This window comes from Ixodes scapularis, unplaced genomic scaffold (genome assembly GCF_016920785.2).
Source record: "Ixodes scapularis isolate PalLabHiFi unplaced genomic scaffold, ASM1692078v2 PGA_scaffold0__279_contigs__length_252992795, whole genome shotgun sequence".
Classification (NCBI taxonomy): domain Eukaryota; kingdom Metazoa; phylum Arthropoda; class Arachnida; order Ixodida; family Ixodidae; genus Ixodes; species Ixodes scapularis.
Genome location: NW_024609835.1, coordinates 144247513 through 144535870, shown reverse-complemented (window position 1 = coordinate 144535870; position 288358 = coordinate 144247513). Strand labels below are relative to the sequence as shown.

Genomic DNA, 288358 nt, shown 5'->3' with positions numbered 1-288358 from the left:
CTTTCTTTGGAACGCGCACGGCTGCGCCAGTTCTCGTGCAAGGGGGCCGGTTGCCACGCTCCGAGCTCACGTCTCCAGCAAATGTAGGCAGAACAAAACGCGAAAATCGCCCTGAGCCAAATGCGAGACACATGCACAACAAAACTACCGACGCGTTGAAAAATATAAAGTAGCCTGTGCGCCGTTATCGGAGATTTCAGAGGCCAATGACACATATTACAATGTGATCAGATTTATACTGATACGAATGAAGGTGACGAGAGGACGAACAGTGAACTGAAAAATAAAGGTTTAATCGGCGACTTGTTCTACACAAAAAAAAAACTAAACAAAGAGCGTCGAGGCAGCAGAAAAGCAGGCGGCGATTCGGCAGCGTAACAAAGAGCGAGAGCGAGACTGACTCGACGAGGTCGCTGGCAGCTGCTTATCTAGAGTGCGTCACGTCACCACCTCTAAAGTTCGGCGAAGAAGGTTCGAGCGTCGCGCGTTCGGGGCAAGGATGAACTGGCACTTTCGAGGACAAGAAAACAGGGCGAAAGTTCCGCCTGGTGCAAGAATGAACGCGAATCTTCCAGAAGTCCGTGACCGAGCATTGCTTTCTCGGCTCTGCGGGCGGCAATATGACGGGCCGGCCCTTTTATCTTGCATGTGTTTTGATCTTTGTGGATTTCCAGCAAAACGTGATGACGTCATAGTTTGGTTTCCGAAATTCTAGGTTGAGGAATTAACTACCTAAAAGAAAAGACTACTTTTTGGGCGGTCAGGTGTCTCATTTAGGTAGCTGGGTGTTTACTTTGACCTGGAAAACACAAAAAATGACACTCAGGTTTAGATGTTGAGTTTGGTAAACCCAAAGTAGGACTGGTGCGATGGTCATAATAAAAAATGCCGAGGTTAAAAATAAACTCACAGCAATAAAGAATAATTATTAATTTTAATACGAATTTGGTGATAAATGCAACGGCTGACCATGCAAAGATTATGGGTCTGTTGATAGCTTTTGCACATAGTCTAAGCAGCTTGCAGGGTGTCACAAAAGAAAAAAAATAAAGGTTTCTTTTAACCGCTAGTATAAACTAGGCATCGCTGAATGCTCATTCTCCGCCTATAGGTAGCGCTAGAGGTACAACCAGATGTCAAAGTTTCAGCCCAATACGATACCTTCTTCAAAAATTATAAGTGATTTTTTTAAAAGTCCAATGGAAAAGTAGCGGCCGACGGAGTTTTCGAATGCATATGGGACTTTATGGCACCAGAAACAAAAAAACAGGCAAAAGTGGGCTCCATTTTTCCGATTGGAATTTTCAGAAAATCACTTATAACTTTTGAATAAGGTGTCCGTTCTGGATGAAACTTTGGCATCTGGTTGTGACCTAGCGCTACCTTTGGGCGGAGAATGAGCGTTAGGCAATGCGTAGTTTATTTTTGCGGTAAAAAAGCAACCCTGTAAATTGTTTTTGTGACATCCTGTGCCAGTCTTAATTTGGTGATTCATGCGCGCAAGTAGTGGTGTGCAAAAATGAAAACAATGCAACCGGGTAGGCTTTGACGTTGTATAAAATATAGTGTAAGCACGGACATGGTACGATGATTAAGAATGAAAGAGCCCTACGTTTTACACTAGCGTTGAGCGTGTCAAAAGTTAAGGGTGCATCAAAAGCTAAAGCTTGTACACGTATACTGCTCAGGCCATTGTGTTTGAATGCTCATAGTAATTTATTACCCTCAGATTTGGTGTAAGTTGTCTCCTGATTGCTTACAACAGAAAGAAAAAAAAACATTCTAACTCTGGATTGGTAAAAAAACTTCACCTGCTGACGGCCACCAATCATCTCGGCGCCGATTATGAGTATTCACTGCATGCCAACGGTCGCGTGCTTAATACGAGTTTTTTCCCACGTAATTTTATACGATCGCAATTTTTCTTGACAAACAACAGTGTTTAGTCAGGCAAGCGGTCATATGTGAAGCTTAGAATATTTTCTACTGGTTGTGGCACACGTGGCAAGTTGCATAGGTTTTTTTTTTTTTTTTAGAATTCGCGAAAAAGAATGCTTTTGGGTTAGCTTGGTCTCTAATAATTTATGTAGCACACAAAAGAGCACGAACTGAATCGCTGTAGGAAACGAAAACAGTAATGATAAACAAGCGTGTAATCACGCGAAAACTGAGGGCATTATACATAATGGGGAAAACAGCTCAGAAAACACGGACTACGAAGAGGAACAGACACGGCAGGACAATGCTGACGGCATTGCACATATACAGAACGTAAGCTTTGTCTCACTAAATACAGTACCAATAAAGTATTTTGTTTTATCCTGCGAGCGAAGCGGAACATACAAGTGCGAGCATACTGTCCTGAACTACACTTCCAGTGAACAAGCGCACCATCCAAAGCACCGAGCTCGTTTTTATAGCGTTTGGTGCGCTCAACGATCCCCCACTGGAACAAGCGCACCGTCCAAAGCACCGAACTCGGTTTCATAGCGTTTGGGGCGCTCAAACCTTTGGAAACACAATTATAATCAATTCTATTATTTCAATTGTTTTTAATAAATGCGCCTATGCATTTTTCTTTTTTTTTTTTTTAGTTTTACGTTCACGTGCTATTTTCTCAGTTATATAATATTTTTTTTTCAGAAGTCTGACAACTATAGTTTGTTTCATTATAAGTAAGAGCCACATAATCAAAGATATAGACAAAAACATTAAAATGAAAAAGAACGCGAACACACATTAAAAATGCGATGTAACGGCGCATTCAAAATTAGTCGTTAGTTTTTTAGAGAGCAGCAATTTCGTACGACGATATTGTTACCCGATGAAGGTTATAAAAAGTGCAGTGCAACTGTTAGCTCGGGGTCTTTAACGTGCATTACGCAGTATATGTGGTACACGATCGCACGACGGTAGGATGCGGATGGGCGACTGAACCCAGAATCCCTGATAAAGCCCCTTGATAAAGGCGTTTTTTACAAGTACCGCCAACCATTATTGTGAAAACGCGCAAGACACGTGCCACGAGCGGGCGCTCCGCCGTCTTTCGCTTTCAAGGGCCAGTCATTATATACCCGTGCCCACGGTGCCCGTGTCACACGGGCAACTCGCCACACGGGCCATTTACAGCGAATGGCATTTGAAGGATCGGATGATCAGCGCGCGACACTCCGAGCGTGTTGCGTTCCACGCGCGACAAATCGCGAGCCGATTCGTTGATCACATGACTGTCATTCGTTGTAAATGGCATTCGAGTTGCCCGTGTGACACGCGTGGCACCCGGGCAACTCGAATGTATTAGTGCTGCGTCGCCATTTGTGCCCAAGGGCCGATCGAGACACGGGGCTCGTGCACTGGCACCTTTGAGGTTATTTGAAAGACCAACGCAAATACATCGAGGGGGTTTAGTTCCTGCACGCTGTGCAGCGGGAGCTCTGTGTTTTGAACGGAGCTCCCACTCGAGCATTTCTCCACGTGCTCTGATCTGCGGTGCCACAACACACTCGCCCAACGATCCCCCACCGCACTTGATTTATCCTGTGTGCTAGACCAAATGAGCTACACTTAGAGTATCGGCAATTTTTTCCCCGATATTGTTTTGGGCGCCGCCATGTTGGTGGTTATTAACAAATCAAATGCAGCTGCCGGTCGTCATGATTCAAAAGTGCGACTTCCTCAGCAATAGTTTCGGTGTCAGGAAGCTCACGTAATATTGCTTCGCTTTGTCGCCATCTGCTTAAACATTTGTGCAGGACGGAAAAGCGTTTCCTGTGATTTCAGATAAAACTTCAGATAACTGACAATTATCATTTTAAGCATCCATCTGTATAAAGCGTAGCTTATTTAGTGGGCCTACAGTTTAGCCCGACCGCATAGGCACAGAAAGAAAACGAACAGCTTAACTTCGCGCTCTTGGCGCTGCTTCAGTGGCTTCATCAGCCCGTAGCGTTGGTTGCGCTTCGAACTAACGTAAATCAAAGAAAATATTCAGATCTTAAAGTTTTACAAGCCAAACCAACAAAGAGCACTTAACACGCCCAAATAAAAAAAAATTATTGCTGGTTTATTTTGACTAACCGTAGATCTTTTGACGTACAACCGAAATCTCCGATTGGCCTCCGTCGGATTGCGGGCACCTCGGCCGATATTTAAACCCGACAAATATAGATTCATTGGCCAGCGCGTTGGCTCAGAGGAACTGAGACGTTTTAACCACTTAAGAGCCACCGAGGTGCTTTTTGAAACAAAATATAGTCGAACCATTCCTACAAGCATAGTTTGATATCGTAAATGATTTATGCAAGTGAGAAAAACATTAAAATGTTTTCGTATGCGTGGCGGAATCTGAAATGGCAGAATGCATTTCATGGCGCCCATTTCATTTGGATCGCGTCGGGCATGTGTACCGACACACAGTAGAACGCGCGCAAAAGTAGCTGTGGTGCACCCGCAGCCTCGCGCTTGTTGTTCTGACATCTCTGGGTCGCTCACTGCGGGCGTCCAGGCATCTGACACCCTGACATCTGGCGCTTTTTCTGTCTTTCACGTGGCGTTCCAAGCGGCACACGACGGAAAATGCACATCAAGCTGTTCTTGAACACGTGTTGCCATCTGTACTTTATATTAAGAAACTACAATTCGCCGTAACTGAATGGGAAAAGTTTGAGGTCTTATACAATTCTTAACGTGTAATATATCGACATGGAAGTTCCGGAAAATGTAATATCGAAGGATGCTTCATAATTTAATGTCTCGTTATTTTGATTAGTTGACGTGATTCCGTTTGTATAGCACCATAAAATATCACAATTTTAAACTTTTTTTGTAATTTTAAAATATACATTATGTGTATAATTTGTTGCTTACTTTTTTATTTTATCACATCTAACCGAACGCTCACGTAAAATATCGTGGACGATGGGACGTTATAACTCGAGAAATATTTTTTTCAATATTAGAAACTGTGGTCTATTGAAAGCCAAATAATTAACTAACCACTAAAGATAATTGTGCTATCAAGACATTAAAGCATTGTTGAGAAACTGCTCTTTAATTTCACACTAACTTTATCATTGTAAGATACATAGAAAGAAAGTTATAAGCCGTCGGAAAAGCACCAAAACGTCATGCACGGTGGGGTTGCACCTTAACCCAGGAGAAGAAGTGCACAGACGCGCTGAGAGCGAATCACGTGCCACGTTCACAGAGGCTCAAGCGGTCTCCTCGAACATTTCACAGGAAAGCAGAGTGCCAACAAGGCATGTAGTTGGGCTAGTTGGTGGTACATACTGTTTGGTGGGAACAGCGCGAAAAAGACGGAGGACGAGGTCGAAGAAACACACAGACAGGGCGCTGACTTACAACTGAAAGTTTATTGTTCTGCAAAAAGAGAAATAAACACAGAAAGGAGGAAGGGCAGAGAACAAAAAAATCAAACTAATAACCGGCATCACCCACGCCCCACGCACCGTCACATAAACCTGCCACACTTTCTTACAAAATCTACTTCGTCATTTGCAAGGGCAATTAACAGAAGGAGCGCTCACACACGTGTCAGCTCCGATAGACGCACTAAACTACGCTTCGTCGATCTCCCTCGCAGTCTTGTTTTTGTGACGAGACAAAATCTTTATATCATGAAATGACGGCGTGCAGCCACACCTATCACAATGGACCGCTAGGTTTCCTGAGGGCGAGGAACGCAAAGAAGGCGAAAAATTGGGTTGTGGGGATATTTATACAGCGTGTAGTTGGTCAGCCATTTAAAGTTGCGACGAGTCATACGCTGTAGATGAACAATTTAGCCAGTGCAGTGCAACCGCTAGCCTGGGGTCTTTAACGTGCACCACGCAGTAGTGATACACGACAGCACGCCGGTACGATGCTCATCCAGATCGAAACGGGCAGGGGTGGGGCTCGAACCCAGGATCCCTGGATTCTGCAGCGCGAGTTTTCGCTCCACGCGCGCCGAGCTGGGTGTGCGCTGTAGCCCACTCGGCCACCGATTCCCCCAAAGAAGGCGAATGTTCCCTTGCCCTTACGTTTACACAACGCCCAGTCTGCACGGCGCTGGATGCTTTGCTCCTCACATGTTCGATCTCGGCGAATAGCGGCGTGGCGGCGCGGGGAAAACAGATGTGGAACTCTGCTCCCCCCTCGGGGGAGCATATCGAGGAACTCTAGGAAGGCAGCAGGGAAGGGCGTGCGCCAGCCAATCACGAGTCCCGGCAGACTGATTTTGAAATGCGCGCGTAATCGGCGGACTAATTTTGAAATGTGCGCGTACGGCGGACTGATTTTTTTTTAATGTGTGCGTATTCCGCGGACTCATATGAAAACGTTCATCGAATGTGGTGTCGCCGTATGCAAATTCTTCGGCGGACGGCAGATATCAGGTTCATCCCGTACGACGCCGCCTCTCCGCGCGACGCCGACGCCTCGAACGCGCCGCAAGCGTAGACGACAGCATTCCACGGCGCTGCGAAGCCAGCGAAGCGTCTTTGGCATCGACACCGAACTCCGGATACAAAAAAGAAGAACGCACTCGGCGACGGAACCCAGCGGCACCAGCGGCTCCGCAGCACAGACTGATAGGTGATAAGCTCTTTATTGTAAAACTCACATGTGTATTTGATGCCGGTTTTCTCTTTTAGGGTGCCAATGCGGTTGCTGCATGCCGATGGAGATCGTCGTCCGGTTGTCTGCCACCGGGAGTACCCTGCCGCCGTACGGAAGCAGCAGGGCCGGCGCTCTGCGTGACGAGCCACTTGGATTTCGACTCCCTGTGCCTCAGCCCGGGTGTGCTACGACTCGCTTTACACAATAGACACCACTATGGGCAGAAGAAAATGCGGGGCGACAAGGAACAAGTGATTACGACTTACCGATCGTGAAACTTGCGATCGGCGTCGACACCGTTCCAATCATCGGCGCCCGTTTTTCTTGCCGCACGTCCGCACGGGATACCTTTCAATAGAAAACACTTAGCGATCAATTGCTTTTTTTAAAGTTCGCTTCACAAGCCTGTCTTTTTTTTTTTTTTTTTTTTTTTTTTTTCATGCCTTTTAAGCTGCGAGCCGAGGATGAGGACTCCTTCAGCGACACGGAGTCGGAGTTGAGCTCCGGTCCGTCGTCGGTTGAGATCCTGGCCCTCAATGACCGTATGTCTAGCGCCCTCGAGTTGGTGACGGAGCATTTAGCAGCCGTCACGGGTGGGACCGGCAGCCCGCGGCAGCGCGAGCCGGAGGGGCTCGACGACTGCAAGTCCGTCGCCGACTTCGTGGCGGTGCTGGGCGTCTACGCAAGAGCGTCCAGCGCCTCGGACGCGTAGCGCCTCGGATGCCTGCGTGCTGAAGCGGACCTTCCCCCTTGCCTTACCGGCAGTGCGAGACGATGGTGGGTGTTGCAGATTCTAATTGACTGCACCTCGACCGGAAAGAGCTATACGCACGACGCGAAACGTCTTGGTACTCTTATAAAGCAAACTGTCAAAACGAGATTTCCGAAGCTGCAAAGTAGCATAGTGGTAACGCGTCTGCCTCGTACGGAGCAGACCAGGCTTCGACCCCCTTTGTGGGTTTACCTTTTTTTTTTTCTCAAACATTTTATTTTGTTGAGGCATTTGGCAATATTTACATTTCTTTTCTAAGGTGAACAGTGAAACGAATAAATGTTTTCGACGAAACTTCGCTCAACTAAATGGTATGGTCCTCCCTTCTCGGAGGTATATGGGGGACAGCAGAGCTTTGATTGCCGGCTGGACACCGCAAAGGGGGGGAGGGGGAGGGGTTGGGCCAAATGGTTAATACTGTATTTACTTGAGTAATAGCCGCACTATTTATGAAAAGGGCCCTTCCTTCTTCTTTCCCACAGAACACATATTCAGCCCATCATTGCGTTGCGCATAAATAACATAGCGAATAACCAGATCAAGAACACGATTCTCCATACAAATGCAATCTTCACAGATGGTATCTTCGCACGAAAACATTATCTCTGTCTTGAAAACAGCTGGAATCATGCTGTCGATCGCGGTGATTGGCAATCTGCTTGCTCCGCGGAAAAGCGAACCCTCAGGTTTTCTTCATAAACAGTGCGGCTATTACTTGAGTAAATACGGTAGTTTTGTAATTAACAGCCGCATACTGTTGCAGCGAAGCGACTTGAACGCAGGCCGGGGGGGGGGGGGGGGGGGGGGGGGGGGGGGGGGTTAACGAGTTCCCAGTGATATACGCTCTGTCCAACGTGAGCTCTTCGCGTCGTGCGTATAGTCACTTCCGGTCAAGGTGCACGATGTCGTGCGTATAGCCTTAGTCATTCTATTTCCATCTCTTGAGGCGTTCCGCCGCAGCTTCCGAGAGGAGTTCCTGGCACCGGGGTACAAGTCCCGAGTTCAGCGGGAAATCGAGTGTCGCACACAGAACCCAGAAGGCCTTGTGGAGTATATTTGGGTCATGCAGGAACTGCTCAATTGAGCAGTGCAAGGTGCTCTCGAGTCGGAGAGGGTTACTCGCATTGTTCGTCAGTTGCCCCTGTTACAACATGTATCTTCATGGGCCCTACTACGACACCATTGAAGACCTCGTGTAGGAAACCACCCCGGCTTGCGTGGACTACAGGCCTCCCGCCCCCAGCTGCAGAAGCCTCCGAGCCGTCCTCTGCGTGGGTACCCTCCCATGCGTCAACCAGAACGAGCAACTCCGACTCGACACCTTCCTGAAAGGGATATTAACCGAAATTTGGATTTTAAAAAAATGCTGCAGATGTAGGCGGGACGCTACAATCCCTAGAACACTACTAGTATAGCGATATCTCAAATGGACGGCCGTATTTCGGGAAAAAGAGGTCGTGATTGAACCAGGCCGACGAGGCGCGTGACCGTCAAGATACCTAGTTTCCTCCTTTCTTCGTTTCGCTCCCTCAAGGCGGCGAGGCGGAGAAGACGCGAGGCCATTCCCTCTCCTTCTCGGATAAACATGACGTCAACATTCCTGCCAAGTGCGCCTCTTTTTTTTTTTTTTAAATACGGTCATCCGTTCGAGATATCGCTGTATGAGTGGTGTTTTGGTTTCGTAGCATCCCGTTGCACGCTTTTGTCGCGTGTTTTGGGGAATCCAGATTTCGGTCCAGCATCCCTTGAAAGGGTCTGTGAGAACCTCGCCTACTTGCCCCTCGCCCTGAACCCCCTTGACTGCCGTCGGGAGGTCCAATGTTTTTACAACAAGCTGGGTCGTCGAGAGTCTAAATTCCTAATCCAGGGAATCCCCAGGCAGCTGGGATTGCCTTCCCCCTCCCCCCCCCCCCCCCCCCCCCCTTTCCGGGTGGGCCCGCACCAGAGCGAAATTTTGCCGCAGGTGCTGCAGACCTTCTCAAGCGGCCGGCTGCAGTCCCCCACAGCAAAGGCCGGCTGCCTAACCGTCTTCGAGATCATTGAACGGCCAACAAATGCCCCAGCTTGTGCCGAGAGGTGGCTGGCAATGTGGGAATGAACGAGTGGAGTTGAGAGGCAGCGGCCATTGTTGGAGAGATTGGGGTAACATGGCAGATAGAGCGGCAGAAGACCGTTGGCAGCCGAGTTCCTGCTACAACTACGGACAGCGTGACCATTCTCGCAGCCAATGCCTGCATGGTGGTGCCGGGGCCAGAGGAACCAGGGAAACCAACAGGGCCCACGACGCTGAACTTGGAGATCTCGCTGCCGCCGGCCCAAGCTGGCGGCAGCGAGTTCCAGCGGTATGAGCGAGTCGCCAGCACTTCTCTCGTCTGTGTCGCATACGACCTACAGATCAATGCATCGAGCCTCACATGACACTTTGTCTACTTGCTGTTCCCCTGTTCCCCTTGCCGCCCTTCTTGATAGCGGAGCAGAAAGTTTGCTTATTGGAGACTTTCTTGAGCTGTGCAAAACAAAAAAAGAACCGCTTTGTTCCTAAAATAAACTTCTGCTGTACGCTGCAAGGCTCGGCATTCTATTCGACGAAGAGGCACGCTAGCATATTCTTTATCTACCAGGATTGAACGGGCCAATTACCTTTTGGTAGAGATTTTATTGCAGGCAAACAATTTTTGATCGACTTTGATGTTGGCGGCTATTGGCTGGATGCACATTCAGCTTGATGTGACCCCCTTCACCAGGCAAGAGGATTGCATTACCGGCGCAACCCTCCCGGCTCTCTGTACAACAAGGCCCAGAGCTGGCAGTAATGCAATTACTGTAATGAAATTACAGTAATTTAATTACTTGTTCCAGTAATTAGTAATGTAATTCATTACTTTTTGTAGCAGGTAATTTAGTAATGTAATGAATTACTCCAGCGACGGTAATTGTAATTAAATTACCTAATTACTTTTTCGCACCAGGCATATTTTTTGTGTTCACAATACACAAGAGCGCTTTCCTTTTTATTTTACTTTTTCTTTTTCCTCTACACCTTTCCAAAAAAACGCTCTTTGGCCGCCGCTATGTTGCTGATGCTGGGGGATCGGTGGCCGAGTGGGCTAAAGCGCACACCCAGCTCGACGCACGTGGAGCGAGAGCTCGCGCTGCAGAACCCAGGAATCCTGGGTTCGAGCCCCACCCCTGCCCGTTTCGATCTGGATGAGCATTGTACCAAGATCGTACCGGCGTGCGGTCGTGTGTCACTACTGCGTGATGCACGTTAAAGACCCCAGGCTAGCGGTTGTACCGCACTGGCTAAATTGCTCATCTACAGAGGGTAATAATGTCGCCATGTTCTGGCAGACTAAACTCCTGCTGTATAAACAACTAACGACTAATTTGTTTTTTGCTGATGCTAATGCGGCTGGTGCGACTCTTGCGCCCGCTATCAGCTAGACATTTTCTGCCACTCTCTTGAACTGTGAAAACCCGCTCAGCGCGATTCTCCATGTTTTGCGGTTTGGCATTCGACGTTTTCTGGCCCCTCTTGAAAGTTTCCGCTTACTTTTTCTGATGCATACTGCGTACCCTCTCTTGTGTTATCTTCCACTGTGAGAAATAGGGCTGGTAAGTGCCTTCCATTCGAGCTTTTTTGCTCGACATTCTCGGGAAACGAAGGAGGGGAGGTAGGTCGAACTAAGGCCCCTGGTGGAACGGCCCTCGACGCGATTTTGCGAACAATGACGATTGTTCTCCCCTCTCCCAGAGATAACCCGCGTAGGGTCCTCAGTCATCTCCAAAAATAGTTGTCCGGGTTGGGGTGGGAAACGGATCAGTCGCGTGCGTTCCTCTGTCCATCGAAAAACATGCAACAGAGAGTTCTAGCTGTGTGCCATGAACTGTGTAAATAATGTAAATAAAGTTATCTGTAAAAAAAGTTATCAATAGCTCCTTTATATTTAAAAGTATACAAAAGTAATGCGAAAGTAATGTCATTACTTTTAAAAGTAATTTGTAATGGTAATTAATTACTTTCTGACTGTGGTAATTTGTAATGTAATTTAATTACATTTCAGCAATTTTCAGCAAAGTAATTAGTAATGTAATTTAATTACAAAATATGAGTAATTTGGCCAGCTCTGACAAGGCCTGCTGCAGCCTTTCCTGCCGGTGTCTGAGATGCCCTGCAGGTGCGTCCAGCGTCCAGGAAACAAAAGCAACAGCTAGAGAGCATCTTGCAGCCGTTTCCACCAATGTGCTACACGGAAGTTCCGGGAAAGACTGACGCGCTGCTGCATCGAATCGAGGCTGGCGACGCTTGACCAACCCAAAGCCCCTCATCGTCCATGTATGTACAACCTCTCCTGAATGCAGCACTACAGGGGTGGATCGACACCGGGGCTGTTTGCAACTCCCAGAGTCGTTGGGCTTCTCCCGTCGCAGCCTCAATGCTGTAACGGTGAGAGGTTCATACCAGTTTCCCTTGATCGACTCGATCATATACGCAATCGACAACACAAAAGTGTTCACAACGCTTGACTGCAGTCTAGGATAATCGAGATAGACCCGGAGGAGGTTTCGACAATCGCTTTCACCTATCACAAGGGAGTGTTGAAGTCTTTCGAATTTGTCCGATACCTTTCAACATTGAATGGACATTGGTGTTGATAATACAAAGAGCAAGACCAATGAATGGCGTCATTTTCCCCAATCTTTCAGGAAATAACTCGAGCATCTTAGGATTGTCCTCGAGCAAATGCAATCTGCCAACTTGACAGTTCAGCCTGAGTAGAAAATGAACCTTCTTGGCTTTGCTGTTTTAACCCGAGTTTTTCACCCCAATCGGGACAAGATGTGCGCGATAACCGATCGCCGGCAGTCGCAGGACTTCAAGAGCTTGCAATGCTTTCTAGGATCGATTGGATGTTATTGCCAACTCGTCCCACACTGTGCCAAGATAGCTAACTCTTTGCATTTGCTTCTGTGTAAAGGAGAACATTGGTATTGGAGACGAAAGCAACAAGTCGCTTTCCCTCAGCTCTCGAACGCGATCACCGACTTCGCTTCGTTAGTTTCCGGGTCTCTTTAAACTGTTTGTTGTTCAGACTGATGCCAGCGACTCTGGCCTTGGTGCAGTCCTGCTTCAGGACCACAACGGTGTTCTTCGACCAGTTGCCTTCACCAGCCGCATGCCAACAGCGGCCAAACAGTATTACGCAATGGATAAGGACTGTATCGCCATTATTTTTGTCCTAAAAAAATTTAACATGTATTTCAATGGCGCATACTTTCAGATCCAGACCATTCAAGTGTTTTCCTGGCCGAATAAATTGCGGAATCCAGTCGCACGTCTCGCACAATGAGCTCCGGCATTACAGGCACACCACTAAGCCACTACATACAAGAAGGGAGTTTTGTTGCGGTCGATGTGCTCTTGTGTGCTCCTTTGCAGGTCCTTCCCACTCAGGACGAACATGCATTGGTGGGAATAACTGGCATTGTGGCCGACACATCAGTCAGAATGGGGGACGTTGGTGATCAGAGAACTTCGCAAGGCACAGTAAGAGGTGGTGGTGGTGAATGCGTTTATTTAAAGGAAAAAAAATATCTCCGGAGACTCGAAGTTTTCATGACGCGGTGGCCTTAAGGCTTGGCATCGTCTCCTAGGCTAAAGGTGTTAGAAAGAGTTTCCCAGGTCTCCTTCAGAAATATGCTCTAAGAGAGATCTGAGGATCCTGGTCTTGCGTGAGTTGTCGCCCACTGGGTGCGTCCAGTCCTGCAGTTTTGAAGGTCTTTCATCATTCGCCACCTTACTGAAGATGAGTGTTCTGAGGGTGGACAGGGCCTCACGTTCCCAGAGTAAGTGTTTAAGTCTGGGAATGGATTCCTCGGCTTGACATCGCTGGCATCTGGGGTCGGGAGGGACAGCGTAGGGTTGTTGTTTCTTAAGTCTTGCCAGGTCCATTTGGTACCTGAACTTGGGTGTGACTGCTCCTCCTGTGCGTATGCGGCGGAGCATCACTGATTCTTTTCTCTTGAATTCTTCCCTAGGAAGAGGATATTGTTCTCGGGTCCATGATCTTGCCAGAAGATGTTTTCGTGTCTTCTGGGCTAACCTGAGTTCCTCCCTTGGATCGTATGGGGAAGCTCAGTCTCTTGTTGCTGTGGCGTTGAGCCTGCCGTAGAGGACTGAGACAACAGGGACGGTTGCGTGAGATTCCTCATCACCTGCTGTGCAGCCTCATGTGCTAGCTCGTTGCCCGAAATGCCTTCGTGCCCGGGAGTCCACCTGACATTAATTTGAATTCTCTTGGATCTGTATAGCGAGATCGCGAAGGCGAAGATAGCGTCAATGGTGGGGCTAGAAAAGCACCTGTATTTCTTGAGTTCTCTTATGGTGTCTTGCGAGTCGGTATAGACGATTAGCTGTTGTTCGTCTGAAAGTGGAAACTCCGTCTACGGGTTTGCGAGAAGCTTGCAGAACAAAGGGTAGGCCGCACCGAGAGCAACGCTAGGTACGACTCATACTTGCTGAGAGAGAATGGACTTCTTCTCAGCTACATTTTTCAAGCAGACGATGCCGCCCATGGCTCGCCTTTCAGGATTGTGAAACTTCGAACGCCGTTCATCAGTCACTTTCATGATTCAGCCTCATCAGGTCACAGCAGCAGCAGTATGACTTGCAATAAGTTACTTCATGTCGAGACTTGATCAGGAATCAGGCAGGATATACTGAAGTATGCCAACACTTGTCCAGGATGACAGAAGTCAAAGCCACGCGAAGGTCCCCTACCGGGATTTATGCAACCAATCGTAAGCCTCCTTGGCAGATTGTTGCCTGCGACCCGTAATGGGATCGTTTCCTCATAATCTGTACAGTAATCAGTATCTTCCTGTCATGACTGATCACTTCACGAAATTGGTTGAATTGTTCCCTTTACAGAAGCTTCTTTCGCAAAAAATCTGAAATTGCCTTCTCGCGGTCCTTACCAGATTCGGCTTTCTTACAGAGCTCATGGTGGATCATACTTCCGGAGCAAGGTTGTCTCGACATCTGTGCTGTGCTTGGCATACAGTACAAGCTCACTTCTCCGCAGTGTTTATAGTCTGTTGTGCTGACTAGCTGTTCATTGGCAGATGCCTCACATGCACAGCGAAGGGGAACATAAAAGTAGCATAATATATTATTGGTTTCCCAGGGAAACGAACACAAGACGCGTACACTTGAGAGTATAGAGTATTGCTTCTTACATCTGATCAGTGTGGTCATTGCTTCAGTTACTGTGGTTAATTGAAGTGGTGTTTTTTTCTTACATTCAATCAATGGATATTGTTTCAGGTGCTTCTGGTACGCTGCCTTTAGGCAGTGGATGCTGTGGTTCTGACTGCGACTGGGGCAGAGCAACAGGCGACCACTGCCCTCCTGCATGGTGAAAACAATTAGGGACCGATCGCCAGCGACACATTTTCCAGGTTCCTGTGCCCTGATTGCTGCAACTGAATAAAAGTGTTTTTGTTGTACTGAGTATAGAACCATGTTTTTCTCATCAAAAAAGTAAACAATGCATCGTCCAATGGTCGGTCTTCACACAAATGTATTGTTAGCCGTTAGAGCCAAGTGACAACTTACTAGTGCCCAATTCAAAGTTGTAATCGATTTGCATAACTCTTCACCAAGAACACTCGGGGTTTTGTTGGCTGCCTGTGCCATCTTCGCGGCGCTTCTATGCGAATATTTCCATACTCCGTTTCACCTTACAACAGACTGCAGCGGACGCTACGACCTATTGGAGCCAATGGGCAATAAGTAAAATAGCAGCGCCCCTAGCGGTTCAGGTGCACTCTGGGAGCAAAAGACTGTCAATAAGTAGTTTCGGTTTCGCCGGGTGGTGAATCTGTCGTCTGCTATCGCCTCCACATTGCCATTGCTCACGTCGTCGTGGATTGCTCCACACTTGTGAACGATCCACTAAGTGCCCTTTTCTTCTCGCCGCTACGAATCTGACACAGCGAATAATGAAACAATTTTGCAGGCACGGGTTTTGAGCGAGAACGTTCCAACGGCGAACTGAAGTGAACGTAGAGCGACGTACGCCGAATGCCGTGCCAGCTCGCTGCGTGCATTTGTTTGCCTCCTCGAAAACATCCACTGAGACTAGCACTCATTTTATAACACCCTTGCTTTGCCAATCGCTATTTGCAATTGGGCTAACACAATACATGACGAAGCTCGCGCTGTACGATAACGCTCAAGCGCAAACTTGCGCCCTTTGCTACGTTGCTGTGTAAAAATTGGCCGCGGAAACAAGGGTGTTATAGAAACAGAGTACTAGTTTCAGTGGCTGTTCTCAAGGTTGCAAACAAATGCACGCGGTGAGCTGGCACAGCGTTCGGCATTCGTCAATCTGCATTCATTTGACTTCACCGTTATGGCGTTTTTGCGCGTCCCCCGTGTCAGAAAAAAATCCTAAAGCGCGAGGCACATGGACGGCAGAATCGTCCGATCCGACGTCCGATCCGACAGTCCGAACGCCGCTCCGAATCGCCGCACGCGGCAGTTTGAGACACACGCTTCCGACCTTGCATGCGACACGACGATCCGCTCGGCTCCGCCCAGGAGATCCAAGCACTTCAGCGGAGGTCCGCGTTCATAGATCTCTGGTCCCAGATTGACGGTTTAGCTCGCACGAGCGAAGTTAGGAGCTTGTTCTCGCTAGCGCGTGCATTCTTTGCTGGGGCCATCTTTCTCGAATGAGTCAGCGGTATTCACGCGTCCGGCTTCCCCTCGCCCGTCCCGTTATCGCGTTCGTGTCGTCCCGCCAGACCCAGTACGTCATCATGACGTTCGCGCTAGCTGTGCTGTCATTGGCTGGACGCATCCGACAATCGGTTCGCCGTGCGAAACAATCTGGCGCGTTGGACGCACGTCGGATCGCCGATCCGGCGTCTGAAGCGACCAAATTTTTCGGATCAGGCAGTCGTATTGCCGGATCGGACGTCGGATCGGATGGATTTTTCGCGCATGTGTCTCGCGCTTAATTGTTTCATTATTCGCAGCAACCGATAGGTAGCAACGAGAAGAAAACGGTACTTACTGCATCGTGCGGAAGTGTGGAGCATTCGCAACAACATGAGCAATGGTGGTGCGGAGACAATAGCAAAACAGATGCACAACCCACTGAAGGCGAAATTACCCGTTGACAGTCTCCTGCTCCCAGAGTGCACCTGAACCATTAGGGACACTGCTATTTTGCATATTGCCCATTCATAGCTGTTCGAGTTTCCCATGACCTCCAAGAGGAAGCACATTTTTTTTAAGATGGTTTGTTTTGGGTGACTCGATGAATTTTGTGAATTGCAGATTATCTTGAAACAGCGAGGCTAGATACTAGTGAGGGGCCAAACTTTTGCCGAATCAAAAATTCGGTGTCGAATCTTAGGATTTAACAAAGCCGAATTTTCGCCGATCTTTTTTAAACATTCGGTAACAATATTTTTTTGCCAAACCTAAAAGTTTATATTTTGTATTTCAGGCAAAAAAATGTTTATGTTACTTTTTTTTTTTAAATGCATATTGACACAGTTACTACTAAATAAGGTAATATTCTGCAAGATAATTTTATAGGTGTCCTTTTTGCAAGTTGTGGGAGCCGAGGGTGAAAGACGAGGCAGAGAGCACGTGACAGGCGGCCGGCGGAGAAGACACGAGCTGGCGCGAGACATTGCGAGCTGAGCGAGGCTGGAAGCTGGACAAAGAACGACGGAGCCGGGGCTGCCTAGCCTGGCCCATAACGAACCCCGGAGCGGTCCACCAGCGAGGTCTGGAGCAAGACCGGTGGAAACGGCGAACCCGGGCCATATGACCTGGGCTATGACGATCCCGGGGTGGTTCCGCAGCGAGACTCGGGCATTGATAGCCCGGGACAGACAGCCTACGCAGCGCTGGCGTGGGAAAGGCGATCCGCAGGCCTGGACACGGACCCCGACTGTGAGCTCTGATCGACGGGCGACAACAAGGGTCGGCGGGCCTGGACTACCGGCTCTCGACGACGGGCAACCGAGAGGTACAGTAAACCCATTCGCTGTCTTCTCGTTGCAGTGTGCCACTCCCTGGGTGACGGGCGGTACGCATACCGATCGGGCGACGATTATTAGGATAGAGGGAGCTCCGTAAAGAACCCCACATTAAAATGGCGCATCCAACGTGGGGCCCGTTCGGTATGCCTCTGCTTCTAGTCGTCCCCAGAGAGTCCCATGGATTCGTTGAGCGGGTTGTTCACTAACGCTAACGATGCCCGTTGAGACAAAGTATGTTGGAATTATGGTGACTTGTCTCAAAGCAGAGCTCAGCAGGTGTCTCTTCGAATCGAGTACTTAAAGGTCTCGAAGGACGAGGTTGCGGACGCGCGTTCTCGGGTACCCCAGTATAGTGGTTGGCAGAAGGTGACCCAACCGGGGGGAACACGAGGAGCGCGGTTAAGATGTAAGAAAGTCGTCTTCGGAGGCAGAGGAGAGCCACGGCATGTTCGCTGGAAGGCAGGATAGCGACTGGCAGGAGGGAACACAGCCAGGACTTATTCCATATTTAGGATTTAGGCTTGGAGTGATGCGGTAGGCAAGCAAGCGCTTGTCGAGGCCCGGGGTGCAGATGAGGTTTTGTCAGTGGGTGTCGGAAAGATTGCGGGAATTGCAGTCGACACCGGGAACACTGGCGGTCGAGATTGTCAGCGGGTGTTGGGTAAACTGGCGTAAATTGCAGTTGACACCGGGAACGCTGGCAGGCGAGTTAAGGAGCAGTATGATTCGTAACCGCTGGGCCAAGACGGCTAGTTGCTTCGCGTCACTCCAACAACCGACGAAGGGCAGAGGGACGACTCTCCCTTGAGGGGGGTCGTTCCGAGAAAGCTGCGAAATGTTTTATAGGATACTTTTTCGGCTTCACTCTGGCCGGTCGTGGCAGTGAAAGCAAGACTTTTAATAAGTTATGTCGCGTCACGACCTGGCCGGGGATGAGGCAGTAGACATTCGAGTGGCTTGTAGCTGTCTAGCTTGCCTTAAGTCATGAACGGTTAAAGCGGGCTCGCTCGCTAAGCTGCCGCCCCCTCCGAGGACCGAGGAGTCCCTAGAGCTCGTATACACGTGGATGGAATGGGACGCTGACGCTTACATCGAGTAGCACATGGTATATGTAGCCGTTGCGGAATTGCGGGTATGGTATTTGGTCATCCTGCCACAGGCTTTGGATCCCTTTGCGCAAAAGATGGACTAGGTTTACGCCATCGTTACCTGTTCTGAAGGAAACTCACGCTTTGAGCAACGCAGCTAGTGGTTTTGCCGCATCGCTTGCTTCGAGGTGAGAAGGGCACCCGTGGTATAAAGATGCGAGCGTCGTGTCTTACTTCTAGGCTTACTCGGCGAGATACAAACGAGGAGGCTTGCCCGGTTCACATCGCTGACTTGAAAGGATACTACCGTCGTCGCGATGGGGAAGACGTATAGCATGAGGTTGCGGTAGGACACAAGAAATCCCCTGTTCTTGGCGACCCACGAGCGAGCTCTGGAATGCAGACTTGCTGAGTTGGCCGCATGGTACACGAACCCGTCGGCAAGCTATGTGGCGGTAGAGGCAATGGCCCCTGCCACATTCTGCGGCAGAGTATTTGTTCGCTGTGTGTTGTTTTTACAGTTTGTTCTGCGCAGAATAGCTTCTTGGAAAGACGGCCGTATACAGACGGCGAAACCCAGGAAGCCCACCGGGAGGGAAGACGGGACCATTCGTTTTCCCAAGTGCTCAGGGTGGCTGACAGTTGTTCGGCCTGACGAACGGTTCAGGCGGGCAGTTCTAAGCCCGCTGTGACCTCTAAGCGGAACGGGGCAAGTCCGTCTGCGTCGGCCGGACCAGCTTAGAGCAAGCCCCCTGCTGCATCGCGGTGAGTGGGACAGCGAGCGACAGACAGGTCGGCATTGTCTGCCGGCTTCGCTAGCCACCACCAACTACGCCGCTTTCGTACGCTGCAACGTGGACACTCCGGCAACAGCAACAGCGGCCGCCCATGAAGCCCAGCGGTTCCCTGAGGCCCATGAAGTCCCCCGAAGTCCGGGCCTTGAGGGGGGGAGAGTGTGGGAGCCGAGGGTGAAAGACGAGGCAGAGAGCACGTGACAGGCGGCCGGCGGAGAAGACACGAGCTGGCGCGAGACATTGCGAGCTGAGCGAGGCTGGAAGCTGGACAAAGAACGACGGAGCCGGGGCTGCCTAGCCTGGCCCATAACGAACCCCGGAGCGGTCCACCAGCGAGGTCTGGAGCAAGACCGGTGGAAACGGCGAACCCGGACCATATGACCTGGGCTATGACGATCCCGGGGTGGTTCCGCAGCGAGACTCGGGCATTGATAGCCCGGGACAGACAGCCTACGCAGCGCTGGCGTGGGAAAGGCGATCCGCAGGCCTGGACACGGACCCCGACTGTGAGCTCCGATCGACGGGCGACAACAAGGGTCGGCGGGCCTGGACTACCGGCTCTCGACGACGGGCAACCGAGAGGTACAGTAAACCCATTCGCTGTCTTCTCGTTGCAGTGTGCCACTCCCTGGGTGACGGGCGGAACGCATACCGATCGGGCGACGATTATTAGGATAGAGGGAGCTCCGTAAAGAACCCCACAAAGTTTACTGGCAATTTTACAGTGACTTTTTGCAGAAGTGGTGTGTCACCGAGGTTGGGTAGCAGCGATCACAGCACTATATTGCTCCTAAGAGCAGAGCAACGCATTCTTTCGAATCCGCGTGTTTTATCGACAACATGGCCGACAGAGCAGCTCGGCGCGAGTCACGTGGTACTCGCGTTTCCAGGAGGCGCCCGGTTTATGGGAGAACACAAGAAGACCGACGCAGCACAGTTGATTAAAAAATAAACACCGAGTTCACACTTTTCTAAACTAGTCTGTCGTGAGGTTCGTAAAGCACTAAACACTTTATCAAAGTTTTCATAATTATGAATGCGTGTAAAAATTTTGAGAAGGCAATTTCCAAAGCAATGGCATTTGAAGCAGACAATTTTTTTACACAGCAGAAATAAACTTTTTGGGTTGTCCGGAGCGGGTCACGTAAACGGTGCAAGAATTTTAGTGCGCGTTTTCTGAACAGCGCGAGAGACCGTCAATGCATGTAAATGCGTCTGAACGGTCGTCCTCCACTGCACAACGTTGTCTGCTGCATGTTGCTGCTCTGGCAATTTTTTTTTTAACTACGCTCTTATGTGGCTTGCAGCTTATCGCAAATTATTGTTGTTATTCTTGAGGCATAAAAAAAATATTGAAGAGAACCACACTCACAAAGGCTGACAAGCAGAGTTACCATGTCGTATACTCCACACCTTGCTGTAACCGCTGGTAGTACTACACTGCCCGATGGTAACCGCACGACGTTCATTTGCAATCCATATGGATTGCAAATGCGCACGCGTGAGATGCGAAGGAGCCATATGGCTCCTTCGCATCTCACGCGTGCGCAGACATTTGCCAAATTTTTAATGAATTTTCGCTAAACTTTTTTTAACAGTTTGGCATATCTGAATCTGAAGTTCGGCAGATTCGGTTTATCACTACTAGATACAGACAGAGAGAAAGACTGACCAAAACACGAGTGCCGACAGATTATGTTGCATGTAAATCCTAGTCAAGGGCTTTGTTCGCAGAGCCAGATTGGCTGGGAAGGCTCGTACACTACGCTGTTTAGGAACAAGGCTTGCTCTTGCTCCTTCAATGCACATACGAGTTACCCAGTAAATGAATAACTGACATCCCTTTCAGTGGTTAAAATCAATCCTTTTTGCCAAGGTACAAAGGAGAATGGTGGGGACATAGGTAATTGCTGAGTGTGCATGTCTTGGTATCTGAAACAGTTACTCTTGCAGATGCCGTGTATAAATGCACTTCCAGCATGCTCCTTGGTGCTTGGCAAAAGTTCTACTGTCCGAACAAACCTGTGCATGATCATTCGGCTTCGGCCAAACTATTTTCGTTTGCTTCCTCAAAGGTTAGCAAGGCATAATAGATATGTTATTATAATAGGTTGTATTTTTGTGAACCAGTGAATAATCGAGAAGATACGATGTTGCAGATGGGAGGCGAAACCGTAGTGTAGACTGGAAAATATGTTTAGCTTTGTAAGTCTGAATGGTATTGAACTTGTGCTAAATGTGTGTGCTGTCATACACAGTTGCCCAGGTTTGGTTTACACAGTTCCAGTCTACCTCCTCAATGAAAGCCCCATTTATTAAAGACCAACAGGAGAGCTGCTTTGCCAAGGTGTAGCCTCTTCAGGATGCCTGTAGCAGCACATGAAAAGAAAATTCAATGCAGTATAATGTGTGAGGGGCATTAAAAAAAATATGCGGAGAGCATGTATCTCAATACTGGTCTGTGGCGCATCGGAACACAAGGAGAGGCACACAAGCAATGGATAGCATAAAAAGCACGAGGAACGGACGATGACGAAGCAAGCAAGCACTGTCACTGAGCAAACTTGAAGGGGGCACAAGCATGTGGAGGCATGCGGAAGGAGGGTAAACAAATGCACAAGGCGTGCAAATATCAGACAAACTTGTAAGTTTTAGGCGCACATACGCATAGCTTACCTCTCGAAACCTTTGGCAGAGTGGAATGGAGAGTATATCGCATTAGAGTCTGGCATGCTACTGGGAGCAGGAACTATGCCGTTGTATGGCACCTCGCTGCTGCAGTAGGGGACCTGTCAGAGTCGAAAATATCCAACGGTACTGGCTCCTCCACGACCAGGGAGATTCATTTCGACAGTGCAGTACCTCAGGATTCTTTCTGCCTCGCAGGATGCAACAGTCCAGCTGCTGAGACTAGGGCCTGCAAAGAGCACTTTTATACTATAATGTTTTTCACAATGCCTGAATGATGCAATTTGGGCGACCGATAGTTTCTAACACTTAGAAGAATGGAGAGCTGAGCGAGTTGGTGGGAATTCATCGTAGGAAACAGCAAAAAATTACACCATCTTCCCGAGGGGAACCATGGCGTGATGCGGAGCATCGCGGATCGTTATTAACGGTGTTAGTAACGTTGTTGAACTTCACGGTCCCGAACCTCAGGCTCTGCTGCTCGACGTTCACGAACCAACGCGGCTTCCCGTTCTCGAAGGTCGGGTTCCGCCGCTCGCTTCGTACGTTTACGTTGAACTTCACGGTCCCGAACCTCAGGTTCTGCTGCTCGACGTTCTCGAACCGCCGCTGCTTCACGTTGTCGTAGTTCAGCATCCGCCGCTCGACGTTGACGAATGGACGCCGCTTCTCGTTGCCGTAGTTCAGGGTCTGCCGCTCGCTTCAAGCGTTTGCGCTCAGCGTCGCGTGCCCTTCGCTGCGCAACTTTGTCTTCAGTGGACGTAGCGTTGCTGTTAGTTTGTGGGGTGGTGCTGACGCTTGCTTGCGCCAACCCACTAACTGACAGGACTGTTGCTTCCATCACACTTCATCGGAAAAATGTAGTGAAGTGGAGTCAACAGCGGTGAACTTAACGCGCGCAGCGCGCTACCGCTGCTTATATTCACACTTGAAGGAGAGGAGACTAGAGGAGGAGAGTTGCGCATGCGCGCACGGTGTGAGTAGAAGCGAACGCACGCGAAGTGCACGCAGCTGGTAGACACAGAGATCGGAGAGAGTAACGCGCAGCTGTTAGAGAGAGGGAAGGAGGATAGTTGCGCATGCGTAGTGTGAGTGCGGACTACGACGCCGCGGGACATAGACCCGAGCAAGAGATGCTCCACATCTAAAACAGACGAGGACGTAGAAGAATCACACGGGACGAGCGCTACGCTCGTCCCGTGTGGCTCGCGCACTGGCCGTTCAGTGCGCGAGCCACTCGTAGGAACCGGCACGACAAGCACAGGCACATCACTGGGCGTCCACATTCGCTCGTTTCCCCGTACGTCGCTTGTGCAAGCGGGTCGTGTACCAGATCCCACTGTCCTGCGGCAGGGTGTATATTGGTCAGACTGGGCGTTGTGTAAACCTAAGGGCAAGGGAGCATTCGCTTTCTTTGCGTTCCTCGCCCTCAGGCAACGTTACTAAAAGTCTAAAACACTGAGTTGGGAAACTGCCATAGAGACTTATCTGAAAAAGTGGCCCTGATCTGTCCTCGAGAACCGAGCTAATGACGAACACAACGCCGCCATTTCTCCCGCAGCGGCCACTCGAGGAACTGTACGTTACTCCTATTTTTGCCGAAACAGATACAGCGGAAGAAGTTACAGGGGTGCCACCCCCGTCTCCCCAGCGGTCTCGCCGCAACTTACTACCAAAGTTAAAATGCACCTAGGTCCGGACGCGCTACCTGAAAGCACCGCTGAGGCATGGCTGTATAAAAACAATATCAATTGTGCCGCAAAACCCTGCAAACTAAAGATTTTAAAAACATCACGCGCCCATTATTTTCTACTAAACTCTAATAAATTTCATACAAAAAGAGTATTTTCTCTTTGTCATTACATTTGTTTTACATAGCACGCAAAAACGTGCTATGTAAAAGCTCAACGTGACCACAGTACAGACAAATGACAAAGAGTGGCGCTGTTGTCGTATTTAGCTCGGTGTCGGTAGACGCCAGCGGCCCATGTTTCGACGGCGAGTTTCCCAAGTGAGTGTTCTATACTTCGTTTCAGCTTCCGTCCGAGCGCAGCCGAGGCTACGTGTGGCCGGAGCCAATCACACGCCGGCAATAGGTCACGGGCAGACTTGTACGTAATCCGTTACAAGTAACGAAATTACTTGTAATCCCTTACATTTATCGGTAATTTAGTAACGGAATAATTACATCTTTTCTAGAGTAATTTTAAAGTAATTCCCTTACATTTTTTACGTAACGGATTCCTTGTAATCCGTTACTTTGTTTTCAGGGCCAGCCCCCCCCCCCCCCCCCCTCCCTTTTAAAGAAAAGGTCGTTTTTATTTTGGTAAAGTTGAGCGTAGTGACACTGTCACGCGCATTGACCAGCGCAAAGGGAGGCTTGGCACTCTTCAGTTCTGCAAAGCCTTTTTTTGCAACACCAAGCCCCTGAACCTACTTTCTTTTTATACCCTAACTACAATGTCATAAAATCCCAATAAGCATTTCTACAAAAAGAAAAAAAAGAACCCCCCCCTTTTTTTTGTATAAATGTTTATATCCGCTTTTTTTAGTGTCTGCTTTTTTTTTTTTTTTTTTGCAGTCGAAGGCGAGGAGAGGTAAACATTAAGTGATTGTATGCCTCTTCGAGAAACTCTAGGCGTTAGGTGCACAGACAGGAATTAACAATGCCCTTCTCGGTTATAGTAACTAAGACCATTTTCATAATGTCACAACACGAGACAACGCTCCGTCTGCCCTAAAATCCACCAAAAGGGATGTGATAATATGTGAAGGTGTTATTGCCACAAGCATCCTCGTTCGTTGCTCCACACTTATCATCTTCTCTTAGAAAACAGGATGCATTTCTTTTCTGCTTCTTTCACATTATTTGAACCTGTTTTAAAAGCTACTTACTTTTTTTGTGGTCCAATTTCTAGGGTTGGCCCATTTTATTTGTAAATTTAAGCCAGGTTATCTGCATCTCAGCCACCCTTTTTGTGAGTCAGCTTTTTGCGATCACTCCAAAAATAACAATTGTCTTCCTTTTTTTTCGCTGTTTTTATTCCAGCACGACGGATCTTTAGTCTTTACAAATAAATGATAAGAGGTCTTTACAAATAAAACATAATGGTGGCTGACGTAGACTTGAGACTCTGGGCTTGAGGAGAGAGTGAAACTCATGAGTGGGGAGCCATAGTGTGGCTCAGTTCTCTGCCCTTCGCTCCCCGTGGCATCAGCGGAAGTCTATCTGGAGAAAGCCGGAGTAAACTGCAATCGGTCCGTGCTCCGTGCGTTTTTGAACGGCATCAAGCAAGGTACACACGGCCATACACGGCAAACGTGCATTTGCATTTCCCTATTTTAACCGACGTTCTGATTTTTTTTCTATTACTTATATTTATATGTTAAAAACGTTTTCTTATTCACCAACGCGCCTCAACCGAGGCTCGACCTATTCATAATCAAAGGAAGAAGAATGTCGAGCTAAACCTTAAACATTATTTTATTATCACCTTACTGTTACCAACTCTACTAAAACTCTCGAATATCAGGCAGCGGCTGCAACGATGAAGCTTTGCCCTATCTTTGAGCTAAATAGTTTCCATTGCTTCCCTGAAAAAGCTCAATGAAGAGAATTAAATAATCGTGAGGCATAATACGGCACTCCCATCCAGTGACTCAGCTCAAATGGGGCTCAGCGTGGCAGTCGACATCTTCAGCAAGAAATGACGCAAAATGTCTGACGAGACTTTCGAGAGCCAGCTGTTGTTCAAATTACTCAAGGTCAATAAGTGGAACAGGTGGCCGCAATAAGAACTTAAATAACCCTCTTCCCTTTGTTTCTTACTTGAGGAAATAATGCTAAAAGTAACGCCACGAAAGTAACGGATTACTTTTGGGGGTAACGGTCAGTTACTTTCATGGGAGGGTAATTGTAATTGTAAAAAATTACAATTTGGCCTTGAGTAATTGTAACTGTAATTCCTTACTATTTTTGAGTAACGTGTACAAGTCTGGTCACGGGATCTCGCCTGCACTTTTGTATCACTCCGCTGCGCCGCTGGTCGTCCGTGCCGCCCGCGCTCGCCGAGTATTTCGTCTGCTACGGATGTATCAACTGTATCGTCTACAACGGTTTAAAAAGTGTCCTTTCACGTTCTGAAATTTAGTAACAGGGGATGTCAATACGTGGGCTGGCCGTTGGCGTCTGTGTCCGAGTTTTGCACCTTTTTGGCATTTCGGCATAGTTTCGAGACGTAAGTACACATTGCAAGGAGCCCGATGACCCGGCCATATGTTTCCTTGTATTGCCTGGATATACCAAGGCTCGAGGTGCAGTACTCTCCCCAGCTTCTCGGCGTTCAATGTGATAGGCAGGTAAAGGGTGCCCTCATTTCGCCGCGTATCAATCAATTGTAGTGACCCGGACGCTTTTCTTGTTTACAACGCATTCGCGGTACAACGCGACCGGAGTCTCCTGCCGAATTTGAAAGTAGACATTCTTCACGACCTCTAGCGCCTGACGCGCAAGAGTGCTTTAGCGAAAAGACGTTTTGAAGCGACTCGGTGAGGAAAGCAACCAAGCACATGATTTGGCCATTACGGGAACGAATTCACACAAAAAAACCGAGCGCTGCAGCCGTGTTGCCAGCGGATGTACGTGTTTTCATCAAAACACGTGCATTTACATATATTAATAAAAACCTACACTTCAGATATCTAATTCCTTTAGTTGCAAATCATTCTCAGCAGTACACATCTGGGATATTGTGCAATGTTTAAGCACAAAACAGTTACTTAAAAAAAAAATTACTTTTGCGGACTACTTTGTTGCTCTTCTCGAAGATGCGAACCGTCCCTCAGCTTTTGGCTCCGCTCGGACGGAAACTGAAACGAAGTATAGTATATAACGTTGCCCTCAGGGAACCTAGCGGTCTATTGTGATAGGTGTGGCTGCACGCCGTCATTTCATGATATAAAGATTTTGTCTCGTCACAAAAACAAGACTGCGAGGGAGATAGACGAAGCGTATTTTATGGCGTCTATCGGAGCTGACACGTGTGTGAGCGCTCCTTCTGTTGCCCTTGCAAAGGACGAGGTAGATTTTGTAAGAAAGTGTAGCAGGTTCGTGTGACGGCGCGTGGGCATGGGTGATGCTGTATGTTACTGGTTTGATTTGTTTGTTCTCTCCCCTTCCTCCTTTCTGTTTTTATTTCTCTTTTTGCAGAGCAATAAACTTTCAGTTGTAAGTCAGCGCCCTGTCTGTGTGTTTCTTCGACCTTGTCCTACGTCGTTTTTGCGCTGTTCCCGCCAAACAGAGTGCCAACCTGTGACGGCATAAGTCATCTCATCTTGCTGTTGCACCACTGGTAGGGGAAACACATGAACATCGGCGACGATTCCCCCTTCGTTAACAACGCACAACGCTGCCATGGCAATGTTGCTGACACGCGGACACACGAAACCACGGCAGGGTTGGTAGCAATAACATTGCTGTAATGAAATGACAGTATTTGAATTACCTTTTGTGGCAATGGGTAATATAATTAATAACTTTCTATAGGCTGTTAGTTTAGTAATGTAACACATTACTTTGGGGCCGTAATTAAAAAAATAACTCATTACTTTTCTAAATTACTTTTGTCACAAATCAAAAGTTCGTTTGCAAACTTTTTTTTTTTGCATGGTGAAATGTTGTGAGATGTTAGAGCAGATCAACGACGACCATCTGAACGTAAAGCTTCGTACGAAGAATTTGACAGAAACAAAGGCGAAGGAAAAAGGCTTACGTGTAAAGAGATCGCTGGAAGGCCACGGCTCACAAACTCCAGGCAAGACAGAGTCCCGGCGTTACGTCATCACGAAGATATTATACTTTGATCATCCCTAAGTTGACAGTGCGGTGGCAGCTACGAGCCCACCAGAACCAATGAAGCACCTTCCTTTGATCACCTCACCCGTACCTTTCTCTGGGCGTGGGTATGAACGAGAGCGTGGTTACGTGGCGATAGTTAGATGTGCGACTGTTCCAACGAGCACGTAGCTTCCACCGCACTGTCAGCTTAGGGATGAACGGCTTATGGGCTACAAGGCGAAGTTCACATCGCCAGTGAGATCAAAATATTTTAATACCTGAGAGGATAGTACCAACGGATCATCAGCCTTCTTGGTCTTTCGTCAAGCAAGGTGAAAACGTAAGCTTCGAGCATCGGGAAGAAGAAACGACCGGAATATATAGTCCATTCCAAATGCCTTGTCAAGGCCTGATAAGGTTTCGTGCGTATCCTTGGCCATGTTAAATAAAGTTGGTTGTTGTAGTTGGAAAAGACGGCACTCGAGAAAACTAATGTCACTCGCGGTATGCCTCGCAGCTTTCCCTTGTGAAGTTTACTCGGGATTAAGCCTATGAGCAAAACTTGCCCCCCATTTGTTGGAAAAGTAGACATATTAGGAAGCTCGCGCCATCCCTTTCCTCAACTGGCGGCGCTTCTGCCAAACAAATACCAAGCACCTTTTGTGACAGCGCGCAAACTCTTGGGCTCTTGGAGTGTTTAAAAACAATACTCCTTGAGAGGAATTACCGGCAAATAGTGGTCCAAAACTATCGATAGTACTATCGAGGCTATCGAGCCTTGACAAGGCATTTGGGATTAACTATATGATCCGGTCGTTTCTTGTTCCCAATGCTCGAAGCTTACGTTTTTACCTTGCTTGACGAAAGACCAAGAAGGCTGATGATCCGTTGGTCCTGGATGAAAAACAATTTTCCTTTTTGTTTATCTTTTATTTTGATCCAGTTAACGTTATGTTTCCAAACTTATTGTATCTAAATATTAAAAAATTAAAAGCATCAATAACTACGTTGGCTTGGTATAAGCTCTTTCTTCTATGTGCAAATGTTTACTTTGAGGTTTCCACGCAAAGTCTGTTACATTTATCAGTTCAAAAATATTGATTTATAGATTACGTGATGGCTTTTGTATATCGAAGCTGTGTTCTCTACCAACACAAAAATCCTTCCCCAACAACCGTTTTTTTTTTTTTTTTTTTTTTTTTTTTTTAAGTTTGCCAAATTATAGAGTCGAACAAAAAGTGGCAACTGCTTTTGTCAATAGCTAATCCTCGATTTTCGGGAATTCGCGACGATTGGTCATCAACAGAAAAGCAAAAATTATGATCCCCAAAAGAGTGCTTCATTTCGCCTTTCAGTGGTCAAAGCTATGAAAAGTATTATGTGACAAATGAATAATAAAAAAAAAAACAAGCTTGAAGCTAACTTGTGAAAACTCTCATGCTAAATGTCTGCAAAGAATATTTTCCCCGGGTCAAAGAAAACAAATACTGAATGTTTTATAGTTTTACAAATTCGGGCATACTAAAGTGTGAGACCTGATATCTAACCCCATGAATATAGACTGTTTTCGCTTACTCTCGTACCCAGCCGCGAAGTAGGCATATCTGGTATAAGCGGCGAAAAAAATAATAAAAAAATTCAACCTGCAAACAGTAAAAAATAGAGGCGAGCCAAAACGAAAATGGGCTACGGTTACGCTTATTTCCTAAATGCATTCTATTGGCGTGACGACGGCAAAGCGATGTTTTCGCCCATACTGGAAGTGACGATAATTCAAGATGGCGGCGCCCTGGTGAAAAAGGTCTATACAAAATTTGTATTCAGGACAACTAGCAAAACGCCGTTTCCGTTTTACCTCTATATTTAAAACGTAGGGAAACGAAATTCCTGCACTCATTTTCTAGCTTGAATGTGTTGCATGTTGCACCCTAATCTCAAAAATACCAGTCTTCCGTTGAAAGGCACAAGAAAACTAATTTTAAAGCTAAATAAACGATCTTTCAGTGTGCACCTAGTGGATGCATGCGGAGCCTATTTGGGAGGTACTTTAGCAGCGTTGGGGAACTTGCTACGTAGCCGTGACGTAGCAGATTCCTTCGGAGCAGCGCCGCCCCTTGGAATTTCAACATTTTCCTTCTTAGCTTTCCCCTTAGCTCAACTCACAAATCACGCATTGTACCAAACGGTCCAAGAGGACGGAAAGGAAGGACTCCCCTCTTTCTCGGACCCTCGTTCGTGCAACCGGAAACAGCCATTCTCCCCCTACAAGATTAGCCCGTCGCTCAAAACTCCAACAAAAGTTGCTTTCCCCACCCCGTTCAGCCCTAAGCTGAGAGCGTGTGGCTGGCCCAACGTGCTCCTTGGGCCAGCCACACGCTCGTCACCCCACGGGTACTTCGAACGGCTCGGTTGTAACGCGTGCCCCGGCCGCGTATAAGCCACGACCAAGCAAACCATATCCCGTACAGTGCCTGGCCACGCCCCCTTCGGCGCGACGCGAAAGCGGCCATTTCATTGGTTTTGAAAATGTCACGTGACATGACGTCACTTCCGCGCCGTTTGAACGCATTGAGCGCGTTTTCGTCTTGTCAAGATGGCGTCCGCCGCTGCGCTGGTGGGTGAGACGCGCGTTACGCTGCGCCGCTGTAAACACTTCGTTTCACGCGCGTGCCTAGATGACTCGAATGCTTTCAACTTAGCGATGTGAACTCGTTTTTCGGTAAGATGAACGCCCAGGACTGCACGCCGAGATAATGCCACCGCATACGCGCCGCTGCCGAAGTCGCCCCTACGAGTACGACCACTACGGTCGTCGAAGTTCGCCGCTGCACCGATGACTCGAATGCTTTCAACTGAGCGATGTGAACTCGTTTTTCGGTAAGATGAACGCCCAGGACTGCACGCCGAGAAAATGCTACCGCATACGCGCCGCTGCCGAAGTCGCCCCTACGAGTACGACCACTACGATCGTCGAAGTTCGCCGCTGCACCGATGACTCGAATGCTTTCAACTGAGCGATGTGAACTCGTTTTTCGGTAAGATGAACGCCCAGGACTGCACGCCGAGAAAATGCTACCGCATACGCGCCGCTGCCGAAGTCGCCCCTACGAGTACGACCACTACGATCGTCGAAGTTCGCCGCTGCACCGATGACTCGAATGCTTTCAACTGAGCGATGTGAACTCGTTTTTCGGTAAGATGAACGCCCAGGACTGCACGCCGAGAAAATGCTACCGCATACGCGCCGCTGCCGAAGTCGCCCCTACGAGTACGACCACTACGATCGTCGAAGTTCGCCGCTGCACCGATGACTCGAATGCTTTCAACTGAGCGATGTGAACTCGTTTTTCGGTAAGATGAACGCCCAGGACTGCACGCCGAGATAATGCCACCGCATACGCGCCGCTGCCGAAGTCGCCCCTACGAGTACGACCACTACGGTCGTCGAAGTTCGCCGCTGCACCGATGACTCGAATGCTTTCAACTGAGCGATGTGAACTCGTTTTTCGGTAAGATGAACGCCCAGGACTGCACGCCGAGAAAATGCTACCGCATACGCGCCGCTGCCGAAGTCGCCCCTACGAGTACGACCACTACGATCGTCGAAGTTCGCCGCTGCACCGATGACTCGAATGCTTTCAACTGAGCGATGTGAACTCGTTTTTCGGTAAGATGAACGCCCAGGACTGCACGCCGAGATAATGCCACCGCATACGCGCCGCTGCCGAAGTCGCCCCTACGAGTACGACCACTACGGTCGTCGAAGTTCGCCGCTGCACCGATGACTCGAATGCTTTCAACTGAGCGATGTGAACTCGTTTTTCGGTAAGATGAACGCCCAGGACTGCACGCCGAGAAAATGCTACCGCATACGCGCCGCTGCCGAAGTCGCCCCTACGAGTACGACCACTACGATCGTCGAAGTTCGCCGCTGCACCGATGACTCGAATGCTTTCAACTGAGCGATGTGAACTCGTTTTTCGGTAAGATGAACGCCCAGGACTGCACGCCGAGAAAATGCTACCGCATACGCGCCGCTGCCGAAGTCGCCCCTACGAGTACGACCACTACGGTCGTCGAAGTTCGCCGCTGCACCGATGACTCGAATGCTTTCAACTGAGCGATGTGAACTCGTTTTTCGGTAAGATGAACGCCCAGGACTGCACGCCGAGATAATGCCACCGCATACGCGCCGCTGCCGAAGTCGCCCCTACGAGTACGACCACTACGGTCGTCGAAGTTCGCCGCTGCACCGATGACTCGAATGCTTTCAACTGAGCGATGTGAACTCGTTTTTCGGTAAGATGAACGCCCAGGACTGCACGCCGAGATAATGCCACCGCATACGCGCCACTGCCGAAGTCGCCCCTACGAGTACGACCACTACGATCGTCGAAGTTCGCCGCTGCACCGATGACTCGAATGCTTTCAACTGAGCGATGTGAACTCATTTTTCGGTAAGATGAACGCCCAGGACTGCACGCCGAGAAAATGCTACCGCATACGCGCCGCTGCCGAAGTCGCCCCCTACGAGTACGACCACTACGATCGTCGAAGTTCGCCGCTGCACCGTAGCACCAAACGCTAGCAACTAATGCTTTCACCTCGGCGATGTGAACTCGTTTTTTGGTAAGATGAACGCCCAAGACTGCATGCCGACATAATGCTACAGCATACGCGCCGCTGTCGAAATCGCCCCTACGAGTACGACCCATAACGATCCTTGGAGTTCGCCGCTGCACCGTAGCACCAAATGCTAGCAACTCTTGCGGAGGACGGCTCGCGGACGCAGTGCTTCTTGTACGTGGGCATGTTCTCGTTCCGCAAACGCGCCTAATCGTGACACGGGCGCGCTGTGCGCCTGATGTCTACGCGCGTTCCAGTGCGAATTCGGAAAGCGATGGAGGTGTCGTTCTATCACCATCAAAGTACTCGGGCCCCTCAGAATGACTGACACCTTCAGTAAATGTACCACAGTAGGTTGTAGTTGCGCATCTCCCTTTACTGCTTTCCATGTTCCTCATGAGAGTAGGCACACATAACATTGCTCTGATCACTCTTCCTACCCGTGAGGTTGAAGTTACTGTGGAGGAAAATGTCAGTTGTCCAGCACCACGAAGACTTCTACGGCGAGGGGGAACAAGCCATGAAGAGGGAATAAGAGCACATACCTCACACACAAGTGAAGCTTTTATTTCAAAACAGGAAACGCTTTCAAGATTAAATGTAGAACAGTACAGTATATAGTAGTGGTTTGAAGGTCCCCATGCTCCAGGCACGTTTTCACATATCAAACACTTTTCAAACTACAGGGTGCAATCGAGAAAAGTAAACCCTTACTTTTGGCCTGCATAGACAAACTATGTATCGCCGAATGCCGAAACTCCACGCGAATGTAACCTTGGCGATCTCAGCAAGATGCCAAAGCTTCAGAAAGTAGCGTCATCGAATTGAATATTTATGCATGATTACCGGAAATTTTCAATGTGAGAATGGAGGCTCGCAGAGCTCGCGATTACATGGAGATGAATGGGAGACGCTACTGGGACGCGACCCCATTTTCCTATTGAGATTTTCAGAAAATTCCTAGTAACTTTCAAATTCAATGACGTCACATTCTGAAACTTTGGCATCTTGCTCAGACTGCTAGGGTTACATTCTGGCGGAGTTTGAGCGTTCTGCTATGCATAGTCTTTTTATGCGGGCCGAAAAGGGGGGTTTACTTTTCTCGATCGGACCCTGTAGCGCAGCAGCATAATATTCTGCGCCTTACTAAGTGCGTCGAAGGGTAACCTCCTCAACTGGCCCATTATGGGGTCAGAGTATGTCCTCAGACATCTACGGGTTTTCAATGATTATGGAAGTAATCAAGTGGAAACTGCACTGCTTCAAATGTGAGCATAGCCCAGTCACGTCGGTCTTGTTCATTACACGGTCCAGCTCATCCCCACGGCATTGATTAATCTCTAGGTATGTCGGATTGTGTTCCTTCATGACGTCCAGCCACCGCAAGTGGGGCTCTTGTGCCTGCATAAAAGACATTGAAACCACCAAGTTACGTCTAGCCTGATTTGGACCTACGAGAAGTCCACGGCTGTAAGGCCATGCAGCAGCCACTGAGGACTCTCCTCTACATTTTTTTTCTTCATGGTTGCACTTCGCAGTATTCATGCATGGCTTCTCAAGATTACTGTTAAGTAGCACGACTGATTCCAGCCACTTAGAGCTGTTATTCTGCTAAGGCCACAGGCAAAATTAGTCCTGCCAATCGTAGACTGTGAGCAACAGGTGAGGTGAGCAATACCCATATGCTTCACATTAAAATTGGGCTTGTCTCGGCACATTTGGCCATGTTGAAACTGTCATGCCGTAGCCCTGAGCGTCACATGTGTGCCAAGTCATTGAATAAACAGTTTTATTTCTCTACTATGCTAAGTTAAATTCAAAGGACCTCGGCTATTATCCCAGTTAACACTGCGCAAACTTTGTAGGAACAAACGGTCCTGCAGTCGTCCATTTCTGCTTCGGGTAAACAGTTCGCTGTTTACCTTTCAGGTAAACAGCGAACTAAAAAAATTAATGTGCAATTCGCATCAGATAGAAATATGCACGGCTTTAAATGGCTTGGCTGCACTTTTGCCAAATAAAAGTGCACGCTTCGCAGCCCAGAACATTGCATAAGTGCCTCTGTCACAGGTGGCAACTGCATTTTGAGAAACTTGGCTTCCTTAAATGCCAACATCAAGTGACCCTCTGGCCCTTCTCGATATGGTTGTGGGCAGCTGTCAGCCAGCTCCACTCTGCCCGTGATAGTGGCCTGGGAGGCACCTTGTTGCGGGCCATGACTCCTGCAGCACTGCCCTCTCCACAATAGGGTTGTTGATCGTGAAGACCTGTAGTGCCTGGCAAAAAATAATATGCTGCCCACCATTGGAGCAACGAAGAACTGAACTACCATACCGAGTGTACCGAAACATGTCTTCCACACATAGAAATGTTATCAGGAGGCACAAAGACGAGGCAGAAAATTGTGCGCAGTCATTGGTCGAAACAGTGAATAAAGGCATGTCATCGTGTCTCGGTGGTAAACAAAAGCCTGAGGTGCGTGAAGAGCTGACTGACTTGCTGCATATTCCTTCTCTATACACAGAGATATTATCCTTACATTTGCTCGAGACAACAGGCTGCCGACATCCATTTATGTACAAGATACCAACCTACAGGAATTGATATCTTGCATTTTTGTACCACAAACATGTTTCTGCCTGGAACATTTCACTTTTATTATCTCGGCTGCTCACACTGCTGGCAAGTGCGCCTTCACTGAGTGCATACAACAAAGCCTTGTGTTTTTTTGTGTGTTTTTTTGTTTTTTTTTTGAAGCAGCATTGAAATTATAGTCATAGTCTTCATTGGCTTAGGAAAGCCGTGGCACCATGGAAAGGCAACAGCCCGTACCATGAAGGCCCGCGGTGCCGCGTCTAATGAAAATGATTATGTGATGAGTATGTACAAGATCCGAGATAACTCTTATATGCTTCTCACATGACAACTTTATCAGCAGTGCGTCTTGGACAATGGCCTCCAAGGTTTGCAAGTTTGTAGCGTAGAGGGGCATCCATGTCAATGGATGCCCATCTACACAAACAGAAAGCTGCAAAATTTGTCCTTTAAAGGCCGATGCTCAACCTTGACGTTCTGCAGGGGCTATAATCCTCTTAGAGTCCTCCTCTCTTAAACTGCGAGGGGGAGCTGCATTGTGTGAAGGTCGAAGGTGGAGAGGATATAGGAAAGGAGGGGGTCCGAAAAAGTGCAAGCTGTACGTCGGCCTGCTGACGTACAGCTTGCACTTTCCACTTTTCCGAACGAGCTTTAGCTCGTTCGTTTTTGCCGCAAGAAAAAAAAAAAAGTCCTAGTACTGTAAGTTCATGATGAGATCATGATACATTGAAATACAAAACAACAAAACAATGGAGCGCGTAGCTTTCGGCACATGCTGCGCCAACTGGAGGTCGCCTAGGAACTCACACAAATGCTCAGTTGCAGTGAGGGCGCGTGTCCTGCTCCAATATGTTCGACCCTCGCTCGGCACATGCTAAAGTTTCGGTGCTAAGCCGGCGTTGCGCAGCTGGAAGCCCTCGCTTAGCTCGTACCAATTAAGATTAAGGACCAAAGCGACACAGGGCAGTCGTGCCTCGGCTTGATTCTGGAGAATGAGCGGCGAGCTTTCCACTTTCAAGTCGATTCAAAACAAGCAGAAGAGAGCATAGGAATGAGGGTGCTGGGACAGAGGTGCGAAAAGGAAATGGGAGAGAACGTGAGGAACTGTTTGTTAGATGACGCCGCCCGCCCGAGGGTATCTGAGACGACTGTCAAGGGCCTCCACAGTCGTCCCAGCCACGCCTTGAAAGCCTATTTCTTGCATACCGTGAGTCCCGACGGGGAAGAAGAGCGATGCACAGGAGGAAGACGACGAAAAGAATAGAAAAAGAGAAAACACTAAAAGAGGACATGCATCGAGGAAGGTGAAGCTGCCTGCGTTTTGTACAGAATGCAGGCAGAAAGGGCACCCTGGCAAGCCTATCTTCAGAACAATTTGGTTCAGGCCACATGCGTTGTTGTCTCTCCACCTGTCTCGGTGGCTTCTTTTTACCAAGTGTTTGGCACCCACTTTCGCGACTTTTCGGGGTTGGGGGTTGTGGAGGCGCCGCTTAGAAAACAGTGAATTTTACCAACCTACGAAATCAGGACATTTGACGCTTTTCTCAATCTCTTGCAGGACGCGGGACAACGACTTCTAATGCGGGACGGGCGGTCACCCTAAGTAGCTGGAAGCGTAAACGAGAAACATTAGTTTATTTCTGCATCCAAAGCCCCCATGCAAAATAAAGTTCAAATAATGTAGTTGACCCAACTCAGTTGCTTCAACCTTGTAAGGAGTGGCACGCTAGCTTTATTCGTACAGAAGCGAAGAATGGTTTTGGCTAACTCGCCGTTTCTTGGCTAATGATGCTGAGTGTATCATTTCTGAGGCAAACTAACACCTTCACCATGACCGAATAGGGCATATTGCTATGAAATATAGCTAAAGTGGCCGTCATTTATCTGCAGTAAACAAGCCAAGAGAAATAAACACTGTGGGAGTGCTTCAACGCCCCGCGCCCAAGCAGCGTGCTGCTGCTGTGGATACCGGCTAGCTTGCTCACGCCGCACTAGCCAAGGACCGACAATAATGTCAACAGGGCCTCCGCTTCAAGTGCAATGCTGGCGCAGCGCCGAACCTTTGGATGTGCAAGCGAGAGTTGAGCACATTAGTGCATGAAGCGTCGCATCCACTGCGCATTTTTGTGATTTCGCCGGCAAACGCCTAGTGACACAGCATGTACTGAAAGCCACGCGCTCCGTTGTTCGTATTTCAATGTATCAGGATAGCACAAACTACTAGTTAGAACAAGACTTGGTTGTCAGAGATGGAACGGCATTGCGCACAGGTATGGTCATCTATCACATGAATCGAGAAATTAGTTGCGCTCTGCGGGGGCCAAACATTTTACTACTGTCGTTGAGGTTAGAGTGTAGTGTCTGGCAAGTAGAGAGAAGGGGACAAGTGGGTATGGCTCTCGCATTCTGTGCCACTTACGAATTGACTCCCCAAACAAGAGCAGATGGGTTTCGCTGAGAAGTTTGAAAGCTACCGAGTACCCCTCGACGCTCTGTTCACTGTCCATGAGGACAGCGCCAGCCATCATTGCTACTGTGGCGGTGCGCTCAGTTCTGTCGCAAGAGGATGTCCAGGGCCTGCCACATGATAGGGGTCACCACCACAACTGCCGAGCCGGTTTCCCAGCAGCTCACCGTGATGCCGGTCCCTGAAAATCATTGTGTAAAATGAGGCGAGGCTCGATCTAATCACTTTTTTCAAGCAACTGTAACATTAGAATTCGCCAATAATTTGTCCGTTACGACTGTACTATAGCTATTTGCAAGCTAGAAAAAAAGGTGGCGGCTTCCCGCAAGGGGTGTGATGTGCATAAATCTAAAATGGAAATCTTAGCTGGGGTCCTCTATAATGACACATTTTTAGTAGAAACTGCTAAAGACTGCACAGGAACAGCCCCTCTATTTCATGAGGCAACGCGGTAAAATGCGGTGACCAGCCATGTGACACTAGAAATGGATCGTGGCACTGTAGCAACTTCTAGTACACTTGGAGCCACTGTACTAAGAGTCGACGGAACTGCTAAATTGCGCCGTCCCGAGGACAGATGGTTTTAAGGCCTCAACGTCGTGACGGATTTTTGCTGGGCGTCTATGGGCCCACACACTTTTTTGGACATAATTAGAGTTTAAAAAAAAAAAAAAAAAAAACTTGAAGGTGCCTGAGTGTTTTACAGAATTAATGAAATAGCATCTCTCATGGCCCATCATTTTTGTTTTGATATGTGAAGTATTTTTTTACTGCAAAAATAACCTAATTTCGCCATTTTGACTTGTCTGGTAACAATGACTGTGGTCATCCGTCCCGTTTGCCCCTGCATAAACTTCTCGGCTACGAAGCAGCGACGCGATGACAGTAGTGGACATTCGTCTGTGCACTTTGCTTATGTATTCCTTTAGGCAGTGTCCCCATGGGTGATTCTTTGTGGCAGTTACGATGTTCCGCTCGAAATGTCTGTGGCAATAAAAGGGTGTGAATGCAATAGCAGCTTCATACTTTCGTGGTGCTACACTCTCTCAAGTTGAACATTGTGTACTTTCGTTAATGTTCTCCCTTGAGAGGACATCCCACCACACTCATTCCAACATATGCCTGAGCTTATAATAAATGTGCCTGGAGATTTTTAGCTGGATGTCAGGTGACTAACAACTCAAGTTCATGATCGAGCACGTATGCAGGCAGGCATAAGAGCAGAAGAACGTTTAGCATAGCTAAAAGATGAGGTTTCAGACGGTTACTATATCGCTATCAAGAAAAAAGCATCCCGCGCACTAAAAGGCATTTTTCACTCGTACAGGAATAAGACTAGTAATCGAAGTTTCCAGCTACTTTGTTTTTTAAGTATTGTTGCAATCGAAGTTCGTACCAAGAATCGCTAATTTTTGTACCTGGCTGCTAGTCCTTGAATTCGCCGCTTTTATTTTTTTTTTCACGGTCTCCACTAGTTTTACTGGTTCTCTTGAACTATCGTAGCATGCGGCTGCCGCCAGTAAAACCGAACAGCGCCGTTCCTGTTTTCCTCACTCGCATCACACGACTTCGACGTACGCTTCGACAACATCCATGTTTGTTTACTTTTCGCGAAAAAGGCAGCCCACCAAATGCTGGCAACATTGCCATTGCACATGCGGAAGAACGAGCGATTCGGTTGTTTTACAGCGATACCTGTTATGGGCTCTTCCCCCCCTTTGGAATGATGGCGTAGGGTGTAGGGCGTAGGGCATTCGGTATCCGTCGTCGATATTGAGGATTGCTCCAAAACATTTTGTTACATTTCGCCGCTGTCAGGAATCGACCCTGGGTCTGCTGCGTGTGAGGCAAGCGCTTTGCCCCTGCACTACTGGCTCCATGGCACACTGCATCAGTAAAGTGTGTGTGGTGAGCACACATGTGCATATGAGTCTCGTGCACCGCCCGGCTACCTCCGTTTTCCAGGGAACGCAGCGGAATACAATCGTCCATGCACGCGAGATGCGTTAAATGGAAAGCAGGTCATGCCTATCATCGACAGTACACGCTCATGACGAAAATACAAAGAAGTAGCTTGAAACAAAACAGCGCCGTAGCACAGACAAAGCTATGAGCTCAAGCCCCAAGCAAACAATAAAAAGAGAAGACCAAAATGGCTAGATGTCAAAACCCTAAGCAAAGTGCACATAAAGGCGCCCTAGTGAGGTGCTAGTGCAGCTGGTATTGGGTGTTTTCATTGGCATAATTTAGTCCACCATTTTATTGTTATTAGCTGTCTGGCGCGTGCCAAATAGAAGCATTTCGATGATGCCTAAGACTATCAAATCCGTAAAGCACAGAAACTTATACCTGCCATTGTGTTACCATTGAACAACGAAATGGCCGATTGACATCACGTGAAAACAACCAACGCCTATTTGGTGCGTTAACCTGCTTAGCCCGGTGGAAACTGTCCTACCCAAATGAGCCACGCCGCGATTCGCAAAAGCGTCAGAAATGATTAACGAGAAAAGAGTCAAAGTACAGGCTAGCTGGTGGAAGTCAACCATCTCGTCGTTTACCCTGAGACTGGGGGGTTTTTTTGAAGAGCAGAAGAAATAGAAAAAAGAAATAGAAAAAAGAGACCTGTCTGTTTTTTCTATTTCTTCTGCTCTTCAAAAAAAAACCCCAGTCTCAGGGTAAACGACGAGATGGTTGTCAGAAATGAGTTGGAAAAATTTGCGAACTTGGAGTTGCTTGTGAAATAGCCACAGACGTGTACTTATGCAACGCACATTTGATAAATCTGTGTTCCGTCGAAGGCTTCACTACTCGTGGATCTAGATGAGCAAACGGCGCAAAGCATTCTGAATGCGAACCTGATCATTGAGGGTCTTGTGCTAGCTTGCACTAGCTCGCACTTCAGCATCAAAATCTTTAGTCGCGTGGCGGACAACGCATAAAGCCGAAGGTTGGGGGCCTAAATCCGGACTTCGTATTTCTAAACAGGTTAGTGCCCATGGTGCCACACAGTGGACCACCCCTCGCAACTCACTTTACATATCACAAAGTGTACTGAGTGTTCCCAAAAAGGGTACGTGCAAATGTAGTCATGCCACAGGGTTCACACAGATTATTCACTTAATCGGTCAACACAGGCGTATTACAGGTGTTGACGCGGATGCGCCAACAAATAACGACGAGAAACAGTCGACGGAATAGCGCGGCGTCATTAACGTTATGCACATAGGGTAACGTTAATTCTTCACAGGAACTGCACCACACCAGAGATCGATTCATCGTAGCTGCGGGAGGGGAAAGAGCCTGATTGCGCTACAAGTGTCTATAGGGTGTTTTCATAAGACTTAAGTCTGTCATTTTGTTAATAGAAGTCGGCGTAATGAGATCTGGAAGCTTCTGCGCACTACGCATCTGAGGGCATGAAATGAATTCTTAGAATGATCGCCTTCGGCACAAGCCATAGAACTCATCACAACAAAATGGCGAACAAAAACACGTAGGTGAATACACCTCATACTCCGAAGATGTATTCAAACCGAAACTACGTCTTTGCCATTTGCTTGTGACTGTGAGAGTGCAGCGAGGGCGCGGCCGTGAGCAACAAGCTCGGACGTTTACAAAATATAGCGTCTACCTGTTAGTCAGGGAAGCATGTCGTTTTTGGCACGACACACGGCATCTCACACTGTTACGATGCAAAAAAAGTTCTATCGAACCGAACAAGAGGTGTTCTCTTGTTCGGTTCGATTCAGACGCAGACGACGTTGCGAGCAGACGACGTTGCAAAGGAGCAGACGACGCTCAGATAGGGGGGCGCGATCAGCCAATCAGGGCTCGACGTTCTGACGTCACCGCTACCCCCTGCGCAAGGAGCAGACGAACTTGCCCTCCGCATAAGCAGCCCCGCGGACTCCGAGCTAAATCCTGGTTTTTGTTGTTGTGAATTATCGGCTTTTTAAGCAATTCCTGTTCAAACAACAATCACGAGAGTGATAATATTGTAAAAGATTTCTGCAGCTCAGGCCAGGTTGAAAAGTGTACCGCATGTGCAGTATCAAAGATGCTGACATTGACGAGCAAATTTAAAAGTAATATGACAGGTCCCTGGGGTATATCAGGTGCTTGTTCAGGGTGACCTCGAATTACGCTAAAAAAACTGTGTAACCATGGAGTTGTTCGAAAATTGGCGATCACTATGGAGCTGAAGGAACACCGTTCCCATGATTCCTTGAGTGCGGGCCGGGGCGCTTGGGAATACTGCAAATGGCCCATTGACACCACCACAACGCCCCAAGGGCGGCAAAGCTCATAACCACGCCAGCCTTGCTACGTCACGAATGCGGGGAATCTTTTTTTTCTGTTTTTGTTTGCGCCGGATATCCCATAACGCATCGCGCTCTCCGTCCGCTTTTCTTCGATCGCTTTCTCGAGTGCACCGTTTGGAACGAAAAATATAGCCAGTCGTTCAAACTACAAGCGTGCGATTATCACTTACGGTTATTATCCGTCATGCTTGACTCATTTCCGAACTAAATTTGAATATTTCAATTTTTGTTTCCGTACCCCTTTAATGTATGAGAATGGAATGAAAACTTTCAATTTCATGTTTTCCCCAGAACCGCGCGTTGTCTGCCCGTACATATGCGTCGTCATTCTCTTTTTGGGTCGTCTTTCCATTTTCGCAATACTCGGTAGCTTTCTGAAAGCTGACCTTCGATAGAATCGATAGTCGACCAAAAGCCAACTATAGAAAGTAAATCATGTTATACAACACCTGAGACTGTGGTGAAAGAAATTGGAAACTTTTTAGTAGAAGGAACAGACACATTAGCTGTCACCAGCTCCCCTGCGCACTCACTGTCTTTTCACTTATAGAAGTACTATCGATAGAACTATCAACTGCACTATCGATATTACTATCGATGGTATAGTATGGATAGTACTTCTATAGTCCACCATCGATAGTTTTGGAAGAGCTATCGATGGGGGGGGGGGGGGGGGGGGGGTATCGATAGTCAATTTTTCGATAGTTTTGCATCACTGCCAAGATTACGTCAGCTGGTGCCCTTGGGAGAATAGGATTAGATTGCGTCGGAGGCGAAACGTTTCACGTGACGACTCCTTGTAAGAACGAGTTCCCATGACCCGACTTAACATACTGACACGAACTGAAATTTATTCTAAATTAAAATTTATTCTAAATTAAATTGGCAGACGCTAATAAGCTTCTGCCAGTTTTGTTTATATTAACTCAAAGAAATCAAGAATGTTTATTGAGCTTTTATTATGTGAACTAAGCTCTAAATAATAGGTTTAAGTAATTAGAAGTGGAAGCCATATGTCAACTAAGCTCTAAATTAAGTCTGCTGTGTCAATAGTAGTGCAAAGTAGAAAGAGTAATCGCAAATCGCAATTGTACTGACTATATCATCCAAATTGTATCAATAATAAGTCAAAGTAATAAGAAAAAGAGTAAACAAAAATTCAATTCAGCTAAAATCAAGTGTACTGCACCGCTAATAGCTCGAGGCTACCAAAAGTGTAAGTCTAATTGTATAAACAATTCCTCTAACCTATCAAAAGTGTAGCACGACGACTGAAGACAGATAAATGCATATATCAGGGTGTCTAGCATATTATTTTTTTGAAATTCCCTGATTTTTCCAGGTTTTCTCCGACAATTTCGGGTGAAATTCCCTGATCACTGTAGAGGCGGTTATATATATAAGACCACTACAACACAAGGCATTGAGCATTGTGAGGATCATTTTGCACGGGCTTAATCCAACTTGCATATTCCGAAATATTCGGGTAAACGAGCACTTTCTTGCCACCGACATCGCCACTGAAGAGGCTACTTCCGGAAACACAATGAAAAGACGACGCAGAGAGAGAGAAGGTGTTTGGAAAGGAAGAGATAGTCCCGTAGGCTCATTCTAGATGGGAGCCTCAACCACACACGTTCATAACCGAATGGCAGCATGGCCGCCAGGTGTGGCGGAGAAAAGCTCACCGGAGAAAAGCTCACCGGAGATAAGCTCATCGGAGAAAAGCTCACCGCAAAACCGGCAGATACGGAGAAAAGCTCACCGGCCTTTAAGCGGATGCGAAGAAAAGCTCACGGATTTTTTTTTTTTTTTTAACTTAGCGGCTTTTGCGTTAAACGTGGCAATTTAGCACAATTCACATTCGTCACTTCATTAAAAATATGTCTTCTTTTTTGCATTATCTTGAAGTTCATTGTGCATATTTACTAATTCCTCTGAAATTAGTAATCAACCATTTTGTATATTAATGAAGCCGCAAGTATAAAATCAGAACATCCTACACCGGTAAAAAAAGACAACAATTTATCTACAGCTGACAGTGCGCAGTTGGTAGCTCTGTCAGATAAAGAGGTCTTTTCTTTGCGAGCTAATATGAATAGCGGTGTGGCGAACCGTTTCAGCTCCAAATATTGTGTAATGACTAATAGATAAGTAGGTGTTTGTTGATGTAATCAGTGTCGGCTACACTGTTTTATTTCTGTTAATTTGACTAACAAACCTTTAGTTGCGAGAACAGCTTCGTCCTGTCGCGTTTGTTGTTTTCACTCCGTCGTCGTCGTTGGGGCGGTTTTCATCATGTATAACGTTTACCAACTCGCCCGACTCACTACCTTACAGAAGACTTCTTATATAGGTCACGAGTAACACTGTGCCAGTGTGCAGCTCTGGAGGTCATGAGTGGCTCACCGCAGAAGGACACTATCACACAAAGGCAACGTGTGGAACACCAGTGGGAACGGCTAGAAAACGTGCATGTCCATGGAAGAAAGAAACTCCGATATCCTACTGACCGTCCTATCCTGTTTGCAAACGTTAAGAAAAGCTTCAAAGAGAATTTCAGGCACCGCGTTGTTGCGCGTGCACTTTCGGATTTTTGGCATCTACAGTTTTCATTTTTAGGTTTTAGGCAGATATTATTACGTGTTCGAACATTTTCCTGTTCTTCAAGTTCATTAAGTTTTCAGTTAGGCCGTTAGGCTTTCGTTGCCTAGAGAGTAAGCCACAAAAAACACTCGCCCGCAATTATTAATTTAGGACAAATATACCCAATAAGCTTAACAAATATTACGAAAAGGGATATTTTCTTTTCTACAAAGCTGACAAATTTTAATGATAATAAATTGATATATGTTAGAAAAAACTCGGTGAGCTTTGCTCCGCATGCGCTCAATGGCCGGTGAGCTTTTCTCCGCATCAGTCGGTTTTGCGGTGAGCTTTTCTCCGGTGAGCTTTTCTCCGGTGAGCTTTTCTCCGGGATTCGGCCGCCAGATCAAACTTTAATATACTTTCGGCTTGGATTGAATTCGGGTCTCCGACTTTCCTATTTGTTACTACATCTAGTTAGGGGTGTCGCAAACTTTTGTCGAACCCGATTTTTAGGTCAAACTTTCAGGGTTCAACTGGGTCGAACCGGTTCAACGAACCTTCGAACTTTTCACCAGATTCGACCGGTTCAACTTTGTGGAGAGTGTGGCCAGACCTTGATACAAGCATGTCTAGGTTAGGAGAATTTTCTTCATGCAAAGGGTTATTTTAATTTTGTGGACAGCTGCAATTAAAAAAAACTGATTCTAATAACTGAAGAAGTTAATAACTTAATTTTTTGTACTGTATTAACTGAAATAACCAATCAGCGCTGCCCTTAATTTATCAATTTATCCCATAGCCAACGCCATCCAATCCGAAGCCAACTGGCCAGCCTGTCGCGCATGCGCACACGAGTCGAACCTCAATACAAGGTCGTCGAATTTTCCACTAAAAGTTCGAAAAAGTCGAACCTGGTCGAACTCGAACCTCGGCCGGTTCCCGACACCCCTTCTACCCTCCTTGCCGACACCCCTACATTTAGTACCTCCACCAGGATCTAGCCTAGTGTCGCGCCTTCAATCCAATCCAATCCAAGGCTTGGACTGGATTTGTCGGCAGTGTTGTCACTCCTACTGATTTATCACTAGATCTACTGATTTTTTTCAGAATTCTGCTGATTCAGTGATAATACCACATAATCTACTGATTTTTCTCCTTTTGCCTACACGTGGTTCAAAACTACTAATATTTGCTCTAAGGGGCGCTGTTGTTGTTTCTGGGTTTTATGGCGCAAGAGCTCCGAACTAAGGCGCCCCCTCGAGTAATTTCGGCGCACTTCGGCAGTCATTTCACGTGCGCGCGCGCGCGCGTGTGTGTGTAGGCGTTGTAAAAGGAAATGAGGGGGAAAGTGAGAACCAATAGGGTGTACGCGCACAGGTGACAACTACTACTTAGCGTTGTGAAAGTAGATGGGGGGGGGGGGGGGGGGGGACACACAACGCAGGGGATAGTTGAACCAAACGCGGGTGGATTGGTGTACAAAATAGGAGAGGGGAAGGAGGCTTGTCAAAGCTAGAGTCACTACAGAGCGACGGCACGGTCGGCCATCTGAGAGGGCGCACCTCGGTTTCCCTCAGTTCATGCCGTGCCGTATGCATCTCAGTTTGAGCGATATTAATTTGCTTATAACTTCCGAAATAACGCGAAGTTTGCCACCACGATTTTTTCTCCGTGTTACTACGTTGCCTGCGGTATCTCAGCGCAAGCTTTCGACCGGTTGAAAAACCATTGGAGGGCCCAAATTCCGGCAACTAATTCTACACTCAAAGAACAAAAAGTGTGAAACTACTTGATTCGGCAGACCACTAAGCGATAAAGACTACGCGATTTCTGGTAATGCTGTAGTTGTCGCGCGGCAGCTGACTTCCGGATGTTGCAGGAAGAGGTTCCCGTACGAAAATGTCAGATCGGAGTGGTTCCAGTTCGGGTCCGCAGAATTCTACACTTCTGGACAGTTCCGATCAGCGCGATTCTGGGTGTAACCAGTCGGATCTAGTGAGACGCAACGCACTGGAATCGCACGGTGATCGGTGAATCCGATCCGCTCCCCTTGTTCCAGTAGGGTACTCCCAGCCGGCGGGCGCGCATATGCGTGACTGGAGGAGGGGAGGGAGGGGGGGGATGGCGGAGAACTTCCGCGGTCTCTCGCATGTCACGTGTTAAGCGCGAAACACATGTACGACGAAACCGTCCGATCCGACGTCCGACCGCGCAATACGACGGTCGGAGGCGAGGGTTTTCGCAGCATCGGAGAGCGTTGAAAACCCTCGCCTCCGACCGTCGTATTGCGCGGTCGGACGTCGGATCGGACGGTTTCGTCGTACATGTGTTTCGCGCTTTAGGGACAGGCGCATCTGCTACGCGGGCGCTGCGAGCGGGCGTTCTCCGCGCGCGCGCCTGGCCAGTGGCTTTGTCTCCGAGTCAGTTTAGTTTTGTTAACCATGTTGAATATACCTGAGACTGGGGTAGAAAAGAACATAAAAGTCGAAAAAACAGAACAGGACAGGACGACGTCTCAAACTCAGCTACCAGGTTTATTTAGTCCAGACCATTCCATTTAGCGCTCTCTGGGCGGCACCATTTTGTTCGACCGCAGAGCCATCTCCACACATCCGGGAAGTTCAGAGGGTTCGGCGTGGTAAAACGAGAGAGAGGGCACGCGCCCGACTCCGCTAGCAGACGACAAGCCGGGAGGTTGCCGTTCTCCATCTTTGGGCTGTATCGGCGGGCTCTACCGAACATCGAACTCTCGCTCGTGGCTGCCGTTGTGAAGTGGTTCGCGTTCTTAGAACAGTTGTGGCTACTCCAAAATCAGCCTATAGCTCTCTGCTGTTCTATTTTGCTAAATGATCAACTAGCATATCTTTTTTCCGTTACTTAAATAGCAGTTGAGTCAGCCGGCAGTACTACCCTGAACTACTGCTTGTATTGCGGCAGGAGAGCACGTTTTATTTATTATTTCAGACTTCCACTCATGGTACCTAAAGGCTTACACCAGTACGACAGCAACCGGATTTTCTTTTCGCCAAAGAGACCGGCCAATCTGACACAGTTTTCCCTATTTTTGTTTTTTATTTACACGCAGGTAACAGCGCAATTGGACCCTGTGAGTCTTTTTATCTAGCATAGTATTACACGATAACTGGCATACCAAAATCTGCGCATCTGCGTTTGAAAGTTCCGAGTGAGTGAAAAACATTTATTTGACAGAGTCAAATCAGCATCCCATGTCCAGGACGCCGCTTTTGCGGGCTGTGAGTACAGCCCTGTTGATGAGGCGGACCTGATCGGAGTGCAGAGAGCTGGATAGAGCCCTCAGCCAACCCTCATATGTGTTATTCTCAATGGGGAGTATTTCAGCATTCTCAGTAGAATCTAAAATAGGTAGCTCAGGGCACGTCCAGGTGACGTGTGCGAGTTTAGCCGGTAGTTGTTTGCACCAGGGGCAGAGGTGGGAGGGGTATTTTTGTGGATAGAATTTATGAAGCCGAGCTATGTGGGGAAATGTATCTGTCTGGAGTTGTCTCCAGATGACACCCTGCTTTCGCGTGAGCCCATTCGGGCTGGGAAAACTCTGTCTAGCCTGCCTATAGTAGGCGAGGAGTTCGCTATAGCGTCTCTCTACTGGTTCTTGCTCATTTTCCTCCCTTGGGCGCTCACCCGCTCGGAAATGCAGACCTCGAGCCACCTCGTGCGCGCGTTCATTTCCTAATAATCCCGCGTGCCCCGGGGCCCAGATGAGCGTCACCTTTGGAAGGTTGGTTCCTTTCCTGAGTACTGCTGCTGCCGCTTTGTAGATTTGCCCTTTTGCGTAATTCCGGCAGGCTTGCTGGGAATCAGTGATTATAGTGACACTGTCCCGTCCGCGGCTTGCCGAGGCTGCAAGTGCTATAGCCGTTTCCTCCGCGGCGTCGACGGTGGATGTTTTTATTGATGCCGTGCAGCGGGTTAAGAGATGTTGGTCGATTACACTCAAGGAGTAAATATTTGTGCTCGAGCGTCGAGAGGCATCCGTGTAGAGAGTATTGTCCCAGCTTTGTATTTGTTGCTCTAAGAATCGAATTCTGGCCTGTCTTCTGCCGTCATGTCTCCCCGGTTGCATGTGTCTGGGGATTGGACGAACTGTAATTTTACTTCTGATTTGATCATTTAGAATCTCGATGTCTTCGCTGCCACGGAGGAAACAGTCATATCCTAGTTTTGCGAGGAGATTTCTGCCGGTCGGGCTCTTTGTGAGTCGTTCTAGCTGGTTGAGCAGCTGGGCCTCTGCAAGCTCGGCGTACGTGTTGTGTAGGCCTAGGCTTGCGAGTTTCGCATTTGACGTGCTTACTGGCAGGCCGAGGACGTGTTTAAATGCTTTCCTAATTGCAGTGTCAATCTTCTTTGTTTGCTCCTGGTTGAGTTTATGGTACGGTAAGGCATAAACTATGCGGCTAATGACGAGCGCATTCACAAGTCGCACCCCGTCGATCTCTTTAAGGCCTCTTCGCTTGTTAATTATGCGGGTGGCCATCCTTTCCACCTGCGCGAGGGAGCGAAGCACTTTTGAGACGTTGTCTCCTGCTCCCCCTCCCTCCTGCAGGTGCATTCCTAGGATCCGTAGCGACTTGACCTGTGGAATCGTTTGGCCTCGCAGGTGTAGGTATAGGGGGGGATCAGGTCTCTTTTGGCCTCTGCGTTCTTTGATGAGGATGAGCTCAGATTTTTCGGCAGAGCATTGCAGGCCTCTAGGCTGTACATAGTTTTGTACCGTGTCTATAGCGCTCTGCAGTGCATTTTCTTGTTCGCCCAGGCTGCCTGCCGGAGTCCATATGGTAATGTCATCCGCATACAGCGCGTAGCGTATGCCTGCTATTTGAGAGAGAGCTTCTGGAAGCTTTCTCATCGCTATATTAAACAGGGTAGGTGAGAGCACTGACCCCTGAGGTGTGCCTCTGTTGGGCATACGGAACTCCGGAGTGCGAAGGGTGCCTACACCTATTGTGGCGGTACGATCCCTGAGGAAATCCTTGACATAGTTATATATTCGGGCTCCGCAATTCGTGTGTGAGAGGTTCTCCAGTATAGCCTCATGTCGCACATTATCAAATGCGCCGGCTAGATCTAGCGCTAGAATTGCTTTCGCCTGGCTGGATTTGCGGTCTAAAATTTCCTCCTTGATCTGCAGGAGCACGTCCTGTGTAGAGAGATGTCTGCGGAAGCCAAACATGGTGTCCGCTAAGGCATTGACGCTTTCCAGGTGGGGCTGCAGCCGATTGAGGATAATATGCTCGAGGAGCTTACCCATACAAGATGTCAACGAGATAGGTCGCATGTTTTCAATGCCCGGTGGTTTTCCCGGCTTTGGGATAAGTATGATTTCGGCGTGCTTCCATTCAGGGGGGAGCGAGCTACTTTCCCATATGCTATTGTAGATCTTGGTCAAGCGTTCGTAGTCTTCATTATTCAGATTTTTGAGAATTTTGAAGTCAATCTTATCTCTTCCAGGAGTTGTATTGCGGCGAATAGCTTGGGCTGCGAATTGCACTTCTGCCAACGTGATTTCCCGATCGAGGTGTTCATTCGCTTCTCCTCCGTATTCCGCGTAGATGGCCGCAGGGCATTGCCCAATGTACTTATCCTTGATGCTGTCTAAGATTTGGTCGTCCGTCCTGCTGTCGAGGTGGAGGATCTTCTGTACGACCTGCGAAACCTGATGTTTACTTTTGGTAGGATCGATTAGATGCCGAATTAGGCGCCAAGTCTCCTTAGTTCCTAGACCTCCTTGCATGCGGTCGCATATATCGTCCCAATTACGGGCGCAGAGCTCCTTAGCGTATTGTTCCGCTTCAGCTGTGAGGCGGTCAATGCGTCTTTTAAGCCTTAGGTTTGTTTTCTTTCGGGACCAACGGCGTATGAGCATTCTACGTCTATTCCATAAATGGAGTAGGTGGTTGTCGACCTCCGGAAACTCTTCGCTGCCGTAGACCGTTGTTGTGCACGCCTCTCGGCGCTCTATGATACCTCGGCTCCACTCTTCTACCCCGACGGTACCCGCATCATCGCAATACTGTCTAAAAAGGTCCCAGTCGATGTTACGGTTGGGGCGGCCACGTTTTTTTTCATACTCCTTTCCATAAATCTCGGTTGACAGAATGTAATGATCGCTTCCTAATTCAACCCCCGTGTTTTCCCATACAGCATTGGCAACATTCTTGGTTAGGGTGAGGTCCGGGCAAGTGTCTCGGCACGCTCTATTACCAATACGGGTGGGGAAGTCTGGATCGGTAAGAAGGACGAGCGATAGATTTTCTATGGCTTTTGCGACATCCGTTCCCCGTGGGGTGTCATTATTGTATCCCCACATACTGTGTGGGGCATTAAAATCGCCTGCTATAAGCAGTGGATGGTTGTTGGCTTTGTTTGCTGCTAGATGGAGGAGTCGACTAAGGGGAGGATTGCGCACCGAAGGCGAGCAGTAGACATTAAGTATGAAGAGACTGTGCCGGCCCCTTTTCCTGGGTACGATTTCCACTAGGCAATGCTGAATCTGATCCTGAGGAAGGCCCACTTCATGCTCTATAGCCGTGTGTCTTTTACCGACTAGGGTTGCCACCTGCGTTTGACCTTCGGGCTTGAAAGTGACATATCGGGGGACTCGCGGTGTTTTGCCGGTCTCTTGCACGGCAATTATGTCTGGCTGCGACGTGGATCCTAATATGTGTTGCGTCAATGATCCCTCCTTCGGCTGGTAACTGCGGCAGTTCCATTGCCAGATTATAATATGCGGTTCGCTCACTGGGCTAGGGGCCATGCTGTGCTACCCATGATATCTGTCGAGCTGGGTTTAGGATGGCCGTCGGCATGCTTTATTCTTTTGCAGTCGTTTATATCTCTCCCTATTTGCCCGTTTTGGGTCTCTTCTAACGCTCGAAAAAGTCTTCGGACATCCCGTTTGAGCTGTCTATTTTTCCGGCGGAGGCTCTCTTCTGTTTCCTCGCCGTCTGCTTCCGAGGCTTCTGTCTCTGTTTGTTCCGCTGGCTGCTGACGCGGGAGGGTGGACATGGCCTCTATCTTCTTGTTGCCTAAGGCATCTATTTTACGCATGAGTAGACCTATACAGTTTTCGAGGGAGGCGAGTCTATCTTTAATTTCTCGTATTTCTGCTTTGATCGGCTCTATCCCTGTTTGCGCTATTTGTAGTATTTCCTTACTCTCGTTCGGTTTTGAGGGTTGAGAGTTGGCTAAGGGCTTATTCCAGCTCACCTTTTGCGTGGCCGCGGGTTGTTCCCTTGCCGGGCTTTCGGGTCTGGGGTCGCGTGCCTGGGGCTGCGGCCCTCGGAGGTCTCTTGATCGGCTGCGACTCTCTTCCCGACTGGTGCTCCTTCCTCTGCTGCGGGATCGGCGCCTCCTGCTAAGTGAGCGGGGTTGATGTGTCCCTGGCAGAGATGGAAAGTCCTTGCCAGAGAGTGGCGGGGTTTTTTTGCTTTGCCTTGCTTGCCACGCTCGTCGTGGTGGGGTGGCCGGGGGCTGCCTGCGACGGGCCGGGCAAAATTTAGCCGTCGCGACGTGTGCGCCCCCACAGTTGCGACACGACACGGTGCATTGATGCTTCTCGCTGTTACTTTGTCCGCACACCTTGCACAGGTTCACGTCCGGTCTCGGGCAGATGTCTGCCCTATGTCCCAGTTCGTGGCACTTGCTGCAGATCTGTCGGAGTGGGGTGTATTTTCGACATTCGTAGATGCCGTGCTGGTAGATAACTTGACGAGGTGCTCGTTGGCCCTGGAAGGTGAGCAGCGCTGTCTCCGAGCTTCCAAGCATCCTCCCATATACGAGCTCGAAGTCCGGCCCTACCCTCGTGTTGGCAAAGAGCTCCTCTGGTGATGTGTTTTTCTTTATGCCATGGATAACGACCTTGACGGTATTCTCCGGTGAGGCGATGTATGCCTTGAGTGGGTAGGTCTTGCCGTCTACCGTGAGCGTAGTGGCCGAGCTTGCTTCCGTAGCCACCGCCAGGCTAGGTGTGCTCAGCGTGACGAGGTTCTGCGCCGGTTGAAGGAGGATCTTCGGTGCCTTGTCTGGCTCGTTTCGACTTGCCGGACCCGCTGCCGCAGTTCTCACTGCGTCGTATACCATCCATCTTGGTAGTTTCGCAAGGTCAATGCCGCCCTGCACCCGATAGACAATTCGAAATTCGTTTTTTGTGTTCCTGAGGAAGCGCGGCGTTCCTTTCGGACGTGGTGGGTATTTTTCATGCACCGGCTTCGGTGCGGTTTCTTTTTTCTTCTCTGCTTGTTTCCTTCTTCTTGAGATAAATTGCGTCCAGCCGACGCGATCTTCGTTTTCGTCCTCGTCACTGGAATCCGGCGCGCTGACGTGTTTTTCTTCTGCTGCCGATAAGCCCTGCGTGCCCGGCTGCTCGCCGAGGCGTCGGGCCGTACCGTCGCCACGGTTGTTCGCCGGATTCATTTGGCGAGTTTCGTCGTTGTCGGTGGTTAATTCCATCTCGGAATCGGTTTTCTCGAGGTCCAAAGCGTCAAGGCTTCGTAGTTGTGCCTCCCGTCGCTGTTCTGTAGTCCTTGCTTTTTGCGCCGCTTCCATGTCTAGGCCTAACGCCGCGGGCGGCTCCGGCGGCGTGGCGAATACTAAATTTGCCAAAAATTTATCAGAAATAGGCCCACCTCCGTGATTTTGGTGTCTTCCGATACCGGATGATGTTCCGCATCCGTTGGTGTTGTTGAATTTCCGTTGGCTTGCCGTTTAGTGGGCCAAAAAGTTCTTCTCGACGGAGCGCCGATAAAACACGTCCGCACGGTTCAGAATCGCAACGTCACTCCTGAAAGTTCCGAAATGACGCGATTTTAAACAGAGTTTGCACGCCAGCCGGACGCTAGCTACAGCCCACTCGGCGGAGCGGATGAGATGCGAGGTGAGAGGGGAGTGCATTTTTTTCTCGTTTACCCCCACTGCTATGACCCTAATGGAACGGTCTATGGTCCACAAACAGCCGACCACCGACCACAAAGGGGCAACTCTAACCAGTTCAACCGCCAAACCCTCCAGACAGTCACTACCAACACAAAGGGACAACCTCTAAACAGTCCATACGCCAAACCCGGTAATTCCAAAGTAGCGCTATGGACGGCCTTCATGCCGATTCACAAAGATAACTCATGATGAAAATAATCCCTGGAGAAGGGGAACAAGAGGGACAAAGGACAAACACAAATCTCCAAACACAGCTAAGTGACTGGTGAGCCCCTTTGCATTCAATTGCATTATAATTATAAGATAACTCAGCAATCTCCCCCAAAATATAACAAAAGGACCATTACCTATTCCAAAGTAACAAAAATTCACGCACACATATACAGAAAAAAAAATTTTTTTTTTTCCACTTAAAATGTTTTTCTTTCCTCCTCGACGAAAGGATGACACGCACTTAACCTAAAACGGTGCAAAGATGAACAGTACAGCATTCCCCTCTATTCCCCGAAAAAGAAAATAAAAAAAAATAATTATAATTATATTTTTAAAAAACTTTTGGAATTTTTACCGAACTGTAGCGACGCCTGGCTTATGCAATTACCAAAAGACTTTATTCGCACCGTCTCCCTTACTAGCCTTTTTGTATCATTCCTCTCCTTGTGAATGATTTCTGACTCCGACCAAATAGCAGTGCAGTTGTTACATTCATTGACATGTTTTGCGATTTCTGAGTTCGGTGCATTGTTCTTCACGTTTCTTTTGTGTTCACTTAATCTGTCGTTGATGCATCGTGATGTTTGCCCTACATACTTAAACCCGCATTCCAGCGGTATCTCATACACCACACCATTCTCACAATCTACCGATTTTTCTCGATGGTTCTTTTTGCAATTGTTCGCACCTGTCTGGAATGGCGTCAATCTACTGAGTTTAAAATCTGAGCTGAAGACCGTGTCTACTCCGAACTTTTTCGCACATGCCTTCAAGTTGTGCGAAATTTCATGAAAATAGGGGATCACGGCAAATCCAGTCTTTTTACCCTGCTCCTTTTCTCTCCTTCCTTTGATAGCTATTTCTAACTGCCGTTTGATTAAACTGTCTTTATACCCTACACTGATCAACCTTTTGCATTGTCTTTTAACCGAATCCGTGATGAAATGAACACACGATCTGTGTAGCGCGTTTCTGACCAACGACTTTACAACCCCAGCTTTTACGGTCTTGGAATGACAACTAATCCTCGGCAACACCGGTTTAGAATTTTCTTTTCCGTATTCCCAACATACTCCTTCATTTACATGTATACGTAAGTCTAGGAACTCTAGGACCCCTCTTTCTGGTTTTCCCGTGGTAAACTTCAATTCCGGAGCCGCTGACCTTATCTCACGTTCCAGACTGCCCGTTAGATCATTTGTTACCGTGCAAATTATGATGTCGTCCACATATCTTCTTACTAACGCCATACCCGAGGACTTCTCCTGTAGTCTGTTATGCACTACTCGATTAAAGGACACTTCCGCCAAAATTGGTGCGACCGACGAACCTATACAAACACCGTCTTTCTGAACATACTTCCTTCCTTCGTATTCGATTACCGTCGACTTCAGATAAACCTCAAGGATCGTTAGGAAACTCTCTACCGATATGCCTGAACCTGCTTGGAACTTTACGAGATTCAACTCCAATGCCTCTTTCACTCACTGTATCAACCGAGTCTTTTCTAGCGAGTAATAAAGGCCCTTAATATCCATAGACAAAACAGAACATTGCTGTCCATGAAATTTTTCCAATATGTTAATCAGTTCATTTGAATTTTTTAGAGACAATGAATTATCTAGGCATGCATACATCAACCCTCGCTGGAGAAACTTTGAAACTACTTTCTGCCAAGTTCCGTTCTCGTTGATGACCGCACGAAGAGGCATTTCAGGTTTATGGTCCTTGAGAAAGAACTTGATACTAAATGTCGATTTTGTAGCACTCGTGATACTTTTTGCTACATTCTTAAAGTCGCGTTCAATCAGGATTGCACAAATGTTCCCTCTCAACTTTCCTACAAGGAAAGTTGAGAGCTGTCATTAGCTGTCATTCCAAGACCGTAAAAGCTGGGGTTGTAAAGTCGTTGGTCAGAAACGCGATAGACAGATCGTGTGTTCGTTTCATCACGGATTCGGTTAAAAGACAATGCAAAAGGTTGATCAGTGTAGGGTATAAAGACAGTTTTATCAAACGGCAGTTAGAAATAGTTATCAAAGGAAGGAGAGAAAAGGAACAGGGTAAAAAGACTGGATTTGCCGTGATCCCCTATTTTCATGAAATTTTGAACAACTTGAAGGCATGTGCGAAAAAGTTCGGAGTAGACACGGTCTTCAGCTCAGATTTTAAACTCAGTAGATTGACGCCATTCAAGACATGTGCGAACGATTGCAAAAAGAACCATCGAGAAAAATCGGTAGATTGTGAGAATGGTGTGGTGTATGAGATACCACTGGAATGCGGGTTTAAGTATGTAGGACAAACATCACGATGCATCAACGACAGATTAAGTGAACACAAAAGAAACATGAAGAACAATGCACCGAACTCAGAAATCGCAAAACATGTCAACGAATGTAACAACTGCACTGCTATTTGGTCGGAGACAGAAATCATTCACAAGGAGAGGAATGATACAAAAAGGCTAGTAAGGGAGACGGTGTGAATAAAGTCTTTAGGTAATTGCATAAGCCAGGCGTCGCTACAGTTCGGTAAAAATTCCAAAAGTTTTTTTAAAAATATAATTATAATTATTTTTTTTTTCTTTTCTTTTTCGGGGAATAGAGGGGAAATGCTGTTCATCTTTGCACCGTTTTAGGTTAAGTGCGTGTCATCCTTTCGTCGAGGAGGAAAGAGAAACATTTTAAGTGGAAAAAAAAACTTTTTTTCTGTATATGTGTGCGTGAATTTTTGTTACTTTGGAATAGGTAATAGTCCTTTTATTATATTTTGGGGGAGATTGCTGAGTTATCTTTGTGAATCGGCATGAAGGCCGTCCATAGCGCTACTATTGAATTACCGGGTTTGGCGTATGGACTGTTTAGAGGTTATCCCTTTGTGTTGGTAGTGACTGTCTGGAGGGTTTGGCGGTTGAACTGGTTAGAGTTGCCCCTTTGTGGTTGGTGGTGGGCTGTTTGTGGACTATATTCGCGACTCCAGCGACCTATAGGGGGCGCCACCACCAAACGAACATGGCGGCTGAGTCCAGGTCGCGTCGGCTCGGCCGGGCCGCCTGAACAGGTGGCGGACTCAATTTAACAGATTTTCTTTTGTTTAATACCCAATTTTATAGGTATTTCAACTCAGACGGTTAAGTGTAGCCGGTGCACATAAACTTGCAAAGCATAGCTTTGTTTTCCCAGTGTTTTTCTTATTTTCATGTCAAACTTTCGTTTCGGAGATTTCGTTTAAAACCGAAACTATGGGCTCCGGAGAGACGTTAATAGGCTCTAATCAGTTGTGATCATCTAAGGAAAGCGGCGATGACTACAGAATTGTTGCACCGAGAGTAATTTTCAGCTCCCGCATACTTCGACAATGCGACTTACCTGTCCGCGAAATCGAGCTTGTGTGCGTATCCGCGTTTAAGAAACAGCTCCAGTCGTCTGCTCGGTCTGCAGGAACTTTACGAAAATTAAGCAAGCGCTTCTTGAGCCAAGGACCACGTTAATCCGCCGGCGTCCCACTAAGCAGCTGATACTCGTATTTCGTTCAGGTTTTAGTAGCAATCGAGAAGTCATTTTGACGGGCGGGTTATGTATTATATTACGTACTATGGGGGGGGGTCCCACTAAAGCGATATTAGTATATTCTTCGGGTTGAAATATGAGCTTAGTTGACTAGCTATTAGTTGAACTGCTGAATAAAAGCATATTTGACAGACAGAGATACTACTTATACTTAGCCAAATGGTTCTATAGCCGGCAGCACGGAGACAAACTGAAGAAAGTCTTCATCGGAGGTTCACGCGGAACCTCTCTGCATTGAACTCTGCTTCGACTCCTGAACGGAGAAAACGAGAATTTTTTTGTGGCCGATCAACCTGACCAATCTAAACGTATATTGCTGCTGGCTTCGACGGGGGTATAATATAAATATTGGAGGCGCGATAGATCAAAAAATGCCGCGACGGCTTCTAACGTTGCGAGACTCGTCCCCCACCTTTTGAAAACAGATAATTTCCCTCATTCATTATTTGCAGCAAGCAGGTTTTCCTGAATCAAGTAATCAGCCCAACTCCTTCAGTGCGGTCCAGAGGCTTTTTCGGCGAAAAGCAGCCAAGATGAATAGCCAACGCACCGAACGGCGTGGGTGGCTCAAACTTGAAGCTAACCGAACACAACCAAACCCAAGAAAAGCAGCTATCGAACCTTCCCATTCACTTGACTGCAACACTGATGTTCCCTCCAGTGAAATGCCTCGTCTGTCGTCCTCAGTCCACTGTTCTACATGCTTACAAGGAAATCACTTAACAGTTACAAAGTATTTGTCACTTTGAATGGGATTCGAGACACACAAGAAATCAAAACGTTTTTCCGTGATTCCTCCTCATTCAAGAAATCGAAAGCACGCGACCGTGTGCTGTGGAGTAAACGGGCTTTCAAACACCTGATAGAAGACAATCTACTGAGGCTTCACCGCACTAATGATCGCTCGGGCAAACTTAAGAAATATTCGGACCTTCATCAAATTACATTGTTCGCCACCGCGCCGACAACACGTCTCCGCGAAAGCCACCAGAGACGCGGAGGGGCGAGGAGCGACCTGGTCCGTCTGGTTCCCGGTTTTCCCGCTTGGTGGCGTCCGTTTTGCTGGAGTCGCGAATACACGAACTCATCTCTGTTACGTCACGGCGCGGTGGTGGCGCGTCGGACGCACTTCCGGTCCGGAGCTGTGGGCGGAAGTGCCCATCTGAGACGTGTATTCCTGCGCTGTTTTGAACGGAACCAGACAAAAACTTGCCTTATTGTCGAAATGCTGCGGCTGGCGCTGTACCAAAGGGCCGAGAAAGGTTTGAAGGTCAGTTTTCATGCGCTCGGTTTGTCCGAGAACGTGGATATGTGCCGTGAAAAGGGAAAACCAGACGCCGTCAGACCACGATTGCTTGGGCGGGAAGCATTTTCGGTTGAATTCACGGATACTTCTGGCCATCAGATTTATTTGTTTTGTTCCAAAATGAACGCCGGAAAACCGTCAAGTTGTACATACCACCTGCGGTCTACGTTCAGTCCGTCTTCAAGTTCAAACGGTCGCCCGATCGTTCGAACTGTCGTCTGCTCTTTCAAACGTTTCTGCTTGTCGTCTGCTCTTTTAGAGGACACCGGCCCGTAGACCAAACGTGGGCCCGATACTTGCGATAAGAAGTAAGTGCAGGCCTCAAAAACTTAAGTTTGAAGGTTGGTAAGCAGGCTCGACGTAAACAGTAGATACAAGGAGATGTTGATCATTGTTACCAGTGGCCATCACCGACTTGTTATGCCTGATTCACTTGGTTAGATTCTGTTTGCGATTTTTAGTATCGACGTCGACCATCTCAGCTACGGTTCACGCTTTTGCAGTCCAAGCGACGTCGCTACTGAAAATTGCGAGCGAAATCTCATCATGTGAATCAGGCTTTAGCGTACATTCTGCGGCGTCCACGCGGAATGAATCGCCACATGTCAGATTATTCACGCGAAGTTTTGCGGTGTAACGAGCCTCGTTAATTTCGCTGACGCCGCTCAAGTAGTCAGACATCGTTAAGAGGACGTAGAATCAACAATTCCAACGCGAAAAAGAGCGCGGGGACTCACACCGAGGCCGACAACATCGCATTTCAATGGTTTGTTTATGGGCGACGGCGAGCTTCTTGCCCACACCCCCATCGCGCATGCGCGGCGCCGGTGGCGTCCACTAGGGGCGCTCCGGGCGCTCCGGTTTGTTTGTAAACATGAGTTGGTGTATAAGGAGGAGGACTAAACAAACCTGGTAGCTGAGTTTGAGACGTCGTCCTGTCCCGTTCTGTTTCTTCGACTTTTAGATGCGGAGCATCTCTTGCTCGGGTCTATGTCCCGCGGCGTCGTAGTCCGCAGCCGCACTCACACTACGCATCCGCAACTCTCCTCCTTCCCTCTCTCCAACAGCTGCGCGTTACTCTCTCCGCTCTCTCTCTCTACCAGCTGCGTGCACTTCGCGTGCGTTCGCTTCTACTCACACCGCGCGCGCATGCGCAACTCTCCTCCTCTAGTCTCCTGTGAATATAAGCAGCGGTAGCGCGCTGCGCGCGTTCAAGGGGAGGAAGTGGCAGAGTGGGATAACGCGTCTCAGCTCTTAGCTTGGAGCGAAAGCTTGCGCTGGGAACCTCCTGGGTTCGAGTCCCCGCCGCCCCCGCCCGTTTCGATCTGGATGAGTTTCGTACCGGCACGCGTTCGTGTGATCACTACTGCGTGATGCACGTTAGAAAATTACACCATCTTCCCGAGGGGAAGCATGGGGTGATGCGGAGCATCGCGGAGTTTCCAACAACGTTCACGCGATGTGTGGTAACCAACGCAAGTTAACAACGTAATAACACGCAAGTTAACACCGTTAATAACGATCCGCGATGCTCCGCATCACCCCATAGTTCCCCTCGGGAAGACGGTGTAATTTTTTATGTTCTTTTCTACCCCAGTCTCAGGTATATTCAACATGGTTAACATCCAACAGCTTGCCTGCACCCTTACTATTGTATCTTTAGTTCTGTTCTTCGCGCTCGTCGCACGGTCGGTCGGCGCTCGACCGGCTGCGACGTTCGCGCTGCGGGCGCACGGATACTAGGGGATTGTAGTAGACCGCTTTCCTCCTCCGCTACGGTATCCCTTAAGAAAACTCCGCAGCTGCGCATGCGCGCCGCCAGCCTTCTCTGCATAGCTCAAGGTCTTGTGGCGGATTACGGATCGCTATCCGGGTGCTTAGCGGGCTGCGGAAACGGTCTACTATAATTCCCCACTGACGCGCCCATCGTTGCCCTGGATGGATACCCACTGACCTCGGCTTTGAATCTTTATTTAATGTGAAGCTGCCGACCCATTGCACTTTGGCTCGGCATCTGGATGCGCTTGGCGCTGGTGTGCTTGGTGACAATACTTGGACAACTCGGATACCGCTTGCCCGCCGGAACTTCCCGATGCACTCCAACACTAGATACTGTGCTGGTGCGTGCTGTGTGTGTGTTCCGTGCACCGTGTTTGGTGACGACCAGGGTTCCCAGGTGTTTGAACTCCAAACCGCCAAACGTCTACGAGATATAGCCCAAAAATAGCCAAATGTTGATCCAGAAAAATAGTCCAAAAAAAACTTATCATTTGAAACGTTTATTTTGAGCAGAAAAGACACATAATACATTTTTATCCATCAAATGCCCAAGAAATAGCGTCCCTTGCACGTTCGGCGAACTTCCTGAAGCGCTCGCAAGCGTATGAGATCATACCTTCCAGATTCCAGTGTATTGGGACGCTTACTATCGGGGCATGGTGACCAGGGTGACGTTACGGGAGAACTATGCAGAATTGAGCTCAAAGTATAAGAGGTATTCACTGGGTGCCATATTTGTGGGTGCTGTATAGAGCGCATGCTCAGAACGAGCCATAGAGATCATACATATGAACGAGCCCACAATAATAGGGTGCTAAGACCGGCAACCTTGATGGTGCGGAATGCACGTTACAAAAGAACTGTGGAAGCTCGCCATCATCACGCGCTCAGCAGTCGAGCACACAGCTATGGCCACCAGTGAATACTTCCTATAGGAGGTATTCACTGGACGCCATATTTGAGTGCGATGTTTAGAGCGCATGCCCAGAACGAGCTCAGATTAATAGCCTGCTAAGACCGGCAACCTTGATGGTGCTAAATGCACGCTCCAAAAGGACTGCGGAAGCTCGCCGTCAGCACGCGCTCAGCAGCCACGCACACAGATATGGCCGCCAGTGAATGCTCCCTATAGACGCTTTACACACGCGCCAAATTACAGCCGCCATTGCTGACCTTCTCTTGTCTTACCGAGATGCCTAGCAACTGAAACGGTAGTTGACAATCCTCTACAAAGGCCGGTGCTTTAGAAAAGGACACAGTTGAATCTAATATGGCAATAACGTGGCCTGCTATGGTAATGATGAAGTGAAATAAACGGAGTAAGAGGAAACAAAAACTGGAGGTCACCTATGGCGGCGTCCATGCACAGCTGCTGCAAAGCGTTTATAGGTGCACGCCAATCGACAGACAACCTAAAGAATGCGCAGAACAGGTGCTGTTAAGGCAGCAAGGAATCGCGCCGTCACTTGTTGAGATGGAGGAATAACAGCACATGCTTGCATTCGGACAAAATTCGGAGGTAAACAATTGCACCCAAGGCGCGCAAAAAGAAGACGAATTTGTTTGCTGTCGCAAACTTATCAGGGTTAAGGGACTGAAGCGCCAAATGTTCACGTAACTTACTCTAAAAAATACATTCGAACCTATAGACCCAAGTGCTTTCAGGCATTTTGGTTCCAGCACAGGTCAGAAATTGCCCAATGCACAGGTCAGAAATAGCCCAATACTAGCCAAATAGCCAACTACCATTTTTTCCCGCCAACTGCAAATAAAACTAGCCCAATTTGGCTATCTATAGTCTAACCTGGCAACCCTGGTGACGACGCGCGCCCTTCCTTCATTGTCTCTTGCAGTCGGCGGTTCTTCTCCGCTCCCGTCGGACTGCCGGCCGGCGGCGACGTTCGCGCTGCGGGCGCACGGATACTGACGCGCCCATCGTTCGTTGCCCTCATGGAGAATAGAAGGGTAGGAGAGGGCATGACGTCGGCCGCGTAGCCTCCACAAGCCATGCTCCCTTGACGCCTCGCCTCTTTCTCATTTTCCTCCTTACTCTCCTCACTTACCATGCCAACGTGACCACATCACGTGACCGAAGCTAGCCTTCGTCTTGCTATCGGCTACTAGAATACACCACAGTCTAGCCTTCGATATGATAAAACCTACCGGACGGAGCGCGCGCAAGCCTGCAAGGAGTCCTTCTACAATCAACCATCCATCTAACACGTGACATGTCACGCGCACCAATCGCCAGAGAGATCTGCGGTCACGCTGGGCACAAAATCGTTTAAACTTTTTATGACTAGGCTTCACCAATATTGCAACGTGCCCCCTCCTAGTACTTCTAACCTCCTTGGTTGCCCTGGATGGATGGGCCGAACTTTTGCCGAATCGAAAGTTCGGTGCCGAATCTTTGGATTCGGCAAAGCCGAACTTTTGCCGAACTTTTCTGAAGATTCGGCAAATATACATTGTTACCAGACTCGTCGATATTTCGTTTCTTTCTGGCAAATAAAAGGTTTTATATTTCTTTTTTTCTTAACTTAAATGCAACATGTTTACTAAATAAGGTGATATTCTGCAAGATAATTGTGTCGGTGTCGTTTTTGTGTGTTTATTGGCAATTTTAGTGACTCCTTACAGAAGTGGCATGACAACGAGGGTGGGTAGACGCGAGCGTGGCGGAGTCACGGATCACGCTACGAGAGTTTCGGTTTTGAGGCATCATCAGCGCAAGCCTGCATACCTGCATGTGTGTCTACATTGCTAAAATGAAGGCAATAAACGCTGCGTTCTTGCTTTCTCTGGGAGTCGACGTTCTGTACGCGAAAACAAATGCAACGGTTGCTGAGCCTTCACCAGATGAGAGAATAATAATATTGTAAATATGGATGTTTTCCGATTTGAGTCACTTGACGTCAGCTTTGCATGAAAGTGTGCGTCAAGTATTCGCAACGTCTCGTTTTTAACCTTTAAAATGGCTGTTTCTGGTGTTAGGACACACACGAACGTTTCGGAAGATATGGAGAGTGAATGTCGGATGTGCAATGTCGAGCATTATAGTTCTGTGTTTAGTTTTATGCAGATCCATGAAAATCGCGAAATAACAGTAACTGAAGAAGCCATATTATTTTGTTTTCGCACAAACGACACTTCTGAGCCGAAAAAAGAATTCAATGTCTCAATGTTTCAGAATGCGCCGCACCATTTGTCACTTGCGCACTGGACTGCGTAAATTACTGGTCGATCTTCTATTCTTGAGGCAGGAAATATTGAAGAGAACCACACTCGCTCACAAACTCACAGCTACCGTGTTCCCTACCCAACACCGCGCCGTAACCGCTGGTTGTACTACACTGCACGATGGTAACCGCACGACTGCACGGCGTCCATTTGCAATCCAAGGCTCTGTTGGCTCCGTCGCGTTCTCGCACGTGCGCAGACATTTGCCGAATTTTCGCCGAATCTTTGCCGATTCGGCAAAGTTCGGCATTTGCCGAACTTTGCCGAATCTGAAGTTCGGCAGATTCGGTCCATCACTAATGGATACCCACATAACCTCGGCTTTAGCTGCCGACCCATTGCACTTTGGCTCGGCATCTGGATGCGCTGGTGTGCTTGGTGACAATACTTGGACAACTCGGATACCGCTTGCCCGCCGGAACTTCCCGACACACTTAACACTAAATACTGTGCTTGTGCGTGCTGTGTGTGTGTTCCGTGCACTGTTTAATGGCGACGTGACGTCGCCTGGACGGCCGTGTGCGCCGCCATAATTACCGCTGCGCTCACCACTGGACTGTACAGAAGTCTTTTGTGCGATGCCCTTAGCCGTTACAAGCGAGAGATCGTCGCGATTTCAGACCCAGTCCGCCTGGGTCTGAAATCGCGACGATCTCTCGGTTGTAGCGGCTAAGGGCATAACACGAAATTCTTTTGTAGAGTCCAGTGGTCCTGGGTTTAAAATTAGGGCTGGAAATGCGCGGTTCCAGGCTGGATACAAACTGGTGTCCCAGTTTTGGGTCTAGGCGGAACCGGCATTTTTCATTCCGGCCTGAATCTGACATTTTCGTACGGGTCGCTTTTCACTGCTCCCTTCTGTTTTTTGTGGCACTTTTCACATGTGCTGTGCCAATAATTGATGCAATGACCGTAGAACACAAACAAGCTCATAGAAAAAACAGACTACCGAAATTTAGAAATTACTGATTTTTCAAGCTGAAATCTACTACTATTTTTTGGGGGGGAGCTGTGGCAACACTCTTTGTCGGCTGTTCTCTTCGCTGCGGGTAGCACACTCTACATCGGCCGCCTCCCGCCTCCCGCCTCCCCCCCCCCCCCCCCCCCCCCCCCAAAAAAAAAAAAAAAACCTTTCAAGTGCAACTTTTTGGTTTTAAGAAATGCAACATGCACCTGTTTTTGTTTTGAATGAAACGTTTTGTATTCGGCAGAATGACAATTATCAGGTCAGCAAAAGAGATCTGGGCAATGCTTCACCCATTCATCCGTCTGCAGAAACCCCTCCCCCCACACACACACACCCGGTCAGACCCATAAATCCACTCCTGGACTTGCGTTCAACGAGTGTGAACACTTGTTCCAGCTTTCGTGTTGCCCACGTCTACAGTCCGCAGCAATACGAGTTGACATGTCAGGCACCTGCAGAGAGGGGAAAGTGCTGTGTGGGCTGCCTCCGGCGTGATAAGCCACACAACATGCTGCTGCTACGCAACAAGAGGGACGGGGGTAGTGCTATCCATTGAGCAGATTAATGTGCACCCTCCCATCATGGCATGTCCGTGCTCCGGCCTGAATGCCTGAATGCCAGCTCGTATTGCTGCCCCCTGCATGACCGTTATGCCACTGCACTTACTGGTGAAACAAATCTCAAAAAGCGTGGGAGCAAGTCTGTACACCCAGTTTATTTGCCTTGTCAACTACTTGCAATCTGAAAAAAAAAAAAAAAAAAAATACTTGACAGTACAAACATCGGCTTAGGTCATCATTTTTTTTTTTACAAATATTGTACAAATGCTACACACTGCATCACCTAAGCACACACACTTTCCTGGAGATTAATCTTTGCAGCATGCTGCTTTTTATTTTCTTTGCTCTTGGGGGACATCACATTCAGGGTTGTGTGCTATCAGATACTGGATGCATGAAAGGCAAAATGTTGCTAGGCCTTGTTTGGGTCGATTGGAAAATGTTGCAACAACAACGTACAACCGAAGTTATTGCTGCTCTGAAACTGAGGTGAAGATTTTAATAAGCAGACTAGCTAGTGCCCCGCCTCTTGCATTGAAGCAGTGCTTGACAGAATCGTTTCCACAAAACATCCCGCCAAAAAAAAAAAAAAAAAAACAGTTCACAGTTGGAAAATAGTCAGGAGTCTTCCTCAACTGACCAAGAGGGGTCCTGGGCTCGCGAGCACGACACCACAGCCAATTATTGTTCCAAAACGCCGCGTAAATTATACTCTCTAGTGTAACCATGTCCAATGCTTGGAAAAAGTTGCTTCGAGAGACGTTGAGGTTAAAGCTGCTGCTTAAGCTAACGACACAGCCAAAAGAATAACACTTAAATTACTATATGGCTTCATTAGTTATAGCATGCAAACTGTGTTCTTCCCAAATGATATGCCATCATAATAATCCGACCAGCCAAAGCATGTTTTGGAACCAATCATGGTATTACAAACCCCCAGTACATCCAGATCAACTCAAGCGCTGGAAAACCTCGCCCAAAAAAATTAAATTAATCGGCTGAAAGTATTGGTAGCCCATCGTCTCCTCTGAACACACATTGACTTTACGTCACGCGACAATGCTCTGTCACTTTAATTAACTTATTCCCATATGTACATATCAACAGCCCATCGGAAAGCAAAAAGTAAGGAAATGAAAACACTAAACCTTACAAGATAGGCATGAAATTCCGACCAAGTTGACTGCACGTAGACGAATTAGCTTTGAAACTTAAATTAAAATATGTACACCGAAGAACATCTTGAAATGTCTCGAGACATCCCCCCAGAACGATGCAAATATTAACATGATGAGAACAAACAAAACGCTGCAGCACTATAAACAAAGCTAAAAGAAAATAGGAATTAATAAACATAACGAAGGACAACACATTCCAGAACACAAGAAATGCTGTGGCCAGTGCAGTAGTGCTTCGAGTTCTCGTTGTTACCATTCTTCAAATTTAAAGAGTAATGCGCCAATTCAGCTCGATGGAAACACTGCTTTAACTGCAAAAAAAAGTGAAGTTTGTAGCTAAGGTAGCCATGGGCTAAAATTGAACTCCAATACAGGAATCTGAAAAGGAGCATTTCAGAAGCTTGACCAAAATAATGCTCCCAACAGTATGCCATTACATCAGCGGTACGCAACATCAAACACGATTGAAGTATGCATGTATCTTAAAATTCTCATGAATTACCTTTAAAATAATTTCAGACACTTTCAAAATTATTTTGAAAGCAGCTGTCACTCTGCCAAATGTGCCCCGTTTTCGGTGCTTATTCAATCAAATGCTCAAAACTTGTTTTTTTTTTTTTTTTTCAGCGATACCAAAGAAATAAAAATAACCTCTCAGCTCGTTAGTCTAGGTTTATCACCAAAGTGTAAAAATAACCAGAATTGTGCAGCAGCATTACCGCAGGTGTCCGCAAAGAAATGCCACAGACGAGGTTTAAAGATGACATACACAATAGAACACATCCTTCCGAGTCTTCTCCAGTCACAAAATTTCCAAAATTCCTTATGCTTGTTTAGCTGGATGTAACCATCACAAAATACGAACAGACTGTGGAGGTTCTTGGCAAACCAGCATCGCTGCAGTCGTAAACAAAACAATTTGAAAACGTACCATTAATATAATGCCCCGAAAATAGCAGCATTCCCGTGTGCACAGGTGCCCAGTTACAACCGTCATTATGCACAAACTCGATGAGGCAACGATGAAAACATGCAATTTCACTTCAGATCAGCCTTCAAAAACACCAGTCTTGTGCATTTCTGGCACACAAATTCCAAAATCGGAAAACTTGGACGGGACAATTCACACAAAAAAACAGCTTACCATCAAGTCAACTTGAAACTTTGTATCAAATATGATCTCGCATGCCTACATTCGGATCCAAGTCTTTGTTATTCTTACACAAGCTCTTGCATGGTGCAACTCAAAGGGCTGCCCAGAAATGTGATGCCATAAATATAATCGAAAACTAAATATGAAAAAAAAAAGACCCCTTTTAGAACGTATTTCAGAAAGCATCAACCATACGTTGCACGTTGTTGAGTGGACAAGAAAAGGATTGTAAAAGATCTCATCTGGAGAAAAAGCTGACCAGAACAGATTGAATGTCAGGCATCTTTCCAGATACCTCAATGAGATAATACCACCAACGTCCTTATCATAAAATAGTAAACAATCCTGCAAAGATTATGATGTGGATGCATTAAAATTTGCTTGAGCCTTGCACCTTCCATTGAGTTCGGAAGTTTACAAAACACAGAGGGCGGGCACGCCAGTATTTTTTGAGAAGCGTTAGAGAAATTAATCAATGCATGTAAGTAGGCTGTGCTGTTTTATGAAACTTGGCAAGAAAAAAAAAGTGCCACAAAAGCTACTACGTCGGACATTCTTCGTCGAAATCAGTGGAAACAGTCACTGGAAATCCAACTGACTGTTTTATAGTTTGCCATTTCATTCCTGGCACTCACATACAAACACCAGTCAAGGCAAGGCTAAGTGCGCAATAGGTCCAGGCAACAAAACAAAAATTAACATGTGCTCTGCATTCAATGCCCTGGTCCTGTTGTAGTTTTTTCTTACCACTGCTATATTTTCGTTGACATTAACTTAGAGCAATATTTAAGAAATCAATATTCACAGTGGTAGCCTCGCTTGGTGGCATATCATACCGAACTAATCTTTTCAACCTGCTCCGATTAGCTGCTTTCCAGTAGTATAGGCAGCAATTCAATCCATCTCAAACGTTGTATACAGAAAATATCAATGCCCTCCTCAAAGATGAGACACGCCATTAGGAAGTACAAAATTCAAAACCAGACAACCAACCAAAACAAAAAGAGATAACAAAAAGGGCAACTTCCATTTTACGGTATGTTAATAAACTGTCAGCCATGACACAAAAAAAATAAACAGACCCGGTCAGACGAGACAAATGTACTACGGTGTTTGGCGCTATATGGCGATGCTAAGGCGTCGCGAGTTGGCTTTGTTACGTCCGTGAGCGGATGTGACAGGGCAAGGCTGGGCCCACAGTGCCCTAGGCCTAAAACAATAAAAAGTATTATGCGAGGCAGTGCTTAAAAGAAAAATAAGCGTGATGGGATAAAGCCATCTACTAAGATGAGTGCACCACATCCGAACTAACGCACTTCTGGGCAGCTCTTCAAACGCACCCAACAGAACCCGTACCAGACAAAAACCATCAGCACGGCAGACTGACATGAATGCCGGCGCCGAGGCACCGGCACCACCACGCTAAAGAAAACCAGACAACACAGCAGAGAAACGGCAGACGATGAGGGACGATGGTGCACACTAGGGGAGGGGGGGGGGGGGAGTCACGCGATGGGAGAGGAACATTCGAGACCATTCAAACAAAAGTCTTTGGCCAGGGCCCAGACCGAGACCCTAGTGGACTAAACCCGGGGCTTGGATTCTAGTCTTTCGCCTCGCGACGCCACCCCGCTAGATGATGCTGGCCGGAAGTTTGTCGAAGACGTCCGACCGCTTGGACAGGCTTCCCCGGCGCCGGGAGAGCGTCGAGAGCTGGTTCGCGTCAGGGCCGCCGCTGTGCAGAAGCAACTCGTGGACCTCAGGGCTGCTGGCGCCCTTGGCGTACGCCAGCGGGGTTCGGCCATCCGAGTCCACTGCCTTGGCATTGGCGTTGTTCTGCGAGGTCGGCAAAAGGGGGGAGGGGAGTAAGGTTAGCGGTGGTGTGGCACAATCAAATAGTTACAATGAGAATACATTCTACCTCCACTCATCTGCATTAGCAATGATGGAAGCGGCACTCGACCTTTTGTAGCAGGTTCTGTAGCAGACAAAACACTGGTTAGAAGCAGCCACTGATGATTGATTAAATGATTGAGGATTCCCCCTTGATACTGAAGAAAATTACTTATTAGCTTTTGTAATAAGAACAGATAGGGCTACAACAGAGCAGAGACCTTCTTTTTAGAAATAATGCCCCGTTCAGAGTAGGATTCATTTTCAATGGCTACTAAAATGGCTGAAAAATTAATCAGAGCAACACTTCAGTTAGGATAAAGCCTTTCTCCCCTCCCACTTTTACACCTGGTAGTTTATTAAGCCTGTAAATAGCATTTCCTTAACCCTTTAAGTGCCTTAAATGAGCTGGGCTCGTCGGCCGCTTTTTGGCTAAAAATGTCATGGACGAGCCAGCTCGTCCAGTGGTTTTTCCGGTAGCCCTCAATTCCACAGACGAGCTAGGCTCGTCTGAGTAGTTTGCGGCGCTGATCATAGATGGCAGCACTCGTTTTAGTTGGCATGTTTTTTTTTTTTTTGAAAATGCAATGCACGGGCCGACGCCGAAATCTGGACGAGACAGATATCGGCACAAAGCGCCGCGCCTGACACGAGGTGACGCGGACGCAGACGAAGAGTGTGAAAAACGTTCCACATGGTTGGGCCTTTAGAAAGCAGAATGCCGGCGTTCGCATTTGAATGCGTTCAACGAGGGCAGTGGACACAAAGGCAGCTAGCTTTAGGTCTTCCCACTTATCATTCCAACCAGAGCTGGGCGTTCCGACGTCCCCAAGCACTCTCGTCTCCTCCTCTCCCTCAGTTTCTCGGCACATCACATACTTCGTTTGACCATAAAGGGATACTACAACGAAATTTCGGCCCTCATTTCTTGGTCTATATGTGTTCAAAGGAGCAGTATCACATCAAACACACCAATATCTTGTTAGAAAAAGTCACGAAAAGGAATTTCAAAACCAATTAAATGATTAGCAAAGAGCACCTGGTGGATGTCGCTAACGCCTCGTTTGTAATACCCGTCTAGGAACCTTGAGAGGTAGTGACGGTAACTGTCTCGCCTCCGGCCACGACGAGAAAAGAGGGGCAGGAGGAACTCCCCTCTTCCCGAGAATCCCTTTTGTGTGATCCGGAGGTCGCTATTGTCTCTCTACAAGATTATAGAAGATTAACCCGTCACTCAAAATTCATAAAAAAGCAGCCGCTTCGGTGGCTGGAACGACTAGGCCATCCTCTTGACGTCAGCCTTGCCGCAGCTTTGCTCGTCCCAAGACGAACTACGTCACCATTGCGTTGCATGTCACGTGGTCTCCGCTGGCGCTTGCCAGAGTGGACCGTTTATAACGACAAATACAGCCACCAGGCTCGAAATAAAAACGTGTGATTGTCATTTACAGATATTGTGGATCATATTCAACCTATTTTTGAACACGACGAGTATATATTAAATTTTGTTGAAGTATCCCTTTATTACAAAGAGCAACTGATGCTACGAGCCAATGAGACCAATTAAACAGCGTCAAACTGCGATATTATAGCATTCGTCCAATTTCCTGTAAGTGTTCCTTCATCGGCTCAACAAGTAAAATGCAGCGAATGTTCAGTGACTTGCGCTTTTAGTGTGTGCATTCAAGGTTCTATGTGTTCGAGCCCTTGATTGTGCTCTGACCTAAGGTGAGAAAAACTTTGCATGCGTAGAGACGCTGTGAAATACATAATGTACCATTTTCCTTGCCTCTTCTTTGTATATTAAAGGGGCCCTGCAAAGACGTTTTGACTGGTTTTTAATTTGCACCAAACCTGAGTGCACTGAACGTAGTAACTTAATGAAACCTTTCTTTTCTAAAATTTCGCTTTAAGTTATAGGCAAATTAAAATGACAAAAACAAGCAAAAAATAACCTCCATCATGACGTCCTTGGTCGCTTGAGTGGCCGAGAACTAGAGGAGGGGTATTGAGCTCAGTGAGCGCTCATGGCTACCAAACTCCATGACGACAGCTCGAGAGGGCACAACTAATGCATGCGCTGGATAGACTGTATGAAGCAGGCGGCCAGGGCGGCTCGCATTGCATTTGCTGAGAGATTAAACACTAATTCGGCATGGCACTTCATTGGCCACAAACGACAGCAAACACGCGGTAAAGATCAGTTCAGAACGGCAGCCACTTCACGCTGCCATGCCGCCAAACGGCCAAACCGGAAGCCAAACTCGCTCGCCAAAGGCCTTCGAAACGCTCGGAACCGGTCGGATCCTCGAGCCCGTATACGAACGCAGTGCCGCCGTGTACATCCAGGACCTTTCTACACTCGCTGCTCGTTGGTGCCTGATCCCACTACTCCTTTCTAGTATGCACCCCCTTTTCCACCGCTTGGTGGCGGGTATGTCGACGGGTCAGTTCTTGTTTCCGTACTTTATAAACTGCATTTGTTTCTTTTCTGATCTAAAATATTGAACAAAAACTACTCTCATAAATAATTCAAACAGATCGCGCCACTTATATTTTGTCTTTTGACTAAAAAGAAGCTTTTCGCGGCTCTGACCAGTTGTAAGGCCAGGACCAAAGACTTCACATATTGCGCGCTTTTGACACCGCTGGTCGCCCCTGTTGGTGGAGGAAGTTTCCGCGTTGTCCGGTTCAATTACGACGCACTGATATTTAGTTACCCTCTCCGTGCCCGCTGGCTTGCCCGAACCCCAAGAGACGTGGAAACCGCAAAAAAGTTAGACGCTTAAATATGATTGCAGGGCCCCTTCAAAATCGACCAATAATAAAAAAATTTTAAAAATTCTTATTTCGGCGCAGGTGTGGCGCATTTTTTAGCGAAAATGGTAATTGGTGCAAGCTGTAGCAGACTTTCGTTCATGGCACAATTCAGCACGAATGGCGCACCACTTCTATCACTGCATAGACAGTGCACCTACAGCACCAAATCTTCCCTCAGCGGTGTGGCACTCCATATGTGCACGTCGCGCTGTCCACATTGTTGCGATTTCGTGCCGTGCCGAGGGGAAAGGGGTTTTGCTTCAAACCGAGATTCTAGAGTAGTTGAGACGGAGATGGCTATCTTGACGGGTTTTCACAATGAAAGATGGCGGCAGTCACCCCTCCCGATTCGAAGAGGAAAACCGCTAGGCTGCATGAGTCCAGCCATTCCAACTACGCAAAACCTGTCAGTGTCAGGGCCACTGGATTTTCGCGGAACAAAATGTATTCTTTAGTAAAGTATTCAGTAGAACCTTTTGAATGTTATGTGCCAATACAACGGAGATGCGGATAGTACAGTGCGAGCAATGTTGAGGAGCACCAGTAATACTGGTGCGGGCATTGAAGCTGCTGACACGACGAGGATGCCGATGTAGAGAATGATTTTCCCCGAAAAACTAGCTCTTTTACGGCATTAGGGCATTTTGACTGTTGAAGGAGAGAACTGCTCTTAGAAATCTTTCAACAGGATACAGTAAAACCTCATTTATTTGACCCACATTTACCTGGTAATTCAAAAAGCCAACATGTTCCCAGTAAAAGTGTGTATCAGCCTATGATCCCAAATACTCATTAGTCGAGAAGGATATGAATGCACACTGGCTAATTCGTATATGTTCCACGAGGAGAGCAGAGGAGTGGTCTCTCATTTTGGTCCTCCAAGGATTGCAGAAAGTGACCGCCGCTTTCGTAGGAGACACAACGGGTGCAAAGACGGGCAGCGGCAGTGCGGCACCGCAAGCGCTACTTTGGCCTGACCGATTAGTTACACTAATTTTTACTCAGGATGTCTACATCAAGTAGCCTCTAGTCTACAAAAGCAGAGTAGTAGCCCATTCCTTGCTGGCTACGGTTCAATTTGAATGTACAGAGCCGCCATTTAGAAGCAGCCGATCGTGACGCAACACCATTCCCGATATGTACTGCTGGTCAGCAACGAGGAAGAAAACGGCTGCAAAGCGAGCACCAAGCAGAAAAGTGCATGCTGTGCGACAAACTCGTTCTACTGACGCCATGATAGGTGGCAGGCTTCTTTCGTTCCCGTAAATAAATGCGGGTCTTTAATGGAAGGAACCTATTCCAAAACGAAGCGCAAGAGTTGCGACAATCCGGGAACATTCGGCGGCTTCAGGCTCCATTTCAACGCAACCTGCGACGCTCCAAGCAAGGAAAGCAGCCCCGAAACACAGTTTGCGTTAAAATAGGGCCGCACAGAACACATTTCCGACCGGTGCGTCTGGCGTCCCGTTGCGCCCACACGTCAAAAGTAATCTCGAAGCGACGACGAATGACGCCGCGGGAGCCGGCATGCCACGTCATCGGACATTGCGATCCCGGCAGTCGGTCATAGAAGTTCTAGTGGGAAATACAAGCAAATGCGAACGTCGTCCAATGTCATCGCTGCGTTTTTGCTCATCACCACCGAAGTTTCCGCAAACCGTCACGACGAGAGCGAGCCCCAACGAACGGGCGTCCGCTGCATCCGTCTCTGCCGCTGTGCCACCGCCAAGATCGCGCCACCTCCACGACACCGTTGGCCGGAAATCGAAAAACCACCTTTGAGGATGCGGTAAACGCAACAGTCGGAGACTCGCCCCGGGTACCGCGCCGGTCCGTCGGCCAAACGTTGCCGTCATAGACGACGTAGTTACCCCCGGCATGAGCCGGATGAAACGAGGTCGAACGATTGCGGCACCGTCGAAATTTGGGTGCATTGGTTACGGATCAAAGGGTCATTCCGGCCGTTTTCTGAGCTACCCAAAACAAATTAATTGCCTTTTCTGAATACCCGGACTTTAGACTTCGCGGTACAACATTTAATATCTCGAAATTCGAGACAGCTGTTGAGAAAACCGTAAATGGAAATGATGCCGAAACCAACGTTCAAATTTCCGCGCGCTCTCCGGTGGTGCCACGTCCCAAATGGTACAGACTTTCGGGTCGCGCGGGTGGTCTTAAACGGAGTATATCGGGTGTTTTTTCGTGCTTCTCGGTGATGGAGCTTCCGAGCGTTCTGTTCTCACTGCAAACGTCTTGTGATCAGTTGGGAATGTGGTTTACTGCCCACAACGTACCATTTCTGTCGTCACACTTCAATGTTGCCAGTAGGGGATCTCGCTCTTAAGAAACACTAGGCATGGGCGAATAGAGGATTTCGGGTCCGAATTGAATTCGAAGCGAATAGTGATTTTGGCCGAATAATTTCAAATCGAATAGTTTGAACAGTACAAGCAAGAAATACCACAAGATATGTTTAAACTATAGTTTTATATTTGCACTTATTTGGTATTAGAAGTACTGCAATTGTTAATTTCAAGTGTATTGAGTTCGGGAGCAGGAAATGGTCGGAAGCTTGCACCACCTGGCCGGAAATCAAAGCCAGAGTAAGTCAAACCCGTTTATATCGAACTCGCAAAAAAAGTCTACTAGTTCGATATAGCGATATAAAAGTTTTAATGAATTCGACTCTCAAAAATACACTTTCTGCTGAAATATTACACAATGAAGTAGTCTTGCACCTTCTGCTGCTTTTTCTTCACTGCATCCGCAAAAACGATATTTTTCTACGCTATCGACGGACTCCAAAATGCTGAGGCCGCTGCATTCTATATCCGCGCATTAGCGCCGAACTATGCTGAGAGCATGGAGCACGTCCAAGCAGGATCACCTTCTCCTACGGAGCGCCGTTTTGCTCTGCAAGTTGGCTTTCCCCTACGGCAGGTGGCTGTTTAGGGGAAGCCAGCTAGCATAGCAAGCTGGCTTTTTTTTTCTTTGTTTTTCCCGGCTGCCGCATCAACCGCTTAAAAGGAAAAATATAATATTCTCTTTTGCGGACGGAGCAGCAAGAGGGAGCACGGAGCACCTTCTCTCCGCTCCCCCCGCAAAAGATATTTTTTCCTTTTCTTCCAGGCGGTCGACGCGACCGCCCGGAAAAAAAAGAGAAAAGCCAGCGTGCTCTGCAAGCTGGCTTTCCCCCAATGCGGCCGCGTGCGTTTGGGAAAGCCAGCTTGCAAAGCAAAACGGCGCTCTTGGCAGTTATCGGTAGCGGCTGCAATTTTGGTTCGATGTAACCATAGTTTTTGCTATATATTATCACTGTAACATTGCTGTGTACAAAAACTGTTCGATATAAGAAATCATTCGATGTAAACGGCTTTGATATAGTTGGGTTTGACTGTATTTAGAAAGGTTGAATAATTCTATAATGTCGAATAATTCGACTTTGTCGAATACTTAGATTCGATTCGAAGCGAATGCCGAATAGAACAGAATTCGATTGGCTATTCGTAATAACCGAATATTCGCCCATCCCTAAACACCATGAAAACGAAAATAAAATATTTATTAACTTTGCGAAAAAAGCTTTTCAAGCAATACTTGGGGGTTTGGTACAGCAGTGTCTATTGGCGTATCGAGCGAATTTTGAGACAAATCAACGACCATAAAACGATCGCTGGAGTACCCCTTTAATTAAGAAACCAAGAATGGCACGAACAAAGAAGAAAGGGAAGCAGCACTCCATTTGCCTATTTCTCCCCCTTCATCCATCTCCGCGCGGTTTTTAGCTCCTTCAGAAATTAAACGAAACTTTTTCGCGCCGTCTCTTCCCTCTCTGGAGTTCGACGGTCCTCACCCAGAGCAGCAGCTGAACCAGGGCCAGGTGCCCCAGGGTGGCAGCCAGGTGCAGGGGCGTCCTCGAGTCCCTGGGGCCCCCCGGAGCGTTCACCAGCTCCGTCTGCCGGGGAGCCGCGTGGGCCAGCAACGCCGCCGCCTGCCGGACGTCCCCCCGGCACACGGCCTCCCGCAGCTGCCCCGCCGTGGGAGGGTTGGCCAGGGGCGTCAGGAACTCCCGCTGCTCATACTTGGCCCGGATCCAGCGCTCCTTCTCGTCCCGGCCGGACGTGGGACAGGGCTTGGTACAGCCCCGGGTACTTCCTTCCCAGAGGGCGTTCGCGGCGGCATTTCCCAGGGCCATCATCACCGCCACGTTGCCGGGCCTGGGGGGCAGACGGGCAAGAGTCACCGGGGCTGCTCGTTCACATGTTCTGCATTTTCCGGCGTATAAGCGGCGTCCTTTTCCCTAATTTTTGTCGGTGTGTCGACGGTCCTACTGACACACATTTTTTAAATAATTGTGGAACTGTGCAAGGCGCAAGCTGCATCGACATTCATGCATTTATGACAAAGGAGGAACGGCGGAGCACCCGCCGACGGCCCACTCTTACGACGTTCCAGAGCATTGTGGCATAGTCGTTGGCTGCAGCAACTCGGCGCGACATCCTTCGCAGCACTCCATTAACTCTGTCATTTATGTCTACCAACCTTTTCATGAAAACTGCTCTTTACAGAGGGGTGCGACTTATACACCGACTGAACTCCGTTCCCCTTGAGACTTCCAGTATCAATGTCGAGCCTCGCAGCCATTGTCCACGCTTTTGCTGCCCGATCAACCTCGCGACTGAAAATAACGAGCAGAGTCTCATCATGAGAATCACACTTTTAATGTCTATTCTGCGGTTACACGCGGAATGAATTGCCGCACATCACATTGTTTACAGAAAGTATTGCATTGTAACGAGCCTCGTTAATTTTGCACGGGCCACTAAGTAGTAAGACATTGCTAGGAAGTCGTAAAACCAATAATTCCAAGGCGAAAAATAGCGGGGGACTCCCATTGATGCCGACAACATGACATTCCAATGGTTCGTAGATGCAGGTCGCTGCGCTTCTAACCCACACCTCATCGCGCATGCGTGGCGCCGGTGGCATCCCGCTAGGGGCACTCCGGTTTGTTTGTAAACGTGAGTCTGTGAATAGAGTGAAAAATACCGTAGTTTCTAGACACTGTGCAACTTCTTGCTCTTTCTTTTGTATGTTTAACATTTGAAGAGCATTGCGTAATATGCTCCCCCAGTTGTTGGTCCACACGCACATAATATAGTCCTTCGCAAGATGCCTAGAAAAACTTCTTAGAAATCACGTTCGTTTATATTTCGCAACCCATACGTAACCGATCGATCACAGTTGCAAATATGTAGGCATACTGCCGCAGACTACTTACACTTCGTGGTGATTTAACTTTTCGAGCAAATAAAACAGTTTTCGGTAAAGACTGATCACGCAAACACATTGCCAAAATATAGAACCCAAATTTAACTGAAACGGCAGTCCCTTCTTCGTTTTGTTAAGTATTTCAACATTAGTCCATTGTCCAATTTCTATAACATTATGCCCCCAAACATTCAGTCACTTACAGTATAACGGACAGGCACAAAAACAATGAAGCCTCGCTGGCAAGTGAAAGTATGACATTGCAGTTCTCAAGGTAATGAGATCAGTGATGGAATAACGTAAAATTGGGGGGGGGGGGGGGGGGGGGGTACAAACTGTATGCAGGCAGCCTAAAAGCTCACTGAGGAGCGGGACCACCAACGTTCACTCCCGACAGCCAGGGAAAAGGGGAAGAGGGGCGAGGAGAGGAGGCGTCCACTCACGGCCAGTCGTCCAGGTCGAGAGAGCGCACCCTGGACATGTGCGAGCCCAGGTTGCGGTGGATGCCCGAGCACTCTATGCAGATCAGCGTGCCCAGGTTCAGACTCGCCCAGTCCGGGTCTGCATGAGGGCACAAGGTCAAAATAAACGTGTACGACGCTCCTCGCACGTTTCATTTCTGTTCTCCTAATGGCTCTCGGTGTAAAGCCACATCGCTAAAAATAAATGAAGAATGAATCAGTACTGATGACCCTTTCAAGAACCCTCATTTCATGCTGGGGCCATTGGTGGATGGCAGGGGCAACTAAATGTGAGCTTTAGGAAAGGGCAATACACATCAATTATGTCCTTTTTTTTATCTGCTCAGCATTTGCTTTATCTCAAATCTTTCTGGTAAACAAACTAATATGATTATTAAAACAAACGGCACAGACAAACAGGATGGAAGAAAGAGGACACAATCGCCGATTGCATGTCCTTTGATTACCAACACGCTGAAGCCAATTACCAACATGCTCAAGCTTCCATTTTGAACAGAAACCAGTACTGAACCAAAACGAACAGTCGATGTGGATAAACGTTTTTGCATTAAATCAACGGCTTTTACAAAAAAAAAAAAAAAAAGCCTGAAACTAAGTTTAAAACAAACTAGAAACAAAAAAAAAAAAAAATGAGGCATCCTAATGGTTTTACGGGACGACGAGAATATATTTTTAAAATGTAACTCTGTACAGGAGCCATCAGTCTTTCTTGCGAAAGCGATGCTCGCCAGGCAATGCAGAAAGGTAGAAACAATGTTACAACAGAACCTCGTTGATATGTTTTTCAAGGAACCGCGGAAAAAAAATGTATCAACCGGGAAAACGTAACAACCGACAATGCACTTAGGGGGGCTTTACATGAGATAGAAAGCAGCTCTTATACAATGGTTAATTTTATGTGTACTTACAGAACTGATCAGGACTCAGACACTCAAACTTTGCGTGTTTTGCCCTCCAAGCCCTGGTTGATAAAAAAGAGCTTTTGCCTCAATCTCCTTTCGTTTGGCGACAATGCAGTTCAAAGTTGGCGGAGCGAGTCCGAGGTCTCCTGCGATATCGGATCTCTTCCAGCTAGGATTGCAAACCACCGTCTGAAGTATATCAAACTTCTCTTTAAAAGAGAGTACCTTCCTTTTTCGCGATGCCATGACCGTCGTCAATGGGCGCAAAGCGCACATACTCCGAAACACCACGGTTCACGCAATCCAGTGGAACAGAAACTGGAAGCACAGAGTGCATGCGGGTGTACCTCGTGCCAGAGAAAGAGAAGGACAGATGAATGAGAGAACAAGAGAGAATGAGCGTTTGCTGCCTGCCAGCCTTGCTCCCCGTCAGAGAAGTGCTCCAAGGTCACAACCGGGCAAGGTGGGGAGCTGTGGCAGAGCTTAGCAAAGCCCAGTGAGGAGACAGAGAAACGGAAAAGAGGGGGAAAGGAGTAAAGGGAAGACGGGCGTCTGCATGCCCACGCGTGCTGTGCGACCCGCACTCCATGGTTCGGCTTTGCTCCGCTAGTTTTGTTGGTCGAAGCCAGCGTGGCAGCCTGGCACTTGCGTGCCAAGGCGCCACGATGCCGACACTTTTGGACGTAAAATTCAAGAAAGCAAACGTAACAGGCAGGAAACAAATACATGTATCTCTATGGAAGTAAAATGGGACCGGCGCTTTTGAACGTAACAGCTGGGAAAACATATCAACCGAGAATGTATCAACAAGGTTTTACTGTAGTACACAGCGCACACAGATTTTTTTTCTTTGTGGAGGGCAATAAATGAGAGTTTGCTCATCAAACCATTCAGTAGACTCCTGATGCCTCTTTCTTCATACATATATAAAAGGTGGCTCGACATGTAATCCTAACATAAATATCTCTGCATGCCACCGAATGCAAACAGGTTAACAGGACAGGCAAGTATGTGAAATTATAGCCAATGGTGGTGTTCGGAAAGGAACCTCCTCAAAGCCTCACGCCTGACTAGAGCGACAAATGCAAACAAACACCAGCAAGCCTCAAACACACACACGATGTCCACGAAGGTACTTTTGGCAAGCTTGCAATCACGCACGCTTTCTTCACGGGCACCGAGAGAGCCTGGCAAAGGCACAATCGCGAGCACGACGCACGTGTTTTAAGCTTGTCAGCATTGGTTGCTTGTTATTTCTGTTTGTCGCTCTAGTGGAACTCGAGCATTAGAAGGGCAAACGAAGCTCTGCCAAAGGCTCAACTTCTTCGAGGTTAAACCTTAGCTCAGAGGCAAAATTCTATGATTTAGCTTCTGGGGGCTCATTTACAGGAGTTATTCATTATGGTATTCTAAACTAGCACGAAGGGTGTGTCAGACATCCGAGTGCGCAGTCAAATAAGGAAATGGCTCTACGCAACTCCAGCGTCGCAGGTGCCATCAAGCGCTGTTACAAAAGATGAGGGGAAGGACTGGAAAAATGAAGGGCAGGAGCCCAGCAAAGTAGGGATGATCCGGTTTCACAGGGGTCGCGACAGAGTGGCACACAGAAAGACGGCAACCAGTCCTCACGTGGAGTATCGCAGTCGGCACAATGAGAATTCCCAGGAACGGCGGTCCGAATCGCCTGGACGGATGTCGCGGTGTCTGCTATGCTGTTCATCCTCCCCTGCAGGTAACGAGAAAGCCGCCGTAAAGTCAACCCTCGTCAGCACAAATTCGCAGCTCGAAGCACTTGTCGGGACGTTATTCTATACTCCATCTCTCACTAGGTCCGCGCAGCACTATCAAATGACCGGGAGTGTAACCTAAGCAGTCAAAGAAGGGAAGGTTTTGTCTATCCTCTCGTAGCTTTTTCAGCCCTCCGGAAATTAGCCTGCCACTTGAAATTTGTACAAAAGTGGCTTTGCTCGCTCTCCCGCCAATGGCTTTCACAGCACTGCATGCAACTAAAGGGATAGACCGTATGTTCCCAAGGTTTAGGTTTTTCAACTTTCTTTACTCTACAACGTAATAAAATCGCAGTTGCGACAGACTACCGCTACTGAAATACAGTTTGAAAGGCTACAGAGTTTGGTATGAATGGGTAGCCTCACACACTAGCAAAACATTAAGAAAATGCCCAAGGACTGCCCAACAAGCAGCCATACAAAGGTTTTCTTTGCAGCGCACAAATGAACTGCGCAACACAGAATGCTAAAACATCACTGAAAAGTACCTCCACCGATAGTGCCCGGATGCAAAAAAAACTTCAGCTCAATATTTTTAGAAAATCAAAAGTTAAAGGCGGTCCTTTTCCGTGAATTTTAAAGGGAAGGCCAGAGTCCCCTCTTGGCAGCAAATGTTAGTCAAAGTATGTCCCGTCCCGTCTGGGAAAGAAACAAGCTTGCGACAATTAGCCGTCTAAGTGGTGTTCACACAACATACTCTATTGCCCTTTTTTGACAACTCCAGCCTTTTCTCGTTGGTATAACTCGTTTTACTAGGGGCTCTCCGGGCGATGCCAATTTGTTTGACTGCAGTATCATCCACATACAACCGTTAATTTCGACGGATTCGGCGAGGTAAGAAGAGGGAAAGGGCGTGCGCCCAGTCCCGGTAGCAGAAGACAGACCAGCCGTTCTGAACGTTTTGGGGAGTTCCAGCGGGCCGTACAGTCGGAACCGCCCAAACATCGCGGCTCCGTTTGCCTCTTTCCCCTCGCCCAAGCGGAACGGACTACCTGAAACGGCTCTCCACTCCGCACACAAAGCCACTCAAAACGAAGAGTAGCCGGAGACCGACGCAACGACCCACTGCAGAGACCCACCTTGGCCTTGCTGCTTTCGTTGCCCTGCAGACTGGTCAGGATCTGTTGCTCGATGGCGCTCACCCAGCCTTCCCGGTCCTGCAATGAATCCAAGCAAGTTCCGCCTTCCTCCGGCCTCAAAAAGAGAAACCCTTCTGTGGTAAAACACTACATCCTTGAGGTACTTCTAACACCGAAGCACCAAATACATTCGGCTAACCACGGCCACTAATATGGCTGAAGCAAGTTCCAGCCCAAGCAGTGGGAAGCAACATTTCGTTTGCTGTCCTATTCACGTTGGCGAAAGGCAGATGCAACTGTGAGGCCACAAAGAAACAATAGTTTTTAGACTATGTGCAAGATACTACATAATATATTAGAATAGAAACACTGTGTGGCAATTATAGATATGATTACAAAAGAACAAAATGAATATACATTCAAAAATAAAAATAAAAACTGGACTTCTAAGATTACTATAGCAGTTCTACAGTTGCCTGCATGAATAACAATAGACCATTTGCTATATTACCCAAGTATCAAGGAGAATGCAGGGATTGGTGTTCCACGCGCCACATGCGCACGCCTTCCCCGTATAAAATATTCAAAGTAAATAACCAAAATAAAGCGTTGACGAACGCGCGTGCAAGATACAATTTGTTTTAGGTTTTTGCTTTAAAAAAATTTACTACATATTGCTGAGGCCAGCACGTGCGGCGCGTGGAACACCAATCCCTGCATTCTCCTTGATGCTTGGGTAATATAGCAATAGGTCTATTAGGAGACAAACAATGATTACTATCCTTTCGGCAGGAGCACTATCAACGTACGACAAAAAATAAAAGCTTTATGGCACCCACATGTTGTATTAATATGTTACTATCTCAAGTACTTATACCCCCAGCACTGAGCTTGCCACAATGTTTATTTATATTGTTACGTTACAGCAGAACCTCCCTACAATAACGCCGGCCTTTTTAAAGCTCCTCAAGTGCCAGGTAGCACTGGTACCAGTTTCATAAACTTGCTGGAACTTTCCTTCACACTAAAGATAAGTTACCGATATCCACCCGTAATTCTGGTAGCACACGTGTTTAGGGAACCGATCCGGTAGCACTAAAAACACTGACATAGAGAAGGGTTTTCGTTTTGTAAATTAAATTTACGATAGTAGCGTTTTACCATACCGCTAATCATGTCATCCATTTTCAGCTGAACACTCCGCTATAAAGAAAAGGCGCAGACTTACATCGCCGCTCGAAGCTTCGAACTGCCACTGCTTGTTGTCAAGGGACACAATGATGAACTCGTAGCCGTCGGAATCTGCAGGAAATAAAACCCAATCTCAGCATGGATAGGAGACCTCAAGAACACCCGTCAGCTCATCGATTTATTTAAAAGCATTAACTACTAAGCACCTTTGCAAATATTATGCCAACCCAATCATTCTTTTAAAAAAATGCTTTTTTTGTTTGTATTTTACCTTTTACATACTGCAACCTTCTATACCCACACCCTCTGTGATGCCCTCTGGGGCTTGACAGTATCGAAATAAATAAATAAATAAAGTGGTACCAGGATGAAATCTCTAAAGGATATGCCCCTGTGAGGGTTGCGCTTAGACTTGCATGGAATACTTCAAAGCCCTTCACTTTCAAGGTCCCAAAGTTTTTGCGAATGAGGCGGTGGAAATTTTATTTATTTATATATTATTTAATTTATTTTAGCTCAGATTTTTGTTACTATTTGAGTTTGAGTGCCTCCTGCCAACATGCCTATTAGTACTGAAGCATTTAAGGCCGGCCAGGTGCCGTCTTCACGCAGTTCCGAATGCCACCGCTATGATCGCTGTTTTATTTGACAAAGACAACCAACTCTCGCGCGTCGGGTTTCCCAAAATTATTTTGTGTTCCCCACGGCTGCCAGACCTTGGAAACGCAAACTCAGTGTCCGCTGTTCCCGTTCCCGGTGTGGGTGCAGCCCCAAACCATCTTTGGATCACGGGATGACCGTCGCCCATTGTGCGCAACGAGGAGAATTCCGCCGTCCTTCGGGCTGGGAACAATTCCCCCTCCGATCGACTACGCTTGGGGTAAACCAAAGGCCACGGGACCGGCGGCGGCATCACAACCAACTGGAGAGGTAGGTGTCTTTGGAGAGCAGTGGCTTCACCAACCGATGAACGGACGGTTCCAGAATGCAACCATTTGCTATGAAAGGGTCCCCCACACGGGAAGTTGGTTTGTGCTCTCTACTGCGAAAAAGATGCATTGAACAGTGTGTTTCGCTAATACGCTGGCTCTACGTTCTTCCTGGGACGCCTGCCCGGGTCTTGTCCCCAGCCGAGATGCAACCTGCTCGATGGGCAGCGGGGACAACGGTCGAGTCGCAACAGCTTTAACGAAGGCCCCGACAAAGCAGCAAATACAGAAGGATGCCCACGGTGAAAAAAAAAGGCTTCCCCATTACTGCATTCCTCACCTAGCGGAAATTTGTTTCGTTGTGTGTGTGGCCCAGCCTCACCTTTCTTTCTTAAAATTGGGTTCAAATTGCATTGGAAGAACACGGGCAAGACCGTAAAACAAATGCCGGTTTGTTATATGCGGTGTTTTGTTACTTCTGGGTCCATTACAAGCGGAGTCATTTTTAGGATGTAAACTAATTGCGCCGTGCGCATGTTCAGACCGCAGGAAGTTAGTCAGCCCCATTGAACTCCTTGCATATCTACCCTAGGTTTAGTCAGTTGAGTGCAGACGCTAGCCCGGGGTCTTCGACTTCGGCACCACGCACTAGTGATACACGACCGCACACCAGTACGATGCTCGTCCAGATCAAAACAGGCAGGGGTGAGGATTGACCCCAGGATCTCTGGGTTCAGCGGTGCAAGCTTTCGCTCCATGTGCTCCGAGCCGCAGTGCGTTACCACAATCTGCTACCTATCCCCCCTTTATATTGTCCAAAAACAAGCATTTTTCTGGCGGTCACTGACTATGTGTACACTCTGTACGCAAAGAGTGTATATTTTTTGCAGACAGCCTGTGTACAGGCTGTCCGCAAAGAGGTCTGACGTTCTCCATTCCCCACCTTCCATTGCCTCGAAGTTCTTGGCACCCGTGCTCTTCATGCGCCGGTGCCGCTTCTTTACGATGGGCGTCTCCAGCTTTGGGTTGGTGTTTGGCACCGCCGGGATCAGGTGGGTCTCACTCCCGTTCAGCATGCCTGGCGGGACACAAAGAGACGCGCGACTGTCTCGATCGGTCATGTGGCAAGTATAGCATTACAAAAGTGAGCTGGTATAGCAAGTGAAGCTGGAAGTATGGCCCACGGCTATCTAACAAATTGTCCCGTAGGTACACCCAGACCAGTTAATGACGTATTATTTGTATTCAAACGACCATCTGTATTTTTTGTTTAGTAGCACCATACGCACACTGATACAGGGATGTCTCGTCAATATGGACACCCGCATTCCTCCAAAAAAATTGTCCATAACGCAAGTTGTCCATAATGAGACAAAAATGCGCATATTTTCCCAGTTTGCCCTTGAAAATGGTGCCCATATAGCGGGGTATCTACATTAACTGGGTCCATATTAACGAGACATGACTGTATTGACATCTAATAAAAGTTTGTAGCAAATTGCTGGGAAATTGTGTTGTACGTGAAACATTCCATTATCGCTCTGGAATGTTACCAAGCCCGGCGCCTACGCTCACAGAGCTTGTCAGATAACTTAACACGTGGCATCTAAACTTAACAGCAGTTCCTGGAATAAAGATATTAACAATAGTCAGGGTTTAATTTTTTCTCTTTTTTGTCTATCTTTCTGGTCAAGTGACCCCCCCATCAGCTGATCGGCATCGAGCTTTGCGGCTTCACCTTTATCCTGGCTTTACTTTTGGGGTTTATCTAAATCTGAGAACCTGCCTGACTAGACAGATAAATTTTCACGTTAGAAAGACTCTGTTGCTCGTTTGGCTACGAGACAGACGTAGAGACTAAAAGAAGACGCAAGGTGACCTGCAACTTTGTCAGTTTGCATCCGTCCTCTCTGCACCTTTGCGCTCGTCTCGGGTCCTTCTGCATCCAGGATGGACTCCTCTCCTCAGGTTCCCTGCCTAGCTGACCCCCCCCCCCTCCCCCATCTTAAGCTGATCATTGTTCCTAAGTTACTAGGGAGGATATAGAATGAACCCAAGCATTTAAGACCTGTGTCATTTCAAGTCTCACAAACAACTGCGATTTATGTGACGCTAAAGCTACGTACTCACAATCTCTGTTTATCCCAAAATGGTGAGTGTAGCAAAGAAAATAAGAAATATGCCGCACTCCATTTCAAACGAAGTGAGAGCATCCGAAGGTCGTGGAACATTGCGCATGATTACACGGAGCATTTCGGTCAGCCGCAAATTAGTACACAAGACTAAGCCGCGAAAAGCACAAAATTGCAGGCAAACTGTTTATCCGCGTATTTGTCTGCGATATTGATTAAATATAAGTGTCTTAAAATTGACGAGGTTTGATTTACTTATTTATCATCCCAGATGACTGATGCACGCTTCAGAGTACAATGTGACAGACTGACAATGCAACGCTATGCAAAAAGCTCGTATTGCCCAATACATTCTCTACATAAAGAAAGCAATTACAAACAGCATTGCATAGAATAGTTATCTACGTAAGACTACCCAGACTTACCCTTTATACAAGAAACAGAAAGATATAACACAAACTAAATGAGGGTAGTGTCAAAATTAAAACAGCAAGAACCACCAGCCACATTCTGCCAAAAACGGCCGAACACACATGCACACGCAGCAGCAGAAAATAGGCAGAGAAAATGTCGGACAGAAAACAGAGCGCAAGCAGCAGGTGTTGCAATGACCTCCCTCTGTGCAGCACCCACCTGAGGAGAGGGAGTGACCGGGGTCCTGACCCTCCCTGATGGGGTCAAAGGTAGTGGGGTCACGGTTCCTTTCGCGGTCCCTATACTTGAAGAAGGGCACCCCTGGGTTCCAACAAGCCAATGGCAGTGCAGGGCAGGCAAAACGTTAGTGGTGCTCTTTCCCAGTTTGCTCCCAATGAAACCTTGTACTAAGCGAGAAACCCGAGGAAACACGCACAGAAAAAGAGGTGATCAGCTTTCGGACACGCAGGGCTTCTGTCTTTTTCCTGCACTTCTCGTCTCTTTCCCGTCTTCTCTTTCCTGCAGTTCCTCCGTCTTGCAATCTTCTAATGTTGCAAGTTCACCAGCTCAAGTGTGTTTTTGAGTGCTCTATCTATATTTAGTAAGACTGTTCATTCTGATGCTATTTTCATATTCTCCATGTTAGCCTCTAAAAAACAAATGATACAAACTGTTTTTGAACAGAGGCTGCACACCTACTTTCCCACACAGCACAAAAAGAGCCAAATATTGTCATTTATACACCGTTTGAATGTTTACAAGACTATGATCTTGTAAACGTTCGAACGGTGTAGTGCGGTTAACACGGCGGAGCACGCACAAGTCCGTCGATTTTGAAAGCATGCGAGCCCGCACCATAAGCACGAACACTGAAAATGACAGTGCCCGGAAGTTGGATTTTGGAACGGTCTATGCAAGGACAGCAGCCGATGAGGAGGAGGCAGAAAGCATGTTGGGTCTCAAAAGAGTAACCTCCAGTGGGATTCTGAGCCCCTAAATATTGCACTCAGCAATCCAGCAAGTGATTGAAGCACAAATGTTAACTGTGCCTCATCACTCGGTGGTATCGTTCCCGGACCGACAACGACGGGCTCTTTCGTGGGCTGTGCAAAAATGCAGACGCGCTGGATTGCTTTTCATTCGGTGCTCATGGGGAGAAGTCGATTTCTGCTTGCCTCGGCCAATAGAGACGTGCAATATCCTATTAATGAAGATGAGCACTATTAACTACACTCTGCAAATTGCTAACCTTTCTTAGGGCAGAAGTGCCTCGAGCAGTTTTTTCGCCGAAAAAAACAACAACGTAATACTACACTCCATGGAGCCACGAGCAGTTTCCACATCGGTGCCATTTGGCCACTAGACACAGAAAGCGACGCCTAAAGGCCTAACCACTTGCATGATCAATATATTTAAAGGGCAAATCCGCTCAATTCCAAAAAATTTAGGCTTCCATGTGATTCACATTCACAAAGCACTACTAAACACAACTCTACGTCTTCGGATTCGCAAATGTGGAATATTATTTGTGTAATCCTAATTTAAACATCAGCAGATACCGAAACTGAAACTTCGGTTGCGTCAGGAAACATAGGTCTCGGGTCGTCAGAGTCATGGCCACGTCACGTCGAACCACGTGGTCTTGTGACGTTCGGGAGGGAGCGAGAAACAGGACACGCAACGCAAACAAATCTTTTTTTGTTTTTTGTTTTGTTTTTTGACGCGGGCAGGTTGCTTTCATGGCGCGGATGGTGATGGCCCGGGGGAGAGGGGGAAGGGGAGAAGACGAAAGAGGAGAAGGGGAGCGGAGAAACAGACCGATAAGCGCGCAGGGCAGCGCAAACTAGCGCATCCGTGTTACGGTGATCACGTGAACGCCCGGTCAGCCAACACCGGGAGGAGAAACTCATGACGTCATCGTTCAATTTCGCTCTGGGAAGTAAAAACAAGCAAAACGAGAAAATGACGTAGTCATGCCTCTGACTTAGTGGTTCAACGTTGGCCGCTCCAACTCCGTGGCATTGACTGCGCTGATGATTGCGCCGCACGCTAGAGTTGGCAGATTTCGGCGACTTGGCTCACTTGAAGGTTTGTTGGCCAGTTTATTAAATATATAAACGGAATTAGATCGTAATATTTGACATGGGGTCTTCCTGTATGATACTAAAGAGGGCTACATAGTTTTCTAAATATCAAAAATGAAGCGGAGTTGCCCTTTAATGGACAAAATGTAGGGCTGGCTAATGCTTCAAACCAAGCTTTGTTAGCCGTACACACCGCGCTCACTTCTGTAAATTCCGTGAGAACAAAGCCATCATGCTGGCTTGGCTTGGCCACTTAATTGGCTCGGCCACCTCGTGGCTTAGTCGTGCACCGCGCTTGTTAAACATTTTTCTCGACCGTTCACCCCGTAGACAAAAGTGGTAAAGCGTGTGCGGGTGCGAGTTAAGTTTGTTCGGCATAATTGCGAGGCTTTTTCATGCTCCCAGAGTTTGCAGATTTCTCAAGCACATAAAACAATCCCTCGGGTTAACCAGTCCAGAGTTTAAACTTCAAATTACTGCACATTTTGTCCCACAGACTTGCACGCGTAATTGCCGGGACCGTACCCTGCTTCAATATAACCCCAAATTCTAATAAAGGGACTGAATTATTGCTAGTAGACTGTATAGAAAGACTCTGTTACAAGCACATATTGAGGCAAATATGATAACTTACTTTCTTTGAGATAAGTTTGGCTACACACACTCCTGTAGCAACTCTTATCAACGAAACTGATTATGAAACTAAATGAACCTCTCCACGGCAGCACCAACGTGCTTTAGAATATAAGCGCTACCCACCAAACAAACAAGTCCTTGGCAGAATCGGAGTAGAACCTCAATAATACGGGGATCCTCAAACTTGACCGATAGTTAAGAAAGGACACTACACAAAACAGTAAACTTTTGAGCCTTTGGCTTAGTAGGAATGAAATTCACAGTATATACTGGAAGTTGCAAGGCAGGGTCCAGCGCAAAGTTTCATCTGTGTACATAAATTGTGAAAAAAATTAGTTATTTTTATCAAAAACACATTGACATTGTTTAGGAAAACTATAGTTCGAAAACAAAAACACTTTTCTTCTCCACGTACGCCGTATAATGACTGGAGAGTGCAACTGTGAAAACAAAATTTCCAGAAAGCGATTTATTTTATGCTTAAAGGGGTACGGAAATGAAATTTCAGCGCAAATTCCTAGCTTTAACGTATTGCATGTTGCAGCATAACCTCAAAAATACCAGTCTTTCGGTGAAAGGCACACGAAAACTAATTTTAAAGCTAATTAAACAATCTTTCAATGTGCACCTGGTGGATGCATGTGCAGCCTATCCGGGAGGCAATCTAGCAATGTTGGGGAACTTTCTACGCAGTCATGACGTAGCAAGTACAATCGGAGCAGCGCCGCTCTTTGGAATTCAACATTGTCCTTCATAGCTTTCCTCAACTCACAAATCGCGCATTGTACCAAACACTCGTTTGTGTACCAGGACACAGCCATTCTCCCCCTAGAAGATTAGCCCATCACTCAAATATTTGACAAAAGTTGTTTTTCCCACTCCGTTGACCCCTAAGCTGACAGTGTTGTGGAAGTTACGTGCTCCTTGGGCGAGCCGCAAGCTCGTCACCCCACGGGTACTTCGAACGGCTCTGTTGTAACGCGTTGATGCTATTGACACCACCAAGACGCTTACAATGCCACCAACGGCAAAGCTCATAACCATGTCAGCCTTGCTATGTTACGAGTGCGGGGAATTTTTTTTTTCTGTTTTTGTTTGCGCCGGATATCTCCATGACGCATCGCGCTCTCCGTTCACTTCTTGTCGAGCGCTTGCTCGAGTGTACCGTTACAAAAAATATAGCCAGTCGTTCAAAATACAGACAGGCAATTATCATTTACGGATATTATCCGTCGTGATCTAACTCATTTCCGAACGAAATTTGAATATTTCAATTTTCGTTTCCATACCCCTTTAACATCTTTTATCGAAGACATCCAAAAAGTAAAAAAAACAATGCCACAGTTGCATTACCCATCAATTCCAGTTAGGAAAAACAATAAGTGAGCTGAACATGATTGTAAACCTGAGACTGGGGCAGGAAGAGAACACAACAGAAGGTAGTAAAAGAGGAGGCAACGTCTCAAAGAGACGTTGCCTCCTCTTTTACTACCTTCTGTTGTGTTCTCTTCCTGCCCCAGTCTCAGGTTTACAATCATGTTCAACTTACACCAGCTATGAACTGTATTAAGGTGGCGATGCAAGCGAGTTGGTTCATGACTTCTGAAATTGGAAAACAGCGCGCAAAAAAACGAAGACGACGAGAGAAGAGCACAGGACAAGTGCTTCAGAAGCCAATGCATGCATGAGGCATGCATGGCTTCTGAAATTGGCTTCAGAAGCCAATTTCAGAAGTCATGAACCAACTCGCTTGCATCGCCTCCTTATTACACCAGCTCGCCTGCACTCTGACTAAGTATTTTTTCGTTAATAAGTGAGCCTTTCCTTTTGACCCATTACCAAACGATAGTTCTCCCAAAGTGAAGTTTATGGCGAAAAGTGGAGTAGAAAACACTTTCAGCCTTTCCACTCTTGTGAAGAAGGAAGAGCAGAGGAGCTTAGCTTCTGCTGCTCTTCCTTCTGAAGAAGGAGGAGCAGCGGAGGTGAGCGATCTGCTCTTCTTTTGCAAGAGAATCTGAATCAGAGTGTTGTGTCGACCACGGGTGTCGACATTTGTTTGGTACCAAACACGATCCTGGGGAAACTAGCCCTTAACAGCCCCGCTGTAAAAAGATGTGTTCAAAGTGCTCAAACCTCTACCTTTTCTTTGGCATTTAGCATAGGTGGAGCAAAAATAACTTATAAAAAAATAATTATGCAGTGCAAACAAATGATGACAACTAGTGATAATAATGATAATGATGATGATGATAAATAAATATGCACTGTAAACAAATGTCACTCGAAGCATGTGAAATTGATTAGGAATCTTGTAAAAGAGTGAGTACAAAAGTCTTGCTCGCATTCAATTGGCTCATCTCGTCATTCTCTGACCAAACGTTTTGGCATTGCGGGTTATCCCTAGGAGCTCATTTTAAGACAATTGGTGTATCTGCTATCTCCAAAAAAGACAGTTAAAAAATGTACTAGACCTTCGAAGCGGGTTGTCCTTCCGTATTTTCATAGAGCGTCTCAACTTCAATGTCAACACAGCCTTTAGCACGAATTATAGATTGAACCATTTGACCTCCTTGGCGTCGACTCTTTCAGGTTGCGTGAAAAAGCACGAAGAAAGAGATGTGCATTGTAAGTCAGGTGTCATTTATAAGATACCCTTTTTGTGTGGCCTTTGTTATATCGGACAAACAAAGTGTTGTATAAGTGAACGGTTGACGGAACATAAGCGCTGTATAAAGAAAAAGGTTTCGGAACATCTGGTCGAATGTAATAATTGTATAGAGTTGCGGAATTTGACATCAGTGGAAGAAAGGGGAAAAAGATGACCACAAACGTCTGATAAAAGAATCACTCACAATACTAAGTCATGAAAACGCCGTTAATAAGCCTTCGTTTGGTTTGGACCACAAACTTTGGCGGTTTCTTAGGCCTTGAAAAGTGCTGTCCTTGAAGTGGCTACAAGTTTCCAAGAGGAAGAGTTGTTTCGTTTATTTTGGGTCGGGGTGACAGGGTCCAAAAATGAGAGAGGAGGAAGATGTTGGAGAGGCCGTTATTGTCCTGCTAACTGTTTGGAATGCACATTTGTGAAAAGACGTGTTCTTAAGGTCTTCTCTTCCCCCTTTTCGTTTTTTTTTTTTCTTCTTCTTTTTTTTTCTATTTAACCAGGTTTTGGAAACTAAAATTTCAGCTGCATTTGAGACTTTTGAGTGTGTGCATCGTTACCTGCAGTCTCGGGGTTTTCAAATCCTGTTTAATGTATACCAGCTCGTCTGTGCCCCTACACATATTTCTTTAAACAAATGAGACTTTTGGGGAATACTCTCTAGACGATGTTAGATGTAAATACGGCCTTCTTCAAAATAAGCTTTTTTAATGCAAAAGCATTAACTGGTCCCATGGAGTGAGCCGACGTCATCAGTTTGAAGCGCAAAAACAGCACCTAGTTTCCCCGATTCCAAAGGTTCCATTGGTTAAAACGCAGCAACGAGGCTCCCCTTTGGCCACTGCGCGCGTCGGTTTCAACGACTGCCGTCAGATGGCGCTGCGTGTCCGTGCCACCAGCGTGCCAATAAAACTAACCGCCGCAACCCCATGCCACTACGGGCCCCGCGCCAGTTAAAACGGACACGTTGGCGCGCGCTCGGAGGCTTCTGCACGTCTCGCCGCCGACCAACATGCCGTCGCCTCCATCATCCACGTTGTCGGCGGTGCTTCTGCTCGTCTCGCCGACGACGAACATGGCGCCGCCTCTAGCATCGACATCGTCACCGGTGCTTCTGCCACAACTTGAAAACATTACTCGCGCCTCAAAACTCCACAGGTCACTCCACGGCGTTCCATTGGATATTCAAGCTTTCGCATTCACAACTCATAAAAAGTGCTTAGGTGTCTTCCGACTTTTTCGTACGATTTTTGTTTTCTGGGTAGCCGTCCTCCCTCAATTAAGGAACACCCCTTCCGGTCACGGCATTGATGCAGTAAAGCGGCTTAGGAGCCTACAGAGCTTGCAAACAGTATAAAACATACTAGGGATTGTTTGGCTTATAGCTATGCACCGATGGGTAGCTTAGATTCGCTAAAATAGTGCGAAGCTGCATAAACAATTTACTCGAGGGTAGGCACGCCCGAGAAAATTTTTTGATTTTCAAGAACCCCGGAGGATTTTCTGGGGAGCACCCGTGTTCTTAGGAACCCAGTTTCGAACCCACGCACTAATGCTTTCCAGATTTGTACTTTTATTTTTGTCGCTTTTACAATCACATTTGCCAGTCCCGTCACAGTTCCCCTTTGTGGTTATGCATTCATTTACTGTACCTTTCCGATTATCGGGTCTGCCCAGTCGTTACATTAAGACAATATTACGTTAATGCCGCTTTCTTACCGATGATTGTGTCCTTCATTTAGTGCGGAAGCAAACTGTCTGATCATACAGAGCTGAATCAATGTCTTGCCTTAATTCATTCATTCATTAATAGAGCCAAAAAAACCCAACTGCTCGAAACCGAATTATGAACATGGAAACTCATGGCCAAAAGTCGCATGGCTACACGCAACTTCTGACCGCATTATTTTTCTTTTTTGTTTTTTTTTTTTTGTTGTTTTTTTGGCATGTGAAGCAGACGAAATTATGTGCACCGTTTGTCATGCGATTGTTTCGCAGTTGCGTCCCTTCCACCTGATGTTCGGTACATGAAGATCGTTTGGCCGGTACCACGAACAACAGTTCCAAAGTAGCGGCCCCACGTCCATCGCAACATTGGTCTGTCGTGCCCCACCATCATGTCGTCCATCCAGTGGTACGTCGCCATATTGAGAATGATGTGTACATGCTTCCCGTGATCTGCGCAACATTTATTTTTGCTTCTTGGAAACCCCAAAAATAGTGTAAAAAATAGCTTTTTGGAAACCCCAAAAATAGTGTTTATTTTTTCTTTTTTTTTTTTAAATATTGAATGTGCATTTTGATGACCCACGACTTTAAATATAGTATTTGGAACACATAGTTTTAACGCCACGTGACCACAGTAAAGAGAGAGAGCAAGACGGAAACCAGCCAATTGTCGATGCAATGTTTTCGGGGGGAGAGAAAACTAGTTTCGAGCCACAAATTGTGTTTTGGGTAGTTGAGGTCTTATAGGTAATGTTAAAATAAAAAATGAAATACGTTCACGATTCTCTGTAATGCCGAATTAGAGCGCTGCTCTTGAGGAGGAGTAGGGGAAGGCACGGAGGGAAGGGTACGCCCCTCCTCCTCTCCTGCTTCCCTCCCAATTAGCGGGAAATGTTCGCTAAATTTAGAGGAAAATTTATTACCATTTTTCCGCTAAATTTACCAGAAAATTTAGTGAAAATTTTTCTGCTCAATTTAGCGGGGAACTTGAATTGTTGTTGAAGTCACGTGACGTCAATTTCCCCGCTAAATTTAGTGGAAACATTTTCCCTGGTTGGGTGGCGTCACGTGCGACGTCGTTATATGAAACGTCCCACAAAGCAACGCGCAATGGACTGCTTCCAAAACCGACGCGCCCCATCGCGGCGAAATACCACGCAGTGCACTCTGGGAACTAGTTGGCCACTCAGTTTCGATTTCGACTGAGCAGCTTCACCTCATGCTATCACGCCGCGACCGAACGCGCTGCTTGCGTTTTTGATTATCTGACTTTTCACGAACGTACAATACACGATCATTCTCGAGCGATACAAAACGAAGACCGGGGCACTTTCCTTGGTTCCCGAAACACCGGATATTGTGCGTGCGTATGCGAACGTAGTAAGACGTGGCTTAGTCACCTCACCCCACGAGTGCATGTTTGCGCTCAATTTCAATAATCCCGTCTAGTACCACTGAACTAGAACTGAAATTTGTTCATCTGGAGCCTTATACGTATTTTGATTGCCAAACGTCCGTTTCTTGTTACTTCATTGGGCGAAAAGAAAGCCGCATCCTCACAGGGTATCAAAGTTGAGCCCAGCGTTTACGCATGAACTTTTAAGGAAACGCAATAAATTCGACCTCACTACTGCACAAAAGTTACTATGATGTCTTCCTCGTGTCATCATATATCTCCCACTCGAATTTTATGCTGGTAGAAGATTAACTTCTCGCAAACGCTGAGATCGGCTAGCTACGACGGAGGCCCTAACAAGCGTCCCCTACTCCTCGCTAAGCCTTTTTGGACGAGCTTTTACTGAAGCCTAAGATCTGCGCCTGAACGGTGTGTCTGAAATTATCTCGGCATACTTAGGCAGGAAGAAAACAAACACATAACAAATATTATGGCCATTAGCAACCGTCAAACGCGCTTTGAATTCGTTCGAGCACTTGTTTGAAGAATGTCGCACCGTGCGCCGGACGGGCATGAACCCCTATGCGGTGCGCGCATGGGGGTTCATGCCCGTCCGGCGCACTTTCGGGGAACGGTGCGACATTCTTCACACAAGTGCTCGACTTTTGCTTTCTCAAAACAGTCTGTATGTGCGAATTTGCCTATATGATTGCAGGATAACTTTATGTGCATACGCGATGTTGAATATTAGTGAAATGCAAGCGGGATGGGACTTCGTGCAGTGCTGCGGGTCAGTACAGATAAGAGATAAGAAGTGTGTCAAAATTGAGCTTTTCAATGGCGCCTCCGAGTTTTACCTCGCATACTCAGGCATATTAAGAAATACAGTACTTGCAAAAAGTAATATTTCGTCTATGGACGCACGAAACAAACAAACTTTCTGGCCAACAACACAAATATATAAAGGCGCGAGCTCTATGTATGCGTACTTACTGGTGTCTACAGCTTGTTGATTCGTACACAAGCAAGATCCCCGAGCTTCGCAGCGTCGATATTCCCGGAACTGGCTCGTCCACATACCTCCATTGGAACGCTAACAGGAAGCCTCAAGTACAAAAATACAACAAGCATGTGTTAAGACAAGCTATACGTCTCAGGCTTGTGCTAAAGCTTCGAGGCCTGGCCATTTACGTTAGTTTAGAGACCACACATGACGCTCTCGGGACCAGAAACCCATCTCTTGTCGACGTGTCGATCGAAACCGAAACCATGCCACCCTCCTCCCTGGCCAACTAGTTCCCAGAGTGCAACGCGCGCCGTGTTGCATGCAGGGCTTTATGGAAGTAGTCTATTACGCCGACGGCGACGGCGCTCCATCCAGAAACGGGCGCTTAAGAGCTGCACTCTAAAACCTCGGCAAGCATAAATAACCTGTCAGTTTCCCTTGAAGCACTTTTTTGTTGAGTATTTGCATCGTTCAATATATTTGTTTGTTTGATATGTGTGTTGCATTGTTTGATGTATTTTGTCTTTCATTATATGTGGCATTGCCTGCCACCCTACCTTTGCGAGTATATTGAATGCTGGCAGCATGAACATACAAATAAAATAAATAAATAAAAATGACAATCTAATCACTGAACCATAAATTTTAACAGTTCATCAAACATTCCTCATCTAGGGTTTTGTGTTTTCAGTAGGCACCGATAAACCCCGAGAAGGTTTTCTGAAAATCAGAGAAAATCCAAAAAACCCGAATTGAGACTGTCCTTGACCAAGAGAAGTCCTCTCTTCGCAGAAAAAAACCTTTAACAATATCTTTATTTCGTCTCCAGTCGAAACATGGCCCACAGCGAACTATCCGCAAGGTTGTCGCTTTCTTCGGAAAGCACTGCCCTTGTCCCGTTTCCCTTTCTTTTTCGTACTAGGACGATCTTCCAGATTTAAAAAAAAAAGATTTCAAGAATAAACACTAAAACATGAAACCTTAGCCATAATCTGGCTGATGACCCTGAAACACATATTAATGAGGTTTTACTCTAATTACAGGAGACCGAGGACTGGCCATCGACCGTTACGTATAGACCAAATACAAATACTTACGGCATAAAGGTCTTCAGTTACCCAGATTAGTCTACGGGCAGAAAATTGCAACGAGAATTTGAGCGTCCTATATTCAAGCACCAGAAACTTGCGATTGGCCTATGTAAACATTGAGACCGAAATCTTACGGCAGAGGACATGCATGAGGAACTAGCCTAGTAACCCGCAATAGCTGCGATTTAGAAATGAAAATAGTTCTAAGTTAGTGCATTAGTCAAGATAGAGAGCGCAACAGCGAGCTAGAATTAAGAGCAACCATTCGTGGGGCACCACAGCCTACCAGCCAGCACGCCATTGGTCAGAGGAACCGACTAGGCTCAAACTACCCCTAACAACGCAGAATTCAACCAGCTCAGCCCTTCCGAAAACCAATCGACAATAGCTCTACTAAGCGGTTCAATAAAATAAAGGCGGCGTTTTATGACACTAAAGCACAAAGAAGCAGGTAAGGATGTACGAGGAACGTACGCCGACACAAGAAGGGGGATGCAACGAGCCAAGGCAAACAGCAAGCGCAGGAAAGCAAAGCTCGGGCAGATAACCAAAGCAGTGCACAACATTAGGCCAAACCGACGATGCGGCACAGAACTTTTATTGTGCTCTGTTAGTTCTCAAACTGAAGCAGGATTGTGGCCATGCACATTCCGTGCCGAGACGAACGACGGGAAGGGAAAGAAAGGAAGTAACTCACCACCGGCGAGAGACAGGGTGCCTACGTCGGAAGTGAGGTCGTTGACCTGGGACCCCGCCACCCTCGATCCCCGGGGCTTTTGTCCCGGGATCTTGACCGTCGTGTGCATGAGCGGGATCTCCTTGCCGTGCACGTCCTCCATGTAGTCCTGCGAAATGAGAGCAATTCTCTGTTTAAACGTGTTCACTTCTGCTCGGCTAGCTTCACGCGCGAGGCCACTCAAATTACGCAACTCCGGCGAAGGCCTGTCCGCGCAGGACACGATCTACCGCGATTTCAATCGCTCGCAACTTTTAGCGGAAAGCGAAATTTTTTCTCAGTTTTCTATCTGCTGTAGAAAAATTTCTTGATGGAGGGGGAGATTGGGCATTCGCTTGCAGCCTCGGAACAAGCCCGTGACGTGGTCCGCAGGGTGCAGCCAATGTCATCCTCTGCCGGCTGTAGATCGAGGTCTCTGCAGCTGTTGTTCGTCCCGAATCTCCCAAAAGCAAGAAACGAGGAGACTATGAAAAGGAGGCGCCTCCCTGCCCGTCTAACGACCGAGTGGCAGCATTTGAAAATTGTGCCGTTTCGCGCCTCGCAGAAATAGCGAGCACACGACGAAGCGGATATAACTTTGTTTTTAAGCAGACGCACTGTTTTGTTGCGTGCAACATGAAATTGTGTTTTGTGAGGACATTCCTTCATTCTGAGCCTGTCCGGAGGTTCTGTAAGGGCAGGCACAACAGCAACACTCACGTGCAGACTGGGGTGGTAGGTAAGCCTGCCGTCGCTGGTCAGGGTCACATACTTCTTCTTCCATTCCTTGTTCAGAGCTTTGATGCTCTTCTTGTACAGGTAACCCTGCATTGGGTGGGGAAAGATGGCTCTTTGTGGGTGAACTGCACGTGGGCTGGCTGTGGGCACAGCTGCCTGGTGGAAATTTCTTTCAGCGTTTCGATACAACAAAATGTATGCAGCTTGGCACGGTTCACGCAAAGGTGATATTGGGCTTTCTGGCAATTCAGTTTTTTTACATCGGCTTCATGTTTTATGGCGTTTTAATCAAATATGTTATTCATAGCGAAAAACAGCTCAAAAGCGAAGACGACAAGAAGGAACAAACACAACAGGACGAAGCTGTATTCGCAACTAAAGTTTAATTAGTGAAAAAGATTAGAGGAAACTGCATATACAAAACATACCAACAACAACCACCTACTCATCTATCAAGCACAATACTAACATAAGTGTTGAGTAACCTCAAAAACCACTTTTCATATTAGTTTCAAACACAAAATTTTATTGCTAAGGTTAGTGCCCCATTTAAGACATTGTATGAAAGCTATATTTCTGAACACAGACACCCAGCTGTGCAAGAAAACTAAAAAATGCCGGCAATGGCTCGTTCGTGATGTTTGTGTTTCACTCTGTGCATATTTCACAATAAATATTGATAACAGTTTTATCAGTATCCTACTTTTCAATAAAAAGCCTCTGGAAAGATTACTGTTAGTGTGATGAAGACAATGGGCCGTTCAGACACTTGCAACTTCTTAAGACCAAGTGCCTTGGAACCTCTTAATATCTCTTACGATGAGAGGATACGCTGGTGCCATCTATTGGGTAATAGTGAAAACTTGGCGGTCCTGCATATTTTCTACTTCTCCCACGCATCCTTTCTTTCTTGACTCGAAAAAATTTTGTCGACGTCATAAACAACCGCTTCTCATAGGTATTACGCACATTTGACCTCGGAAATCCCGCAAAACCTTCGCTCTGGTGAAATGCAGTTCCAGTGTCACCGCATAGATGGTGCCAGCATGCCAGTGTGTTCTCTTGTTTTAGGATATTTTAAGAGGCTTCAAGGCACACGGTTCTAAGGAGTTGCAAGTGTGTGAACGGGCCTTAATGCTGGGGTATTAGGAGAGCTGACATTGTGCACTAGGCTCCAAACACACAGACCGGCCCTCATAAAATATTTCAATCTCATTTTCTAGAAGAATTTTGTGTATCTGAACAGTTGGATAAACATCACGACGCACAGATATACGGCCCAAAGAATGACAGTGAGTTGAAATAAACAGGACAACTGCTATCCCGTTAATTTCTACTCATCTTTGCAAACCTACTGATTCCACATCACAACCTCATTCGGTGCCAACATCTGGGTAATGCAGTGTAACATGGAGTGACAATTTAACCCAGTGTTCCAAAGCAGGAGATAAAAGGAGAAAGGTATGAAGCAGAAGACCACGTGCCTGCCTCACAGGGATCACCCGACCACTGCCCATCTCGCCATTTTTCTGCCGCTTTTCTTCGTCCGCTTTCTTCAACGGCTGTGTCGGGCAAAAAGAAAAAGATACATGCCAGAAAGGTCAGATCTATGTTTGGCTCGTAATTGCACTTAACTCATCCACGTAGCAAAGCAGGGTGGGACACTCTATGTATGTGCGCGGGGTTACCAATGACAAATATTTCCTGGAAACTTTTAAGCAGCTCGATTTGTACAGTTATTATGGCTAACAAATAGTGTCCGAGACAAGCTACATATTTCAAATCAATTAAACCATTACCACTAAATTTTGGCTAACGATTTTAATTTTGTGGATGAAATATTTTGCTAACTTTGCAAGAGACCTTTTTTCTTTTTTTTAATTTTTTATGGAAGTCAAATTTCATGAGAAAGTAAAGGCTGTTCATGAACCGCATATATTCTTAAAGGACACATGCAAAGGAAAAAAACATTTTTTTTAGACAGCTTAGATGGAAAAAGGATGTCATAAAACGATTTTACAACGAAGAAAAAAAATTTTTTAGAGCTGTATTTACGGCGCTATACGAATTTGTAGTTGGCGCTCGCGGGAGCCGCCGCTGGTCACGTGGTAGGCCCGCGCGCCGCCGCGCTGCGTCGCCGCCGCACGCTGAGCGTTCTGCGAATGCCGCTTCAACGCGTTTCTCCACGCCGCCGTCGCCGCCGCCGCACAAGTTCGTCTGCTTCGGGGCGCCGCCGCCGTCGTCTGGCCGGCGCACAGGTCTATCACGTCTGCTTGCGCTTTTTCAGTAGTTTCCTTTGGGCTTTAAAAGATACTTATTCATCTTAGTTTTTTGTTATACTTCAAACAAAGATGAATAAGTTACATTTAGAGGCCATAGGAAGCTTCCGAAAGAATGCAAGCACCACGTGATAAATAAAGACCAGTCACGTGATAAATACAGACCACTTTTCCGCGGTGCCCGCGGACGCCAACTACAAATTCGTTTTGCGCCGTAAATATAGCTCTAAAAAATTTTTTTCTTCGTTGTAAAATCGTTTTATGGCGTTCTTTTTCCATCTAAGCCGTTTAAAAAAAATGTTTTTTTCCTTTGCATGTGTCCTTTAAAGGGAAGTTGAAGAGGTTCTTGAAAAAAACGAGTTGGAAGTGAAATATACAGCATTCTTATCCTGCGAGTCAGAATATCACGTTTGTTTTCCCCAAAGATGTAACTAAACATGAGAAAAGAACGAAAAACCTCTGACCAGACGTTAAGTCATAAAAGGATCTTTTGGCCGCCAAGCATGTGCCGCTCGTATTGGCAGTTTGCGCAATCGCAAGCTTGCCAGGTGTATTCCCCTTCACTGACACCAGTCGCGACATCTTTTTCTGACCTTCTTGAAAATAGCAGGAGCGCACGCATAGCTTTCAGAAGCGCTAAAGATGCACGAGAGTGGAGATTCCGAAAACACCTTTTATGACATAACACTCCAGGAAGGAGAGGGGGGCTTCAGCGGTACTTTGAAAGTGATTTTCTAACGCCTCCGTGTACCAAATTAAAACTTTTTCTCGATAATCGTGATCCTGGAGGCGGTCAAATGAAGACGATTGAAGTGTTTCTACTCAAATACAGAACCGCTTCAATTTCCCTTCAATTGCTTCCCAATGATTTACTTACTGGAAAATACTGGGCTCATTCAATTGACCTATACCAGCCTGCTCTGGTGCAGAGAAGTGTGGGGCAGTGCACCTCCGGCATGTAAGACAGGCTAAACTCTCATACTTAGTATGGCAGTCTTCAATGAGTGTAGTCGGAGCAGGAGGAGCAGGTAAGCCAAACTAACTTTCTGTAAATAATTTTTTTTTCTTGTAAGCGCGATACTTTGCTAATTTAACCCAAGTTAAAGTTTTAAAAATATACCACAGATATACCAAATAAAAATACCGTAAAATTCGAAACAAACGCTCGCCCCCAACACATGGTCAACTTCGTATTATTTTCTTTGGAGTCTCTACCATAGGCAGGCATTCATTATCGATTTTACGCCATTGGCGGCTTCCGCAAAATCGACGGCACCTAGCAGCTAGAACAGAAGGCCGTTAAGGCAGGTTCGTTCGCCAGCTTTCTTGAGGTAATCGGGTTTTCGCAGCGCATGGCAGTCCAAAGGCTCAAAGACATGCTGCGAAAATCGCCGATGTCGGGGCACAGCACGTGCAGACCCCAAGCAGCGCAGCAGGTTCCCCACCGTGAAGAGGTTGGATCTCCGCCGCGTCTTCCGCGCAGTCGTCGGGGTGGAGCAGGGCGTCACAAACTCCGGGCGGTCCCTGCCGTTGTTGTTGTTGTTGCCCGCGGCTGGGCCGGCCTGGCCCGTCCCGCCGGCCCCTTCAACTGCCGGCGTGGCGGCGGTGGTCCGGTCGGCCTTCTCCAGCTTCTGGATCTCCCGCTGCACCGAGGTGGTGGTGGCAGAAAGGCAGTCGCGGATCTCCCGCAGGTGCGTCTCCTGCACATGCGCAACTCGCCTGGAACCGGGGTACCTCGTTTTCGGCATGCCGTAATCTTTATTCGCAAGGTTCTCAATATTTGGCAGAGTTTCAGAGGCGAGGGTTTCAGGAATATTTCACGGGCACCGAAAGTTTGCGATTTGGAGTGACGTGCTACGTATTTGTTGTCGTAGGACGACGTATTTGCGAGAGCGATTCGTCATAAAGACGTATTTTAAGTCGCAACATTCAAGCAAACTATGTCCTCACGAAACTCTAGTTGTTTACGGTGTATCGATAAACCCCCAAAAAAGTAACCTCCGAGTTTGTTTGTCAAAATCAAGTCAAACTGAGAAGCCCCCAGTCTCGACTAAGAAAAACCCAAGCTTTACGGGAACTAGTTTTTATCTTCAGCTTCGCTTTCTGTCGGTTCGGAATGCACTCCCACAGAACTGTCCAAAGCCTGCTTCTTTCTTTAGAACCGGGGCGTTTTCCGAGTGTAAGTGGGTATTGCGCATCTTTTTTCATGGCTGGAGAATCCCGTGCCTGCACCTTTTCGTCCTCGACCGACGTAAGCCCCAACGAATGTCGATCCTTTTTGTCCAGCAGCCAAAATAGAGACCGAAAAACGAAGAATCTCTTGGAAAGAAATAGGCCCCCCAAAAAGAAATACACAGCAGAAACGCGGAACCCTACCTAACTTCACTTTCTGGTTGGTGGAGGTCATTTTTTGCCACGACTTTATGTAACAATTTTGTTGTTCATTCCATGAAAAAGACCATGAAACAGAAGCTGGTAATGGCGGAGCTGGCTAGCATGCCTGTGAGGAAACACCACTGTGGGTACTAAATATCTATTTGGTAAAAGAAAAACAATTTCTTTTTTTTTTGGCAAGCATTGTTTTTATTTGTTTTAGCTCAAGCTGTCTGATCTAAGAGGTAATCCATTGGAGCGAGGTAATCCAGCTTCTCTCTCTTTTGAATAATGATGACCGCAATGATGCCACATACACTTGGAGAATTGCTTTGAGGGCAAGATATAAACAAAGATTTCTTTTTTTTTTTTTTTATAAGTTAGCGTGTAAACAGATATGGATTCTCGTTTCACGTCTAACAAATGAGCAGAGTCTGCTCTGGACATCAGCTAGCAAGGTCGTAAACTCGTTTAGAGACAATTAAATTGTGAAACCCAAACTATAAAGAAGGAATTTATATACAGGGTATTTCTTTTTAAGCTTGACAGATTTGTTTAAAACAAAAAGTTAAAGTTACACTAATGTGGCTTGTGCGGGCAAGTTATACGGCCAGGGGACATAGTATAGGCGGCAAATCGTCACAAAAAGTAGAATATTTAACTAAAATGTGTCGATTAACTTTTTAATTGTGAAAATAAACATATGGTTCCATTTAGAAACTTGTTAAGCACCATCTAAAGCCACAAAGTCTGTAATTCTTAGTAAGACTGAGTGCATATGAAGCGCAGTAGTGCACTAAAATTACCACTCATGCAACAGGCACAAGGCTGGGGCAAAAAAACTTCTATGATATGATATGGAAAAACCGTGCAAGCGTGCCATAGCACCAGTGGCAGCCTTGCTCCCGCTGCACGGGTAGTAACTTCAGTGTTCCACGTTGCTTCCCACGTTCTCCAAATCTTCCTAATATTGACTGATTTAGTGGTATTCGATGATGCTCAGCAAGTTCCTAATTAGTACCGCATTTATTTTCAGTAATTAAAACATTAATTAACAATATTTTAGTTAATCAGCCGTCTGATCGTCAATATTAGCTTCCTATACTATGTCCCCCTGGTCGTGCAACTCACCTGCGCAATCCGCATTAGCGTAGCCCCTTTCCCGGCTTTCGTTTAGACAAATCTATTAACCCCTTGCCTACTAATAACGAGTGTCACTCGTGCCGCCATTTACGGACCATAAAACCCGACCACGAGTCTAACTCGTGTTTCGGTTTCAGAGCTTGTTTTGTGAGCTCTGCGGCAGATGGCAGCACTACCCCTGTTGCTCCTGTTTACCTTGGGTTCCTTTCTTGTTTGCTTTGCCTTTTGACAGAGAGAGGGCGCTCCATTGACAAAAAATAAGCGCGCTATTGTAAGCAAGCGCGCCAAAAACATGTCTCCGGCGCGGAGGTCTGCTTTGGCGGACGAAGATATACAAAGACTTCTTTTTGAAAGTGATGAATGCGCCAGTATTTCTGACGACGAATCCTGCTGCCTTTCCGATTACTCGGAATCCGATGAGAGTTCAACGGACAGTGAGAAAAGTGTTAAAAACGATGCGAATCCTGGAAGCATTTCATCGACTTCGGCGTCTGCACGTCAGTGGAACTGGGAGAAGAGGGACAACCAGCCTGCTCAGTTCACCTTTGTAGAAACCCCAGGTGTGTCAGCAAGGGTTCAACGCAGTCTTGGTGAGAAGACAAGCGCCTTGTCGACCTTTTCCGTGTTTGCAAGTCATGATATTTGGGCGTCAGTCTCTGCTGAGACAAATCGCTACGCCGAACAAGAGATGGGCAACGAGGATCGTCCCAAGAAATGCTATGAGGAGCAATGGTTTGACACCACTCCGGATGAGATAAAGGCATACTTTGCCTTGTGCATCATTATGACGCAAATGAAAAAACACACAGTCAAAATGAACTGGTCCAAGAGGTCCATAGTGGAGACCCCAATTTTCGGCAAAACGATGTCCTATGTGAGGCTTCTGCTAATCTCTCGATTTCTATCATACTGTGAAGAACTACTGAAGAAGAGGAGACGACCAGAAGTCCTGGTATAGAGCACGAGACTACGCCTGAAAGCCAAGGAAACGTTTTTCTTTATTTTGACGCAAATTGCTTGATTTAAATAAAGCTTTCTGTACTTCTTTAAAGAAAAAAAAATGAGTAGGCAAGGGGTTAAGCTTAAAAAGAAACACCCTGTATAATCGTGACTCTTGTAAAAAAAAAAAAAAAAAAAAGAACTTGCAAAAAAACAAGTAAATAATGAGCTACAGAACATTGATATCTATTGTGAAACAAACCGGAATGCTGAAGCCCAGGCAAGCCTGCTTCGTTTCTGTTGCACAAGAATTTAGTTTTGCCCCTTTTTTTAGCCTCCAAGGGCTCACACAAAACGAAGATTCTCGTCGACATGCCGGCTGTTTCGATCAAGCTCTCCCGAAAAAGCAGCGTCCAAGGCTGTTGGAAGCCTTTAGCCTCCAAAGCCGTTGGAAGAAGCTGCCCACCTTGAGCGAAGCCTGGTTGAAGTTCCCACCAACGCCAGTGGCCCCGTGCAGCGAGTTGTAGCTGTTGATGAGCGCGGCCGTCGCATTGGCCGTTGACTGCGCGGAAGCCTGCTGCTGCTGTTGGGACTGTGCCTCCCTCCCGTGCTGTCCGGTCGATGCGTAACCGTTGTTGGACGCGCCCAAGTGGCCCAGAGATGGCCGCAAGGCAGCACCGGCACCTCCCACAGGGGTTCCCGGGCGCGAGTTGGTCGGGGTCAGGGAAGACGCCATGCGCAGCTGCACTATCCTCTGGCAGGCTGCGCAGACGTTTGCTACTGTCACATATTTTCACTCGAAATACTGCTTCTACACCCTCTTTCGATGTTTTGCTTTTCTCATCTTAGTATGTAAGCTTTGGTTTTCTGCATTCATTTGTTATAGAATTTGGTGCATAAATTAGCACTCACTTCACAAAAAAAAAGGGATATATAGGGACCTGTCCCACACGAGCATGGTGCCAGCACGTAGAATCGGTAAAATAATTGCGTGGAGAGGCAAACTGCTGCGCATAAACAGAGGGAGATGCGGAAGTTAGAAAATAAAATATCTACTAGGGATCATTTGGTTTAGATGATTTCGTTCAGTCACAAATAGTTAGAAAGGTAAGCTTTGTCCTAAATTACTCGAAAGTACATAAGACGAGCGGGAATAAAGCTAAAGACAATGCGCAATAATGCTTACAGAATGTTTCGGACCTATATTGGTTTCTCCCACCAATCAGGCAGAATAAGAATAGTATTTGCCATTTTCAATAAATAATGGAAACCAGAAACTCTATTTATGACACCTTTATCAGAAGCAAGCAAGTCTGTATTTTCCCAACACCTTATAAATAGGGTTCCATGTTTTCGGATATATCCGACAGACTCCAAAAAACACTTGCCGGTAAAATTTTCGTCAATTACCGAAAAACTATTTCGAGGTTACAACGGCAAAACAAAAAGCCAAAAAATATGGTATTTTTTTTTAAAAAGGTTTGCAAAGCACAAGGTTAATAACCTCAAAAAAAAAAAAGAAATTTTTGTTTGTTTATTGACAAAGGGGAGTTTTCTGTTTATCTTGTCAAGGATTGTTCAGTAAAATGGGCCAATGTACTTCTGGAATTTGGACCATGACAAAAGCACTGGCATAGCCACTGGACAAAAGCCACGGTTCCGATTTTCACTTTGGACCATACTATTTCTGCTGAGGGCAGCGAAAGGTTTTATGCATCCAGAAGTTTGGCTATCTAAAAGTACCATCAGGATCAAAGAAAAGCGAACAGCAACAGAACTTTAAGTTCACCACCGACGCAGCATCAAAGCTTGGTAGTGCTGGGAGAGGGTCAAACAGATTGCCCTACTCTCCAGCCCGGAATTTTATCAGTTTCCCGAGGCCTCCAGGAAGCACAGCATGTGTCGACGGCTACGCGCTCCAGTATTCGCATTTCGTTCGAACTAGATAGTGCTGACATTTATTGAATTAACACTTGTTTTGAACATTTGTCATGGGACACTGAGTACTGCCAACTGTAAGGGCACCAATGCCGAATGCAAATACAAAAGAACATGACTGGATACCTATTATTTGTTTTATAAAATTAGTGTGTTTTTGCCCAGACATTATTTTTTTGTTTGAAAAACAGAAATAAGAACAGAGTAAAAGTAAACTTTCAATCTCGGATAATTTTAAGTCTAACAAAAAATAAAACTCCAATAAACCCCGAATTTCCAGCAAAGAATTAACCCCAAAAAACACTTTTAGAATTTTGCAAAAAAAATACACTCAGAAAACATGCAATCCTACTTATAAACCTATACAAGGAAGGAATGTAGATGGAAGATTACTAGCAAAAACATTATAGAAAAAAAAGATATTTTTATTTAAATTAACTGTCCTCTGCATTTTGAAAAAAAAGACGAAACCATGCACCTGAACCACCAAACTCATATAAAGCTTTGCACTGAATAATGTCTCTCCTAATTTAATGAAAACTGGACTGCAATTGAAAAAAAAAAAAACAATAAAACTCATAAAGGAAAAACAAACAAAAAATATGCTGAAGCCAACTCGGATTGTTGTAGTAGACAACAAAGTGGTCCAATCATTGAAGCAAAGGTAATTGCTAGCCTGACCTTTTCAATATTAAAAAAAAAGATGTAATATGAATTGAAAGATGCCATGGACATTTGTCCCAAGCACGCAACCCATTTGAGACTGAAACCCTAACAATGCGCGAAGACCAAAGATGCCATTACAGTTCCCTCGCAAAGCATTACGATGCTTGGCACAAACTATTTAGCGCTACATTGTCAAAGCCAGCGAAACTTCCACGGTGCCGCGGCTCCGCACTACCACGCGAGATTGTGGTTTCGCCTCGTGTCTCATTCTCGCATGCTCATACAAGCAGCTGCAACAACGTTCCGGGACAATGCAGCGCCGTTGCAACGCAGCTCGTGTCTCCATCGTCAAGCGACGCAGACACAAGAACTGCGTCGGCGAGGATACGAGTCCCAGCCAAACGCCGACGCAGTACTCCGTCCAATCTGTGCCTCACGTTGGCCCCTTGCAAGCGAGGCGGAAGCCTCGACACTACAGCCTTACTGCCTCGGGCAATGCTACCGTATCAGAGTCAGTTGAAGAGCTTGCAGGAATGCCTGGCGCCTTTTTAATGGTGCATCCGCTCCTAGGAGCTAGCAACGCCATCGGCCTACCCAACGGACAGACCCGACGGAACCAATGGAACATTAGATGCACGTTACACGCGGTAGAAATTCATTCTATCAAGGTTTTTACGGTTGACGTTAAGTTTGCGCAAGGGGCATTGTTCGAAAACGGTCCTCCTCTGTTGCCCGTGGAGGTGTTGCCGCCAGTGGCACTAAAAATGCTGCACACTCGTACCTGCTCACGTGCAGGCAACCGAGGAGAACCATTTTTGAACACCGCTCTTCCCAGTAGCTTGTCAACGGATGGATCTAAGTATGTTGACCAAAGGAGTGTTCGAAGAATAAGCCCACTGTCGCAAAAAAGAGAGAAAAGGGGTTCCACCCACCGTCCTGGAAGACCCTCTCGACGTTAAGTCCGTAAGTGGCGGCAGTCTCGTAGTAAGAACACCTCTTCAGATCGCTTGCCAGCTTGCGAGCCCTGAGGTCGTCGATCACCCGTGGATTGCTCTCGCTGATGGCGTCTGCGTCGCACCCAGGCACGAGGAATTAGGCATGCACAAATCAAAATGAGGGTACTTGTAACGGCATACAGATTTCCGCCCCCAAACAAGGTACTCTCACGCTTGCAAAACCGGGATGTGATGCAACTAACTGTGAAAAGACGCAGCACTATGCTGTTTCAACTATAGGCTTCTACCGCAAACTCGGATTATTTTTTTCTATTGCAGATGAAGACAGACAAAAAGCTGCAGTGAAAGGGTGTCCACGATATGCCAAAAGGGACGTACCAAGCGTGCACGGCAAATCTGATGATCAAATATGACATTTCGAGGTCTAAATTATCAGGGAGTTTGCATCTTCCCTGCAAACAGCTTACAGCATAGGTCACCGAACATTAGCCCTTTAGCAACTGCTCAAAAATAACTGAAAGCAGCCGACATACTTGACGTGTCATGTACACTTTGCACATCACGGTGCATCTATGTGCCCTTAAGGAGCCCCTAAAAAGGAAAAAGCTTTTGTTTAAACAGTCTGGTTGGGACACACGTGTCAAAATATAAATTCTATGCAAAAAAAAAAATTTTTGTGTAATACTGACAGCGCACGATTTATTTGAAATTTTGCGTGCAGTCTATGACATCACGGAATGGTCATTTGCTCAACGAGATGGTCATTCGCTCATTCCACCTCAACGTGAAGGCAAAGCCGATCCACCTCTCCTCCTCGCACCCGAAATACCAAGAGAGAAAACAAGTGGAAAGGAGGTGACTATTACCAACTAAATTATGTCTCACACCGTCAATATTGCTCTAAAATTATTTTTTTTTTTTTGCCGTAAAATTTATTTTTTGACACGTGTGTCCCAACCAGATTGCCTAGAAAAAACTTTTTTTTCTATTCAGGGGCCCTTCAAAGGGATACTGAACCAAAATATATCTTGCTAACGTAGCAGCTTGGGCGAGTTAGTTGCTCATATTAACACACACTACAGCGCACTGCTGCAAAAGTACACTCACTCCTTACACACAAAAAAGAAAGGAAAAATTCAAATGAACCACGCTGACTGACAACTCGTTTTTATATACTTTGTCTTCTTCTACGTCTGGAACTACTGAATTTCCCAAATCACGCGCACCAATCTCCTAGACGCCTAGAAAAAATTTATTTTTTTCTGTAAGGTTCAAAGATGGTGTACTGATAAAGTTTTCATAATTCCTTGTACCATTTGAGGTAGGCACAGTAATCAATTAACTAGAAAAATTATTGGAGCTGGACACATGGTCAGGAATTATGAAAACTGTATTAGTACACCATTTTGCGCGTGATTCGGGAAAATCGGTAGTTTCAGACGTAGAAGACAAGTATATAAAAACGAGCTGCCAGCCAGCCCGGTTCGTTTGAATTTTTCCTTTTTTTCTTGTGTGTAAGGAGTGAGTGTACTTTTGCAGTAGTGCGCTGCTGTCTGAGTTAATATGAACCAAAATATTGAGCTCACAAAACAGAGTGGGAGTGATAGGCAGGATGCTGCAGAACCCAAAAAGACCACTCGTACAGCAATATCTCAAATGGATGGCCATATTTTTTGGAAACGAAATGCGCGACTGAACACGGCTGACGAGGCCAACAAGACAAGTTATGTCACGATTCTGATTCCCTCTCCTCCTCGCTTCGTCCCGTCGAGCTGGTGAACCGAAGCGAGGAGGAGAGAAGCGAGGCCGCTTCCTCTCATTCTCAACTGTTCCAGGAGGATTGTGAAGTCAAAGTCCCCACTTAATCGTGCCCTTCTTTTCTGAAAATACAGCCATACGTTTGACATATTTATGTATGAGTGAGGTTTTGGAGTTCGTAGAATCCCGTTCAAAGCTTTTGCAGTTTGTTTTGTGAAATGCTAGTTTCGGTTCAGTATCCCTTTAAAGGGATGCTGAACCGGAATCTGGATTCCCCAAAACATGCGTCAAAAGCGTGCAACGGGATGCTACAAACACCAAAACATCAATCATACAGCGGTATCTTGAACGGATGACCGTATTTTTCAAAAAAAGAGGCGCACTTGACAGAGATGTTGACGTCATGTTTCTCCGAGAAGGAGAGGGAATGGCCTCGCGTCTTCTCCACCTCGCGGCCTTGAGGAAGCGAAGCGAAGAGAGGCGGAAACTAGGTATCTCGACGGTCACGCGCCTCGGCGGCCTGGTTCAATCTCGACTACTTCTTCCAAAAATACGGCCATCCATTTGAGATATCGCCTTACGAGTAGTGTTGTAGGGATTGTAGCGTCCCGCCTACATCTCCAGCACTGTTTTTTTAAATCCAAATTACGGTTCACCATCCCTTTAAAGGGATACTACAACGAAATTTCGGCGCTTATTTTTTGGTCTATATGTGTTCACAGGAGCAGTCTCACATCGGACACACCAATATCCTGTTAACAAAGACACGAAAAGCAATTTTAAAACAAAGTAAACAATTAGCAAAAAGCACCTGGTGGATGTCACTAACGTCTTGTTTGTAATGACCGTCTAGGAACATTGGCAGGTAGTGACGACGCTTGTCTCGCCTCCGGCCACCACGAGAGAAGAGGTGGAAGGAGGAACTTCCCTCTCCCCGAGAACCTCTTTTAAGTGACCCAGAAGTCGCTACGTCCCTCTACAAGATTATAAAAGATTAACCCGTCACTCAAAATTCATACAAAAGCAGCCGCTTGGGTGGTTGGAACGACTTCGACATCCTCTTGATGCCGGCCTCGCCGCAGCTTTGCTCGTCCCAAGACTAACCACATCATGATTGCGGCAGATGTCACGTGCTCTCCACTGGCTGCTTTCCGAGCGCTTGCTCGGAGAGCGGCCAGCCACCAGGCTCAAAATACAAACGTGCGATTGTCGTTTACGGATATTGTGGATCATATTCAACCTATTTTTGAACACGACCGGTATACCTCAAATTTCGTTGAGGTATCCCTTTAAGACAACTTGATGAGTCCTCATCCCCCTTTAAGTGATACAGAATGATGCACCAATAAATTGGAACAATATGTGGGGCCTATGCCACTCAGCTTACACAATGTTGCACTTCTTTACCTGGATAACAGGGGAGCCCTGAATGCCTGGTTTTCCCTGTGGCTGCTCCACATAATTTATGTCATATTTCTGCAAGATCAACTATTTTTTTTTTCTTGATAACTCTATGTTTAATGAAAAAAGTATAATGACTGCCACACACACCACTTTAGCTAATATAACATTCCTCCAAGGCCAGATGAGATGTAAAGTTCTCATGTTAACATTTTCACGAGTGAACAACTCCATAAACTCGAGACAGAGGTAACAGCACCCGATCCCCATGCAAAGTGGTCACCCAGCACTTGCGAAACTGCCGACTCACCCTGGGTACCCACGAGGATGAGGGGGAGATCTGCCGCATTGCGGAAGTGTGCCATGCGCATGTAGTAGCTGTAGATGGCGCTGAACGAGGCCTCATTCTCGAGGCTGAACACAAAGATGACGGCATCCACCCAACAGCTGAACTGCACGAGCAAGCAGAGGGGAACTCAGTGCCACTGCAGGTCCATCAAAAAAAAAAAAAAAGCCTTACAGCCCTAAAAAGCTAACAGTCTAACCAAGGCTAAGACCAGTGGACAGGGTTTGAACCTCAGTCTGGTACTTCACACCAGCTGCAAGCATGTAACAATATTTACACCTAATTAGGCAAACTATCCTAAATGCCAAGGGTGAGATAATCAATGCAAAATTACTTTTGGGGAAGCTCAGAAAAAACATTTTTTTCCCACTTGCAACATAAACAAAGAAAATAATATAGTTGTTTAGAGCTATGATCACACTTTATTATTATTTATTTATTTAATTTTACATACTCCAGCACCATCGGGGCTATTGCAGGAGTGGGAGGAAAAATTACAGTTCACAGAATTCAATATTGAAAAAGATAGAAAAAACAAAACATTGTAAAATAAGATCAACCGCTGTCAACCGCACACAGAAATTTGTCTGGAGGTAATGAACGGATGTTACCAAGTAGCAGATTCCAATGTTCAATTGATCCAGGGAAAAAAACTATTTAAACATGTCAGTGTGTGCATAAAATGGTGAAATGTTTAGGTCATGGTGGCTCCTTGTTGATGACTCTACGTGAAACCTTATGTATGCGTCTAATGAGGCGAGACATGGCAAGTTAACCAGACCGTAAAGGACTTTATGGCTCTCGGTGTGACATCTGCTAGGAAAGAGCACTTAGAGCAGAAAGGTTAGAGGAGGGGGAAAAATCTCTGTTTCCAGGGATTCCATATTGTTGAACCGTACTCAAGGATAGGGCGTATTAGTGCTTTATATGTTAGAAGTTTGGTTTCTTGCGGGGCAACACGAAGGGTACGTTGAAGATAGCCGAGTTTTTTAAGTGCTTTGTTACAGGTGGAATCGATGTGTTTTGACCAAGACATGTCTTGCGAGAAAAGAAGACCAAGATTTTTGCATTCAGGAACTCTTTCTAATGTGTCGCCAATGAATGAATATGTAAACATGGAAGAAAGCATACGCTTAGAAAAGGACATTAAAATGGTTCTGCGAAAGTTTACGGTCATTTGCCAGGTCTTACACCAGGTGCAGAAGCTTGCGAATGAACTGTTAAGGAAGTTATGGTCTTCAGGGGAATTAATCGTGTGGTACAGGACACAGTCGTCAGCGTAATGACGCATTTTAGTGGCGATGTTACGTGGTAAATTGTTGATGCAGAGCAAGAAAAAAAGCGGACCAAGGACAGAGCATTGTGGGACACCTGATGACACATCGACAATAGCAGAATTGAAGGAGTTAAAACATACATATTGAGAGTGATTAGAAAGAAAACTTCATATCCAGTTAACGAGGGAAGGGTTGTTTAGTATAACATTAAGTTTGTACAAAAGTTTAGAGTGAGGAACGGTATCGAAGGCTATAGACAGGTCTATAAATATTGCATCCACTTGGTTGCCGATGTCAAGAGACTGAGTGATGTTGTGAGTAAATACAGAAAGTTGTGAAATTGTGCTGCAACCACGTCGAAACCCGTGTTGAAAATCACATAAAATGTTGTTAGTTTCAAGGAACACCATGCTATGTTTGTAGATTATGTGTTCTAATAACTTGCATAAATGAGATGTTAAAGAAATTGGCCTGCAATTAGTTAACGAATGTTTGTCGCCGGATTTATACAATGGAAGGACTTTTGCAAGTTTCCATGATGAGGGAACTGCTGCGGTTGACAGGGATTTCTGAAAAATAATAGCTGGATACCGACTAGTCCAAAGAGAATACCGAACTAGAAATGAATTATGAATATTTTCAGGGCCAGGGCTTTTTTTAGTATATAAATTTAACACCATTTTTAGCACACCCATATCACACAGTTACATCACCAAGTGTAGACTGTGAATCATTATTGAAAGGAGGAATTTCGAAATTGCCAATTGTAAACACCGATTGGAAGTATATATTAAATGCAGTGGCGATTTTTAGTCGGTCGCTACTGGCTATGTCATGAATTGTAAAAGAGTCTGAAGTAGAACTACCGGGTAAAATCGATTACCAAAATTTGCGTGGGTTGCTTTTCACTAAATTTTGCAATGTAACTCGAAAATAGAAATCCTTCGCTGAGAATTAGTTTTAGTCGATGTTCCTCCTTCGCTTCGTTAAACTGGGTAATCTTCTCTGGATCACCCACGACGTCATACACGCCGGAGTCTATTGACACGACGTGATAAATGCAATATTTCTCGTGATAAGCAAGGAAGAAAATATTTTTTTTTTCTTAGTTTTGGTCGGCACGAAACGCTGGATACAGAGTTCAACAATCTGTTCAAAAAAACTAACCAGAGAATCCACATCACTGGAGAAACTTAGCTGCTCAAAGCTATCAAAGGAATCACTTAGTACGTCAGTAATTGACACATCGTCGGCACGGTTAAAGTCGTGAAACATGGAATAAACAGTATGCGTTTTCGGAACAGAACAAGCGATTGAAACCAAAACAGCCTTGTGATCCGATATGCCATCAACGACCTCGTAATCAAAACAGTTTTCAAGGAGAGGTGAATTAATGAAAACCAAGTCTAAGACTGACGTGTGTCTAGTACACTGCTGGACCACTGGAGTCCAGGCAGATTGAAATCACCCATGCAGAATAGGTTTGAGGAATACAAATTGTGCATGTGCATAAAGTCACATAGGACGTATGTCTGATCGATAGGGGAACCAGGCGGACGGTAAGCGACACCAACTACTATGGACATTTGTCAAAGTAAAGCTTTCACCATACTGATTCAATTTCGGAAAGGCCTTGAATCACAGAGAACTTTATGTCCGACCGTAAATTAGAGTAAGAACCCGCCTTAGCGCGCGCGCACACACAGACACACAAAGAGGTTAATTATCTTTATAAAGCAAATAAAAAGAGCTCTCAGACACTTTGTCACAGCAGCATAATCTCCTGACATGTATTGCGGAATATTGTCTAAATATTTTCCTGTCCACTGTAATCAGCAATATATGAGCAGTACTAATTACGGAGTGACCGCAATGTAACTCAAAATGACTAATTACTTATCAGATAAACGGGGCAAATTGGAAAATTATTACTACTTCTAAATAGCCAGGAATATGTCAATTAAAGCAAAGGGGCAGTCGAGCTACTTCCAGCTAGACATAGAAAAGACTACCTAAAATTTTTGTCACGAGAAAAAAAAAAGATATCAGCACACTGAAGATAATCCATCACCTTTGAGACGCGTGGTGAGACTTCGTGGCGTACCTCAAATACACGCAAACACAAGCACGTGCGCGCCAGACCACCGAAACACAACAGAATGCACACAAAAATCCCGCCGCACCACCCGCACCACTGCCGAAATACGAGAAAGTTCGCGCCGCCGTTGAAGCACTGCGCCGTGCACCCACTACACCTGCTTCCCAAACACAAAGCTTCGAAGCACCACGTGCACTCCTAACCCTAGGCACCGAAGTAACGGAAACCCGACATCTCGAAAGACGTCGCCCTGTGTAATCCTGTGCTGCGCACCCCACACAGGCGCACCGGTACAAACCGAATAACTCCGTGAACCCCGCGACGCAAAATGAAAGCCCTAAATTGGGTTCGATGCAAATCGCCTTGGAAACGAGTCCAGTTCGCGAAGAAAAGAACGGAACGGCGCCGCGAAAACGCCAAAAACCCGGCGAAACCTGAAAGACGAGATCGGGCGACCACTGCCTTCCCTAGTCCTGTTGTTAGCTGTTCAGTTCATTTCGGTCTCGTCCGTCGTTTCCTTTATGCATTAATGAGTCGAGACCGCTCACTCGTAATCGGATCACGACCCGTCTCTGCAAAGAGTCGTCTGCTAGTCCCCCACGCTTGCCACGCGGTTGCCACGGAAACCACAGCGGGACGCTCTTGTATCACTCCGCGCAGCGCATGCGCGAAGAGGGGGCACGGCAGAATACGGAAAGCAGACGACGTCGACCCGTAGTAGGTGCTAACAAAGCGACCTACAAACGCATCGCGCGCTACATACATACTAGGCTGCCGCGCGTCGCAGCGAAACAAAAAAGGAAAACAAAAAAAAAAAGGAGGAAGCGGCTATTTCCGCCATTGACCTTGCAACTGCCAAGTCGAGCCGCGCATCGACGAGTGGATTTCGCTCTTTCCCTCTGTTAGCGGCTTCGGCGTTGTTTTGATCGCGTTCGATAGCGCAGCAAGTGCGATGCACGTAGAAAGGAATGTGCGTGTGTGTGTGCGTGTGTGCGCGTGTGAGAGATAGAGGGGGGGGGGATTACGCGACGTGAGGAAAAAATGGAGGCGATGGTGTAAACGGTGCGAGACCAATCACTAGAGAGTTTTAGGGAACAGTTTTTGTTACGAACTGCTTGCGCATGTGCCCTACCGCAGAAGACTCGCATATTGGGCAGATCGTATCCGAGGGCCCTTCGTACCGTATTGGATGTGCAAACACGGTTCCCGAAAGCATATATGCCACGGCACGGTGCCACGATATGATAGGCGGTGGTAACTGACGTGAGCAAATGGCTTGAGTAGGTGTTCCCACTGCACGTGCACTCGAGCTGAAAAACATCGAACTGATTTTACTTTTCTTTTTGTTTCCTGGAGGATTAGCCGCGAGATGTGCTTGGAGGCGCCCTTCTATGGTGTCCTCTCGTGACGTCATTACCTCGCGAACAACAAGTTCGATGGTGTTTGTAATGAGCATGGTGGAAGCTCGAAATCATTCCGCTCTCAAAGCAACACTGCCAATGCTCGTCGAGATTAAAGTTCTTACATTCCTCTTATTTCCGTCAGTGGGAAATCCTTCGCTGACGTCGTAGTCAGCATACGACCAATCGTGGCAGGAACGACGCTTTTGATCGCGCACGTCGCCAAAACGCGCCGATAGAATTTTTTTTTTTTTTCGTAAATTGTCACTTCCGATACCGATACGACAGAGGCGCAAAGGCATGGGTAGAGTATCAGGTATCGTTATCTCGTGACACCCGTCGATAACCGCCTTGCAATCGCAGCCTCCTGCAACGCGCAAATACAACACGCATTCAAGTTCCCAATGGACCGTTGCGTGAATCATCTTACGCGCGTAGCGACAGAGTAAGCGAAGACGTAAAAAATTAGAAGTAAAAAAAAAAAGAATAGCACGATTCACTTGCGTTTTCTGTGACAGATCCTTCCAGACACTAACAAAAGAAAAAGGAGCCAGAGAAATGAAAAAGAAAGAGACCACCACTGTCGAGTGCTTTGTGTACGTGCCAAGCATAAGGTGGCTCTAGATTCCAGAATGCGCAATAGAAAAAAAGAAAAGAGGGGGTTAAGGATGAAGGCGGTTAAAGCGTCTGGAATCCGCACCCGCAGCATTCCCCTCCCAGAGGTCGGTCTTCCCGCAAGGTTGCCATTCCGAACGAGAGGGAGAGGGCGCCGAGACAAACAAAGAGCCCCGCATTCGTTCCTCGGTTCTATTCACAATCCAGCCATTTTCATTTCTCCGTCCGCGACGGGATCATTGTCACGAACCGAGAAAGAAGGGGCTGCTCAGAGGAGTAGCAGCGAAGAACGCCTCTCCTTGGTAACGATGGGGGACGGTGAAAAGAAGGAGGCGGAAATAATAATAATAGTAGCGCAGACACAGCTTCTTACGACACGCTACAAGAGGAAGAAAAAAAAAATAACGAGCCTTTCTGCCTTCTTTTCCCATCTTGCGTTAGCAGACGACCCCAGAGCTCTGGCTAAGCCTAACGGCCGAATCGTGCTTTCTTTCCAACTCACAAGAGTCGTCGTCCGGTGATTTTACACGAGTCAAACGCCCGAGACCACAATCGCAAAGTCAAAGGGAAAATAAAAAGTAACAAAACTCGTAACTCGCGATCAGACAAGCACCATCGGAAAACTATCCGTGAACCTATAGCCCGGCGACCTAACGGAGCAACTAAACACGCAAACGCTCAGATCACTGCTTTGAAACTTTGAGAATACATAAAACCGGAAACAAGCCAGAGCGTCGGTGTGTGAGGCTGACATAACCTCGTGTCACTTGTCGTGTCAGCCCGCGTAACGACCTTCCTGCGTTCAGCACCGAGGTGTAGCGCAGGCCGCACGTGATCGCAAACACCGAAGCAAGCAAATGACCACGTCACGCTGTCTGTGATGTTCCCTCGTTTGTACACAACGTCCAACAAGCAGAGATGGCGCACAGCGCGGAAGTAATGGCCTGGCGCACAGCTCCACTCCCCTGGACGAGCCTAGGGTGCCTTCATGTACGCTTCGCTGGTGATGACATCTGACCATTTTGTTCCGATGTTCTTTTCACCTCCAAAATGTTCGGTTGGATGGATGCATGGATGCTAACGGATGTACCCTTTATATTGGGCGGTAGCTTGCGCTACCTTCCAAATTAAGAACCAAAAGTATGATTTCTTTCCTTCGTCAATTTGCTTACCCTCTGCAATTTCGTAGCTATCACCAGGCGGTGTGAAATATCACCAAGATGACCTTTGCGCGATCGGACAAAAAAAGCCTAAAAACTTCCACCTCTCTCCCTCCCCTCCCCCCCCCCCCCTTTCCTCCCTCCCTCCCTCCCTCCCTCTCCATCCCTCCCTCCCCCTCCGGTGAGGGAGTGGCCAATTTTCCTCTGGTCGAGCCAGTTTCAGCTTCCGTCCGAGCGCAGCCAAAGGCTGAGGGACGGTTTGCAACTTTCTACGCACCACGAAGTAGTCCGCAAAAGTATATTTTTTTTTTTTATTAACTGTTTGGTGCGTAAAAAATGCACAATATTCTAGATGTGTAGTGCCGAGAATGATCTGCAACTAAAATAATTAATTATCTGAAGTTTATGTTTTTATTAATATATGTAAATGCATGTGGTTTGGAGAAAATACGTACATCCGCTGGCAACACGGCTGCAGCGCTCAGTTTTTCTGTGCGATTTCGTTCCCGTAAATGGCCAAATATGTGCTTCGCTGCTTTCCTCACCAAGTCACTTCAAAACGTCCTTTCACAAAGGCACGCTCGGGCGTCAGGCGCGAGAGGTCGTGATGAATGTCTACTTTCAAATTCCACAGAAGACTCCGGCTTCGTCGTACCGCGAATGCGTTGTAAACAAGAAAAGCGTCCCGGGCCACTACACTTCACTGATACGCGGCGAAATCGGGATACCCCTTTACCTGCCGATCACATTGAACGCCGAGAAGCTGGTGGAAAGGACTGCGCCTCGAGCCCTGGTATATCCAGACAATACAAGGGAACATCAAAGGCCGGGTCATCGGGCACCTTGCATTGTGTACCTACGTCTCGAAACTGTACCGAAATTCCGAACAGGTTGAAAGCTCGGACACAGACACCAGCGGCCAACTTACGTACTCACATCCCCTGTCACTAAATTTCAGAACGCGAACAGGCACTTTTTGAACTTGTAGCAGACGATACCGTTGATACACCCGTAGCAGACGAAATACTCGACGAGCGCGGGCGGCGCGGCGGAGTGATACAAAAGTGCAGGCGAGATCGCGTGACCTATTGCCGGCGTGTGATTGGCTCCGGCCACACGTAGCTTTGGCTGCGCTCGGACGGAAGCTGAAACGAAGTTATAGTCGGCGTTACCCTGGCACTGGGCCCATTGGAAGTGAAAGTGGAGACTTTAGGCCGGAGTCACGCGGGGGGAAAAACCAATTTTCCTCTGTCCTGCCTATCCCCAGCTGTGTCAGTTAGTTGTACATCGTTCAATTCCTCATAGATAATTTCCACCAGTCTCCCTATCTCCTCTTTGTTATTCAAATGCAGTTATCATGCATTCTTCCATAGTCGTCTGCAAACTCAAGCGCTGCGGCTAAATGTGTCGCCCCCTCTGGGAGGGCGGTAGCTAGCCTTGTGCACCACAACACATGTTCTATTTATTGCCTCGTCTTCCCATAAAGCAACACCGCGTATCTATTTCCTCATGCTTTTTTCTACATGTCCTAGTCCTCAATGCTCAAGTTCTAGCTCGAATAACAACGAGCTCCACCATGAATTATCATACTAATGTTCCTTCCTTATTTCCTGTTTTCTCCCCTATACATAGTGGGTGATCTTCCCTGCATTCTTTCCTCCCACATCTTTCTCTCGGCTTCTTTTACTTTCCTTTTCCCAGAGGTAGTTTTTTCTGCCCCCGCACTTGACTGTTTGTATTTAAATTTTAGTTTTCGGGTTCGTTTTGTCTATTAAAAATTCAAACCATCCATGTATAGATGCTTATATAGCTTTCTCGCCCATCGCGTATACCTCAAGTGTGTGCAGTCTTTGTTCGAATTTCAACTCACTGATCGCCTCTCTAGCCTCGAAAGATGCTCAGCCCATGTATAGACGCGCCCCCGGTGCCAGTCTGCCCACGCTCCTCTGTCGGGTCTCTAAGCCCTACCGGACCTCAGATATGATGCAAAACACCGCATTGCCAAAAGACAAACTTGGCACCATTACTCGTCTCCAAATTCCCCTAACAACTTCATATCTATTTTAATTCCATAGTGACATACGCCTCATAATTGCTGCATTCCTTTTTTTTTTTTTAGCATATTTTCTTCCTCTTCAGTTTAGTATTGTTTTCCCTCATTCAGCCATACTCCTATGCATTTATACTTCTCTATACGTGTTCTATTAAAACATCTTGAATGTTCAGCGGGTTTCCCTCCTCATCGTTGTAAACCATTATTCCCAACTTGTCGCTACTGAATTTCAGGCCCAGAGAATCTCCTCCCTCTCCACAGATCTTAATCAGCTCCTGTAACCTAACTCGGCTATCTGCTAACACTACAATGTCGTCTGCGTAGAACATTCCTGGTATCACTTAGTTTACTTTTCCCCCCTCTCCATTTATGACACATTAAAACCTAAATTGCACTCTTCTAATTGTTTTTTTCCATTCTACTCAGGTATATCATAAAAATTAGGGGGGATAGGCGACAACCCTCCCTGAGCCCTCTTTTTATTTCTGTTGGCCCTGTCATTTCTGCTTCCCGTGTCACAGAAACCTATCGTAAAAGCCTAATCAAATGTGGATCTAAACCATACTCTCTCAGCTGTACCAAGAGCTTTTCCTGACTCGGATTGTCGAACGCCGCTTTAATGTCTAGAAATGCTATCTATAACGGTTTTTTATTCATCCGTGTCACCTCTCTACATTGAGTGATGATGAACAAGTTATCATCTAACTTTCTCTCTCTCTCCGGAACCCGTTCTGTAGCTCACCTAAAATGTTTTCGGCCCATAGTTCCCTTCTTTTTACTACCTGCATCGCTAGTCTGTACAGGACCGAAGTTACTGTTATTGGGCGGAATGAAGTTATGCTATCCTTGTTTCCCTTGCCTTTATATAGTAATTTTATTCTGCTTAGTCTCCAATCATTGGGTACCTCTGTCCCCATTATTATTTGGCCAGTTGCCTGTTTCAACTTCAATTCGCTTTTTGTTCCTAGTGTCTTGACTAGTCTCATTCCTATGCCATCTGGGCCTGTCGACGTTCCAGCAGGTACTTTATTTTCTGCTCACATTCCCCCGTGGTCGTCTCAGTTGTCTTGTTAGTGTGTTTGTCTTGTGCCGTGTTGCTGTTTGTGTTCTGTCCAATCTCGTTCGGTTCAAGTTATACGAATGTTGCCTCGATTGTTCGTCTAACAAGTCCCCTTACCTACTGGCCCTCTACACTTATCCCCTCTTGTGCAGTCAATGGAACTCTTCTGTTTTTCTTCCCTCTGCCCAGAACCTTTTTGCTGCATTCCTGTCATTTTGATTTACTTCTATCATCCACTCTACTCCAGCTCTACCAATATCGGCCTGGATTAGAGCAGATGTCTCTCTTTTTCTTTCCTGAAATGTATTCCATTTCGATGCTATCTCAGCGGGTGTGTCCCCCATTTTCTTGGCCCATCTGTGTTCCCTTGAGGCCTCTTGTCGCGCCATAACTTCACTGTCCCACCAGTTTTTTGGTGTTTCCTTCTTTCTCTTTGTCTGATTTTGAACTTCTCTAACTTTCTTTTAAACGTGTTTACTACAGGTGGTATTCATTGAGCCTGCAGGTTCGATTTCGCCAAGAAGCGCCACCGTCGATCCGACATCTTCGAGGTCGAGGTTTGACTGGCTTGGCTTGGGTAAGCGGTCGTCCGTTGGCGGTGTGCGCTAATTTCATGTCGTTGAAGAAGCTTCGTTGAACAGAAGAGATAAAAATGCTTATCTCGGGGGCGGGCCGTTTTAATTTGCTTGTTGCCGCCGAGTACCGTGTGTAAAGGCTGAACCGCATGTAAGCAATTTAGCGAGCGACGAGACGAGACGAGCGATGACGACCCGCTTCGCTGTCGCTCAGTCACTCGCGCTTCGAGGCAAAAAACATGAAAGCGACGGGAGTAAGCGACCAAGGCGATGAGCGACGACTTCTAGAAATCCAAAAACCAAGCGACGCGACGAGCGACACTGAGAAATCTCCGTCGCTGTCGCCGTTGCCCGTCTCGTCGCTCGCTAAATCGCTTACATGCTGTTCACCCTTCACTGTCCCTCGTCGCTTCCTCGGTTTTTGGATTTCTAGAAAACTTAGCGCTCATCGCCTCGGTCCCTTGCTCTCGTCGCTTTCAAGTGGCCTATCCGACAAAGTCTTCTAAGTGTGCATTCATGTCTCCTAAGATAACGTTTACCAGATCAGTGTCGATTTCTCCGACATCTTCGGAAATACGCGTAAAGTGCTGTACATTTCCCTCTCTTAAATCAATTCCTGTTTTTTTTTTGTTTTTTTTTTCTTTCTGATTTACAAATCCTATGAGCGTGTCTAAACCTCCGATATTGTGACTTCTAAAGCTTTCCCTCGCCCTTTTCCAGCCCTGTCCTTTCAGCACTTCCAATCCGCCTTCTTTACGTTCCCCTTCACATCGATTGCATCCCACCCAAAAATAACCTGCCAAGTAGTGTGGTTCTCCATATCTCTAAGATGCGTCTCTGCCACTCCATACAGTACAAAGTCTTCATCATTTAATTGTTCCGCAATCTCTTCCAACTTCATTCTATGTCTGCCCCCCGCATGTTTATGAATCCTATATTGAGCTGCTTGTTTCTCCTTCTGCGAGGCTTCCTCCCAACCTTCTTGTCTTCATTTGAGCCAGCTACCGGAGGGCTCTGCGGGCTCATTTGCTATACCGCCCCATCCTTCGACCCACCCGCATCCCCGTCAGTTCCCCATAGTGGATGCCGTTCCGGCTGAACGGGGAGATGGGAATCTCATAACATAATTCATGACCCCATATCCGTTCTTAGAGCTGCAGTTTCTCGGTGGTCCTGTTAACCTCCTGGACTGCCCTCTCTGTATACTTACTCCTCGGCCCCTTACCTCCGGGACGGTGCACACTACAATGTGCACCATCCCAGAGGTTATGAGCCTCAACTGCTTCCCAACGAAGGGTTGCCGACCGTTCTCCCAACAGGTTCCGGTGAGCGTAGCGAGACGCCAGAAACCAGAGAGTTCGAGCGGATCGCTCCGATGACTCCGATACTCTGCCGCCGCCTTTGTGCATGCATCGTATCGGGGGTATCAGAACGATCTGCTAAAGCCCTGCGAAAACTCCCCAGCGATGCACCGTGCAACTCCGTTTCACTTTATGATGGATCGCACATGACGCTGCGGCGCACGTTAGATATCATTGTATCATCGCACCGATGGTGACTCGTCCATGAAAACCACTTTAACCCTCCTTCTAGATTCCTTTCATCGTAAAATATTTCGTTTACGCCTTTTCTACAAAATGTATCATTCTAACGCTTCATTAGAAAGTAAGTCATTCCTTAGCCCTAGCTCTCAAATTTCTACACGAGTTGAACATAATTTTAGAGACGGCATTGCTCATTGTCAAACGTCAGCATACAATCGCCTTCGAGCACCTCTGGTAAACACGCCATCAATTCAACACTACAAAAAGGGCCAGCTAAACTTGGGGAAAATAGAATATAGAAAGAAAAGGGGACTCAACCAGTGTTGTACACGTTCCATGTCCACTAGCTCTCCTGCACCCGAGTGTTACCAAGGGAAAATCACACAAAATAAACCCAAAGAGACCAAAACGTTAACGAGATCCTGCTCTTCGTAAATACATTGCTTTTATGCTTTTAGAATTTCCCTCTTAGAAATAAAACAAAAATTATACCCCTGATCAAAAAAAAAAAAAAAGGAAAGCAGTTTTTTTTCCGTTCCAGTAAAAAATGTAACGCGTTCCCGTTCCAGTTCCATCGATGTTAAATGGAACGGCGACGTTCCTATGTTCCTCCTAAAAGGAACGCGTTCCTGCGTACAACACTGGACTCAACAAGACAGAGGGAGAAAAAGGGACTCAAGCTCAACTACAGCCCGTTAATCAATTCAATTATTTAAAGGGGCGTGAACAAATCATCTTTGGTAACACGCCGGACAAGTTATTTCCTAACAAAATTAGTTACTTTATTTGTATTCCTATTGCGTTAATTTTTTTTCAACGTGAATTTGTACGCCCTTCTTTCTATAAGGGTATACTGAAAAAGAAAAAAAAAATCCCCTGCCGCGCGAGTGTCGCGCGCCCTTCGGGAGGTGCGCAATCACGTGACCCATTCTCGGCGCTGGGTTCACCGGGGTGGCTCAGCGTCCGCATCTCGGAGGCGCGTCACGGTCGAAAAGACACAAGCAGCGAGCGAGACACGTCAGGCCGTGCTCGCGGAGCGTTCCAGCAGCCGTGCCGTGGCCCAACCTCGCGGAGGGCTACGGTCGTGCGCCGGACGCTCACGCCCGGCCCCGCACATTGGCGCCGGCGACGGGTCAACCCGACAACAACGAGCCGGTGCTGGCGACCCGGCCCACGACACAGCGTGACCGGAGGAGACCGACCTGCAACTCCGGGGGGCCGCCTTCGTCCCGGATGAGGAGCAGGTAGCTCTGGCCGTCGATCACGATCTCCTTCTTGAAGCGGCCTCCTGCGACACACAAGCCGGGTCTCGGTTAGGGCTTTGCTGAGGGACAACCACGACGCGAGGGCCTTCCTAAACACAGAGAACAAACTACGAAAGATCGGGCCTATCCAGACAACGTGAAAGAGGACCATTCCAATTGTAAACTTCCGCGCGCCGCCATCTTTGTCTATTGGGCTGTGGAACACGTTCTAATAAGCCTGCACAGTAGCTCTCTTCCGCGGAATATCATACGCAGCGCATGCGTACGCGGCCCGGTGACTAGGCATTGTTTCCCTGGGACGCAAGCGCTGGAAAGGTGTGTACTCGGTAACGGATATTTTTGCACCACATTGTAGGGTGCCCAGGCTAGTGTAGCTTCGAGTGCTGCAATCCCCGCTGCGAAAGCACGTGAATTCGTCTCGCCTCCTCTCATTCGTGCGCACTCGCGCTTGCAACTAGCCTCGATAGAGTTGAAGCACTGCGAAAGCTAAAGCTATCCTCGACAATGTAGCACAAAACATTTCCCCCAGAGCGTGCGAGGAAAACCAGTTTTCAACAATGTTTATGGTGGCCGTGGTCTTTGAGAAGGGTAAGGTCCCTCTTGTTGAAAGTCTGACCAAAACATTTAGCAAGGACAGGCTTCACCGTAGTGAGTGACCTTGCAACTTTTCTATCAAGCACGACCTAGTAAACTTCTTTAAAAAAAAAATTAAAAAGCAGCCGGAGGCGCTTTTTAGGTAGCGTATTGTTAAGGCCCTCTCGGCACTCACCTTCGGGCGACTCGTCCTGCATGTAGGAACCCGTGAGGTAGCGGTGCACCAGGGCGGACTTGCCACTCGACAGGCTGCCCACAATGCCCTGGGGAAAGGGAGCGCCCGCCGGTCACGAGAAAGCATCGTCGCCACACGCCAATCCAAGACCGCAGTTTATGCTCCGCGCACGCGCAGTGTGGAGCACGCCACGCAAACGCACGTGCTTGCCTTCGCTCGCATACGCAATGCTGAAACTCACTTCATCACCGACGCACAGCAAACATTTCGGTGCAAGTGGAGCCTACCCACCAGCAGTGCGAGCGACGGAGTAAACGCTGAAAAAGTGCTTGCCTGCATGCCCGGTCCCGTCCGCCTTTATAATTTATTTCAGTTCAATCGTTGGCAAGTAATTTACTAGCAGCACACTTATTTCAATCCCTCTTCTTTGGTTACGAGGCTTCGGGACTGGATTGGTTTTTTCTCCTGGGGGTGTGTAAGCAAGGCGAAAGGTGGACATAATTCGCGTGGTTCTACGCAACGAACAAACAAACAAACAAACAAAAAATACAGACCGCAGGCAGGACTAACTCTCTGACATGCGATATGGTTAGCTGTGATCAGGACTGGCGACACGTCGTGTGAATCACGAATTAGATTCCCCCACTTCAATGAGCATTTGTTCACCCTCCCGCCTCCCCCAACACGCCCACCGTGCGTCTGTTTCCCCCCTGCCTCAACCAATGATCTCGCGAGCGTGGCTGACTCGTCATCGCGCGTTGTCTATGCGTTCTATCGGCGGCGTGCGCGAGCTACAGGGGGCGCTTCTCTACCTATCATCATCATCGTTTGTGACGTCACGGGTAGGACAGAAGGCGCAGATCCTGGATACCACGGCTCGTTAGCTCGCTTCATGCGCTGTTTGGGTAACGCTCGGCAAAGCCTGTTTCACGCATTACGTTTATTTGGTGAAGTGATATTTGTATTAGTATATTTTACCGAGGCTTGAAACCGTGACACGCGTAGTCGAGATAACAAACTTTTAGCGCCGAGGTGACGAAGCGCTGAGGTGGTGGTGTGCTGTTCTCTACCCCAGTACAGCGCTTTATTCCACTACAACATCTACCACGGCGAATGAGGTGAATTTTTTATTATTATTATAACTCGGACAATATAAAACCGAGGAAGGAATATATCATGAAACTGAAAATACGAAAGCGGAGTTTGGGAACCTCTCGTGTGTGTAGTAAACGCTTCAGTGAAAGCGATTTCGTGTATCCTGTTGGTTCCAATGTGTTCTGTGAGTGCTGGACTCTTATTAATGCGAAAGAATTAACTGTCCTGTGGAGCGAACCGACGTCATCGGCTTCTGAAGCCGCGCCAAACGGCAACTTCCCCTTTCCCAATGGAGCGAAGCCTGTCGTATGTAGCAGAAGTCTGATGGATAGGCTCCCACTGGCTGGCGCGCGTCATGGCTTCAAGAAACGAGGCTCTCATTGTCTCTCGCGCGGCGTATTTCCAAGGAACGCCACCAGAGAAGTCCTCTCCATGACGGCGCAGCGGCCCCCGGCTGCCGGTAAGACAAAGCGGCTGGCCGCAGAGGCAGCACAGCCCGCACGGGCAAACTCCGGAGATGCAGCACGGCCGAGCTCAGCGCGGCGCGGACACCTCATGCAGAGAGCGCGCACTCGGCCGTCGGGAGGCGCAAGCAGATCGCGATTCAAAGCGTCTCAGGCGGCTAGAGGACGAGGCCCTTCGACAATGCGAGGCGCAAGCAATACGTCGCAGGCGGCATGCTTTCGCATTCACAACTCACAAGAAGTGCTTAGGTGTCTTCGAACTTTTAATTCCAAATTATTCCTTTTTTTTTTTAATTTTGTAAACCAGTAAACCAACATTTCCTCAAAATAACTGGCAGGAAGAAGCGGTGGCTGGCTTCGGGAGTCGCTTAAATTAAATCCCCGCTTATTCTCCCGGTCGACCCGAAACGCGTGAGTCGGTGACACGTCAGCGTCCCCCCCCTCCCCCCCCCCCCCCAAAAAAAAAAAGAAAAAAGAGGTATACACTTTTTATGAATTACTACCATTTGAATGTTGAATTTGGCGGACCCAAATGCGCATAATGCGTACTGCGGTGTGTCGTTAATGTGAAACGAACCCCGAACAACCCCCCCCCCCAAAAAAAAAAAAAAAAAGCGAAAGCATCAATGATGTGAGTTGTCCATAATAACGGAACAAAAATGCCCGTCTTTACCCAGTTCGTCCCCGAAAATATGCAGCGGGGTATCCATAATAACGGGGACCGTATAATAACGAGAAAAGACTGTATACAAAGTTTCGCCTTTGAACAAGCCCGGCCAGTTCATAAAAACCAGAATAAAGACAATTCTCGGCACAGTATCACCGGTCCCCTTTACCGTCCAGCATACTGCACAAAAGAATAGAAAAGAACGAAATGCGTAAGGCAGACATACAAAATATTTGTTGTTGTTTCACGTGAAGTTATACAACCGCGGTCTGTGCAAGCGAGTTACACGGTCAGGCAGACATTATGTTGAAGAAAGAATACAACTATAAGATGACTAATTAATAAAAATGCACCAATTACTTTTTTAAGTTATATACTTTACGGCACATGTGTATATTGAACAAATGGAGGCAATCAATGTTCAAGACCAGCCCAGTTTTTCTTTTTTTTTTTTGATATATTATTGGATTACCCTAGGGGACACATCGATGACACGCTCTCGCGAAACCAAAGCGACGCACAAGGACACCCTCGTGCCACTACACAAGGTACGGGTACCGGCCCTCCGTTCCCCGCCTGCCTCGGGGGTGCCGCCATCTTGGTGCTCAGTATTTTAAAACACAACTTTTGGAGCCTATGACGCCTGGAACGCGTCCCCGACTGGCGCGTTTACCGCGTCCAAGAAAAAAGGGGGGTTCCTCGATTTCCACCTGGTGGCGTCATAGAAGTGTCACGACGTCACCGACCGCAGTCCTGGCGGCGTCACAACAGCGGTGGTGGACGCGGCAGATGCCTGTTCCGCTGTTGCGCTCTCCAGCTTGTCAGTTCACGGAAGCCACGCGCCAGCCAGAAGTTGGGACGCGGCGACAACAGCGACACTCGCGTCCGCCCGTGCTTTTCGCCGAAACTTCTACCACCAACCGCCAGTGTCGCGACTTCCAACAGTGTGACAGTCCGGCTTTTGTGACGTCATTTGCTGCCACTTGGGGAGCATTTTGGATGCAGGGGCGGAATGGGGACGCTAAACACGCATGGCGGAGACGAGGCGCTGTAGCTTCAGATTCGCGCTGTCAGGAAGCTCGGAAGATATCGGTTCGTCCCAGACTGGTTGAACAGTTCTGAGGGACGGAAGAGAGTTTCCCGCGATTTCAGACAAAGCTTCGGGCAACTGGCAGCAACGATGATTTCATGCACGAAGGTGGCTCAAGTACAGACTGTCCACAGACACGCAACGCCGGACGATGTCGCTCTCTGCGGGTGGCACGGGCTCGAGGTGCGGGGGCTCGAAGCCCCCGGACCTCGTTGCATATCGAGCGAAAAGCTCTCCGGTGTGCTCCGCTCCACGATATTCCACAACGATGCCGCGAGGTGATGGGTCGCGAATGGGATTTTTGTTTCTTTGTTTCTATGATGAATTGCACGGTCATGGCGGCACACCGTTTGCAAGGAGGACAAAGCTCCCAGGTACGCTCATACAAATGGCAAACGTCAAAGTTCCTTAATCGAGGCGTAGTCCGGAAAACAGAGACGTTTCATCAACATTACAGAGCTTACTGATATAACTTAAATATAAAACCTATTTCACTGATGTAACTTATTTTTGTGTTTTAATTATCCTTTGCATCGAGCGTTAGAAGCGCAACTATGTTCTTCCCCCTTTTCTCTCTCTCTCTCTTTTTCTTTCTTTCACCGCTTTGGGTGGTCTGCAGGTCTGTTCAAAAGCGTGAAGCCAGGTGTAAACCCTCCAGGAAATATAAGGCTTAGTTAGATAACCGTTTCATGCGAGGAATACAAACATGAAAAACACCGTCCTGTCCGGTACTTTAAGCAAAAAAAAAAAAAAAAAGTAGCTAATCGTCAGTGAATTATATAATAATAAAAAAGCTTACGTGGAGACAGTAATTTTTATATGGGTTGTTATTATCTTCTTCATAATACCTTCGTTAATAGCCGTATGCGTGAGTAAACTAGCTATACTGCTACATTAGTAGTACAGCACTAATCATGAATATAAGCATTTTGTTCCGGCAGCTCACAGACACCATAAAACTCTCGATAAAGCAATACTAGGCTATATCGTGTCGTCCTCATTAAAAAATCAAATCTAAAACCAGCGTGCTTCTTTAAAACAAAACTTACCAGTCGAATGTCGGGCACGGACCGGCTCAGCGTCCATTCTTGGCTGTTCACAAACGAATCTGCGGGTGAGAACAAGAAAACAAGCTTATGTCGTGAGTTGTCCCAAGCTTTGCATCACTTTTACCTTCTAAGACACGAAATGATCGAGAAACAAGTGCCTCAACGTTTACACAAAAAAGCAACCAACACGCCTATACTACGTCAACCAAGTTAGAGAACGGCAGAGCACGGTATATTCCTATACCACTACAACCAAAATACAGGTTTCGTGAAGGATGCACAATAACGTTTTCATTCCCCTATCTCTTACAATTATGTTGCTCTTCTTGTGTATTTCAAACAGTAAAATTATTTTTCAATACCTCGGAGCACTGACGCCGCATGGGATGGCGTGCATATTCGTACCGCCATCACACGCAACGTCAGTACTTAGAGGCAATGAAATTTAATTTTACTGTTTGAAATACGCAAGAAGAGCAACGTAATTGTAAGGGATCTGGGGAGATAAGCATGAGTGATAAGTTTATTCCATGCACAGTGCCAAGGACGCTTATATTGGCCGATGAACGTTTTTAGTACGATGATGTTCCATAGCGATCTTCGTGCGACTGGTTGGAAGGACCCTTTCGAAGCGTCGGATATTTGAAAGGTTCAAAACGGCGGTCGCCATAGCAACCGACACCGATCAGTCAATCACCTTGACAGGTTTTGTCGTCGGCATGTTGGTATTTGTTCGTGTCCAGCTAGCAGGCGGGAAGATATCGAAAGAAGCACAGTCGCACCTTTCGAATATGCATACAATTTCCAATTCGAAAGTTGGAGAAAATGGATTAGGGTGGAGTTGAGCGAATATTCGCGTTTTCGAATAGTAGTTTCGAATAATACGTTATTCGATATTCGCTTCAATATGAACTGCGGTGATCCGTATTTTTCGAAGTGCTGATCGCAGTGGGCTAGCCCCATTCGACGCGCTTCTTACCAAGCACGGGCGCACTGCGGAGAAGCGATACACGTGGAGCTCGCTTTCGCGAGTGCTGCTTCGCCGCAGTGCACCGGGGCTCGGTAAGAAGCGCACTCAACGGAATTATCCCACCGCGATAAACACTTCGAAAAGTACAAATATAGCATTCGCGTGCTTAGGAGAAAAGCACACTTTTAAAGCGGGATGGTGCCCGCACGCGACTAGTGTATTTAAGAATAAACAAACTTTGTGAATGTTGATATCTACACTACAGTAGAACTTCATAAATTATAAACTGTGGCTATTAGGCAAGAGTATATGTTAGGCAGAGATTTCCTGACAACCTATGTCCATCCTTCATGAATTTCTCCTTTTTTTCCCTCAGGTTTGAGATTTAGGAAAGGATATTTGCATATAACAAGATTAATAAACCCCCGATTAGGTACTGCTGAGCATCTCTATGGGCTTAAATTTGTCAAATGTTCATTTACATGCCATTCCAAGTAGGCATCAGACTTTCCCGAGGCCAATATCCATAAATATAGCCAGGTTAAGATTAACAGTTTCAAAATGGACAGGTGGAAGTTTGGAAACAACCTTCACGAGTTCAGCTGGGTTTTCGATAAGCATGGTGCAGTAGTGAAAGGCTTGGAGAAAAACTATTCGACATTCGATTCGAAAATATTCGGCCAAAAGCATTACTCGCTTCGAACTCAAAATTCACTACTCGCCCATGAACGATTAGGGGATTCAAAATAATATTTTCTTATCAGAGCTACTAGGAAAATAATCTCATAAACCTGACTTAGTACGCTCGGAAACTTTAGAAGTAGCGAAGAAGGCTTTTAAAACTTACAAGGAAACAATCACACACACACACGCACACGGACACGCACGGACGCGCGCGCGCGCGCGCACACACACACACACACAAAAACAAACAAAATGAAAGATCAGATCGCTAAAGCTTTCGGGTATGTCCAAAGATCCAGGAGAAAAAAGGAAGGAGAGAGTTCACTCCTCATCTGCGAACGAACACCCGCGCTGCCCAAATCACTCGGCGCGACCCTTTTACCGCTAATCGACGCCCCCAACCCCGTTCTTCGCAGCCCATTACCGCACCTCTCTAGCGCATTACCGCCAACAGATGGCACACCGGTCGCAGTTTCCGCACCCCCCTCCCCTACCTCTCCCTCCCGAGCATTGCCGGTCCCCTACTTTGAGGCCGAAAACAAATGGCACCACGCAGACAACCAACGAACGTCACGACTGAAGCGCGTAACAAAGAAAGGAACACAGACAAAAGCCTCAGTATAAAGGGTCACGTAAAACATAGAACCGACAGAATTCAACCGCAGGCAGCCTACCGCTAAGACTGCTTATGTTATTCGCGCATTAATACTATATCGCGGGGGAAGGGGGAAGGAATAGATACGTAGCAGATACACACACATAAAGGCCCGCGCACACGTGCACAAAAACAAACAGATATCGACATAGATAAAGCGAGAGAGCGAGAGAGATGGAAGAGAGGAGGAGAGGAGGGAAAGACAAGCGTGACTAATGGACGCTTAAACAGGCCAGATGACTCTAGCAGCTCATGGCAGAGTTTACGACTGCAGGGTTCCGTTGGAGCGGGGGACTCGGTCGTCCTGGTCGAGCGTACGCGCTGATGCGGGCTCCCGATCAGGATGATTGGCTAACCTCTCTGCCCGTCGGGTCCGGACGCAACCGCACCGTTAGGCAGGACCATCATCGTCGCGATCGAAGCGTGCCACCACCGTGCACGCGTGCCCGAAGGGCTGTCGCCATGCTGTATACACTCGCGGGGCGGACGCCACAAATGAGCGCCGCCACAGCTGGCCGCCGAGCGGCCGTGGAGATTAGCGACGAGGTTCGATCAGCACCGAGCACGGCACGCGAGCAGCCCTTGGTCAATCGATACTTCCTATCATTATAACCATCGTTATTTTACGTCGCCTCGAGAGCTGCATCTGTTGGTGCGAGTGTACAAAACAAAAACAGAGACGGAATGACTCGACGAGGCCTTTGGTTCGGGTACAGGGGTGGTGCTCGCCGTTCACGCTGTCGGGCTTCCCGCGGCGTCCATGTGAATATTTTCGAAGGCAACTGGTGGTACCGAATGGCAGTCACGCGAATTCCCACATCATTGCACATTCAGGTTCGCGAAACCAGGGTGGCACACCAGTGTATACCCTCTTGCGGAAGTGCATTGCCCGCTGGCTGCCATAACGCTTTCCTGGAAACTTTCGGTCTTTTTAATATACCTGAGCCGGTCGAAGGGCAGTCGAAGGCGCAGTGCGCACTCGGATCACAAACAGTGTTCACCGTGGCATGTCAGATTCCCCCCCCCCCCCCCCCCCCCCCCCCCCGCAACCTCTTCGGCGCTCGAGCGTCACCGACTCACCCGCAGAGAACATGCCCGCGAACAAGGGACGGAAGATGCGGCAAAAAGCTGATTTTTGCCGGCGGTAAAGAATCGGCCGACAGAGCTCATCTGGCACGTCCAACCTAGTGAGTCGGAGCCAAAGAGCAGGCACGACGCCAGTACAGAATGAACGCGGAAAGAACCTCGGTATCAGCCTAGTTGGTGCCGTAAGGGGGCGATTGGGAGAGGTTCACCGCAATTCCCACAGCCTCTTCATAGCCAATGTGTGTTTATATTCCAATTCCTGCCTCCACCCGTTTCGATCTCAAAAGGCATTGCCAGCCTGTGGTCGCGCGATCACTACTGCCCGATACATGCTGCAACCCCAGCTTAGCGCGATCGCTCGCTTTCTCAATTCAATCTTTATTTAATGAGATGAAGATTTTAGCCCCATAATTTGGGGCCGGCTATTTCAATGCTAGTAATGGGGTAAACTATGATATGATATGTTCAATAATTATGAAATCTGGGCATAATGAGTAACAAAGTAAACTATGAACGTGTTGCGTTAATATCACAAGCAAGTGCACTTTGAGAAGTACGACATGTGGCCACAGTGATACAAAATATGCGCAATTAAATCCTGCTCTACCAGTAACTCGTATTCATTGAACTATCCCCGTCGTGAACCGGTGTCACCGAATCTGAAGGGCAGAGCGACGTAACGAGCCTTTCAATAAACATTCAAAATGTAATCTTGCATTTTCTTCTTTTTTTTTCTTTTTTTTTTTTTTTTTTAGAATTTTCCGAGTCGCCGTTTGAAGAATGTTTGACGAATTCCTCAAATGCGACTAACGTAATCTTTTTTTTTTTTTTTTTCGCTTGTTTCGAGCAAAGTACGAGTTTAGTTTGTGGCCAGGTTCGAGGGCAGCGGTGGAAAGGATCAGGTTTTCCCGGCGGAGAAAACGGGCCTCTGCCCGAGCACAGGACCGCAGGGAGCACTGACAAAGGGAGCACTGACTCACGCACCCCGTCTAGACGAACCAGAAAACATCCAAGTGCGAAAAGAGGCTCCGGCGTCATTTCAACTTGGGGTCTCTGCGGGGCGCGGCGGCGAGGTCAGGAGAACGCTGAGTAACCACCGAGCGGGCCGGCACAGACGACGCTGCAGTCTTGATTGCAACTCAACAAGCCGTCACGAACAAACAAAAAAAAATGGAGAAAAAGCAAAAACAGTGGATGGAGAATGAAAGCTAAGAGAAAAAGCAGACACGTTGATCCCAACAAGCACGCCAGAATCGCCGCGCGAAGACGATTTTCCGGGTTTACAAACCAGAAATCGTTTCCTTAACCTCAAAAACACTTCTTTTTTTTTTTTTCATCCTCATTTCTAACAATTTTTTATTGGTTTTGTTTAATGTGTTTTTGCGTCTACAATTTTTTTTTACGATTTATTTTTTGTTTGAAAGACAATGTTTTCGAAAAAGCGGACAATAAAAAATAAATGTAAGGGAAAAATAAAAACAACTGAGCGATCGAAAACGGTACCTTCGCCAAAACAAAACAAAACGAAAATCTTCAGACTGTAAGCGAGCGAAGAGCACCCGAGAAACACGACGAGCAGTTCACGATTTCGGCGTTTAGACAAGAAAGGCAGATAATTAGGAAAAAACCATCCTTCGAAAAAAAAGAAAACGACGTGCACAACGTTTTACGTAGAACGGAACTTCAGGGTAGGGTGCCTTCCCTACTTTGGGGGACCTTCTGTAGAGCTTATATTGAGTGCGCATTCTCAGCCTCATCATCTCAAAAGTTAAGTGGAGTTCGGCGTGAGTGCTTACGAAAACTATGCGTTTTACGGAGCCACTTTCTCGCGCTCGCGTCTCTAGTAGCACAGCACACAGCTTACACTACTATGTTTCGTTATTTATCTTTTTAAAGAGAAGTAATCTCGGACGACTCTAGCAACCTCCCCCGCGTGTGCATTTGAGTTAAAGTTTAGCCGAACTGTGACTTCAACGGTCACCGGTTAAACTAGAACCACTACATAAGCTACGCTTCAGAGTAAGGACACTTACCCATCTTGTGGCTTAAAATTGTGGTTGCCAGTTACCTGACGCTTTATCTGAAATTACAGAAAACGCTTTTCCGTCCTCCACAAATGTTTATAGTTCGCGGCAGAGCAAAGCAATATTACATAAGCTTCCACCGAATCTAATGCTGAGGAAGTCGGACTTTTGAATCCTGTCGATCGGCAGTTGCACCTGCTCTGCAAGAGCACCAAAATGGCGACGTCCACAGCAATACCGGAGAACGGAGTGCCGATACTCTATAAGTATAGCTCATTTAGTAGCTCTAGGTTAAACCAAACTCAGTCATCCGTCGGCAAGAAAAAATCCTGACGGTTTCACCAGATTATGGGTTCTGACGGTGGTGGTGCTGTGTCGGCAAGAGCCAAGGACAAGATTTGAGTAAATGACAATGCTGGCCACTAGTTCGTCCGAAGCACCAGGTTGCAAAACGCTGAGAAATGTGAACGGAGAGAGAAATAAGTGAAAAGCCAACGTCAAAGGCAATGACGGGTGTCTTTCGAACGCTGAACAGTTATAAAGCTTGCGTTCATGTTCCTGCAATAATACCGCTTAAACGGACGATCTAACGAAGTTTACCGAAATCCCTAGAAAACGCAAACAAATGTTTTAGCTCTTTCATACAACGCAGAGGACTACTAAGATGACGGAAATTCGCTTCCGTGATGCTGACGACTATGCCCATTAGATTTCAGCAGCCGCCATAAGCATATAGTCGTCAAGAGCCACGCGACGTGCGCGCATTTTTGCACAGCCACAGTATCACGACAAAAAAAAGATACGCGACCAACGCCCGACATACTGCGCAGTTTGCCAACATCTTGAGGCGTGCACTGTACTGGAGGAGCATGTATAGACCTTTTCACCCTCCGCCGCATGGGCGCTGCCATCTTGGAATCACGTGATGCGGCCGCCATTAGGTTGCTTCAACTTGTTGCTCCGCTCTCCCGTCGGCGCCTTGGCGGATGCGTTGAATTCGTGTTTTTCGTCGCCTTTCACGGCGTCTCTTGCCTTACTCCGTAAAGTGTCGTCCGATACTTATACTTATCATGCAATTGCATTACATCATTATGGGCGCAACTTCTGTAGTTGATTTTGTAACACGTTTTGAATATTTTTTACCGTCGGCGTGCGGGATACGTGTGAAAAGGTTTTATAGGAACAGGAATCAGCGTTATCACTTGCGCACATTGAATACATATATGACTTGAAAAGAGCCTCGAGGGTTCAAATACCAATAACTTATGAGAACTGAGGTTCGGTTACTAATAAGGGCAGAACATTTGCAATAGGAAGCCCAATGTTATTATATATATGAGTGCGCATTGGTGTGAAGAAAGAAAACAAAAACACTCAGCGTAATTAGCCACGTGTTTTTCCTGAAAACATGGTGTTTTGTGGTTACAACAGATCGAAAACAGTTTCTTTTGATTACACTAGAGAACTAGTGGACAAGGCGCGGGAAGAAACATTTAGTTTGAATTCGTTTTTACACTAGAAATAATGGTACCTTAACATTAGGCAACTTGTTTGTTCGCAATATCACACCTATATCTGTTTTACGTTCTTAATCGCGTGTGTGATATAAGCATTCGCTTTATCGGTTTGTTTATGAATTCCACGGAATACTAGATCGTACTTGATCCCATGTCCATAGTCTTTCAGCTGCTTAAGTCATTTTTTAATATAACCATGCAGTTTCAATTAATTTATTTCTACACAAATATTTGACCTCCCCGCGTAAGAAACTGCCACGGACAGCTTGATAGTGCCTATGATTCATAAAATGTGACGCCGAAAAGAATCCTTCTGCATCAAAATCACCCGAGTGCAGCCGGTTGTCGACTTCGAATAGGGAGTTACTTTCAGTAGATGGCGACGTCAAAATGTGCAAAGCGCATCGTTTCAAATCAGTGAACAGCTTTCTACACGGGTCCATTGGGTGGCGCCTGGCGTTCGACTTCAGCCAAACTTATCGGAGGTCATTTCTTTTGCGCTCTTCAATTTCATTCGGCTAATTTTACGGAAGATGAATATCAGACTTTATTTGAAGTCTGGCATTCACTTATCTTACCATTCTCATACCTTGTAAACGTCGTAAGGAAATGTCCATATAACAAGAAGTTTATTTCATAAGGCCAATATGTTGAAATGCTGTTAATGAGAAATTTAGAAAAGAAATTTTCTAGTCAGCCTAGGCTGGTCTATCAAAATATTTCTCGAGCGCTTAATTTCTTTAAATAAAACAGGCCGAGACAATATCACATTTTTATATTATCTACCTGATTATATGAAACTTTTCTAGTCATTATAAAAGACGTTTCCAGTCTCGAAGTTAGAACGGTTGGTGTACGGAAACCAAACATCGAACAGCAAACTTGTCAGTTCATCTGTTCTTGGTGATTCACCAGATTGTTAATCATGTTGTCGACCTGCTTTTTCACTAAGCACTCATGCAATATAGTATGTTGCAATATAAGAGTATCAGTTCAATACCTGACTTGAGCACGAGCTATCCACTTCCGTACCGCTCGGTGCACGCACAGCCAAAGCACGGCGGCTGGCAACGAGCGCACGCTGCAGGCGGAGCTTGTCCTGCTCTTTATTTTTCTTTCTTCTTGAAATTAGTGTCCGCGGGTACGGCCGTGGACAATGGTACTTTTCCCTGTGCATTAGCGCAGTTGTTTCACCGCCGAACCTGGCCGAAATTAATGATGGACGGAATCAGACGCATATAGTGTTAGTAAAAAATGATCGCAATTTAAGCTCGAAACCACTTCGTGGTTTGCCAAGTGGCTCAATACTATTGTTTCATTCGCTGCGTGCCACTAGAAAGAAATACATATCGCAAAATTAATCGAAAGTGGCATGAAATAGCATCACAATCGCGTGTACGTTGAAACCGAAACCGACCAAATTGAAGCAACCTAATGGCGCCGAGTGCGCCAGCGCCCTCTACCCGCCGGTCAGGCAACTACTGAAATGAAAAGGTCTATAGCCGATGGATGGAAATAACGTCTGCACTAAAACATCGAGTAGGGCATTTTTTATACCCTTTATGCCAGTAAAGGTCGCATTTTGGAGTCATGGTACTTTCTGCGCCCAATCATTCGATCGTCGGTGAGCACCGAACATGTGCGTTTAGCGCAAACCACGCAAAAAAAAAAATTAGAAAAACTTAAGCGGGCTTTTGCAAGGATGCGTAGCGGAACAGTCTAATCTTGATAGTGCATACGGCTGGCTAAAGCAGCCCGCACGCGTGTAAAACAGATGCGCGTCAAATCCCCCCCCCCCCCCCCAAAAAAAAAAAAATAAATAAATAAAAAAACACGCAAATAGCGAGCAAGTTTTGCGATGACTCGCGTCACGAAAGAACGGGTCACGGCGAGTCGGCATTCGCTGTTGTTTGCGTTTCACTGTCTGGTTTCGCTCTTTGCGGAGGATGTAACCTGCACACGAACGAATACCGGAATTCATCTTACACGGGACAAGAACCATCGGACAATCGACGTAGACAGAACAGTTAAAAGATTATAGTATCACACAATGGGGAAAGTTGGAAGAGGCCCTAAAGTGCAGCTCGTTCACACCACAGCTTCGTCGACTACTTTGTTGCGCGCGCTGGAAGCAGTGTCCTATCATGGCGTCCTTTATTGTATGGTTGTACACGCTGCTTCAAAACGGGGACGAAAGTTCGTTCCTTCTCAATCTTGGAACAAGTTCCCGTCACGCGTTCCAGTGATTCGAAATTAGAGCGTTCCCTTTACATTTCTAAAATCGGAACGAGTCGTTACATTAACGCTACATTTGCCCAGTGTAATAAAATATTGCGCCGGATAATCGCTAGAAAATAAAGCGAGAAAGTTCACATATCTACATCGAACAACGTGTCGTGTAGCCACGATCACATTTGTTCCAGTTCCTCGTATTCGACTATCTCTCGCACATTACCCCCTCCCTCCCTCCGAGTCGAAAAATAACATTCTCGATAATAAAAAAAAAACAAAAAAAAACTACACGCTTCTTAAACTTGAGTAAAACTGCAGATATAAAGAGGGGAAAAAAATAGTCCTCCTGCCGCTCCCTCGAAAACATAACTAGTTCCGGTTCCAGTTCCACCGATGCAAGATGGCGGCGTTCCTTCGTTCCTCTTTAAAGTGGACGCCGTTCCGTACATCACTGGCTGGAGGTCTCGGAAGCCTTTGAAGCGACGCGCTCCCTGTATGCACGCATCCAGCAACGTCCACAAAGCCCTCCCGTCTTTCCACTACGGCAAAGTTGGCGAGGGAAGCGAGGATGAACTCGCCTCCTCTCCAGCGTTCGCTCTGCTAAAGTGCAACGAGTGGAGGGCTTCGTGGGAGGAGCTTTCACAGCGTGTTTGGCTCTCAGCTTGTTCGCTCCAGCTCTTGAAAGATGGGCACTGCGTCCATGGAAGCTCCAGCTCTTGAAAGATGGGCGCTGGGCGGCAAACAGCGAAGGGTAGCGTTCGAAGGACAAGGAAGGAGGAACAACGCAGTACGAAAGCTGGACGCTACGTCCCGATCCAGCTGCGCCGTGGTCCCAGTCCACGCGCGCGTGCCATCGGACAACAACCGTTTTCTCCCTCTTTCGATACGCACACAGCGCGGCCGTACGTCGGCAGGTGCTGGGTCCACAAACCGAGTTCCGAAGCAACCGAAGCTGGCGATAACAGGAAGGGCTCGAGACGAGGCCTGCTTCGGTTCCAGCGCGAATCGCCGTCGCCGTTATTCCTCGGGGAAGCAGCTGCCCTTGGCGGGAAGCACTTGGGCGACGGCGCTAATTAGGGGACGAGGAAGAGCCATCGGAAATCGGCGCATCGGCACGCCATCGGTCGGTCGCGTGCCGAGCAGCGGACGCCGTCCGTTGGAGGGGTCCGGCCGCCACGGGGGCCTCGCAGATCAACGAACCGCCCGCTTGGCCGTGCAGAGTTCGACACGAGGGACCGGGCGCAGCCGAATGCATACCTTCGACACGAGATAATTCGGTATACGCGTGGTTGTTGTTGCATCGGAACCCTGGTATGGCGTACGTTGGTGCACGTATACTATTGTTACCGGCAGAATGAGAACAGCGGGGCGTCTCCCTGGGATGGCCGACTTCTGGCACGTGCTCGGTGCCTTCCGCCATGCGTTGGCTGCGCGTGCACGCTCGAGATCTACGGGAAGAGGAAGCGTCAGCGAAGAGCTCGCGCTGGGGGCGGGACAACTGAAATAACTCCTTGCCGTTCTCATCCAGTGAGTAAGTAGAGCACATGCGATTCCAAGCGCAGAACAGACTGACCAGGTTTACTCTACGACTCCGCGCAACTATGCACATTCAGTGGCACATTTACTTCTATGAACGACCGCGAAAATCGCCACGAGGAGGCAACAAATTTAACGGCGTTGTAGTTGCCAAAAATCTGTCTTAAAATGTTTCCAAGGTTATGTTTCTGCCTTCCCAAAACAAGGAAGACTTTTCTGTCCATGCGTGTCCCTCTTTGCATACGCGTGGTAGCCTACAGCAGCTAATAAGAGAACATACCTAAGGCAATAACATAGTAAAAGTTACGTCATTTGACCCTTAAACAGATCTAACAGAATGGTCGAGAGTGCGAGTTGGTGCACGACTTATACGAATGAAAAGTGCCGAAAAAGACAGGATCTGTGCTGTCAGCTCTCTTCGCTTTGCATTTATTACCACTTCTCATCTCGAATCACGTCTGTCTCCCGATCGTTTGCGCCGCAGTCCCCCTCTCCCTGCCTTCCTTTTTTTCTTAGCTTCTTTCAAATGCTGCAGAAGCGGGTGCCCGTACGCTCACGTGCCATGTCCCCGCCGGCGGCGAAATCAAAATCGCTCCACGCGCCCCACTGACGGCCGGTATCTCGTCCGCCGAGGCTGCCTTCCGCGTGTGGGCCAACGTCCAGGGAGGGCGGACACATCCCTCACCGATTCGATCAACGGACAGGGTGAACGACCTAGCTGCGCGCCCACGGCACGCCTCTGAGTCAGCGACAATACGTCAGAAAGGAGCCTGGCAGTCTGGTTGAAGGTGTGTTCTCGCTGGATCAGTCATACGTCCATCGTTCGCCCCATAAGATCAGGCTCTCTCCCACAGCCACGCGCAGGCAGCGGCGTCAGCCACGTCAGCCCAACGAAAGGGAGACTGTTGAATGATCCGGCGGGCGCGTAGCTCCCACCGCACTGTTTTGCAACTTTCAGTAAACACGAAGAAACACTTCAACGCGCAAAATCATTTTTTTTTAATGCAACGGTAGTTGGAAAAAAAGAAAAAGAGGGAGAGAGAAAAAAGAAAACACGAGCAGTGTTTGCTTTTCTTAATTTGCAGCGAGAACAAATAGTCATATAATCCGGTGCTGATTACAGGCTTGCGCAAAGTTGGGAACGTTTGAACATAATATCGTTGCACGGCGGTGGGAACATCAAAACAGGGCGGTGGAAGCTTCGAATCTCTGGACCAACCAGTCGCCTCCCCCTCGTATCGCCTAACCTCACTCCCTCCGCAATAGTATGCGCAGGAAGTGGGATCAGGTGGTGCCGCAAGACCGACGGCTGACCGGTGCAACGGATACGTAGCCCACATCCATCGCCCCGTCAGCTTAGCGGCGAACAGGATATGTACCCCTCGAAAGAGGGGCTTCCCAACGGGATCCGACCTGTCCGATAAGATTCGCGTTTGAGCGCGTCTATGCAATGATAAAGGGCCACACCGGTCAAACTTTCGTGACATTTTTAACTGATTCCTTCATTGAGCGTCGAAAATTATAGCTCAAAAAACCTGATGCAATTACGCACAAAACTAAAGTAGAAAAGGTTCAATTGGTACCCAAATAATAACTCTTTTGAAACTATTCCGAAGCAATATGGGTACACCGAAGGCTTTCTTTTTCTTTTTCCTCTTTGAAGTTCTGTGTGTCGTTCGTACTACTACTACTACTACTACTATTGTTATATTATTATTATTATTATTATCGTGTATATTTGTTCTTTTCTCTGCAGCTCTTGGAAAGAAAGGGGCTTGTCAAGCAGCACCTCAGCTGTCTTTTTCTTTGGCTTCCATCTCTAAGAGGAGAGAAATATGAATTTGGTTATTAAAGCTTAGTCATTTAGGATAATTGGCAGCACCAAGAATACGGAGCATCAAATGAGCTTGCGCTTTGGAACGTCTTACCGATACGGACGCATACTGTTGTTTTATTAGGCTTAGATCATGACCAAACCTCGTCTCTGCGTGTCGAACTATATGGTTATGCCATCCTTTGAAGCGATACCGCCAACAAGCGATCGCAAAAAAAAAAAAGAAAAATGTATACATATGTTTGGATCTCAAACGGCCTCGAAGCGCCGGGAAAATTAAGCTCTTTCGAGCAAGGAAGAGAAATAAGCACGGCGACACAAAATGCTCCGACGGATTTGCTCGACACGCTCATGCAGGGTGCTTAATAAGCACCCTGCATGAGCAGGAATAAGCACTGCTTATTCCTATGCATAAGACCACTCAATTCCTAGCGTGCCGTTTGTTTCCTAAAAGACCCTCCAAATCCTAGGTTAAAGGGATAATACAACGAAATTTCGGCGCGTATTTTTTGTCTATATCTGTTCGAAGCAACAGTATCACATCGGACAGACCACTATCTTGTTAAAAAAGACACGAAAAGGAATTTTAAAACGAATTAAACGATTAGCAAAGAGCACCTGGTGGATGTCGCTAACGCCTCGTTCGTAATGACCGTCTAGGAACCTTAGCAGATAGTGACGACGTTTGTCTCGCCTCCGGCCACCACGAGAGGAAAGGTGGAAGGAGGAATTCCCCTCTCCTCGAAAATCCCTTTTGTGGGTCCCAGAAGTCGCAATTGTCCCTCTACAAGATTATAGAAGATAAACCCGTCACTCAAAATTCGTACAAAAGCAACCGCTTCGGTGGCTGGAACGACTAAGCTATCCTCTCGACGTGAGCTTCGCGCGTGGCCTCGCCGTAGCTTTGCTCGTCCCGAGACGAACTACGTCACGATTGTGTTGGCTGTCACGTGGTCTCCGTGTGCCTTCTCCGAGCGCTTGCCAGAATGGGCCGTTTATAACGAAAAATAAGAAATCAGGCTTAAAATACAAACATGCGATAGTCATTTACGGATATTGTGGATCATATTCAACCTATTTTTTAACACGACGGGTATATTTCAAATTTCGTTGAAGTATATCCCTTTAAAGTAAGAGGGCCGCACTGCAATGTACCCTCAGCAACACTGCGCGCAGACTAAACATCGCCGGGTTTGTATTTTTGGTGTTTTTTTTCTCTCTTTTTGTTTTCTTTTTAGTATTGAAGGATTGTTATTAAAGCTACTATATAGTGGGAAAAAAGTGCTCCATTGGAGTACTAACCTAAGAGGTAAAGCGTAACGCCCACCAGTATCCTTACGAGAAAAACAAATATGCGAAAAAGCGCCCAAGTTGTGCTCGCACTAAGGGCTCATTCACACTGGAAGCGGATCCGCGTTCGCAAAGCGGTTGCGAACGCGGTTGTATAAGGATTCAGTACAATTGCACGCGCATTTGATGACATCAAATGCGCGTGCAATTGCACTGGATCTTTATACAACCGCGATCGCAACCGCTTCGCGAACCCGGATCCGCTTCCAGTGTGAATGCGGGGTAACAGTGTTGCGCAGTGAACGAGCACACTTCGCCGAGCCAAGATAGAACTCCTTACTTTCCCCCCACTTTCACCCAGTTCTTATTTGCTTTTTTTTTTTTTTTTTTTACCGAGATGTAAGAAAAACACGACGAACGAAAGAAAATGGCATTCAGCGATAAGGTAACGCACAGTGGTCGACCAGCGAAACCATGAGGAAAGTAGAGCCTGACGGGGAAGCATCGGCGCTCAAAGGTCAGGGCACGCGACCGAGACCAACGATCGACAGAAAGAACAACGCGCGCGTGTCTCAGCGACATCGGGCTACGCGCTCCCAATCCTCGTCACAGCAGTATACATATATACTGCATACCTTCTTCGCTACGTGATTCCCTCCGCTGCCCGCATTTTCGTACCCAGGTGGGTCTCTGTGTATACGCGGGCGACACCGCTATTCACGGGGACGCTCACGTCAGCGATAGCCTGGCAACTTGTGGCTCGAGAGATACGACGGCAACTAAATTTCCAAATTACAAAAAAAAAAAAAAAAAAGTAGCGAAACGAGCGAACACAAAGCTCTCCGTCTCTTTAAAATAAAAATTCAAACACTTATTTTTTTTTCTTTAACTTTGCGGGCGAACTTCCCTGGAACAATCAGTTGGATTAAATGTGACGAATTTTTAAAGTCGTCGATAACGGCAATAAAATAGCCATATGAATTTCTTTGCGTTCAATTAAAAAAGGACCTACTTTTTTTTAAGTCTTGTTAGAACATGGGTGTCAGAAAATTATAATTTTACAGGAACAAAATCTTTTTAGGTCAATAGCGAGACGTGATTTAGTAGGTGATCACCTCTTTCCGTTTGTTTTCTCTCTGGACATTTCGGGCGCGTGAAGGAGAGGTGGATCGGCTTCGCCTTCACGTTGAGGTGGAAAGGGCGAATGAACATATCCTTGAGGTCGAAAGAGTGAATGACCATTCCGTGATGCCATGGATTTAACGCGCAGAATTTCATATAAATCTCTCGCCGTCAATCTCTAAAAAACAAAATCGCGTACAATTCATTTTTTTGACACGCGTGTCCCAACCAAACTGTTAATTTTTTTTTTTTTTTTTTTTTTTAAGAGTTAAACGAAACTAAGATTCATGTACCGAGCTGGTATCGCCCAGTTTTAAGATCCTGGATCTCATTAGGGGTGTACGCCTCAAACTGGAAGTCCACGTTCTTCGTTTGGGTGAGAACAAAAACGTGCAACGTTTTTGTATATTTCCCCCGATTCTTGTAGCCTTTTTCTTTGTTTTGTGTGTTTGCTTGTGGTGACTTCAATTCAATGACTGTCCTGAAACTCTTCCAGACTCGATAAAATTCCCATTCCAAAATTTAAAAAAAGAAAGAAAAAAAAAAGATTCGAAATTGTTCCAAAGAGTGAGCCGCGGCGACAACGCATTTGGCCTTGTCGTCGATGGCCTTGGCCAGAAATGAGCCAGCGGTCAAAACGAGGGCTATTTCGGTGCCCGTCTTTTTCCTCGTCCAACTCTGGGCGACTCCGAGCAGCGGAAGGAAGGCAAACAACGAGAGCAAGGCAATCATCGGGATGCGAAAGTCGTGCGTCGGGCATCTCCCAGCACGGCCGTCAGGATGCATTTTCCTACGAGCACCACCGAGACGGCCGCTCTTCCTATTTTCCACCAGGCCGTCTCGCCAATGTCGCGGCGAGTTGCAGTCAGGACGGACAACTACGTCAATAGGCTGAGCACGCAAGCGTGTTATAGTGCGTAGGCCCGTCCCCACTCCCTTCGTGCAAACGCCTCAACGTGTAACACGTGAACCGGAAATTCGACGCTGTATTTCGACCTGTCGATCAAATCGTCCTATGCAGAATAGACCGATCTCACGAGGAGTTGCGCGACGCCACCGCTGCCGCGGTGCATCCTGGTACCTGTAGTTCTCCCCAGTTTTCCGGCCGCGTCGGCGCGCATAGTACGCCCGGCGTTTGGAAATTTTCGGGTTAGCACGAGACTTTTAGCCGGGTGTTGACTCATGGTTCTCAATCGGTGGCTTCACATGTTGTATGCCACGGAGCTATAATAACAGCACCAGGACAAAAGGCCTCGGATATTATGTCTTCCCGCAAGAAAGAAGCATGGCAAAGAAAGGTCGACAGAGCCGGACAGAGCGGCAGGAAAAATAGCGTTTTACGATTTGTTTCGCGATTTGCTTCATAATTCATATCCAATTATTGCACGTCAGTTAAAATATGTAAGCTTACAGGGCACGAGACATAGAGCGTGCCAAAGTGTTCCGTAAGCTGAAATCTGACCATTTGCTCCGTTGCGGCCTATTCGTTGGTCTATCTCAAATAAGACCTCCGCACTGCTTTGCGGAGGCCGTTTTTAATACACTTCTTACTCGGTGTATTTTGGTGGTTATAACTCATATTGCGACGACATGTTTCAAGCAGAACTGTGCTTGAAAAGATCAGGACAATCACTAAAAAAGAGCAGCGATTCCCGATATGCACCACTTGATATAAAACAACTTTTTTTCGGAAGCAGCCTTCATTTTTTTTTTCATACCAACGCGAAAAGATTACATAATGCAATTTAGAAGTGCAACACATACTTACCGCCAAAAATGTAACAAACGAACAACATCCATTTTGTGGTGGTCTATTAGGCTAGTGTTACTGATCCATTCTGCAATTAACACCAGTCGAGACCGCAGAAAAAGCTTTTCCCGTCGGGCGACTGTTAGCGTTCGGATCATGCGCAAACAAAATAAAACTGAATAGAAACTGTGCACGAAAAATCATCTCCACCCCAGGCTTTCAGGTATCCGGCATGGTTGCTTTTTTTTTATAGGTGCCAGTTATTACGCCGCGTCAGGCATGGCCTTTCTGTAGATCAGTTCTTTGTGCGCAGGCTTCTCCTGATGCTCATCTGTACTCTGTCGCAGAGGCTGTCAACCAGAATGAAACAACTTTTAGAAAACTATCGCTGGCCGAGAAAGTCTATTTAGCTCCTCTTACTTGATGGCTGATTAAACGTTATGCACAAGACTGAGCACCACCGAGCTCAGTTTTTCATCACATTTGATGCTGTTCCGTGGTGCTAAACCGAGCCGATGGTCCCTCGAATTTTCTTGTTCTTTGCTATTGCACTAGATGTTCACTTGGTTGCAAGGTAATTGAGACGTCTGAGACGTCCGAGGAGTCGGAATGCTCGAGTAGTGGCGCCGTTGTTTTTTTGTTCTGTTTTTTTCCGCGGCCGCAGTGGGATTACCCCGTGAACGGCGGTGGGCTCACGCGTTCACGAAGACGAAGAAGCAGACGACGACGAAGCAGACGACAAAGCGATTCTAAAGCGATAAGAGGACTGAAACTGCTTTTCTGCACTTCCTGAGGAAAGCAAGGCATCACAAACAACACAAATTATGAAGTAAAAACATGCAAGAGAATCAAGGTGATACCGGGGCGCGCCAAATGATAATCTATTAAACATTTTGACGCCGGGCGTACGTACATCATCATAGATTATCAAGAAAAGGTAAGGGCGCAAACGAGTTGGTGGTGGTTAAACATTTTGACAAAAACCCCGAGACTGGGACAAAAAGGGACGGACAAACACAAAGTCTCAAACACAGCTGAATTTTATTTGACAACGAAGGGTGCTTATATAGGCGTCAAATCCTACACAAATCAAAAGAGACGAAGGAAAGAGAGGGAGAAACCTTCACAAAACAAAAAGAGACGAAAGAAAAAAGAGGGAGAATTGGGAAAACCCGTGCCACAAGCAGTACAACAAAAAACAAATATTACAATAGAACTGAGAAATAGTGACATCATTTATACAAAAACAAAAGCAAAGTAGAAGGACTTGTTGAGACTTTGTGTTTGTCCGTCCCTTTTTGTCCCAGTCTCGGGGTTTTTGTCAAAATGTTTAACCACCACCAACTCGTTTGCGCCCTTACCTTTTGTTGATAATCTATGATGATGTACGTACGCCCGGCCGTATGTAGCCGGGAAGCCGGGAAGGGATGACTACAAGTAGCATGGCGGCAGCACCACTTCCGGAATGCGCGCGCCTGCGCAGTTCGCTTGGTGACATCGGTCTATTGAGTTTTGCGAGGAAGGTAGCGAACGCCAATTTCAGTCTCGGCCTTCCAGGCACGCAACGCCGTGTCTAGCGACCCATAACCTTTTGTGAATATTTTTGAAAATTATTTTATAACATGGCGAAGTGTCCTCGAAGCGTCTCAAAATCGTCCATTATGGTTTTCCTTTTTCTTTTTTACAATAGACTCCGTAATTGTGACGTCATGGGTCCAAACAAACCGTTGCTAGGGTCGTTGTTATGGACAAATACATGTGGCTAGGTTTCGCTACGAAAACCGGAAAACCGGATATTGCATTTGTTTGAAATAAAATGAGTTTCAGATACTTATAGGAATTCATAGGGGGGTGCGAGGCAAAATACGGTTTATCGAAAGTCCGGGCGTCGATCGACATGATCGTCTGCTAAAAGATCGCGTTGGACCCGTGAGAAAAGCACTTCAGGTGATCGGGTGAGATCTCGAGTTTTGTTTGCGGACTCCAGCTATGCGAGGGTGCTTCGTACCTGGTTGTAACCACCGCTGCGATGGTTACTACCAAATCGCGATAGACGTGCAATTCTGTAATAACCTGACAACCCCAATAATAGAATAATTAACGACTTACCTCGACGGCGTACGATTTGTTTCTCGTGCTGAACTGCACTACGACGGTAATGCACCTCGGGTCGTCGTCGTAACTGATCTGCATGACGCGGTTTGATTTTACGGCATTTTCACCCCCCTGAACATAGCTAAGTTATTCACGGAGAAAAAAGAAAACGCACATTGCGGAGGCCTCTACGGCCATGGCGATGCACTTGTTTCTGTCGCTCGCTTACCGACGCAATTCAATGGAGACGCCCGCTGCAACAGAGGCCAGCAAATTTATCGTGTCGTCTGTTACCAAAGCAAAGCGGAGTGGAATACTTCAGAAATGGCTTTCATTGTTGCAATATGACACTGAGACAACAGGAACATTCTTCATGATTAGATATCAAGAAGTTAGGTCGCCTACAAAATTTTATTTACTTACTTGTAAGCACAATTCATGTGGAGTCCATAGCATTAGTCCATAGCAACGTCCCTAGCAACGGTTTGTTTGGACCCAGACGCCATGTTGTGACGTAGTCACTTGTGCGGTCAATAGGCTTGTTGCTATTGGCGAGGGGCGCGAGCGTGTTCACGAGGCGCGACAATGGAATGTAGACCTCGGCGTCTGCAAGACGCGAGTCAAAACGCGACTATAAAGGCGGCGCTGTAGCGCTCGATCACGCACGAACCATGCCCGAATGCGTCTACCAGCATGTGCTCATGCGCGTAATAGAAAACAAAATAAAATCAACAAAAAATGTACAGCTCATGGTCTTAGCGTCATATCGAAACTCCAAGAATGCATTCCTTTCAACTGTTTCGCCCAAACCTTTTTTTTTTTTTTTAATGGCGCTTTTTGCCAACGTGTGGGAGCGTAAGAATGTGCAATGAAAACGCTACCTAGAAATATCAGAATGTGCTCGGCAGCGGTGCTGCTCCGAGAGCTGCAGGCCTATTGCGTTATGCGGCCAGCGGAGCTCGTGGCGCAGATGTTTGGCAGAACTTCCGCGCATGCCCATTGCGATGCCTGAAGCTGCTTGGAGCACCCAAAGCTTGGAGCCCCCTATTCTAAAACTCGCTATTGTTTTGGCAGCCGCCAACTCTTTTCGACCGTGGCACGTTTCGCTTTTCGGGGCTAAATAGACATTACTTTCACTAAGTATGATTCTGCATTAAAAGGTCCGTCAGTCCGTCTTGAATGCTATACTTCACGTGCGTCCAGCAATCGTTATAATACCAAAGGAGAAAATAAACTCGAACGCGCGAGCACTGTTCGGCTGACAGTTCGAGCCCGGGCGGCAAGTAAAACCTTTCCGCTTATGTGTTCATCCGCCTATCTGCACGCATACAGGTTTTCGCATGCGCGTGAGAGTCATTTCAATACACACGCGGGGCCAAGTGAGTCCGTGGCACCTATTCTGTTTCGTTCCGTGCCCCACCCGATGCTCGACTCGCACACACCAGTTGAGGCCAAGGTCCCTCTGTGCTGCAGTTGGGGCACATCTAACACCTTCAAGGGCAGGGAGCCGCAGACGGTCCCTGCTTATTGGCGGCATGCAGTTTCGTAGCACTGGGATAGGATATTAACTATGGTGTTCTCGGTACTCTCAACCAACGTCACTAGACTGCCATAGAGACTGCTCTAAGAAGTGGCACCGTACCGTCCTCCAGAACCGAGCTAATGGCGATCACAACGCCGCCATTTCTCCCGCAGCGGCTACTCGAGGAAGTGCACGTGACTTCCACTGTGGCTTTAATCGTCCATTTTGGCGCCGAAACAGATACGGTGGAACGGGTGTAAGGGTGCCACACCCGTCTCCCAAGCGGACGCGCCGCGAATTATCACCCTAGTTAAAATGCGCCTAGGTCGGGACGCGCTATCTGAAATCACCGCTGAGGCATGGTTGCACAAAAACAATATTAATTGTGCTGCTAAACCTTACTAACTAAAGATTAAAAAAAAAAACAAAAAAAAAAACATCACCCGCCTCTTATTTTCTACTAAACCCCAATAAAAGTTACTACAAAAAGAGTTTTTTCCGTTGGTTTTTAGCCAAAAACATGCTTTCTAAAAGCTCAAAAGGCGACCACAGTACAGACAAATGATAAAGAGTGGCGCTGTTATCGTATTTAGCTCGGTCTCGGTGGACGCCAGCGGCCCAGGTTTCAACGGTGAGTTTCCCAACTGAGGGTTTTAGTAACGTTGCTCTCAACCTATGAATGTATATTGGTTGACACGGTAACCCTGGAGCCGGGGAAAAGAAGGGAGGACAGACACAAAACTCCGAACACAGCTAAAATTTTATTTCACCGTCACATCCTTACATAGACCTACGACCAAGCGACACAGACATAAAAGGTTTGTCAACAAAGAATCTACGTACGGCCAAGCGAAGCAGACACAAAACCTTTTATATCTGTGTCGCTTCGTCGTAGATCTATTTATGGACGTGACGGTAAAATAAAACTTAAGCTGTGTTTGGAGTTTTGTGTCTGTCCCACGTCCCTTCTTTTCCCCGGCTCCAGGGTGGTGACCATGTCAGTGTTGAACCAGTTTGCCAGCACCCTTGCTTTAGTTATTATGGTGGTTTCGTTTTTATTTCCCCAGCACTAAATTATACAAACGAGTGAAGTTCGAACGTTATTTTATTTGACCTCGTGACATTTTTATTACGATATTACTACGGCAGCGTATCAGCAGTATAACTTATAAACGACAGACTGGAAAACATATTTAAAAAGCCCGCGGAGCGGTGGAGGCGACTGGCGTTGGTAACGTCAGGCCTCAAACCGCCCCGGCCTTGTCTCTAGCTGGTGTCGACACACCTCCAGCCAATAAACACCGAGCATTTTTGTTCAAACGAGCACGACCAAATCTAGCACTCTCATGAAAATTCGGAAGTATGTCGAGAAAAGGTCGGAGCAGCTCTCAATACGGCCGTCAAACGGTCAAAGCAATACATGTATTGGGGAGAAGATGGAGCGGTGCACCCTAGCGGCCACCTCGGGAACTAACGCTGTGTAGCAAACAAACCCTCCGACCGCAGTGATTAGTGTATTAGCTTCCTAGGAAGACGACGACGCAAGGTTCACGAAAGGTATATAACACGATTCATTTCTCCTAAACGCATATAGATAGAAGCACTCTGCAATCAATGTGATCGAAGTCCTCTTGGAAGGCAAAAGAAGCTCATATGTGGTCACGCGCGGGCGTGCCGGGCCAGCCGCGTGGATCCGTGTCGGCCGCGCCCGCTGGATCGTGCGTGGCCGGCGCGGCGTCCGTGCTTTTCTGAATGTTTCACAAAACACGCACTCAACTTTTCAGTTACCCTGCCTCTTGCGATAATCATGGACGACATCTGCGAAAGCAAGCAGTGTCTCGTTGAAGGAGAGGACGTGCTCAATTGCGGTAATGTCATCGAGTGCAGCGTTGCACCAGAGCAGACGGCGGGCAGTGTCCGCATCGTCGCGTACGTGCTGCAGTCCTCCGCGCTGCATAGACCAGATTGAATAGCACGCGCACTGCGGTACGCAGCAAGTGCGGACCACATCGCTACAAACAAAGATGCAGCGCGCGTGGAGACGATGCGGGGTACGCTTGGCGAGTGCTGGCGTCGGAGTTGTTGGCCACACGGAGATTGTTTGTGGTGGTGATGATGATGAGAACGAAACAGCGCCCCGTATAGTTCGATCTCATCGCCAATACGACAAACTAAACAAAGGCGGAGGGGAGAACGCAAAAAAGACATTGTGGCTAGGTGTCAAGAGGGGGAGCGGACGGGAAACCATGGCCACCGTGGGGCAGAAATCCCCCGTGAAAATCGCACACGTGCACGAACCCAAAGACGTACGAGCTGGAGAAAAAAAAAAAAAAAAAGAGTGAACAGGAGAATAAAATACCAGACCGACATCTGCGTGACATTGGAGTACCATCAACGAACGAAGGCAGGGTGCATACCAATCAGTTTCTCTCCCTTTCTCTCCTCCGTGTGTCCCACTCCCCAACGTAGACTTCTCCCAAACTAAAACGTGAAATTTCAACGGAAGTGTTGTCCCAGACAATACTGAAAAAGACCAGGCAATAACCGACGATTTCAGAGATTACAAATCGTATTTCCTTATTCCCGTAGTCGCATGTTCTAAGTACAGATATGACGCCACACCTGTCTCTTTCTCAGAATATCTGTAGAAGTTGCGATAAACTCCTTCAGTTCTCGCGTATTTTGTTATTTTTTAAATTATTTTTATCTGAATATGAGAGTAGATATCTTTATTTTATTTTGTTTTTATGCGCCGAGAAGCTGAGGGAGTAGAGGAGTGGAATGCGCGCGGGGACAGCAGTCAACACCTCGGAGTCTGAGTGCGCCGAGCTGTAGTTCGAATGATTAGTGGGTACACCAGCTAGCCGCCTTTGTCTCCACTGCACACGTCGAACACGTTCGAATGAGCGATCAAAACGCCGGCGTTCCAAAGCGTTCCACGAGTGTCAGTGGAAACAAAAGCCGCCTTTCTCTTCAGTGCACTCGTCGAACGATTTCGAATAGGAAAGCTAAACGCTGGACGCCGGCGTTTCGCATTCAAACGTGTTCGACGAGTATACAGTGGACAAAAAAGGCAGATATCTTTAGTTGTTCCCACTAATCATTTCAAGCTCGGCGTTCCGACGTGCCAGCTCGCTCCCGTCTCCTTGTCTTCCTCGTTTTCTCGGCGCATAGAGTTGTGACAAGTTTGAAATCCACGTCAGTCAGCGTCCCCCAAGTCGCTTTATATCCCCACAGAAACAGACGACAGGAAATCTCGGCGTCCCTCGGACTGAGGTGACATAAACCGGCGGACGCCACTCTGTACAATCTCCAGGTCGGTTGCCACATCGAATTCGAGTCACGAGCCCCTCCCCATCACTCCGGCAAACTCTCTCGACTTTCCAACCCGACCCCGCACCCTCGAGAACGTCAAACGGAACGGAAAACGCGCGATTTGCGCAACATCCACGCGGACGTGTCGAAAACTGACTTCAAAAAATCCCGACCAAAACGTTTTTACGACACAGGAAGGATTCGCCAGGGAAAACTTCCTATACAGAAAATGGCAAAGAAGATAAAGCGGAGAAAGAAAAAAAAAAAGACCGAGACCGTCCGAGGAGGACGCACTGTTGCGTTCCTCGCGGTGTCGAAAGCCCCCGTCTCTCCCTTCAGCTTACGATGGACCGTAACGCACGGTAGGAGCCATCCCAGCCAGTCTAGGGCTGGGAACACACCACGTGACTACGCACGGGTCGCTGACAGTCCGTGACAGTCACGCGGCTCTGGATGGGCTGGGAAGTGGCGTGGGGCCGCCAGATCGTCCATCGTAAGGTGAAACGCAATCCAGCCGGGGGGGAAATGACAATCGTCAGGGGCGATCGACTGGACGCGGTTGCGCCACCCTTTGGTCAGGGAGCACGCCTTGGCCTATCAAGTGTTGCGTGTCCGCGGCCGAAACACAAGATGCGTCTCGCATGCACTGGGCCGAGGCTAAAGGGAACGAGCGACCCGGACGCGAAGGTCCTTTGACTCATACGGCCTCGAAACTCGCGAGCGGCCGGCAAACGACGGGTTTCGACAGCAGCGCACGATCGGTCCGCGACGCTGACTCCCGCGCAAGTGGGCGCCCACCTATTATACCTACCTAGAGCGGGGGACACACCCCCGCCTTGGACGAGGGAGGTTGGCAAGTGTTCAGTCGGGAGTTGAGTTTGAAAGTGAATTCTCACTGGGCCGACGTCCAAGGGGCCCGGGATCGTTTCCCCCGCTTTCAATCTCTAGCTCCAGGTTCGATCTTCGTCGCCCACCATTTACTCATCCGTCCATATTCACCGCGCACGACTGACTTGCGCGGCTAAAGCCAGCGCATACTTCGTCCGACTCCACGAGGTAATGGGACAGATCCAAGCAGCGTTAAAAGCGAGCGGGTCACCAGGCTTTTTCCGTTTACGAATGGTTCAGCGGTGATAGAACATGTCGAACACCACTGACGATGGTGCGCTTTCGTCGCCGTCTGATTGGTCCTGCGAGCTCGTAGCGTCGGCTGCGTCTAGACTCTATATAAGTGAAATGATGCGTGCTTTCGCTTACCAACGCTAGGTTTCGAACAAGTACCTCTCAGTTGCAACTGTCATATCGTCATATTGTCAAGCGATTGTGATTACACTTGCCAAGTATCGAAGCGTATTTGATTACATATGACTGGGTTACTCTACACCAAAAGTAACTGAACGATCACTCCAAAAAGTATACCGTTATATTTTTTTTTCTTTCTGACTGTTTTATTTGGTCATTAATTATTCTAACTCCTCAACATTTTTTTTTTTTTTTTTTACATTAAGCGCATTTTTAGAGGTCGGAACCTATAGCTTACTGAATTTGTTTTTTAGACACGAGATATTTTCTGCGGCTTCTTTACTTTACTTGTACAAAGGCTTTGTTGGAAAACGTCTGTAGCCCTACAACAAAAGGGAGGCCTAAGTAACCCCTAAGATACCAATTGGTTCAAGCATTATTCAGAAAGTATTTAAATCACTTACTTCAACGTCACGTGGTCAAACTAATCAAGATACTTCAGAACCATCGATAACGAGTGACCTGACGAACCCGCTCATAGTGCAAGTATCTTCCGCTACGAGCAGATCACCATCCAGAGTCAGCAGATGAGCGTTGGGTCAGTAAAAACTGCAAAACAACGACATGTAAAACCCTGCAATCGTTTTTTTTTTTTTTTTTTCGTTTTTTTTAAAGAGCACAACAATTAAAGCTTTTAATTTCTAAGTTCAAGTTACAATGAGACCGGGGCATGCCCTCTCAAGACACGCAGTAAGGGTTTGTTGCCCGCATACAACAGAGAATGATCAGAGTGCGAGATGGCAATGGGAGCTGCAACCCGAAATGCAGGCGGCGGCGGCCCCAGAAGAGAGCCGGCCGCTGCAGATCGGGCGAGAGCCGCTAGCCCGCTCCGGCGATCAAGCGTTGCGCACTTCGACGCGCTTTCTTGCGCGCGATGCAGGCGTCGCAACCCGAGCACGGCGGGGAACGCGCCGCACCACAGGGAGGGAGCGAAGATCGAGGGCTCCGGGGAAACAACGATAAAGAAAAGGACGACCCTGTTCGCCGGCCTGCAGGCGCCCACCGCCGCCGCACGGTCACGGCACGACGGTCAGGGCCGCCCGCACTGCATTGTGCACTGCACCGTGACCGTGGTCGTGCCCAGGTATACTCGGCGAATACGGTCGGCCGTCTATATCCATACAAAGAAGAGCGACCGAGAGAAAAATATCGACAGATACGACAGTTCTCGGTCCAGTGGTGTTTTGAGAGAGGTAGAGTGTTGCTTTCAGACGTCTAAATTTATTTATTCGTCGTTTGAGCGAGATCGGAGAACGCAAACGGAGTAGACTATTGTTGTGTGCGGATTTGGTTGTTGGGTGGCATTAGAAGAACCGTCTCGTCGGGAAATCTTCGCATTTCGCCGAGAAAGACACGGTCGTCAAGCGCTGTCACTACACCCTCGAGTGAAAACTCCGTTCTCACTTTCCTTGTCCTATTACTGCATCTGAAAGGGCATAGGCACCTTCAGCTCTATAATTACATTGTCTATGTAATCCTAATAACAACCAATCAATTCTTTTTTTTTTTTGGGGGGGGGGGGGGGAGTTGTACGCAGTGCTTGTACCTGCTTGTACGTGATTTGTACGCAGTGCTCGCTTCGCTGGGATGGCTCCTAAGGTCCGCTCCGGTCCATCGCGATTAAGTGATGTTGAGCAGAAACGTAGCCTCACGTGTGTTTTAAAGTCAGAAAAAAACAGGGAAGTATTTTAGTTATCTAGGCTATAGGTGGCGAGAGCTAACGCCCGTTATAAATATAACCATTAGCATCCATCCATCCATCCATTTGGTAGAGGGATACCCGAAACTGGGCGGAGCTGAACGGAGCGACGCAACGACGCGTCGGAAACTATGTGTCGCGAACCGTCCTGTGCGGCGATTCGGAGCAGCCATCTTCCCGACAGTTCGCACGCCGATTGGACGGTTTTGACGCGCGTGTGTTTCGCGCTTTAAACATTGTACAGAGACTCAGACGCGGCATCTTGTAGTAAGCAGAGCCGACTCGGGCTCCTCAACACTGGTTATGCCCGAGTCCCACTAGGGCGACAAACAGAAACAAACGATAGCGACAAGCCTCCAACGCATGCAGCGTGCTCGCGATGGTGCCTTTGGCAAACGTGCAGTCGTTCGGTGCTCGTGAAGAAAGGACGAGTGATTGCGAGCCTGCCAAAGATACCCTCGCGTGCATAATCTTCGTGTTTGAACATATAAACCCCATTCACACGATCAAAAAAAAATTGGGTTGTGTGTATGTTTATACAGTCTAGAACTTGGTCTGCCTCAACGGGCGACGAGTCTCCCAGCTGTAGATGAGCAATTTAGCCAGTGCGGTACAACCGCTAGCCTGGGGTCTTTAACGTGCACCACGCAGTAGCGATACACGACCGCACGCTGGTACGATGCTCATCCAGATCGATACGGGCAGGGGCCGGGAGTGAACCCAGGATCCCTGGGTTCAGCAGCGCGAGCTTTCGCTCCACGTGCTCCGAGCTGGTGTGCGCTAGACTACTCCGCCACCGAATCCCCTATCCACACGATCATCAAGATACGTTCAGCTAAGGGACCTTTAACCCCATTCACACGGTCAGCATAAAGGTACATTTAACATAGGTCCCTTTACTATCGGCGAATCAGCCCGTGCTCTTGGGTCGCGAGCACACGCCACGCGGAAGATTGTCAATTGATTGGCCGCAGAGAATAAAGGTCCCTTAGCTAACGGTACCTTTACGGTCGTGTGAATGGGATTGATTTTACAAAGGTACTCGCACATTAGGTGAACCCCCCCCCACCCCCCAAAAAAAAAACGTTAGATGAGACTGTGGCTGCGTTTACACGGATGCGACCGCGTATTGCATCGAACAGATTTGACTGGAAGGGTAGAAGAGGAAGAAGTAGCTGCAGACAGGATGCCTGTGATTGGTCCCTAATCGACTGGATGCGCTGCGGCAGCATTCGTGTAAACCCAGCCATAGACGAAGCCGCTTATCTGACTCAATGATTGAGAAAGCGTGTGTCGCACGGGCATAAACGGCTCCAAAATTGCCCTTCCTTCGCGATTCGGACGAGGCCGCGCCGACACTCGGGCGTGTCCCTCGTCCTCAGTATGTCGCGATGGTCAGCGCGCACCGCAACAACGCCAAAAAAATCACAACTCTTCCGTCCAGAGACGGCGCTCGACGTTGTATATACCGCACTGGCTCAATTGCTCATCTAGACGCCAGACGCCCCCCATTGGGCCGACGAACTTCCTGCTGTGTAAACATACGAACGACACAACTACAATTTGCGCGACTCGCCAGACGGCCGACCGCATCGTAAATAAAACCGCGAGCCGGAAGTTGTAAACACCGGCCAACGGCGTGGAGTATATCCGCCCCCGCATCGCTGTCGCTTTCCGCTCGATCGCGCGTGTAGAGTGCACTGTCACCGTGCGCACGTCGCCAGCGGCGATGCACGTGCAGAAGAACCGCGGTCGGTTAGCGGCCGATTCCGTTCACCCCGAAGCCCGGCAGCGCGCCCGTTGAACCAGTGTCTGTCTGTCGCCGGGCGGTCAAGCTCCCGCTCCATACGCACGCGCAGAGACCAGGCCTTTGGAGATGAAAGATTGGTCCTGCGAGTGGCTATATAGCTCCCGTCCCACGGTCAGCTTAGGAATCAAACGAAGTTTTAAGGGATCCCGCACAGGCAACAGCTGCACAAACGGTCGGCCGACTGCGACGCGCCCGTTCCGCCGCCACGTTTACACACATCAACCGGACGAATGACGCAAAACGACTTAGACGGAAACAGTGCTCGAGCGTTTTCTGGGTCAGTCGACTCGGCGTTCCTGACCCGAATAGACAGCGGACGTTGCAGCGACGTGCATTCGCACGATCCTCGACACCGGATTGGTCAAACGAGTCCGCGTTTGTCCACTCGTTTTCACCGACGCCTTTTCTTACCAGACGCCGCGCGACGTAGTCCTTACGAGATTTGCTTGTCGGAGGAAGAAGCGATGCTTTCGGCGTTTTGAAACGTGTACGTCTTGATTAGATAACTTATACCTAATCTAAAATGCACCTGCATATCTTCATTCTCTGCATAAAGGAAGGAAATTAGTAGCGCTCCGCGAGGAGCCGAACTACTTTTTACTGCGCTTCTTGAGATGTGAGCACAGCGCGTGCGCAGAAGCCAGAATCGCGCGGAGTAAAGCGTCTGCGAGTGCGCCGACAGCAGCGACACGGCAGCGGCGTGATGTCAGAGCAGTCTGGCTAGAGCGACATATACGGCCTCACGCCGTGCGGAGATCTATACGAAAACATACTTTGAATCCCCGAAAGATAGCTGACGAGAAGAGGAATACCGAGGCATCCGAAGTGTGGATGCCTTCGCCCCGCCTCGCTTTTCGCCAAGAGGCCCAATCATCGCGTGACGTTACTTGATCGCAAGAGGTAACAGATACGCACGAAATTACGATAATTAGGCGTGACTGCACCTGTGACACGGACGAATGCCCTACCCGAGGGCACGATGAACAGCCCGACCGGTCCGCAGCGGACGGAATTTCAAAGACGACAGCCGGCAGGCAGAGGCTCCAAACACCGACCGAGATACGCTCGGATGCCTCGAAGACGCACTGTTGACGACGCAGCCGTCTAACAACAATAACTACGAAAAAAAAAAAAAAAAAGAATTATATATTTTTTACGTGCACGTGTAGATTTTTTCATCCTTAGTCGCACGGGCACTGCCATCTCTTGGAATCACGTGACGTGGCCGCCATTACGTCGCTTCAGCCGACACGTCTTCAACTCGCCGCTCAGCTCAGAGCCCTCTGGCTCAGCTCACCCCACAACGCCTTGGTGGATACGTGGTATTCGTGTTTTTCGTTGCCGTTTCACCGCGCTTTCTTGTCTTACTCCGTAAAGTGTAGTTCAACACTTATATCTACCTAATTGCATTGCATCATGAGGTGCACATCTTCTGCAGTTAATTTTGCAGCACGATTTGACTAGTTTCAGCGTAGGACTCAGCGTTAGCACTGACCTACATTCATTATGGAGGCGACTTATAGAGCACGAATGTTCAGAGCTCAATTACTTATGACAACTCAGGTTTTGTTTACTAATAGTGGCGAAACATTCGAAATAAGAAGCGCGTATATTTATGATCGCGCATTTACGATCGGAAGGTGACAAGTATAGTAGCGGGAAACTGTACGTGTTTCCGGAAAGCATAGTCCCTTGTATGCATAATAGACCAAAAAGAAGTTGCTGCTCATTATGTGTTAACTTGCATTTTATCCGATGCTAGGAATAGTAACTCGTCAACATTAGGCTATTTGTTTGCTCACATCTGTTTGACGTTTTCAATCGTTTTTTCCGACATCAACATTCGCTCGATCGGTTTACGTATTATCTTAAAAAACTGTATACACCAACTCATCTCTGTTACGTCACGGCGCGGTGGTGGCGCGTCGGACGCACTTCCGGTCTGGGGCTGTGGGCAGAAGTGCCCATTTGAGACGTGTATTCCTGCGTTGTTTTGAAAGGAACCAGACAAAAAACTGCCTTGTCGTCAAAATGCTGCGACTTGGGCTGTACCAAGAGAGTCGCGAAAGGTTTGAAGGTCAGTTTTCATGCGCTCGGTTCGTCCGAGAACGCGGCTATGTGCCGTGAAAAGGGAAAACCTGACGCCGTCGGACAACGATTGCTTGGGCGGGAAGCATTTTGGGTTAAATTCACGGATACTACTGGCCATCAAATTTATTTGTTTGGTTCCAAAATGAACGCCGGAAAACCGTCAAGTTGTACGGACCACCTGCGGACTACGTTTAGTGCGTCTTCAAGTTCAAACGGTCACCTGATCGTTCGAACTGTCGTCTGCTCTTTCAAACGTTTCTGCTTGTCGTCTGCTCTTTTAGAGGACACCGGCCCGTAGACCAAACGTGGGCCCGGTACTTGCGATAAGAATTAAGTGCAGGCCTTAAAAGACTTAAGTTTGAAGATTGGTAAGCAGGCTCGACGTAAACAGTAGATACAAGGAGATGTTGATCATTGTTACCAGTGGCCATCACCGACTTGTTACGCCTGATTCACTTGGTTAGATTCTGCTTGCGATGTTCAGTATCGACGTCGGCCATCTCAGCTACGGTTCACGCTTTTGCAGTCCGAGCGACGTCGCTACTGAAAATTGCGAGCGAAATCTCATCATGTGAATCGTACGTTCTGCGGCGTCCACGCGGAATGAATCGCCGCATGCCAGATTATTCACGCGAAGTTTTGCGGTGTAACGAGCCTCGTTAATTTCGCTGACGCTGCTCAAGTAGTCAGACATCGTTAGGAGGACATATAATCAACAGTTCCAACGCGAAAAAGAGCGCGGGGACTCACACCGGCGCCGAAAACATCGCATTTCAATGGTTTGTTTATGGGCGACGGCGAGCTTTTTGCCCACACCCCAATCGCGCATGCGCGGCGCCGGTGGCGTCCGCTAGGGGCGCTCCGGGCGCTCCGGTTTGTTTGTAAACATGAGTTGGTGTTATCATGCTCAAACAATCTGATTCTGTCATTATATGAGACATGTTTAGTCTTTTCCGCCTGGTACTGGAATCGAACCAAGGACTTCTCCATTTCCAGCGGTAATTCCTGTCCTTTGTCCCTCTCCAATGATTATTAGCGCTATAATTGTCCAGCCCGCTTGCACCTTCAGCACACTGCTAACCAAGCTGCCGACCTGCTTCTTCACATTCATGTGTTAGTCTATGCATTCGTTTATTTTTCTGGAAACTAGTGTCATCAGGTACGGCCATAGACGATGATAACATATGTCCCGTAAATTAGATCAGTCGTTTACCGCCGACCATAGTCAGTTGTATCGAAGGTGTTCGTTGAAAATCCCGCAATTTAATCTCGAACCACTTCGCAATCCTCGAAGTGGCTCAGTACCACCGTTTCATTGGTTGTGAGCTACAAGGGGCACATTTGTACTAAAACATTCACCAAAAAAATTCATAAGACAGCAATACAGCCGCGTACACGTTGAAAACGAAATCAACCAAATTGAAGTACCTTAATGGCAGCGAGTGCGTCGGTGCCCTCTATCCATCGGTCAGGCAACTGCTACCCCTCGATTGTTTCCTTTCGTTATACGAGTATAGCTAGCGTGGTTCAACTTTCGCGAGTAAACTTGAGCAAAGCTCTCTTAATTCTTCATTGCCGATGCTTCGAGCACACTTCAAAGTAGAGCCGCCAACGAGTGACTTTCACCAGACGCTGACACCCGTGGTGACAAACTTATGCCAGAACTGCCGTCCCACTCTCACATGATTGGTTGCCGCAGCACCGTGGTGTCTTCGAATAACCTCCTGTGACCAAGATAACGTGAGGCGAACAAAATGAAAAAGTGACGCACAGTGAAGACGCTAAGCACGAATACAACATCGGCATTGGCAGTGCCAATGCCAGCCTTTTAAGAGCATACATTATAATCATATCGACGCTTTCATATTCCGGAATGTCGTATCGCACTCTAGCTCTACGTCGCATCGCTTTTACCTATTAAGAAGTAGAAAACAAATCTTAGTCTATAGACGTACGGCAGTCCGTTGTTTCTAGAATCACGCGTTCATTGTACGAGAGAAGACGTGGTCCACGCGTGTCATTCGATCCCAACAATAGAGTTTTAGTACTGCGTACAGGAACAAACGCAAGCGCCGTGCGTTTGCGTTGCGTGCTCCAAGCTGCGCATACGCGCCGTCGCCATGCGCCGATCCAAAGGCGCAGTTCGGGATCCGCGCAGGCGCAGTGCGGAACACACAACGCTAACGCAAACGCACGGTGCTTCCTTCCATTTCCTCGTGCACGCAACACTGTAAGGGTGCATTCACACTGTCTCGTTTTCATCACCAAGTGCGCGTGAATTTGTATTGCATCTCTAAGTAACCGCTTTGCGGATGCGGTTCTGCCACCATTTAATGTGGATAACTCCCTAATACAGCACACCTGTTCCAGTAAGAAAGCAAAATAAGAAAAGAAAGAAAAGACCCCTCAGCACAAGTCATCGTGGAGGCATGCACATATTTCGAGCCGAAAGGAGGGCATGCACTCCCGCCGCCTGGACCCCTCTTCTCCTTCCTGGCGGGTGGCGACCTAACCTCGGAAAAGAGCAAGGGCGCGGAAGAGAAGCGGAGACGAAAACAAAAACGAGAGCGATTCCGCCAAAGAAAGGTAATCGTTTGCGAACGACCAAGCGCGCACAGCGGGCGGAAACGGAACTGCGTTTAAGAAGCGGAAGAAATTAAACCACCCGTTGTGCATAATGTATACCTGCACGTGTAAAAAAAAGAAACAGAAAACGGCCCAACGATTTTGGAGGAAATTAACCTGGAAAATTGAGCCCGACGAACGCCCCCACGCATGTGCTTTCATTCATGCATGCTCCGTAGAGCAAACAAACGAAAAAAAGAAAAAAAAATGAAACAATTTTGTACAAAGCCGGAAATTCCTTGACGGTTACAAAGTGTCTGGTTCCTCGCCGCTACCTAGGCGGGGTGAGAACTCCCAACAGCGGCAGTAGCCTGAAGTTAAACCCCTACGCACTGACAGGAGAAAGACGGCGACTCTTTCGAACGTAAATTGAGCGGGAAGAATAAGCCCACTAAATTTAGCGGATGACGGTCACCGTGTTTCGTGACGCTCTATCGTACACGTTACGCTCATCTAGTCCAAACTATAGCCTCATAATGCATTAAAGAGTTTTGGTAGACCGTTTTTACGCGCCGATAACGATACCCGATAACAATACGATGCAGGCGAAAAGACGGTGGGGTGGAGTATATATCGACTGGTAGTCCATAACGGAGTTACCTAAATATTCTACGGAAACTCTCTAGTCTGCGGTGAAACAAGTGAATGATAGAGAGTTTGAGCAGACCGTTTCGATATCTCCGACAACGACACCCGAAGCCTTCCCGGATGGGTTGTTTCGTTATGGGGTGTCGTTATCGGAGGTATCCGAACGATCCACTAACATGTCGGGAAGTATACGTCTGCCCCAAAACGCCCGATAAACCCCATGCACGCGCAATGATGATGATGACGATCGCCAAAAAGATCCCAGCACACCCCGGACACAGGGACGAAAGAGAGAGCGTGGAGCTCACCGCAGGGCAGGACCCGGTGCTTGCCGTAGCAGCGGTGCGACGACGACGACGACGTGGCGCCGGCGATCTTCTTGATTCGCCGGGACACGCGGAAGGAGCGTCGGGCGAAGGCCAGCGTGAGCATGGGCATGCTCACGGGCTGCCGACGCACGCCCTTCGGGGCCTTGGGGCCCGGCTCCGAGCTCGGCTTGCCCGAGGGCAGCCATTCCGAGAGCGACGGGAACTTCAGCCTGGACGCGGGTAGTGGCCACGCGGGAGGGCACAAATCCACCGACGATGGGTCACAGGCGATAGCCAATGGCGACGACGCTGGACGGGCGGATGGGATCGTGTCACGAGGTTTGTACGTGAGGGGAAGTTGGAGAAGAAAAAAAAAACGTGGCACTTCCAAAGATAAAAAAAATCCAGGTAAGGTCTTGAGGGAGATCCCAGCGATATTAAGAAGGTTCCCTCGTTTACGGTTACGTACTTATTATTCGATAGAGAGAAGAAAAAACTGACAGCTTCTTGAAACGAAGCTAAACATGAACGAAGACTAAGCACGAAAGCGCGTGGCGACCACGTTTCTTTCGAGCGGATCTAAATCCCGATAGCGCGCATGCTCCAACAGGTGCGCGGTGCTCTCGTACGTCCCAGTTGGTTCGTGCGCTAACTGCTGCGCTCGAACTAAAAAGGAAAATAAGAACGAGGAAAAACGCAAGTACAATTGAGACTGGAGATCGCACAGACTGTTTCCGAGGGACCGAGTCTGAGTCACTGGACGCCCGACGAAGGTCAGGGTGCACACGGCAGACAACGTCGAATCGTCGGCGAGGGTCGTTAAATTGACCACAAAAAAATTGTCCGCAGAGATGCACGTTTTGCAATCCGCACGAGTTTGCGTGAAGCATCCACTTATAATCCGGCGTCACTTTGCGAAGTCCAGAAGATGAGATGCCACCCGATCCTCGTTGTTTTCCTTCGGGCGGCCGCCACCTTGAGTCGCAAAAATCGAGCACACCATATCACACACGCGATGCTTGGTCGAATCAAACTCTCGCAGAAGCGATCCCATATGAAAAAAGTCCTTCGAACAAAAATGAAACGAAAATAAGATCGAGTGACGAACACGAGGTGTACAGTGAGCGGACGACCGACGAGGTCTTCCAGTACTCCAGCGCGATCGCCCCAATCAATCCGCTAATGAGTCAGCCATGGCGGCGCAGGTAATGAACGCCGGCATCCATCCGGATATCTGGATCGCTCCGAGGCATCCCAACCACGCGCACCCGACGCAGACCATTGCCTGTCCTACACTAGGCCGGCCGGCCCCCCCTTATACCTGGGGGAGAGGGGGGCAGGTCACGTGGTACTGAGAGAGAGAGAAGGGCAAGAGAGGCGAATGATCCCTTGTTCCATTCGTGAGCTACGTCGCACTCGTCGGCGCCAGTCCCTAAGGAAAAAAAAAAAAAAAAAGAAGGAAATCGTTGAACACCTGTCGGGCGGCAGCAGGGGAGACGAATAAAAGACGCAACCACCGTGCACACCGCTCCAGAATTTTAATTCGTCGCCATCGAATTTTATTGTAATACTATGGCTGCTCTTTTTTTTTTTTTTTCCTTTTCTTTTTACCCAATTGAGGAGGTGCAACTTTGTAAAAGTTTTTTTTTTTTTTTTTTTTTTTCTGGTTTGGGGGGGGGGGGGCGGGGGTGGCATCCACCTGGTTGCGGGAACAGCGCAAGCGCAGCGAACGATTGTAACAATCAATTGGAATTAGACGCTTAACATTTCGCTTTATATCCATCCGGACTAGCGCCCTTAAAACCTACCCGTCGGTTTAACAAAAGAAAAAAAAACACGGAGGGACATATACATTTTGCAGCACTGTTAGCGCGAACGAGCCATGGCTGGTTTTCTCCGTAATTATAGTAGTATGGAAGGGCTCTCATCAAAACTATTATGGAGGAACAAGTGCTTAGTGTCGGTATACACGAACTAACCTCTGTTACGTCAAGGTGCGGTGGTGCCGCGTCGGGCGCACTTCAGGTCTCGGGCTGTGTGCGGAAGTCCCCATGCGAGACGCGTATTCTTGCGTTGTTTTGAAAGGAACCTGACAAAAACCTGCCTTCTCGTCAAAACGCCGCGACTTGGGCTGTACCAAAAGAGTCGAGAAAGGTTTGAAGATCAGTTTTCATGTGCTCGATTCGTCCCAGAACGTGGAAACGTGCCGTGAAAAGAGAAAAGCAGACGCCGTCGGACCACGACTGCTTGGGCGGGAAGCACTTCGGGTTGAATTCACGGATACTTGTGGTCATCAGATTTATTTCCTTTGTTCCAACATGAACGCCGATAAACAGCCAAGTTGTACGGACCACCTGCGGACTACGTTCAGTGCGTCTTCAAGTTCGAACGGCCGCTTGATCGTTCAAACTGCCGTCTGCTCTTTTAAACGCTTCTGCTCTCGTCTGCTCTTTTAGACGACATCGGCCCGTAGACCAAATGTTGGCCCGGTGCTTGCAATAAGAAGTAAGTGCAGACCTCAAAAGACTTAAGTTTGAAGGCTGGTAAGCAGGCTCGATGTAAACAGTGGATAGAAGGAGATGTTGGTAATTGTTAGCAGTGGCCATCACCGACTTATTATGTCTGATTCACTTGGTTCGATTCTGCTTGCGACTTTCAGTATCGACGTCGACCATCTCAATTACGGTTCACGCTTTCGCAGCCCGAGCGACGTCGCGACTGAAAATGGCGAGCGAAATCTTATCATGTGAATCAGGCTTTATCGTCCATTCTGCGGCGACCACGCGGAATGGATCACCGCATGTCACATTTTTCACGCTCAGTTTTGCGGTGTAACAAGCCTCGGTAATTTCGCTAAGGCCGCTCAGTTAATGAGACATTGCCAGGAAGACATAGAATCAACAATTCGAACGCGAAAAAGGGCAGGGGGACTCACACCGACGCCAACAACATCGCATTTCAGTGGTCTATGGGCGACGGCGAGCTCCTTGTCCACACTCCATCGCGCATGCGCGGCGCCGGTGGCGTCCGTTAGGGGCGCTCCGGTTTGTTTGTAAACATGAGTTGGTGCCCACCAGCCCTCTCAAAGTAAACTGCGAAAAGCGCAAAAGTCGCGTTCGTGCTAGCAGTGCCGCGAGGTGTACATCGCTCAAAAAACTCAAACAACTGCCCGTTTAAAAAGAAAAAGAAAAAAAAAAAAAAAAACACTATTTTAAGAGTTTCAATTCCTCCGCTCCAAAAGACTTCATTTACCCGTTAGTCGAAACGACAGAGACATCATAAGCGCGCCGGTGAAGCGGCATTGGTGACCGCTCCAATGTGCGAGCTTCTCTCCGTACATTATACACTAAAGCACCTTTCAGACAGCATCAACAAAGAAAATTCTAGCGGGAACATACTTTCTGCCAGCTGGGACGAAGCGCCCATAACCGAAAATGTATAACGGGGCGTATTTCTCTACCACAATCGATTAATTTTCATGAAAGGAAGATTTACAGGCCCCTATACGCTCTCCCTACCGCCCCCACCCCAAAAAACAAAACCGGCCAAAAAAAAAAAAAAGTGTTATGGCGCTGACGTCCGAGCAAGAGCGATCAGCTCTTGCTCTGACGTCAGCGCCCGAGGCTCGTTTCACTTGAAACAACATGAGCGGGGAACGCGGCAGGTGCCCTCCGCACTTGGTGCTCCGTCCGACATCTGGCTTAGAGGGCATGCTTTAACGTTGAATACGTCCCTAAGTTTTATATTAATCTACCTCACATGAGAGGATCCCTCTCTCAAAAATACAAGCGAGTCTAATAAAAAAAAAAAAGAGTGTTTTAATTTTTTGTTTTAATAATTTGTGCGGTCGCGGCGCGGGGCTAGAAAAGAATGACGTCAAAGACCTCGCCAACATCGACGACATTCGGGTAGAATTACAGCGTCCAACGTTCAGAATTTTGGAAGAGCCAAATAGCACTCCGCGTGGTTTGCTCTAAACGCAGTCTACGTGGCAAAAATACTTTTTTTTTTTTTTCTGGAAGAAGGCGGGGGGCGATGGAGGGGGGGTGTTGTGCCTTGCGCGTAGGAAAGCTCCTGTGTGCGTGGTACTTGTTTTTTAAGCGTCTCGAGTTAAACAGTCTCCCGCAATAAGAAACGAACTACTACTTGTTAAACGAACTCTAGGGTATATTTTCCTCGAATCTAGTGACTTTTCGCATACCGGTGCTTGGTACGGAAAATAAGTGCTGATCTAAATTTTCTTCGTTCGTCGGTTTGCGTTTGCCAGGCAGTGACCCCAAACAAGGACAACGGAGACGAGACACGAACAAGGAGGCTTCCCTGCCTTCATCCAACTTTCGGGAGGCCACCAGGGAGGAAGGAGGAAATGCGAAGGTTACCAGGAAAGACATTTAAAAAAAATAATAATCGTAGCAAGAAAGGCAAACATGGAAAGGGAACGACGAGGCACTGGCAGCAGCCTTTCCTTCCCCTTGTCGAGTCCTCTGCGAACGGACCTTCGACCGCAAAAGTGGGCTTCTTTTAACCTTCACCTCGCTCCCCGTCGTTGTGAAGACCGTCACGTGCCTAGACCCGATATATGGAAATGAAAGCACAGACAGAATAATGGGACCGCCGGAGCTTCTGCAATTGGCCTATTTCGAATAGCGTGGATTTTTAGTCGCGCTGGCAGCTTTTTGCTTCGCTCCATGAAACAAGGTACAAATAGCGGGGACATTCGGTCGTTCTGCGCACACTTGTACCACACGCAATCACCATTGTTTTTTTTTTTTTTTTTTATTCTACACTAATTTCATTCGCTATTTAGTCACTGCGCAAATAACTTGATTACTTTCGTCTTCCCTTTCTCAGAGAATGAGATTAGCAATCGCTATTTTTACCATCTGGGTGGAGCGAAATCTGCGAGCGCTTCCGTGCGTAAGCTTAATTGGTAAACAAAGAGAGGAGCGGCGGCCATGCTCATTTCAGGCCTATGCGAAGAGAGAGTCGTCTGCTTCTAGCACAGAAGTTGCGGTGACGTCACAACGACGCCCAGCTCCGATGGGCTTTGATTGCAAAGATAGTAGGTAGACCTTAATGCTAGACACCTTAACGTCCACCCACTATTTTTCTTTTTTTTTTTTTTTTTTCAATCGGCCAATAAGACTTTGGCGTACTGACATCATCGCAACCCCTGTGCAAGGAGCAGACCAACTTTCGCTGCGCATAGCGCATCGATCATCGAGCCGACCCGTGCAGCGTGATCGAAGCAGGAGAGACCAGAACTGAGAGCTCCGCATTCGCGTGTGATAATATCGGATGAAGGTCAAGGGCACGATTAGCACGACGGAACACCCAAACTACGCTCGCTCACTTTCCGCTCAATGGATCGAGAAAAATAGCCTCGGAAAAAAATCCGTTTTAAGTAACCGATTACTAGTAAACCATTGCCTTTTTTACAAATTGGCTTAACTGCCAGGTTACATTTTTCGTGGCAGTAAGCCTGCCTCCGCGCCAAAGTAACGAAAGGCGTCTGGGACGCTCCAACGGAGCACTGAGGATTAATTGGGACCAGCATGGCGATCTTTTGACGTGTAAATGGAATCGCAGTCACACGGCGCCTTCTCCGTAATAAATCACCGTCTGATTGAGGCCACCTGGGCCGGGATCCGAAGCCTCCAACTGAGAATCTGTCGGCACACACCTAATAGTACAATTACATAGTTTTTGTTGTTGTTGTTGTTTTCTGGAACAGCCACACTAAAGGTGGCGATGTGGAAAAAAAAGCAGTAGTGAAATACATTTTTATATCAAATATGTTTTATTATGTTCTTGAGAAGTATGTAGATAAAGTAACGGGAGAAAGACATTTCTAACGTCACAAAGTCTTCAATTTTTTTTTTTTTTTTCACGAAGGTATTTAATCACGGTAATCCATTACATTTAAGGCCGAAGAACTTGCACGTCAATCGAATAGGATCACACGAATAATTCGTAATTATTATATTTTCCAAGAAACGCTCACAAGAATGTAACTATACCCAGGATCTGTAATAAACATGGCGTAACGCGACGAGAAGCCAAACAAAACAACACGGCTGATAAGGATACAGCGAATCCAGGGAGGAAAGCCCCACTCTAAAATTAACTTTCCGGACGCGCTCTTACTGCGAGGCAGCAGGAACAACACCGATCCCGCTGGAGGTGATAAGGCGCTCGCGCACACGCCCGAGAGCGATACGCCTTCATCCGCCGCCCGTCGGCAGAAGCCCTTTCGATAAGGAGATCCACCGAGCCACGCTGCAAACGGAAGCGTGACGCGACCATGTTTGACAAAAAAACTTTGCCGTACATTTTTTGCTTCTATGCCTCGTACAAAGATGAGACTTGCCCGGAAGGTACACGCAGACGGTAGAGTGATAAGGCGTGGAAAGAAGCTTCGAAGCCAAATATTAAAGTTCACTAAAATTGGAAGAAAGTTTTGTAGACATTTTCGGCGTCCATTGGCAGCATGCAGACCCGTCCCCTTGACATATCGCATAGCGCACACACGGTGATCCTGGAAGATTTCCTTTTTTTGCCGTTTCGCTTTATTTTCCGGTTCTTACGTTCATGTATGGCAAGTTAAAATCATCTTATCGCTCAGCAACCACGACAATTCTGCGATCATTAAAAAACAAGAACCGCAGGGTGTAGCCGGATGGCGACCGTATACACAAGTCAGGGGATTAGGTGATAAATTGCTAACCTAGGTGACGTAAACTACCGTCGCATGAAATTGCGTAGTAACTAAGGAGTTTTAGTAGACCGTGTTTCCCCCTCCGCTAGCCCTCCGCCACGAAGAAACCGCCACTGCGCCTGCGCGCCGATGGCCTTGGCTGTAGAGTTCCGGCTAGCGGAGGGGGAAACACGGTCTACTAAAACTCCCTATTAACTGTACACGATTCATGATCAGTCCGTATGTCCGGCTAGATATACTCGCGGTCCAAAGCATCATGCAGGGTGCTTGGAGCGCGTCTCCGACTGGTGTATTGAGCGTTCACTGCCGCCCATACATCCAAAGTGGTCCCGAAGTGCCAACAAATGACGTCACAAAAACCAGAGTGTCACGCTGTCGGATGTCGCGATCCTGGCGATCGGATCGTAAAGTACGAGAGAACGCGAGGGTCGCTGTCCTCACGGCGTCCCAACTATACGACTCCGGATTCAGGTCGAGCGAGACGTGGTCCGTGCCCTGTCTCGCATATAGGCCAGGAATGACCCGCTTCGGGCCTCCGCATTGACACAGCACGCAGCCTTTTCTTCCAGTCACCGCGGCTACACTCGTTTTGCGATGGAGCGGAGGAGACGCTACGAGCCAGCCAATCGCACCGCGGGAACATATCACGTGACGACGTGCCTCGCGCGTCGCTGCGTACCTCCTATAGGTTACCTGACACTCGAACGGTGTTGGATTGGCTTCGATGGCTCGCACTGTCCTCATCCGGGCGTGCTAAGGTGAAACCGTGCACGCCGGAGTGACCAAGCAACCGGACGACGTATCGATACGGGTCATCTTAAGTATAGGGAGTGCAATTAATCGCCCGCCTTCGGGAGAAAAGCGACAAGCCATCAATACGACCGCGCGATGTGCATTCCGTCTGAAACGCGACAGAATCGGAGAAAACAATTTGCGACGCCGATGAGAGATTCATGGTCTCGCGGTAACGGGTGGGTGTGATAAGCTACGGTATTAGTGATATTAGTGCGACAAAAACCTCACCAATTACATTACGTTCGCGTTTCCTGCAGGTGGCGATATGACAGAATATTACATTTTCGAATAGATGGCGTTAAAAGCAGACGCCGATACTGTTTTTTTTTTTTTCCTTCCGGAGCACGAGGAAGTTATAGCGTAACTATATAATCGAGAAAGAATAAGTAAAGTTTTGGTAAAGGCACTGGCCTAAAGATTTGGTGTCGTAGAATCCCCCAATGTAGTGACAATGGGTTCTACAAAAAGATCTACTTCATTAAGGTGAAGTTACAAGGCCAAATTTCGAGTATCGATGAAGACGCCATGTGGGCGTCTGTTCCGGCCGCTGGTCCCTATAGTCGTCTCGCCTGGTGCAGGCGGTACAGGAGGCTCGCGCGTGGTGTTCTCTGCGTCCTCCTCTCCTCACACCTCATCGCAGCGCATCGCTCCGTTGGCCGAAGGGAAAGCGCGAGAATGCCGTCCGAGGGACGTGTCGGTGTACAGAGGAATGCGCTCGCCGCTATGGCTGTCGGCCGCACTACCACAGTGTATAGAGAAGTAGAAACATAATGCCTAATGTTTCGGTATAGTACTAAAGATAGGAATCCCATAGGTGTCTTGATCGAGTCCCCTATCAGGATACCAAACTGGGAGGGGGAGGGAAGATGGGGGGCGGAAAATGCACAGCTGATACCACCAAGCTGTGCCCGAACGTTTACGCAGGAGGAAAGAGTACACACACCTCCGCACGCCGGCCGATTCCACGTGCCGTTCCTTTTGTCGCCGGTGTGTTCTCCCCGTTTACTCTCTCCACAGACTGATGTAACACGAATGGAAACACAACTCCCTGAGCACGGCGTTGACGCCAGGCCGGGCGTCGCAAACACTTTTTTTTTTTTTTTTTGCAGCTGTAAAGGTAAGCGCTTTAGTGAAGGTTCCCATATTCTCCTTCTCAGCGGGAACTAGTTTCGATTATGGCTCGAGAACAGCGATTTGTGCAGGCAGATACTGCTTGGACTGCCGCCGTCAAAATATCTATGAATAATTATTTCGACGTTTCTGACGTCACTCCAGTAAAACGTCAGAATAGTGACTTCATTATTTCGACGCCCTCCTTCAATGCAGCAGCTGTCGCAGAGCCGTTTTGTGGTTTGGTTCAGTTTAGTTTCTGATGGTGTCGTCGGTGTCGTGTTGGCGTTTTAAAGGATTCTTTCAGTCCTAGTTGGCGGTGGAAATGTCTTATTCAGCGTGTGTCTAGGACCGGCTCGACAGTTTAACCTTTCGGGTGTGACACGACCGATGGCGATGTTCGTGAGCGTTCTGAGCTCGCATCTCGGCACGCCCGTCTCATTTAAAACAATCTGTGACAAAAGCGAGCTGGATACCCCTTGCTCTTGACTGCACGTAACCAATGTAAGTGCGCACACCACGTAACACTCAGATATTTGCCGCACTTTTTGTGCCTCCATATCGTACGAACGCGTCCTCGTATGGTTGCAGTCTCCCTTTGCCTCTGGCTCCCGCCCTGTTTCTCACCGGATTTCGTGAGTTCGTTGTTTAGTATTTCCGTTTGGTTCGTGTTTGACTAGCGGGTTAACTACGAAACGATCGAGACGTTAAAGAGAAAGTTTTTAATACAAACGTTTTCTCCTTCATGTTTCTCGACCGGTGCGAACGAAGAAAGGTTGTGGCGCGCTAGTACGAGATATATACACGCATTTTCCAGTGAACTACATATTTTATGACACGGCATTCAGCTCGTTCGTGTTATATAAATCACGTGAAATAAATCGAGAAAAGCAGCGGTGCCGCACTCTAATGTTTCGCACAACCGAGCAAACGTCACTCTCGGCATGATAGCTTATGTACCTTGAGAAAGTCCTATTTGCGTTCCACATCACTTCAAAGGTCATAAAAACAGCAGTCGACTGCATGTTTTGTTTACGGAAAAGCCGTGTCGATTCGCGCCAATGCCTGCAAGCAAGATTTTTTTTTTTTTTTTACCGCCACCTTTAATCGTTTCCCTGTCCAAACTCCGAAGCTCCGAAGTTCTCAGTTTTAGACGTCAAAATAATTGCAAAAATATTTTAACTGGGACTTTGAAAGGTTTTCGAAGGTAATTTCGTTATCAAATGCGCGTGACAACACCCACGGCGGGACCACGGAATCGGCCGACATTCCCTGCTTGAAACTATACATAGACATCGCGAACACGAAGTCATTTCTATTCACCACATCTCCATGTTCCTATATATATTTATTGATTGACTTCTCCCCTCTTTTTAGTGCAAGCGGCAAATCCCTCGCTCACGCGTGCAAAAAAGAAAGAAAAAAAGAAGGTTTTGACAGCCTAACCAAAAATTCAGAAATCACCTTCAGTGAGATTATTTTTTCTTTTCGAATTTGTTACAGCTTCCTGCGGATGCGCGCGAGCACGTGCGGCATCCCAGCACAAGAAAGAAAAAAAAAAAAAAAGTTTAGCGCTTTGTTCATATGCCGCGCGGCAAGCTTTTTTTTCAAGTTTCTGTTTCTATCCCAGTCTCGGGTTAAGTTCCATCACGGTAAGCTCTTATGTCGGGAAAAGGAGCGATGCCTTTGGCGATTGAAACGTGTACGTCTTGATTAAATAACATATACCTAATCTAAAACGAACCTACATATATCATAGTTCCCCACATAAAGGGGAAAATTAATAACGCTCCACAAGAAGACCTTCTTTTTCTTTTTTTATTACGGTTTTTTGGGTGAAAGCGAGAAGGTATACGTTCCAGGACAAGAACACTTCGACAATCTTGGTGCTTATTACCAGTGTTGCCAGTTGCTTCGAGCATGATTTGAAATACCAGGTAAACGCTCTTCCGTCTTCGAGAAACGTTGAAACAGACCACGACAGGGCAAACCGAAATCGCCCCAGCTACGCAACGCAGAATATACCTAAAGCTAAGGAAGTCGCATTTCCAAATTGCCACTATGACCGATTCCGCCAGCCCTATACGCTAGGCAACAAAATGGCGGCGCCCTCGACAAGATCAGGGAGCGGAGTGCCATACTCTAAGCGGAGATTATTTATAGCGGCTCCAGACGGGACCATCGAATCGGTCCACATACACCAACGGCCGAGATCAATTAAAAACGAAAGCACTCGAAATGCGAAGAAATGAATCCTTCGTGATCACGTTATCGACCGTGGCGGACGTCAGATCGCGGATATAAAATTAGAACTGGAAAATTAATTACCTATAGTCGGTGAGAGGCTAAGAATTCGGAGGAAGCTCCTCCCATCTCTTTCCACTTTAGCAGAGCAACGCTGGAGTGGAGGTCGTCTCCCCTTCAGCGTTCGCTCTGCTAAAGTGGAAAGGGGTGGGAGAACCTCTGCAAGTACGGCCTCCGCGGCGCCGCCATCTTGCTCGCGGTGCGCTTGGGCGCGGCCATAGCCCGATTACGACGCCTTCGGATTAGTTTGCTGGCCCAGCAGGAATATGGCGGCGCCCTCAAACCGTACTTGCAAACGTGTATACAATCCACTAATAACCTTTCGAAGTACTCGCCTCAATCGGCACATTCCAATCGGAGATGTGTGATAGTTGGCCAGGTATAAAGTCATGACGAGTGAACAAGACGCGGAACAATTACAAAGTGGCTTGGTACGTGTTGAAAACTGGTGTTGTAAATGGAAGATGAATTTGAATCAAAAAGAGTGCGTGTCCGTGTAAGTTTTACTAGGAAATAAGAAAATTGATACTCAATACATTGTGAATAACGATACTTCATCGAAACGGAACGACGCCCAAAAATATCTGGGTGTTTCGTTGTCGAACGACTGTTCGTGGAACGTTTAAGTCGGCGACGTTGTCTTGAGGGCTGGCAGGATATTGAACTTTAGGGAAATTCAAGATGTTCCAAAACCAACTCGAAAAAAAAAAAAACATGTGTTGTATATGAGACAGTGCACAAAAATATATCATTGGAAAACTAGAAGGAATTCAAAATGGGGCAGCGAGGTTTGTTCTGGGACGATAGGGACAAAAACAAAACAAAACAAAAAACATTGTACTGACATGAAAAAAATTTAATTGGGAATCGCTCACCCCGACGGAGCGAATTAAGACTTAAATTTTTATTCTCAATATTTAATGGCAGACTGGGTATTAACAAAAAATACTTACTTAAAAAAAAGAGTACTACGTTCCGAGTTGGACCGATCGTTGTGTTACTAGAGAATACCATACCGAACAAACATGTACGCGAATTCATTTTTGTCAAGACCATCCAACAATGGAACAAGCTGCCGGAAGAGTAAAGATCGGTGCACACAGGGGCGCTTTCTATCGGTTACGTTAAGTTACGTTACGTTACGACCACTTACGACCACTTACGTCGCTGGTCCCCGGGACATCCGTGCTTCGAATGAAGCGTGCACGACCAGGACAAGGAGCAGTTTTGCGCGCGACATACGAAACACGAATGGCCCGTGTGACTCCTCACGTAACGTACGAAATCGTAAGCAAGCGCCCGTTCGTAAATAAATGTGCTCTGCAACTATCCCTTTTTTTTTTTTTACGTTTGTAATCTTACTGAAGCAACGCCTTCGGGCAATGAGGGGTAACTTCCGAATAAATAATAAAAAAAAACTATATACGCGAGCGAGCTCTATGAAATCTGGGTTTTTTCTTCCATGCAGTGATTCGAAATGCGCTCACACTCGTATCGGCGGTTCGCGTGATTTGACGGAATTCCGCGTCATCCTCGAACGCGCTATGCAAAGAAAGTCGGCTCTTCGGCGCCGCGCACAACCTTCAAAAATCCCGGAAAACAAGTTATGCCTCGTTGCATGAATTTCAACTCGAATGCCACAAAGAGGGGACGGCGACGAGGCACGATCTGCCTTTCCGATTCACGCACTCCGAGACAGCAAGGCTGCTGCAAGTCGACTTGGCCCCCCGTCACCTACCTGTCCCCGCACACGCGCGTCTTTGGACTTCACACCCTGCGGTACCCTCCCCGACTCGCGACGACGTCGCGCTGCAAAGGAAAAAACCTCTTGGAACGCGACATGCAAAACAAGGCCCATGAGCGCTGAATTTCAATTTTTAAATAAACGGAGTTGTTTTTCTGCGCCGCAGACTGTATACCTCAAAATGCGATAGCATTAAGGCATGGAGCACATGATGCGAAACACGACTGAACCGCAAACGAAATTGGAACGGCAGCTAGGCTCCTCCCTCTCGCCGAGAATCAAAGACAATTCTTAAAAACGCCAATTTTTTTTTTTTTTTACGAAGCTTCTTTATTTTTTGTTGGCTTGGCGACAGAAAACCTCGCAGAAATAGGAAAAAATTCGTAATTTGCGCGCAAGAAAAAAAAAAAAGCCTCATGTCTCGCGAAAATTGCGTACAATGGTTTTCGGATGGTCCGATATCCGTCGATTCTGGGTTCATTTTTTTCGCATCGTGTATTCCAGCCTCCGTCTTCTGCAAGCTTCCTTATCTATCCCGAGCCGAACGTCGATCTGGCTTTCTCTCCTCCAGCGTTAGCACATGGAGCGCAAACGGTCCTACTCGGAACGACGTCGCTCCTGTTCAGATCACTTCTGTTCGGTCCAAGCGAGGCAGCGTAAGACTGCGGCACACCCAGCGAGCTCCTCGTCTTTCGACCTGCGCGTGCACGCGATAAGGAGAGCATAACGGCCCCCGTATACCTCATTCTCCCGCACCTGCGTTTCAATGGGCGTGCGCCCATCGTCACAAAATAAATCTATAGTGCTTGGACAGCATCATGCACGAACGAGCGCGAAATGAAGAAAAGAGAAACAAAAGGCTCCACACCTCAGGGGTCCTGACAAAACAGTAAGAATGCTTCGCTTAAAGAGCTGTGCACCGACTAGGAATTTCTAACCGACTAATCGGTGACCTTTAGTTCGGTATTTATTCGCTCGAATATGCAGACTGATAGAAATCGCGAGGAATTGCGGTTTATAACCATAGCCTCCTCTATACAGTACAGAGAAGGCTATGACATAACATATCACACATTTAAAGACACAAGTATCGGGATTTGTATTCGCAACTTTCACGACCCGCACTGGCGCCTACCAAAATGGCTGTCATCTGGATGATCGTCGTAGAACAGCAATGCGAGGCTGAGTCTGCGACGCGTAAGTAATTTTAGTTTTCCCATATACGAGCAGTATTAGAGCCTTACGTTATTTTTTCACGCCATGAAGGTGTAGGCGAGCCCATTTATTATGAGGCCAATCATGCAGGAACTAGGGAACGCGATTCTCACACCGCGATACGTGCACCATCGCTGAAAGTTGCGGATAGCTCCAGCAATGCGGACAATACGTCCAAATGAAGGCATGTCAACTCGATTTTTGGTTCGTTTGGCACACATCCAAATGTCCTATGTCAGAAAAAAAGACAGAATGATTTTTTCTTAAACTTGCGTCAAGAGGGCAATTATAGGAAGTACCATATAAGTATAATTTAAAAAAAAAAAGTGAGATACGTATTTACGTAAAAACGTTTATTTTTATTTATTCCGAAAAACCCTACAAATGGAAAGAGACGTGCTTTACTGACTTGTCCCCATTCCAGGGAAGGAAACAATGTGGAAAACGCAACACAACGCCTACACTATAAAAAAAAGGGGGGGGGGGGAGGGGTGTAGTTTTACACTTCACCCCCCCCCCCCTCCCTTAGTCTTACACCTCCCCATATATTGCACTCAAAAACTTAAGTTCCATGTACAGCGCACTGCCGTCGAACTAACGGTCCCAGCTTTTACGGGGGACTTGATAACGGTGCGGAATTAAACAACTAAAGGACGTATCAAAGACTACAACAAAAACAACACAAAAAAAGAAACACTGAGGTTTTGCCGAAGGGCCAAGAAAACCTCGATTAACTTTTTTGTAGAAAGTAACACGTACATTAGCTATTTTAATAAGTTGTACCACTCGGCTATCAAGTCGCTCGTGAAACTTGGTACCTTCGATTCGACGTTAGTGCGCTGTACGTCGAACTGAAGTTTTAAGGTGTATTATATCGGACAAAGGGTGTCAATACTACACCGCCTATTTCTGAGAGTGTATGAGAATTGGAACACTCGCCAGAAACTACTAATTATAGTTAACATACATAGTGTTTTCTTAACGCCGGCAGATGTTCAGGCGTTAAAGGAAACGTAAAATAAGCCAAGAAGCCAACAGCAACATAAACCTTCCACAAAGGGTATCTTCACATAATGCATTTATCGTACTCAAATTTCGTGTGTGCGCTCCCAGAAAAAAAAAAATGAAGAACGAAAACGTGTTATTTTTGCATGTGAGAACAACACGGACCTTGAGGCACTGCTCTGATATACAGGCGTTGGTTTGCTGCGACCCCCGCAACGTACTACGACGACCCGCCGCTTTCTGCGAGTGAAAGGTGAAAAGTCCATGCAGTCAGGGGACATGACCAATTCGGCTGCCACTAAAGTAACTCCGCTTCTCTGTGTACTTTGTTGTACTTGCCGGTAGAGTCCGAAGGCCGCATTGTTTGCACGAGCATTCGCAGGAGCACTCGTAAAGACGCGTTTGTACCAGCACCTCTCACAGGGCATAGACAGAACGGTTCAGATTGATGCCCGCACATATACAGGCACTCAAGCGCCTTCTCTGATCCGACCGTTGGCTGGCACAAAGATCGTCGGCCAATCCAGCGTCTTTGTTGTCTACGTTACTGCGACGTGCACGGTGGAATTGCAATAGCAAGTTTTAAATCAACACAATCGTACACGTTCTCTAGCGAGTAAAACACACATACGCACATACACACACACGCGAGTACTACTTACGTAGCTTGGACAAATGTCAGTGAACAAACCTTCGCCGCTTCATCTGCGAGCGTTTACAAATAAAAAATTGCTATTTTTGACGTGACTCATCTTTCTACAGCGGAGCTGTTATGGGCTAGTTTCCCCAGTTTCGTGTCCGTGGACAAATCAATCTCTACACAACCCTCTGGACAGCTAGCGCCATCTATGAGCGGCGGCGACAACCAGACAATCGGCTTGCCGGTCGACTGGTTGTCGCCGCCGTTCCTCGTTTCGTGAAGCCCAGATAAAAGCGTGGACGCGAGGCTCAACACTGAATCGTTGACGGGTGGGAGAGGAGGAGCGAGGTGCTGAATGCCGATTGGTTAACGGAGAGGTCATGTGACCAGAGGGGTAGGAGGAGGAGTGAGGTAGGCGAGGAGGAGCTCAACCACCTGTGCGCACTGAGGAAAGGGAGCTCGACAGTATGGAAGGCTCTGGAAGATCACCAGGTTTATCATCCCGATTAGCGGGAGCATCGCTTCATTCTAGGAATAACTATCAACTGTACAGATGGTTAGTATTAAACTACCTGATAAAGAGCGCCGTGAACGTGGGCGTCATGAAAACTCAAGAGTATCACTAAATTTCACGTGTGCAACACAATTGCCAAACAACTTGCCTTTTTTTTTTATTTCTTGTTTACTAAAATAGACGAATCGATTGTCGCTTGAATTTTAAAAATTAGTTCGCTACGTTCGCGGTTATGGATATATGACGAAAGTGTGAAATTACCGCGTTTTCTCCAACGGGATAAAATAGCATACACTGATGTCCGCACGCGCCGGTACCGCTTTGCACGCGATGAAGTATAGTACTTGCGTTTGATATTTTCGTCACGGAAGTTCCATGGATTTACTCTCATGCCACGGCCTTACGTTGCTTCCACTTGAAGCGAAATTGAGTTCCGATTCAAGAAAGATACCAGACCCGTCAAAACGACCGAAACAAGTTGGATTGAGCTGACGAGAAGGCGTTTTATCTGATTCACCGCTAAATACGGCTGAATTCACTTCCGCCTCACGTTTAAGTAGCACTGGCTCCATGAACTTACTCTCAAGTCGTGGACAGAGATGCTTTCCCACCAAAAAAGTGGGGTCATCAGAGCGGCTCTATGAGCGACGTCCTATCGCGTGAAAGGGGCGACTCAGAGTGGGTTTCGTGTAGGGCTCTGCATTTTAGGCTAATATACCTATAAACCCCACCCCCCCCCCCCCCCCCCAAAAAAAAAAAAAAAATGCGCCTAATTTTTTTTTTAAAAAGTTGAAAACAGCGAACTTTAGCTACACGAACTCTGCCTACACCTAGCGACCCCGAGATAATAACGATCCCTTTAATTATAATAAATGTCCCTGCGCAACTAAACACAACTTGGATTCATCTACCGTTAAAAATAAATTGTTGATTTTTTTTTTAACATTTGACATAAACGTATGCGTATTTTATTAAACGTCTTCTGGGGCAAAGTTTATTTCGTTGTGACAGGCGCGTCCTATCCATGGGAGCTTTAAATAAAGACAGTATTGTGGGGAGTACGGTGTACGTTTAACAGGGTGTCTAGCAAATTATTCTTTTGAAATTTCCTGACTTTTCCAGGTTTTCCCGGACAATTTCATGTGAAATTCCCTAACCACTCTAGAGGCGGTTACATATATAAGACCACTACAACATAAGGCATTGAGCAATTGAGCACAATGAGGATTATTTTGCACGGGCCTAATCTAACTTACATCTTCCGAAATATTTGGGTTCGTCCAGTCCGGATTTACGAGTACTTTCTTGCCACCGACATCGTCAGTGAAGAGGCCACTTCCGGAAACACGATGAAAACACGACCCTCAACCACACACGTCAACAACCAAATGGCAACATGGCCGCCAGATGCACTTTCGGATACTTTCGGCTTAAGGCATGGATTGGAGTCTGCGGCTTTCCCATTTGTTACTATATCTAGTAGCTCAAACTGGATCTAGTTCAGTGTCGCGCTCTCAATCCAATCCAATTTATGGCTTGGACTGGATTTGTCGAATGTTCTCTTTGCATCGGGTAGCACACTGTACATCAGGTGAGCAGAGCTCTCGCTCAGCTCCAAGCAGAATGTATTGCCTATTTTTCTGCCCCCAAGTCCTCAAGTATTTGCTCAGGGCACTCGATGGCGTTTCCGCCTCATTTTCCCTGATTGGGCTGGCTTTTTGACGATTTCCCTTAAAATTCCCCGATCTTTCCCGGTAATTAAAACTTCCCTGACAATTCCCTCATTTTTCCCGGTAATTAAAATTTCCCTGACAATTCCCGGTTTTCAGGGTAGCTAGACAACCCCCATCACGTCAATGAGAGTGACGGTTCGAACGAAGTGACAACTCTTCGCAGGAGGAGAGCACTTCGACAATACGTTGTCACGTGCCTCGGGTATACGACGCGCCGATTGGCTCACCGGGGCCGTGGCCTTCGCCGTGTGCCAAGGTATGACGAACAGCCGTCGGCAGCGCTCACGAGCAAAAGACTAGTGTAGAAGCGCGGAGTCCGTAAATAACGAATCCTGTTCTTATACACAGACTAAAGCCAACTAATCTAATAAAGGACACGCGGCAGATATAGCCGCGCGCAACTGCGATGGCACCGAAGCGAAACGCGCAGTACGGGCACACGGTGGATTCAAAGCGAACAGGAAGAAGCAAAAACAATAAAGAAAATGCGCATGTACGGGTACAAGAACAGTTCGCAATAGAGCGTGTCGCGAGAAAAGCTCCAACAAATGCACGATTCGCCGCAAGCTGTATACCGCTGCGTTGTTTGAACGCAGCGGGACTTTCCGTAAAAGCGGAGGAATCACGAGGCCACCGAAACGGCTTATCTCTTCAGGTGGAGCAGCTGGCAGCACGAAAAGACGAAAATTCATATCGAATACAAAACCGTCGTAGAATAAAAACGGACCCCTGCCAGACCCCGTTCGGTCAACTAAAGGGACGGGGATCCAACATTGACAACTCCCTCCTATTTGTACACGAAGGAAACGGAGGAGCGACGATGAAAGTATATTTGAAAGATTAGTCGTCCGTCCCGAATGTGCGTTCTATTCTGTCAGTATTTGTATACGCTTTCGAGCCTTCTCCACCGTCTCTCACTGCGAAACACGGGTGACTTTTGGACCCCGGCTTTTTTTTACTCCACGTGAATCCAGATTATCAGCTTCTCTTATCGACTCGCGATGCGGGAAGTGGTCACTATCTTTCTCGAGACACTCGAATACACTTCCGTTGAATCTGTGGATACGTTGGTTTTGTCTAACACTACGGCATTTTTTTTTTTCTTAAACCTTACTTACGGCGTTTCCGAGTCGACTTGCGCTGGTCCTTCGAGGACTTGTGCCTCAAAATCGCAGCGGTAGCCTCCGCAAAGCGACGCCCACCACCGGTCACGCCCCCCTGACCGGAAGTGGACGATCCACGTCTCCCACCGGAAATGGGTCCCGGTGCCGTCGGCGGGGCCGTGTCGGCGCAGCAGTATGTGTACGAACGGCCCAGCGCTCGCAGAAAGAACTTCTCCATCGGAACCACACGACACGGGCACCAACACAACACAAACAAACACGCTGCTCCAGCGTTGCTCGCCGCGTCGTCTCGCTACACGCGCGGCAGCATTCTCGACGCGAAGCACTTCGAGACGACACGAACCGACGGTCCCGCGTGGGTAGCGCGAAACTTGGTCATCTTCGGAAACCGCGACGTCACGTCGCACGGGGGCCAATCGAAGGACGACGATCCACGTCGTAACCCCCGGAGCTTGGAACCGGAGCGCGGAGGAGGATGCGAGACGCGGATTCCCGGCACGGCCCGAGTCGCTCGATTCCCGGGAATGCCCGCCGAAGGAGTCAACAATCGGGAAGGAAGAGGCGGATGACGTCACTTGCAGCGCCAGATGATGATGACGACGGAGAACTCACAATCCTTGAGGAGGGGGCGTCGGGCAGGCCTCTGTCTCGCACGTCGCTCGACCAGGTCTCCGCGCGAGTATATTGACCGGCCACCTACACGCAGGGCGATCGAAGCACTCGAAGGATGAGACCACTTTGCGCGCGCGCGGAACACCGTTATCCCCACGAGGTACGAATATCTTATCGCGGGCAGGCCGGTTTTTGCTCTCGCCCGAAGCAGACGACAGGTTCAGAGCAAATACGGAGGGATTCCGGTGAGCCAACAACATCTGCGAGGTGCGAGCCAGAAGCTGACGATGGATCGCTGCTCCTCGGCACGTAGTCGGCCCATGTCTTCGGATCGCAGCCCTTCGATGCAAGATCCAAAGAAGCGACGGTCCAAAGATGGGAGGAGCTAGTTTGAGTCCCGCCGCATGAACCGGGACGGCCGAAGCGGAACAAAACTCTCGTTGGGACTCGGAGAAATCGTGGCTGGCGCGTTGCAGAAGGGAAGCCGGAATGGAACACGTACGGCACGGCGGCAGCACGACGTGCTGCGTCTAGCGAAAGCGAGGGGTATATACATACACGCCGTATGAAAGACAAAAAGAAAAACAGAAAGCCAAATGCAGTCTTTAAACAGACGATAACGCTCGAGAGCCGAGGGAGAGAGCGGCAATAAATAGTACATCAAAAAAGAAGGCGAACGGAGGAAAGAGCTACATCCGTCAAGCCCGAGCGTCGTCTGCTACATTCCGTCGTCGTTGATCGCAGCCGACGCGAGTCGCTGTTGCGGGGGCGCTCGTGTCGACGTCAAAATGGCAGCCGCGCACTCATTAGCCGCCCTTTCCCTCTACCCCCGTCCACTTCTCACCCGTATCATTCATTTAAGCCGCACGAAGGAATGGAGGTAACAGTGAGCGGGCTAACGGCAAAAGGGATGACATAGTTGATAGACGCGCACATGAATGAGGACCTATTCATCCGACGACATAAAATAAAAATAAAAACCGAAAAACAGGTCAGGGCTTTGTGACAATAGAGTTACAGTGTGAAACACCACTGTAGAGGTTTTCTTTTTTTGTTTTCAAAACTCGCACCGTATATTTGCTCGATGGTTGTGTTGGAAAGAAAGGCGCTTTGACACTTAGCGCATGAAGCGCGACACGGATAGCGCCAACACGTGATCGGAGGTTGTTTTTTTTTTTTTCCCTCTTTCTCTAGCACAGTTAAAGACCTTTCAAAAAAAAAAAAAGCAACTTCAAATCACGAAGAAATATAAAGTTAGACAACAAACCTGCAGATAAGGAAATCACTGAAGTCGCGTTCGCGCTAACTATGCCCCGCAGCCACTTTTTTGGTTTTTGTTTTTGCCGCGATTGATTGTTTATTTGTTTTAGTCAAGTTATAGCGCCAGCTTACTGAACAAAATCCACGGCAGAAAAAAAAAAAAAACTGAGACTTTTATTCATTAGAGCTACGTACACGCCGCACACGGCCACGATTTTGCACCAAACATACACGGTCCTAAACTCGCCTTCATCGTTCACCAAGTCGACTCAAACATGGACATGGGCCACCCATCATTAGCACAATCCGCGTCGCACGCCGCCTACATTTTTTTCTTTTCCGAGACTATAAAAAGAAGGTGTGTCCGACTCCGGGAGCTGACTAAAGCCTCATCCAAGACCGTCATCGACGTCGCTGACCAGAGCGCGTACACAAGTCCACGCGTGGACATTCGTGCGTGCAGATCGTGAGGTCTCCTGACGCAAGGGTCGCACGAAGGAAACGAATTAATCAAAAGGAAAGGAGCAATGGAAAACCAGTCCGCTGCCAAGCGGACCTGCGCGTTCACGATCCTCCCACGTCGTTCAGCTGGCAACCGCGGCTGCAACCGCTTTACTCTCTCTCTCTCTTTCGAGCGAGGCCAAAGAGCCAAAGGAATCAAAGCGTTACACTCCACGCCTCATCTTCCCAGCACGACATGGGAGAACGTCTCGATGTCGTTTTGCGGAGCTTTTCTGTCCGTGTATACTTCGGTTTCGCAACCTAACGATTTTACGACACGAAAGAATCAAAATGGATTCTGATCGTCTGCTACCGTTCCGGTAGTGGCCGGCCCTTCAAAAAAAAAAAGAAAAGAAACATTGAACGAACGTTAGTAACACCATTAGCGACGCTTATTCTCTTCATTTCACTTCCGGATTTAAAGACAATTTAGTTGACGAGGACTCCCCGTCCTAGATCCAGACCGTTGGGGAGTTGAAAGAAACTCGTACACGTCGCCCTAGCTCGGATGGCTTCCTTATGGTATGCCTTGCGGTGAATGCCGCAAGGCATATCATGCGTGCAGGTCATCCGTCCGTCCGAACGGATGACCTGCACGCCACGTCTCGGACATAAACTCGACAGCTTCTATGTGAAACCTGAGCTTCGTCATCACGTGCGGGCTAAAGAATTCTTCGGTCGCGAGTTAGGAAAAGTGTGCATCATCGCATCCCTCAACCAACGTAAAAGAAGTGCAAACAGCGCAACGACGCGGACAGAGTAAAAGAAGACAGACAAATAAACAGCAGCGCTGACTTGCAACTGTCCGTGTCGCTGCGCTGTTTCTGCTCTTACTAATGAACCAACTAGCCCAGTCGTCTAGTCTCTAGTACGTTATTCACCCTCAAACAGCGGATGCGAGGGAGCGTTGTCATCCCGGCAAACGGAAAGCCTCGCACGCTCGAACTTCGAAGGAGGCACCCTGTCTGAAACGTAGTGTTGCTCGCCTAGGGCGCGTAACAGTGACACAGTAGATAAAATCACTCAAAGAACTATTCACAAAGGAGTGAACACCTGAATGTTTGAGAAGAACTGATCAACACGACGACACTAACAAACTAAAAACTTGATCGAATCCTCGATGCGAAAATGATCGTTAGATGGCAGAGTCTGCCGCTATACACCCAGATCGCCACGCTCACGTACCATACAAACACATTGTGCACCAATCAAGAACGCTGAAACGGGGACACCAGACGTACCCAAGAAGGCAACAACAAACCTAAAGGTCGGAAGAAAAAAAAAATGAGACGTTTACAATTCTCTTTAATGCCGAATTAGAGCGCAGCTCTTGAGGAGGAGAGGAGGGGAGGGCACGGAGCGGAGGGTCACGTCTGACGTCACGAGGGTAAAATTTCCCCGCTAAATTGGGTGGGAGATCGTTCCGCAAGATTTAGCGGGAAACTTTTTACGCTAAACTTAGCGGGCAAATTTTACCCTCCTGACGTCACGCGTGACGTCGTTATGGGAAACGTCCCATAATGCAACGCACGGTTACGGCGACGCTCTCAAGCCGGAAACAGGTGCCTAAGTGCTGTGCTCTAAAAGAAAGATGACAAGTTAAAAAATGATGCTTTGCTCCTACGTATAAAATACACGCGAATCTTCTGTCGCCAGTGATAAAAGGTCCCAGGTTTTTAAGTCAAATCTTTCGTACACTACGTGTGTGTGTAGGCGTTATAAACGTACACCACGCACTTGACACACAGCTGGCGGATAGTGCGAGCCTACAAGAAGCTACAAGAGCGAGCTCGGGGCTTTCAGCGTCCCTGCAAAGCATGCGCGCTCAAGCAGTGCAAATATCGTTCGGGCAAACATATATGCCCATGCTTGACGCTATTCGCTCGCTCAGAAAGTGAGACAAACTAGAGTTGCGGCGCAGTAAAACCGAGTACTGCGCCGTTGGTCCACCAAAACGTCCTCGGATGCACAAGTACCATGCGTAGAGACGAACAAAACAACTGCGTAGAAATCTTGTCCTTTAGCCGCTCGTAGAAATATATCTATATATATATCGATCGCGACAGTCTCATATCGCAGCGGAAACGACCGGCACTCCCCGTTACAGAAAAAGGCGACCAAAGATAAAGCTCGAGATTACGATAACAAAACAAGTCCCAAAACACATTCGAGGCGTAACTATACGGCACACACAAGATAGGCGTCTTCACGTTCGCAAGTACTTCTCAAAGAGCGAACGGCTGGACCGAAAGAAAAGCAGACTGGCAGCGCATCACGACATCATCGCTATCAAAAGCCTACGCGCAGCCTTCCCGCCCCATGCGCAATGCATGACGTCACGCCAGCAAAGCGCGCACACCCAGCCGGCCCACGCGGCGGCGGTGGCGATGGCAAATTTTAGAGGTGACGGAAATTCTCTAACTCGAGGACAGGGAGGCAGGAGTGAAAGCTACCTCAACATCCGTCAAAGCGAGTCTCGGGCAACAAAAACGAAAAAAAGAAACAGATCTTAAAGGTACGAAACAACGCGGAGGAGGACGCGGCATTCTACAGTGACGTTTTACCTCAGATTCCCCTTTCTCCCTCTCTCTCCACAGACGTCAGTGTATACTATACATCTGAATCAAGAGTCGGAAGGGGCGCCAGATCCGCCCCGAGCGCACGACGCATCCCGGCAGCTCCCCGAAGAAGGTCGCGAGTCTTGTCGCTTGACGGATGGGCGGGGAAAAGGGGGGCCCCGAATAATATCAAGAGGTCGTTTCTCCCTTCTCGTCCGGGCAGCCTCCCTGCTCCTGCCTCCGTGAGCACAGGCGCACGCGCTCGTTCTGGTGAACATGAAGTAGTCCGACAATTTTTGTAAACGCTAGCAAAAGAAAAAAAGTACACCAAGTTGATCAGGCTGGTAAAGATAGGGGTGCATTTAATGTGTCATGAAAGAGCTGGGCGCATGATGTCTCTGTGTGTGTGTGTCTGTGTGCGTCTGCGTCTGCGCGTGCGTGCGTGCGTGTGTGCGTGTTTGTTGTGTGTGTGCGTGTGTTTGGTGTGAGCGGGTGGGTGCGCGCTCGCGCGCGTGTGTGTGTCTGTGTTACGTAACATAACTGTAACTGAAGCGTCAAGTGACCTCATGGCGTCACATGAAGTCGGGGTGTAACGTGACATTATGGTGTCACATGACGTCATGTCACGCGACGTTAGAGTCCTCCGTGACGGTTCTTCGAATGATCCTAAGTGGGGGTTCTTCGTCAAGGTACTTCGTGACGGTTCCTCGTGACGATTTTCTCATAGGATTCGGGTGACGGAGCACACTGTGTGGTAGAAAAGGTGAGTATAACGACTACGTTACTGTCGCCGACAAACTATTTCACTGTTAAGTGATTTTGTTTATGTTTAGACGCTACATTATGAGAACTTTTAGCCAGTGAAGTACCACTCCTTACCTGTTTTTTTTTTTTTTTTTTTTTTTTTAACGTGCACCAGACAGTAGAGATAACGCGACCGCATTCCGGTACGATGCATGCTCATCCAGCTCTTAACGGGAAGGGGTGGGATTGAATGCAGAATCCCTCGGTCAAATGTTCGATTATTCGATTGTCAGGCGATACGGCCAAAGGAAGCGGCGGCTGCTACTCCAAGCAGCTCTACGGGAGGTGTTTTTGAGGTGAGATTAATGTTGGCAATTACAATAAATAAAAAAAAATAGTAGTCAATCTTTTTTTTTTTTTTAATTTACGGTGGTGGGCATTAGCTGAGAAGTAATAATAGCCATAACCGCGACAAGGACAAAGTATCACGCGGCCCATTGCAAAGACGTGTAACATGTAATTTTATTCAAGCGGTAAATACAGGTGCCACCCCGAGGATCCGGGGTTAAATGTAAAGTTGCAGGTTAACCTACAACTGTAAGGGTTCACCTGCAACCTAACCTGCTGTAGGTTATGAAAAGCCGGACAAGGACCTCTCGCCCTCCATTCTTTCCCCTTTAGCAGAAGGAACGTTGGAGAGCAGCTGAATGGACTCTCCTCATCCCCCGCGTTCTCTCTGCAGCGTTCGCTCTGCTAAAGCGGAAAGCGCGGAGGGCTTGACCGCGGAAGGTGCCTTTCCGTCTATTCTTAACCTGCAACAAGGTATGGCACCAAATTGATCGCAGTACACTCTGAGATCAGACTGAAATCTCGTACCACGCATATATTCGGAGGAATCGCAGCTAACACGATATTTCATTAAGATAGCAACATCATTCGCGCATAGGCGTCGCGCAGACCCAAAGACCACCCAGTCTGCCGACTACGACGTAGATTTCACCGTCTTCGCTTCCCCAGTAGCGCGTAGAGACAGCGAACGTTAATCAACTTATCGAGGGCAACAGGTACGATGGACTGAACCGCAGAGTCGTCGGTTCCTCGCTCGCAGACGGTATAGCAAGCACAAGATGAGCGTCTTGACCGTCCGTCCTTACTCGAGCATGGCTTCCTTGAGGGAAAAACAAAGCAGAGATGCACGTCTCCGGACCCGACAATCTCGTTTCACGGATCAACCTTGTTTTCGGGCTCCATCGGGGTTTACCCCAAAAGCTGCAAAACTTCCGCCTCGCTCGACAGCGCACTAACGCCGAAGATTAGACAAGCAACGGGAGATCTCAAGGAGCATGAATGACGTTCTCCACCAAGGTGCTGTCGCGAACGCTCTAAAAAAAGACGCCAAAGTGCGCTTCGAGGTCATTACTTTATTGTTGTCCGACAGGGGTCTCTCGAACTACGCGGATAATTACTTAATTCAAACGGAAAATTCATTTCGTCAAAAAACAATTACAAAAAAAAAAAAAACGAGTTTATAGCATTTGCGGACCAAGCCGTCGTGACGTCATGTGTCTCTCCCCGTGGCCCGCACGCTGAGACGCTGAGTTCAAATCTGCTTTCTACGTTCCTTCTCTCAGATCCTCGACAGATGTCTGGATTTTGGTTTCGTGCTGCCCAGTTTACTGGATATTCTCAAAAACGTTAGCCCGAAGAAAGCAAGGAACACATAGAAACATAAAACTCTAAATCGCCACACACGGGAAAAACAATGTGTGTGTGTGTGTAAGTGGGGGAGGGGGGGGGGGTACTCTACCATAACGCTGACGGATACAAGTGTGCGGGCAGTTTGTTATCTCTATATATTTCCGCTGCTCCCGACCAAAAGGAAGGAAAGGTGGAAAACATTTACCTTCATGTAGACTGAGCACATGTATCAAGTTTTAGTAAAGCCCGAACTAACTAAACGAGAGAGACGGCCAGCGCCTCCGTGTGAAATCAAATCTTGTGCCAAATTCGAGCGCTACTTCCCGAACACCGCAATAATTAAGTTGGAAAGCCTGCCGGTCACCAAAAGGTTTCGCGTCCTGAGCACAAGGCAGTCATCCTACAAAATGAGCATTCTACTCAACGTAAGAAAAAAAAAAAAAAAGACTTCTTCAGTCCCCTGACTGAGGAAGCCATTCTAGTTTGCTTCTGCGTCATTTGAGTCGCTTTCAACCTTTGTCCAGAGATTGAACTGCTCTCATGACCCGGGCGGCGTTTGTGTGTCGGCGATGCACGAGATTATAAACCGCTGAACATTATGAAATTCTTGCGCCATCGTACTTGCGCGAACCAGGCGCAATTTCAGCGCCACGCGAGTAACCTCTAAGCGAGCCTCACCGGACTCAAAGCGTGAACGCTTTCGAAACTCGGCGGTACCTTGACTGTACGTTCTTTGTATTTATTTTTGTGTTTTATTTTTTCTTCCTTGCTGGTCAACCCGCGTGCGATGCTCCAAAACTCAAGCGAAAAACAAAACAAATACATGAAACCCGAGAGAGAGAGAGAGAGAGAGAGAGAGCAGACACGCGACAAAGAAAGCGTTGATTCTGAAACTTCACGACTGGCGTCGCTACATCACGGGAGCATTTGAACGAAGCCGTTCAGTACAGCTTTGTCTTCGGCGGACAATGTAAGCTGATACACTCGACCTGGCCTTCTGCTATGCCTGCGGTCTCCAGAAGCTTCGCTGTCTCTCGATCTGTCAAGGAGTTCAGACACCGCGGGACCTAAACTTTGAGTTTCTAGCCTTAGTCTGGACCCGAGCTTTTTCTCAAAAACCGACAGAAAGGAGCATGGAGGGTGGTTTACTGTCACATTGTTCGCGATAGAACACTCGGGATACGGCAAAAAGTCGTTTGGTGTCCATTCTAAACCGAAATCGAGGACAGCTCGAAGTTGGCCCAAGCGCGCGTCACTGGTGGAGTCGCTCTGCAAAGATTCACTGCGCGAAGAACGTTCGAAGAACGGGTCTGATCAAACTGGTCAGGGGAAAGGCAGGTCAGCAATTAAATATATGTAAACGAGCGAACAATACTCCGGACGCGAACTCCTCGTAAGCGCACCGTCTGCGCCAGTTACATCCAATTCTTCTACCCCTCACCCTTTCTTATATAAAACCTTTTTCCACTCGACTCGATGTGTTACCGTTCAATATTGTTTAAAGCTTTCGTGACCCCGATTTTCTTTGCCTAAAGCGGTGAAATGGAATGCCTCGACTCTAAGTACAACCAATAATACCGTATTCATCAAAACGTTAAAAAAAGAAAATTGAAAACGTGAACAACGTAGTGCTTGCGTCAGTGGTGGTTGTAGACACGGCTGAAGGACTTTGCCAATTACTTTGACCAGAAACTAGTCAACAACATTGATTCCAAAAGAACGCAAGGGCCATTCCCTTTCTCATTTCTTTCGAATAAATTCACCGCAAATCTCGTTACCCAGATAACAAATAAGGGGTCCATTTTTCATGGCTCGCCCATGTGCTAGGCTACGCAGGATCACAAACACGTCTCATGGTAACAACGGCCACGCATTTTGCCTTTGACAGATTCCAAAGAAAGATAACAGAAATATGGCAATTGGGGCTGGTCTTCAGATATGCTGGGAGAAAAAAAAAAATATTGCCCCACCCGTTACCCGTAAGCTACAGCAGGCGTAAAATAGTTCGTGAGTTTTCTACTGCTAAAGCAACTGTTTTTTTTTTTTTTTGTATAATTCGTACGCCCGCTTTTTTAATGACATTGGCGGATCATTATTTATAAATACATAATCTGATCCTGTTACATGTATCCTGTTCTCGAGGAAATATACAACAGATAACACGAACCTCCATCTGAGAAAAAAGACGCAAAAATGGACAGTTTCGTCGTTGCGGGTCCACGTGGCCTTGCGCATTGAAGCTAAATGTATCCGCGTAGAACAGCTTAGCGGACAAAGAGAAAAAGAAGGGGGGGGGGGGGGGGGGACAATGAAAGGAGAAAGAAATAACATTTTCAGAATGCAAAACGATCAAGCGAAAATATTAAGGTTCAGTCGCAATAAGCATAACAGAAACGCACGCGCGAAAGCAGACAGACTATGAACCAAGTGTCGTCTGCCATTCAGGCACGCTTCATTGCACCGCAGCGCTCTCAACTCCGTACGCTTCACTATTTTGAACAGCCAGTCCTAGGGAAGTCTAAAAGCGGGGTTCACTAGAATAAATGTGTATATGGAAAAAGAAACTTTGTCGCTTTCCAAAAAGAAAGTAACACAAAGAAACGGGCTCAAACACGATGAAGCGACACTTCATTTACCCATCGATGTCGACAGAGCGTCGGGCGATTTTTCAAATTCAACACCGTCTGCCGAATTCAATTTGCATGACAAGAGGCTACACGTAAGCGCCCATCACAAGAGCGCCACACCGGCATTACCAGCGGGAGCCTCCGCTCTTTGCCCGAGCGATCCACAGGTGGCGACACTGTACTGCGCGACGAAATCGTTGCCACCAATGCTGCAACGAGCTTCCCATTGTGAGCCGAAAGAAAACCTTTCCCCCCTTCTGGCTGCGTTTTCAAACTTCCGACACGAATTTGTGCGAAAAACAAAACTACAAAATGCGCCGCGAGGTGTGGACAGTGTACTAAAGACGAGGCAGGCTGCTTGCGTAAACACAAAGCGATCGGGCAACCGTTTTTCATATCCCGGCAAACAATACGGACGCTCGTTCTAACGCACATGGGTGAAGCAAACCCCGTATATTAAATTAATATACACGTACACCAAGGTTACCAAGTTAATAAAAAGGGTGATAATAATGACATGAATGTAATCAAATTACAGTAATTTCATTTTCTCTTTTTTTTTTTTGGTAGAAATGATTTAAGCGTTACATGTTGCTCATACTTCCCCCCACGATAATGCGCCGAGAAAACGAGGGAGAGAAGGAGTCGAGAGAGCACGCGGGTACGTCAGAACGCCAGGGGGTAGGCACAAAGCTAGCGGGCTTTGTCTCAACTGCACTCGTCGAACGCGCAAGGACGCGGATCACGCCGGCGTCCGGCTTTCGCATTCGAACGCGCGTTCGACGAATGCAGTAGAGACAAAAGGCAGGCAGCTTCAGTCCTACTTTCTTTCGAACCAGAGCTCGGCGTTCTGACGTACCCTCTCGTCTCCTCCTCTCCCTCAGTTTCTCGGCGCACGCTCTCCGACTGTAATTTTAATTAAATTCCCTCATTATTTTTTTTTTTTTTTTTGGCGCACAGAGGCGCATATAAACTGCACACCATGACGTGCACACCATGACGGTTTCCGCGCAGGCGCAACGCCCGCACCACGGTACGGGGCAAGCACCAACTTGTTCGCAAGCAGAGCGCTGGTTTATAGTCGCGTTGAAGATCAGCATCCGAACCTCGTTCCGAAAAGTTCTATAAAGAAAGGATAGCTCCGTCTGTGCCCTGAGGAGGTTTCTGAGATCTCTTATAAATATGGCGATAATAACCCACTCTGCTCTAAGCATCCTAAAAATCCATGAATCATAACGATGCGCGGCCGATTCCCCTCTTAAAAACTTTCGGCCTTTCCACTCTGGTGAAAAAGGAAGACCAGCGGAGCTGTACAATGGAAAGAAATGGCCGGCCGCAAGTCGGCAAGCCAGAGTGGAGAGGCTGCCGTCATCTACGAGCGACGGCGACAACCAGATACGTGGCTTGCCGCCGTCGCTCATAGATGGCGGTAGGTGTCCAGAATTCAGTGTTTTTTTTTTTTTTTTTTTTTTTTTTTTTGCGGGAGTGATGTATTTCGTGGTCCGGGCATTCTGGGCAACGAACCGCGCGCATTCGAGATATCGCTCCGCGGTTCCAGCGGTCGAAGGCACGAGGATCCTTCGCTCGCTATTCGCTGACAGTTGTCCATGGTTTCGGAACATTGTCCCCTCCCATCGCCAGAGATGAAATCCGTGTGTTGCGATCTTTAATGTGTGTGTGTGTGTGTGTGTGTGTGTGTGTGTCTGTGTGTGTGTCTGTGTGTGTGCCTGTGTGTGTGTGTGTGTGTGTCTGTGTGTGTGTCTGTGTGTGTGTGTGTGCGTGCGTGCGTGCGTGCGTGCGTGCGTGTGTGTGTTTTTTAAATAGAAAATTTGGCATGATTTGGAAGATTTCTAGGCTGCATAGAGCCAGCCGAGTGAGTTACCGCCATATTTAGGCGATGTCAGAAACCTCCTCAGGGCACCTTTAATGCCCGCAAATCAACTTCGCAGTAGCTGCAGTACTTTCAAGAACTAATGTAACCGTAATCACAATACCTTTTCCTTTTGGTTTCGCTTATTTGTAAATGTACTAATAGAATTTAACTACAGTTCAAGAATTTTCAGGGAAGCAATTCGAAATTTGGTTTAATTGCAATCTGGAAGCAATGTACCCACTTCTGTCGTAAAATCGAGCAAGATGCTCTGTATAACTCGTTATCAAGAGTACACGCGGCTACGCCACCCTTGGTGAAAAAGCAATAAAAATTAAGCAAGCTAATTTTGTATTTTTACGGGGAAAAAGATATGCTTGAAGTATATTTTTTGCAGTATACAGAAGAGTATTTATAAAATACTTTTGATATATATTAGCGGTGTGGTTTACCCTTCGACCCTGTCTGACATCTCTATCAAGATAGACAAACAGTCAAACACTGGGAGCAATATGAAGACCTATGCACCATCCACACTTCAGCTGTCTTACTCGGATTCCTAATTTGGGCTTTTGTAGTGAGAACAGCGTTTCTTAATTTATACGTTTTCTGAACATACTATAAAAAAATTGATTTATTCTGTTATCCTTGTGCTAGGAATAATGCTACAGCAATTAATTATTTAAAAACCAAAAATCCATTAAAAGACCGGACTTCAGTATTTCACATGGCAATTATCTGAGGGAAAAAAGGCAGCGAGAACGCACAAATATCAGCACTGATTTTTCAACAGATAGAATATTCTGTTACGTATCAGGTGTATGAAAGACCCTGTCTTTAATAGGACACTGAACTCTCCAAAATATTTTTGAAGTGACTGGATCGAATACGCATGTCAAAAAAAAAAAAAAAGTTTCCGTGAACTTTAACTAAATAATTACGATGTGAGACACATCTTGAGTTATGAAAGAATCAAAAATTATGACCTACACCGAGAAATTAAATCCAAAATAGAGGTTAGTTTCAGTTTCGCTCGAGAATTAGAATGTGCATCCTTCATTCATTCCTTCATTTTCATTCGTTTATTCCCGTTAAGGACATTACATAAGACGTAAATATTACGCCAAGCACCGTTTTTCTGTTCAGTATAAAGAGGTGACCTGCGCTCATAACATTCTAGCTTTCTCGTATTAACAGAAATAATTTGTGTCGCTCAGTGAAGCTAGCACAGGCACGCATCTCCGACCTATTCCCGCCATTTTGGAAAACGAGTGGCGCCACCTACAGTGAATTGGAGTCGCGAAGACCCGGGCATTCGGAGCTGGTTTCTCGCTAGTTTCGTAAGCGCAACGGCGTGATGCAATCTAAAGACCCCAGGTCAGAAGTCGTGCCGAAATGACCAAATTAGCGCTCTGGAAGGGAGAAACGCCGCCCTATATTCCAAAGTTCCACCGTTTCGCCCCTCGAAAACTTGTACCGCTAACTTACAACTCACAACGGTATCGCAGCCGAGAACTACGAACATATGCCCTCGTTTCGCGGATTTAAAAAGAGCTTCAGACAAAAAATACCTGGGAAAAAAAAAAAGGTACAATCTGTTTAAAAAGGTAAACTTGGCAAACTGGCCGTGTCTAGACCGTTAATTTGCGCAACCTCCGAAGACGTTCTTTCGCAACACTTCGTTTCGTCTAGACATCCACGCAACACCTTGACGAGAGAACAATGCCGCGTTCGTAAAAATGTGGCATCGTTGACGAAACGGAGAGGCTTTCGTCGGTGCGCACGTTTTTCACACCGATTCAAAAGGAGAAAAAAAAAAAAAAAATCTCCGAAAGCGTTGACAGAGTCCTTCCTCGAATAAAGAAACGATAAAAAGAAGGCTTTTTTTTTTTTTTTTTCTTGCCAGGCGTTTTATTATGGTGTCGGAGGACTACCCAATTAATATTCTGCAACAGAGTAGCGTATATTTTTAATAAAGCCAAAAGACGCAACTGCTCGAAACCAAAACCAGCGCACGGAGGAAAGAGTAAGTGGTGTTCCGCTATTTTTTTTTTTTTTTCCTCTGCTTGTGGCGGCGTAGCGGGAACTGTTTGGCGTGCGATTCTTTTGCAGTTATGCTTGTTCCGCTCGCTGTTCTGTACTTCAAGATGAGTTGTTTTGTACATTGAGGAGTTGGAGATGAGTAGTGAGTGCCCGTGGTGAATTTCCGTGATCGGCTCCGAAAAGAATACACCCAAGATGTTGCGTGAAGAGCTGGCTCGCATGTCCTCCGTCCGAAAAAAAAGCGGCATTGTGCGACAGAGTTCCCGGAAGATCAACGGGATCGGGACCAATGGCTGGCTGCAATTCCTGTAGAACATATACGGGCACCTCGGAAAGCGGACGCTACCTGATTTATATGCTCCTTGCATTTTGTGGAAAGTGATTACATTGAGTTCGCAGGTGTCAACAAGGATATACCATACCATTTATTTCAGCAGCGTTTTATCCACAACATCTTTTTTTGTTGTTGTTTATTTAGAGATAATTGTAAAAAAAAAGAAATGGAAACATCGCAAAAATCTCTGAAAGAATGAAAACAAATGGTTGCACTGGGTATCGAACCCGGTCCCGCCGCGTGTGAAGCGGACGTCTTTCCTCTGAGCTACCTGGGGGAACTCCCTCCTCAGTCATAATACAGCCAGTAAACTGTAAGTTGTAAAGTTTGCTGGCGATTTTGCTCCAGCAAAAGCACTCCCGGATCGAAGTCGAAGCCCCACGCATTGGCGCCATTCGCACCTAGTAAAGAAATCGTACGCGTGCATATTCAACTCGAAGTACACACTTCGTGCGGTGCTTGACGTTTGCGCGAGCGATGTCTTCAGCCACGAGAAGGGAGCGACGACTCGGCGACGTCTTCGTGCAAATCGGCTTGGTGGTCGGGCGTGTCGTCCGGGGTTGAATACCAATTATTTTGATTAGTCCCAAGTTTCTCTTTTAAAGGCAGACAGAAATCGCCGGTACCGCGAACGACAGTTCTGGAATAGAGGTCCCACGCCCGTCGTCCGCTACCATCGCCGTCCCCGCGAGACCCACGATACGCGAAACGACGCACGCACAGAATGCTTCCGGTTCTCTGTGCAACATTTTTTTTTTTTCAATCAACGTATTTACAGCTTTTTAGAAGCCACAAAAAATTGTTTTCATAATCTTTTTCTATTTTTAATATTGAGTGTGTGCTTTCAGTGACCAACGACTTTGATTAAATTTGGTGCTCGCGTGGAAACCTTACAAAACGGCCCGTGACCCCGGAAAAGAGAGTGAGCGAGACTCGAACCGGTCAGTCCTTGAACGGCGGTTTTCGGGAGGAAAGAAACCGAATTTCGAGCCGCAAATTGTGTTCTGTGTAGTTGAGCTCTCATATGTCATGTACAACTAAAAACCTCGGCGAGCATAAATACCGTCAGTGTCCGTTTAACGTACCAGACGATTTTTGAAAAGTGGGCGCGTAGGTGTTCGCCATTGTTTGTCCGCCATTGCTTGGGCACGTCCCCCGAGCTTGTACTGGACACGAGGGCCGGGCAAGTGTTCGGTCTGAGTTCGGCTCAGCCCGCGCCGAAAACGAGTGCCAAGTAAGGGCTCGGCAAGCTCTCGCATCCGATCACGCGCATCTTGCAACCCCCCCCCCCCCCCCCCCTTCTCTCAAAAAAAAGAAAGAAATGGCGACCGCCAATGTTGCTTGGTGGGGTTTCTGAAAACGGTCTCTTGTGTTTCGTGTATATTTAGACTGCGGGAAGTTATTTCGGCCCAATGATAAAGTATATCTATTACGATTAAGTTATCGGGAAGTTAGCCAGCCCCAGAGGGTGTCTGGTGTCTCAGCTTCAGATTCGAAATTTTGCCGGTGCAGTACTCCTGCTAGCCTCGAGCCTTTAACGTGCGCCACGCAATTGTGATACACAACCGCACGCCGGTATCATGCTCATCCCGATCGAAACGGGCAGAGGCGAGGATTGACCTCGGGATCCATGGGCCCTGCAGCGCAAGCTTTGTGCCTCAATAGGGAATTGTCGTAGACCGTTCCCGCAGCCCGCTAAGCACCCGGATAGCGCTCCGTAATCCACCACAAGACCTTGAACTATGCAGAGAAGGCTGGCGGCGCGCATGCGCAGCTGCGGCGTTTTCTTCGGGGATACCGTAGCGGAGGAGAAAAACGATCTACTACAACTCCCTCATAAAGCGCGAAACACATGTACGACGAAAGCGTCCGATCCGACGTCCGACCGCGCAATACGACGGTCGGAGGCGAGGGTTTTCAACGCTCTCCGATGCTACGATAACCCTCTCCCCCCAAGGTCATTGCGGCAGTCCGCACGTCGGATCGGAAGGTTTCGTCGTACGTACGCCTTCCCAAGCGCGTTGCAAGGGCGCCCTGCCGCCGACCTCGGGCTCAGCCAGCAAACCGACCGCGAGAAAACTTAAGAAAACATACTTCGAAACAAGATTACACACAAAAAAGGAAGATTTATTGGTGGATTCTTAGGGAATGCGCTCGCATGGCCCTTGGGAAAAGCCACGCACGTCCCCCTTTGGGAAACGCTAACGCTGACCCCGTAACGAAGCCAAAAGGAGGCAGCAAAGAAATGGAGGAAGCCAAAACAGAAAAGCGAATTAGCATTTCCCAAACGGAGACGTGTGTGGCGTTTCCCAGGGGTCAGGATAACGCGTCCGCTAAGGACCTACCCATGGGTTTCCTCTCTATTCTTTTTCGCCGAAGCGTGCTCGCTGAGCCCCGCGTCAGCTTGCAGCTTTTTTGCGCCGCATTTCGGTCACCGGAGCCGGGCGCTGCTTCCGCTCCTCTGTCTCGTTCGCTTGCAATTCGAGACTCTGGTCAAGCGTCCGCGCGCCCATTGGCTTCCGCCCCGTGACGTCACCTCCCTCTCGCCTTTCTCCCTCACTGCTTTCCTCCTCTCCACGTGTTCACCTCAAAATGCTAAAAAAAAGAGAAATGGCAGCATCCCGAGTATCTAGAAAAAGTAGGATCAATTTGACGCGTGGAAGTTTAGCAGGCAGGAAGCCGTTTTTTAAGATGGATTTCAAAGCGTTCCTAAATCCTCCCCGTGCCGTTAACAAATAAAAATGCCACCCCCCCCCCCCCCCACAAAAAAAAAAAAAAAAAAAAAAAGACCGACGCGACAGCGAGAGCGAGAAAGAGAGAGAGAGAGAGAGAAACTCGTTCCAACCAGAGGCGCATCCAACCAGAGGCGCATCGACTCCCGCGCGGTGCTTACACCCGGGCCGGCATTGCCTCACGGCCACGCGTTTCGACACACCGACCGCAGACGGCAGCACCGCAGCGGCACGCAGCCAGGCAGCAAAGCACGGCCGAACGCTTTCGCAAACGGCGGATCAATTTCGAGCCCTCGAGGCTCCGGCTTAAAAGCCTCCAGCGGCGACCTTCACGGACCAAGTGACGCGAATGTCCCCGATTTGGCGACTGTCGCGACACGGCAAACAACGGCAGCATCTGCAGACGCAGCTAAAAGAAACAAAAAACGTTGGATCTAAATTAATACGATCTATAACGAAGAAGCGGCGCTTACTTCGAAGTCCCCACAATGGGGGGGATCTCAAACGAGCGCTACACGAACAAAACGAAAACTAAAAAGGGGAAAGTGAGAAACGAAACTACGGTTTCAGTAGCAGTGCGCAACTGCGGAAAAAGCGTGTTCGGTGCCAAGTAAAAAGTTGCGAGAGACGAGCCTAAAGGGGAATCAAAACGAGAACGAAGGAACTTCAGGGAAACGAAACAAATCTCCCGAAACTGCTGTCGAATCGATGAAAGCCCCCCGGCACTTTGCAACTCGGAGCTCAACCCTAGCCAAAGTCGGGCAGCTACGCACTGAACCCTCCAAGTGACGTAACGGTCTTCGGCACCGTGCACAGCGAGTCACTGAGGCTCAGCCGGCTCCGCTGCCGACGGCCCTGGCTCGAGGGGGCCTCTCGAATGTACGCGGGTCTTCGTATCGACGAATGAAAACCAGTATATCCGCTACTCTTCCGTCTCAAGTTTTCGTGACACGGGAAAGGGGGCCACTGAACTGGTTTTCCTCGAAAGTAATAAAAAAGGGGAAAGGAAGGGGAAAAGCGGAGGCGACGAATGGGGTCTGGACTTCGGGAATACGGGAAACGGACAAGTGTACAAAATGGTGTACAGTGCTCGACGAGACGAAATGAACCGGCGAAGTGCGTATAGCCTCACTGAGTAACCGCGCACGCTAGAGGAGCACATGCTCTAGTGTTACTCTAATCTACAGTGACCGAGGCCTCCGCCATGTGGTTACTCCCGAATGGCTATATTCAGTGTGTACGGGCGAGGCTACGCACTCCGTTGGTCTATTTTGTTTCGTTGATCACGTTCCCAAAGAGCGCTATCGAAAAGGCACAGGTCCGACGCCGTGGCCTCGACTAATGTCGATGGCCTTTCCAAAGCATCGTGCCCGTGCCTCCCGATACTGCCACGGCCGATGCGGCAGAGCTGCTGTCCGGCCCGAGTTCGAGTCCGACCGCAACCTTACATGTCAATTAAAAAAAAGTCCGTACCCAAAAAAAAAAAAAAAATACAAAACCTTTTACCGTTTTGAGCCCACAAAAGTCACGGCTCAACCGACCGGCGACCGGCAGTCACTCGTTCGTCGCCGTCACGGGTTGCAAATTACCTCTAACCTTTTTTATTTTACTTGTTGTTTGGCTCCCTACATCTACACTAAACTTGCATGTTGAGTGCTAAGTACTGATTTATTAAAAAAAACCGCGCCCAAGTTCCAATGTCATTATTATCATAAAGTTACGGGTATGTGCACCTTCTTTTTGGTTTCACGTGACCCTTTCAGCAATATTTAAGTCATCCGATGCGCAAACACTAATAAAATATTAACAAAAACACCGAGCAGAGCGCTTACATCAAACGTAATGGCATCACACGCACGCAAACAATCGGCCACACACACACACACAAAAAAAAAGACAACAGACAACTCGGAGACGTTTGGATCATGTCGGATATATATACGAGCTCGCCGACTGTAATTACTCTGGGCATGTGATTACACCGTTGCTCCGACGATTTCATTCCCATAATGGCCTCCACATCTCCCAATACGGGGCGATGCTAAGTAAGTACGTGCCCGCCGGACCAATCAATGGCGCCTGACTTTCATCGACCGACCCCGCTCCCGCTTCGGACGCTCGCGAGCAACCGAAGAGAGCCTGCTCACGTGATCCAACACCGCGCCCTTCCGGCTTAGCGGTAAACGGATAAAAGTAACGAATCGTGAAACAGGTTTCACTCGTTTACTCAGCTAATAGCAATCGTGCATCTTTTTTCTCGTTTCCTCTCAGCAGCGTGGGCTAATATGACAGCACTGCCAGAGCGACGCCATTATAGAGAACGAAACAAAGTGAAACAAAGTCCACCTCCGCAGTGAGTGAGTCAAGGCGCCGTGACGTGTATCAGCTAATCGGCGACGTTCTGGCCGCCCCGAATCCCGTTAAGTTAAGATAAATTGCCCGCGTAAAGTGATTACAGCACTGCGCGAGGAAAGGCGTACGCGAAAACGCCCCCTTCGCCGTCAACGGTATTCGTTCCTCCACCCTATTATTATAGCTTCTCTTTTCTTTCGTGTTTATGCACTGAGGAGAAAAAAAAGGGAGGAAGGGGTACAAACGAGGCCGGGTGGCTCGTCGTAAATAAACGGTACACAGTAATGTCATACACGCCATCGTAGCACGCTGCGCCGACAAACATGAGGTCACCGATTGTTCGGCCCGTGAGGAGATGAAACCTCCGCGGGAACTTTTCGTGCCCCCGTTAAGACTACAACACTGCAATGCACTATAGCTCTCAAAAAAAAAAAAAAAATCAATAAACGGTACGACACATTTATACCGTCGAACGTGAGGAGACAAAACAACGCAGGAGTGGAGAAACGAAGCCCGTACAGAGTTATCGAAAATATATAAAAGCGCCAGAGTGGATGCGATTGGCCCGATAGTGTGGAAGGAAAATCCAGCAAGGCATGTCGCGCGCTAGATATGTGTTGCGGTACGCCTCGTTAGTCGTGTCGTCTGCCATGTAGCTATAGGTAGACCACCCGCGAGGTATGTCAAGCTCTAGTACGCCGAGTGGCTTCGCGCGTATACAGGAATCTCGCTTGCAAAGCAGACCGTCTACTACAGGACCGCTCCTACGTGGCGGTATACGGGCCCGTCAAGTATGCGCAGTCTGCCAGGTGGCCAGAGAGGATCGCCTGCGGGATTCGCTCGCGGTCACCGCCGGCGCGAGGTGCCCCCCCACGTCGCGAGGTCGTCTCTTCAAGCAGACGCGTTTGGAGAGCGAGGAGGATGCATTGTCCCCTCGCTATTCTTATCGCCGCTTATTCATCCCCGAGAAGGGTGGCACGTGTCACGTTCTTTTCCTGCGGGAGTATTTCCGTCGCTACAACGGCTGACTAGCCTGGAACGGGACATTCGACACGTCACGGGAGTCCTGTCGGGTCTCCATTCAAGATGCAGACGGCAAATGGACGCTCGACGTTCCAGGAGGGGAAAAAGAAACACGACTCAATTTCAGCCTCTAGTCTCGTTGCTGTAACGCGGAAACGGGATCCAGCTGTACGCTTCGTCAAGCTCGTTTTCCACGTAGTAGTGCTCGGTGTTCGCCCGTCGGTGCCCGGAACGCGCCTTCGACCGGTGTTTCGCGTCTCACCTGCACATCCCAAAGTGGTCCCCAAGGGGCAACAAATGACGTCACAAAAGCCGGAGTGCCACGCTGACGGATGTCGCGATCCTGGCGGTTGGTCGCAGACATGCTGGCGAAAAGCGCGATCGACCACGAGTGTCGCTCTCGTCGCGGCGTCCCAACACCTGGCTGCCGATGCTTCCGTGAACTGTCACAGTGGAGAGCAACCTGCAGCAGAACGGGCGTCTGCCACATCCCCAACCGCTGCTGTGACGCCGCCAGGATCGCGGCCGCCGGCAAACGCGACACTTGTATGACGTCATCAAGCGGAACTCGAGGGAACATTCTTTTTCGAAAACACCCCCCTCAGAGACGCGTTCCAGACACCGTGGAAATTAGTGATGGACCGAAAGTGCCGAACTTTTAATGGAAAGTTCGGCGAAGATTCGGCAAACGTCTGCGCAAGCGCGAGAACGCGACGGGGCAATGGATTCCAAATGGACGCCGTGCGATCGTGCGGTTTCCATCGTACAGTGTAGTACTACCAGCAGTTACGGCAAGCCCACGGTGGAAGAAATACATTTAGGTGATGACTCTCTGTCCGACGCGGCGACCATATTATGTTCGGCGCACCGAGCGCGCTTCACTCGCACGGGGATAGATGGCGCCCAAGTATAGAGGGGCTTGTGAAGGCTTGTATAGACCTTTTTCGCAAGGGCGCCGCCATCGTGAATTGTCGTCACTTCCAGTATGGGCGAAAACATTGTTCTGCCGTCGCCACGCCGCTAAAGGCATTTAGGACATAAACGTAACCGTCACACATTCTCGTTTTGCCTCCCCTCTATTTTTTTACTATTTGCAGGTTGAAACGTTCTGATATTTTTTTCGTCGCCCATACCGGATACGCCTACTGGCGGTCGAGGTCGAGAGTAAGCGAAGGAAATTAGGAGTTCTTTTCTCAGTCCCTGTGTACTTTGTGGTGAAATGATGGATTTATGTTGGTGCATTGGCACTGATTGCCTTTTTACCCCGTGCGGTTGCTGTTTTCTAAACGAAAACAGTCCGATGATGACTCAACGTGACGAAAATACTCCTACAAGTACAAAACTTCCTGGCACAATCTACTGGGCTTTCAATTCTTAAGAGTAATTTAAAATAATTCCGTTGAACAGCTGGGTCGTGCTCGCATGCTTTGTCCCACAGCATGTTTGGTACCAGTTCCGTAAATTGTTTACACAGATTGCGTGGCTTTATAGAAGGTCGGGGATTTTTTTCCACCCTGCTCCTGCCTTCTTATTGAAAAAAAAATTAATTCTAATAATGCTACATGGGGGGCCTAAATAATTCTTTACATGCGCAGAAAGGTATTAGCATTACAAATGGTTTACACATACGATGTCAACTGTACTGTGGTACATACAAACCAAGTGAGAAGAAATCTTTTATTTATGATGACATGGTGACTGAAATGATGACACAGTATGATGACATACTGACTGAAGTTATGACACAGTGACTTAGTAGCGGTTATAGGACATAAATCAATTTTCATCTATACGCTCACAATATGGTGTCACCCCGTCTTACAGGCCTTACAGGTATTACAGGTAACGTGAAAGGTACTTCGGGCAGCCATGGAAAATGCTCGGAACAGCGCCTACAGATAGCACGGGCTTCTTTGCAGTATCGAGGAGAATCTCCCACCGAACTTCGCATGGTACCATTTCGATATCAGTTCGTCGGGGAAATGCTTGGCACACACATGACCACTAGGTAGTAACTTCCGATCGGCCCTCAGGATTGCACGACACCATTACTCCTGGCGAGCGTGATTCGATGGAGCTTTAAAGGGATACTACAATGAAATTTCGGCGCTCATTTTTTGGTCTATATGTGTTCAAAGTAGCAGCATCACATCGAACATACGAATATCTTGTTAAAAAAGTCACGAAAAGGGATTTTAAAATGAATTAAACGATTAGCAAAGAGCACCTGATGGATGTCGCTAACGCCTCGCTTGTAATGCCCGTTTAGGAATCTTGACAGCTAGTGACGGAGGTTGTCTCGCCTGCGGCCACGACGAGAGAAGAGAGGCAGGAGGAACTCCCCTCTTCCCGAGAATGCCTACAACATTCTAGAAGATTAACCCGTCACTCAAGATTCGTACAAAAGCAGCCGCTTCGGTGGCTGGAACGACTATCCTCTCGACGTCAGCCTCGCCGTAGCTTTGCTCGTCCTGAGACAACCTACGTCACGATTGCGTTGGATGTCACGTGGTCTCCGCTGGGCCTTCTCCGAGCGCTTGGCAGAGTGGGCCGTTTATAACGAAAAATACAGCCACCAGGCTCAAAATGCAAACGTGCGATTGTCATTTACGAATATTGTGGATCATATTCTACCTATTTCTGAACACGACGGGAATATTACAAATTTCCTTAAAGTATCCCTTTAAACAAGGACACCCGCTCTGCACAGTTCTGGTAGCCCGAATTGCAGTTGGGAACGAAGCACGTCTTTCCAATCCCTTATAGTATATATAACACGAACGAGCTGAATGCCGTGTCATAAAATATGTAGTTCACTGGAAAATGCGTGTATCTCGTACTAGCGCACCACAACCTTTGTTCGTTCGCACCGGTCGAGAAACACGAAGGAGAAAATGTTTGTATTAAAAACTTATTTAAAAGGGACCATGAAATGACCTTTTTACTTTTTCCAGATAACTTTTACATTAAACCATCAATGTTCACTGAATGCCGAACAGGCATCCGTTTTCGTCTCGGTTTATTAACTTCTACACAAAAAATTATTGAAATATCGACTTTTTCATTCTCTCCAACTGACCGCAAAAGAAGCCGTGACGTAGGCCGTTTCCGGAACCGGAAGTTCTCTCGGCAGTAGGAGAATGGGAGTGTTAGCGGCAACGAGTTGGGGTGCGCCGGTAGGTTTTACTGCGCTGATGTCACCGACGTATTTCCTGAATCGGCGCCTCTCATCGCCGCATCGCAGCTGAGCGAAATTCAATGAGATACGTTGCGCTACAGCGACAGCATGGGACTAGTCCCATACGCCGGTATGCCTGTTGGGAAGTGCAGCGAGTCAAGGGCCGGCCCGTGTCAGTCGTTTGCAAAGCGACGTAGATGGCGTTTTTCGCGGCCTCGGAGATGCAGGAGCGAGCCGACGTTAAAAAAGATACGTTTGAACTACGAGTGTCAGCAAGAGCCACGTAAATACCTGTTTACACTCGGAGCGGACGCGCGCGCTTGATGGAAGTCTTGTATTCGCGCTGTTCGTAAGCGCTTCGGGACCGTTCTTTTACGATTGCAACTCGATACTGACGCGACACTCGGCAAAGAAAGGTTGGACCGGGGTTGTACGTATACCTCCCACGAACTGTTATAGCTCGACAGTGACGTGCAGTCTGTCAGAATAAAAATGGCATACCAATAACAAAGTGTACATACCGTGTTACGAAGGTAATCCATACGGCGTTTATTTCAGCTCTATATCACACAAAACAAGAAGATAGAATCGACGAGAGTCCCTTTTCGACGAGTGTTCGTCAACACTGCCTCGGAAAACAAGGGGAAGAGATTGACCTCACCTCTTAATCTAGAATTGAGGTCAGTGATCAAACTATAATACGGGAAGGGTCCACAAGGGTCGCGCGGGCATATTCCATTTAGCACGCCAGCCGATCGTAGGCAGACGGTCTTGCGACGAAGCAACGCAGCGCCGAGTCGGAATGCCTGCTAGGCCTATACGCTTCGTCGGAGTCGGTGCATCCAGCGTTCTTGTTCGTCGTGGTCTGTTTTAACTACTGTTTTCTTGCTGCTTGAAGTCGGCACGCGCGGGAAGAACACGTAGAAAAATAAACGTTCAGTCAGTCAGAGTTTTGAGAGGAAGGAAAACAAAGAAAATAAATGTTCGTCGGTCGCCGTCACCCAAGTAACTGTCGGCCCTGCCCTACTGCGCACGCGCAGTAGTTGCTTCGTTTACCACACGATAGATGGCGCTTGGCTCTCAGCATTATCAAATTTGGCAATTTTCGCCACACATCTCTAATTATGCTACAAAATGTGGATCTGAATATTATTTAACAAAACTTTTAGGAAACATTCGCCGGCTATTTGTTGTTTACGATCGCGGTGCTGGTGAGGCGACCTGGATTTGGCTGACGTGCTCAATTTCCGCGGATGCATCGTAGTGAACAGGCGAAGGAAGGAAGGCGCAAAAGAGTCCAGTTTTCTTTTAAAAGTTCTATAGCAAATAATTTTTTTTGGCTCCCTATTTTTGTGTTTTTGTGTTTCTTTTCACACCTTTTACGACGTGCGGTGGATGAAACTCGATTTTAAAATCATTTCATGGTCCCTTTAAGGCTCACCTTCGTGCACGATGGTGGCACCTGCGATCGACACAGCACCAAAGCAAAACAGGAGGCCAGCCACTGGCCGCACATCACGACCACCACACACCCACACCGCGAAAAAGGCGAGCACGCTACGCCGCCGACACCTTGGCCGCCGAGGAGGGACCTCATACCCACGCTGCTCATACCTCAGCGCCCTCCGCGACGGCGCGGAACTAACTACTTCTGGCTCGAGGCTAGCTCCGAACACGATCTGGTCGCTCGCCCCCCGCGGGAACAGCGGCCAGAGTCATCAGCTAAATGGTAACTGTGCGTTTGTCCACCTTTGCGAGTGTGGTTCTCTTCAATAGTTTCTGTCTCAAGAACAGAAGATCGACTAGAAATTGAAGCAAAAACGACGCACTCCACTACGCAAGTTCGAAGTTATGCGGTACATTCCGGATGACGTGACTTTTATTTGATCTTTCCAGCGAAGCAACGAGGAATTGCAACATTGACCAACAAGTACTTTAAACCACTCCTCGCTTTTAGAGAGCAATCCTGTTATCGGCTCACAAGTAGTTCGTGCCAAAACAAAATTATATTGCTTTTCAATTCGCGTTATTTCCCGGTTTTCATCTATCCGCATAAAATGAAACACAGGACTATCATGCTCGATGCTGCACATCCGCCATTCTTAACCTTTCTTATCTTTCTAAACGTCCCTGTGTCCCAACATCAGAAACCGGCATTTTAAAAGCTAAAAATGAGACGTTGCGAATATGGGACGCTTTCATGCAAAGCCGAAGTGACTCAAATCGAAAAACATGCCTATTTACAATAATATTGTTATCTCTTCTGGTGAAGGCTCAGCAGCCGTTGCATTCATTTTCGCGCACGAAATGGTGACTCGCAGAGAAAGTAGGAACACACTGTTGGCCTTTCAGGCTTGCGCTGATGAGGCCTCAAAGCAAACTGGCGTATCGTGACTGCGTCCGCTATTACCCAACCCTCTTGCCACACCATTTCTGCAAAAAAGTCACTTTCAAATTACCAGTAAATACCCAAAAATGACACCGGTACTATTATCTTGTAGAATATCTCGTTATTGTGTATAACTGCGTCAATATGCATTAAAAAAAAGAACCTATTAGTTTTTTGGCAAACAAACAAACAAAACAAAACAGTATTTATACTCTTAGGCCTGGTAACAATGTACTTTTGCCGAATCTTTAGAAAAGTTCGGTGAAAATTCGGCTTTGCCGAATCTCAAGATTCGGTGCCGAATTTTCGATTCGGCAAAAGTTCGGCCCATCAGGTGAGTTTGATTCTTTACGCCAGCTTCCTCGGCCGGGCGGGGGGCGGAGATTGGGGACGAGTGACACGACCTCTGCGTCCGTGTTCGGCTGGGTTAGCTGAGGCTTCACCGAGTGGACAGAGTCCCGGCCGGCCGAACGGTGACACAGCCATCGACTGACTACGTGAGCCGAGGCGCTGCGTCAGAAACGTGAACAAGTCGTTCCTGTAGTTTGTGCAAACAGACAGCCCAACATAAAGCGCGATGTCCCCTCGCTCCAAGCCGCGCTTTTAAATCGAATGAGGCAACGCACCTCGAGAGTAGCGTACGTGAGTAGCAACTTAATTACAGTAAGTTAATTACCGCGACTCGTGTCATTCTGATTTAGTAACCGCTTCCCGCCTCCGTCGTTCATACAACACACCATTTGCGCGCGAGCCCCCCAGAGAACGAGCCACGTCCAGCATGCGGGACGGTGCCGCCATCTCTGAGTGAGGATATGAACTAGGAGGAAAGGGGGACGAGGGAAAGGAGGGGGGCAGATTTGTTTTCCCCGCGCCGCCACGCCGCTATTCGCCGAGATCCATCACGTGAGGAGCAAAGTATTCGTTGGCGTGCAAGAAAGCCACCTTTACGGTCGCTCCGCCGACGTTTCTCTTGCCCCGGCGTATGTTTCCCTGCTTTCCGCCTCCTTTTCCTCCTCTCCAGTTTTCCATGCGCGGCGGCGCGCGTGGCGCCGCTATTCGCCAAATTTAGTCACTTGAGGAGCAAAGCATCCAGCTCTTGCGGGAAAGCCGGCGCTACGGCCACGCGCCGAGGCTGAATGCGCAACTCTGCAACCGTAGGTAGCATATACAGGAACTCTAGAAGCGTACGACTGCTTGCGCCACCTAGTAAGTGCTTTCTACTCACTTTTTGAGATTGCCGGAGGCGTGCGAAACCTCCTCCGGCCTTTACAAGCACTCGGCCGTCTTTCGGAAGGAGCGTGCTTGTCTTCCTCTAGAGCTCCGGTGCGCTCAGCGACCGTGCGCTGAAAGCGCAAGAAACTCGGGACGTCACTTCTATTATGTTACAAAACGGTGAGTTGGGCCAGTTGGTTCATTATGGGAAAAGACAAGCGCTGAAAAACTAGGACAAAGTAAGAAAACGACGACACAAGGCGCACTCGCAACTGAAGTTTTATTTCTGGAAAAGCATAGTCTTATATACACTTTAAAACACCCGACGTCACTTTCCACGTGCCCACTCTTTATCTAAGAATAAACGCTCTTTATCTGACAGAGTCACGGAAGGTTCCGCTTATGCACTTATCTGCACCCTTCTCTTTTATTGCATGCGCCTCATGAATTTCCCTCGTAATCTTTTTGCTGTATCGCCCCAGGATTGCCATGTCATTGAAAACTGGTGTGCACTCACATCGGTTGCAATGCACAGCGTGGTGCGCAGAAGGTGACTGTTTTAAGGAAGCAGCGTGCTCTCTCGCGCGATCATTTACACAAAGCCCAGTTTGGCCTACGTAAGACCCACCGCAGGAAAACGGAATGTCATACACAACACCGGTCTGACATTCCACGAACTTATTCTGGTGTTTTTTCTTACACTCGTCACTCTTCCCTTCGGGATCATTGATCTTCCTGCGTAACGCAGAGAGCTTTTAGGGGCTGAGAACACGGCAGGAACGTCGTAACGTTCCGCTACCTTTTTCAAGTTATGAGCTACCGCGTGAATGTAAAAGATTACAGCGGTTCTTATTTTTTGGCGTTCACGAACATTTCTTCCCGCGCCCCTAAATTTCCTTTCAAGGCCCTCTGCAGCTTCTACAACGGATCTCAGCTGAAAACCCGCACTTGCGAGCCGATCTACCTGTAGAAGGAAGCTCCTTCCCATTTCCTCAGGACAGGATTTTTTTCAGAGCGGCTCCGAGGCACGAAGAGGCAATACCTCTTTTAACTAACTTGGAGTGAGCAGAATTAAAAGGGAGTACACCTTTCTTGGAGCGAGGCTCACAAGCTCAGCACAGATGGTCATCTAAGAATTTTAGTTTTAAATCCAAAAATTGTACCGAGCCCTCCGTGGTCCTCTCATGGGTGAATTTTAACCCATGAGAGCAGGACGTGAACATGCCGATTACGTCAGCCACCTTCTTATTTGTAAGCTTGCTCCCTGGGAGGGCGATGACCAGGTAATCGTCGACATACCTGTATATTTTAAAAAGGCTTTCTCCGAGCCTCTGAAGAATAGCTTGGTCGCAGTGTGCTAAAAAAAAAATGTCGCACAGAATAGGCGCAACCCGCGAACCAATGCAGATACCCTGTTTTTGCAAAAACACCTCTCCACCAAAGGAGACATAGGTGTGGTCAAGATAGAACGATAAAAGTTCAACGAAACCTTCTACACTCATCCCGCAAGCGCTACGAAAGGCTGTTTCACCGCTGCTCTTGATGCAACTTCTAACAGTGTTAAAAAGGGCGGTATGCGGAATAGAATAAAAGAGATCCTCAACATCAATTGAAAAAGCGTCGCCCTTCCCTCTACACCCTTCTTTCAAAAATTCAATCACTTCTGAATTCCGGACCAAAAAATCATCCTGCAGTTTCAGGCTTGATAGGTGGGTGCGGAGAATGGAAGGTATCTGGATCTACCACGTATCTCTTTCAGTAACAATTGCTCTACAAGGAACATCTGTCTTGTGCGTTTTCGCCGTGAAAAACAGGTTCATGGAAAGTTTCTCGCCGAAATTCACCTTCCTCTCCAAAGCTGAGAGGGATAGTTCGCCGCACAATAGATTACTTCCCTGCATGCAACGCGGCGCGCGTTGCACTCTGGGAACTAGTTGGCCAGGGAGGAGAGTGCCATGGTTTCGGTTTCGATCGACACGTTGGCAATAAATTATACACAGAGCGTGGACTATAAACGGCCGTTATTTTATGTTTTCTCGTCCCGAGAGTGTCATTTGTGGTCTCTAAACTAACCTAAATGGCCAGACCTCGAAGCTTTAGCACAAGCCCGAGACGTATAGCTTGTCTTAACGCATGCTTGTTGTACTTTTTGTACTTGAGCTTTTCTGTTAGCGTTTCGAGGTATGGTAGACTAGCCAGCGCTGGGAATTTCGACGCTGCGAAGCTCGGGGATCTTGCTTGTGTACGAATCAACAGGCTGTAGACTCCAGTAAGTATGGACACATCGAGCTCGCGCCTTTACATTAGTGTTGTTGATCAGGAAGTTTGTTTCGTGCGTCCATAAACGAAATATAACTTTTTGCAATTACTGTTTTTCTTAATACGCCTAAGTACGCGAGGTAAATCATAGTAACTTTTGTGCAATAGTGAGGTCGAATTTATGGCGTTTCCTTAAAAGTTAATGCGCCAACGCCGGCTCAACTTTGATACTCCTGTGCGGATACGGCTTGCTTTTCGCCCAATGAAGTAACAAGAGCTGGACGTTTGGCAAACAAATACGTGTAGGGCTCGAGGTGACCAAATTTCAGTTGTAGTTCACTGGTACTAGACGGGATTACTGACACGAGCTCAAAGATGCACTGGTGGGGTGGCGTGACTAAGCCACGTCTTACTACGTTTGCATACACACGTACAATATCCGGTGTTTCGGGAACCAAGGAAAGTGCCCCGGTCTTCGTTTTTCTATCGCTCGAGAATGAGTGAGCTGTACATTCGTGAAAAGTCAGATAGTCGAAAACGCAAGCAGCGCGTTCGGTCGCGGCGTGATAGTATGAGATGAAGCTGCTCAGTCGAAACCGAAACTGAGTGGCCAACTAGTTCCCAGAGTGCACTGCGTGGTATTTCGCCGCGATGGGGCGCGTCGGTTGTGGAAGAAGTCTATTCTGTTGACGCTTCTTGCTTTGATTTCTTCTTCGGCCTTCTTATCACCTAATGCTGCAATCCGATGGGCTGCAGGATGATAACGAGAAGCTCGGGACTGCGTTTCTTCGTCTGCTGGGCTGTGGAACCCGCACTGAGCCTGCGCAGACACACCGTGCATCCGTGCACGGCCCAGTGACTCGGCACTTTTCACCCAGATGACAGAGCGCGAAAGGTGTATAGGAACGCTCATTCCACCATGAAGAACGAGCGTCAGTCACCACGTGGCAGCAGTACACTAAACATTTTATTTTATTTTTTTTCTCGATACTTCGATGCTACAGAAGACAAAAGGAACAACGTCGCAAAGCCGAGATGGTGTGCGAGACTGAGACAGAACCAGCAACCGCGGCTGCTAAAGCAGGTGGCTCTTACCTACGAACCACTAGGGACCACAGACCAGCATGTTCGAAGGCCGCATTGCACCAGTATGTTCGAAGGCCGTAATGTTGCAAATTGTACTGATTCAACTATCACAGCGATGTGACTCGTTCGAGTAATTTGAGAGCCACTTTTGACTTTTGGAGCAGCCAAAAGTTCGTTTGTGAGCACAACCAGAAACAGAAACAACAAATATGTTTCTGTGTGTGACATCAGCATTCATCACGTTCTATTATTTTTGTCCTTTTTGTTTTCAGTACCTGCTCACAGACGCTGATCGCAGTTCAGCCCTGAAAGAGTGTTCGACCCCTCAACATGAGGCTGCGATGAAGCGACCGACACAGAATCGCGAGGTCAACTCCGCGGGCGTGGCTTCTCTGCAGTGCACCAGTGCGCGGTGAGGAGCGCACTCAACGGAACTGACTAAACCGCCCAAGCAGTTAAAACTCCAGATTAGGCGAGTTGGTTGTTCATGTTGGTCGACGTTACAGAGCACTCGAAAAACTGTCACTCAAGCTTTCAAACACACAAAGAACAAAACCCTCACACAGCACTCACTAACAACTCTGTATTGCGTGATAAACTTCTGCTTCATATTAAAACAATTTTCAAATAGAAAAACGCAAAAATTCCGTTCTAACGACTAGACAAACTTGCGGCTAAATAACAAATATCGTTTTGTGACAATATTATAGACGGTGTACTAAGTAACACATTTGTCGTACAGTCATACAATCTTCTCAGCTTCGATAATTCCCCCCTTGTTAGCTGGTTGACACTTTTGCGTAACACGGTGCAGTTGTTGAAATGCGCCGAACAACCCCGATGAAAGTGAATTCCTAAACGCCCAGAGTTGGCTTCGACGATGCTGGTGAGATCACGTGACATTCACGCGGCATTTGATATGGCTGGTAGAGTCCTCTACGGTGCATCGGGAGGTGGAACGGAGTATAGCATTCACACGACGACGCAAAAGCGCCGGAAGTTCGAGGAATTCAGCAGTCACCCACCGCAGATGCCAGCGCCCCCAAGTGAGCTCATGCTCCGTGATGAGATCCCACCGAAAGGAGCTGAACTCCCGTCAGCCATCCCTTATTCTTCCATAACAATAGAATGGAAAAATTGGCCTTGTTTGGCCCCTTTCTTGTCCGGTTGTTTGGCGCTTTGGGTTCCATAACAACTCTGGGACTAGTATATGGTAAATAACGAGCACAATCGATCAAAAAGCGCGTGTGCTCCCCCTCCTTTTAAGGAACGCACAGCGAATCGCTCTACTACTCGGGCGATGATGCTTTCTCCGAAAGAAAATCGCAGAAATAAAATGGAACCACGGACGTGCAATACAAACAGGGCGTGAACAAAGACGGACGCACGCGAAGCAAACCCATCTCTCCTTTTCTCTGCAAACACAGACGAGCGGACAAACAGAGGTTCGACATACATACACACACGCTCGACCAGTACGCACACGTTACAGCGTAACGGCGAACGAACAAAAGGAAACCGACGGTAGAAATAGCAACGCGAACAGCCGCCTCCTCCCGGCGCTGACTGCTGCTGCACGTCAGTCATGCACCGGCAGCGAAACAGCCTCATCTGTGCACTGTGGAGGCTACGCACACACACATAACCAGACACAAACATAACACACGCAGAAACACAAACACACAAACACGCACAAAGGGATACACACCCACGCACACACCCATGCCAGCACACACACACTAGCGGACAACCAAGGAAACAGAAAAGGAATATTTTGACTCGCGCGATTGCACTATTTCTTCGCGAACCACTCGTGCTACAAGCTTCCACGAAGCGAGCAGCAAGAACGAAAGCAAAATAAATAGAGGCATACGCGGTACAAACAAATATGGTATTCTTCTGGGCCCCCGTTCCGACTCGGAGAGCAAAGAAATTACGGTCATTGCTGCCGCCCGAGGCACGAGGAGGAGCCGCGTGCCGCCGTCTGTCCGGGTCAAAAGAGAAACGCCAGCCGTCGGCGGAGAAAGTGTAATAACCGCGGGGCGGAATAAGCGCGGCGGGGGAACGCGCGTACGTGAGCGCATTCCTCCGACAAACTCGGCACAGCCGCCGCCGCCGTTGCCTTCCGGGCGAGGAGAAAGGGGCCCGAAGAGCGAAGGAGGCTTCCCCGGTGTGGCGGCGGTGTTACGTGCGAACGGTGGCAAGGCCAGCCGGGGCAAGAGGATGCCGCCCCGCCGTTATCAAAACGTAACACGGCGCGACCTCGGCGCCAAGCCGAGGAGCCAACAAAGCGCGGGGCGCCTTCGAACGAGCTCGAAGCGCGCATTCAAAGGGGAACGGGAGGAAGGCACCCGATTCCGCTGTAAAGCCAGATACGCGTATGAGAACATCGTGGCCGCTGGCGCGAGGAGAGAGCACCCAGTCCAGGACTTGATCTTTCTTTCTCTATCTTTGTTTCGCATACATTTGTGAAAGAATCGGGTGCTTCTTAGCAACCTTGGGGAGTGAGGAAGATTTAGGAGATCTGCCAGGATGGCGACCAGTGAGAATGATATCTGGACACTCAATTGCCCGCACCGACGACATGTGCAACAAAAAGGGCTGCCTATCGCGGGTTTAGGTGTTTTCTGTCCGCGTGCATCATGAGGGAAGAACCAACGTATAAAAAGTGCCCACATATTCGTGATTCTAATCGGCTTGCTCTCGTGAGAATAGTGTTCCGAAATAGGCCCGACAGTGCGCTATTTGTCCAGCTCAGTTCCGAACCAGTATGTCCAGACTAACCGCCGAATTCAGAAACCTCACTCAAACCACACTCAAACTGAAGGGCCCCTCCACTTCCTCGAGGAAGGCGCGAGGGCCGGCGCTGGCCAATCGCGACGACGGATCCGTCCTCGCGATTAACCAGCGCCGGCCCTCGCGCCTCCCTCGAGGAAATGGAGGGGCCCTTCAGTTTAAGTGTAATTTGACTGAGGTTTCTGAATTCGGCGGTAAAGCTACCTACTTCATGGTATGACACTTTCAGCACAGAGAGAGCAGGTGACTGTTGGTACCCTCCCAACTTACAAAAAAAGTTGGGCCGCTGCAGATTTCCCCAACCGTACGTATTGGCCCCGAACAGTACGCGGACGGTGGCCCGCGAATTAGGAAGATGAAGGCGAGATAGAAGGCAATAGAGACGGCACGGGCTTTCAACTGACAACGAAACGTTTCCGTTCTAAATTTGCGAACGTGGGATGTCCGATGCCTCCCCTAACCCGAAGAAGCGTCGCAGCGGTCAACGTGAAAGCCTTCTCCGCGAGAAAGATGGCCGCCTTTGCCTCGTTACGACGCCACGCTATACGCAGATTGCTCGCCCTCCGCGTGGCAAGCCGCAGCTGGCTCCCCCGATTCCATTTCTCCGCCATCTCCCGGTACGGGCCGAATCCGATTGCACCGGTCGCTCCACCCCGAACCGCGCCAAGGCGGAATCTCGCCACAAAGCCCCTTTTGCGCTCTCACCGAGGGGAGTGACTGATGGAACCTTCGACAGAACCGACTGCGGTTCGTCCCCACACGGGGCTATCTCCCGTCCGTCCCGAGAGCGGCTGCCCATCCATTCTCCCTCCGGGAGGTCTCCCTCAAAACGGCCTGGTCCCAACTCCGTTTCACCTAACGATAGCGCAGTGGACGAGCCACCGAGGCCACTGCAGTACCCTGCGAGTGAAATCCCGGAAGAAAAGCCGACTCGAGGTGACACGTTCACAGTAGTTCACTTCACGTCGCTCGGCTGGCTATGGGGGTGGCTCCGTCCGTTTATCATAAGCTGGAATGGCGTACGCTGCTTGATCTCCGGATTTCTGCTCGTTTCTCGACACAGTGCGGAGAAAGGAAGACTTAAAACATTTGGACTCGGATTAAACCGTGTTCGTGAGTCACTTCTGCCAAAGCCCGCCCCGTCCCGACAGTCTCACCATGACTAATGGCGAATTACACAGGTCGTTTTGGAGCGCACCCCGGGATCGACTTTTCTGGAGCGCTCCTTCTATATATATAAGTATTTTTTAAGTTTAATTTCCGATTAAACAAGACGGGACAAAAGAACGGAAGCGAGAGAAAATCCGAGAGGCTCATAGCTCACCAAGACGTCGTAAATACGAACCTCATGGCTTCACCTTCATTCACAAGCTCATTCTTGGCTTATTCACCAGTTCGCAGTCATCTGTACACGTATTATTTCAGTGCCACTCACTACAGGCGGCGTCACTTGCATTCATGGTAAGCGTGCTCGGCTTCAAAAACAATTATAAAAAATTGATAATAATAATAATAATTTAGCTTTCATCTCGCACACAATAGAAAGAAACATGCTAACCAAAGACAGCATGGGCCAATATTAATAACATTTTTAATGCGAGCAGTACGCAGGGTATCTGCTGCAACAAGTGTATCCATGTCACGGGCTTTCGTACACCGTGATCCATCTCATAGCCATGGGTGCATCTTCCCGTCACACTCCGGAATCATATAAAGCCCGCTGACACACAGCGTTAGAATGCCACCCATTATTACGGAGTTTAGGTAGATCGTTCCGGTGACCACGTTAACGATATCCGATACCCATGCGCCGCATGCGCGAAGGTACCGGCTGAGTATACGGGGCATTGTTACCGGCGTTATCGGAACAATACGCCGAAACTCCCCACTGTCCGACCCTGCAGAGCGTATCGCTGACGGCAGTTTGTGAACTGTCGCTGCTTCGTGCTGCGCCGAAGACGTGCGGCGGTTTCCCACCGACCTTTCAGGTCCGCATGAACTCCAAATTTGCTTTGAACTGCACCTCATCCAGAGTGATCGCCGCACCAACGGAGCGCGCTATTAATCCCCTTTCCTCTGTTTCACATTTCGGCCACCAGGCTCGCTCCAGATTCCGTCGCACACTCGCCTAGGCGGTAGCTGCCCGCCGCTCTCCTTCGCGTCTTTACCGCCGGGTGGCGTCGAGTCGTCAGCCCAGCGCTCACGCGGTATAGAGCGTGAGCGCTCGGATAAGGCTCGTGTCCAATCAGTGAGAACACGAACCCCAGCTGAAAGCTGCGAAAGCACTTCTGTCCAATCTGAGCCGACCGTTGGCCCTCTTTAGCTGACGCGGAAAATTCGGCACTACGGTTTAGGCATCTGTAGTTGGTGGCAGGTTAAAGGACAAGCCGCTGCCGCAAGGCCCTCCACTCTTTCCACCTTAGCAGAAAAGACGCCGGAGAGGAATCTTCGTTTCCGGCGTTCGCTCTGCTGAAATGAAATGGGGGGGGGGGGGGGGACCGTTGTGGTAAGTACTGCACTTGCACGACCTGCGCGCTTTTCCAGACTTGAGGAGGGAAAAGTAAAAGGCGCCGCAGTCCAGCACCGCGCGCGGCTGTTAACTGCACGAATAGCAACAAAACACATTTCCAACGTAAACGGTCTTTTTTTTTTTTTTTAAGGTTGAAGACAATAAATTTAGAAAGCGCAAAAATAAGACAAAAATGGCCGCGAGCGCCGCGATGACAAAGCCCAGGCGAAACGCCTTAGCAGCCATCTGCGAACTCTCGTGTTTGCTTCGCCCGCTTCCTCGGGGAGGTACCGAAATCTATCGACAGAGCCGTGGCATTCTTGGCGCGTATAATTCGTGCAGACGAGTGGTTTCTATAAAAGGGCCGTTCCTCCGCATTCGCGGCGCAAGAGGCGTGCCTCCGAGAGACGAATGTTTCGCTCCCTCCCCGATGTTGACGCACCTCCACGCCGAGATCACCGTTCACTTGCGCTGCACACACATGCAGGGCAGCGATGAGGCAGGACGCCACTTATTAGGTCCTTAAACGCATTTACAGAAATTCCCGCAGCGCCGAAACAGACATGGAACCCGCTCGAACCTAAAGAATACGCGGGAAAGGATCCCGGCCGGTGCACGCTCACAAAAGAGCGAAGACAGCGCTACATCAGCACATTCAGCAGTAAGCTCGCGCTGCAGGGAGGGAGGGAGCGAGGGAAGGAGAGAGAGAGAGACAGAGACAGAGAGAGAAAGAGAGAGAGTGTGTGTGCCTTTGTGCGTGTGTGTGCCTGTGTGTGTGTGTGTGTGCCTGCGTGTGCCTGCGTGTGTGTGCATGCGTGTGTGCGTGTGCATGCCTGTGTGCGTGTGCATGCGTGTGTGCGTGTGCGTGTGCGTGTGTGTGTGTGCCGCGAAGAGCTAATCTAGCGCAGTGTTGCACGAGTGAACGTGCCTTTAAAAACATTACGAATCATGAAACCAAATTTATACAAATATGTACTAGCAAAGCATCCAAATCACGAACAACCCATGGTCAAAACAGAGCAACGGTTACAAAAGTGCGATCACAATGCGGGGATATATGTAAATATTCACTAACAGTTCTCACCCTAAAAGCCGGCAGGGCCTTCCCCTCTGATATGGTTCTCTTGGAATGAACGATAACTTCGGGGGTCCTTCAAGAATGCAGAGACGAACCGAGTGGTTACTATTGTTGATGGCCTATTGGCTCTCCTCCTGGATTGTTGTATAAGCCATTCCCAAAGAACGACGACCGAAACACGACGAAAGAAAGGAAAAACGTATTCAATGGTGAAACGGAAAACAAACCTGACGCTGACAACGGACCGCAAGACCGGCGAATTCAGCAGACCGAGACGGACCAAGCCACAATAATCTCCGCACAAGGGCGCGCCACCGTCGAACTTATAAATGCGCGCGAGCGTGTCAGCGATAGACGGACACCACTTGCGTCATCATACGAGCGTTTCGAAGGCAATAGCTCAAACGTACTTGAAAACTTTGAAGAAAAGAAAGGAACAGCGTAATAAATTCAGAAACTTCAACTCCCTCCAGCGTCTAACTCCGCTCAAAGATTTATATAAAGGAACGTTGAACGTCATGCGTGTATTAGTCTCAGTCCCGCAGCGAGGGACACTGTAAACGATCGGGCACGTTCAACCCACGTCTCGAAGGGGGAGGGGGGGGGGGGGGGGGGGGGGGGGGGGGGGGGCGTCCGTGCTTCGGCGCCCCTGCTTGAGGCCCCAATGCAAACAAAGACGACGCCCGGGGCAAGGACGACGTCGTCGCATCACCACTGGACGACGACGACGCGCAAACAGTGCTCGGCAAACACGGGCCGCAAAGATCACACGCATGCACGCGCGCACGCACGCACACACTGTGCCCCGAGAAAGCTAAAGCAAACACGTATCCGCGGCATCCCCAAACACACAGACAAACCAGTACAAACACGGAGAAACGGACCCGTTGTGACAAAGCCCCGCAAGCAGCAGCCTCGCACCGCAATGCCAACACGGGAGCATGCGCAGGCAAGTACACACGCGCACACTGTGCGTAAACAAAAGCGCGCAAATATTCGGAGGCGGTCGCGATCGGACGAACACGGCGGGTCTCTCCAAGCAAAATCGCATTTCCAGATTACTCGCCGCTTCGAGCTGATTTCCTCTTCTAGGAGTGTACCTCTGGCGAAATACCTCGCGCCGAGGGCTTCTAGCGCTCGTGCCATTCGGTGTAGTCCTTCGTCGTCTTGCGTTTTAGAAACTAAACGATATTAGACGTTCCTGAGATCGTCTGTTCTTTGTGATAACTTATTTTACGGGCTTCGAGAATCCTAGAAATAAAAAAAAAATTTATGCTTGTACATCGTATATTTCCGTATTAAAAATATGATATAAATTTGCGCCACGTCCCTTTCTGAGCGAAAAAAAACTCTGGAGCAGCGAATCCAGGAGAGGCGCCGTCGGTTAGGCGAGGGGCGCGCGTCAGCCAGTCGCGAGCAGCCTCTCTCGGATAGGCGGCTTGCGATTGGCTGACGCGCGCCCGTCGCCACGCCGCAGGCGCCTCCGCTCGATTCTGTGCTCCAGATTTTTTTCGCTCAGTAAGGGACGTGGCGCAAATTCCTATCAGATTTTTTATATGGAAATAGACGATGCACAAGCATAATTGTTTTTTTTTTTTTCTAAAATGATTGGAGCTCGTAGAATGAGTTATCAAACAAGAACATACGATCTCAGAAACGTGTTTAGTGTACCTTTAAGTCTAACAAAGACGTTGAAGTCTATGCAGCCTCGGTTCTTTCAATTCTAGTGAGCAAGCAGACAATCGTTTCGTTTATACAACGGAAGATGGCGAAGGACTACACCGAATCGCGCGAGAATGCCCCATGAGCGAATTGAGGGACCGTCTAAACCCTTTGCTACAGAACTATCCGAGGTAAAAAGTGTACCGCTCGAGCGATCGAATGTTGTCATTCGTAGGACACTCCAAAAACAAATGGAAAGTATATACGAAAGGCACCTTGGCATCGCCAAATGCAAGTGCAAAAATGTTGATGTTCTGGCTCGGAATGACGTCCGAGATCCAGGATATGGTCAGCCGCTGCGAGAAGTGCAAACATCATGCGTATCGTCAGCCAAAAGAAGCGCTCATGATGCGACAAACACCGAGCCAACCATGGGAACGTGCGGAAGTAGACCTCCGCCAGTATGGTCGAAAGCCATGCCTCGTGGGCTACGACTTATACTCAAACTTCTCAGAAGTAGAACTTCTGCCCGATACAATTACAACCACCGCAGTCAACAAACTTTCCAGTATGTTTGCGAGGCATGGGATGCCTCTGCAAGTATGCTCTGACAACAAGCCACAGTTTGCCTCACGAGAATTCAGAGCGTCTGCCTCAAAGCACGAGTTTAAACGCGTGACCTCGAGCCCAGAATTCCCACAGTCCAACGGCCTGGCCGAAGAGGGCGTACAAGTTATAAGGAGCTTAGATAAGTCAACCAGTCACGCAAATGAGGATTTCTACCTGGACTTGTTAAATTACAGATCCTCACCATTAGAATGAGGAAAGTCGTCTGGCGAACTTCGGATGAGTCCCCGGATCCGTTCCAGGATACCTGACTTCAAAGAACCATTACAATGCTGCCCAGAAACAAACGGACAAAAATCATTGGACAAAGCCTCTCATCGTTGCAACCAGGAGACGTCATCCAATCTGGATGAGCATCGTACCGGCGTGCGATCGTGTCTCACTACTGCGTGGTGCACGTTAAAGACCCCAGGCTAGCGGCTGTACCGCACTGGCTAAATAGCTCATCTACAGCGAGTGACTTGTCGCAACTTTAAAATGGCTGACCAACTACACGCCGTATAAATATCCACACAACCCCAATTACTATTAATAGAGACGTTATTCGTGTACGGCACGATGACGGTTGGAAAGTGAAAGCTCTAGTCGAGACATTGGGAGCACCGAGATCTTACAAGGCCACAGCCCAAGACGGACGTAATCTTCGAAGAAATAGGAAGCACCCCCTTCCTCCGAAGACTTCGATGCTCCGGACCGGTCACAGGGAACCGAGGAGTCTAACAAGACACCGAAGGGCGAACTTGACCTACGGCATCGCAGCAGGGTGCTGTGAGAACAGCGGTAACACCGACAGCTTCGTGTGCAGCTGAACCACACGTATCACTGCGACAGCAAGAAAACCGCGCCGGCATTCCTGTTCGCACCTCAGCGCGGTTGTAAAGCGCCTCTATCCTGGGAAAAGTGGCGCCATTCATTGTTGAGGCAATACTCGAGACACGTGCCGCGCGACTTCTGGGAAGAACATGGCGCCTGAAATCTAGCTGCCTCGTGCATCGACAAACCTTGTGCTACTTTTGAAACATGAAGGGGCTTTACGGTTGAAACAATCGTCCCGTCACATGGGATATGCCACGAACATCAAGCAGATTGCGTGAGCCTGCAAATCCGGAATTCCTGCTCACTCAATAAAAAAAAAAAAGAAAAGGGGGGGGGGGGTTTATTGGGTCATGCCAGCACGACGAGTAGGAGAAGACGATAAAGTGATATTCCCCTGCTCGCCATGATGGTCTTGCGTCGTCGTCCATACAAAGGTTAGAAAAACGAGAAATAGCTCGCCGAAAAAAAAATTGTCTTTTTTTTGTTTATAAGCGACCCGTGTAGTTTTCAGTTGCGTACCACTGCTTTACAAAGGCAAGTCCTTTTTTTTTTTTTTTTTTTTGCGGGTTGGGCTATTTGTATAGACGCTTTGCACACGCGCCAGATTACAACCGCCATTGCTGACCTTGTCTTACCCAGGTGCTGAGCTGCAGGGAAGCGGGCGTTGACGAACCTCCACAAAGGCCAATGGAAAGACTAGAATCTAATATGGCAATAACCTTCCCTGCTGTGGTCATGATGAAGTGAACTAAACGTATAAGACAAAACAAAAACTGAAGGTCGCTTATGACGGCAGCCATGCACAACTACTGCAAAAGCGTCTTTACTTAAACAAAAAAAAAGTTCAAGGCGTATTTGTCGTGTCTGTGAACGCCACGGTTGGCCTCTAAAACCAGCAATGACGACAGTAATAACCGCAGTATTCCCTACGATAGATGGAAATAAATAGGGCGAACTTCAAGCGGAGAGCTGAGACTTTTGATGAGAGGGAACCTTATATATGTGGATGAGAGTCCCTTCAGAGTGCCAACAGATTTTGGCGTCAAGGACTGCAACGTTTTGAGACTCGGGAAATCCTCGAACCTCGTCATTTTTTAGTTGTCGGGCCCGGCAAGCACTCAGCCGGGGACACGACCTACTGCAATCCTGAGCTACCCACAGAAGGCCTCCCTATGAAAGACGCTGTCGCCAATGAAGTGCGTCGCTTTGCCGTCTGGGGCGCTCGGTAAAGGCTTTTCTGCAACCCAAATGTGGTTCATAGCCTGTCTAGCGCACGGTCCGCACGGCTGACGACTCGATGCCCCGAGGAGACCAGGTCAGGACCAGATAAGGCCGCCGCGCCTTCGCTTGGTATGCGGATGTCCCAGGAAATCAAAAAAAGCCTTTATGCAACGCCGCAAAGTCGTAGCGTGACGAAACGCTGTGGCCGCGGCCATGTACTAACTAAAGGTGCGCGTATACGCACATTCTCCTGTGGGTAGGTCAGGATTACTGTAGGTCGTGGCCGGGGACACGAGCAACTGGCTAACGAATATTCGTAAGCCAATATTTAGGAGTTAAAAGCGCTGAAAACGTCGGACAAGTGACGACAATGACGAACACCACAGCTTAGTGGTGTCCTTCGTTTTTGGCGCTTTTATTAATGAATTACCAACTAGCCCCAGTACACAATACCCTTTTAAAACATTTTAAAAGCGTTGCGGATACAGGCTCGAAAGCAGTCATATCCAAAGGTCAACCCTATTCTCAACCCTCGTGGGAAGACAGACCGTGCTTCCAGACGCTCGTCGATCGTTGCCGGAAGCTCTTACGGCGCCCGATTTCAAAAGAGCGCTATTGAGCCGCCCACGACGATCTCCTTGTCCCGAACGCTGCTTCCCTGACTCACGCCGCGCCTTCGGTACATGGTTGAACAGCTTTGGTTCTAGAATAGATGCCAGCTCGTTGCTCTAGGTTCCTCTAAGGAACTTAATATAATAAGCGCTGCGGCGTTGCCGAGTGTTTTCTTTTGCCGATTTTTCTTGTTTAGTGACGTGTACAAATAACCGAGGGCAGCCACCAACGTTACTAGATTACCTCGCTAACGTAGCAGCTTGGGCGAGTTGGTTGATCATATTAACACACAATACAGCGGACTACTGCAAAAGTAGGCTCCCTCCTTACACGCAAAAAGAAAGGAAAAATTCACAAAAAGAAAGGAAGCTGCAGCGCGGTTCGTTTGAATTTTTCCTTTCTTTTTGCGTGTAAGGAGGAGTGTACTTTTGCAGTAGTGCGCTGTAGTGTGTGTTACTAGGTGACCTCAGTTGTTAACCAAGCCCCCGCCTCTTTCACTCCCTCTTTCACCCCCTGATGCTTCTTTTTATAAGTAACGACGACAACTAAACAAATGACGAAGCACATTGCATACGAACAAAATGGCGTCATTTAGTACACTCTTGTGCTGTGAGCCGCCATTCGCTTCCTAAAATCTGCACCGCAACGTTACTAGAACAACTGTTGGGAAACTCCGATCCACTCGGGAGTTATGTAACTGAGCTAATCTATAAGTAATACCCGTGCCACACGGTGAACTCGAATGCCATTTACAACGAATGACATTTGAACGATCGGCCAATCAGCGCGCGACACTCCGAGCATGGGGCGTTCCACGCGCGACAGATCGCGAGCCGATTCGTCGATCACACGAATGCCATTTGTAGTAAATAGCATTCGAGTTGCCCGTGTGGCACGGGTATAACGTTGGCAGCAACGCGTATTCGTGGCTTGCGCGTGGCATCGCCCCGTCGGCCGTTGGTGCCCCCGCCATCGGCAATCGGAATGCTTTTCCTATAGTCTGTCAGCTGTAAGATGTAATCAATACACAGTGTGGACGGTGTAACAATTTCCCCCCCCTTCGGGACGCTGTATAAAACGCTGCACGCCTCCTAACTTTTTTTTCTTTCGGAAAGCGACTTGTTAAGTGGCTCTTTTCAATGGTGGCCAGCGAGTTTTTAATTGAATTCTCATACTTGAATATTAATTATTTACAAAATTAATTACGCGAGTCTACTTGAGTATACTTAACCATTCCAAACTCTAGGTGCCTTACCTAGATAGGCCCCTTACAGTAAACAAAACAGTTTTTGTTTTGTTTTGTTTTTTTGTTGTTTTTTTTTTTGTAAAAGGGGGGGGGGAGGTTATACGATGAGCATTTTTAACGAGAAAATATTGGCCCTGTGTCCCGTGACAGAACGCGTGTATATACTAGAAACTGGGGCAAAAAATGTTTAAATTTACGCAACGTCAAAAAGTGACCATGAATGCCGCATAGATCTCGTCGCGCCAGGTGCCGCATCAAAATGTGGGCTAGGGCAAAATAACGTCGCAACATGTGGCCATAATTGCTCCGCGTAGGTACATGGTATATTCGACGCACGAACCGCGTGAAGCGGAGAGGAAATTGGCGTCGCGTGTATATTTCGCCTCTTGCTCCGCTGCTGCCGATTCGCCCCATCTGCCGCCAGGGCCGAGACAAGGTCGCACCGTTCACGACATCAAAAGTTTAGAAATCTCCGCAGAGGTTTAGCTATCGGTGCAACATCTAAAAGCGCATCGAATGTGTGAGCGTTTCTCTGCGTGAATACTCTCTGCGCCAAACTAATAAAAAAAAAAGTGCAACGACATTGCGCGGAAGATTAATATAGTATATATCACGGGGAGCCAAACTGCGTCTCGCTTCGCAGGCCCAACCGCGGCTCCCATGACATTCCCTAGTAAGCGCCCCCCCCCCCCCCCCCCCATCCTAATTCCTCACGCTTATGGCATGAAATGTCCAAAAAGAATCTGAATATCCAACGACACAGAAGATCCAACGGATATGGAATGAACTTTGGATAACATTAAAAAAAATTAAGTTTTTTCTTTTTTTTTTTTTTTTCGACCTGATTACTGATAGTTAGGGCGGTCGTTCCGGTATATACCTGGTCGTTTCGGTACCGGGCTTTTCTGTGCGCGGCTATTTTCGTGCGCCGCTGAGCCGTCCAATCCCAGCTCGGCGCTCCGACATGCACCCTCGCGCCCTCGTCTCCTGCTCTTCCCGATGCTGCTCGGTACGACGTCATACGAGCCCAACTTCGTGGTGCCCGTCTTTCTTTTTGTATGATTGGGGACCCAAAATATAAAGAAACAATTAAAAATCGTGTGCGAGTGAAATTCGCAATGTCCTAAATAAGACGAGAGAAAACAAAAAAAGCTGCGCCGTCCAATTTCCGCCACGGCTCTTCAGACACGTTCTTTTATTTTTAATTTCGTTCTTTACGTACGTCAACTGGCCAGCCCTAATGCAGAGGTTTGCGAGGGCGGCCTTTGGGCGCCGCCATGTTGCTGCTGGTGTGTGTACAACGTCCGACAGTTCAAGCGCGGCTAAAGCGTAGCCTCGGTTGCCAGACTGGCGCCCAAACGAAGCATCTTCCATTCACGGTGGCCAGACGATAGCTTTTGAAGCCTGGTTACTCGCAAACATTCCGTAGCGTGTTGTTCCTGTTGACTACATATACTTCTAAAAACGAAAGGCCTTCGAAATGAAGATACGATAACTTTAACGTAGCGTTACTTAACGCGGATGTCTAGGCACCAGTGGGCCGCAATAATAATAAAATGAATCCTCTAACATGCGCTAACATCCTCTGAAATACTATACTTCGCTGGCACATATATCTAACAAATTTGTTTCGCTCGTTTTCCAAGTAGTTGTTAGATTTCGAAAGAAATAGGCTTCTTTCTCCTTCGCGCAAATATTTAATCGCGAATTCAGGTTCTCTCTAGTGAAGGACGGCCATAATCACATACTGTCTCCGAATGAAGTATGGTATTATACGTTCGGGACAAATGCGACGCTATACGGAGCAGGTTTCACAATAATAGTGCGGGTTAAAGAACTACAGGAGTGTGACTTTACGAGCGAATGCATGTTACAGGAAACGACGTGACTATTCGCTCTTTCTCGCCCGAGTTGAAACGTGGTGGCGCCAGTGGGCAAATCGTCCCCAACGACTTCAGGTTTTGAGCCTGACGGCCGGTTTCGCAGTATTTGGGAACTCAAATATACACGCTATCTTCTGGAAAGGGCCGCTTAAAGTGCTTTCAGACTTCATTCACACTTATGATAAAAGAATGATGAGCACAGAATTGTGAAACGTACCTGAACCGGAAATGTGCCGTGGCTAACCAATAGGTGGCGCCACTGAGTTTGTCGCCAAACAAAAAAGAGGGGCGAATAGTTGGGTCTTACGGTACGACCAGCACCACTTTCAGGCGTCGTCGCCATGTCGGCCGAAAAGTGAAAACTCCAGACTAGGCGGGTGACCAACATTGATTGTGTGCAGACAGGACACCAGTAACGAGCGGAGCCGCGTAACATTTGACAAAAAATGACACAAAAAAAAAAAGTCAGCCACAAAATGCACCCACCGAAACGAAGACGAAAAATGGTCGGCTATAAATACCGCCGGCCCCTCCCGTTTTTTTCACACACACACACAAGCGCGCGCACGCACATATCGACGTAGAAAAAAAATAAAGCAATGAAACAAAAATAGTACACACGCGTAGAAGAAAATTTCGACGGCAAACGGCTAAAACGAACTCGATTTCAACTTTTGACTGCATTATGGAAAGGAGACCACGCAAAACGTCTGCCATTAAATAAAATAAAAAAGAAATCGACGATAAAAATAAAAAATAAATATATGCATGGGGAAAAAAAAAAGGCTAGTGCCCGCGGCCGTTTGTGTCAGGCGCCGTTAGCACGAAACGATTTATGAGCCCAGACGTGGAGCGACTTTTCGCGTAATGCGAGAGCATTTCTCAAAATGGCGCCTTTCTGGACGGCGGAATGAGCGTTATAACGACCCGTATTTTAATCGCCAATCATTTTGCCAGATAAAGCGATAAAAGGAAACGTACCAAAGACAGTCTAAGCGTCTCAGTATACACCGATGTGTTAAGCGCGGAAACATAAAAGAATATGTTACCGAAACAAATATACAAAAAAAAGTAGCCCTAAAAAAAAAGGAAAAAAGATGGACTGCGTTTGACCCGATACATTTTGCTCCACATGTTTGGCGGCGACTTTGGGAGACGCGGGAAAAAAATTATCCGAGGAAAAAAACAAGAAACGTTAATCCCATTTTATCTGCAAGGGTTACCCTTCTATATAAAAGGGAAAAACTATTTGTGTAAAAACTGCCAGGAACTACATGCCTTAATTAAACCCGGGTCATTTATCCGATTCGAAGCTTTACAACCCCGCGACGATTAAAAAGAAAATACCGGCACAGTCAAAAAAATAAAACTATAAAAATGCAAAACTGATTTTTTTTTTTTTTTAGACTCGGTGAAGTAGGATTAAATAACTGTCTAAGCAACGAACACGAATTACTACATCACGAAGAAATGAGAAGCGACATAAAAAGAAAATATATCCACGAAAAAATTATAATTGATCCACGCTATAAAGGCGCGAAAAAATTATAATTGATCCACGCTATAAAGGCGCGAAAAAATTATAATTGATCCACGCTATCTCCCCTGTAACGTCACAATGCTCGGTGGCACACACAAATTATAAAGAAAAAAAAATACGAGGAAAAAAAAGTTACAATGTATGAATCGTCATGTCGCGCTACAGAAGTCGTTAAGATATGGTGGGGGCACGACGTGTGATGGACAGCACGTAAACGTTCGCAGTACAACCATATTTGAAGACCACAAAGGAAAACACGAGCGAGCACACTGCGGTTCACTGCGTATTGTTACTGCAAAACAAAGAAAAAAAAAAGCGGGGGGGGGGGGGGGGGGGGGGAAGATAAGAGAGTGCTTTGTACCCCAGCTCCTGATACTGCGTATACAAATCATTAAAGGGGATCAACTAATTCCAGTTTCGCCGAGAAAGACGGAGAGAGCATTGAGAGCGACTTGGCTATGCACTGGAGTGTCCAAACATCTCTAATATTTTCCCCACTGAAGGGTTTTGTTCGATTTCTGGTCCAGCAGTTCAGTAAGGACCCTAAAGATTTCATTTCTGGTCGTCAAAAGGAGCGATTATGAAACAAACAGCTCAGGAAATATTGAGGCGCAATCTATAAAACAAATGCCCAAGCTTTTTTTTTTTTTTGTGTTGTTTTTTTGGTTGCAGTTAGTTTTGTAGAAAAGGATCGAATAGACTGATCTCACCAGCCAGTTTGACTACGCCACCGCTGCCGCAATGCATCGAGGGAGCTTTAGTCTTCCTGCACGTGCGACAACCTCACTGAAGCTCTGCGCGTGTGGAGCATGAGGCGGCACGAGCCGTCTTGTGCACTGCTGCCTGCCTCCTGTGAACTAAAGTTATGGCGGCGTCACGCGCGCCAAACGCTTGGTGAGATCGGTCTATAGACGCTTTCCAGCAGCTGTGCATGGGCGCCGCCATAACTGACCTTCAGTTTTTGTTTCCTCTTACTACGTTTACTTCACTTCATTATTACCATAGCAGGCTAGGTCATTGCCATCCTAGATTTTATTGTCTTTCTCCCCAACATTGGCCTTTGTGAAGGCTCGTCCACACCAATTTCAGTAGCTCGGTTTCTCGGTAAAACAAGAGAAGGTCAGCAATGGCGGCTGTATTCTGGCGCGTGTGTAAAGCGTCTATAGGGAGTATTCACTGGCGGCCGTATCCGTGTGCGCTGCTGCCGAGCGCGTGCTGACGGCGAGCTTCCGCTGTCCTTTTGGAGCGTGCATTTAGCACCATCAAGGTTGCCGGTCTTAGCAGGCTATTAATGTGAGCTTGTTCTGAGCATGCGCGCTAAACATCGCCCTCAAATATGGCGTCCAGTGAATACCTCCTATCGGCAAACGTGTTTCGTAATCATTCGAAGGTGATGCTTACGATTCACAAGATCTCGTGTTTTCCCTAACCTGTCTTTTCTTCTCGTTTTTTTACGAGACTGTGTTTTAGCTTTTGTGCGCGGACTCTGTTAGGAAACGGCAGTTAATCGGCACTTTCTGGGGCTGCATTCGCGGTTTCATTGCCTGCAACACCAATTTGATCAGGTATCCACCGGATGGCAACTTTGTGGCTAGCATCTCGAACATGAAGCAAGTGCAAGAACGCTCTCGCTCGAGGTGTACCCGCTCAGAAGGTTCTCGGAGCATCGCAGCACTGAACGAAAGAACAGTAACTTTCCGAGAATTGTGGCACGATCCACGCGAGTCCGCCCTGTTTGAACTGCCAAAACATACGTGACACTTTAGGGGGGTTCTGAACCAAAAGATGGCGGTGGGATCGCCTTCCAGGCTTGCACATCAATGCGAGAAATCGTGTGTGGTGGCGCTTCGATACATTGGGGTATTTTTCTATATCCTGAATTTGGCATCCCTGGTCCTTCGCTTGTTTTTCTCTGCACGAGCTTTCTTCGGAACGCGCCCAACTGCGCCAGCTCTCGTGCAAGCTTGGGGTCAGTTGCCTACGCCGAGCTCACGTCTCCAGCATATGTGGTCAGAACAAAACGCGAAAATCGTCCTTAACCAAATGGCGACGCACGTATCTGCACAACTAAACAACCGACGCGTTGAAATAGATAAAATTGCCTGTGCGCCGTTAGCACTCCCCAGGGATTTCCAAGGCCAATTACATTTTTCAATCCGATTAGATTTATATGACGGGCCGAGCCTTTTGTCGTGCATTTGTTTGGCTCTTTGTGGATTGCCAGGAAAGCCTGATGGTGTGATAGACTTAAGTTTCCAAAATCCTAGATTGAGGAATTAACTACCTCAAAAATCAAAACAAATGAATTCTTTTTTGGCGGTCAGGTTTTTCATTTAGGTGGCTGGGTATTTATTTAGACAAAAACCACGAGACTGGAAAACACAACAAATGACACTCAGGTTAAGATATTGAGTTTGGTAAACCCAAACTAGGACTGGTGGGGGAGTCGTAATAAAAAAAATGCCAAGGTTGAAATTAACTCGCAGCAATAATTGATAAGGATTAATTTTAATACGAGTTGAGTGATAGTTGCAATGACTGGCCAGGCAAAAAATATGGGTATGTGGCTATAGCTTTTGCGCAGAGTTTAAGCAATGCACAGAGGTTAAGCAACGGGTAGAGTTTGACGTTGTATAAAATATAGTGTAAGAACGCACATGGTACCCTGATTAAGAATGAAACAGCCCTACATTTTACACTAGGGTTGAGCGTATGGAATGTTAAGGGTGCATCAAAGGCTAAAGCTTATACACATATACTGTTCAGGCCGTTATGTTTGAATGCTCATAGTACCTGATGACCCTCAGATTTGGTGTAAGTTGCCTCCTGACTGCTTACAACAGAAAGAAGGAAATCTTCTAACTCTGGGTTGATAGAAAAGCTCCACCTGTTGACAGCTACCAATAATCTCGGCGCCGATTATGAGTATTCACTGCACGCCAACGGTCGTGTGCTTAGAAAGTTTTCCCAACGTGATTTCATACAATCGAAATTGTTCTTGACAAACAACGTTGTTTGCTCACGGAAGTGGCCACGTGGGAAGTATAGAATATTTTGTGTTGATTGTGGCACACGTGCCGAGTAGCATGTTTTCTTTTTCTTTTCTTTTTTTTAACAATTTGCGAAATGGAATGCTTTTGGGTTACCTTGGTCTCAATGCATGTAGCACACAAATGAGCACGAGCTGAATCGTAGGGGGAAACGAAAACAATTATGATAAACAAGTGTGTAATCACGTGAAAACTCAGGGCATTGCACATACGCAGAAGGTAAGCTTCGTTTCACTAAATACATTACCAGTAAAGTATTTGGTTTCATCGTGCGAGCGAAGCGAACATACAAGCTCGAGCATGCTGCCCTGAACTATTCTTCCAGTGAACACGCGCACCGCACCGTTCAAACCATGGAGCTCGCTTTTAAAGCTATTGGTGCCCTCAAACCCTTTAAAACACGTTTGTATTCAATTCTATGATTTCATTTATTTTTAATAAGTGAGCCTATGTTTGTTTTTCTTGTTCTTTTTGTTGTTGTTGTTTGTCTTTTGCGTTCATTTTTTAGTTATATAATAGTTTTCCAGAAGTCCGACAACTATAGTCTCCTTTATCATAAATAAAAGTTACATAATCAAAGATGTAGACAAAAAAAGACGCGAACACGCGAACACAGATTAAAAATGCAATGTAACGGAGCATTCGAAATTAGTCATTAGTTTTTTAGAGAGCAGGAGTTCCGTAGGGCGACATTGTTATCCGCTGTAGAGTATAAAAAGTGCTGTACAACTGTTAGCTCGGTGTCTTTAACGTGCATTACGCAGTGTAGGTGGTACACGATCGCACGAAGGTACGGTGCAGGGCCCGTTTGCTCGAAGCACTAACCGCGGCTAAAGTTAGCCGCAGTACCTAGGAGAGGGATTTTGAGATCACGTGACTGGCTCGGTAGGGATGAGGGGAAACATGGTGGTGCTCCAGTGAGTGAGCGCCACTCGCTTTGGAACTAATGTGTCATTGTAGCTGCAATATCGGGCGCGTTAGTCAGCAACGAATGGTGCAGGGGGCTTTCGCTTTGCCTTACCTCACTTAAACCGCAAAGCATGGGCAATGACATCGACGCAGTTTTTAGATAGTGTTTAGATTCTGGGCATTCTCAAGCCTAAATGAACGCGATAATTGTCGGCATGGCAACGACTTTGGAAAGCGGATTGTTGATAGCACACAAAAGCAAACAGCGTCCCAACAGACCTTTTTTCTAAATTATCCAAGCACCGAGGTGCATGCTACGACTGTAGTTGCACGCGTCGCACCTGCTGGCGTCTGCAGTAGTAACCGTTCTAAAGCAAAAAGAATAAAACAAATTTCCCTTGCACGCGCGTTCGTTAAAGCCTTGTTATGATTTTTTACTTCGAATATTTTATAAGAGGAAGGCCAGCGCGCGTGGACCGTAGAATTACACTTCCAGCGTTCTCCTCGCGATGCTTGGATAATTTAGAAAAACGTCTGTCGGGACGCTGTCTGCTTTTGTGTGCTATCAACAATCCGCTTTCCAAAGACGTTGCCATGCCGACAATTATCGCGTTCATTTAGGCTTAAGAATGCCCAGTATCGAAACACTATCTAAAAACTGCGTCGATGTCATTGCCCATGCTTTGCGGTTTTAAGTGAGGTAAGGCAAAGCGAAGGCCTCCTGCATTATTCGTTGCTGACTAACGCGCCCGATATTGCAGCTACAACGACATATTATTTCCAAAGCGAGCGGCGCTCACTCACTGGGGTGCCGCCATGTTTACCCGCATCCCTACCGAGCCCAGTCACGTGATTTCAAAATCCCTCTCTTAGGTACTGCGGCTACCTTTAGCCGCGGTTAGCGCTTCGAGCAAGCGGGCCCAGATGGGCGACAGAACCCAGGGTCCCTGCTAAAGCCCCTTGATAAAAACTTTTTTTTTTTTACAAGTACTGTTAATTATTGTTGTACAAACGCGCGAGACACGTGCCACGAGCGGTTGCTCCGCCGCCATCCGCTTTCAAGGGTCAGTCATTTTAGTATATTCTAGTTCGCTGTAATTTTAGTGCTGCACCGCCATTTGCCTCCAAGGGCCGCTCGAGACACGGGCCTCGTGCAGTGGCAACCTTCTGACGTTACTTGAAAGGCCAACGCAAACACATCGGGGGGCTTTAGTCCCTACGGGTTCTGCAGCGTGAGCTCCCTTCTCTGAACGGAGCTCGCACTGGCGAATTTCTCCACGTGCTCTGACCTGCGGTTCCACAACACACTCGGCCAACGATCCCCCAGCGTACTTGGTTTAGCCTGTGAGCTAAACCAAATGAGCTGCGCTTAGAGTATCGGCACTTTTTCCCCCGATATCGTAGGGGGCGCTGCCACCTTGGTGGTTAGTACGAAGCAAACGCAACTGCCGATCGTCACGATTCAAAACTGCGACTTCCTCAGCATTGGTTTGTGTGTTAAGAAGCTCACGTAATATTGCTTTGCTTTGTCGCAAACTGTTTAAACATTTGTGGAGGACGGAAAAGCGTTTCCTGTGATTTCAGATACAGCTTCAGATAACTGACAACCATCATTTTAAGCACCAAGATGTGTATGAAGCGTAGCTTATTTAGTGCCTCTAGTTTAGCCCGACCGCACAGGCACAAAAAGAGAACGAACTGCTTGACCTCGCGCTCTTGGCGCTGCTTCAGTGGCTTCATCTGCCCGTAGCGTTGGCTGCGCTCCGAACTAAGGTAAAGCAAAGCCAATATTCAGATCTTAGGGTTTTACAAGCCAAACCAACAAAAATCACTTAACACGGCCCAACAAAAAAAAATTTTGCGGGTTTGTTTTGACTAACTGGAGATCTTTTGACGTGCAACCGAAATCTCAGATTGGCCTCCGTCAGAGTGCGGCACCTCGGCCGATATTCAAACCCGACAAATATGAATTCATGGGCCAGCGCTTTGGCTCAGAGACTCTAAAGACGTTTTAATGCTTTGTGATTTGTTTTGATATCATTGCAACTTAAGAGCCACCGAAGTGGTTTTTGAAACAAAATATAGTGGAACCATTCCGACAAGCGTGGTTTAATTGCGAAAATTAGTTTGCAAGTGATAAAAATATTCAAATTTTTCTTTTATGGGCGGAATCCCATTCATGGCGCCCGTTTTATTCGGACTAATTTGGATCGCGTCAGCCATGTGTACCGACGCACAATAGAACGCGCGCAAAAGCAGCTGTGGTGCACCCGCAGCGTCGCGCTTGTTGTTCTGACATCTCTGGGTCGCTCACTGCGGGCATCCAGGCATCTGACACCCTGACAACTGACGCTTTTTCTGTCTTTCACGTGGCGTTCCAAGCGGCACACGACGGAAAATGCACATCAAGCTATTCTTGAACACGTGTCGCAATCTGTATTTTATATTAATAAACTGCAATTGGCCGTAACTGAATGGCAAAAGTTTGAGGTCTAATAACATTCTTAACGTGCAATACATCCACATGGAAGTTTTGGAAAATGTAATATCGAAGGATGCTTCATATTTTAATGTCTCGTATTTTTTATTAATTGACGGGATTCCGTTTTTATAGCGCCATGAAATAATACCATTTTAAACTTTATTTTTTTTTTTCAAATGTGCATTTTCTGTACAATTCATTGCTTACGTTTTTAATTCATTATCTCCAACCGACCGCTCACGTAAAATACCGTGGACGATAGGACGTTATAACTCGAGAAATGTTTTTTTTTTCAATAATAGAAACTGTTGTCTATTAAAAGCTGAATAATTAAATACCGAACTGAAAATAATCGTAATATCGAGGCATTAAAGTATTGTGAAAAAACAGCTCTTCAAAACGACAGTTTTATAATTGTAAGATAGAAAGAAAGTTATAAGCCGTCAAAAATGCACCAAAACGTCATGCACGGTGGGGTTGCACCTTAGAACCCACGGACCCTGGGTTCCACCCCCCTGTCCGTTCATACCCATGAATACGCATCGGACCGGCGTGCCGTACTGTATCACTAGAGCGTGATGCACGTTAAAGACCCCAGGGGGCTGTCTGTGTATACGGGTGGAAACCCAGGGAAAGGAGATCGCGCAACGACGTGCCAGACTGCCGAGCTCTGACTGGAGTGGTTAGTGCGAATATACGCAAAGCAAGCTGCCTCTGCCTCCCCTGCATGCACTCGTCGAACGCCTTTGAACGTGGAGCGCCGGCGTCTGGCGTTCTGCGATCGAACGCGTTCCAACAGTGCAGAGGAGGCAGCTATAGCTTCGCGTCCTCGTTCCAACAAGAGCTGGGTGTCTCCTCCTCTCCCTCAGTTTGTGCTCGCACAGTCACCGACAGACAGCGCAAGGAACGCGAGGCAATTAGGCTTAGAATGTTCACGCCTTCGCTCTTCGTCGCTTTTATCGGCTAATGCCGGGATAGCAAGGGCTACGGAGCGACCAGAAAATGCTTCCGATTCGCCACGACCCGCATTTCTCGAGCCGTCAGCGGCAATACTGCACCGGCAACTATTTCTCATCTACGGCGGAAATACCGGACGCTCACTGAGCCTGACTATATTCTCCTTGTCTAGACAAACGCATGATGCAATGGACCTTTCCCACATACCGACGGCACCAGGCGGTGGCTGCACGAACTAAAACTCGAGGAAGTGACCTATACCTGCGCTACCGATCGATAATGGGAGTTTCGCTACCAGTTTCTTCGCTCTCTGAGCTGCGGCGCGTGCCCAACGCGACTTTAAAGAGGGGCATCCGTGGCCCACCTAAACGTCTTTTTTTTTTTCTTTCCGTCCACTTTCTTTTTTTTAATTTTTTGTAACACAATTATATATATGCTGCAATTACGTGTTCTACTCGCTGACCCACAGTCTCCTTCCGACTTTCCTCGATTTTTCGTGCCGACTTCCGCCGCTTGGCATCGGGCACTCGCCCGTGTGCAGAACGCTTCTCGGAAAAGGTCTATTGCTTTCAATACCTATTGGTTTCCTCGCTCTCAGCCATAGCAGACACAGACAGTGTGTTATTATTATTATTATTGTTGTTATTATTATTATTATTATTATTATTATTATTATTATTATTATTATTATTATTATTATTATTATTATTATTATTATTCCTTTGCCGGCTAAGGTCGAGGATTCGCTCGCCCTTAAACCCGTTATGGAAGACCTAAAGGCTCAAGTCAGCGAGCTCCAAGCAACAGTTGAATTTTGTTCTGCACAGTACAATGCAGTGTTGGAGTCGATCAAGAGTAATGACGAAAAGGCCGGCCGTCTTGAGGAAGAACTGTTGGAAGTCAAGAGCACTGTTGCGGAGCAGTCTCACACCATGCAGCAACTGCAGAGCGACCTAAGTGATATGCGGACGTTAGCAAATAGAACTACTATGGAAATACACGGTGTGCCAGATTGGGACCGGACATTTCATCGAACGCCGTTTCGTCGAACCCCGTTTCATTGAAGCCGTTTCATCAATGCCGTTTCATCGAACGCCGTTTCATCGAACACCGTTTCATCGAACACCGTTTCATCGAACACCGTTTCATCGAAGCCGTTTCATCGAATGCCGTCTTATCGAACGCCGTCTTATCGAACGCCGTCTTATCGAACGCAGTCTTATCGAACGCCAGGGTGACATTCCCGCTTCCTGAAGCTGGTCGGAGGTGCCCATCCCGGGTTCTGGAAATTTTTGACTTGCATCGCCGCAGAACGTCAACTGACGGAAGACAAGCTAGAGGCAATGCTGAGTTCCCAAGAGCCTCCTCGCCAGAAGAAGGCCATAGCGGCAAGAGATGAGAAGGTCCGCCTTTTTTATGAGAACCGGCGGAGCATGTCTGTGGGTGACTTTTTGAGAGCAAATGCTCATCATTTGAAACGGTGAATGGCTGTCGCACGAACACATGAACCCCCGAAAGTTTTCAAATAAAATTTGAAGTGACGTGTACTTACTTTTGACCTCATTAAATCTTAAAACTAAAAAAAGAAAAAAAAAAGTGCTTCGTTGTAGTTTTATAAATAGCACCTCAGCTGTAGCTACTGCAAGCTTCGGGCAGTAAAAAAATATCAATAGCAAGACATGAGAGGCCAGGAGGCTCACATGGCTAAAGTTGTTGCGCCCGCACAAAACCTAAGTCGCCTTCTGGCCACCATGAGTTTGTAGTGCGCTCTTACCGGGAGTGCGACTTTTTATTTATTTTTTACAACACCCTCAATCCCATCGGGTAATACAGAAGGGGTGAACAGATAAGCACAATAAGCGAAACAAACGTAAAAATCGGTACAAATATCCTCATGGGTTACTTGCATCAAAATAAATTGTAACAGCTACAAGTTTGGACATCAAAAAACCTAACGATGAAATGGGTGAATGACACGAAAATGCACTCGATTCGTGCATAAAAGAGCATCTTTCACTTTTTTTTATATAAAATACATTAGATGAAACGGCCGTCAACGATTCGATGAAACGGCGTTCGATGAAACGTCCATTTTTTCGATGAAACGGCGTTCGACGAAACGGCGTTCGATGAAATGTGCGGGAACCGTGCCAGATAGCCAAAATGAAAATCTGGGTCTGCTTTTGAACCAGGTTGCAACAAGTTTGGAGCTTCCAGCCCCCGACAAACTGACGTAACTGAACTCTACCACCTGCCGTCTAGCCACTGCACCTATCCTTGTGAGGTTCGCGCCGAGCTCTGTCAGAGATAGGTGGATGAAACACCGCCATCGACTCCGGGAATTTCCACGTACGGATGTACATTCACGCGTTTTTTTTTTTTTTTTTTTTTTTTAATTAACACTTTTTTTTAGTTTGCAGAGAGCTTTTCTGGAAGGCGAGAGTGAGGGGCAAGACCATGAATTACAAGTTTGTTTGGGTCAGGTCGGGAAAGATTTATGCAAAAAAGGCCGAGAATATGGACATTGTCCGTATCAACAGTGTCCAGGATCTTGAAAAAGTATGTTAGATGATCATGGCAGTCTCTTTCAATAAGTGTGCAAATTTTAACGAGTTTGAGCAGTTGCTCACAACACCTTTTAAGTCGGTTACCGTTGACGAAAGTAATCCCTGGAGAAGGGGAACAAGAGGGACAAAGGACAAACATAAATCTCCAAACAGAGCTAGGTGACTGGTGAGCGACCGAAACAATCCGCCTGGTCCGGGTATCGAACCCGGGACCTCTCCATTACAAGTGGAGAGGTCCCGTTCTTCATATTAATATTAGAAGTTTGAGAAAACACTGGGAACACTTTAGAGTGTTGTTTAATAAAGTCTCCTCTCATGTTGACGTGTTCGTTTTAACGGAATCGTACGTTGCAGAAGATATGCGGAACCTCTTCAATCTGTCAGGTTGCAAGAAATTAATGGTTGGTCTCAAGACAAAAGGTAACTTTTAATTACGCTGAATGTATTTTGTTAAAACTTGAGTTCTAAGCACTCTCTTGGTGTGCCCGTCGAGGCAGTGACCTTGAATGAGTCGAATAGTGCGTCGGCTTTTCTGTGCGACATGAACGAGGAAGGTTTGCGGTCGATCTTATTCAGCATGAAATGTTCTAGGTCCCCTGGGGCTGACGGAGTCACAGTCGGTTTTCTTCAAAGGAACTTTAACTTGTTAAAACACGTGATTCTTTTTTATGATGAACACTTTTATTAGGTCGCGGTCAGTTCCAAAAGAGCTGAAGACTGCCATTGTTCGGCCGGTTTTTAAAGGCGGCAAACCGTCGAGGATGGAAAACTATCGCCCGATATCTATATCGGCGGTTTTGGAACACCTTTTAGAAAAACACATTTTCCGCATTATGAGTAGTCTTTTGGACAGTTACCCACTGTTATCTGATTCGCAATACGGTTATGTTCCGGGAAGGGGGACGCAATTGCTCCTGGATGACGTCGCCGATTATTTGCACTCAGCGGTCTACGACAATATGTTTTCCTGTGCCCTATTTTTAGAACGTTTCCAAGGCGTTCGAAACGGTGAATCATCCTATTCTGTTGAGTAAACTGTTTAAGTACGGCTTCCGCGGGCCTTTTTTTTTTAATTGCTCTCGAACCTTTTATCTGGTCGATCGCAGAAAGTGCGAGTAGGTCTACAAACAAGCGACCCTTGTTATCTTCGAGCGGGTGTCCCCCTCAAGGCTCCCGTGTTATCGCCTTTGTTTTTTAACATTTATATCAACGATCTTGCTTCTGCCATTTCCCAATGTTCATGTTACCAATACGCCGATGATACTTTACTGATTTCTCGACATATCTTATTTGACAACGCACTAAATATACTGCAATCATCTGCAGTATGCCTCCAATCACTTAAAGGTTAATCCTGCGAAAACTCATCTGACATGTTTTCGAAACCCATTAAAGCCGAGGGTTTATAAACAAACCTTTCTTCTTGCATGGAGCAGACTGTGTAGGTTACAACTGTATTCCAATTAAGTGGGTTGACAACACTAAATACATGGGCATCACTTTCGAATCCGATTTGTCGTGGAACAGGCATTTGGGCCACCTATGCCGTGTGTTGCGCAATGTAGCTTATTTATTGTACAATATTAAAGTTTTTTCTTTACCTTTCATGTTAAAAAAAAATGCTTGTTCACGCCCTAGCATACAGTGTTCTCAGATACGGGGTGACCGTGTTCGCGCATACATCGGGGCAGTGGCACTCGAAAGTGGATAATGTTTTGAAATCTATTTTAAAAAGTGTTGCTTACAAGTCTGTTTTTTTTTTTTTTTTTAGACAGTACAAATATTTTCCGTGACCCGGAAATGCCCGATTTCTATTCATCGTTCAAGCAAACTGTGACGCTTCGATATTTTTGGACGGATAGCGTTAAGCTTCCAAAAAAGCAGTCCCGCACTCTCAGGCAGGCCGAGCGTTTCGATATGCCGGGGCATTTCACTAGGTACGGGAGGAAAACACGAGCTTGTTATGTGCCAGATGTTTTCAATAGTCTTCCTGACTCCGTTTTTTCGCTTGGTTCCGAGACTGAAGTTAAAAAATGGATCCGTTCAGCTATGTCAGACTCGGCCTAGTTTTCTTTCAATGTTCCAGTGTGTTTTATGATATGTTTTTGTAAAATATAATTATGAATAGTTTCTAATTTATAGTTTCGAATCTGTGTACGTATGTGTGTATGTGTGTGTGTGTGGGTGTGTGTGGGTGTGTGTGGCGGTGAGTGGGAAGGTATGAGTATGGAAATTTAACCATGTTCCCCAAAGCTTCTAGCTTGTGACTCCGTTCTACAATTTTCCGGGTCCCCGTCCCACAAGCTATCGTAGGCTTTGACGGACCCGGTAACACCTGTACTTTGAGTGTTCAGTAAATTATTATTATTATTATTATTATTGAGACAAAGGAGGAAATAAAAAAGGTTAGTCCGGCTGGCTAGCTCTTTCTGTCTCACCTCTTTCGATGAAGTAAGACAAAAACCTCACAATGTTCGCAAAATAGCGTGCCCAGAATGTAAAAAAAGGAAGGAAAAGCGAGAAAACATAGGTTACTAAAAAAAACTTCATGCAAAAAAGAAAAAAAAAAAAGAAAGAAAGAAAGCATGTAAACAATACGCCACCAGCTCCTGCCGTAATGATCAGCGAAGCTGGGTCTCACCGCCAAAGAAAGGAAACCACCGGAGGTCAGGGACAAACCACTTAGCTGTATATAATACGTGCCGCAAGGCGCTACGTGCCGCCACTGCCGACGAGACACACGGAAACCGGAAGCAAACGCCAAACAATCTGAAACACAACGCGACACACGCACACAATTAATTTCTACAAAGTGGGGAAGACAGCGAGGCTCCTTGTTCCCACCTGACGCCGAAACATTAATCATACGCCGCGGACGATGGAGACGGACAAATATATATACTTATCCGAAATACCTACGCATGTTGGCTCAGCTCAATGGGCGACTTCAATCTATTTGCCTCCTCTTCTTTTAGCGGTGTACTCGTGAAAGTTCTACACTTCGGGAATAACAAAAAAAGGGGCGGGCACGCGCTGGTCAATCCAACCTTCAGCATCGGGTTTCCTCGATGTTCACAGTTCCATACTTCGTTCACTGCTAACCTGTAGGGTGGTGGAAGCTACAGTACGTGTCCGTTAAACACTGCACGTCGGCCCTGCATCACCCCATCCCAAGCTTCCTGCGCACACGCTTCCACGTATTAAGGTAGAGTAATATAAACAAATGCGTGAAAAAAAAAAAAAAAGAGTTGAAGTGACAAAGACGAATTCAGAGCTGCAGCAAAAGAGAAAACGAAAAAAAAAAAAAAAAAGACTCCCTTTTTTTTTTGGAGTACATGCGTTTTTTAGACGAGTTGCACGAGAAAACCGCCACGAAGAAGTCCCGTTCAATGTTTCGTTGAATTTAGCGGGGAAGATCGATGTTACCTGACCACGTCATGTGACCTCGAGTCACGTGACGTCACTACTGGCAGGTCGTTCCGCGAAGTGGTAGTTTGCCTTCGAGACATTTTGCACTCCCCGGTTTTGGTCAGCATGATCGAGCTTTTTGTCATTCTTTCTCTCAGTCGTCTTCGTTTAATCCACCCGTAACAAACTAAAGACGGCAGACATTATAGACGACTCCGATAGCACGGACGACGTGGTAGGCGACGTCACGTACGTCGAAAAAAAGAAAAAGGCTACCGCCGCCAACGCCAGACGCACGCAATTCGGGAATATCGCAGGGGCGCTCGAACAATCAATCAGCCGGCGATGAGTAACGACTTGCCAGGAACGAGAGCGACGACCACAGGAGGTCTCGCGCAGATCTCCCCGAGCATCTCCGAACGATCGCCCCCCTCTTCGAGACAGCGCAGTGATAACGAAGCCACGCTGAGGAGGAGACCCCGTACAAATAAAACTCGCCGCGCTTCCGTCCGGTCCCATCATCGGCGGTCTATCTTAAGCGACCTAAGCTTCGCTTATAAAATAAGGGCGGTGCACACGGCCCCGCTTTCTCACGTTACGTTACGGTAGCTTACGTCTGCTTACGAACAGAGTCATAGGGACAGCTGTGCTTCGTGTGAAGCACGGCAGCAAGTAACCCGGCAAGCGGCATTCGAAGTGATCCATAAGTTCATAACGTCACGCAAGAAAACGTAAGCAAACGGCGCTTAGGTGAATGCGCTTTTACGCCGTGCGGACAAGCATTCATTTCCCGTCTATTCCGAGACGCAAACACACAAAACAGAGTAACTTCCCCGTCTCCCGTTGTGTCCTGGGAACTAACCGCGGTGACTGCCGAGACGCTGCAGCCACACTGCTGCACACAGATACACTGCCGCGTATCTTATCTTATGTATCTTATTGTATGTATTGTGTTATCTTACGTAACGTATTGCGTTATCTAAAGTCGGGGTCTCACTGATTATACCATCCTACAAAAGACAGTCTGCAAACCGATTCAAACGCGAGTCACTGAGAGATCCGTGCCTCGAATGCCGCATGGCAAGGAGGAAACCTGGCAGGCGGCATTCGAAGCACGGATACTGCGGGGACCCGTGCATCCGTATCTTTTGTATGATGTATGAGGGGTGTGAACCCGACTTTATACATCGTGCTTGGGTTATTGCATTTATGTATTATACAATATGTGTCTTAGCGGACGCTGCTTATTGACACTGGGACGTCACGTGGCGCCATGATATCGCGTGACACTGACACGTCACTTGGGTCCATGCACGACGTCAAGTGAAACTAAATTCCCGCTAAATTTAGCTATTTTTTTTTTTGGAAATGTAGCGAACAGGTTTTCTTGCTAAATTTAACGCAAAATCCGCGACGTCACGTTACATATCGTCACGTGACACGGTGATTCCACGCTAGCGGGCCGCGATGCGCCTACTTACACGAAAAACACACACGGGGTACCCGCTGCGAGACATCGTCGATATACGAAGATCGGTGTAAAAAAAAAAAAAAAAAAAAAAAAAAAAAAAAGAGAGGGGAGAGGGGAAGCTAAATATGACCGGAAATTGAAATCGCCGCAGACGAAGATATTGCACCAATAGATATTCCAGCAGACGGGAGGAGCAACACGCACCTGTGCACGCGAATTTACGAGACAGCACGCAGTTACTAGAAACATAAAAGCAAACAAAAAGAAATAGAAAAGTAACGAAAACCTAACAGTAAAACGCATTCCCTAGCGAACGACTAAAAAAACATGTCTCATCAAAGCAACGGCGCGCACGCGTAAAAAAAAAAAAAAAAAAAAAAAAAAAAAAAAAAAAAAAAGGTAAGGACGTTTTTTTTTTGAGCAGACGATGCCCATCAGAGAGTCGTTATGTTGCCCGAAACGAAAACGAAATCCGTTAGATGTGTGCGAAGTCCGGACGGCACAAAGCCCACGCCGAATACGATATAAAGATGTCACGATATAATATAACAATAAGAAAAGAAAACCAAGGAAAGTCGGGAAGCATAAATAAGGAAGATACATGTCACAGGAAGTATAGTGGCGCATGAAACGAACCCGAAATGAAAGCTAACAAAGCAAATTGTTTTGTGTATGTTTATACAGCCAGAAGTTAGTCTGCCTCAGTGGGCGTCTGGTGCCTCAGCTGTAGATGAGCAATTTAGCCAGTGCAGTACTACCCCTAGCCTGGGGTCTTTAACGTGCACCACGCAGTATACTCTGTTTCATACTTAGCGTGCAACGCTGTCTAGGCTACTGGCGCGAGCGTGGGGCTTGATCTCGTTGATCATTTGCACGAGTTCTCGCGCAAACAAAACTATAGATGAAGCCACACGCTCGCGCCAGTAGCTTTGACAGCGTTGCACGCTAAGTATGAAACAAAGTATAGTGATATACAACCGCACGCCGGTACGATGCTGATCCAGATCGAAATGGGCAAGGGTGGGGATTGAACCCAGGATCCCTTGGTGCTGCAACGCGAGCTTTCGCTCCACGTGCTCCGAGCTGCTGTGCGCTAGACCACTCGGCCACCGATCCTTTTTTTTTTTTTTTTCTTTCTTTATTGCATGTTTGTTACAGCAACATTCATGTCATTCTAACAGCGCTGTACAGTTTTTTTGCACAGCGTATTAAAAATCACGCATTTCGAGAACAGACCGATCTCACCAGCCAGTTCGACTACGCCACCGCTGCCGCAATGCATCGAGAGAACTTTAGACCCTCGGCACGCGCAACAACCTTGCTGGAGCTTTGCGCGTGTGCACCATGAGACGGCACGCGCCCTCGCATGCACGGACGTCTGCCTCCCGTGAACTAAAGTTATGGCGGCGTCACGCATGCGCCGAACGCTTAGTGAGATCGGTCTATTACAAGCTACAAATTAGGGCCAATGCGATTCATAGCCAACAAAAAAATAAAAAGAGACGTCAAATTAACCTGTTTCTCTAGTAATCGGCGCGAACGTCGGCAATCAGGCGTACGAGCAAAAGCAAGCACCGTGCGTTAGCGTCGCGTGTTCCACACTGCACGCGCGCGGAGCCTAAACTGCGTCTTAGATCGGCGCATGGCAGCGGCGCTCACGCGCAGTGTGCAGCACGCACCAGCTAACGAACTATCTACTGACACGGAGCACGCGCATGCATACACGCAAGGTGCATGGCGCGATACGGCGACGTTGCTTGGATAGCGTCTTCGACCTATGTGCTTAAAGTCCTATATCCGCCAGTGCATCGAGAGTGGTCACGAAGTGGCGATAGATGGCGTCACGGGAGCCCACCTATCAGGCTGTCGGAGGTCGCGATCCTAACGGTTGCTCGTCGAAATTCCGGCGAAAAGGACGATCGAACGAGAGTGTCGCTGTCGTCGCGGCGTCCCAATTCCTGGCTGCCGAAGATTCGGTGGACTGTCCACAGGAGAGTGACCTGCAGCGGAACCGGCGTCTGCCACAACCACCAGCGATGCTCTGCCACCGCCAGGATCGCGGCAGGCGACAGCTTGACACTCCCGTGACGTCGTCGGGCGGAAATCGAGGAACCACGTTCGAGGATTCGCTATAACACGGAACGTCGGAGACCCGTTCCAAGCACCATTATACGGCTGCGCGAACAGAAAGCGAATGACCAGAAATATACGCGAAACGTTATTAAAGGGAAACCTGTACGCATAAGCGCACCACACCGCGAAACCGGGCGGCGCCCGGACCGTCGAAAACGTCCGGCTCACACTCCGAGCGATAGTTTTGCGAGGGGACGCGGACGACCTCGGTTAGGACAACAAACGTCCCGGGTGTCCTTCGTTCGCCATCATTCCATCAATCAGTCTCAACAAAACAACAAAGCGATCGAAAAAAAAAGTAAAGCGCGCTGCAGTCGAAGTAAACAAAGAAACACGGCCAAGAGCGGACAATGAATGCGTAAGAGGCGTCCTTGGACGAATTGCTCGCTGAAATCACGCGCAACGGCGGCTCACAGAGGCAAAGACATCCAAGACGAAAGTAGCACAGGGAGCGTGAGAGATGAATCAGCGAAGAAAATAGCGAAGAAAATCAATACAGACCAATCCGGAGATCTTCCAACGGTTATGGGAATCGCGACTGCACACCCGCGGCCGAGACCATGAACAGCCCGAACGAACTTTAACTTATTCATTAACTAAGAACAGGTGATAGCATTAACACGCACGACGTGCCAGCGACGTAAAAACTGGCTTCAGTCCCCCTGCAAACGGAAATAGGAAGCTTGAACCCGGTAACCCCGCCGCAGATAAACTAGGCAACCCCGTAACAAAAGATAAAACGTCGATAATATTAAGTAAGGCGTGGCGTCATATCGTAGACCGAAGCAAAAAGGTCCGACAAAAACCAAAAACAGCAAAACAAAACCAGCCGAAAGAAAAAAAAAAGTGGACGCAGGTAACCGAGCCAGCTCATGAATTATTCCCGCCGAGTTCGCGAAGGTACAGCGCGCGTCCTCCGTGCACACACCCGTCTGTTTGACGACGCTGTAAAGAAATGTAGGGTGCCCTCCTGCAGGGTACATCCGATGCACATTATGTATACGGTGTTGCAGTGCACGCACACACACACACACGACCGAGCACAGGGCTTATCTCCGCGTTACTCCGAGCGTGTTGTACACGTAAAGATTTTTCGTAGCGTCTCAATTTGACATTTGTTCTATTTTGTTTTTCTCACTCAACTTACGGAGTCGCTTATTACTGGCTCTTCCTCGTAACTGATGAACCTTTTCTGCATTTCCAGGTTCTCTGCGCCGTGGAGCGAGAACCGTTAGTTGCACCGATGAAACGCAGGCGACGTCGATACTTGAACACGTATCGTAGGGGCACAGGTCTCCCGGAACTCGCCGTTTCTCATACGGCATCTGACGTACGGCAACCGTATACTGTACCGACAGTGGCACTAAACAGTCCCCTACCTGAAGGGAAAAACCAATCTATTGTTTAATCAATCAATAAAGCAATCGAGGCGTGGACAACGCTAAAAAACGAACAGCACAAGTTCACCGGAAGGTTTAAGATGTGCCGCGGCTACATCGCTAGAGTCTGTCGAACTGGCCTGCCCCAAGCGGCTCCCACAGGAAAAGCACTGAAAACTGCATTAGTCCTCTAAATGTTATACATCTTACGTCTGAAAAATGTCACTAACAAATGAAGAATCTAGTGAATCTAGTGCACAAATTAACGACTAATGGTGGACGGTGGCGTACGCGTGCCTGGTCTATCAAGTCTCGAAAACTCGCGTTTTGTTATTCCTCTCCACACACACACACCAACAAACAAACAAAGCCGAGACTAACTGAGTTGCGAAGTTGCCGAAAGAAAATGCGGCAACTTCTCCGATTACATCGATTTATACGTATATACTCTTCGACCCCAGTTGGCTGTCGGATAAGCATCACTCCAGCGTATATACGTGCAGCGAATGTCTACCATCGATCGGCGTGGCTTCCTCGACATTTTCAGGTCGGGCCGAAGGATCGTCCTACTTGGAATTTTTGGGCAAAGCGTTTTCCAAGTCCCGATCTCGATCCGCGCCGAACAACCGGCCCTGCCCGCTGACGTCTTTGTCTGCCGGGCTGTGGGACGCGTTCCGAGTGTGCACAGTCGATCTCTTCCGCCGCATATCTGACGCAGCGCATGCATGCACAGACCCCTGCCTCGACATTTTACGCCTGTGCTGCCAGAAAAGTGTGTAGGAAACCATGGCCTCTACTCCAACAATCCAAAAAAATTTGGAAAAAGAAATTATCAGGATAAGACACGCAGCAGCTTTCAAATACACAGCATAAAGTACCGATGACACTTTTCGGCTTCAGCTCTTCTCTGTAATACAATAACATGAGCGTTGGACAAGGCTGCTCAGGGGATCTGCGCCGCAAACAAGTCGCGCTACTTTACGACAGACCATAACCTCGGCAAACGTTCCATTTTATCCCTTTGCTCGCCAAACGGGGAAAAAGAAAGGATGCATAAATTCAAAAAAAAAAAAAAAAGAACGACTGAGCAACTTTGGGCCCACACAAAACAAAAGATAAAAAGAAAAAGAAACAAGCAAGAACCGCTCGCAGTCATTACGTAATGCGATATCCCAGACCATAGACCAGACTCCAAGGCACTCTCTCTTTTCCCTTTTTTGTTTCTACTCCTCTTTTTACTTTTTTCTTCTCTCTCGGGTTTCTACATATCGGTTTACGATCTTCTACGAGCTCGTACATCTGATGAGAATCATTACATCTCTCAGCCGCTTTTATTATGAACGGATTGTTTGTTTTACGAAATCGCTGGCGTTTCCCGGGAAACCACCAGAAATTTCCCGGGGCTTGCCTCATCAACCGTCTGAAGACGTCATCGTCAGACACGAGGGAAGACAAAGAGAGAGAAGGGGAAGACCACTAACGCGTTGGGCCGCCGTCATTTCGGAAGAAGAGCACGCGACAGGCCAGCATTACCCCTTTCCTTCGGGCGGAGTGCGGAGCAGACGGACGGTCGCGCTTCTACGGGTCGAGGAAAAGCCGACAACTCTCCGGGTAACGACATCGTGCAATCGAACAGAGCTGACTCCTGCACCAAAGAAGAAAAAAAAAAAAGGTCAGGAGACCAGTGACGTCACCGGCCGGCCAGCAACGCGAACGCCCGACGCATCTGGACCAGGGTTACCATGGCGACGGGAGGGTGAGGCAATCCGAAAAGAACGGTGGTCCGCCGAGCGCTCGCCTTCTCATCCCCCCTCTATCAGCATCTCTTTCCGACAGGGAGGCGGGAAGATGAGGGTCCGAGATAACATGACGTAACGCCAGGCGGCCCACATTAGTCAAGGTCACCCGAGCGCGTCGAGCGCACATGTTGCGCCGTCAACACAAACTCGGCTCGGGACGTCCATTCCGAGAGTTCCATCCCGTTTCATCCCACACACACACTGCTCATAGATCACAAAAAACACAGTCTGCGGACATTTTGCCCGAGGTCTTTCTTAGGCTATAGGTGGCGCAAGCTACCGCCCGTTCCAAAGGGCATAGCCAATATCCATCCATCCACGAACAACGGTCACATTGGTCATACAAAAACGGTCTTCATACATGTTGGCAGCATACATATGCACGAAGCGTGAGGCCTGTCCGTCCGCAGGAATCAGCGTGCCTTTGTCCACACGAGGCGTGAGGGAGGCTTTATAGGCTTACCGAGGTACTTTGAACGACACAGCTAGCACGAAAACACGCTTTCCGGAGTTTACACTCGTGGTAAACTATCCAACGAGTAATTTGACCGCGTGGGCTCGCGTCAAAACGGTAATCGAAGCCTGCGTGCAGCCTCGCTCCTCTACTTCCACGCGGGGTCATCGCACTCGGATGGCGTCCCCCGCAACTGGGCCCGACGCCGAGCGTCCTTCTTCAACGCACCCGTTCAACACGAAGCTCGGCCGAGCGCTGCACTCGTGTCTCTTCCATTGTCTGCACTCCCGTCTCACTGGGACGACGCCGAAACGCGCGGGTTTTCATTATTCTAAGTGGCTTTGGGCAATGATCCACCAATGGTCTCTCGCACCAGACTCGTTTCCCGCAGACGCCGCAAGGAGGCGAGCGTTGCCAGGTGCCAGACTTCCGTCATCTGACCGCATGCAGTCGCTTTCAAAGACCGACCGAGCATCTTTAGAACCACACTCGACAAATTCTGGGCCACGGGGATCGAAACCTCTCGAGTTCTCATCGTGTCCTCTACGTGGCAAGATGTCGAGGGTGTTGCGTTTGGTGCCGTTCCGAGGACGTCGAGGCAGGTAGCGGCCCAGGAGTGAAGCGGACAAACAATCTTTTAGCCGCAAAAAAACACACAAAAAAAAAACACGTTGAATTACTCTGTTAAAGACGGTTAGTTACACAGTGCAGAAAGACGCACTTGTAGCTGAAGCGATATGAGCGAACGAAATCCAAGCAGAGAACTGAGTCCAGACTTGTACGTAATCCGTTACAAGTAACGAAATTACTTGTAATCCCTTACATTTACCAGTAATTTAGTAACGGAATAATTACATATTTTCTAGAGTAATTTTAAAGTAATTCCGTTACATTTTTTACGTAACGGATTCCTTGTTATCCGTTGCTTTTTTTATAGGACCAACCCCCCCCCCCCCCCCCCCCTTTTCAAAAGAAAGGGTTGTTTTTATTTTGGTAAAGTCAAGCGCAGTGACACTGTCACGCGCAAAGGGAGACCCTTCAGTTCCGCAAAGGCTTTTTTGTTTGCAATACCAAGCCCCCAAATCTATTTTTTTAGACCCAAACAAGAATGTAAAAAAAAATAAATAAATAAATAAATAAAAAAAATAAATAAACATTTCTACAAAAAAAAAAGAAAAGAGGGGGGGGGGGCAAGTATCCGCTTTTTTTAGTCGTTTTTTTTTTTGTTTTTTTGGTGTGTGTGTGTGATCAAAAATGGAGAGAGGAGGACGCGAAGTGATTCTGTACCTCTTCGAGAAGCTCCAGAGTCCAGACGACAAGCGCACAAAGAAGAATTAACAATGTCCTCGTTTATAATGACTCCGACCATGTTCATTGTGTCACAACACCAGAAAACGTTCCGTCTACCCTAAAACCCACTAAAAGAGATGTGATAATATGTGAAGATGCAATTGCCACAAACATCCTCGTTCTTTGCCGGCACACTTATCATCTTCTCGAAAACAGGATGTAGTTTTTTTCTGTTTCTTTCACCTTATTATTGTAGTGCAACTTATAAAGTTGGCCCACTTTATGTGTGAATTCCAGCCAGGTTATCTGCTTCTCAGTCACCCTTTTTGTGAGTCAGCTTCTTGCGAGCACTTCGGAAATGGTTATAGTCTTCCTTTCTTCTTTTTCCTGTTTTTACTCCAGCAGGACGCATCTCATCTCAAGCAGATATTGTTACAAATGAACATAATAGTGGCTGACGTAGACTTGATAATTTGGGCATGGGGGAGGGAGTGAAACTCGAAAGTGGGGCCATAGCGCGGCTTAGTACTCTGCTCTTCGTTTGTGCTCTGTGCGTTTTTGAACGGCACCAAGAGAGGTACACACGGCAAACGTGCGTTTACATTTCGTTTTTCTTTTGTTTTGTTTTTTTAACCGACGTTCAAATTAATTGTTGTTATGAGTGTCCTTTTTTTTCGATTACTTATTTATTTACTGGAAACTTTTTTTTATTCACCAACGTCTCAACCGAGGCTCGACCTGTTCAGAACCAAAGGAAGAAGAACATCGAGCCAAACCTTATTTACAATTTATCACCTTACTGTTACAACTATGTTTTGCTATTGTCTGGCAGTATATGCCGGTATAGTAAGATGGACATAAATCAATTCTTATTCTAGTTTTGGCCAGATGTATGACGACTTCTACAGCTTTGCAATTTCGAGAATGGAGAATTTTAGTCGATCGGTCCGATGACTCCATTAACGATACCCGATACTCCGCCGCCACCTGTGCGCAAATGGAACAAGCTGCAACAATAAGAACTTCAATAACCCTCTTCCCATTGTTTCTTTATTGAGACAATATTGTTGAAAGTAACGCCACGAAAGTAACGGATTACTTTTTGGGGTAACGGTCAGTTACTTTCATGGAAGGGTAATTGTAATTGTAATAAATTACAATTTAGCCTTGAGTAATTGTAAATGTAATTCCTTACTATTTTTCAGTAACGTGTACAAGTCTGACTGAGTCCTGGGTCATATGCCCCTTTCCGAGGCGCCCGCCTTTCCGTGGTCGCCCGTAAGCTGGCTCTAATGGTGACCCTGGCTCCCATGGTAGCCCTGGCTCTGAAATTTGAATGATCCTTTTAAAGGGTCTTGACGACGAAAGAGGGGTTGGCGACAGGTGAAGGTCATTTCCAGTATCGGTAGCGCCGGCAATTGGGAAGTCCGCGAGACTTCACACCTTGTTCTAAGATGATCCTTCTTGAAAGGATTCGTGACTTGACGACAAAAGGGGCTTTGCTGGCGTTAGCGACAGCTGAAGGCAGGCACGTAGCCAGGATTTTGCCATGGGCCCGCCCATGACAAAATGCTCTATGAGAAGGAGCGGGGAGAGGAGGCCCTAACAAAATGGAACACATCAGGGGGAAGGGGGGAGGGGCATGCCCTCTCCCTTTCCCCTGGATACGTGCCTCAGTGAAGTTTAAAACTCCAGGACTAGGGAGCCTTCGTGTGCGCTTTGCGGAGTCACGGAAGGCCGTTGTAACAAAGGACGCAGCAAACCGAATAACGCGGACTGGAAAACTCAAGCATTCCCGCGGTCAGGTCGAAAGGGGAAAAACAAATTGTGTTGCATGTATGTTTCGACAGCCTTGATGCTATAGTACGCCTCAACGGATGATTTTTCTCTTAGCTGTAGATGAGAAATTTAGCCCTTGCAATAACGTTTTTTTTTTTTTTTTTTTTTTTTTTTTTTTTGACGTGCACCACGGAGTAATGGTTACACGAACGCGTGCCGGTACGAAACTCATCCAGATCGAAACGGGCAGGGGGCGGGGATCGAACCCAGGAGGTTTTGCAGCGCAAACTTTCCCTCCCCAAGCGAGACGCGTTAGCCCTCTCGCATCACCGATCCCCCTACTCGAAAGAGAAGAAACGATTCGGGTTCTGGTGTACGTATCCCTCGCAGCAGCAGGTTACCAACCCGAGAAGGGGTCAGCTCAGCCAGCAGCGACGCGATGACGAATCACCGTCACCCTCCACCCGCATGTCTACACCGGTACACGACACAACGGGGCCGAGCTGCCAGCGTGATGCGCGCGAGACAGCGAGAACAAAACAACCGCCACGAGGACGCGTACAGCGTTGCTTCCCCTTGGACCGCAGCTGACGCGACGAACCATCCCAGCCAATCCAACGCTGGGAATGCATCCCGTGACAGCGCACGCCCCGATCGCTTCGGTGGCTCCGAGGCAAGGCGCCGGCTTACCGATACCCGTTTGGCGTGCTCGAGACCCGGCCGAGGTGCCCTCAATGGAGGCTTATTGCGGAGGAGGCCCCGTGCAGCCAAGACTTCGTCGGTTGCACGTCAAAAGAACCCCGGATGGTCGAAATCAAACCTCAGTCGCCCTCTGGTACGTGCAACATGGCCATTGTTAGTTTAACAAAAAAAAAAACACACACCAAAACTTGACATTTTGTTTTGCACGTCACTGCACCCCTTCCGAAAGTCCTGTGACAGCCAAGTTCGTCTGCTCCAGGGTGTAAGATAGACAGGTGGGGAAACGGCCCATAGAAGCCTACCGCAGCGCTGTGACCGGATTGTGTACTCGTCTGCTTGCGGGTACCCCCGACTTGCGACAGATGGCGCTGCGGCGAGAAGAAAAAAATCGGAATTGAATTTGCGTGGAACTTTATGGGAGAGTGCGCAAAATAAACCGAGAGCACGACAGTCCTTCATCAAAAATCCACGAGAAGCCATCTCCGTCAGTTTAGCAGGTCGCCACCGGTCGCCCACCTGGAGTGAGAGTTCGCGGTGCTCCACATAGGTGGCGCCACAGAAAAAGAGAAAACCGAGGGGGACACAATGCGGTCACTCATTTGGCTCTCGTTCCCCCACCTGTCTATCTTACACCCTGTTCTGCTCCTTGCACAGGGGTTGCGACGATGTGAGAACGCTAATTGCTTATTGGCTGATGAAAAAAAAAATATATATATAATGGGTTTATCTCAAGGCATCTAGCATCCAGCTCTACCCACTATTCTTCCAATCATAGCCAATCAGAGCTCGGCGTCGTTCTGACGTCACCGAAACTCCTGTGCAAGGAGCAGACGACCTGCTCTCCGCATTAGATTGACTCAGAAGGTTCGTAGCGTCGTTCGCGGTTCATCGCGAGGTGAAACGGCAAACGGCAGGAGGACAGGACATTACCCACACGCGCAAACACACAGACATACAGTAAAAAGGCACGAACAGACGGGAGCGCGGAAGCCCAACGGCGGACACGAGGAGCGAGCGAAGGCAAACCGCCCGACTAACGAACCGCGCCACAACGTTGGAAGACGGGGAGGAGAAGCACAACGACGCAACAACAGCAAGAACAACGAACGTTTCGAAAAGAGAAAAGGAGTCGCGACAGCGCTGCGCGTTCTCCGTTCGGCCGCCATATTCCGCGCGCACCTTTCGCTGCACCAAAACACATGTTGTACAGAAAAATAGAAAAATAAAATAAAGTAAGCGCAAGTAGCAGAAGTAGCAACGAAGGAACGAAGGGCGAAAGGGGGTTACGCATAAAACGTCGCCTAATTTGGGGGGGCCTCGTGGTCTGACAGCAGCCACTCCGCCGCGACCCGGAGCGTCGTAAATAAGTGGATAGATGGACGCAGTCGTAAAAGACGGGACGGCAGACTATAGGTCAATGGTCGAGTCCCTTTGCCTGGCGCGTACGTCTGTATGCGTGTTAAAGGGCACTACGATCCAACGAAACGCAAAAGGGGCGCAAACTTTTAGAAACTTTCGACGGATGTGCCCACAGACTCAGCATCTTTTGTCCGTGTGACAAGTTTTCATAAGGTGTATAGCATGGAAGGAGGGAAAGGGCGACCAAACCAGCTGTGGTCATCATTGGGGGCATGTCCCTCCACACTTGGCTCCAGCTCTGGTGGTGTCATGTCACCTCCGGAAGCTTCCTACCTCCATGGTGTATAGCCGTATGGCCATCAAAAGAAATCCTTACACGACTCTACCCTTCACACGTACGCAGCGCGGGAAGCCCTCGCAACGACGCAGCCCATCAACAAGCGCTGTTTCACCTCCGGGGTTAGCACTAACGAATGAGAAGAATCGTCGTTTGGAGACGGGCGGAAACAATCAATTACACGGTCGAGTCTCTTCGCGTCGTTTCCTTTGCTTTTTGCCCTTTTCCTCGTCTCCAACCTTGTGTCGAACGCTGCGTGCGAGCGTGGGAGGCACAGCCTTCGGCGTCCCGCACGAGACGCCTCTCAAAAAAGACCTTAATTACGGGGTTCTTGCGTAAGAAGCACGCGCCCCACGAACAACCTTTACAAGAAGCGAACTCTCCGACCGGTCCAGCCTCGTTCACACGGATTTGCGTTTGACTGACGCTTACGATGATAGTAACCACGTTGGCACCATCCATCGCTGTGGCCCCCGGAACACTCCCGAACTGCGTATAACTACACTGAAGGTTTTACAGTATTTGGAAAATTAACTCTGCGCGATAACTGTGACAAGGTATTGTTTATATCTATGTCGTAGACTTTTAGTTTTAGCCGAAACACACACAAAAAAAAACACGTCGGTAAAGAAAAAAGAAATTGGTTAAAACTGAAGAATACCGATAACAGTAAATGTTATCGGTACTCTACACCAGTAAATACACCAGTAAATGTGTGTTGCTAGTTGAAAGAACTGTGCTGTCTGTCCTTGTCCTTAAGTGTTTTTATTCTTTCTTTGACTCCCAATAACAGCTACTGGTGTGAAAAATAGAAAATCAATGAAGATCGAAAACAACAGCGATTTCAAGACATTTTTGCTCTATAGCTTTTATCGCGTTCGAAATCAGGTCGCCCCGTGCCATGTGCCAGCTTATAACGCACAACGCCGGGGCATCAGCAAGCAAGCATTGAACTCAAGAGGTTTTGCCCCAATTTTATCCTCCACGTTTCGAACCATATGAGGCGACGCGTTTGCGTAAGCGAGCTTCCAGAGGCTTGAAATGTTTCGAGGAAGCGATGGAGAGACCGCCTATACTGTCCTTCCACGGTGCTGATAAACGTTGATGAACGCGGAATATCTGGTTCTGCCCGGAGGTTGTGCCCGGAGGTTGTGCCCGGAGGTTCTGCCCGGAGGTGCTGCCCGGAGGTGCTGCCCGGAGGTGCTGCCCGAAGGTTGTGGCACCTAACCGCGCAACAAAAATCTCACCCATCCACGAAACAAGTCGAGCACAACAACAAAAATGAAGCACGCTGCGGCATTCACTCGCAGGCAAACAACGAAACGGACATGCTCGCATTGCGTTATGTGACCTCAGAGCTTCAATGTTGCCAACGAAAGCACCGTTCATGCTATAAGATGCGATCGGAGCAGTTTAAAATTCAATTACTCATGCAGAGGGACATATAAAATTCAGATATTTCACGGACGATTCGTTTCGAGGCAATAACGATGACACACGAGAGCCCAACTACCCAGAAGACAATTTGCGTCCAGTTTCTGTTTCAATTTCGAGCAGTTGCGGTTTTTTTTTTTTTTTTTTTTTTTTTACTTTATTAATATTATACGTGACGCTGTAGCAAAACTTTGATTAGATAGTCTTCTAACACCATAATGGATCGCCTGGCAAAAAAGGAAAAAAACAAACAAAACATTTTGGGGGGGTGTCAGTGTCCCTTTAATATCGGTAATCCACCACGCCAAAGAGCAACAGTCTGGTGAGGAGCCGTACTAACCTCCTCCTCGCAGTCTTCCCTGATCACGGAAGCGAGATTAACTGGGCGTAACCGGTCAGGACACGAGATAAAGTATAGCGAGGGAGACCGCGACCTTGAGCATTTTCTTGGCGACGACCGCCTGACCAAGCGTCACACTACTGCGCAATTGGGCGGCTTTAGTAGTCACAAAAATGCATAGCTAAACACCTAAGACCGGGGAAAGTCGGCGACACAATTTCCCGCCATTAGCGGCGTTTCCGCTTCTGTTCGTTGCTGCCGCGTCGCGAGCGCGTCCTCGGGCGTTACGAGCGAACCGCACTCCCCTCTCCCCCGACACCTCGCAGGAAGGAAAGTGGTTATTTAGCGCCATTATATCCCTTCGGTTACCCCCCCCCCCTTTTTTTTTTTTTAATCCTTGAGCGAGAACACTGCCGAGTCCTTTTTCCCGCGTGTCCATTAGTTGCACTGTATGCCACGCAACTTATGCAAATGAAAAGCTGTGTGTGTGTGTGTGTGTGTGTGTGTGTGTGTGTGTGTGTGTGTGTGTGTGTGTGTGTGTGTGTGTGTGTGTGTGTGTGTGTGTGTGTGTGTGTGTGCGTGTGTGTGTGCGTGTGCGTGTGCGTGTGCGTGTGTGTGTGTGTGTGTGTGTGTGTTTCTGTTTGCTACAAATTGGGTATTTTTCAATATCTATTTTCGATGTCGCACGAAAAAAATTTCACGTTTCTTGGGGATTATGTTGAAGGGAACGGTCGTGGGATACTCCATTCTACAACGAGACTTTTGTGACCCGAATGTTTGAAAAGGAACGTCCCAATACAGACCACAGAGAAAACCTAGAAAAACGCAACTCCCGAAGGAAAAAAAGCAACATTCTAGACAGTTTTGGGCATCGTTGCGGGTCAACACAGAACGAAGCTGTAGCCAAAAACTTCTTTCCACGAAGGTACATTTTTTTTTTCTTTCTTATTCAAGGGCAGCTTTAATCGGGGATTATTCGGTTTTCCTCAATTTGCACAAAACCGGCCCGAAGTTATACCTTTCGCTGTTTATCAATATATAAACAAACAACAACAAAAATACGGAACCATGTTTAAAAACGAGCCGCCGCGTTACCACGCGCTCCGTCTCGACTGCCCGAGTATGCGTACGAAGGCTCCCTTAGCTTTTCTCAGGCAATTCCCATTACAAACTAATACCACGGCCCCTGCACCCAAGTCGACTTTTCCGGGCGCACTGCCAAGAACTCAACCGGGCATGAAGCAGCACCGAACGCGCAACAACGTCACTTCTACCATTTCACAAAAAGAAAGTAACACACGAAACAAGCCAGAAGGCAGACAATCGTCCCATCCGGAAAAAAAGACTCGCTCTTCCGTGAAAACGTCCCGGGCCCCCGCGTCTTCCCCCCGAATTCCACGCTCGCTCCGTCACTCCGACAAGATGCTCCCGCAGAAACCGCCGAGTACACAACAGACTCGTTTGCGGAGAGACGACGCGTCAAGCAGCGCCCGGTTCGTGAAACTAAATTAGGCACGGGAGCAGACGCCCTCCGTCCAAAGGCCACGGGGTCAAAGACACCCTGCCCAAAGAAGGGCCAGCGCCGCGGCGACCACCGCCCCGAGTGTCGACGTCGGGGCTCAAACCACCGCACTGCCCCTGGATACTCCTTCGCTCACGATAGGGCTCTTCTTTTTCCGCTACACTCGCCGACAGGGTGAGATCGCTACGCCGCGTCTTTCGAACGCTCGGCCTCCCGCTCGAGGTGCACGAGAAGGCGAAGCATCGGTGAAAAATAGACTATATTTAGAACGCTCGCACCGGAGGCGCAACAGCCGCCGAGACGGGCCCTAGCTGCCGTCTTCATCCCGTCAGTGGCCGTGTATAAAGGTCCGATTGCGGACTGACTGCGTGGAATCGCGCAACAAAATGTGCACAACTTAAAATGCAGATTCGACGTTTGAATTTCGCCCTTTAACGTTATGCGTACGCTATTGGCAACTACAACGGCGTGCATTTAATCCATTTTCCGCCGTTTCACATTTCGGCCGCCAGGCCGCGACACTTCTCGTCGCTCACGTGGAGAGGCGGCAGCTCCCCGCTCCTCTCCTTGGCGTCTTTTTTCCGGGGTGGCGTCGCCTCCTGAAACACTGGTGGCGCAAGTTACTGCAAGGTGAAAAAAAAAAAAAGCCATATTTCTGTGTTTCTTTCTTTTTGTTCTTCTCTCTTTTGGTCTTGGCTAGGGCACAAAGTATCTTTGAGCTCACCTGCTACAAAGGAAAAAAAAAAACATTATCATCATCTGGCGAGTAGTCCTTCGCTACTACCGCAACATTGCAACATTGCATTCTGTGTTCCTTCCTTTTTTTTTCTCTTTTTTCTTGTTTGCGTTAAGTTTGAAACGCCCACATTTTGTACGAATCAATCTTCCTAAGGTACCATGGTTCAGCTATGTATCTACACCAGCATACTTCTACGTTTGGGCGTGTTGGACGCTGCAATTTATATATGTAGTCACGTGCACACGCACACCCCCTTATACGATATAATAATGACTGAAAGCATCGCGAAGACAGATAGGAACGGCGAAATTACAGCTATCATCAATTTCAATTTTTGTGAACCGTTTTCTGCCTGGATGTCCGCTTAAAGGTAATAACTCCGGCGATTTTTTCAGCTACCCCAACTGAATACAGTTTCCGAATCCTCGGCCTTTGTCCTTTCTGATGTGCTGTTTATTATTACGAAATTCAGAATAGTTATTTTGAAATCGGCAAATGACAATGATGCCAAGGCCAACATTCAAATATACCCGCGCTTTTCAGTGCTCTCACGTCATAGGCAGGCAAGCTTGCATTTCGGGCACGCAGTCTAGAAAAGGAACTATGCCGAGCATTTGTTTCCTGCTGCTCCTCGGGTGCTGGAACGAGCTCCCGAGGCATTCATTTGATACCAGGAAACTGCTTGAAATCAGTTGGAAAGAAATTCTACCGTCCAAAGAGTGAACCCCTGCCTGCCGCCGGAAACGGTCCCAGACATTGTTTCTTTTTTTTCTTGGTTTGGGGGGGGGGGGGGGGGGGGGGACATATTTTGGTGGCGAGAGCGACAATGAAAGTTGCGGCGGATGGCGCCCACCCAGGGAATTATGTCGCGGCCGTCGCCGCCGTGTCAGATGGTGCCGCCGTGTCGCATGATAGCTGGTGTACATTGTCGAAGTTAACTGCCCACTTGCTGTGAACAAGAGTGCTTCCGCATTCTTCAAACAAATGTAAAAAGAAAAAAAAACGAGCGAAGATATTTTGGAGGGGGCGACTGGACGACCGCCGCCGCCCCCCCCCCCCCCCCCCCCCCCTCCCTTTCCCTTTTCTTCAGGACCCCTCACGCTGGCGTCACTTTTTCGTTGCTGCCAGTAGAGACTGTTTGAAAAACCCACAGTGAGGACCAAAGTTGTACATTCAATAACATATAATTATTTTGGACTCGAGTGAATTTTCAGACAACTCGAGGACTACAAAGAAAACACTGGAATGTACCCCTTTGAACCCTTATATATCGCTATTTTTCCCCGTGGCTTCGGCAGAAATACGCCACAGGCGATCTGCATATTCATGCAACCCAGGTGCCTGCACACGTAATTTGTGAAGACTAGGCTATGGGAAACTAACGGATGCCACGTCACGAGCGATGCGTCAACCATATCTATTTTGGACACCTAATATTTGTCGTTTGATCAGACTAAACATTTCTTCCCCAAACAGCCTGGTGTATGTCTTTTTTTACCGTAAAATAAGTGGCTTCTGGGGCCCCAGGGACTGCCAGTCACCCCCCCCCCCCCCCTTTCTTAAATCCGCCCCTGGCAGGACAGTAATGTGTGGCCAGTGCAATCTACGGCGGCTAACCTATGGTCCCTACACCGTGCGTTACGCAGTAGCGAGTAGACACGACCGCACGTCGGTACGACGCCCATCCAGATCGAAAAAGGGAACAAAACCTTTCGACTGACCGAACGAACTGCGCAAACAACGTGCACCTCACAATTTCAAAGCTCGTTTGACATAAATCGAGTTTTCTAAGCATCCCTCGAAGACGATATAAACCGCGGCGCCTTCTCGTTCTTTGCAACACGGACAACACATAAAAACAAAATTGACCCTTTAAAGAAGAACACTCAAGACCGGTAAAACCCCAGTCAAACCAGACAGCCCAAACACTTCGAAATCCGTTGCTTGCACTTTTAAAGAAAGTTGCTGACAACTTCTGAATCGGGTAGCGTTTAGTTCTCAAACTATGGCATCTGGTCAGGACCGCTAGCGCCACGTTTTGAGCGGTTAATATTGCTCCCCGACACCCAATATTTTGCTTTCTTTCTTTCGCAATCTTCAGGTTCTGGCGACGCTTTTTGTTCGTCTCCAGTTACGCGTTAACATATAGGCACGAGCCTCGCTATCAAAGCGCCGAATGAGCGTCGCAGGCACACCGGCGCGTCGTCGCCCTAAATGACGTCCCCGTCAGAATCTAATCAACGCCGACGCGGTGTCCTCGACCCGGAATGAGCGCGTCCCCGCCGATCTCTCGGTCAGCGCGAAGGGCGGCACGGGGCAGCCACGCGCCCCTTTTTGACACGCAAAGGCCCCGATGTATATATACGCATTCGCAACTCCCTGCAACGGTGGTAAACCGCGGTGTAAGAACCACGCTCCCTATACTTCGTGGGTGATCGACTTCGCGATAAGGATGCTTGCTTACGCGTCTGACACGAAATAACGACGCGAGACACTATAATATCGTTCGTATTTAAAGAAGTTAGAATTACTTACGTATCACGGACCTAACCTCGTATACTGCTGTATGATAGAATTTCTGACAGGCGCCAGTGAACTCCCTGTAGGTCGTGAAACTTGCCAATCCGATATCGCTCATCTATAGTGGCGGTGACTTCCCCAATGGAGTTGAAGCAAGATTAACGCCTTTACAGACCCATCCCGTTACGAAGGAGTAAAAAAAAGGAGCGCGTGTGAGAGATTTACGGTCTTGCGTGCCTAAGTGAAACTCGTCGCTACATGTTAGGACAGTGAGAGGTTAGTCTGCCAGAGTTTCTGGAGTCTGGTGGCTTCCATCTCGGATACCCACCAGAAAAGACGAATTGGTGCATGCCGTTCATTCAAACCGATCGGGTAGGCGCTCCAGGTATTGAGTGCTTAGAATCTTCTGTTGGGAAACTGATGGAAACCTCTCCTGCTTGGATGGCAAAAAACTTGATAACCTAAAACTAGAAAGCATCACGTAAGAGTGTGTTCAAATGCTCGCCCACGGTTATGTGTTTATGGGCGCCATTAAATTGCAAACTTTTGCTATGGGTTTATGAGGCTACGGGTGTTTTTTCAATAAAACTCCGGTTATAAACAGCCCTGGAGATGCTTGAAGGTTTCACGCGAAGAATAATATAAAGCTGTTCTTTAGACGCCATTTTTGTTCCGATAGGATAAGTATTTATTAAACGCGAAAGAGTTTATAATCTGCCATCTCTAACGCCGCCATTAAATTGCAAACACTCTCCATGGTTTGAGTTGAACACACTCTTACTTGAGGCTCTCTACCTAAAACCCGAAACACGAAGACATAAAATTTATTTTTCCGTATCTCGGGGTTTAAATTACCAGGTTTACTGACCAGCTCGCCTGGATACTTTCTCTTAAAAAAAAAAAAGCTATTGGCATTATTTTTTTTAATAAATAAAGAGATAAGAAGACAGGTCATCGGAAAGAGCTAACATCCGTGGTATACGAGCACGCACAAACTACGAGTTTCACTGTACAATACCTGTGGGAAACGATTCTAAATTCAGGACATGCGAACTATACACACATATTTTAACTTTTTTTTTTATTGTTTAAAAAGCAATCTATTGGTCAATCTTCAAAAAAAATTATTACTACGCGTTTGCTTGTTCACAAATGCAAATAACTAAATAAAAAAAAAAAAAAAAAAAAACAAGTGACGAACACGGCAGTTTCTGCTCGTTCCTTCCCAGCTTGGAAGTAACAAACGCGAGCGACTCGATCTCTGTCACCTGCCAGCTCTCCTCCGCAAATTTTTCAAAGGCGTTCGCGGTGATTCGGTTGGTCCGAGTAATTTTAGAGCACCTTTTGGAGCAGCCTAATATAAATTTCGGAGTCGCAAATTTAAATTTTTGGAGCGTAATTAAGTGCACAGTTCATTTCATTCATATCACTGCAAATATAATGTTAAGTCTTTTCCTGGTCTAGCCCTACTTTGCCTTCTCACTCATGTCTAACCTTTTGTTAGCATCGATTGAACAGCTGGGCCTCTAAACTCGTCAAACACAAAGTTGGGGCCGAAGTTGACGGAGTGCACCGATGGGCCTACAAGGACGATGACTCCGCACTTTTTTCGCCGACGTCCAATCGGCGTGCACCGCGAACTTTCGGGTCCAACTTTGTGTTTGACGAGTTTAGGGCCCCAGGAGTGAATTTGCTCAAACACAGAACTAACTGTTTAGTTCCGTGTGGCAGCACCAGACACTGTAGCAAGATGATGATAGATGAAAGAGAGCACGAACTGCTGCGATTTGTTATTATGGGTACGAAATCTCACTCAAATAATATTAGAATACAATCATTTCGAGCACCTCAATTTATGTTTCGTTCAAGTTCTTGACTTTGCGATAAAAGTGCAATTCTTAATTCAGATAAAAATCAAAGCCTTTGTAATATCAGTATCAATGTGAATTAGTCGAACTTCACAACAAAAATCGGCATGTGAAAGATTAATATGCTTTTTAAAAAAACAATCTCGCCGAACTCCTTAAGGGTCTTCCCAAGCCTCCATCCACTGCTCCAGAAAATTTAGTTTTAATTTATTCCCACCAATGTGAAAGGGATAACGGAACTAAAGAGTTCGCGTAAACAAATAAACCTACAAAACAACCCCTGTAAATCTTCCTGCAATACCGAAATATCCTCGCTAACTCTCAAATTGGAAAACGATATCACCAGGATATCGCAGCATACATTTTTATTCAGAAATCGTGCGTAACGCCCAGCTCTGCAAGTGTGCTTTGCCCTTCGAACGCGGGTACACTGCGGCGAAGCACTACGCGGAATCGCGATGTCTTCTCCGCGGATGTCTCTTCACTGCAGTGCACGCGAGCGTGGTGAGAAGCGCACTCAACGAAGCTAATTACACCGCCAGAACAAACCACGGACAGAAAAATATTGCTTCCGAGTACTGTAAGGGTTTGATACAAGATCAAATCGAATTGTAGGTCAATTTAGGCAATAATCGAAAGTTTTAAAAACTCGCACAGGCCTTGTAAAAGGTTTGTTCGCGCATACCCGAACGCTTTCGTGGTCCCAACACACACAAGCGTGCACCGAACAGTTCCCGAAATGGTGCCACTGCAAGAACTGCACCGTGAGTCAGTCTGCCAAGTTTCACAACAATGACAGCGGACGCACTTGTTTATCCCAGCGGTTACGTTTAGTTGGCGTTCTCCTTCGTCACACCCGACAGCGGAATAACGGCAAAGCTGCGGGCCGCCAGAGCCAATGACAAGTCAGCTATTAATCAAGTAATGTATCTCTTTGCAGGTGTACAGGCGTCGGAGCAATTTGTACCACGTGATTTCTAACTGGCTCGTGATTCGACCTGGTGGCTTGCAGATTCGTCTTTAGTCCATCGTGGGGTGAAACAGATTTCAAAACAGTGACATATTTGAAGGGGAGAGCGAGCACCAGGCCTCTCTCTAGATTGTAGCAAAACATACAGGAACAACGTTCGTTCAAAAGTGCCTAGAACGCCCTTGAACGCTCAAGGCGCCTAAAGTTTCTGAACAAGTCCCCAACTCTAATTCAGAAACTACGGCAAACGACAAGGTGGAAGAGTCTATCTTCGGCAGTGCCAAAAACGAGACAGACCAACGTGGACAACGCGTTGATCGCTCTCACACGCAAGCTCAACGGCGGACGCATCGTTTGTTACGCCGCAGTTCCGAGCCGTTTCAGGCAGCGTGCGAGACAAACACCCCAACAAAGTGCGCACGCGAGACGGACTCATCCTCGCAGCACACGCGCTGCATTAGGGCATTTTTTGACAGCACATAGCGTGGTAGTGCAGTTCTCACATTCCCACAACTTGGCAGTCTATTATACATTGATGTTTCATACGATGAAGATGCACTTCAGAGCGGAAGGATTTGGCAATATCAAGACTACCACGAAAAAAAAAAAAAAAAAAAAAAAAAAACAGCTAAGCCGGTAGCAAGAGTGAGAAATGTGATAGGGTAATTCTGTAAATTACTAAGGGGATAACTTCGAAGGAGTCTAAAACGACTAAAAAATCGCGGACGTCTAACATGCGTCTTCGTTTTTTTATTTAATTGCAGAAAATTTCAATGAAAGAAAGTGGCTGCCGACGGAGCTCTCGAATACATGGAGCTCGCAGCGCCAGAAACCGAAACCATTTTCCCATTGAAAATTTCAGAAAATCAATAATAACTTTTGGATACGATTGCGGTTGGTGCTAAAACTTTGGATTCTTGCTCGAACGGCTGGGGCTACGTTCTGACGGAGTTTTAAGTTCTCCGCGATATCTATAGTTTATTTTTGCTATGCGAAAAACAGGGATCTGTTTCTTCGCGGAGGTTCGTTATATAGGACTACATCTAAATCCGTCCAATAATTTTAATATCCGAGTCTACCATACTCTGAACCGCCGGCTTCCTTTTCGAGCGATTTCTCGAGTAAATTTAACCGCCCTATATTTGCTTTCGACGTCTTTGTCTGTGATTGCATAAAGGCTAGGATTTGACTCTCTTCAGCAGAATCCAAAGAAATTTACAAACGCTACAAACATTTTTTTTTTTTTTTTAAGGAAAAGGCAATTATGACAGACACTCGAAATCGAAGACTGTATACTGTCCGAAAGTTGTGGTTGTTTAACTCAGTCTATACCAGAAGGGGATGCATGTGACTTTATGGTTGTTTGCATGACTGCTTCCGTGAACATACCACCGACCGTATTTAAACATGTCCCTTCACATGACTGCCCCAGCATAGGACAAGGTTCCACTATATCGAACGCCTGTTGGCAACCTTAACCCACGGTGTTCAGCATTTGTGAGGCCTATAACAATCTTATGGTAACTGGAAATGCCATTCTGGACATTGACTTCGGCCTGTACAGACACCACACAATGAAAGTGTCTATCATCCCTTGAACACAACCTCCAAGGCCACCTGCTGTTGTTCGGTCGTGAGCTCGTAATGGCACTACATGTTCTCCATGATTTCGTTTGTTTCCTTACGAGAGGAAGTCACGTAGCAACAGGTTAGCTACCTGGCTAGGAAACACGTCACCGAAGGAGGGAATAAATTTGTTTTTTTGAGGCAATCGCCTTCGAACTACACACATATCCAATCCCCTTGCATGCCAAATTTCACATTCGTCAGGCCAAGAAGGAACCGGTAATCCGCAGCACTGCATCGATCGAAATCCCTACATCTTCCGGGCTCTCTTTTCTCTTCATATCCAGGAGTGGGTTTTGAGAGTTGCCTCACGCTTCTGACAAGAAGCCAAAAAAAAACTTTTTCGCAAAGGAAGGCTAAAGAAATAAGATATGCGGACAATGGGCGTATATAATATTATGGCATCTGAATTCTCATCTGGAGCATAGGAAACTGGGATTCCTTTAGCCCCAAAATTAAAACTTTTGAACTATAAAGCGCACTGAGCGTGCGTCGAATTCGGTAACAAATACGTTGCAGCGTAAAGCGTAAGTCTTTTCTTTTTCCCCTTTCGAAGTCTTTTTTTTTTTTTTTTTCATAGGTAGGTAGGTGATTTAGCGAATGACATTCGAACACCACCAAGGGCTCCAAAACCTAAGCAACAAAAGAATTCCTTATTATTAACGCTTTAGGAGGGAGGGAAAGGGGGGGTCTACCTTAACGCGGCATGACTGTAGGAGGACGAGTTTGACGAGCGTGTTGAGTTAATGCTGAACGCGAAGAAAGCAAAACACAAACAGGGGGCAGAGGCAGGCATGTACAAGCTTGTAGCATGTCTGTCTCTGTCCCGTTTGTGCTTTGCTTTCTTCGTACTCACCGTGTGACGTTGTTTTTTTAGGCGCTGAAACCCGAGCGCGCGCCTGATCTCATACACGAAGGTCCGTCCGCCCCGCGTTCTCAAGGGTGTAGACGTGGGCCAAGTAGTGGGCCCCCCAGAATTTGGGGGAAGGGGAGGGACAATTCGCTCCCTCGCCACATTGGCTCCTCGCGCGGATTCCGCTTTATCTCGGCCCCACAGTTATTCGCGAGCAGATTACACAGCTGATCCGCGCCAAAACCGGTTTACCGGCAGACTTTAAACAGCCGGCGAACATAAAGTACGCACAACAGAAAATATCAAATAAACGAAAGAAGTGCGCGCGCACCAGGCGACTATCGAAAGAATATCGAGATCCAAAAAAAAACGCCAAGCAAAAACAAAAAAACAACAACACAGTTTTCAAGAAGAACGCGACGCCGCCGAAAGCAGCTTAGTGCCGCGCGCGCACTCCATACAAAAAGGAAATACATATTTTCTTTCCTTCGGGTATAGTAGTTGGGTGTATTTCTTGAACGCGGCATTTAAATTCTCGCACTCGATGTCGTTCGCGTGTATTGTTAGGAACAGTTCGGAAGATCATCATTCCTAGCATGGCGCGTCCGTTTTGTTTCTTTTGGTGTATCTGTGTGTATTAGAGGGCAGAAATGAGAGTGAAACTTCGTACACCGAACTCTCCGCGAAATAGCAGAGACTTCTTACGTCGTTGCGTCGGTGGAAGTGTGCGAGTCTCCTCGGTGGGCGTCAGGAGGCGACCGTCGAGATTGACGCCAAACTCGTCACCTGGCCGGGCGGAGCATAGCACACACGTAGCTCTGCCCTCCCACGTTTTAGGTGCGGCGGAACGGTCCAAGAAAAACAGCCGCAAACGTCGCAGACGTGAAAAAAGGGGGCCCCTTAGGCCTTTCGGCCGGCGTTTGGCGGAAGAGACGCGCCAGCGTGAAAAGAGAGCTCACCTTCGATGCATACGACGTGTTCTCGGATCTGTTGGGCGACCAAGGGATCCGGTATGACTTCGAGCAGGTCGTAGATGGCGTAGATGCTCGGGTGGACACTCTCGAAGCGTTGTATCTCCTGCCGAATGGCCAGGGAGTTGTTGTAGAACGGCTGTGTCCGGTTGCTCATTGCTCGCGCTGCTCATCAGGCATGCCGAGGCACCGAGCACTCCATTTCCCGCACACACTCACGCAGCACGTTCCTGCCGCCGCGGCTGCTGCACGGGCGGCGACCACGACAAAGGAATGCGCTGCAGGAAGCACGACTGGGAAGCAACAAACCAGCAAAGGCGGCGGTGAACGGCCCGCGGGCGAGAGACGAGGCGAGCAAACGGGCTTCTCTGGTCCCGTCAGTCAGTCAGTCGGAGGCGGCGGCGGCAGCGGCGGCGGCGCCAGCAGCGCGACGGTGGGGGACGCGGAGCCAGTGCGCATGCTCCGCCAGGGGGCGACGCCGTCGTGTTTGTGTTTTGTTTGATAAGTGTTTTTGTTTTTCTGGCGCGTGGCGCCAGCTGGAGGAAAGAGTGCTCAACTTGCGCGTGGAAAAGAAAAATTGCCGTTACTTTCTTTGCCACTTCTCTCCCGCTCGTTCCTTCATTTTTTTGTTGTTGTTGATATATATATATAGATTCCGCTTTCTTTCTTTCTAATGTATGTTCATTACGACAAGCATCTCGTGTGGTGGCATCGCGACAACTGATAGCAAGCACTCTTTTTAGGCTCTCCGTGGAGCCTAAAAAGAGTTCTCAGTTTCTCAGTTCTCATTCTCAGTTTCTCCTGTCTGAACTCTGTCCAGAAAGAGTAATACAAAAATATTCAGCATTATATGCACGCATATATCACTACACTATGACACTTCATTTCGGTGGAATCATAATGTAAATATTGAGATTGACAACAGGCACGTAGCCAGGATTTTGTTTCGGGGAAGGGGGGGCCTCCCATGACAAAATGCTGTATGAGGGGGAGGGGGGAGAGGAGGTCCCAGCAAAATTGAAGATTTCGGGGGGGGGGGGGGGGGGGGGGGGGTGGCGGGCCCCATGGGCCCCCCCTGGTACGTGCTTGATCGGCAAGATTACATCGTTATTATCAGTGTTGGGTAAACAGCATCTAAAACGTACTTGAAGTAAATACAAAGTTAGAGGTTATGAACTACAAGTAATGTAGTAAATATATCGGGTGCAGTCTACTTGAAGTAAAGTATTATAAATACAACGCAGTTTCAAAGTAAAGCACAGGTACTTTTTAAAACAATCTTTCATGGTGTCCTTTCATTTCCCTGTAGGTTTTTTTTTTTTTATTTTTTTTTTAGTTAGTATACATTTTTTTTTGAAGGAATTGGTGGTGCATCAGGTATTTTCGGAAATGGCAACTAATATTGGACCAAGTCAAGTGGCTTCCGAGTTGAGAAAGCATTAATTTGTGATACAAATAGATATGATATCAGTACCAAAAAAAAAAACGTTCTGCCAATGATTAGAAACATTTTCCTTTTTAAATTTCCGTCACCAATGTTACTTTATATGATTCTTTCTCCCCAGGTGGCATATAGTATGATTAAGGCAAGAGATACACCTCTGTGCACCCCTTTTTTGAGCCTGCACAGAGCCTTTTCCGCTGTGTGGTGCAAGTATTGCCCGATGTACAGTGACTTTACAAACACCACAGGTATCACTTGCGCGCCGGTGAAACGCTGGTCAAATGACGCCACCTAGCTTTTCAAGTTTCCGTATTTTTCATTTTTTCTTTAGACGCAACCTGCTATTGTTTAGTTTTCGCCACGTCCGCCATCGGTTAGGCGTAAGATTCCGTAACGTCAGCTGTTCATAGTCATGCGTAGAGCCCTGCATATCCGCGGATTATCCCCGGATATCCGCGCATATCCGCAGTAGACTGGCGGATTCGGATAAAAATGAATAAGATTTCGCGGATGGCGGATCGGATGCGGAAAACCGCAAATCCGCATCTGCATTTCTTTTTTTTTTTTTTTTTTTAGGCGGCCCATAAACCTATGACTGCACAGTGTAGAGTGAAGGAGTGAGTGATAGTATGAAGGCGCATCGTCGAATGTATTGCAGGGGCAAACTACACTCTTAGATTAAAGGTGCCGATTGGGGAGAAAATCCCTATTTACGTCAATAAAGATTTGATTCTCTCTAAACACTGCTTTAGAACGTTCTATCTCCCCAAAAATACTGTCCCTAGAAAAAGCAAAGAATGCAGGAGTATCAGTCGTCCCGGGAAACGTGTTTTTCTTTAACAGAAAAAATAACAACAACAAAAAACGTTAAAACAAAAAGAACAAGCCACAATAATGTAGAAGAAACCTGCAGGTGGCTTAACTAGTGAAGCGCCTAAAAAACGAGGACACGAGGAAGACGAGACAGGCGCTAACTTACAACTGAACGTCTATTGAAAAACACTTACTATTTCTACACAAATTCAGGCTCCCCACTCAAAAAGGAAAACTCTTTCTCAGTTAAGTGCACAGACGGTGCACTTACTCAGCTGTCTTCGCCCTTTACTCTAGTGCAGTAGGACTCCAAACAATTCTCTCTCAGTTTTGTTCTTTTAGTTTTCCAACTATTTTTGTTTTGTCAAAATTAGGCGAGCACGGACACCTGTCACAGTGAATTGCTAGATTACCCGATGGGGAACTTCTAACAAATAGGGCGTGCTCGCGTGCCCGTTGATGCACGTTGATGCGTTTGCCCTATATATACGCTTTTCCGCAAGTCATAGGTATTTCGTAAACAACATTCAATGTACTGCGCGGCGTGTTTCTTAACGCAAACCTCAATTTTTTTTTTTTTTTTTTTTTTTTTTTTTTTTTTAACTTTTGCGCAGAAAACACCACGAACACCTCGAAGTGTGCGGCGACTTTTTTTTTATGCCGCGGAATAGCCCGTGGACGTAGGAAATTCTTACCATGGCTGTTGTCTTTTTGCTCTGGTCGGCCGCTTCCCCTTCGTTTCATCTTTTAACCTTTGAAACCAGGGTCTCTGCAACTCCTTTCAAAAAACTCTCTGGATAGCCCGCCGTTTTAATGCGTCCCACCTGATCAAGAAAGCTTTCGCCCATGTTATGACTACACGACTTGTCTACGAAGGCAGACATCAACGACGACACAATTCCTCGTTTGACTATACTTGGAGTGGGCAGACGAAAAAGGCAAAACGCCTTTCTTCCAAAACGTCTCTCTTCGAGCGGGGCTGGTACTTCCTGCATACGTGGTCCTTGTCGAAGGGCAAGTTTAAATCCAAGAACTGCAGCCGTTTTGACACCATATTTCGGTGGGTGAAGGTGGGTAGGCCATGTGATTTGCAGGAAAAAAAGCATCTATCGTTCTAATGATAATGTCGTCGTTACAGGCACGGGTATGTGGCACAAGTACCAAAAAATCATCCACGTAGCGGAAAACATTGAGGTTCACTCCCGTGTCTAAGCCCTCGGATATTCCTCTGGCACATTCCGCTAAATATGTCACACAACACTGCCGCGATTCGTGGCCCGATGCATATCCCTTGCTTTTGGAGAAACAAGTTGTTATCAAAGGACACAACAGTTGGTGATAAATACAAAGTTAGCATTTCCATAAAGGACTCCAGGCTCACACCGCTAGAACTCCTGAAGGAAGTCTCGTCATTTTCCTCGAAGCAACGCCTAACGGCGAGGAACAGTTGATCATGCGGCACTGAATAGAACAGGTCTACCACGTCTGAAAGACCTCCGCTATGGCTCTGAGTCCCTTCAGAAAAAGCTCTCAGATCTCCTCCGAGTTCCAGATTAGGAATAGGTCCCTAAGGACAAGGGTGGCTAGCTGCCTGCTGGGGTATCCTCCCACTTCCCTCTGCCAAGAGTCTCTTTCGGTCACGATGGCCCTGAGCGGACATTCTACTTTGTGCGTTTTTGCGGTGAAAAACACGCTTAGGGTAAGCTTTTTGGCCTGTTGAACCAGGCCAAGAAGCGCGGCGTGTTTTTGCGGTGGAAAACACGCCGCGCAGTACATTGAATGCGCAACGTCAGTTGTTTACGAAATACCTATGACTTGCGGAAAAGCGTATATAGGGAAAACGGGGAGGTGCATCAACGGGTACGCGAGCACGATCTGTTAGAAGTTCCCCATCGGGTAATTTAGCTATTCACTGTGACAGGTGTCCGTGCTCGCCTAATCTTGACAAAACAAAAATAGTTGGAAAACTAAAAAACAAAACTGAGAGAGAATTGTTTGAGGCCTACTGCATTAAGGCTTGTTCACACTCTTGCAACCGAGTAAAGGCACGTTCACACTCGTGCGACCGAGTAAGACCGAGAGAGACCATGCAGACCGGTTTTTAAGCCTCTTGCGACGTCTTAGGACCAGCTCTGCTGCAGCGCATCCGGTCCTAACACGTCGCAAGAGGCTTAGAAACCGGTCTGGTCTCTCTCGGTCTTACACGGTCACGGCGCTTAAGACCGAGAGAGACAGAACCGGTTTCTAAGCCTCTTGCGACGTCTTAGGACCGGGTGCACTGCTGCGGAGCTGGTCCTAAGATATCCTAAGTGGATTAAATACCGGTCTCGTCTCTCTCGGTCGTACTCGGTTGCAAGAGTGTGAACGAGCCTTTAAGGCCGCGTTCACACTCTTGCGACCGAGTAAGACCGAGAGAGACCAGACCGGTTTTTAAGCCTCTTGCGACGTCTTAGGACCAGCTCTGCTGCAGCGCATCCGGTCCTAACACGTCGCAAGAGGCTTAGAAACCGGTCTGGTCTCTCTCGGTCTTACACGGTCACGGCGCTTAAGACCGAGAGAGACAGAACCGGTTTCTAAGCCTCTTGCGACGTCTTAGGACCGGGTGCGCTGCTGCGGAGCTGGTCCTAAGATATCCTAAGTGGATTAAATACCGGTCTCGTCTCTCTCGGTCGTACTCGGTTGCAAGGGTGTGAACGAGCCTTTAAGGCCGCGTTCACACTCTTGCGACCGAGTAAGACCGAGAGAGACCAGACCGGTTTTTAAGCCTCTTGCGACGTCTTAGGACCAGCTCTGCTGCAGCGCATCCGGTCCTAACACGTCGCAAGAGGCTTAGAAACCGGTCTGGTCTCTCTCGGTCTTACACGGTCACGGCGCTTAAGACCGAGAGAGACCAGACCGGTTTCTAAGCCTCTTGCGACGTCTTAGGACCGGGTGCGCTGCTGCGGAGCTGGTCCTAAGATATCCTAAGTGGATTAAATACCGGTCTCGTCTCTCTCGGTCGTACTCGGTTGCAAGAGTGTGAACGAGCCTTTAAGGCCGCGTTCACACTCTTGCGACCGAGTAAGACCGAGAGAGACCAGACCGGTTTCTAAGCCTCTTGCGACGTCTTAGGACCAGCTCTGCTGCAGCGCATCCGGTCCTAACACGTCGCAAGAGGCTTAGAAACCGGTCTGGTCTCTCTCGGTCTTACACGGTCACGGCGCTTAAGACCGAGAGAGACCAGACCGGTTTCTAAGCTTCTTGCGACGTCGTAGGACCGGGTGCGCTGCTGCGGAGCTGGTCCTAAGATATCCTAAGTGGATTAAATACCGGTCTCGTCTCTCTCGGTCGTACTCGGTTGCAAGAGTGTGAACGAGCCTTTAAGGCCGCGTTCACACTCTTGCGACCGAGTAAGACCGAGAGAGACCAGACCGGTTTTTAAGCCTCTTGCGACGTCTTAGGACCAGCTCTGCTGCAGCGCATCCGGTCCTAACACGTCGCAAGAGGCTTAGAAACCGGTCTGGTCTCTCTCGGTCTTACACGGTCACGGCGCTTAAGACCGAGAGAGACAGAACCGGTTTCTAAGCCTCTTGCGACGTCTTAGGACCGGGTGCGCTGCTGCGGAGCTGGTCCTAAGATATCCTAAGTGGATTAAATACCGGTCTCGTCTCTCTCGGTCGTACTCGGTTGCAAGAGTGTGAACGAGCCTTTAAGGCCGCGCCGCGTTCACACTCTTGCGACCGAGTAAGACCGAGAGAGACCAGACCGGTTTTTAAGCCTCTTGCGACGTCTTAGGACCAGCTCTGCTGCAGCGCATCCGGTCCTAACACGTCGCAAGAGGCTTAGAAACCGGTCTGGTCTCTCTCGGTCTTACACGGTCACGGCGCTTAAGACCGAGAGACAGAACCGGTTTCTAAGCCTCTTGCGACGTCTTAGGACCGGGTGTGCTGCTGCGGAGCTGGTCCTAAGATATCCTAAGTGGATTAAATACCGGTCTCGTCTCTCTCGGTCGTACTCGGTTGCAAGAGTGTGAACGAGCCTTTAAGGCCGCGTTCACACTCTTGCGACCGAGTAAGACCGAGAGAGACCAGACCGGTTTTTAAGCCTCTTGCGACGTCTTAGGACCACCTCTGCTGCAGCGCATCCGGTCCTAACACGTCGCAAGAGGCTTAGAAACCGGTCTGGTCTCTCTCGGTCTTACACGGTCACGGCGCTTAAGACCGAGAGAGACCAGACCGGTTTCTAAGCCTCTTGCGACGTCTTAGGACCGGGTGCGCTGCTGCGGAGCTGGTCCTAAGATATCCTAAGTGGATTAAATACCGGTCTCGTCTCTCTCGGTCGTACTCGGTTGCAAGAGTGTGAACGAGCCTTTAAGGCCGCGTTCACACTCTTGCGACCGAGTAAGACCGAGAGAGACCAGACCGGTTTTTAAGCCTCTTGTGACGTCTTAGGACCAGCTCTGCTGCAGCGCATCCGGTCCTAACACGTCGCAAGAGGCTTAGAAACCGGTCTGGTCTCTCTCGGTCTTACACGGTCACGGCGCTTAAGACCGAGAGAGACCAGACCGGTTTCTAAGCCTCTTGCGACGTCTTAGGACCGGGTGCGCTGCTGCGGAGCTGGTCCTAAGATATCCTAAGTGGATTAAATACCGGTCTCGTCTCTCTCGGTCGTACTCGGTTGCAAGAGTGTGAACGAGCCTTTAAGGCCGCGTTCACACTCTTGCGACCGAGTAAGACCGAGAGAGACCAGACCGGTTTTTAAGCCTCTTGCGACGTCTTAGGACCAGCTCTGCTGCAGCGCATCCGGTCCTAACACGTCGCAAGAGGCTTAGAAACCGGTCTGGTCTCTCTCGGTCTTACACGGTCACGGCGCTTAAGACCGAGAGAGACCAGACCGGTTTCTAAGCCTCTTGCGACGTCTTAGGACCGGGTGCGCTGCTGCGGAGCTGGTCCTAAGATATCCTAAGTGGATTAAATACCGGTCTCGTCTCTCTCGGTCGTACTCGGTTGCAAGAGTGTGAACGAGCCTTTAAGGCCGCGTTCACACTCTTGCGACCGAGTAAGACCGAGAGAGACCAGACCGGTTTTTAAGCCTCTTGTGACGTCTTAGGACCAGCTCTGCTGCAGCGCATCCGGTCCTAACACGTCGCAAGAGGCTTAGAAACCGGTCTGGTCTCTCTCGGTCTTACACGGTCACGGCGCTTAAGACCGAGAGAGACCAGACCGGTTTCTAAGCCTCTTGCGACGTCTTAGGACCGGGTGCGCTGCTGCGGAGCTGGTCCTAAGATATCCTAAGTGGATTAAATACCGGTCTCGTCTCTCTCGGTCGTACTCGGTTGCAAGAGTGTGAACGAGCCTTTAAGGCCGCGTTCACACTCTTGCGACCGAGTAAGACCGAGAGAGACCAGACCGGTTTTTAAGCCTCTTGCGACGTCTTAGGACCAGCTCTGCTGCAGCGCATCCGGTCCTAACACGTCGCAAGAGGCTTAGAAACCGGTCTGGTCTCTCTCGGTCTTACACGGTCACGGCGCTTAAGACCGAGAGAGACAGAACCGGTTTCTAAGCCTCTTGCGACGTCTTAGGACCGGGTGCGCTGCTGCGGAGCTGATCCTAAGATATCCTAAGTGGATTAAATACCGGTCTCGTCTCTCTCGGTCGTACTCGGTTGCAAGAGTGTGAACGAGCCTTTAAGGCCGCGTTCACACTCTTGCGACCGAGTAAGACCGAGAGAGACCAGACCGGTTTTTAAGCCTCTTGCGATGAGATCCGGACATTTCGGTGTAGGACGTTTCGGTGTAGGGCGTTTCGGTGCGGTCTTTTCGGTGCACGGACTTTTCGGTGCACGGACTTTTCGGTGCACGGACATTTCGGTGCACGGTCATTTCGGTGTTCGGACTCTTCGGTGTGGGACTTCTAGGTGCGCGGACATTTCGGTGCGCGAACTTTTCGGTGCGCGAACTTTTCGGTGCACGGTCAGTCAAAATCGCGAGATTTGTTTTTGCTTCTTAAAAGTAATAAGCACCTTTTCAGCTAGAAATAAGTTTTTCGCACTTTATAAATATCTGCACTTGGTCATTCATTTGGACGTTATGTTTCGTTTCCCGGTGTCTGTTTTCCGACGTATGCACTAGACGCATCACATCGTGTTTACGCGTTGGGTCGATACAGGCGTTCCCAGAGCCTTCTGTAAAAGTGTGGGCTTTATAATTGGTAATCTGCGTAAAAAAAGGCCCCAACAGCAAGAAGCTTGACAATGTTGAAAATTACCGGCGACATGTAATGCGACTAGTGCGTACGTTGGAAAAGAGACATTGATAAACGAACCGTAACGTCCAACGTCTCCAATCCTCAAACAGGATGGTACTGCGCCTAACAAAGTCACTTAGGTCGTATATCAGTAAGTGGCGTAAACGGATGACCAAGTTCAGAAATTTATAAAGTGCGAAAAAATATTTTTCTAGCTAAAATAGTGCGTATGACGTTTAGAGAAAACTAAAACAACAAAGAGAAAAAGCTCGTGATTTTGATTGGCCGTTCACCGAAATGTCAGCGCACCGAAACGTCCGTACACCGAAAAGTCCGTGCACCGAAAAGTCCGTGCACCGAAAAGACCGTGCACCGAAGAGTGCGCACCGAAACGTCCTACACCGAAACGCCCTTCAGCGAAGAGTCCTAGACCCCCGTCAGTGCACTTAGCACTAACTTAGAAAGAGTTTTCCTTTTTGTGTCGGGAGCCTGAATTTGTGTAAAAATAGGTAGTGTTTTTCAATAAACGTTCAGTTGTAAGTTAGCGCCTGTCTCGTCTTCCTCGTGTCCTCGTTTTTTGGGCGCTCCACAAGTTAAACATGTACCAACTAGCCCACCTATCCATTTTAGTGCGAGTGGCTTCTTTGCCTGAGGAGACTGAATTCGATCCTTTGGAGTGATGGAACTTGCGCCAGCACGAGTTTCCGTACCTCATTCTTGTAGCGCAGTTTGTGCATACCACCCCAGCATCAAGTGCACCAACGAAGAGAGACTTCTTGTTAGCGCGTAATAATGTAAGATAAGCGAACCAGTCTTAATCCGTCCATGGTGAGAATATTCTGTTTCTTGTACACAGCAATTTAGACGCGTGAAACGCTGCGTGTGCGCGTTTTCGGTTTCTCGACAGTTGGCGCTGAGTTGTTTTTAAGCATATATGGTTCCGAGCATGCAGTTGAGGGTTCGTGTTTAAAACTGGAGCCAGAAGGCATTGTTGCCGCTATTGAATATTGTGATATTTTCCCAGTGCACGTACTCGTGCCTTTTCATATATACACGAGTATTTTGCTGCTGCGAGTGAGCGCCTTTCCTCCCACTTTTTTACTCTTTGGCCTGAAAAAAATGACACGATGTTATTAGTCTGTCCTTTGAAAATTTTCATGTTTATAAAATATGCGCCTCCTTGAAGTGGGTTTTATAAAACAAAAATAAAAATAAATATATATTTCCTTCCTTTTGAGCATATGCTAGGCAGAGTGTCAGTGCCGCGGACCCCCAAGAAGATCTAAAAACTGCGATCCTCTTTCGAGCGATGCGAAGTGTCTCTAAAATGATGATTGCATATTTTATAAGTACGATAAAACGAAATACGATGCCATGACTTTCACCGCATTCTTACACAAAGAGTTCTTTGTAGAAAGGTAAGCAGACGGCTAATAGGATACCATTCAGATTTTTTTTTTTTTTTTCACTTTTTGTAATGCTTGATTTTATTATGTAAAATCAGGGATGGGCAGTATTTCAAGTACAAGTATTTGAAATACGTATTTCAAATACTTCGTGTATTTAGCATTTGTATTTAATTAAAAATTGGGTAATGTATTTGATATGTGTATTTAAATACTAAAACGTGGGTATTTCAAATACAATTGTAATTAAATACAATTTTGTGGGCGAAAATACATCCCTCAAATTTATTGTCACTCTGCAGAGCAGGAACAAAACTACGTTCTGCACCTAATGCAGTGTCTCTCAATCAAGCAAAAGCGTTTAGGGACTTTGTGATTACGGCGCTAGTCCAGGGCAAGAATAGTGATGAAATCGACGTTCACAGGCAGACTGGCTAAATAAGTGCCTGTGACAGCTTGTGATGCTTTCCAGTCTGATTTCCATCCATATTTTTGCCTGGAACATTCTAAATGCGCGGGTCGTCCAGATTTTCGTAACTGGTGCGAGTTGCAATAATAAAAAATTCTCTGGTTAGTGCTGCGCGTCTTGGTCGTCTCGGTTCTTTGTTGGTCTATACCAAAATATAATCGACAAAAAAAGCTGCTTGAAGCTCTGTACTTTTTTAACCTATTACGTCCAAGCTGATTACAATTTTTTTTGTAATTATATTTCTATTTCGTTACTAGAGCCTCGCACACTAACTCGCGAGTGTGCGATGCAAAATTAAAATGAGATACTCAGAAACCCGTTGCAGGTGCCCTGAAGTCGCTGACGCAAATTTCGAGGAATGTATTTGGAAAAGTATTTGGAGGACATCAAATATATTTGGTTGTATTTGTATCTTGTACTTAAATGCTTTTTTGTAGATGTAATTAGATTTGTAATTAAATACATTTTTGACGAAGTATTTTGTATTTGTATTTCGATACATATTTGCTTGTAATTTGCCCATCCCTGTGTAAAATGAATGCGCGGATTGAGAGTTGGATGTGTTTCTGAATTTTGCAAATGCGGTCCGGATGCGGATACAAAGTCTGCGGATGCGGATGATCAAACTGTTCTCCGCGCAGGGCTCTAGAAGTGACGCGCTGTCATTTGATGCGCTGAATTGGCTGAGATAGCTCGTAACGTCCACTACAGCCCATCGTGATTGGAAACGGAACATTATCATGTCTAGAGAACTTAATCGTATCATTTTGTCAGTAGACTACCCACATTCAGGTACTACCTTGGGAAAGCAGCGTAGTGCAGCGCCATCAACCAAGTGCAACATCCTCAGGAATTCCCGATAACGGTCACTTCACAAAAAAAAAAAAAAAAAAAAATGTAGATTTTTTTTTTTTTTTTTTTTGCGTAATGATTTTTTGTGTCTGGGAGTTATTGCGACGAAGTACGTCCACTGTGTGGATGCAGCGCTCGCAAATACAACTATTCGCGACTCCAGCGACCTATAGGGGGCGCCACCACCAAACAAACATGGCGGCTGAGTCCAGGTCGCGTCGGCTCGGCCGGGCTGCCTGAACGGGTGGCGCATTCAATTTAACAGATTTTCTTTTGTTTAATGCCAAATTTTATAGGTATCTAAACTGAGATGGTTAAGTCTAGCCGGTGCACATAAACTTGCAACGCATAGTTTTGTTTTCCCGATGTTTTTTGCTCTTTTCATGTCAAGCTTTCGTTTCGGAGATTTCGTTCAAAACCGAAACTATGGGCTCCGGAGAGGCGGTAATAGACTTTAATCAGTTTTGATCATCTAAGGAAAGTGGCGATGACTACAGAATTGTTCCACCGAGGGCAATTTTCAGCTAACTCGCATACCTCGACCATGCGACTTATCTGTCCGCGAAATCGAGGTTTTGTGTGGTCAACAACACAGGCTGCAGGAAAATTACGAAAATTCATCGAGCGCTTCTTGAGCCGAGGAGCATTTTAACCCGCTGGCGCCCCACTACGCAGCTGATACTCGTATTTCAATTCTGGTTTTAGTAGCAATCGAGAAGTCATTTTGACGAGCGGGTTATGAATTATATTACGAACTGTCCCACTAAAGCGATATTAGTATATTCTTCGGGTTGAAATATGAGCTTAGTTGACTAGCTATTAGATGAACTGCTGAATTATATTTGACAGACAGAGAGATGCTACTTAAACTTAGCCGAATGGTCCTAGCTGGTAGCACGGAGACGAATGCGGACGAACTGAAGAGAGTCTTCATCTGAGATTCACGCAGAACCTCTCTGCATTGAACTTTACCTCGAATCCTGAACGGAGAAAATGAGCTTTTTGCGTGGCCGGTAAACCTGAGCAATGTAGACGTATATTGCTGATGGCTTCGACGGGGGTATAATATAAATATTAGAATAGCGATAGATCACAATGCCGTGACAGCTCCTAACTTTACGAGACGCGTCCTCCACCTTTTGAAAGCAGACAATTTCCCTCATTAATCATATGCAGCGAGCAGGTTTTCCTGAATCAAGTAATTGCGAAATCAGCCCAACTCCTTCAGTGTGGTTCAGAGGCTTTTTCGGCGAAAAGCAGCACAGATGAATAGCCAACGCACCGACCGGCGTGGGTGGCACAAACTTGAAGCTAATCAAACGCAACCAAACTCAAGAGAAGCAGCTGTCGAACCTTCCCATTCACTTGACTGCAACGTTAGTGTTCCCTCCAGTGTAACACCTCGTCTGTCGTCCTCAGTCCACTGTTCTACATCCTTATAAAGAAACCACTTATCAGTTACAAAGCAGTCGTTACTTTGAATGTGATTCGAGACAGACAAGAAATCGAAACGTTTTTCCGTGATTCCTCCCCATCCAGGAAATCGAAAGCACGCGACCGTGTGTTGTGGAGTAAACGGGCTTTCAAACACGCGATGGAAGGAAACAACCTACTGAGGCTTCACCACACTAATGAACACTCATGCAAACTTTCGGACCTTCGTCAAATTACATTGTTCGCCCCCGCGCCGACAACACGTGTCCGCGAAAGCCACCAGAGACGCGGAGGGGCGCAGAGCGACCTGGACCGGCTGGTTCCCGGTTTTCCCGCTTGGTGGCGTCCGTTTTGCTGGAGTCGCGAATAGTTCTTTTTTTTTCTAATTTAGATTAATATTGGGCAACATGTTTCTGCGGATTTTGAATTGGCATTTTTCAAGCTTTCATCGAGGGAACTTTGGAAAATATCGATCATTATTTTTTATTAGCGCTAAAATGTTGTTGTGTTTTTTTTTTCGACATTTAAAAACTTTTTAGGGCGAAATATAAAAAGAAACAAAGATTACGGGTTTTAGTTGAGCTAGTTGGTACACACTGCTGGTAATCAGGTCAGGTGAACACGGAAAAACAAGGACACGAAGGAAAGCTTGCACCAGGGAGAAGAGGAGTTTCGCACTTGTCTGTCTTACGTGTCCTCTCTTTTTCGTCCTTGTTTTTTGCGCGCTTTATATTTTATCATGGAGAAGAGGGGTTTCGCGAATGTTCACCCCGCGCAAAAGTGCTGAGAGACTGCATTCACCATGCTATGTTGTGTAGAACAGCTGCGCAAAATGCTAACGGATTTCTTTGAGAATCAGCGTGGCGGCCGCAGCACCAATTTCGGCCAATTTTTGTTGTTGGTAATCAGGTCAGCTGAACACGGAAAAAAAATGAAAGCCGTTTACAAATCCCTGTAACGCCGGTTGGAGCGCAGCTCTTGAGGAGGAGGATGGAAGCGTACCGAGGGACAGGTGACTCCTGAAGGTCACGTGACCTCATGGGAGGCCGGGTGACGTCAAGGGAGTCACGTGACCTCAGGGGAGGGGGGTCACGTGACCTCAGAGGGTCACCTGTCCCTCAGTACGCTTCCATTCTCCTCCTCAAGAGCTGCGCTCCAACCGGCGTTACAGGGATTTGTAAACGGCTTTCATTTTTTTCCGTGTTCAGCTGACCTACCAACAACAAAAATTGGCCGAAATTGGTGCTGCGGCTTCGGGTGCCGCTGACCCTCGTGACGCCACTACAGCTAGCAACCATGGGTGCAGTGCAGAGATGGCAGTAATGACATTACTGTAATTAAATTACGGTAAATAAATTACTTTTTGGAGTAATGAGTAATGTAAGGAATTACTTCTCTAGGCTAGTAATTTAGTAATGTAATGTATTACTTTTAGGCAGTAATTTCGACAAGATTACTCATTACTTTTGAAATTACTTTTGTCCTAAATTAGAAAATTCGTTTGTAAGCTTTAAGAAATAAGAGAAACATTCTTATGCATGGTGAAATGTTGTGAAAGAGCATCAGATGAAATAATCGACGGCCGCCTGAGCGCAAAGCATTGTACGAAGAGCTGAACAGACGCACACATTAGGGCTGGAAAGGTGAAGGAGAAAAGCTTACGTGTAGACATCAATGGAAGGCAACGGCTTACGAACTCCAGGCACGACAGGTTCACGGCGTCGCGTCATCACGACGATACTGTACATCGTTCATCCTTAAGCTGACACTGCTGTGGGAGCTGCGAGATAACCAGAACCAATCAAGCACCTTCTTTTAATCACGTGTCCCGTCCCTTTCTTTGCGCGTGGGTATGAACGAGAGCGTGGTTACGTGGCGAACGATAGACGTGTGACTGCTCCAACAAACACGTAGATTCTACCGTACGTTCATTACTCAGCTGACGATGCGTCAGCTTAGGGATGAACGGCTTATAGGCTGCAAGGCGACGGTCACATCTGCAGTAAGTTAAACATACTTTAAAACCTGAGAGGACAGGACAAACAGATTCCCAGCCTTGTATACTTTCTTCAAGCAAGGTCAAACCGCAAGCTTCGTCCATTGTGAACAAGAAACGGCCGGAATAAATAGTGAATTCCAAATGCCTTGTCAAAGCCCCAGAACGTTTTGTGCGTCAAAGCAGCAGCGTTTTGTGCGTCAAAGCAGAGAGCAAAGCAGGTGCCGTTCGCGGTATGCCTCGCTACCTTCCCTTGGGAAGTTTATTCGAGCCTACAAGTAGATATCGCCCCCCCCCCCCCCCCCCCGGTTTGGTGGGAAAGTACACAATTTAGGAAGCTCGCGCCATTCCCCAACTGGCGACGCTTCTGCTTAGCAGTTATACGGGCCCTTTGTGTGACAATGCGCAAAAACTTTGACCCTTAGGGTGTTTCGGAAAAATGCTCCTTGAAAGGAATGACCGAGAATAGGTAAACTATACTCAGCGACAACTTTTCTTGGCAATGCAATGGAGGGTTCCCTCTCCCATTTTAAGCACTGAATAAAGCTGTGCGCGGGCTCTCGTCCTCTCCACTGCATTGACAAGAAAAGTTATCGCCGAATATAATGCTCTCGGGAAAATAGAATTAGATTGCGTCCGAGGCAGAAGGGAAACGTTTCACGTGACGACTCCGTGTAAGAACGAGCTGTCATTGCCAGACTTAACAAACTGACAGGGATTATAACTTCTAAATCAGGAAGACGGAAGCATAACACCCTTTTAGCAAGAACCTTCACCATTGAATGAACAGCAAAACCGGTGAGCCGACCATCTTTCTGAGTCGCATCTAAAGAAGCTATTCATCATGTTTAACACTTATGTCGCGTGCGCCAGAAAAACCACTGTTCAGTATGGTTCACTTTGAAGTTGAGTTGAGAAAACGTCTTTGTTTAATGCTATACATAGCTGGTCTTGCTTTAAAACATCCGCAACGGCAAAAAAAAAAAAAAAAATCACACAGTTGCGCTTGAGAGCGGCCGACGGCCGTTTCGCGCTGCAAAACGTCGCAAAACGCACCCAACCACGACCGTACGATGGGAAAGGGAGTTCGAAGCAGTCTTGGGCAGTAACTATAGTTACTAGTAACGCGTTACCGGTAACTATTTACATTTTCCTGTAACTTTTAGCTGTAACGCGTTACTTTTTAATACTGGTAACTTATAACTGTAACACTGTTACTTTTTTATTGGGTAACTGTAACTGTTTAGGCTGTTACAGTTACTTTTTTTTACTATATAAATTAGAACCCACTGTAGCGGACATGGAGAAATCGCAATCTTGAAGTATTTGTCTCCAAACTCCTCGCTGACAAAAAATTAAAAAAAAAGCAATAGAAAGCATGGTAACAGATTAAACAAACAAAAAATTGCCTGGTTTAGCCCACGACCGAGAATGGACGACGGACGAGTCAGCACGAAACCGGGAGATAAAGGAAGCCGGCGCCCGCGGTGGTAGGGGCTGCAAACAATGTCAGTTTCACCGACTTTGGCTGACTCTTCCCTCGTAGGGACCATCTGCGGGTGTCGGTGGTTGTGCATGCGATTTCTCCGAGTATTCCGTCCGGGCTGTGTCTTGAATATGTCCGTGCTGTCGTTTTTACACCCAGCCGTTCGCCGTTTCCTCATCCCTATTAGTTTTCAACGAAGCCGTCCCCATATTGTGCAGAAAGCCGGCGCTTGTTTAACTTATTCATTCTCTTCGGAGCCGCTCGAGTAAACACGACTTCTACAGTTGGCATTTCGTACACACACGCCACAGTGGTCGCCGTACACTCGTAGAGCACCAGAAGGTAATTGTTTCCTTTCATCCTTTATTCTTTCGAAGCTGTTTGACCTCCTATGTTTAGGCCTGCTTCCGAGCGTATCCCATAAGGTAAATTATGTGTCCATCTCTGTCCTCATTCGTTTCGAAGTGAAAAATAAACCAAAACGTTGACTGACGCGGGCCGATGACAATTTTGAAAAACTGTTGGCTCTAAGATATAACAATTATTGCAAATATATTATGCACATCAGAATGCTGAAACGGCAAATGACGCAAAAAAAGAAACACCCTTCGGGTTTCAATTTTTCTCATTTCTCAGTTTACCTTTCTTCTCACTATAGTGTAACAAATAAAAGAATATTGTTTTGGTTTGTGATTTCTTGTGCCCAACTTTTGTGTTGTAACGAGAAAGTAACGGCGTTACTGTTTTTGCAGTAACTGTACCTGTAACACGTTACTTTTTGGAGCCGGTAACTGTAACTGTAACAGAGTTACTTTTCCCCTCTAGGCAACTGTGACTGTAACACTGTTACTTTTTACTGGTAACGTGCCCATGACTGGTTCGAAGTCACCGATGGCCATCGGAGCAAGAGCCCCGCTGGTCCGCCGTCCGCGTAGAAGATGCTGCAGAGCTGATTCCACAGGAGCCGCACTGTAGGCGGCGGCTTGTCTTGTGGGATCACCAAGTCCTCAAAGGTGTTAGGTTGGTCTGCTACCGGGATGTCAGCCAAGGCCCCACAAGGTTGTTGCCGAGTAAACAGGAAGATCTGAGTTTTGGTACATATAGACCAGTCCAGGCACGTAGCCAGGATTTTGATTCGGGGGGTGCTCGCCCATGAAAAATGCTGTATGAGTGGGAGGGTGGAGAGGAGGCCCCATCAAAATGGAAGATTTCAGGGGGAGGGGGGGCGGGCCCCATGCCTCCCCCCCCCCCCCCCACACCCCACCCTTGGCTACGTTCCTGGCACCAACTCAGATCTTTGACGTGACATCACTGCCGTGGCGCTGCTGTCGGCACTGAGCATGCGCAGCGCCTCCCTTCTCCCGGATCTGGTTCCTGCAGATGCGCGGTGTGGGCAAACGAGGGCTTGTTTTGTAAGCCCTGTGTTGGTGATAACGGTAAGCAAAATGAGCGCGAATTACTGCCTCAAGGTATTCAAAAGTAATGTCAAAGTAATTTCAGTGTAATGTCATTACTTTTGGAAAGTAATTGTAATGTAATTTCATTACCTTTAGTCTGCAGTAATATGTAATGTAATTTAATTACATTTTTGCAGTTTTCAGAAAAGTAATTAGTAATGTAATTTGATTACTTTTTGAACGTAATTTTGCCATCTCTAGTGCAGTGGGAGACAGCGGAGCTAGGGCATTTGCTGGATCGCTGATCCCCGCAATGAGACCTTTTCGCGATTGCGGCTACCGGTCAGCCATGTCACGGCACCTACACGGAGCGTTGCCAAGCCTGGAAAGCTACCACCTGTAGAGCATATTTTGAGCTCAATCACCATTGTTCGTCAAAGTAGCTCCGTGAAACTTTGTGTAAACTGTCGAACAACTACGCGCGCGTTCATTCGACCAAACGCGATGAAATGCAGTAACTTTACAGGAACATCGTTAGTTAAAACAATATGGAAAGGAAGGGCACGGTGATGAAATGGTTGTAATATGCCGTGCACAAATCGAGGACGACGTCAAAGGCGGCGTCTAGGACGACCTCTATGACGACCTCTTGAACGACGTTTAGGACAACCTCTAGGAAGACCTCGAGGATGACATCCTAGAGGACGACGTCAAGAACGACGCCGAGGATAACTTCTAGGACGACCTCTAAGATGACCTCCAGGACGACCTCTATAGGACGACATCGAGGGCGACGTCAACAGGTCACGTTAGCTTAAGCTACCGGCGCTTACGAGCTTACTTAACCGGCGCTTACGCGAACGGAGCTTACGCAACCGGCGCTTACGAGACCTTGATTACTGGTGATGGAGCGAATCTGACGAACTTGAGATTCGGCAAAGCTCGGCACATGCCGAACTTTTGAATGAAAGCTCGGCAAAGATTCAACAGAAATTCGGCAAACGTCTACGCACGCGCGAGAACGCGACGGGGCCGACGGGGCCGCGGGGCCATGGAATGCAAATGGACGCCGTGCGGTCGTCGGGTTACCATCGTACAGTGTAGTACTACCAGCGGTTGCGGTGATGTACGGAGGAGGCGACATGGTAACTGTCTGTTTGTTAGCCTTTATGAGTGTGCTTCTCTTCAATATTTTCTGCCTCAACAACAGTACAGTCTGGATAAAGTGATTTTCATTTGATCTTTCCAGTGAGGCAACGAGGTAGCTGCACCATTGAGCAATCTTGTTTTCGGCCACAAGTAGTTTGTGCCAAAACAAACGCGATTTTCATCTATTCGCATAAAACAACTAAACGCAGAACAATCATGCGTTGCACATCCAGCATTCCTAACTCTCCCCATCTAAATGTCCGCGTGTGTCCTAATATCAGAAACCGGAATTTTAAAAGTTTAAAACCAGATGTTGCGAATATGGGACGCACACGTGTATGCAAAGCTGGCGCCTAGTGACTCAAATCGAAAAACATGAATATTTACAATATTATTGTTATCTCTTCTGATGAAAGATCAGAAGTCGTTGCACCGATTTTCGCGCACGAAACAGTTACCCGTAGAGAAAGTAAGAACAGACTGTTACCGCCTATTTCTTTAACAATATACTGGATTAGAGTGGTGATGTAGGCAAGCTGGTTCATGGTAATCGGAAATGAACAGCGCGCAAAAATAGACGAGGGCAAGAGGCAGGCACGTAGCTAGGATTTTGTTTCGGGGGGGGGGGGGGGGGGGGGGGGGGGAGGATGACAAAATGCTTTATAAGGCGGAGGGGGGAGAGGAGGCCCCAGCAAAATAAAAAATTTCAAGCCCCCCCCCCCCCTCCCTTGAGGCGAGTTTGACAAGAGGGAAGATGCGAACGACACAAGCGTTAGGCTCAAAGCTAAACATTTCTTTAAAAAAACCAACGAAGTACATTACTGTCGCTTCAGCACGTGTCAAGTTAAGCAATTTCTTCTTTTTTTTTGGGGGGGGGGGAGGACAAACCGATGTTTGGCTGACACGCATCTTGCTCCTCTTTAGTTATTGCCTACGCTTCCAATAATCCTCTGGTGGTTTTATCTGTGCCCCTCCCGATGACGTTAATGTTGTTGAATTTGGGCTGACATTTAC

General features: G+C 47.6%; 1 protein-coding gene across 6 annotated transcripts; it reads right to left on the bottom strand.

The window, feature by feature from the left end:
* Positions 1–65197: 65197 nt before the first annotated feature.
* Positions 65198–269129, bottom strand: LOC8042115 (arf-GAP with GTPase, ANK repeat and PH domain-containing protein 1). 6 transcript variants are annotated; one of them, XM_040210033.2, is made up of 19 exons: positions 268663–269129; positions 130332–130390; positions 125967–126054; positions 125135–125220; positions 112115–112256; positions 108622–108756; positions 105552–105847; positions 102076–102330; positions 99836–99913; positions 98334–98438; positions 97596–97743; positions 86518–86619; positions 84696–84830; positions 82861–82934; positions 81633–81710; positions 80396–80492; positions 77826–77943; positions 75965–76328; positions 65198–69234 (listed from the first exon to the last, which is right to left on the bottom strand). In XM_040210033.2, exons 1-19 carry the CDS (start codon positions 268829–268831, stop codon positions 69031–69033), a joined length of 2733 nt encoding a protein of 910 aa, XP_040065967.1. In that variant the 5' UTR covers positions 268832–269129; the 3' UTR covers positions 65198–69030. The 6 variants fall into 6 exon arrangements, with proteins under 6 accessions (XP_040065967.1, XP_040065966.1, XP_040065968.1 ...); XM_040210032.3 differs by lacking the exon at positions 268663–269129 and adding an exon at positions 183282–184706; XM_040210034.3 differs by lacking the exon at positions 268663–269129 and adding an exon at positions 183282–184445 and having other exon boundaries at positions 102076–102273.
* Positions 269130–288358: the final 19229 nt, after the last annotated feature.

Excerpts from the sequence above, each read along its gene's own strand:
- LOC8042115 (XM_040210032.3), bottom strand. The coding sequence starts at position 183,504 with ATGGAGAAGTTCTTTCTGCGAGCGCTGGGCCGTTCGTACACATACTGC. Across the intron at positions 77,944-80,395 it reads TGCCGACTGCGATACTCCAC|ACCCGGACTGGGCGAGTCTG; the intron begins GTGAGGACTGGT and ends GCCCTCATGCAG. Across the intron at positions 69,235-75,964 it reads TGGTTCAGCTGCTGCTCTGG|AACAACGCCAATGCCAAGGC; the intron begins GTGAGGACCGTC and ends CCGACCTCGCAG.